The 251,823-nt window shown below is 37.3% G+C and overlaps 5 protein-coding genes across 8 annotated transcripts in view; 4 read left to right on the forward strand and 1 right to left on the reverse strand.

Moving 5' to 3' along the window:
• The window catches only part of LMOD2 (leiomodin 2), a 7,755-nt gene extending 1,638 nt beyond the window's left edge, over positions 1 to 6,117 (forward strand). Inside the window, exons 2-3 of the mRNA XM_004418739.3 lie at positions 4,220 to 5,569; positions 6,091 to 6,117. Of these exons, the coding sequence (XP_004418796.2) occupies positions 4,220 to 5,569; positions 6,091 to 6,117 (1,377 nt within the window). The remainder of the gene's footprint in view (positions 1 to 4,219; positions 5,570 to 6,090) is intronic.
• Positions 6,118 to 23,898: 17,781 nt separating this feature from the next.
• WASL (WASP like actin nucleation promoting factor) lies at positions 23,899 to 93,167 on the reverse strand. 2 transcript variants are annotated; one of them, XM_004418738.3, is made up of 11 exons: positions 93,024 to 93,167; positions 55,378 to 55,512; positions 53,326 to 53,412; positions 51,778 to 51,874; positions 48,350 to 48,373; positions 41,779 to 41,947; positions 40,717 to 40,759; positions 39,517 to 39,670; positions 32,995 to 33,515; positions 29,357 to 29,465; positions 23,899 to 25,125 (listed from the first exon to the last, which is right to left on the reverse strand). In XM_004418738.3, exons 1-11 carry the CDS (start codon positions 93,138 to 93,140, stop codon positions 25,064 to 25,066), a joined length of 1,518 nt encoding a protein of 505 aa, XP_004418795.1. In that variant the 5' UTR covers positions 93,141 to 93,167; the 3' UTR covers positions 23,899 to 25,063. The 2 variants fall into 2 exon arrangements, with proteins under 2 accessions (XP_004418795.1, XP_087286386.1); XM_087430260.1 differs by lacking the exon at positions 93,024 to 93,167 and adding an exon at positions 69,229 to 69,468.
• A 293-nt stretch (positions 93,168 to 93,460) lies between these two features.
• Positions 93,461 to 164,276, forward strand: LOC101401271 (hyaluronidase Ccc Hy-4-like). Of its 3 annotated transcripts, XM_087430268.1 has the most exons (4): positions 112,629 to 112,782; positions 154,522 to 155,473; positions 159,733 to 159,822; positions 163,830 to 164,276. In XM_087430268.1, exons 2-4 carry the CDS (start codon positions 154,553 to 154,555, stop codon positions 164,274 to 164,276), a joined length of 1,458 nt encoding a protein of 485 aa, XP_087286394.1. In that variant the 5' UTR covers positions 112,629 to 112,782; positions 154,522 to 154,552. The 3 variants fall into 3 exon arrangements, 1 of the variants encoding a protein (XP_087286394.1); XR_015552062.1 differs by lacking the exons at positions 112,629 to 112,782; positions 154,522 to 155,473; positions 159,733 to 159,822; positions 163,830 to 164,276 and adding exons at positions 93,461 to 93,848; positions 121,159 to 121,667; XR_015552063.1 differs by lacking the exons at positions 154,522 to 155,473; positions 159,733 to 159,822; positions 163,830 to 164,276 and adding an exon at positions 121,159 to 121,667.
• A 16,061-nt stretch (positions 164,277 to 180,337) lies between these two features.
• On the forward strand, positions 180,338 to 190,054 carry LOC101401531 (hyaluronidase 4). The gene is made up of 3 exons (XM_004418737.3): positions 180,338 to 181,294; positions 187,989 to 188,078; positions 189,653 to 190,054. Exons 1-3 carry the CDS (start codon positions 180,341 to 180,343, stop codon positions 190,052 to 190,054), a joined length of 1,446 nt encoding a protein of 481 aa, XP_004418794.1. The 5' UTR covers positions 180,338 to 180,340.
• An 8,963-nt stretch (positions 190,055 to 199,017) lies between these two features.
• On the forward strand, positions 199,018 to 226,338 carry SPAM1 (sperm adhesion molecule 1). The gene is made up of 4 exons (XM_087435500.1): positions 199,018 to 199,067; positions 217,321 to 218,464; positions 218,938 to 219,027; positions 225,652 to 226,338. Exons 2-4 carry the CDS (start codon positions 217,523 to 217,525, stop codon positions 226,336 to 226,338), a joined length of 1,719 nt encoding a protein of 572 aa, XP_087291626.1. The 5' UTR covers positions 199,018 to 199,067; positions 217,321 to 217,522.
• Positions 226,339 to 251,823: the final 25,485 nt, after the last annotated feature.

The raw sequence follows: 251,823 nt of genomic DNA on the forward strand, positions 1-251,823 counted from the left end.
CATCAGTCATCGCAGGGAGGGCCACTGGGATCAGGCCAGGGTCTGCCAAGGCCAACGTGGCTGCCTGCATTGAGGGGCTGGAGAGGGAGGTGAGAAGGAAGGACACACATGACAGGCCGGGATTTGGGTTGGTCAATTCCTCCACATCCATGATTTTTAAAGGTCTTTTTTTTTTTAGGGGCAGTGTGCGTCAAAATCTGATAAAATACATAAAAGGTGACATTTTTATTACAGTTCTTAAAGAATTTCCTCAACAAAAAAGGTAAAATGGCCTCAGAATATCCAGGACAGATAGCCATTGTAACAACAACCCACAAAGGCATTTTAATGTCACAATGTCTTGAGATCAGTGGGAAACAAAGGGCAAAGCTTGTTGTCAGCTGTTGATGAAACCCACCAGATCCTGCCAAAGGTTTGGCTGATCCCTGCCAATGGCTTATCAGCTCAATTAGAGAGGCTGCCGTGTTGACGAACTTTGATTCCTTTCTCGGCTAGTTAACTTGTGTCCCACTATGCTTTCCCTGCTGGCCAGCTGTCTCTGAAGTCACAAGGGGTGCTGAGCACAGGCTTGCCAGTGGAGGGTGTAAGTCCATTCCCACCCCAGGAAAAAGCAGCTGACCAGTGAGTGGGTGGGGGAGGGGGACAGCAGCATAGGTGAAGAGCAGTGCAGTATACATCATGAGAAGGAGATGGGGGTTGTGGTTATCAGGCTACTGTCTCTGTAAAGGCTTTTGAAAATCATGTTCAACACCTGTTGAATGACAGAACACCTGGGTTCACACAAACTGATGCTGTATTAGAGCTCCAAGGGGCCCTGGAGACCCAAGGGTCCAGCTCCCCTAGCTTGAGTATCTGCTGGGTCGCAGGCATAGGTGTAAATGAGTTCGCTTACATTAGTTCATTGAATTCTTCCCTTCTGCACATGAGAACTGAGACTAGCAGAGATTAAGAAACTCATTTGAGGTTAACAGCTTATAAGTAGAGCTGAAATTCAAACCAAGCTCTGTTGGCACAAAGACCACGATTCTCAAAATGTCGGTCCTTGTCCATCAGCATTGCCTGGGAACTTCTTAGAACTGCTGATTCTAGGGCTTCCCCAGACCTGCTGAATGAGGAACTCTGGGAGTGGGGCCCAGCAGTCTGTGGGCTCACAAGCCCTCCGGGTAATCAGGACACACACTACAGTTTGAGGACCACTCAACTATACTGCTGTTTCTTTGAGACCCCCTCGACCCTGAGGTTTAGTGACTTGTCTAAAGTCAACCAACTCTTTGTGGGTAGACCTAGAACCAGAACAGAAAACCAAGCATCTTGCCTCCTTGTTCATGTAATGATGCCAGGGAGGTGATCAGCAGAAATGGTTGGCCACCTCCTTCTTGTCGCCTTATTTGTTCCCTGAGTGTACCAACATTCGCCTTCTCCCTATTCCCCTCGGCACCGCATGCCTCACTGCCTCACCCACCCCACCTTCCCACCCCCACTCCCACAAGGATCAGGGTTAACCCCGGAGCAGTGGCAGATAGAAGCTCTGGAGCAGGGCAGTCAGTCCAAATGCCGGAATCATTTTGAGAGCAGAAAAGATTGGTTTTTTGCATCCTCCTACGTCCCCTCTCTAGCCACCTTTTTCCTTTGTGCTGTCCTTCTCTCAGATGTCCCCTTCCTAGGGTGACTAACCCTCTCAGATTGTCCGGGACTATCGAGATTTTAGAACAAAAAATCCTGCCTCCTGGGCTACCCTTCAGTCCCAGGCAAACGGGGACAGTCGGTCACATGACCCCACCCAGCCCTGTCAGTCTGTCTCTCCTAGGCCGAGTCCTGATCAGTCCTGACATTGGCTGGTAACCAGTGTCAACTTAGATCCATTCAGTAAACAAACATTTACTGAGCCCCTACTACATGCTAAAAGAACTGTGCTAGGTGAGCAAATCAGACACGATCCCTGTCCTCACCCAGCCAACAGTCTTTTGGGAAAAATGATAGGTCATTAAAATAGATACTTTATTGGGGGAAGTACAACGCCCTGGGCATACATCCCAAGGATAATTTGAGGGAGTGTCAAAAAGGCTTTCTGGAAGGAGTGCCACTTAGATGTTACATGACAACTCATTGCTGGATAACAATTTCAGATATTATCTCTCCAGGTATATTTTGAGGGGAAAACATCACTTGCAGATAGAGCCTAAAGGAAGGTCTTGAAAAACCCAAGGGGGATAAAATTTAATGGTGGCACGAAAGCCAGTACACTTTGATTTTGAAAGGTCCCTTTCCTCCAAATACTGAAATAGCTAAAACACACATTCACAAACACTCACGCATATGTGCACACACACACACAGCCAACATGGACTAGAACGATAAGAAAATATACAAGGGGATTTGAGATGAGGTGGGGATGAGGAGAACCCAGCCTACAATTCTTTCCTTCCTTCAGCTGCTGTAATCCACTTACCCCACTGCTGGTGACATGGGGCTGGTCTCTCTCCTCATGTGCACCAAGAGGCTCAGCTAGAGCCAAACTCTCTCTCACGTTTTTGAGTTGTGACTTGCAGTCAACTGCCACCAAACATCTCTCTGTCTCTCTCTGTCTCTCTCTGTCTCTCTCTCTCTCTCACACACACACACGCATGCACACAGTATCCCTCTCCCTCCTTCTCCTTAACAAGTGAGTAAATTAAGACTGGACAAGCCATCCCAGGAGGGGCTGACCCCTTCCCAAGGCCATCGCTCAGTGCCTGCCCCTCTAAACAAGTGGATAATTGGAGGCTGTTTTGTGAGAGCAACCGGGCAAACAAACCTGTAGACAGTGCAGTGTTTCCAAAGCTCATTCCACACGCCTCAAGCAGCAGGAACCCCTGGGTCAAAAAAACGTTTCCAAGGTAGAAGGAAGAATCAAGGCTTTGGGGACAAAGTAGGGGCTTGGGGCTTTAGAGAAGATAAAGAGAAATGACCAAAAGATAGCATTAGGGAAAACTGGGCTCCATCAACAATTTCCAGATTTTTTTAATCAGAAAATATAGCAAGAAAAAGAGAAAGAAGGGGTCACTTGGGCTTCTTGGTACAGAGTCTTGTAAACAGGAAAGACAAAGATAGAATGAAATTGTGTTTGCCTGAAAGCCTTTCATAATTGATACATGCTGAATAATTGAAGACCATCAGGCTGAGGCAATGGCTTGCTTCAAGATTTTCTACTGTCCTCTGCTGTTCTACATTACGGTTAGAATCTAGTTTGTGCCAAGGGCGATGATTATCTTTCCCATTTCGTGTCTTCTGCAGTCTGTCTCATTTCACCCTGCACTAGCATGAGATTTCAAGCTGATTTGCTGAAAAGGGTGACCTGAATGTCTTTCTGCGTAGAGCTGGGTTTTGACCTGCTGCTGCCTTGAACCACAGCCCTGCCCGTCTCGGCTTCCTTCCCCAGAGCAGGGACAGGGACAGGGACAGCAGCAGCTCTCAGGTGGTGTGGGGTCTCCAAGACCCTGTGCCAGGCTCTACCCGAGAAGGAGATAAATGTTGGGGGAGCAAATGATGCCCCTGCCTCTGTCCACACCGAGACAGGCCAGGGCAGAGAGCGCTTGGGTCCTGTCACATCTGCTATAGGAGGCAAATCTGGGAAAGAATTTTTGTACGTTAAAAAAGGGAACCCGTTAATAAGTTGTACATGTTTGTTATCATTTATTTGTTTGGGATGGAGAAATAAGGAAGGACAGAGGAGTGATTCCAGAATGGAGGGCTGAGTTTGCTAAACTGTAAGTAGACTAGGAGTCAAGTAGTTCAGAATAGGTAGTTGAGGGAATCATAACCATATCAAGGGTTTTCCAAAGCTGAAGTTCTGACGTATTTGTTCAAATTGGCAAAATGATCGCAAGTTTTTATTCAATAAATTGATTCTGGATATTTATTTTGCAGAAAACAAAAGAAATGTTTGTAGAAAAAGCTGTTGAACGTTATGCAATGAAATGTTAACCTTGGTCACCTGAACTACAGCGATCAGAAGCAGGAGATTAACTGTTTTCCTTATATAGTTTTGTATTACTTGCTATGTGTTCTTTTTCTTTATTTATTGAGATATAATAGACATATAACATTGTATTAGTTTTAGATGTATGTACCACATAATGATTTGATACATGTATATATTGCAAAACTGTGTGTTACTTTTGTAAATCAAAAAAACTGTGCTTAAAAACGACAAACTTAATGATGATGCCATGCTCTTTAGGTTGCAGAAGAAGACAAAGAGGAGAGTGAGGAAGAGCTTATCTTTACTGAATGTAACAGTGAGGTTTCTGAGGAAGTGTATACCGAAGAGGAGGAAGACCAGGAGGAGGAGGAGGAGGAGGAGGACAGTGGGGAAGAGGAAAGAACAATTGAAAACAAGAAAGGTATTAACGGAACTGTAAATTATGATAGTGTCAATTCTGACAGCTCTAGGCCAAAGACATTTAAAAGTCAAATAGAAAACATAAATTTGACCAACAACCACAGCAGAAGAAACACAGAGTCGCCGGCTGCCATTCACCCTTGTGGAAATCCTACGGTGATTGAGGATGCTTTGGAAAAAATTAAAAATAACGACCCTGACACCACAGAGGTCAATTTGAACAATATCGAGAACATCACATCGCAGACCCTTACCCGCTTCGCTGAGGCCCTCAGGGACAACACTGTGGTGAAGACCTTCAGTCTGGCCAATACGCACGCGGACGACGGCGCGGCCATGGCCATAGCGGAAATGCTCAAAGTCAACGGGCACATCACCAGCGTCAACATCGAGTCCAACTTCATCACGGGCAAGGGGATCCTGGCCATCATGAGAGCTCTGCAGCACAACACCGTGCTCACGGAGCTGCGCTTCCACAACCAGAGGCACATCATGGGCAGCCAGGTGGAGATGGAGATCGTCAAGCTGCTGAGGGAGAACACCACGCTGCTGAGGTTGGGCTACCATTTTGAGCTCCCAGGACCAAGAATGAGTATGACGAGCCTCTTGACAAGAAATATGGATAAACAGAGGCAGAAGCGGATGCAGGAGCAAAAACAGCAAGAGGGATATAATGGAGGACCCAATCTTAGGACCAAAGTCCGGCAAAGAGGAACGCCTGGCTCTTCACCTTATGCATCTCCCAGGCACTCTCCCTGGTCATCCCCCAAACTCCCTAAGAAAGTCCAAACTGTGAGGAGCCGTCCTCCATCTCCTGCGGCGCCACCACCCCCTCCTCCTCCACCTCCGCCTCCCCCGCCGCCACCTCTTCCTCCCCAAAGGCTGACACCCCCTCCTCCACCTCCACCTCCTCCACCTCCAGAGAAAAAGCTCATCACCCGAAACATTGCAGAAGTCATCAAACAACAGGAGAGTGCCCAGCGGGCATTACAAAATGGACAGAAAAAGAAGAAAGGAAAAAAGGTTAAGAAGCAGCCAAACAATGTCCTAAAGGAGATAAAAAATTCCCTGAGGTCAGTGCAAGAGAAGAAAACGGAAGAAAGTTCCCGACCTTCTACCCCACAGAGATCGGCTCATGAGAATCTCATGGAAGCGATTCGGGGAAGCAGCATAAAACAGCTAAGGAGGGTAAGTAATCCAAGAGCAGACATTGGGGTGCAGATTTAGTAAATGGGTCGGCCTCCATTGCACAATGGTATCAAAGTCGACTCTCAAAATACTTATTAATATTTTAAATATTTTAGTATGCAAGAGCAAGCCTACCGAGTTTGGAATATCAGGGGGAGGTCACCAGTGAGCACATTTCCATTTGAGAGGTGTGCCTGGACCCCCTTCTCAGCACCTCAGTCCCCTAAGGGCCAAGTCCATTTTAAGACACTCTAATATATAAAAATTCTAATTTCCTTAATAGGAAAATCAGGAAGTATAATCTACATTCCAAAAAAGATTCATCGCTTGTCAAAAATTTTACCACAGAGTTGCAAGTGATTTAAAACCTAATTTATAATAAAAAATTGTAGTACCACGTAGCAATAATCAATGTGTATCTGAGTTCTTCTCAGAGAATATTGCTAGAGACATACCCTAGAGATATTTTTCACTTTATCATTTGTGGTGTTTTTATTGAAAGAAAATCCCTATTTTTGTAGGTGGAAGTTCCAGAAGCTCTGCGATAAAATCGTGATCTTTAGAAGAGGATGCAGAATTATTCAGTGGTATTAAATAAAATGCATTGCGAGATGTTTCTAAATACCTTCTTCAATTTGAAATGTTCTCTGACTTTAAAAATAGCCTCACCTACTAATTCCAAAGAGAATTTTAAGAAACAATCAGCATGTTTCTTCTGTAAATATGAAAATATACTTCTTTTTTATGTCATGAGATTTGTATTGGCAAGAAGCAGTTTATTTAAAGATGCTCTTATATCTCTGGATGTGTTGGTAACTCTGAGTTGTAATGAGTTAATGAAATGTGCTGTTATTTTTGTAACCCCAATAAATTTGGACTGAAGTCTTTTGTGTGTTTTTTTTTGAACAAACTAGTATTTTTTTGTGAGTTGATATTCACATCTGTCAGGTGTGTATGGAACATTGCTAAATATTAAAAATATTACATTCTCACCCCAAAAGGGTTTGGGTCCTTAGCATTTGCCTTTCTTTGTTTTCTCATGTCCAAGAAAATCTGATGGGAACTTTTTTTAAAGGTCTGGAATTGAGAACTTTCTTAAAAGTTCGATAATGAGAAAAAAAGAGAAAAGTTTCAATAGTGAAATAAAACCGGGAGAAAGACCCTAAAGTGGCCATTATCATTCTGGATGCATTGATGACAGACCCAGGATGTCAGCCCACACTCACACATTCCCATAAGGCTGATAGGTACCCAGAAGTCAATTCAATCATTTATAATTAAAACCAACTATTTCTGGAAGAAAAAAAGATTGAAAGTTAGAAGTTTCTTGGTAGACAGGAAATACGTGCTAGAGGAATGCCTGGAAGACAGGCCCCCTGAATTCAGAGCTATCTTGTGGCTAATGCTAAAGGTTCACCATTCAAGTCTCCTTTTGAGCTCTCCAAGGATGAGCCTTAGTTCAGTGGGTTGAGATCTTTTTGTGCCCTACACACATCGTGGTGATGTCAACATCCACGACACAAATCCAGAAACAAGGGCACATGTGTTTGCAATCCTGAGGATCATTCAACCTCAGCCCTCTCACTCAAGAAAGATCTGAATCCAAATAAGAGAAAGACGCATCAGAGATTACCTTTATTCCACTCTAGTGCTCCACTCCAGTTTATGAAAGCTAAAAATCTCTTCTAAAGTCCTTTGTATTAACTATGATTAGCAATGTTTCCTTTGGGTCCTACGAAGTATAACAGTGGTCTTGGTAAGCTCTCTGAGCCACTCATTGAATAATTGCTTGCTTCACGTACAAGGCTTTGGATTATCTCCTATCAAGAGGATTGTGTTGCACTAGAAAATTTCTCCAGTAGTTCTTGGGTCTGTTGCTTTTAGTCTGCCATTCTCTTACTTAATAAGAACAACTGATTTAATCTCTGAGGGAGGGTTCCGGAGGCCCATGAGCTAAGTCAGTGCCCTAACTCCGTGTGGGGAGTGACTGACATTTTCTGAACTGTCTAGGTTGTCTCATGTACTTTCCACAACAACAGGAAAGGGGCTGTCCCCATTTAAAGGTGAGGAAACCCGGGCCCAGAGAGGGTAAGGGTGCATGTGAACCTGGGTATCTCCAACTGTAAAGACTGTGCTCCTCTGCGTCATGGCCACTCTTTGCTTCCCTCTGAACTCAAACCTCCCAAAGGCTCTCTATGTGTGTGTGTGTGTGTGTGTGTGAGAGAGAGAGAGAGAGGGAATGTGTGAATTTAGAACTGAAAGCCAAGGCAGACCTTCCTTTCCCCGACCCTCATATGTGCACGAGGACAGGGCTCTTCTAAATGGGAGCAGCTTCCAACTCCATCAAGATGAGGCAGAGGGGCACATAGTTGCTGACAGACTGGGTCATTGATAAAACCATGCACAAATCCCAGAAAGGGGGGTGTGCGGCAGCCCTCCTGACTAAGGAGGGAAAGGCTGGTACCTGGGCTGCTGGGAGCTGCTAGGGCTGGGGAGGCTGGCCAAAAGTGAATGAGTGGGAGACAAATATCCTCTCCTTGGCATTTTAAAAGCCTGCCTGGCTGGAAATTTTGGGGCCTCAGGAAAGAGCATCATGCACTCACTGGCTGCTTCAGAAAATGTAAATACAGATATGGGCTCTCACAGTCAATATACGAAACAAAATATCATAAAGCCCACAATAAGGAGAGTATAATATGGTCAGATACTAAGTAGGTATATTTGTCATTCAGGAAAAATATTTCTAGAACATTATTTCAAAATACAGTACTATAAACATGCAAGGTGTTATGACTCTATTCAGGCCAAGCCAGGGATTCTTACTTCATCCTTCCTGCAAACACATAGAGCGGTATGAAAACGAATTTATTCATCCTCTATAAAGAGCTTTCAGCTCACTGGGAGAGAGGCCGTCCAAGACCAGCTGAAGTGTTTAGGCTATGATTTATATCTGCACGCTAATCTCTTAAAGTACACCTCATCCTGATTTGAAATGGGGCCAGGATGCTGAGTCTCACGCTGCTTCGAGAACCCTGCTGCCCCAGGTATTTAATAACTCGGTGTCAGCAGGATCTTGAGTTAATACCCGCCTGATGTAGCTGCCACAAGTGAGTGAAAGGAGAAGGGAGTAACAGGCTGCAGTGCCTGTACTGAGATGCACTGACGGCTGCGGTAAAGCAATATGCTCTTGAAAAGAACTCTTAGCTCCTTCCTTTCAGGACAAAGTTAACCTTGTCTTTTCCTTGTTTCTCTGATGCTTGGAAGGTAGAGTTTTATTTCCATCAATCATCAAATAGCATGATATAAAAGACTGAGAATTGACCTAAGAATTACAAAACTCAGACGTACGGTAGCAACATTGATGCCCTTAACAACTTCCACAAATATTTTCTGAGTGCCTGCCATGTTCCAGATACTCTTCTGGATACTGAGGATACACAGTAAACAAAGGAGATAAAACTCTAGTCCTCAGGTAACTTACAGTCTAGCGGAGGGAGCTCACACAATCCCTTCCCGCATCATGAATTGATTTATCACGTGCCTCCTGTATATGAGGCACTCTGCTTGGTGCTGGGGAGCCCAAGTTATATTAAAAAGTGTTGTCCCCCTCAAAGCAGTGGGAATCCTAAGAAAACCATTCCTTCCAGAATATGCAGTAAGAACTGAGTTAGAGGCAGGTGTAGGGTCCTACAAGGGCACTGAAGCAGCCGAATCATCTAAAGCTAGTGTTATAGCAAACTTTTTCTGTAAAGAGCTAGACAGTAAATATTTTAGACTTTGTGGGCTGTTTGGTCTCTGTCACAGTGATGCAGCTCTGCCGTTGGAGGGCGATAACAGCCGTAGACAATACATCAACGAATGAGCGTGTCCGTGTCCTAATACAACCTTATGTATAGACACTAAAATTTCAATTTCGTATAATTTTCACATGTTGTTAATTTTATTCTTTCAATTTTTTCAGCCATTTAAAAGTGTAAAAACTCTTAGTTCGCAGGTGTTGGATAGATCTGACTTGTGAGCCACAGTTTATCGTAGATCCTTGACCAAAAGCAGATAAGGGGTCAAGAAAAGCTTCCCAGGGAAGGTGACACTTGATTTGGACTTTTAAGGAATGGAGAAGACACCAGGCTAAAAAAAGAGTCGAACGATGTGGGTGGGGAATGAGGAAGGACATTTAAGACTGAGGAAACAGGGTATCATAGAAACTAGTCGAAAATCATAGGGTTTAACGTAATTCTGTAAAAACAAGGATTTGGTAAAGAGTTAATATTTCAGTCTTTTTTTCTAGTATTGATAATTTTGTTGGATTAAGAGTAGGACTACTGTATAGTTTCTGTATGGATGTTTCCTTTTACAAAAATAGTATAGAGTCATTAAGAAAAATCAGACTATACAGATAGGGAAAAGAACATAAAGAATTCCCATAATCCCACTCACACAGAACAACTACTGATAACCCTCTGGTGTATATTCTTTTAGAACCTTCTTAACACATATGTAAACACAGATAACTACGTTTTCTACAAAAAGGGGAAGATAGCATACATACCATTATATAATTCACCATATATTATTTCAAAAATTCAATTTCAAAAATTGTGGGATATTTAGGTTATTTTGGTTAGTCCTCTGATCTTTGATATTTAGTTTGTTCCAGTTCATCCCTTTGAGTTATTCTAACTTTTAACTTTTCCGAACAGTCCTTAGAAGAAATGATCGACTGAATGATTGACAGCTAAAAAGCCATCTCCCAGATAGACAAGAGCTGTGAGGCATCATTGTGGTACACCAAAACTGGAAATTAGGTTTTAACCAAATTGCCAGGTTTACCAACCTTCTCTCAGCCAAATTATATGCCTATCCGAACCACAGAGGCATGCATTAGTAAGATGTATTTCAAAAAGTCCACACAATTTTCTACTTCTGAATAAAAAGGCTGGGATGGATTGAGAGTTTCAGGAGCCCATCCTGAACAACTTAGTGTAAGCTAAGGAACGTGGACTTAATTATGAAAGTCATAGGGAGCATCAAAGGATTTCAAGAGGAGGAGTGAAATGATGTTTATATAGGTTCTTAAAATATGACTTGTGTAACCGAGAGAAGGATGGACTCAGTGAGGCCCAGGCTGGTGGCAGGAAGACCAGTTAGGAGATCACTGTAACAATCTAAGAATGAAGTGATGCAGACTTGAACTGTGAATGCTGTGTGGATGTAAAGAGGTCAGAACAGATAGAGCAGAGACTAAGAAAGCATGTACTGCGTAGAATTTAGTTACTGCTTAGATGTAGGGGGCAGGAGGCAACAAAGGAGGTGTCTATGTTGATGCTTACATTCCTGGATGGGCCATTTGGGTGTATAGTAGTGCCGCAAAATGGGATAGGGAATACAGCAGGAGCAGGTTTGGAGGAAGAAGATGAGTTCAGTTTTAAATATATTGTATCTGAGGTGCCTGTCCATTGAAATGTGTGGGTCTAGAATTGTGGGGGTGGGATTTACATTGGATATAAGGATTTGGGGGAGCCATGTGGTATGAGTGGCACTTAAAGATGGAAGTTTTGATGAAGTCACGAAGAGCAGAAGCTGAGTGTGGCCAGAGAGAAACCAGAGGAGAATCATGTGGCAAAGCAGAATTGCACTAAGAAAGGAGCAGGTAGCAGCATAAAATGCCTCAGTGAGTTCTGGAGCTTGAAAGTGTTCACTTGAACTGGTGATCTTGGTGAGAGCAAGTCTACAGGAGCAGTGGAGATGGAAATCAGATTGGAGGCATAGAGTGGGACGACTCACCAAGATGAAGAGTGCAGTGCAATGCTTCAAAAATCAGGTATAGGGGCCCGCCCGGTTGTGCAAGCAGTTAAGTGCGTGCGCTCCGCTGCAGTGGCCCGGGGTTGGCTGGTTCAGATCTCGGGCACACACCGACGCACCACTTGTTAAGCCATGCTGTGGCGGCGTCCCATATAAAGTAGAGGGAGATGGGCACGGATGTTAGCCCAGGGGCAGTCTTCCTCAGCAAAAAAAAAAAAAAAAAAAAGAGGAGGATTGGCATTGGATGTTAGCTCAGAGCTGGTCCTCCTCACATAAAAAACAAAAACTGAAACAAAACCAAAAAAATCAGGTATAGTGCTCTGGTGGAGAGTCAGAGTGTCCACAAATCTCAGAATACAAAGGGCACATCTTCCTGGTATGTCATTTTTCCTTGACATGAGAAATAAAAATTATGTATTTTATATATATACACACACACACACATATATATACATATATAATCATTTTTACTGGACAGGAGAAAAAATATATGTAATATATAAATTTATATATAAATTATATATTTATATATATATTTATAAATTTATATATAAATTATATATTTATATATATATTTATAAATTTATATATAAATTATATATTTATATATAAATTATATATTTATATATATATTTATAAATTTATATATAAATTTATATATTTATATATATATTTATAAATTTATATATAAATTATATTTTTTCTCCTGTCCAGTAAAATGACATATGTGTGAGCATATATATATGTGTGTGTGTGTGCATATATAATCTAGTTAAACTCAACTTGAAACCTCATTCCATCTCCGTGACAGTCCAAAGTCTCCTACGAGGCTTCTGAGAATTCCTGGGGTGGAAGGGTGGGGGCTGCAGGCTCATCTGCTCATGGTTGTCTGGTTCCACGCTCCAAGCACGCATCTTGCAAACCTATGATTTAATGGCCCCATTTCAAACTACATTGACCTAATGTGGCAACTGACCTGCAGCAATTAGCCCTCCTTGATTTCCACCGGTTCAACGTTGCATGAACATTTGGGAAATGAGGTGGGGTTGACATTACAGCAACACAAACAACTTCAAATTGAACATGAGATCTTCCTGTTATGAACAATCCTCTGGCTAACTCACTTTCAGAGAGGTTTTCCCACTGGCTATTTTATTCCACGTAATAGTCTGGTTTTCTTGCTCGTTTAGCACTTCCTTCCTCTTCTCCTCTCGTGATTCTGCCTCATTACTATCCTCCTGAATTACTCCTGGAATTCTAAATTCTTTTCACTCTGCTCTGCACAGCAAATTTAGCTCTTTCTAGCGCCCCTCCCAAAGAGCAGCTGCAGTCTGCCTTTGCATATCCAAACTGGTCAATGTGGTGCAGCCCAAAAGAGCATTTTGTTTAACAGGAACTACCTTAAAGTTATCGTTGTGAATTGAATTTCTCCTCTCTGGAAAATGGCATATCGTCTCCTTGGCCACCATAAAAACTGTCATTGAGTCACTCACAATCTATTATCTGGCTGTTGCTTCTAAACTCGTTTCTTCCTAACTGGTTCCTAACCAGTCCCTTTCTGTCTGGTTTCTCTGTCTCCACTCTCATTGACCCCCAATTTTTCTTCCACATGCTAGAGTGACATTTTTCCAAAATGCAATTCTGATCACATCAGTCACCTCCTTGAAATTCTTAAGTCATAACCCATTTTCTGCAGAATAAAGTTCAAATCCCTTAGCATGGCAAACATGGCCCTGATTATCTTTCTGCCTCATCTTCCATTACTTGTCCTCATGTACCTTGTACTTAAGCCATACTGAGCAATTTGCAGCTCACTGATCAAGTGATGCCCCCTCCTGACACACACCTTTTCACACACCGTTCTCCCTGCCTAGAACTCCCCTCCCACTCTTTACATCTGGTTAGCGCCTACTCATCCTTCAAAAGAGACCTGGAAAGATGAGTAGCTTACTGACCCAGGAGATGGGGAAAAGGGCATCCTTCAAAAGAGCCTCTATTTTTTTCCACATTCTTCCTGGGTGACCTCATCCAAACTCCTATCTTTAAATACCACTTGTACCACATGACCCCAAATCCTTACTTCTAGCACAAATACTGCCCCTATTATTCTAAACTCACACATTCAAATACACCTCAGACACAATGTATTTAACACTGAACTCATCTTCCTCCTCCAACACCTGTTATATTCTATATCCCACAGTCTCACAGTTCATTTTACCTTGCATTATATACTATTTGCGTACGTGTCTTAATCTTCCTACTATCCTACTGGATTACATATCCTGGAGATCAGGGACCGTATCTTATCTTTGTGCCTAATAAACAGCAAGCATTCAATATACATTTGAAAAGATGGAGATTGTTAGCTAGTCAACAGCAATGAATAGATAATATGACAGTATCTTTCTCACCCTTCCTCCTAAGGTAGCCAACAGTGGTATGGGATCAAAAAGGATCATGGTTGACATGATCAAGTGGGATTTATACCAGGGATGCAGGGACGGTTCAACATCCACAAATCAATCAACGTGATACACCACAGCAACAAAACAAAGAATAAAAACCACATGGTCATCTCAATAGACACGGAGAAGGCATTTGACAAGATACAACATCCACTTATGATAAAAACTCTCAATAAAATGGGTATAGAAGCAAAGTACCTCAACATAATAAAGGCTATTTATGACACACCCACAGCCAGCATCATACTCAATGGGGAAAGACTGAAAGCCATTCCTCTGAGAAGAGGAACGAGGCAGGGCTGCCCACTCTCACCACTCCTATTCAACATAGTACTGGAGGTTTTGGCCAGAGCAATTAGGCAAGAAAAAGGGATAAAAGGAATCCAAATAGGCAACAAAGAAGTGAAACTCTCACTATTTGCAGATATGACATGATTTTATATATAGAAAACCCTAAAGAATCCATTGGAAAACTATTAGAAATAATCAACAACTACAGCAAAAGTCACAGGGTACAAAATCAATCTACAAAAATCAGTTGCATTTCTGTATGCTAATAACGAACTAATAGAAAGAGAGCTCAAAAAGATAATACCATTTACAATTGCATCAAAAAGAATAAAATATCTAGGAATAAATCTTACCAAGGAGGTGAAAGACCTATACAATGAAAACTACAAGACATTATTGAAAGAAATCGATGATGACATAAAGAAATGGAAAGACATCCCATGCACATGGATTGGAAGAATAAACATAGTTAAAATGTCTATATTACCTAAAGTAATCTACAGATTCAATGCAATCCCAATCAGCACCCCAATGACATTCTTCACGGAAATAGAAAAAAGAATACTAAAATTCACATGGGGCAACAAAAGACCCGAATAGCTAAAGCAATCCTAAGGAAAAAAATGATCATGGTTGAGAAAGGAAGTTCTAGAGGCAAGATTGGTCCCAGTACAGGGCAGGACCTACACATGAAGGCCAACAGGCTCCAAGGAGCATATTATTAAGGATCAGCTAATGGCAGGCATTCTGAACTCTGCACCCACGGTAAGGCCAGAGTTCTGAGAATATCCACATCCACTCTCGCTGGACCTCCTCCCTCAAAGACTCCACCCCTTTTCCATGTGTGATCTGGGGGCAGTAGTCAGGCTGTCATCATACGTAGCTGTGCAGACTACAGTCTGGAGAGTGTTTGGGCAAGCTGAGGACGGACAACTAGAAAATAGAAGTCCTGTTCTCTAAATAAACCCTCTTTTTTTTCTTTTTTTGTGAGGAAGATTGGCCCTCAGCTAACATCTGTTGTCAATCCTCCTCTTTTTGCTTGAGGAAGACTGTCGCTGAGCTAACATCTGTGCCCATCTTCCTCTATTTTGCATGTGGGATGCTGCCACAGCATGGCTTGATGAGTGGTGTGTAGGTCCATGCCCGGGATCCGAACCTGCAAACCCTGGGCCACTGAAGTGCAGCACATGAACTTAACCACTACACACCAGGCCAGCCCCTAAATAAACCATCTTGAGGTAAAATCAGTATAATCTTTAAAACCCTAACTCTTGAGTTCATGAGACAAATTTGCACTCCACAGTGGAGGTTTTTACTATATTATCTGTTTGTACCTTGGCTATTCTGCACTAATTTTCAGAAAACTAATCACTTGTTCCAGATTGAAACATTGTGTAATCAGCCATATAGTCTTTATTACAATTTAAACACTTCCTTAGCAACTTTTGGAATTTTTAAAAATTAGGCATGTAATTGAAAAGTATACCCATTTCCTCTGATCAAAATACTGTTGTCACTAGCACAAACTGTTCAATTCTCTCTCTTCCTGACTGAAATCTCAGATGATCCATCTGAGTAATCACTGTTACATAGACACAAAAGCAAATGACCTAAAGTCAGTCTCAGGTTACAATTTGCAAGTTGCCCTCCCACACTTTCTCATGCATTAATTCTCCTTCAAGCTGGGGTGAGTGGTGGCAGCCCCCCAGACTGAAAACCAGTACCTTCATGGGAACAAATAATCCAACAAATAGCTCAGAGGGTCTCTCCACATTGAAGTAAAATTGAGAAAACTAAGCTTTTTTTTGACATTTAAAGGAAGAGTTAGAGGGCAAATACATTTATTTATATGCATTTGTGAATGTCTTTCTAGAAGTTATACCTTAACCTTCTGCAGCTCTTGCTTTATCCACATTTCCAATTGGGAGTTGTGGAGACTACACAGTGGACTAGCCGAAAGCTGAAATTATCCCATTCGGGAACAGCAAGGTAATATTCACTGACGCCCTTATTTATTTTTTTCTAAAAGCTGCCAAGAATTTTTGGTGACTCTTTTCAGAGACACTCATAGGAAGTTTAACTGAAATCTTGACCTGCCAGAACTTGTTGGGATGGATAACTCTGCTTTTGCTCCAGAAGCTGTCACTAATAAAAGTTGTTTTTAAACAAATGCAGATTTTTTTAACATAAGCAAAAAAACCCCCCCAAAAATAAATCCAACTTCTTCTCCACATATGATATTCATAAATTAAAAGTTACCATTGGGGTGATAAAAATATGAAATAAGTGGAAAAGGCTTAAGGAAAGAAGACACATTGGCAGAGATTACTTGAAGTTCAGAGAGAGGACTCTGAGGTAATTCCAAATAAATTCTTGTGTAATCATTTATTAGGCATTTGGGATTACTCAGATATGCCAGTTACCTAATCTAATATTTCAAATGGAAAAAATATTTTAATGGTGATGGAAGGGGGAATGGGGATTGGGGATGAGCAGACCAAAGACAAATTATAAGAGACATTCTGTTCAGTGAATACTCCAAAACTCTGAGGCTGTGCTGATCTCAAAACTTGCCCTGGCTTGCTTTAGTGGCTGCTGGTTTAGCTGCATGATTATAGCATATTTTCCTTTCTGCTGCATTTTTGTTTGTTTTTTTAAAATAGAGAATGACAGCATTTCCCTTTGGGTCTTTGCATATGCATAAGCAGAACAATCCCAAGCTTTCTACATTTGAAGATATTAGAGTAATATTTTTATTTTTTACCCAGACCATCACTGGCGTCTTAAGGCACCTGGGAGGCGGGGAACTATGGTGGTTAAGAGGACATCTCTTGTATGAAGACAAATCTAAGTCTGAGGCTCGGCTCTGCCACTTACTAGCTATTTAACTTTGTGAAGTTAGTTAACCTAAGTTTCATTTGCCTTGGTTGAAAAGTTGGGTTAAGAACTTCCTCCTGTAAAACATTTTCATACCGTGCCAACACTTAATAAGTGTTCCAATAAATACTGGTTGGTATCACCATGGATCCTTTCAAACATGATTTTTTTCAAAGGAAAAACATCTCAGTGATGAAAGTTCCAGGAGTGGAGTAAGCACAGCCATGGGAGTTTTGGAAGCTCCTTTAAATGGCTTCATCTTTGTCATCAAAAGGTAGCCTGGTCTGAAACTCGGTGAGCATGCACATTACAGAACTCCCTGCAGAAAGGAGATGGGGCCAGGGGATGCCCCCTGAGGAAGTCGGAGAGCAGGCTACACTGGCAATTGCAAACTAAGTGGGCAGATGTTGACCGTGCCCTCTGGAAAAAGTATTTATTAGAAAAACACCTGTAGGGGCTGGTAAATGTATTGCCACGACAAAGCAGGATTGGTATCTGAAGGTGTTCTTGCTATTACTTACAAGAAGTCCATGGAATTTTCACTGTGCTCCTCACATCCCAATATTAACTCACAAGTTTCATGAATCCACACACGCAAAACCAAACCCTCTTCTGCGCATTTTATACCCCCTAGATCTCTTAATTATCCAACAATTACTGTTAATTTCTGGGATGGGGGAGGGAAGTAAGAGGGGATGACAGAAACCATAAAACAAAAAATTGTACTGGATACTTTCTAGGATGGGTAAGCAGAATGGAGCTTATTGCTACAATATTCAGAGAAAGAGTCGAGCTGGAGAGTGATTTAAGGGAACAGTGCTTCAAGAGAAGCAGTAACTGAAGACCGGGACACAGTCCCCACGATTCTCCAAAACCTGTTGTTTCTTCTGGGTTCCTGTTCAATATTGTGCAGTAGTTTCTATCTTTGAGGAGATGCTGTGAAAAAAAAAATGCCCTTGGAAATCTAGGTCTGGAAACCAAACAACTTGGGAAAAAGTTTTCTATATTTTGAACTTTGTTGTTAGCGCCTTCGAGTCAATTCCTACTCCTAACCACCCGGTGTACAGCAGAGCGGAATCCTGCCCGGTCTTTTTGCGCCATCCTCTCATCTTCCAGCACTGTATCAGACGATGGTCTGCTGCTACTCAGAGAGTTTTCATGGACAATTTTTTCATCAGTGGGTGGCCAGGTCCTTCTTCCTAGTCTGGAAGCTCCGCTGAAACCTGTCCACCACAGGTGACTCTGCTGGTATTTGAAATACCGGTGGCACAGCTTTCAGCATCATAGCAACACGCAGCCTCCACAGTATGACAACTGACAGACTGGTGGTGTGGTTCCCTGATTGGGAAACGACCCTGGGCCAGGACGGTGAGAGTGCCGAATCTTACCCACTAGACCACCAGAGTTGGCATTTTGAGCTTTACATAGTGTTATTTTTGTTCCTCCAGAAGACTTGCCAGAACAGCTCTGGTAAGTCAATTAATAATTGACTCGAAGGCACTAACAATAAAGTTCAAAATACAGAAAACCTTTTCCCAAGTTGTTTGGTTTCCAGACCTAAATTCCCAATGGCATTTTTCTCACAGCATCTCCCCAAAACATAGAAACTACTGTACAATGTAAGAGCTTAAATTGCTCTTAATAAAAAAACAGTTGTTAGTGTCTTCGAGTTATATATCACAAACCAAGACCAAGATGTGAGACAATGCTACATCTAAGTGTTAACCAGCCATGCAGTGGAAAAAATACACCACATTTTTCTCCTATAAGTTATCCTATCTTTCCCAACAACCCACTAAATCCCATTTGAGTTCAACTGTACACAATGATTAGAGAAGTAAGATTTATAGAATCAAAACTGAACTCAGATGCACAATATATTTGTCTCTCTCTACCCCTCTTTTCCTGATTGGGCCATTGGAATAACTGGCGGAATGATGTTTGGTTTAATAATTTAGTTAGTTGGGAAATGAAGAAACATATATGAAAAATATAGTGACTCCCATCAAACCAGTTTTTCTGTTGTTCTGGAAAACAAAGTAACGAAAATGGAAAGTAAACGGAAAGATGTTGACAGGGCTCAGGTGATGCATAGAATTTCTCTCTTTGCACGCAGTCTAACTGCCATAAACCACATCACGCTAACCCAGGGATGTTGGCTGTAAAACTTTTGTGCACTGGTGCAGATCTAAAGCAATCATCTGGCTCAGAATCTACTTGAACTTTCTAAACATCTTTAGGCAGCAGGTCCTTATAAACATGTTCTATAGCATCTAGGCATTTAACTATGGACAAAGCAAGGCCACCTACATAGACTCATAAGGTGCTCCATTTAGAGGTGGCTTGGAAAAAAGTGGCTGCAATTCTAGGACTATGCTTATTAAATTGGACTCTCACAATTACTTAAGTATTAATGTTAACTACATCACAACCTTTGGCAAATATCCACAGCAAAGTTCAGAAGTCCTTAAAAAAAGAAACAAATATTTTGAGTTTTCCTTTGAATGGCAGACTGAGCTTTACCTGAGCATACAACTAAGAAAGAGTCAGTCCTTCTGCACTTACATCCTTACGCAATAAACAAAAACCAAATATCCTATTTCATCAGCTTCTTCTTGGTTATCATCCTTCAAAATGGAGATTCTAATACACTTCTTAATTTTACCTGCTGAGTGTTCTCCCAATCCCAACCTTAAAACAAAAATCTGCTTACAAACACAATCTCCTTTCTAGTCTCTGCCTCCTTAGACTCCCACCCTAGCTAAAAAAAAAAAAAAAAGCCGATTTAAGGGGCTAATTACAGTTATCTTACAAATACAGAATCGAGACATTATGAACAGCTTCGTTTATTTGTTTCCCTATAGTTAACTGGACACGCTAATGCCTTTTTCTCTCCTTTTCCTTGATGTGTTTCTTTTAACACCACAACTAGATCCAAGTTTTATTTTCCTGCCTCTTTTCCAGTAAGAGTGAAGTATATGCAACTAAATTAGAATCTTCCCTCTCTCACTAACAGGAAAACCAGGAAGTTGGATTTGAAGTGCTCAGTTTGTCCTTGTGCTCCTTGGAAGAACTCCCGGTCTTTAAATTGACAGTACAGCTGTTGACTGAAAATTACACACAAAGATTAATACATACTTTAATTTTCTGTCAGGCAAGTTGATTGTAAGGGTTTACAAGATACGGAATGTTTAAATTAGGCAATGCTCATTTACACTTATAAGAAACTAATGAAAATAATTTGGATATAGAATAAAAAGCTCAATTTCATTTCAACCCAGTACTAAATTACAGAAGTGTCCTGTGGTGACCGAATGCTTGGACAATGTAGAGTGACCGCCATCATTGAGCCAAAATATGATCACATGCGTCAGAGGCAGAGGCCGGCTCCTCAAAGCAAGCCAGCTTTCCCGGGCAGAGACAGAACAGGATGCTGGTGGCTTCTATCAACACCCTAATGACATGTGAGAAAGGGCGAAATTTGTAGCCATAAATCTTTCAGAAACAAAGTAAACCTGCAATGTATCTGTAATTTAAGAAAAATAGAGAAAACAGGATAAAGCAGTATTATGGAAAAAAGCAACTGAATGAGTAGTCAGATCTGGCTTCTAATATTAGCTCCTTCTAACTGATCTCGAGCAAGCCCCTCAACCACTCTGAATAGGAGCATCCAGGAAGTGAGAGTAGGCTTGATATAACTCGACGGGCTCCAACCGTCTTTCAGCTGTGAAGTATTTTATATTTAAGGAGGAAGGGGATCTATCCTACTCCACCATTAGAGTTTAACGCCCATCACATATTTAGTCTTAATAAACAGTTGTTTAAATATGATGATACTGATACTTAAAAATTCTTAGACTTGATGAAAATCCTCACACATCCAAGAATAACTAAGATAAAACTCTATTTAGGTCAAGACGTGCCTACTACTTCAAGACAGAAAATAATGTCAATATGACATTGGAACTTCAAGTTCCATAATGCAATTTGATGCTGTTAAAACTGAACTTCCTCTTACATAGAAAATTAAAAAAAAAAAAAAAAAACCTTACTAAAGTAAGTATAAGAAACTGTTGTGGTTGTTAAAAAACTAAGGGACCACTTCAAATTTACTAGAAATTTCCCAATATACAAATATCTGACTAAACTAAAAACCACCTATAAACTACTTTTATATTTTACTCAAAATAATTGTGTTATTCATATCTTGATTTGTTAATCTTGATGGTGGTACACATGACCAGTTTAGATTTACACTGGACTTGTATGAAATTAAATACTGTTATCAGTAATTAGTATGACCATTGATGTATATTTTTTTTTTTAAAAAAGCTATGGCTGATTTACCTAGACATGTTTTGTTATAAAGCCAAAATTTTCAGTGGGCTCCCCCTCATGGCAATGGAGGATACCACGTATCACATATAGAAGTTTACACATATAGAAGTTAACACAGTCTTAGCATTAATCGGAAAGTTGTGTTCCTCATCATATTCATAACAGCCAATTTATTAGAGCTTTTCCTAGTAGCTTCACTAAAAAAGCAAAGTTTTAAAAAAAATTCATGAATAAAAGACCAAGAGATTACAAGAAAATGCTGTGTTTTGGAGGTAAGATGTGACAACACCAAGTGTGCAAAGCAAAATTTCTCAACTTTTTCATAAAGAATTTTCTTGTACTATAAATAGGCCTTATCTCTATTCTTGTCCTTTAAGAACTCCATTCCTAAAGCAGAGTAAGTTATTTCAGGAATTTCTCTGTTGATTAGACAAACATAATGTGACAAGAACTTCTGAGGCACTTTTTTCCTTAAAAAATTTTTTTTAAAGTTTGGTTAACGCATTCTTCAGTGTTCACATTTGTACAACAGAAATAAATTTCCAATAGAACATTTAATTCTTGAAATGTTTAAATTTGGCTAAAGGTCCTAGAAGGCATTTTGTAGCATCCTACACACTGGATTCCACAACTCAGTTTAATCTTCAGACACCCACTTGTGCCAGGGTCAGCACAACAGAAAATTCTTATTTATCAAAAACTGACTTTCCTGGTTAAAGTAAGCACCATCTTTGATATCGTTAATTAAGAGCTATTTAAATACCACATGAATTGCTATATTTTGCTTTTACTGAAACTAGCAGTAAACTCCAATATCATTCTGATTTAGGAAACGTCAACATTTTTGGTATGCAAAAGAGTTCCAGTCTGACCTTGCAATATGAATGCTCTGTATACCACAGCAGTGGCTTCCAGGAGAGCTGCTGAGCAGCTGTCACATTTCCCAGAAGAACAGGGTGTAACATTCTTTTGCTCACCATGTTTATTTAATGGCACACTCGAACTCTCAGGGCATGCCGTCTGCTGAAAACTTCAACCACTATCATTCACTGCTGTGTACCCTTTACTATACTCTACAGTTTAAAATTTTTCTCACCCATTTTAATCTCTTAACAATAAACAAAGACACTATTTTATATATTTGGGTCAAATTAATTTTATTATGCTCCATGATGAATTGCCACCAGTGCAACATCCTATTCACTATACATTTCAAAAAAAAATTCACATACTAAACAAAATTTCAGTTGATAAATGGAAATGAATGATTGAAAGTCTCTATGAATCTCATACATACAATATGTGGCTAGCTGAAATTGTCTATCACATAGCATTTAGATATAAAAAGCCTCATGCTAGCTTGTTAAATGCGAAGGCTACCAGACAGTCATTTAGCTGGAGTATACACGGGAGGCTTTCAGACAATGCACAGGTCTAGTGCTGCCCACAGTGCAAGGCGGAGAGGACTGACACATGCAACCTTCACGTCTAAGTGGATTTAGTCTTCATGCCCGGACTGAACGCCACAGCTGCTGTGTTTCAACCAATAGTAATTTAGACTTTGTGCAACAACAACAACAACAACAACAAAAGGTGTTTTTTTTTCTTTAAGAAGAAAGAATGAACTCAATTACCTTTGGCAAATTTTATACTCATCTTACATGTTTAAAATTGTGTTTCCAACTCAAAGAATTGATATCCTCTGCTCAGAGCAGCTTCTGATAAATATTTATCATACCAAAGTTAGCTGGAAAATCCTGAATTCCTTGGCCAAAAGTTAAGAGAGATCTTAAATTGGCATTACCTTAAAGATATTTCTAGGATATTTAAAATGTTTTTTATAATGTCAAAAAGAAAAAAATGGAAAATGTTTAATATCACTTAAAACAATTATAGTGTTCTATTTACCATTTGCACAAATTCCTAATTTTATTGGTTAGTAGTTGTCCAGCCTCATCCACACCAGACTCACTGAGCTCAAGCCACAGTAAAAATTATAGTAAGCAGAAAAAGGTTTCCAGCAGCAGAGGGCACTGTTTTTGCAAGAAACAAAAAGTCTAGAGTCTTTCCCATGTGCTTAAATTACTCTTGCAAGAAAGGTAACATTCTTTGAATAACTTAACTATTTTACTGCACCACTTACTGCTTTCAGCAACAAAACCTTTTAAATTATTTCTTATGATAACTAGATGCATGATCACTAGAGATTATGTGATAACTGGTTAAAATTCAAGCCACATCTTGCAGGTCCAGCCTGTCAAGATCATGCCAATACTAGATTTTGGTCGGTACAATTCTAGAGAGCTTAACTTTTAGTCGGATATCGTGACTACAGTAATGAAATACATCTGGAACTACATTCTGCATATGACTCAATGTGAGAAAAATATGTCTGTATTTAAATCAGATCATTTTTCTACCTAAAATTTAAAGTAGGTAGGTATGATAATTAGCACTATAAATATGAAACAACCACCTTTAGGCAGATTAGTGTATTGTAGAGAGGCAAGGAAACCCTAATTTTAACATATTATTTAGTATACGTAACAAATGTGCAGGTTGCAAAGTTTTATTTTATTTTTTTTAAATCTATCATTCAGTTATGTGTACCAAGAAATCTGACATTGGGACTACCAATCTTTTAAGAAAAATGTAACCCTTCACCTGAAATTTGACAAAAACCTTGAGAAATTATCAAAATTAAAAAAAAAAGCGTAATAGGTTCAGCATTACAGTGTTTACCAACTAGATTAGATTTTTATGGTTGGTATTTCTGAATATCTCAATCCATACAAACTACAAAATAAAAATACTCCACATCATTTTATAATGTTCTGATTTTTATAATATATTTCACCAAATATTGAAGTAACCATAATGTATAGCATCCTTCAGTTCATGTAGAATGAAATTACCCCCAAAACCCCCCAAACTCCAACAACTTAAATAACATTTGTCTCAGAATAATACGAAAAGTATTCTTAAAATTTTTGCCAAAAAGAGCCTGCCACATTTGCTATAGCATAAAAATAACCTCAGTCAAGTACAGGTAGGTAAGGGCTCCTTATTATTCTAGCCTCCAAACACCACTGCTGCACCATAATAGGCAATATTGCTGTGAGAGGTGTGTACTGATTTCCCCGACTAGCATCTCTGTAGTGATTTTATGTAGAGCATATTGCTAAAATTTGAGAAATTGCATCAGTGTAGTGATGTCTAGAGAACTGTGCAATGTATCAGCTTCAACATTCATGTAGCACTGTGTTCAAAATGAAGGGGCTAAATAACCTAAGGTCTGCATCACTTAAAAAAGAAGGTAGTGCTATACTAGATTTTAATAAGAAAATTTAGGTACAGAAAAGTAGGGTATGAAAATAGTGTTTTCCTTCTGGCATTATTAACTAAATTACATTAAGGTTTTTGTCAGTCTCACATATAATATTTAAACTCCCCTGTTGATGGAATGAAAAATATTCACAAATTAAGTGAGCATCCTGGTGTAAACTTGCACACAATAACAGGGAGTAGCTTTGTAGAGGATTATGACAAACCTTTACAGATTAAATGAGGTATTGCACAGATTAATAAAAAAAAGCAAAAAGGCAACAAAAATATACAGCAAATTGGTAGAACATTTACATGATAATTTTACAGAATCCATAGACAGAAAGTAGTGTTTAGTATTTCACCTTAAAAATATATATATATAATATATAGATCAGTCTTCCCATTCATCATCGTCCTCAAAATCTTCTTCATCATCTTCATCTTCATCTTCATCTAGAAGAAAATCATCAAGACAATTAAAACACGTATAAATAAAATATTACATAATTCTTGGGTGATTTCTCCAATTACTTAACTTTTGAAACACAAAGGTATCCATTTGACACCTGAAGGAATCTAGTTACTAAGATAGCTTAAAATGAATTCAATAAAATACATCTAAAAAATGTGATGGCAAGGGGCTGGCCTGGTGATGTAGTGGTTAAGCGTGCGTGCACTCCGCTGCGCCTGCCCGGGGTTCATGGGTTCGGATCCCAGGTGCGCACCGAGACACTGCTTGTCAAGCCACGCTGTGGCGGCGTCCCATATAAAGTAGGGGAAGATGGGCATGGATGTTAGCCCAGGGCCAGTCTTCGTCAGCCAAAAAAAAAAAAAAAAAAAAAAGAGGAGGATTGGCAACAGATGTTAGCTCAGGGCTAATCTTCCTCACACACACACAAAAAATGTGATGGTGAGTTGAAGATTAGAACAAGAGTCAGAAGACTTAGGTTCTAGTCTCAGTATCTATGTTATAAATTTCAAGCTGTGTGTTTCTTTATATGTAAAATCACATTTAAGTTGGCCTCTCTGAATTTTAGACTCATATATCGCAAATCCAACTGCCTTCTTGTATTCTTCACACGGAGTGCCAATCTCCAAACGTCTGAAGTTTTATCTCCTTCTCCAACTTACTTCTCCCCTGCCACACTAGTCTGCCCCCTCAATTAATGGTATTTCCACTCTCAGGTGTTTAGGCCAAAAACCTAGAAATTATTACTGACTCCTCTGTTTTCACCATCCCCCATCCAATCCATCAAGTCTGCTCCTTTTCACCACTTCCACTGTTACTCCCACACCACCATCAGATCTTGCTTGGATTACTGCAACTCTATAGTCCATTTGCCCTGAGTGATATTTACATTCTAAGTTTTAAAAATATCATGTTCCTATCCTACTGTAAGCCCTCCAGTGGCTGACCACTGTTATTTGAATACAATCTAATGTGTTACACCACTCCACAAGACCCCATGTGATTTGCCCCGTAACTGTCTCCCCATCTTCCCCAAACTTATCTCATAATGTCCTTTTCTTTAATTCACTGTTTCCAGAAGCATAGCCTTCTTTCTGTCCCTCAAACATGCCAAGCTTATTCTTGCTTTACAGCTTTTGCAGGAGCTATTCCTTCTGTCTGGCTGAGTCTTTTCATTTAGGTTCACACAAAAACCACTTCCTCAGAGAGCCCTCTCCTGACTATCCTATGTAAAGGATAATCCTCCCCTGCAATCAGTAACCATCCCATTTTATTTTCCTCATAACACTCACCACTACCTGAAATTCTTATATTTTGTTTATAGATTTATTGTCTTCCTCTAGACTATAAGCTCCACGACAGCAGAGACTTTGCCGGTCTTCTCTATCCTTAGCATCAGAACAGTGCTTCACAGAAGCTAATCAATAAATACTTGTTGACTGAATGAATAAATATTTAGATGTCATCAAATTCTATGAGCATACTTCTATATTATACCAACTTCCCAATTCCTAATCTTTTAAAAACTATATACCTCATAAAACCCATGAAGGCTAAGTTTGTAAAGTGAGACAGTAGCTGAGCAATTGCACTTGATAAAGCTTTAGTAAAAAGCCAATAAGAAAAATGAGTATGTGACATATGTGGGCTAGAGGTACAGAAGACAGAACAATCCTTTTCTTTCTATAAAATAAGTTGTTTGAAGGCTTCTACAAAGAAGCAGTTGAGCTCTAGTATTAGAACTTGGAAATTAACAGAAGCCAAAGAGGTGCAAAGATACCTTCCCCTGGCCGCAAACTAAGCTTTTACTTTTATAATAATTTTTTATTTAATTAAGTCTGATGGTAAGACCTAAATTGTTACCACATTTATTTGGAAAGGAGTTCAATCAACTTCATGTTAACCTCTGTGTTTACTTTTCTAGTAAGAGAAACAATTTGCTACCCAAAGCTTTTGCTAGACATGCTTCAAAGAATTTGTCTGGAGGAAAGCATCAAGTATGCTTGCATTTACGGAGTGACAAAGATGGGCATTTATTAGCATCCATGGTGAAGAGGAAGAAGTAGTTAATAATTCTATCATCAGGAATAATAATAATTAAAAGAAATGGGTTAAAAAATAAGTAAAAGAACATGTTATATACTCACTATATCAGCATGGCTATCACATAATGTTTATTACATCCTTTAAAAAAAAACTTACTCTAAAGTAATATTTAGCAGAATCCATAGGCTTCATAACAGGAGGCTTTCTCATGATTGATTACATATTTCACAGTAACCTTATATTTCCCTCATCTGACCAGAATAAGGACCTTTCATTTGATCTCTTTGACATTAGCAGCTATAGAGATTCTTTCTGAGCACGTGAATTTCCCATATCTGATCTTTTTTTTTTTTTGGCTGAGGAAGAGTCGCCCTGAGCCAACATCTGCTGCCAATCTTCCTCTTTTTCCTTGAGGAAGAGCTGCACTGAGCTAGTATCTGTGCCATTCTTCCTCTATTTTGTATGTGGGTCGCTGCCACAGCATGGGCACCAACAAGTGGTGTAGGTCTGCGCCTAGGAACCAAACCCAGGCCAGGGAAGCAGAGTGTGCCAAATTTAACCACTAGGCCATGGGGTTGGCCCCCCGAAGTTATCTTTTTTTTTTCTTTTCTACTCGGCCTGAACTTCATGGTGGTTAGTCACTTGAGTTTACTCTTAAATCTTAATTCACTTGCCATCTCAAGATTCTGCCACATTGCTTGACAGTTCAATAATGCTCTCCTTTGTGCCAGTCATTGTATTTATTCAGTGATATATTGATGGATGAGCAATTTTTTCCTGTCCTCAAGTGTTCTGAGTGGTGTGGAGATAGATATATAAATGAATAAACTGAGATTTACTATTGATGTTCAAATTACTGCTGAATATTATCTGACACTCAACCAGGTTATAAAAGTGGACTGAGAAAATATTCTACCAACAATTATCAATTTAAGTCATCATATTTTTTATAGTATTGTCAATATCAATTGCCATGTCTTGAAAGAACAGTTGAGCTAACTTTTTAGCACAAAACAGGTCAGAATGTCATGTTTTTCAAGAGGAAAATTTGGTCATCTGCTGATTAGCATAATGTAAACTAGCAGATGAATGTTTTCTAAATAAACATTCAGAGAAGTAAAAAAGTCTAGGAAAACAAAGGCCCCTTTAATGACTGTCTTTAAAAGAAAAATTGTGAAAACTACAACTGACATATTGTTCAGTTACCAATTCCAGTTATAATCCCAATGATAGGCAGGAACCTCATTGACACCAAGCCATAAAAGAAACAGAGTAGGCAGTCCCAAAACCAAGTCTCCCTTTCTACCCTCCCTGTTCTCTCTTGAACCCATTGACATTACTCTTTTCAGGTCCCCAATGGCCTACTGCTGCTAAAGCTAAAGCTCAATTCCCTGTTCTCATTTTCTTGACTGTTAGACACGTTTGATCAAGATGATCACGCTATTCTCCCCCAAAAATTTCTTCATCTGGCTTCTAAGATACCACCTTCTCCAGCCCTCAGACCTCATTAGACCTTCTTTATTTACATCCACTTCTCTGCTGATCTCTCATAAATCAGGGAAATCTCCCAAATTTCTTATGTCATAGGAATGAGATGCAAGACTCTCAAGCCTTGTTTAGAGGTTGTCTGCCAGGCATCTGATTAATATCTTCCAGTATAGGAAACGAAACTGCCATTTTCCAAAGTTGTTCTTCAAATGTATGGCTATGGTTGTGGTGTCCTGGCATCCGTTAAGCTTCAGATAGACTAGTCACAGTAGAAACAACTTTTTAAAATATGTCCTAGAATTCACATCAATGGGGCCAGCTCAGTGGCATAGCGGTTAAGTGCGTGCGCTCTGCTGAGGAAGCCAGAGGGTTCGCAGGTTTGGATCCCGGGCGCACACCAACGCACTGCTTGTTAAGCCATACTGTGGCGGTGTTCCATATAAAGTAGAGGAAGATAGGCATGGATGTTAGCCAGGGCCAGTCTTCCTCAGCAAAAAAGAGGAGGATTGGCAACAGATGTTAGCTCGGGGCTGATCTTCCTCACACACACACAAAAAAAGTTATTCAATAGCAGGGGAAAAGCTAGGAAAGACTGAGTCATGAAATATAAAGAAATATAGTAGAACTCAAACATTCAAATCTATTAAATATATATATATACACACACACATGCAAATATACCTGAAGAATGAATGGCTTTGCTCCTTTTCTGCATCACTTCCATTAATGCACCCACAATTCCTGAAGTGGGTGCAGGTGTCGGTGGCAGAGACTCTTGGCCATCAGATACCTTGGAAAAGAATGTTAGCAAAATTCAGCAATAAATCTTTAGCAAAAAATTTTTGTCTCTGGGAAGTGTTACTTCTTATTTAAAATAAGAATCACTTCTTATTTTAAGAGAAAACAAAAAACAAAACAAAACAAGCAAGCCCAGGACAGGATTAACTAAATTAACAAGAAATAAACTGTTTAAAAGAACTATTCAAGATATATTTCCTCTTCTTAATGTATAAGCCATCAACATATTTCCAAATTTAGAATAACAATTAAACCCTTTACCTGCCCTTGCAGCTGGGTTACGTCGGTTCATTCCAGTAGATAAAGCCTTAGCTGAGGAAACTTTAAAACTATTATCAAGGGATATCATTTTATAAAACCAAGGTAATATTTAGATTCCTAGAATTGTTAGGTGAGAAGCACACTTAAGATACCTGTGAGCAACTGAGATCAGACATGTTCTCCTAGAAAAACTCAGCTTTACTAATAATTCAAAATGAACCTCTCTCTCATGGCATATTCTTTAAGGAGATCAGTTGGGTAGCTTTCAAAATGTCCCTACCTCACAAGGCAACTAATTATCCCTAACTAAAGTAATTCTCTTTGTTACAAAGTACATTTGGGAAAAAAAAGAAATCACTATCAAAGGCTCTCATTAAAATCTAATTTTTATACAAAATTATCCTTGATTCCAACACTCATATTTAAAAAGAGAAAATATAGAAGTCTGTAGAGATTCAGGAAAAAATACAATTTAGAAAGTACTGCTCTAAGTGCACTATGACTAAAATGAGCAGTTGTTTATACAAAATATTCATTTTGTTAATTTTGTCTCTGGACTATATTATGCAGGTAAAGGTATAATACTGGTATAATTTAAATGAAATAGCACAGCTATACTAAATAGTTATAGAAGTTTTAATATAGATATATATAATTTGAAATTCTAACTCATTTCCCAAAGAAAAATTACTTTATTAGGACAAACTTTTCATTTTGGTCTTTACAACTCGAATACTTCTTGCCTTTCTGGACCTAAAGATCTTTTACTTTTAAAAATATGGAAAGTAGTTCTCAACAAGATACAGACTCATTCAGTAGTATTTGGGTTTTTAGAGACTATATATTAACTGTTACTCATATAGAAGCGACAATAACGAAAAAGATTAACAGAAATAGTTTCAGAACTTTGAGTTTCAACAGGAGGCTCTCAAAGAAGTAGAACAGCAACGAGGAGAAACCTGTAGACTCCCTTTAAGCAATCAGATAATACAAAGCAGAGAGCACTGTAGGAGCACCACGCTGTCATCAACACGTTTTCTGAAGCACTTCCTTGGACATGGTGCTATCTGAGGTACTAGGAACATGGAATTCAAAAGCTATGTGAATACTTACTTTACTTCCTGCCAGCTCTTTAAAGTAAATCCGTGGTTTTAATGTTAGTCATATTCATCACAGAATAAATTCATGATTTATACAGAATATTTAAAGAAACATAGCCAGAGAAATTTCAAACACAGAATGGTTATTTTTTTTAAATGAAGTAAAATTATGAACTCAGATCACATGTATAACATGCCAATAATTCACTGATTATGCACTCTATGATAACACTCCGAATGCAATCAAAGGAAAGTAATTATTTACCATAAAAAAAGCCTACGATGTTACACTTAGAATCGAAAACATTTTTTCTCTAAAACAAATTTAAAGAACAATTTACAGGGTTTTTTTGGGGAGGTTGGTGGGATGGGAAGAAGTGATGGGGGAAAGCAATTAGGAAATAAACTTACCAACTTTTTAAATTAAGAAAAGAGGACACAACTGTATTCATTAAAAACAAAACATCTTATTATCACTAAATGAGGCAAAGAAACAAAAGTTGGTTATAGAGAAGAGAGGAAACAAAAAAAAGAAACAAAAAGGTAGGTGAGGAGCGGGAGATGTGGGAATGAGAGTGACACAGGAGCTAGCATAGACTCCAATGTAAACGCTGAAAGTAAAGGACCCTATTAAAACCTGCTATTCCCCTGGGCTGTGGTCACCCTGATACTAGTTCTCCCCACTAACAGCTATTCCAAGTTCTTCAACTGCTCCTGAGAAACCCTTAGTCTGAACTAAGTGGGGAGAGGGAGCAGAGACGATTGAGCACAGGCTGATCTAAGTTTCATCCTGAGCACACATCAAGGAAAGATCCACATATATTTTAAAAATCAGAAATTTCTTAAATCTGTGCTACTCTAATATTTAAATGTTTTCAATTAGTTGTGCCCCTTATCCATCATTCTCTTCCTAGCCAAAACTTGTGAGATCTAGAAAGTTACCAAAATTCCCTACATTGTAAAATAATTTTCAATTACAATTTCCTTCTTTCATATCTCCATTTACTGCACAGAAAAATCTACCATTCATTACCTGTCTGAATGAATGAATTACCCTGCAGAGCAAACATTCCTCTTAGAACTGAGAGACTACATATAAAGGCCCAGAAGGAAGTATGTGAGGTTAGGCAGGTTAGGCTTTAGGACAGGGGTCAGCAAACTACTGCCCATGGAGCAAATCTAGCCTGTTCCCTGTTTTTGTACAACCTTAAAGCTAAGAATGATTTTTACATTTTTAAAAGGTTGAAAGAAAAATCAAAAGAAGAGTATTTGCGATGTGAAAATGATATGAAATTCAAATTTCAGTGTCTATAAATAAAGTTCTATAGAACACAATCATGACCACTCCTTCATGTATTGTCGTCTATGGCTGCTTTTGCAGTAACATTTGTCCATGCGGCTGCTTTTGTGGTACTGTAGCAGAGCTGAGCAGTTGTGACAGAGACTGTATGGCCTACAAGCCTAAAATATTCACCATCTGGTCCTTTAAAGAAAAGTTTGCCAACCTCTGCTCTAGAAGATTAAATGATCACCTCCAATCCAATTTAGAGAATCCAAAATTATCTGCCATCACTGTCAGAAATTCTACTAAAACTCTTTCAATTTTCTTGGAGTCTGAGTCTCTACTAATGTAAATTTCAGAGCACAGAAACTTTAGAATATGGTTTAGTTTTCACAAAGTTACTGGTTTGAATTTGAATTTACTAAGGTGATTACAAATGGTTTCAAGCAGGGCTATTTTTACTTCTCCATAGTTTAATAGGGATTTCTCTTTAAAGTACCTTTTATTTGAAAGTAAAGACTAGAACAATGACTTGCAAACATACCATAAAATTCCACTTATATGAAGTTCTAGAATAGGCAAAACTAATCTATGGTGATAGAAACAGATCACTGATTCTTTTTGGGAGGGAGACTAACTGGGAAAAGGCAGGAAGAAACTCTCTGGGGTGACATTTTGATACAGAAGTAGGGGTCACATAGGTATAGGTATAATATAAATTTGTACATTTTATGATACATAAAAATAGAAATTCATAGGGTTAACAAAATGAATATCAAGAGAAAACATAAAAAAAATAATGACTTTTCAAAAATGTTTTATAAATTACTTTAAAATTCTATTATGACAATCTAAAATGAAAAGAACAGATTACTTACAGATTTCAGCTGAATACCCTGTCGTATCTGGTCTAAAAGTGCATCCCTCCCGGAGCAGGACACTGGTCGACTGTTTTGTTCCACTTTTTTTAGCTGAGCACCCTCTCTAATTTGATCTAAAAGAGCTGCTTTGCTTCCTCCAGGAGTTGGAACTTGATGGTCACCATCAGAAGGAAGGCCAGGGGGAGGTGGTGGCCCTGGTGGAGGCGGAGGTGGAGGCGGTGGGGGTGGTGCCACCGACCCTGCCACCGAAAGAGGTGGAGGCGGTGGTGGAGGCCCTGAAGGTGCTGAGGAAGGAAAGGCTGGAGGTGGAGGAGGGTATACTCTATTTGGCGGTGGTGGAGGGACTCCTACACCTGGCCTGGACGGAGGCGGTGGCGGAGGTGCAGCTGTGGGAGCTCTTGAAGGTGGTGGAGGAGGAGCACCTCTTCCCCTGGCAGGAGGGGGAGGAGGGCCTGAGCTATGTGGAGGAGGGGGAGGAGGAGGCGGCCCTCCCCTAGATGGTGGTGGAGGAGGTGGTGCTGAAATAAAAACAGAAAGAACGAAAGCATGCTTTTTTCCCCCACAAACATCATACTGAAAAAGCAACTCACCTCAACATGTATAAAAAAAAAAAATATGAGAAAAAAATGGCCTCATCTTTGTATTTTATTTTACAACTATATCTGAGCACAGATGATATCTTACAATTCTATTTGGGAATATTCAGCTTAAAGATCACTTTCCTGTTGTTTCTTGAAACAATATTAGCTAAAACAGTAGAATTTAGTTGTTAGGAATCAGCACCGCTTCTGAAGGTAAGAGAATAAATACTTTTTTATATAATTATAACAATGAAATTAAACATTTTGGACAACAAGCATTAATGGATACCTTGCCTCTTTAAAGAATCAAGTATATTTAGTTGTTTTATAAAATTAATTTACATTCAGAATTAAATAGCTAATGTAGCATAACCTATTAGAATTTACTCAAGGTAATCTGAGCTAAACCCAAATATAATACTTTTTCTTTTAAAATGTAAACCTTTGTCGCTTAACTTACATTTGCACTTTATAATGTCCTATATTTTCTCTCTATATAGAATACATATAACATAGCACTATATATATTATATAATATACTATCTAGTACAATATACTATAATAATATATAATATACATAAGGTTCTATATTTCTAAAAGATGACCAGCAATTCTACTGATGGCATTAAGGGAGGCTAGTTGCTCAGGTGAAATGTTCAACTACTTATTCAGGAGACATGAACTGACTATTAAATTAACTGAGAATTTCCACAGTGCAAAATTGAAGTTACTGACAAAATATTAACATTATTCTGGTAGTAATGATATTCACACTCTTCTTCTACATAATTGAAAATGTAATATATTATAGGAAAAAAAATTCAATAAAGTATTCAGTAAAGTACAAATTTATTACATTTCTGGAGGTATGATTTTATCAACAGTATACACGAATATACATAATAATGAACTTCTTCATTATTTCTCTATTCATTTAAAAACTGAATAGAAAAACTACGTATTTTTAGGAGTAGAGAAATCCTAGAATCCACAACAGCTATTTGTATTTACTGATACAAATTGCCATATATTACTGATGGATAGTTCTACAATCTATACAAATACAAATACCTACCTTAATTACAAATAACAATGGGCTTAGATCCTCAATAACGCAATGATACCAGAGAGGAAAAAAAAAAACCCTCCCGTGAAAGGAAATATAATGGTATCTTCCAATTTCATTTGGGACAAACATGGGAAACATATTATTAAAACTATGTTATCAAATATAATTATAAATATTACATGAAGTATGCAGAAAGGCCAATGATGACAAGGGTATCATCTCCTGGCATACAAACTTTAAAAACTGGAAAGAATATATAGCTGAAAACAGGAGAGTTATCTTACTTAGACAAAGGCCATCATACAGGGAAGCTCCTATGATTTACGTAAACTCAAGGCATACTGGGGGGCTGGGTGCTGCAGCTAAGGTTCACCCAGTTTTCTCACTGGAGCCATAGCAAAGAGACTTAAACTTGCTAAAAGCAAAGTCCTTTTCTAACATATCTTGTAATAAAAGGGCAAAACCAAGAGGATATGGTATATATGTATTATGTACACTCTCTGAATAAGACAGTACATCAAATCCTTCAAGCAGATATAAAACTTCATTTTAATCAGTTTAAGGTTTATATTTCAAATAGCAGTATTTGTCTAGACTGGCATTTTTATGATTTAGTTGTTTGTTAACCAAGAGGAAAAGGACCCACTTTATTCTACTACAAAAGGTATTAGTCAATCATTTCTCATGGTTTCACTGAGGACTCAGATCCATAACCTTTTATATGCAAAACGATATATGTCCTCAGTAGAGAGAATTAAAGTTCTTTTGAACTTGTAGCAAGTACATTTATTAAAATAATTTGGGGTCCAGCTAATACCCATTCAAATAGACACAATATCATTGCTCAGGGAAAGAGAGAGCCTTAATTTATAGTGGATAAATTATCAGCTGCATCCAGTTTGGGTATAGCACAAGTTCAGCATTCCTATTATCTTGAAAAGTGACTAGAAACTTCTCTATATTTTTGTGAGGAAAATATCTATTACCAGCTTTCTTTTCTTTTTTTTTTTTGGTGAGGAAGATTAGCCCTGAGCTAACATCTATTGCCAATTCTCCTCTTTTTGTTGAGAAAGATTGGCCCTGGGCTAACATCCGTGCCTATATTCCTCTACTTTATATGTGGGACACCGCCACAGCACAGCTTGATGTGCGGTGCGTAGGTCCATGCCCGGGATCTGAACCTGCAAACCTGGGCCTCCAAAGCGGAGCACACAAACTTAACCACCACGCCACTGGGCTGGCCCCCACCAGCTTTGTATTTTTATAGTTTGTATTATGTCTACATAAAAGGAAAGTATGCAGAAGATATGCCATATCCCAAGGTAAAAATGTGAATTAAAGAATTAAAACGTGAGGGGCCGGCCCTGTGGCTTGGTGGTTAAGTGCGCGCGCTGCAATGCTGGTGGCCCGGGTTCGGATCCCGGGTGCGCATCGAGGCACCACTTCTCCGTCCATCCTGAGGCCGAGTCCCACATACAGCAACTAGAAGGATGTTCAGCTATGACATACAACTATCTACTGGGGCTTTGGGGGGAAAAAATAAAATAAATAAAATCTTTAAAAAAAAAAAAAAAAAAAATTAAAACGTGAGAGGAAAGGACAGATAGGACAGTGTTAGTTAGGTTACATGAATAAAAACGTCTGCTAAGCAGATACCTCACACCACTATGTGAAAGTCTAATGGCCCACAGATGTTCAAGACTCTGACTTGCCACAAACACCAGAATCAAAATGACAACAGTATTTCTTAGATTTAAAGAGAAGAAATGAAGTGAAAAGCATGAAACAAAAGTTACAATACATAAAAACAGTTCTTACTATCAAATATTAGTTATTAAAAAGGAAGAAAGAATGAAGCTTACAGGAAAAACCTTGTCTTGATGGTACCCTATAAAGAAAGGTTGACATACTTAAAAATAATTATTAATTTAGATCAATATAAAGAGTAATTGGTAGATAACTCTCTAGATATTTGCTATTTACAGGAATTATAAGCAGAAAATATAAAATAATATAAATGCAACATACTTAAAAGTAGTATTATAGAATACAGGAAACATTAGAACTGCTCTCATGCACTCTCATCAGGATAAAGCAAACAGAAAAACATTATTCAACACAAACTTAAATTTATGCCAATACTGACAACTCCCTGAGTAGGCATTTATAGAACTAATTGCATGTTTCCTTATGTTTAGTTCTCCCTCTCCACCTCAAATTAATGTAAGAATTTAAATATATTTTATATCGGTTATTGAAACCATGCCAAGTGTGAAAAGCAATCACTAAAAATAAGTATAAGAAGTAATAATAAAAACAACAGTGGTGCTCTGGGTAAGAGATATTTTTTAAAAATCCACAAAATTTCAATAAAATTATCTAAATTACAGACAAAATATGAGCTCTGACTCATATAGAAATAAATGTTCTTTTTACTTTAAGCACCAATATGCCCAAAATATTAACTTCCATAGAGAGCAGAAAACCTCACTGGATGTTAGATTTGGAAGCAGGATAAATTAACTCTAGGTTCTTTGAAAATAAACACATCACAGCACGCATAACTAAGAGGACTGGGTCAAATAACATCCCACATACATACCACTCCATTGTGGTGGACCTACAGAGCAGATTATTATGAGTTAACAGACTTCAAACAATTGTACAGACACAAAAAAAGATACATTGGAAATCACAAGTCTACTACTTTTTATAAACCTGATTATATGATTTTACAAAATAAATTTCAAGAGATTTCTTTCAGTAGATTTTACAAAATATATTTTTAAGACAACTTCATAAACTTCTCCCTCCCTAATTTTTTTCATACTTCTGAACACATTATATGCTCTGCCTAGAAAATATTTCTTTAATAAAAGGAAACATCTTTTTACTCTTCCTTTAAAAAAAATTTATCTTCTATAAAATCATTCTTTGGTGTCTAAAAGATTCCACACTGGAGTTAGGTTCTTAAATATGAGAAGAATTTAACTTTGTTGCCAAAGTATGTTTTTTTTTAATGTCTGTGTCTTTTTTTGTTTGTTTTGGGTAATTCAATTGAGGAAAGACCTTGCCTAATTTGATGTTTTAAAAGCAGCTAGAATAAAAAAGTAGTAATAAAGTTTAAAAAAGAAACCAATCAAGTTAATATAATCAAACTCTTAGTTCAGGTATTCAGGTGAGAGGGCAGTAGTATGGATGGTCTTATAAATGTCAAGAATAACTCATAAACTTATAAATTCAGGGAGCTCAAAGACTCTGAGCCTCATTCGGTAGTATAAGGTGAAGGTGGATGAGAAAATGAGAGTCAAGGAACACACGAGGGTCCTCAAGATCTTCCATCATCTGCACACCAGGAGTAACTGACTTACACCAGGAGCATTTAAAAATAACAATGATCCAATGCGCAGGATGTTTTTATTAAAAATCCATAGAATCTGGAAATGTAATTTTTTCACAAAATAAGATAAATTAGCATCATACTAGTTTCAGTGGAACTAGCATTGTTGTTAGTGCCCTCGATACTAACAACCCTCTGTACAGCAGAGCAGAACCCTGCCTCATCTTCTGGCACTATATCAGACAATACTCCACTGCTATTCACAGGGTTTTCATGGCCAATTTTTTCGGAAGTAGGTGGCCAGGCCTTTCTTCCTAGTCTGTCTAATCTGGAAGCTCTGCTGAAACCTGCCCTGTCCACTACCCTGGTGGTTTTTGAAATACTGGTGGCATAGCTTTCAGCATCACAGCAACATGCAGCCACCACAGTATGACAACCGACAGACAGGAAGTGTAGTTCCCTAACCGAGAAACGAACCTGGGCCGTGGCAGTGAGAGTGCCGAATCTTAACCACTAGACCACCAGGGCTGGCTGGAACTAGCACTGTGTTTCCACAGTAGCAATTATGACTATAATTCTAGTCATAATACTTGTTTACATATCTGTTTCCACACTACACTACAAGATTTCTGAGGGCAGAAACCATATCTTTACATCTAAATATTGTGAGTAAAGATCAGTGTTGGCATAATAATATTTACTGAATATATGAATGAATTAATGAATGAATCAAAGACTGAATGAACATCAGCAGTGAAAAACATATAAGTAACTCAAATACCTAAGTTAAAATGACAGTTAAATTCGTCAGAAAAATGCTTTGATTAACCGGAACTTTGCCATACTATCTATTATGAGTATGCAAAAACTAGGAAACAGAAAAGCAGCCCCAAATGAATAAGGTGGCAAAGAGATGACTGTCACACTGGAAAATTTAGAGTTAATGTATTTGCATTTTATTGTGATAGTTGTTAAGATACAACTAAAGTACAAGGTGCTTTGATCTATAAAAGGTTGCAAATTGTTTGTGCTCTCAGGTGCCAAATGATAAATTTCATACTTTATCCAAGGACAAAAAAATGTTTGTATTTCAAAATAAATGCAAAGATTTTCATTATTTATATTCTGAAAATGCTTACATATTACAGATTAGATAGTGGTTATATTTAAATTACTACTTCTGAATTGTAATAAAAACAACTTTAATGGTGGTTTCTAAGATCCACTGAGTAAAATATTAGGCAGCTATAATTTTTTATTCTAAAATAGAATAGCCAGAAGATTTTGTATGGATTTTCATGAATTTAATATAAGACTTTTAAATAATAAGCAAAATCTTGTCAAGTTTTTTAGTTATACCAAAGTAATGTAAAACATAGTACACTGGGTTAAACTAGTTATCCATAAATTCAAACATTCTGCTTAAGGAAAGTGCACGTGAATATATGTAGCTGTCTTCCATGAAGCTGACCTCAAAAGATTCAAAAGAAAAAGTAGATCAGAATGCCTAAATAGATATAAAAAGTTACCTTGCCTTCGTAGCTCATTTTTAACAGCTTCAACACCTCCTGTTTTTTCAATGAAGTCATATATAACTTTTGATGTTTCTTTGTCTTTAAGTTGTGCCTCTGAGATTCCACACATATCAAAAAGATTCTTCAATTCTGGATCCAAATTATTCAGCTACAACAGACAAAATAACAGGTAACTATAAAATCTATCCCAATTTTTAAAAACAAGCATGATCCAATTTAATTCTTATCTGTGCCCTTTATGAAATTATTTTCTTAAGTTTATAAACTTTTAATATGGTCATATAATTTATATGCTAACTAAAATTTCTTATAAAAAAACAGCAAAGAACAAAGAATAGATTTTATATTTTATCTCATCTCTTTTTTGTTCCCTGCCTTTAAAAAGAGGGCATCTAACCCATTCATGATTCAGACATCTCTAATGCTCACCTGTTTCACCTTGTCCTGAATAAGATATAGGTATAATCACAAATAAACACAAAAAAGTAAAATCAATTTGGAAATCTGAGGGCAAAGGACCTCTTTAGAACCCAAGCACCCTGTAGAGTGCCCAACACAAAGAGGCACTCAATAAATGTTGTGGGGTTAACATTGCAGTTACAACAAAAATAACCAAAAGGATTTGTGACCCCAATCACAAATATTTACCATCAAAATAACTTTTCTAAACTTTGATTATTTGTCAACTGTGAAACACATATTATGTAGGTAACCAAAATAGAGATAAAATGTTAAAAACACTTATTTTTGCCAGCAGTTTCACCTATCTTGCTCCTAGTGCTATAACTTGATGAACGATGAGACTGCCAAAAAGAATAGTAGAATGAAAAGATCTAGATAATTCAACAACTGGATATTCAGAATTTGATTATAGTACTTTCCAGTAATTTGGCATATATTCCCCTGAAATGATCACTTAGCAGAAATAATTTTCTTGTCTTAGCTTTCGAAACACAAGGATTTTACATTATGGTACATAAAGCCAAGGAGTACAAAAATTTTGTCTTTAGAGACTTAATCATGAATGATAGAATAATACTATGGTTTCAAAGCTCAGTGGTATATGTACATAAACACAAGCACAGTCAAATAAACACTAGAGTTCACAAAAATGAATAATAGAAGTCTAAAGACAGGCCATAACATTCCCATATATTTAAAGTAATAATATTTATGGCTTGAAAAGACACTTACATCAAAGCCAGTATTCGGATCCCAACCAACATGTCCAATGTGCCTAAATTGGTGGATAGAAAAAAAAGAAAATGCATAAAGGGTATTAAAAACATAATATATATGAAATCCAAACCAGCCTTCACATTTTTGGCCTGAACTAACAGTTCTCATAGACATAATCATATTCAGGGAAAAACCATATAAGTAGTCAGCAGACCAGGATGCTAGCTCTGGTTCTGCTACTAACTCAGTCTTAACATTTCTGCTCAATCTTCCTGAGCATCCACTTCCTTAACTGTCAAACTATCATAAGAACACAAGCATTACATATATGAGAGGATAGGAGTTTTGTAATGAGCTAATGAAATAACGCATATGAGAATGCTTTAAATATGTCAAATAAATACCAAAGGTTTGATGCCTGCTATAGACTGAATATATTCCCCGAAAATTCCTATGTTGAAACCTAATCCCCCATGTGATGGTATTTGGAGGTGAGGATTTGGGGAGGTGATTTCTCAAGCATAGGATTAGTGCCCTTAAAAAAGAGGCCCCAGAAAGCTCCCTCACCCTCTTCTGACATGTGAGGACACAGGGAGGAGACAGCTGTCTATGAAGGAGGAAGTGGGACCTCACCAGACACCAAATCTTGCCTGCCTCTCCTCATCCTCCAGAACTGTGAAAAATAAATTTCTGTTGTTTATAAGCCACCCAGCCTATGGTATTCTGTTATAGCAGCCCGCACAGACTAGGACAATGCCTCTAGGTAATTTCCAAATACCGTTTATAGAGAAAGTGAGAAATCATTTTTATGTCCAACAATTAGTTGAAGAAACAACTTTATCTAGTTTTTCTTTTCTGATGGGTGAAAAGTAAATAAACAATAAGATTTACAAAAAATCTACTGAGCAACAGCCTTAAAAAAAAAAAACTCCAACAAACTCTAGCTAAAAAGGTATGCAAGTGATAAATGTAAGCATCCTCTCAAAAACAAAACAAAATTTTCTAACAAGTTAAAAATCAACAGCAGCAGCGAGTAAATCAAAAGTAAAGATAAGAACAACAAAAGAACTGTCTTACTGGAAATTGCTTGGTGTTCCAATATCTGCCTTGGTTAATCTCTTCTTTTTACCTTTTCCTTTTTTCTTTTCTTTGGTATGGGATATACTGTTGACTTGTGGACCATAAAATCTATTTGTTGTGATTTCTGGATTTTTTATGTCAACTGTTGCCATGGGTAGATTAGGACCTGCAATTAAGTCAAAATAATATGAAAGGGATATAATTTAAGACAACAATTATTACAATTGTAATTTATAATTTGAATATCTGTATCTGAAGTAGTATCACTTCATTACTATAAATTATCTAAATTTTAAACTTGCATGTTAACTTTTTATAAACAATGGGTACAGTACTGCCTAAATTGCAAAAGCCTATAATAAATTCTTAAACACATTAGCATAGATATGTTATTTCAAAGCAAACTTATATTTTTATAACATTAAATCTCATGAAGAATATGAATTTTCAACAAGAGTTTAAATTTAATTGGTCTGATCCCTTACATTTTGACTATAACAGCCTCACACCCAACACATTACTCATTGGTAAAGTGGTATACATCACATAACAAGAATAGCAAAAGAAAAGAAGCATCTGCTTTGTTTTTAATCTAACAGAGAAATCTAGTCTTACTTCTTTGTTTCCACTTTATTAGTCCATGAGTAAAAAAGTACTTATACCATTATTATTATTTGTTCAAAACTGTCATATTTAAGTCCAATAATATTTTCCCCATCAGTTTACACACACTTTGACTATCAGAAGTACAGAGCTCAAGAAATTAAGACGGAAAAATTCTCAAAACGCTCATCTTTCACAAGGATCAGTAGTAAAAATACCTTAGGCATCTTCAGGAGTGACACTAAATGTAGCACAAAACCTATTTCATAATTCACAAAAATATTCTTTCTTAAAAAAGCATAAGAGTCTGAATGAAATGTATTCAACTTAGAAATTCCTTATAAATTTAACTAAAGAGCAACACATATTTCTTTGAGATTCCATTTAAAATATATGATTCTCTGACAAAACCTCCTATCAGATGAAATTTCTCTAAGATGATTACATTAACGACAATTTCCAAAATGTTGTATAAAATACAATCACTATCATGCAGAAAAGCAGTTAAACATAGCAGGCCCGAATAGAATATCCTCCCATTCTAAGGACAGCTGCTATCCTGAGAAAGGCCGGCTTGCAAGGTTGGTCCTTAGCTGGCATTCGGGAACTGGGATTTTGAGAGGGTTTCCATCATTCTCGGATAAGATAGACTCATTGTGCCTCAACTGTTTGTGCTAACAATGTGGTTTATGCTAAACACTTGCTTTCCTCTGGGAGTCTAGACCCTTGGTATGTGCTAGACAGAGAATGCCTACATAACTAGATCCCAATAAACCCTGGGCACTGAGTCAGCTAATGAGCTTCTCCTTTGACAACATTTCACATGTGTTGTAACAATTCATTACTGGAAGAATTAAGTGCATTCCCTGTGACTCCAATGGGAGAAGACTCTTGGAAACTCGTGTGTGGTTTCCCTGAGACTTAACCCCATGTGTCTTTCTCTTTGTTGATTTTGTTTTATATCCTTTCACTGTAATAAATCTTTGCCATGAGTACCACTATGTGCTCAGTCCTGTGAGTCCTAGTAGAATCACCAACTGTGGGGATGGTCTTGGGGACCCCAACACAAGCACAGAATGGCAAATAGAAACTTCAAGAAATTATAGGCTGATGTATATTAGGTAATCACTAAATGCCAATTTGACTGTAATTCTTCAATTGTGCTAAAAATCTCAAATGTATTCTATTCATTAAAGTTATATGAAAGAAAACTGTTTATCTACATGGGTAAATTATATATAACCCATTTTCTCTCCCTCAACTCTACTATTAAAAGATGAAATAAATCTAAAAGGAAATTATGAAAGCCATCTGCCACCTTATCAGACAAGTAAATAATCTGGAAAGATGTATATTTTTAATATCACCAAAATTCAGCTATTATCCCTCAATATTCAAAGTCTACTTACATGTAAGTACAATATGTAAATGTCTATAAGTTCTATTTATAATTTCATACAAAATTCCACAGGAAGTTGCTCATATTGGCAAGAAAAAAGAAATTCTTCTTGGAAAAAATGGAAGCTAGTGAATAACATGGATAAAACTATTAAAAGCTGATTCAGTGTCAAGGCATAATCTGAAAATAAGTGGATCAAGAATTAAATGTTAGTTAAGCAATAGAAGGCTTATTAAATAGTAGATAAAGACTTGGATTTTCAAATTTGTTCAGATATCAGATATCAGCATTTACTGTAGTTTCACAAAATAAGGGACTTATTGAGAATACCCACAATTCGAGTGTTAGAGGGTTGAATTGGGGTCATACTCATACCTTCACAGATTTATCTAGTGATCTGTTTTTACTTCTCATTCCTCCCTTTCTGCCTTCCTTCTTCTTATAATTTATCTTTACCAATCAGTATCAGCAACATCCTCTACAATAAAATGCTGCAAATTACTATTTACTCTCTTATCTTTACACTTAACAGAATTTAAGAATTGACTTTAGGACAGGTTTAGGAGTACTGGAGTTAGATGCTCTCTTTATACACACCACCCTTCCTAAAATAGGTGCTCAAATAGCAACTATAAATGAGCAACCAGATTCACCATTAAAAAAATAACAAAACAAAGTTAACTATAATTAGTTTGTAGGAAAAAACAAAAATAAAAATATTTTTATGCTGCTTTAGTTTATATAAAAGTAATCTATTATACTATGGATGATATAAATGGTAATAGAGTTGGGTAAAGTTTAATAGTTTAAATTATCCAAGCTAGTAAATTTCTTTCTGGGAAATAATAAATGTTTTTGTAAGCCTGATTCATAACTCACTAGACAAAATAACTCAGCCATCTCTGAAGAAAGCTTAAGGATGAAGAGGACAGGAACAAAATATAAGTGCTATGTGGAATCAATAACAAAGTTTAACTCATACTGTAGTCAGACTGTGTTTCCCCCCCTCCCTCTACCCAAAAATCAGGCGTGGATATATTGTTACATATCTGCCAAGCTGTTAATAAAGCCTTGGCATTAGCTATTTAGTGTCATTACACATGAATTTCATTAGTATTTGTTAAAATATTAAGTCTACGTAAGAAAATCCAGATAATAGAGATGTATAGAAAATTAGTATTAGCTGGGAAATTAGAGTTTTTCTAAATCTTTCATTTTATAGATGAAAACTAAGGGTAAGAAGAGTCAGGTGACCTGTCTAAAGTCACAGAATCAGTGACAAAGGCAAAGGTGAACTCTGCTATCTTGTTTCCTGGTCCACTACCCTTTCTATTAACTATTGTACCTTTTACACAAAAGTCACATTATAAGGTGATTGATAATGCTAACTTTACAAATGTTATCATATATTATTTCTTTACAAATTTATCAGTTCTCTCAGTTTGCAGTCCAACAGTTCATCATTCAACAAACATTCACAAACAACTTCCAAAATTTAGCAAAAAGGTTTTCTACACATTTAAGAGATTAGGTACTTGATTATTTCTGTTGACAATAGTCATTTATTTTACAGTTTGAAGGTGTTAGGAAATAAGTTCAAAACGGTGTTCTAAAGCCTAGTTAAATATCTGTTTCAAAAGTGACACACTAAAAAAAGTGATAACCTGTATAAGGCACAGAGTCATTTTTTAATAAAGTTAAGTTTATGGAAGACTTGGTAACAGAGATACTCTTAAATCATTTCTAGTAAAGTTTAATTTAATTATTCCATTTATGAAATTACACTCATCCTAAAAACATGTACTAAGTAAATATATAATGGAGGGGACTGTTTCCCTTCTTTTTTTCAAGAAACAGTCAAATGACAAATTATCTCCTTCTGATTAAGGACAACTGTCACAGAAAAGGTTTTTTAATATTCTCACTGAACAGCATTTCTAGTTAATTTTAAAACTAAAAGAACAAACTAAAGTATTCCCCTTAATTACATAAAAAGCAGAGAACTCTCACCAAGGTAAAATAGTTGAGAAACAGGTGGCCCAGAGGCCTCTGATGTCAAGCAGTCATGAAGCTGAGAACAAATCATTGGAAAGCATCTAAGCTAAAAGGTGAGACTGACCAATAAAGAAAAAAGAAAGATGTATGGATCAGGAGTTAGTGAGGAAGACACTGAACTGCATTCAGGAACATATGTTACTTCTACATACACTGTCTTTTTAATAGTTACAATTTGAAAAGGTCTGCTAAACTGATAATCTAAATGAGGATCTGAGACAAAGCACCTGCGCAGACACTGCACGGTCGTTAGGGTGTCCACTGCCACCTAGTGGTAGTGCACAGAATGCAGAAAAGTAATACGTGGTCTCCAAAACAGTGGTCTCTGCACAGTGGGGAGAGCAATACAACTGACTCCACAGCAGGAAAATATGTTAAAGCTTCTATTAATAATTATTTATTTCTTTATTCATTGTGTATGTAATATATTAATACCATATTATATGTATATTTTATAAATAAGTATACAAATATTGGCAATATATGCTGTATAATTTTGCATTTTAACGATATGTACTACTTTTTTAAATTCTCCATTTATTTAATGAAAAAGTTTGGGACCACTGCACCAAAGGGTTAAAACTACAGATCAAGAGCAATCTCAGAGTGTAAATTAAACTACATTTAATTATGAGTATCTCTCTTACTAGGGATAATGTAATTGTGAAACAACTGTCATATAAAGAACATCCAAATTCTATCTATTCATGGGTTAGGTGCCTCTTCAGAAATACATTTTATATGTATTGAAAAGATGAAATTAAAAAAACCCATAAAGTATTTACATCCTTCACTTTAATTATATTATTTGTACATCTACACTTTAAAATCTCAGTTTACTTTTCCCAAAGATGCCACCACTAGGAAGCCTTCCCCCCGGTACTCAATATATGCTCACAAAATGCAAAATAATTTAATAAATTCAAAAAGATTAAAATATTGAGCATATAACAAGAGAAAAAATTCTAACATTGCATTAAAAGTTCACAGATGACTAACTTCTCATTCAGCTGCTTCTGCTTCCTTTGCCTCTGTCACGTACTAGCTGTGTAACTTAAGGCACGTTACTTACCCTGTCTAGGTCTGTCTCTCCTTCAAAATCATCTTGACATAGCATAGGAGTTAAAGGGCCAGGCTCTGGAGTTACATTGCTTGAGAATGAATCCTGCTCTACCACTTATTAATTCTGTGACCTTAAGCAAGTTATCTATCTGTGCCCCAGTTTGCTTCTCTATAAAATGGGGATAATAGCAGCTACTTCATAAGGTTGCTGGACAGTGCCTGGCAGGCTGTAAATGATCATTAAACAGTAGCTGCTATTATTATCGTTGTTACTGTCTGCATCAACGATAACTAATACTTGTTAAGCACTATGCTAAGCACTTTGACTCCTTCATTTAATCTCCACAGCAGTCCTATAGGGTAAGCACTAAAACTGCTATTTAAAAAAGAAAGTCAAAGTATACAATTCTTGGCACATGGTAAACATTACTAAAGGTAGTCAGACATTTTTTAAAAAGTTATAATAAGGCAAACAATCCAAAATTTAATACAGAAATATTTGGTTCATGTTTTTATATCAGGAAAACAAATTTAAGGACAAAATCAGAAGGCAATATATCTGTTTAAAAGAAATAAACCCCAACAATCACAAAGAGTTGTCATATATTAAGACCTCTGTATTAACATGTTAAGTGTTTCCCTGAATGATCATTCTAAACTCTGATAAGAGGGTTTGAGATCCTTTTACAAAGAAGCAGCTATATTCCCCATTCCTCCTCCGGCTCCTGGAGGAATGGTTCTTCATAGGGTCATGGACCCCATCTAAATGTGACAAAAGCCATGGATCCTCTCTCCTCAGAGGAAAGAACGTATATACTTATAAAACTTAGCACACAATTTCAGGGAGGGTTTATGGAGTCCAGGAGGAGAATCTCTGCCCTAGAGATGAGATTTTGTCCTTTATATCTTGGTATTCTGCTTTTATTCTCTGGTATACAATATATTTTTTTAAATAAATAAATCCATAATACTTCAAGTGTTCATTATCAAATTAAGGACAGTTATGTACAGCTACTATTAGTTCTAAACACATCATCATAGTAAGTGTTCATTCTGAAAGGGGCTAATTACCAGTGTGAAATAATATTTTGCAATAAGATACATCTTAAAGTAGAAAATGAACAAACATGCTAGACAAAATTTACCACCTTTAAGGAAGATATTAAGACCAGATTGTACAGTTTTTAAATTTAACCTATTGTGAATACAGAATTAAGATATAAGTAATAGTGATCTTCACCCTATGTAGTCTTCTTTCATCCTAGCAAAAAGCCAAAGAATATTACATTTCTAAGGCTCATCTATTATTTATTTTAAAATAAGAACAGAATAAACTACAGTATTTGATCATGGATATTAAATATTAGGTATTAATGTATGATACATGTTTCTACAAGGATTAAACTATAATCTAAAATCTTTTTGATCAATAATAATCAAAGAGCTTACCATTTGGGGGATCTCGTCTTTTCTCTGTTAGAAAATAAATTAAAAGAATATTATTGACATATGTAAAAACCAACATAAAAAATTAATTCACCTAAACTCTGCCATATTCCTAAGCTGATGTACAGGTGGTTAAGGAACATTTCTCTAAGGAACTGACACTGAGCAGACGTGAACAAAACGAGAGAGGAAACAACATATTCAAAGGCCCTAAGGAGGGAACAGCATGAAGGAACACCATGAAGACCGGACTGGAGTGAGCCAAAGAGTGGAAGGAGGTAAGTCAGAAGGAGAGCCAGGGACTGGAACACGTAGAGTCTCACAGGCCACGGTTAAGGTATATAAATTGTATTCTACATATGATAGGAAGCTCTTACAGGGTTTTCAATAGGGCAAGTGACATGATCTAATCTATATTTTTAAAAGTTTACTCTGGCTACTTTGTGGAAAAGAGACAGTAGGGGACATAGAGTGGTAGCAGGGAGACTACTGAAGAAGTTAGGGTAGTCCAGATGACAGAAGATGGTGGCTTGGATTAGGGTGGTCGCAGCAGAGGTGGTGAGAAATAGATCTAGAACATGTTTCTAGAAGGTAGAGACAATAGGACTCATTGACAGGATTTATGAGGGACCATGGTGAGCCAGAGTGACAAGGTGGAGCCAATGCCTTTTACTGAGATGGGGAAGACTTAGGAGAGTAGTAGGAACAAGCCTGACTGGGGCTGGGGAACACGGATCAAGTGTTCTGCTCAGACATTTTAAGTCTGAAGGCTGTTCTGACACCCAACTAGAGTAGACAAGTCTGAAGGCCAGGGGAGAGGTCAGTAGTGTAGACAGAACTTTGAGAGTCATCAACATATAGAGAGTATTCACCAGTACAGGACTGAATGAAAGCACAAAGGTAATGAGAATACCCAGAGATGTTTGAGCACTGGGGCAGACCAAAATAACACTGAAAAGCTATAGACAATTAGGTAGGAGAAAAACCAGGAGAACTTCTATCAATCCTTTGCATTCAGACTTTTACATATCAGGTTTGACACAATTTTGGCTTTAAGAAAGTTCAAAAGTGGTTGAAGAATTTTAAACAAATGTAATTTCCACAGATTTTCTAATACAAAATTTTCTGAAATTATAAGAGAAATAACCACAAATAACAATATAATAAAATAGTTTATAAACAGCCATAAACTAAAATTATCAGGATTTAATTGGGTGACAAGTTAAAAATCCTGGCAATGGGAAATATATGTATTACTCCATCTGGTAGTCTGATGAAGTAACTTTCTGAAACATTTAGTAAGCAAGTCTTATCTATGTCAACGAATGTCAATCTCCAATTTCCAAGGTGATGCTATCTCTGAATCCAGAGAGGAAATATTTCTTAGACTGGTGATAACGCAGATATAGAAATATACAGAGATGAATATAAAGTTCAGAGTGTAAGTTCTAAAAAGCAATTACTTAGAAATATGATACTATCCTGGCTTGACAGCCATTCATGTGAAAAAAGGGAAGGTCTGGTTGAACAGAGAAGTATGGGATCTAATGGTGTGAGGCATTTGCTAGAAACATTAGCAGAACAGTGTTTAATCAAATCAAGGAACATTTTAGTATCACAGTACTAGTCAGACTACTTTTGGAGTACTATGTTCAAATCTGGACACTATATCTGAAGCTGGACTATTTCTTCAAATCTGGACCATTTGAAGAAGACATAAAGATCTATAGTGGATTTAGAGCACAGAATACTCTGGATGATGAGTCTATAAACTACATCACATGAGGAATAAGAAACCAGAACCGGTTAAACCAAAGAAGTGTAGGCATACGGAAGACATGATAGATGGCTTCCAATATTAAATGGCTACTGGCAGGAAAAGAAAATAGACTAATTTGTTGTTGCTCCAAAAGTTGGACCCCAGGCATCTAAAGTTAAACAGAGGCGAGGTTGGAGTTTGACTTAGCATGAAGGGCTACCTAGCAATGAATTAGCTGCCTCCCTAATGTTGTGATCTTTCTGCTTCTGAAATTCTATGCCTAAAAGCTTAGGAACTATATAAAACAGAATTTCTGTACCAGGTGAAAGATATCTTTAAGTGACCTACCTATTTCAAAGTCAATTATTCTATATTTTAAGAAGTATTTTCTACTCTTATATTGAAAACGTAACATATTTTGACTAAAATGAGCCCCAGGGAGCCCCTGGCCTAGCACCACAAAATGCCACTGAAATAGCCACTGAACCATACATTATTCCACAGCATTAAATCCTTTTCTAGAATAGAATCAAGTGGCAAATGCCCTTGGCCCCAAAGAGAAGTAACAAAAAATAACAGGCTCCTAAAAATTCTTCTATTCACTTATTACAAGCGAGATATATTAAGATGGCAATAGCGAGACAACAACTTAGTGCATTTTACTTTCATTTTTACCTCACCTCCCTCTTGGAAACCCATTAAAATAAAATAAAGATGTATAAAATGGAATACATGTTTTTACGTTTCTGTTTTCTGAATCCAGTGTCTTCCTTTTTCATGACTTATTCCCTCTTACTGGTAAAGCACATCCTTGAATACAGTGATCTTCAAACTGGGGTAACATGTACTCTTGGATGTACAGAAAGACTTTTCAAGGAGTATACAGGCATGGCTAGTTTTAAGGGGATCTATTTATTGATGTCAACTCCCACATGTCATTTCTCCTAAAACTGAACTGTTTAAAGAAGATGCTTTTGGAGAAGTTCATCTTTCCTAATCACCCTTCTACTACTTTACAAAAGAAAGGCTTGGTACACTGTTGTCAAATAGTTCTATATCAATGAAGTTAAAGTTCTATACTATCTCTCGTTGTTCTCTAACTGTTTTACATGTATTAGAGTCTCACACGTTAAACTAAGTTCCTTATGGTCTTATAATATACAACAGTAGGGACAAAATAGAAACAAGGCAATGTTTACAGATCTTATTTGCAACTTTGCTTATCTGCTTCTAAGGCTTGCCTAAAGTCTTCACAAAGTATAAAATACTTTTAAAAATGTAAGTTACAAACAATGTCATAAAAAATGCAAATTTAAGAGTCAGTATACATGGAATGTTATCAACAAAAAAAGTTATTGGAATGAGTTCCTCAGTAAATCTGAAAAAAACTCATTCTCAATAAAAATACTATTTCTTTTAAGGTAAGGATTAGCAACCTTTTTTTGTAAAGGGCAGATAGTAAATATTTTAGGCTTTGTGCGCCACATAGTCTTTGTCATAATTATCCAACTGTGTTGTGGCAAAGAAATATCCATAGGCAATATGTAAACCAATGAGCATAGCTGTGTGTTCAATAAAACTTTATTTACAAAAATAGGTGGTGGGCCAGATTTGTCCCATGACCCATAGTTTGCCAATTCCTGTTTAAAAGAATTAAAAAAAAAAAGTTTACCAGATTTCCTTTGTCGCCGGCCCAACAAGTCTGTAACTGCTTTTCGGAATTTTTTTGCTTCCTCTTCATTGGCAAAATTAAGAGCAACTTGACACGTCTGAAATATTTTCATCAAATAAGGTAAACAACAAAAATACCACAAATTTAGCTTTATTTAACAAAAAAGTTGATAACCAACAGAAGTACATTCCTGAAGAAGGAAAGCTTGACTTTATTAGCAGAAAAGAACTTATTTTAATCACCTGAATAACTTAAAAAGGCAAAAAAACATGGAGAAGGTAAAGTAAAAGACTACTATTAGAAAGGTTGCCTATCATAGGAGACACTAAAATGTTAAACTGCCTACTTCATCTTCAACAAAAAAACCAAATAAATTGAATTTGATCCTTCAATAGAGTTCTCACTTTTGGATTAGAAAAGGCAAACTGGAAAAGTTGGTCAAAGCAGGTCAACTCCATCTTTACTAGTTTATGTTTTTATTTTACAGTTTAATTACAGGTATTATTTAAATTATAACTTTAATTCAGGTAAATTAATTAAAAACGTGGAAACATACTGACATTACTTATTATGGAATTTAATGCACACTTTTATATATGTACATATATTTATATCCTATCAAGAAAAATAACAGCTAGAGAAGAAGATACTTTCTGAAAAGATGACTATATCATCTAACTCAATCTTTTTTTCATCGTAGAAAATTTAGGGGGCCGGCCCCGTGGCTTAGCGGTTAAGTGCGCGCGCTCCGCTGCTGGCGGCCCGGGTTCGGATCCCGGGCGTGCACCGACGCACCGCTTCTCCAGCCATGCTGAGGCCGCGTCCCACATACAGCAACTAGAAGGATGTGCAGCTATGACATACAACTATCTACTGGGGCTTTGGGGGGAAAAAAATAAATAAATAAAAATTATAAAAAAAAAAAAAAGGAAAATTCTTTAAAAAAAAAAAAAAAAAGAAAATTTAGGAAATACAAATATGAAAACAAAGAAAATTAAAATCACCCATAATCGTCATTCAGAAAATCCCTCTAAGCATATGGTATAGAAATCCTTCTCACATTTTCCTCAAATATATGCAATAAATTTTTAAAATTTTGTTTTCCCTCATTTATTGTATTTTAGCATTCTTTTAGGTCATAAATTATTCCTTCACAAAATAATTTGAATGGCAATATAATATTCAATATTTAAAAGTTACCATGGATTAGTGGACAATTAAGAATTCATCTTTATAGATAAGAAAACTAAAGCCTAGAAAGGTTAAAGAATTCATCTTTATAGATAAGAAAACTAAAGCCCAAAGACAGAGAGAAGATGAAAAAACAAGTCTCTTCTCTACATAGCAAATTACATTTACAGTACTCTTTGAAACCTTTTTTCGGCCCTTAAAATATCTGCCATATCTTCCTATTTAGCTATTATATCTATGAAGTAAAATAATTCTTTATATTTTATACAATGTTTACACAAAAAGCTCATAAATGCTTTCCACAGACATGTAAAAGCAATTACATTAAACAGGGTAATAAAGGAAAACATGACTTACATCTCCAGCAAAGGTATGAAAATATCCTCTAGGACTATTATATACAAAGTTATTGTATAGCTCTTGTTCCCACAATAGTTTCCCATCCTAGAAAAAAGCAAAAGTTAATAAAAGAGTTACCAAAAAAACTAATCTCTAGAAATAAAACAAAGCAGATGACTCATATTAAGGGAAGTATTTATATTAATAACAACTTTTACATACACATATACCATATACATGTATAATACATAAGTAACATATTACATAATTTAATCAGTAATTTCTTAATAACAAAACAGTAAATACTGGATAATGTTTCTTTCATAAAAACTACATACCAAGTGAGTTTAATTCAGTATGCTAAGATATGATCTCATCAGCCAAGCATTTCCAAATATAGTTACTTGGTGAAACATAACTAGAACAATTACTAGATCATCAATGTTAGATAGAAGGTATAGGATACTTTTGTACACGCACTGATTATCAGTGCATAGTTCCATCAACCATATTTAGACTATGTGCTATCAAATATTACAGGACTACTTCATGCTCTTTTCCTCAATTCTACAGATGCTGGGATGATCAAATATACCTTTTCTGTACTACTCATTAATAATCTTTGAATTCCTAACTTTTGCAGAATGACTTCCTAATTAAACCCTGGTATAAGTAGTTTCAACCATGTGCAGAAAGAGACTGATGATTAAAGTGCACCAAGGTTAAATTATGGTTAAGAGAGCCATGGATGATTGTCGTATCTATGGCCATAGCATAAGAAATATAATTAACCTTAATACCAAAGGTGGTTAATTGCAAGTATTCAGCAACAGTTATCTACAATTGGAAACAAATGATCACAGAATTATAATCATTGCCCTATTCTGAAATGCAAGGTTCTATCTAGACTCCAGTTTTAAAATATTTATCGTACATAAAACACACATTATGACCACTATAATGGAATTCCTTCCTTCCCAGTGGAGTTACATGTGTATTCCATGTCTAAACAGTGTTTGTCATTGGTGATGAGAAAAATGTGAAAGGATTTAGGGGTTTCTTTCAAACTATGCACGTGTTCCCTATCCCCCAGAATCATTGCCATAGTAAGCCATTGTTAGTAAAAGGAGCATGCCACATCCCTCAGCTGTCTTGGCGTATGGGAAGTGGATGCTAAGAAGCAATAATTTACAAAGTGCAGTAACTTAAATCTCATTTAATCTGAAGGAAATACTTTGCAACAGACCCAGATGGTTATCCCATTTTACAAATAAATAAGCCCAGGCCCAGAGAAGTAAAACAGTGTGACTACAATCTATCTGACCGTAAGTATTGTCCAAGAGTTCAAAGTCAGTTTTAGTTTTTTGTAATTAGAATCCCATTATACTTATTTTCACATATAAATATTAAGCAGGGAGGTTTACCTACAGAAAACATCTTACAAGATAAATTGAGACTTCATCTCAGCAAAAAGATAATTACTTTTATGGTAACTGTAAGAGATGAATACCTGACAAAGGGCATCCAATCTAGGACAATGTGGATTTATGTTTGAGAGTGAGGGATACAAAGCTGTGAAAATCTGAACATACCTATATTGAGAAACAACATAAGGAAAAATGGGTAACAAATACATTATTAGAACACTTTAAACGTGGGCTGAAGTAAATAACAATACATACCAAGCTAAAATATACTTTTGTAGTTCCCTGAAAGCACTATGTAGGCTAATCTGTAATGAACAGGATGGAGTAAAAGAATATTACTAGAAAAGAAGAGAATGTGGGGAAATCTCAAGACCCAAAGGCATTAAAAACAGACACACACACACACACACACACACCTTTAATGTATGGTGGCAATGGAAAGATAAAATAGGAAGCTGAGAACATGTTCCTATGTGGTCACTATGCCCATGCTTCAATATCTAAAACCAAGCTTCACTCTTTTAATATTAATTTAAGTATAATTTAAAAATTACATACAGGATAAGCAAATCTATACTAAATTATAATTGAGGTAGAAAAGCTAATCACCCACAGTTTAAAGTGGAAGCAAAATAAAACTTACCTTGATATCAAATATTCTTAAAAAATAAGATCTCTGTGGATTGTCCTTAACGAGACAAGCAACACCACTGCACTTCTTTGACCACATACAGTTCCGATCTGCTACATATAACTGTACCACTGCTGAAGACATAGTCTGCAAAATATAAAATACACAGCCATTAGGTAACACTCAGACGACCACAGCCCCTGCTGACATCTTGACTGCAACCTCATAAGATACCGAATCAGAACCACCCAGCTCAGCTGCTCCTGAATTTCTGACCCAGAGCAACAAGGAAATAATAAAAATTTATTGTTATTTTAAGCCATTACTTTTTGAAGTAATTTCTTATGCAGTAATAAATAACAAATACAATAACTATACTAAAAATAATTACTGAAAGCTAACATTTATTGATCTTATAATGTCTCAGGAAATATGCTATGCACTTTTAAATATAACCCCATTTACTTTTTGTTACTATTATAACCTTATTTTAAGCTTGAGAAACCCAAGGTTAAAGAGGATAGATAATCTGATCAACATCACACAGCTAAGTGGCAGAGGTGAAATTTCAATCTAGGCAATTTGTGACTTCAGATCCTGTATTCTTAATCCCTGTAATATACTGTTTTCCAATAAAGTGCACTTTTAAGCAATGAAGTAGTAGTATTAGTAAAGGCTGACTTCTATATAGCAGTTACCCATTTTAGTATAGGTACTAAGTCAAACGTGAAAGCAAGACGGGTGCTTACTAATTACAGTGCTGGACACTTTGAACATATTATCATCCTGCAAGACAGATTCTATTATCTTTTTTTTTTTTTTTTTTTTTTTTTTGCTGAGGAAGATCGCCCTGAACTAACATCTGTGCTAATCTTCCTCTATTTTGTTTGTGGGTCCCCACCACAGTATGGCCACTAACGAGTAGTGTACCTCAGCACCCGGGAACTGAACTCAGGCCGCCAAAGCAGAGCGCACCAAACCTAACCACTAGGCCACGGGGTCAGCCCCTTAATATCTCCTTTTTGTAAAACTGAGAGGAAAAAAGATTTTAACTGACTTGCACATGGTCACACAGCTTCAAAGCCATACCAAAGATACGAAATATGATTTGAATGACTATTGTCCCAATTTTCCCAAGGTACCTAACTTGTACCCTTTTAGATGCACAGGAGAGAAGCTAATTCATTACATGCAATGGACACCTTAGAGCATTAAGGTTTACCAGAACATCATGTTGTCACCTCTCTCATGACTGTATCAGGAAACAATGGAAATTTTCAATTAATTCTAAATTAAGTTTCTTTTCTATTATAATCTAGAATGTAACTATTCAAACTTAGTTTCTGTAAGAGTGATCACACATATACTAGTACAGCACTTACAGATCCTCAGTAAACAATAATTATGTTTTCTGATCCAGTAATCTCATTCCTAAACTAGAAATTAAGAAAATAAGTTAAAATATAACAAAAAATTTGTATTTTTAATATAAACATAAAAAACAAAATATTTATATGAATTAATTATGCTTTTTAAATAGAAGGAATTTAAATAACCAGAAATAGGAGATGATGAAGTAATTACAGTACATCAGTTCAATGAATACTGGGCACTGTAACAGAAAACAGACTACATTAAGATTTGGAGATAATGTGTTTTGGGTTACTTAACTATGCCTGGGGAATGTACTCCTCTGATAAGAGGATTCCAAAGAACTATTATATAATAATTAACTCAGAAATGTAAGATCAGTGTACTGTTGGGGATCAAAATTTCATTAAGACTTTCCCAGATAACTGTGCTCCACGTTATGTTTTTAACTTTGGCAGATCAAACTCATCTTTTCGTTTTGTTTTGTCTTTTGAGGAAGATTAGCCCTCAGCTAACATCTGTTGCCAATCCTCCTCTTTTATGCTAAGGAAGACTGGCCCTGGGCTAACATCCATGCCCATTTTCCTCTACTTTTATATGGGATGCTGCCACAGCGTGGCTTGATAAGTGGTGCGTAGGTCCGCACCTAGGATCCAAACCTGCAAACTCCAGGCCACCAAAGCGGAGTGCCCGGACTTAACTGCTACACCACCAGGCTGGCCTCCAAACTCATCTTTGAATTTCACATTCAGTCATGAACAGGACACAAAGCAGCAGGAAAAGTTCCACAACAGCCATTAAAAAAATTATGAAGATAGCTTAAAAATTAAGACGCTGGGTTTACAAAAGGGGACTGAAGAATGTGGGTACACCTCTGGTCTGCTGAAAACATACCTGTGCTCTTCTGCAAGTACACAGTCTCAGCATGATAGCTCCATAGATTCCCTGACCCCAAACCCCTAGCACGGAAAACTTTAGAAAAGTGGATTTGGCATATATTATCCAAAGGTATTAAAGATCAGGCTGAAGAATTCAAAAATCAGATGAGAAAATTTGTTTTCTAAGGAAAACTCATATTAACTGCAGCCCTTTCAGTATGGTGCTGTCAAAATGCATTCATTTCTAAAAAAGAAAAGCAATTAGGAAACTAGACACCAAGAAAAAGATCTAAAAATCCTCTTACTTTACTTTTTAACCAGAAAACAAGAAGTAACAGCTTGGAAAAGAAAAAATGTGTTATTAAATAGAGTCTGAAATTCCATTATGGAAATCCCCATACCATGGGACCAAACATTAATATTGTAAAACATTGTCTGGATATATATGTGAACTCAAAACAACAATAAAAAACTAATAATCCACATTTAAACATTTATATAAATTTAAAACAAATTCTTAAAACATCTGCATAAGAAATAAAAACTGTGAAACAGTTTTATAATTTTCCACACAAACATAGTCGGCATTATAAACCTTACTCTACAATAATTTACAAACTTTTAATTCTAAAGAACCCAACTAATCATTAAGCAATTTTCAGTAACTGGATTTTCAAAATTTTGCTACAATCGTATTGTCAGTCTAAGTGTGTCTATTTCACTCTTTCTTATCTTAAATTGGCAAAGAATTAAAATTATATACCATAGCACCTTTTAAAGCCTTTTCTGATTAATTCAGAATAATTACAGTGAATTCAAAATAGCTTACACGCATAACATTCAATATATAAAGGCTAAAACTACAAAAACATGACTATCCCTTAAATTCTAGATTGACAGGGGCTTAATTAAGTTTTTAAAAACATTCCTTCCATTCCTTTCAAGTAATTACAGCTAATCAACTCCATTACTTCTTGTCTTTCATAATGAAGAAGGTTTTATTGAAAACAACCTAAGGACAAGTGCTTAGGAAAGGAAATTTATTTCTTTTTAGCCCAATAATGTTAGGGGCAAAATTTATTAATTAAAAAGAGAAAAAGTACCATATAAACTTTTATAGAAATGGAGTCTATCATATGCATCCTGATATTCCAGTACTGAGTTACTGCACTAACACATTCCTCTTCAGAACTTTCATTGTCAAGGGCAGAAAGAAGATGGAGTATGAATTCTGGGATGTGAATCCTTCCCATTGTCCTTTAGCAGGCTACATCTACCTCTCCCAAGTTGACTCTGCACCAGTGAACAACTATTTCCCTGAATCCCTAGGTTGAAATGACTGTATGCTTTTTCTTCATGTTTCTAAAGCACCTTTTTGTGTATCTTGTGTGAATCTTGTTACACCACACATCTTATTCTAAAACAGAATAACTTTCTGCATTGATTTATTAACCATTAAATAGACTATAATTCCTTTAAGCACCTAAAATAGTTTTGCAAGACTATACTTTCATTTCACCTACACTTTGCCACAAGTAAACAAACATTTGTTAAATTAAAAATTGCAGGGCCAGCCCCGTGGCTTAGCGGTTAAGTGCTCGCGCTCCGCTGCTGGCGGCCCGGGTTCGGATCCCGGGCGCGCACCGACACACCACTTCTCTGGCTATGCTGAGGCCGCATCCCACATACAGCAACTAGAAGGATGTGCAGCTGTGACATACAACTATCTACCGGGGCTTTGGGGGGAAAAAATAAATAAATAAAATCTTTAAAAAAAAAAAAAAATTGCATACTTAAAAATTACATATTTGGATTTCGATAAGAGAATGACCTTGATTTAAGGATATACACCCTGAAGTATTCCAAAGAGGCATCACATCAACAACTTACTCTCAAGTGACTCAGAAAAAATAATATGCATGTATAAATATATATAGAGAGGGAACCAGGATAAAATGCTATAAACATTTGACAAATTTGGATGAAGGATATATAGGAATTCTTTGTACTATTATTTGTAACTTCACTGTAAGTATGAGCTTATTTTGAAATAAAAATATTTTTAAAGTACAAATGATTCATAAAAATGTAAGACTTTAGTCCCCTTCTACAGCCATGACAGTCTCGGGCAGGTGGCTCTCTTCTCAGCCATTGCTACCTCCACATATATTAGCCACTGCCACACTGACCCAAAACTAAGAAAACTGCCACTTCCTCCATTTCCCTCTATACTTACACCAACTTGTTCAAAGGCACTTCATCTTGAATAAGATTTAAATCACAAACATTCACTACTTCTATAGTTTAAATTTCTTTCACCTTTTCAGAATAACCATTTTATATAAGAGGTCAGAATAAGAATTTTAGATCAGGAAAATAGATGTTTCTTTTATTATAGAATCGGCTAATTACAGGGAAAGACTGGAAAATATCAAGACTTGTAGATCTTTGCTTGACAACCAACTGCCTACAACAAGTACTAAGAAGACCTAATAGTGAATAACTGTCTACAATGATTATTAGTTTAATAATTGAATAAATACACAATGTTGTTATAGGAAATAATTTTTAAAGATATATTTTCAGTGAATATCCAAAATAAACTGTGTGGAAAAAGAAATAAAAATCAAATCAGTGAATAAAATAAAGTCTTTTCTATGATTACAATGGCCTTAGATTAATAGCCAAAATGCTCCAGCTTTAATGTGTGTGTGCGTGTGTGTGTATGTGTGTGTGTGTGTGTCCCAAGTTTCTAAAATCTAATCTGGAAAAATCCATCCTAAGTTTTCTCATTATATAAAAGCTAAGCTTTAAATATGTTTCTAGATGCTCTGATGAAGTATTCACATGAAATGTCCCATTACTGTCCTGAATATGAAATTTTAATATGAAACATTATAATAGGAATTATAAATGTAAAGAAAGATAAGATATTTGGTCGAATTTTTATAATTACTTAATTATGCAGTGATCTGCAGGAGGAATTTTTTTTTTTTTTTTGTGAGGAAGATCAGCCCTGAGCTAACATCCATGCTTATCCTCCTCTTTTTGCCAAGGAAGACCGGCTCTGAGCTAACATCTATTGCCTTCTAGTTGCTGTACGTGGGATGCAGCCTCAGCATGGCCGGAGAAGCGGTGCGTCGGTGTGCGCCTGGGATCCGAACCCGGGCCGCCGGTAGCGGAGCGCGCGCACTTAACTGCTAAGCCACGGGGCCGGCCCAAGGAGGAACTTTCTAAAGTATAACAAAACCTCAGTTACACGGCCACCTAAAAAAACTCAATACAGAAACCAGCAATTTAAAAAATAGGAACAAGACTCCTGAATGATGAGAACCAGTAAAAATTATCCAGGAAAAGAAAACACAAATAATTCACTCTGGAAAGGAGGAATTTTATCAACAGGTAATTTCCACAATGAGAAATAATCAGAAAAAGAAAGAAAAACACAATAGAAAAAGGTAGAGATTTTTTTTTAAAGAATACATCAAAGACAGAAGACTCTACAAGAAATACCAGTAATCTTTTAAAAAGCAAAGCTGGAGCACTGGAAGAGAAGGAGGACAAAAAGCAATAAGTAACAAACAGAAGCCCAAGTGAAGAAAAATGGAGTCAGATAAAAACAGCTGCGGTCTTAGGAACCAAGCATAAAAAGTCTTTTAGGCCTTAGTAACTACTTAAGAAAACCACTGTGCCAGATATATTCATTCATCAAATGTTTACTGAGTACCTACTATGTACACAGGACTGTGATAAATGGGGGTGGGGTGGGAATGAAAGTGGTGTGGAACACAAAAATAAATTAGACAGCCATGGTCCTCATGAAACAAGCATTCTAATGGGCAAACATTAATAACTATTACAAATTCTATAAAGGAAAAACCCAGTACGCAACGAAAATGTAAAACCTATCTAGAGTGGGAAGGCTTCCCTCAAGTGATCTTGTACCTGAAGGATGAAAAGGAATGAGTCAGGTGAGCACAGGGTGGGGGAAAGTGGAGCGGAAACAGCATTCTAGGCAGACACATCAACAAAGACTCTACAATGGGAAGTGAGTTCGGGAGCTGTGTGGGGTGGAGGATAAGAAAGAGAAGAGTGGTAAGGAATAAAGGTATGGATTTAATATTAAAGTAACATCAAACACAGCTCAAGTCTGTGGTTTAGAGAGATAAACAGCCATATACAGTTTGGAAACCTTGTCTGGAGATGTGGTACAGTGCTGTATCTTTCATGTAACGGCCCTTGATGCCTCTCAGTATCCCAGTTCTTGTAGACTCTCCTCCCTCACTGACCCTGTGTTTGTCCATACGACTTGTTTTGACCAACAGGTCTTCAGCAAATATAAGTAGAAGCTTGAAAAGTACTTGCACATTGTGGCTTGCCCTCTTGGAATTGCTGCCCTAAAACCCACGGTGCAAGACCACACACAGAGCAAGGCCCCAGTCATGTTACTTGTCCTTGCTGAGGCCAGTTCTCATTAGACCTGCCAGCTGAATGCCACTGCATGAGTGAGCCTAGGTGACAGAAGCAGACTAACCACCCAGCCAATCCACAGAATTGTGAGAAATAAATTGATACTGCTTTATGTTACGAAGTCTTTTTTTTTTTTTTTTTGAGGAAGATCAGCCTGAGCTAACATCCGTTGCCAATCCTCCTCTTTTCTGCCGAGGAAGATTGGCCCTGGGCTAACATCCGTGCCCATCTTCCTTTACTTTTATACGGGACGCCGCCACAGCTTGGCTTGACAAGCGGTGCGTCGGTGCACACCCGGGATCCGAGCCTGCAAACCCCGGGCCGCTGAAGCAGAGTGGCGCACTCTGAGCCATCGGGCCGGACCCTAAGTTACAAAGTTTTGAGGTGGTTTGTTTGCAGCAATAAATAACAGATGTAGGAGATTGTTTTAATGTACTAAAAACCACAATGACCTCTAAGAGATGCTTCTAGCTCCTCCCTCCATTCCATTTATATTGGATATGTGTTTAAAATTACCAGTCAAGTTACCAAAAATTTTTAACTACAAATCATAAAAGTTTTAGAGCTCACTCTCATTACCAGCACATTTTCTCTTTTGAAACCTTTTTAAAAATCACTTTATATCCAAAAGCCTTACTAAAAGGTATGTGCTGGGCAACAGACTAGGCTCACTCACTAAACCACTCACAGCCACACATCAATCTCATATGGTGCTTGTGACTTAAATTCACACATCTAGAAAACTGTAAATTATGTGGCACAGACCTTACTTGCAAACACTGAAAATTATAGATGCTAAAACTACAAATGGCAAGGTTTACCATATTCTTAATTTTCTACTTGAAGGATAATCATATACAGATACAGGTGAGAGGGAGACTGATCTCATGACAGACGGTCATGTTTGCAAACAGGTGAGGACACTGTGCAAAGGGCAGCACACAGGTATGGCTTGCTCTCTTCTGCCTCTCCTTTCCTATAGCTTAAGTGGACCTGCTTAAAAGGAATTTTTCTCCTCTTTTCCTCTTCTATCTCCTCTTCCCTTTGTCTGCCTCTCTCTTGCAAGACCAGTTGGATTACGGTAAAACCTGAAGTTTGGATTTGGGTTTTCAGTGAATGAAGGTGGAAAGGAGATCCGCTAGGATTCTTACCTCAGCTCACCAAAGTTTAACATTACCAGCTGTGACCCAAGCCCTGATAACAAGATATATATATACATATATTTTTTATTCTGCTGCCACTACCCTGTGCAGATAAAAGTTTGGGATGAAAGAGTGGAAAGGTAAGTACTTTGATCACTGATAGGATTTGGGTATTCCTGAATCCTAGAGCCAAATACCATCGGATACCATTTCACCATAAAGTTATCAAGCATATAATCCAATCCCCTCATTTTACAGATGAGGTCAATTTATTTGCCAAAGGTCATATACTGGTCAGCTCTGGATGAATTTCCCAATCAGCCGTTCATTTTATATTCACCACACACTACTCTTTGATTCATCCCAATTCCTAATTTGTCATAATTTTGCCCCATCCTATTTAAATGATTCTCCAAGAACAACATATCCTTAATATTATTTTATTCCTCTACTGATTCCATTTGGTTAAGTTTCTTACTTTATTTTGGGGGAGGTAAAAGGGAAGTTGGCAGTGGTGGGGGTGTTGGAAAACAGAGGGTTGCTAGTACATGAGAAAAAAGAATCTTTATGAAAAGAAAAATTTCAAGCAGATGTAAGATACATATACTGGAGACATAGGTCGATTTACCATGAAGTCAATTAAGTTTAAGTTTCAGGGTCTTTTATTTGGAAGAGCCCCTTACAAGGCTCAGCTTGTTTTCCTTTGGGGTATACACGGCGGTAGCAGCAACTCCAGCCTCATGCCTAGGGGCTCTTCTCTAGCCATCCTTGAAGGTGATCCTGGTACTTCCATCCATGATGCACTCTCTCGATAGGCCAATGGGTACGTGTGTTGGGGGGCAGGGGAAAGTGATTCTTTTATAGTCAATCTTCTATCCAATGTAAGAATCCTTCATATAACATTTTTAATAGATGATTACACAGCATTTGCTTGAATATTTGCTGTAATGGGGAGCTCACAACTTGAGGCAAAAAACTATCTTACTGTTGAGCAGCTCAGTTAGAAAATTCTTAGTACTGAAACTAAATCTGTTTTCCTGGCAATTCTGACCCATAGGTATTTTATTCTTTATTCATTCATTTAAATGACAGTTGAGCATTTGCTATGTGAGAGGCAAAAGTGCTAGGTATTGTAGCTACAATGACGCAAAACTGGAAATGTATACCATCCCAACTAATTACAGCATACTTATTTCTGTGTAGTAGCAATAACATTTTCACTTCCATAGAGATGTGCTCCCAACAACCCAACTTCTCAGGTCATCTCTTTTTCAGCTAAAATTTATTTTGATCATTCCTCATCTGACTTGATTTATGAATTCTTTATCTACCTGGCTGCCCTTGGTAAAATGAAGTAGGTATTTTACATGTGGTCTGTAATATTAGAATATTAGCAAATATTAGTGCAGAATATTAGCAAAATGATAGGAGAAATAACTTATTCCCAATCACAAAAAGAAAGGCATGCACAGCCTTCGTTCTCATCTATCATATTGTATGCTGAAGACACATGACTATCTTTCTCTAACTCAATATCCTCTCTCCTATCCTGATCTTGTATTTCAATTCTGTGCTCCCAAAGGTGAAACATCCTCCTTTTACCTGGCTAACTCTGCTCACCTTTCAAACCTCAGTTCAAATGTCACCTATGGGATCCCCTCCTTGACACTCCAAAAAAGTGTTAACACTTAACCTGTTGTTATATCCTACTATTTATGAGGATAAGCAACATGAAGCTTGCCTAACAAGACACTTTAGTCAGTTTCAGTCATCAACAATCAGAGGGAGGAAGCAGTTCCTCTTTTCACTAAGCCTTACCAAGATTCTCTTCAAAAAAGTCAGTGGCCTGGATAGGTAATTAGGTCCTCTCAAACTAAACAAATGGTTGGGTTAAATAAACATTTTTTAGTGGACAGGAAATGCTAAAGAATAAGATGAAACACAGAATCAAAAAGTCGATAAGAATCAAACATGCTGAGAAATTTAAAGTTCATTTGGAAAAAACAAAAAGCCTGGAACAGGAAAAATTATGATCTCTGATATAGCTAGGACAACGGTGTTCCCTTTAGGACTCATAGACACTACTACCAACTCTCCTGGAAGGAAGCCCAATTGAGTGCTTCCTCAAAAACAGAGCTGCAATCCTCTGCAGTCTAGCTCACGTACTCCGAAAATACAGGTAAGCATTAAACAATCTTGCTTACGTAGAATAGTAAAAAAATCTACAAAACACTAATAAAGTTTCTGATAACTAGCAGGAATGAAAAATATTACATAATCAAAGACAACATAATATACAATGTGAAAGAAGAGTTATAACTGGCAGGTAACTGCCCTAAAAGTTAAGTTTCGGGGTGGCCCCGTGGCATAGCAGTTAAGTGCGTGCGCTCTGCTGCTGGTGGCCCGGGTTTGGATCCCGGGCGCGCACCCACGCACTGCTTGTTGGGCCATGCTGTGGTGGCATCCCATATAAAGTAAAGGAAGATGGGCATGGATGTTAGCTCAGGGCTAGTCTTCCTCAGCAAAAAGAGGAGGATTGCCAGGGATGTTAGCTCAGGGCCGATCTTCCTTACCAAAAAAAAAAAAAAAAAAGTTAAGTCTCACCATGGTCAAAATGAATAAATTTATAAGATGCAGCATGCTAAGATAATTTGCATGCTACAGTATCAATGGACTTGGGAGCAAGGAAATAGAACATAGTAAAATATATGGTACCCAAAATGTTCACATAGATGACCTAGCTTATGATATAAGAGTTACATTAAGTTCAGTGATGTGTTTGGTTTATACAACTAAACCAGGGTAAAGGGGTAACACATTTTAGAAAGACTTCCATCAAAACCATTAAAATATATCAAATTTTACATTTACTAATTCAAATCTTCGGAACCTTAAAATTATCTAAAATTACTCAAGCAACTAGAATTTTCTAGATCATCAAGAAAAATACCCACTAATTCCTTAAATAAACCACAGTTTGGCTATACAATAGGATACTATACAGCTGCTGGGAAAAAAACAAAAAAAGAATGAAGAGGCTCTTTAAGTAATGATAAAGAAAGGTCCTCAAGATACATTGTTATGCGAGAAAAAAAGGAATATGTAAAATGAAGGGTATAATATGCTAACATTTGTGCACAACAGCAGAAACAAGAATAAATAATTTGTATTTGCCTAAGTATGCATAAAATTGTCTGGAAAGGATGCAGAAAACTAGTAACAGTAGCTAGTTGTTAGGGATTGTGTGTGTGTGTACTTGTTTTGTCAGGGAAGGAAGGACTGGGCAAATGGAAGACAGAATGAAAGAAAAACTTCACTTTCTTTTCATACTTTTTTATTTTAAAATGTGAATATTTTAGCTTTTCAAAAAATTAATTGATTTGAAAAATACACACACAAAAGAAAAAGACCTATTCAAGTCACATTATCGTATAAGTATGGGGGATAAAAAAGATCATCTTTCTGATCTAGAAACTGTAACCCAGGGAGAATTTCTAGCAGCTTTTAAAAGCCTTCCTCTTAAAAATTAAAAGTGAACATTGCTGAAAATAACATACTACAGTGTTTAAAGGCATAAAGTAATAAAAAAGGAAACTTTGGCTACTATAGTCTATGTCTGTAATGAAGGCCAAAGTCTATGATTTCTTTCACAAACTTTCCCTTTGAGTCTTTTGAACTCTTAAACATCATTAATCAAGATAAGCAAGTTTTAAATTCAACTGGCTTTGTCTTTCATATTTGTTATTCTATATGCAGCAACTCACAATTATCCAAGCTTTTAAAGATAGTCACAGGGATGTGTGTACACATTATATATACAAGCACATTTAATTTACTTGACTTTTATATATACAGTCAAGGTGGGGGAAGGACAAGCAAAGAGGCTATCTGAGAGTAAATAATAGCTTAAATTCAACGTACAACCTAACTAAGGACTTTAAGAACAACATTTAAGACTCTCCCATACATTATGCATAAGAATTAGATAGGCAAAAAAAAAAGGCAAGAACCTTTCTGAAGTTGTTTTTAAGACTGGCACTTTATTCACAATTTCAAAGACTTAAAATTGTAGTTAAAACATTAATAATGATCTAGTCAATAATAGAAAAAGAAATTATTTATTCAACTAGGTTTTATATACTTCCTCAGAAAGCTCAATGTTGCTACAGAAGCTCAATGCTGCTAGTTTCACAAAGCAATTTTTATTCAAAATGCATGAACCAATTTCTAACTCTGGTTATTATTACTGAAATTGAATGAATACATAACTAGATGTTTGCAACCTCCACGAAGGAATAGGAAGCTGACTGTATTAAAATAAAAGGTAGATCATGTTATTTTTTCTTTTAAAAAATCTTTACCATCAATAAATCAAGAACTTGGGATGTGGGGGAAATGTGAGGATTTTATATAATATAACAACTACTTTATAAAATTACACTATGCATTATAAAGGCAAAAACAACAAGCTAATGATTTTCTCTTTAAACAGAAAGGTGACTCTTAGATCCCATGTACATAAATAACTTGAATGTTCCATATTATTTTTTAATGTGCAAATTATTTGGGAACTAATTCACTTAAGAGTCAAACAGACTTTTTACAACATTACTGTCCTCTATAGGTAAGCCCAATATCTGGGTGGCTAGGGTACAGGTGGGAGGGTGCTATACTACTCTTTCTTCTGCTCTCTGGAGCTACACTGTCTAATACGGTAGTCACTAGCCATACAGAGCTATTTAAATTTAAAGCTGAAAATTCAGTTCCTCGGTCATACTAGCCATATTTGAAATGCTCAACAGCCACAGGTGACTACTATATTAGACAGCACAGATGCAGAATATGTCCATAATCAAAAAGTTCTATTGGACAGTGCTGCTCTGGAAAGTCCCAGGAAAGAGATTTTATACAAATACTTTCTTAGAACAAGATGCAGAATTTATACGGTCAAGGATAGGACAGAACTGGGATCATTAGACAAAAGAATATTCGTAATAAAAAGGATTAACAAAATCATTTATTCACCAAATGTCTGGCTAACTTAAGAGACTAAATTTGGGTATAAAATTCAATTTAACAAATATTTATTATGTGCTGAAAATGGAAAAGTAATTAAGAGATGGTCCCTGTCTTCAGGGAGTTAGTAACCCAGTAAGAGAGCTATATTTAAAAAAATAACTACAACAAAGTATGCTACAAGTACCCAAATGAAAGCAGAAATAAAGTGCACCGGGAAGGCTGACAAGGGACAAGGTGAGGGCAGAAAATCAGGGATGTCTCAGGGAATAAGTGTGTGAAGACTGAAAGCACAGACTGGGATAGATTCCACTACTTATTAGCTACGTGATTTTAGGCAATTCCTTAACTTCCCTATCCATTTCCCCTTCTGTAATACAGAGATACTACTACTCACTTCATTTTGGGATCTTATGAAGATTAAAATAGTTAATACATGTAAAGTGCTCTGAATGGCTCCTTTATCATAGGGTTATTAGAATTAAATAATACATAGAAACTGCTTAGAAAATTGCTAGGCACTGTATGCACTTACTGAATGTTAATTATTATGATACCCATATTATCAGATTTATCAGTTGTGATATTGCCAATCAGATTATTTTAACGCTCTACTACTAGTTTACACAAACTAGTAATTAGAGGACTAGTACTTCCTCTGTTTTCAGCAAGTTGGTCAATTAAAATAAAGAGAACAAGAAAAAACTCCAAGTTTCCAAAAACACAAAAGACTTCCTTTCACCTTTACTGTCTGAAAAGCTGGAATCAGAATTCTAACTGAAAAAGCACCTCAGTACAGTAGAAAGTAAACATGTTTAACAATGGCATCTAAAGCAGGTTTAGGTCTACGAGAGACCAAATAAATAATCACATACTATATCTTAATAGGATTTTCACTAGCTTTTACACATATGATAAACTGCCTGTCCCCCACCCCCAATACTTCCAATGTTAGAGACCTGCTGCCTCTCTCCAGCGACAAGCACCTGTACTCAAGTTCCGTCAATTAAGATTCTCTCCTAGGAATTTAGAATTCCAAAGTGAGTCACAGGACTGAACAGTTCAGGGGGAGATGACTGGAGTTGAGAGGAGTTCCAGTGACTCCTGCTGTTATTCTCAGAGCTTCCCAGCCTCCTGCTGTTCCTGAAGCTTTATTGTTCAATTCTGTTTCAGATTCCACTGAATCCTCTTGTAGCCAATAAATTCCTTTTTGCTTAAGCCAGCCAGAACTAGTTTCTGTTATTTGTACCAAAAAAAAAACAAAAAACATTAACTGACCATATACTTTTACAGTAAATATATATATTACGTATATTCTCATACTTTTGAGATCTTAATGGAAATCAAGAAAGGACATTTTTTTCACTTACATATATGCTGTTTTATATAAGGGTATAAATGAGATCTGAAATTTATACCTTCCTTTGGCCTGAAGTATTTTAACAGCCTAAGAGGACACTCTGCCTTTTTCTTCTCCTCCATAAATTCTTCTTGCCAATTATCTTTTAATATATAGATTCATGCTTAAAAACAGAATAGTTTCCTATTTGATAAGAATAAAGTCCAAACTCTTTGGCAAGGATTTGAGTTCTTTCTTTACCTGAGGCAATTAACTTTCACCTACATCTCCTGCTATGAACCCAATATACATCAGAAATAGCAGCCAAATAACCTGCAAATGCCCAAACATATACTTCTCATCTTAGTTTATGGTGGTTGTTCACTCTGCTGGAATATGTTTGAAACTTTTCAAACTCCATATACCTATTGCAAATATCACACTCTTGATCAAGTTTTTCCCATATTTCCTCAAGCAAACATTTTTCTATTTCTGTATTCCCATAACATTTCATTTATACACCCAATGAAGCACTTATCATTGAATGACTTGAAATACGTTCCTACATGGACTCTGCTTCACCAATACACTGTTCATCCTCTAAAGACAAGGCCGTGTATTCTTCAACTAGGTACTCTTAGCCCCTACCACAGTATTTTACATGCACTTTGCACTCATATTCATTGGCGCAACTAAATTGAAAGGAGTGTCTTTCTTAGAATCATATTAATTAATGCTACATTATAAAAATTATTTTAAATACTTTTTCAGAAGGGTAGAAATTACTAATCTCTGGTATTTAAATTATTTTTAGAAGAATGACAATAGTTCTCTTCTTGGCACTTCAATTAATCATAAACCTCTATATGACATGGTGAAAAACCTCAGTTAATGCATCCCCATTCCTAATATTTTAAATGCCACAAACCACAGAAATTTGCTTTCACCACAATCTCCAGTCATAGAAGGGAGGAGCAAGAGTTTGGAGACAAAAAAGCATACCAAAGTCAAAATATATTTATAAAAAGAATGTACTTTCTCCACTAACTTTCAAAGTACAAGGCCAGTAAGTAAGAAGACCACAGAAGCATCAAATAATTTTCAGTACAAACAATTTTGTGGTTTCAAGTCAGTCTTAAAAATAGGTGGTGCTCCACCTTTTACACACTGTTCTGGTGCATAAACTGTATATAAATGTAATGCACTAGTTAACTGCTCAGTAAATATTAACTATGCCCATCACTACTGTGCTAAGAAAACATAAGGCATGGACTTGAATGAAACTCAAGGTGCTGATTTTTAAAGAGAGGAAGGGAATAATTTGAAAATGGTCAAGATATGCAAAGATAAAAATTAGAACATACGTAATATTGCACAGAATTTACAACTCTGAGACAATGTTCTATTTTAATTTACAGTGGAGTGTATTTCTAAAAAAAGAAGACTAAACCATTTTCTTGAAATATCTTATGGCTTTTTCCTCAGCAGAATTCCAAATAATAATACTAATATCAACTAATTTGAATTGAGCACTTATATCAGGCACCATGCTATGAACTTTACTTGTATTTTCTCATTTAATATAAACCCTAGAAGACACTAACTTCATATAAGAGGAAACTAAAACTGAGACTGATTTAGTAATTTGTCCATTGTCATAGAGGTAGCAACTGATAAAACTGGGTTATGAGCTCAAATCTGCTTAACTGCAGAGCCCATGCTGTTAACTACTGTACCATCTCTCAGTCCAGAAAATATTTAAATTAAATGTCCCACTGGCTTCTAAATGGGGGAGGTGGGATTTCAATTCTTTCCCTAAAGTAAAAATTTTAACTGAATATTAAGTCTGTAAGAACCCCTAATAGTTAACTTGGTCACAGGAAACGAAAATAAATAGATGAGTATTTTAAAGCAAACATAATTTTACAGTTACAAACTAGTAAATATCTAAGAAATATTTTTTAAAGGTCCCATAAAGCCAGCATAACCCTGTTAACAAAAACTCTGACGGCAAAACAACAATATTACAAGAAAAGAACATTTCAGACCAATATCCCTCATAAATACGGATGTAAAAATCCAAAATTTTAGCCAAATACAGCAATCCACGAAAAAGAACCATCACGAACAAGTGAGGTTTAACCCAGGAATGTAAGGTTTAATATTTTAAAATCAATGTACTTTACGACATTAACAAAATAGAAAAAAATCATATGATCATCTCAACAGATGCAGAAAAAAACATCTGACAAAAACGAACTAAGATTATAGTTTGGCTTTGAATTCATTCATAGTTTGAGTTTGCTAAGCAGAATAATATTGACGATTCATGATAAAAGCTCTCAGCAAACTAAGTATAGATAAGAACTTTCTCAATCTGATAAAAGGCATCTATAAAAAAAAATCTGCTTTCCCCAACCAATATCAAAAACAAGACTAGGATGTCCACTCTTAACCACTTCTATTACTGTATTAGAAATCCAAGCTGGGGAAATAAGGCAAGAATAACAAATAAAAGGCATAAAGATGGGGAAGAAAGAAGTAAAACTCCCATTATTTACAAAAGTCATGATTATGTGCACAAAAAATACTACAGAATCTCCAAAAAAGCTACTAGAATTAATAATTGAACTTAGCAAGGTTAGAGGATACCAGGTCAATACACAGTATATTTCTATATGTTAGCAATTAATTAGAAAATAAAAATTGTAAATACCATTTACAATACCATAAAAAATAAATACCTAGAAATAAATGAATATTACAATATGTTATGTTCATAGATTGGAAAACTCAATATTGTTACAGTACTCATTCTCCCCAAATTGATAAACAGATTTAACACAATCCTAATCAAAATCTCAAAAGGAAGACGTTGAAACATTTATTTCAAAATTTAGATGGAAATTCAAAGGTCATAGAATAGCCAAAACAATCTTGAAAAGAGAAAAATGTTGGCTCACCATACCTTATTTTAAGATGTATGATAAAGCTACAACAATCAAATCAATATTACCTCGGCATTTGGAAAGAAAAACAAATAAATGGGACAGAAGAGAGTCCAGAAATAGATCCAAATATACATGGTCAACTAATTTCTGAACAAGGTTCCAAGTCAATTCATCAATGAAAAATTAAGGCTTTTTAACCAATGATGCAATACCAAATGGCTAACTGCAATGAAAAAAATTAACCTCTAAAGAAAAAAAATCAAACGATCATCTTTTATCTGTACTCCATATACAAAAATTAATTAGAGATGAATCAAAAACCTAAACATAAAAAGTTAGGACCACAAATGTTCTACAAGAAGCATTAGATTGTCACCGTAGCCTTGACATAGGCAAAGATTTCCTAGAATTCAGAAAACATTTTCTAAAAAAGGAAAAAAAAGATAAATTAGACCTCATCAAAACTAAAAAATCCAGTCCATCAAAAGACATCATTTAGAAAATAATTAGACAAGCCACAGACTGGGAGAAAATATTTGAAGTACATACCTCTAACAATGGTCTTGTGTCCAGAATATATAAAGCATTCCCACAAATCATTAATAAACAGACAGACAACTCACTGACTATAAGTAAAAGACCTGAGAAGCTACATAAAAAAAAAGATACACAAATGGACAATAAGGACACGAAAGGGCAACGCCATTAGCTGTCAGGGAAATGCAAATAGAAATCACACTGAGACACCATTACACATCCATTAGAATGGCCAAAATCAAAAATACTGACCATACCAAATGTTGGAGAAGATGTGGAGCAACTAAAACTCCCATACACTGTTGGTGGAAGTGCAAAATGGCACAGCCACTTAGAGAACTATCTGAAAAGTCTGTTATAAAGATAAATATACATCTTCCCTATGACAATGTAGAGGTATTTACCCAAAAGAAATAAAAACATGTGCCACACAAAAAACTTGTGCAAGAACGTTCACAGGAGCCTTATTTATTACAGCCTGAAACTGGAAACAACTTAAATATCCATCAACAGAAGAACAGATAAATTGTAGTACATTCATCAATAGAACACTATTGAGCAATAAAAAAGAATGAACACCTATGCAATAACACAGATAAATCCCAAAAACATGCTGAGTAAAAGAATCAAAACAGACAAAACTAAGCCATAGTGACAGAAATCAAAAAGTGATTGCTAGGGGTGGGGCGGGGGTGAGGGACAGGTGGGAATTAGAAAGTAACTGGCTGAATAGGGATACAGGGAACTTTATAAGGTGTTAGAGATATTCTTAATCTTGTTTTTTGGGTGCTGGTTACACAAGTCTATGATTTATCAAAATTCATCAATTTTAGTATTTAAGGTCTGTGTATTTTACTGTATGTAAATTATACCTCAGTTGTTTTAAAAGTGAAAAAAGTACCTTACTGTGAAGAGTTTTTAAAACAAACCACCAAACTAATTATTTTCTATGTTTGACACAATCTTGTTTACAAGGTAGCTAGATAAATCAGGGGAAAAGTTCCTACTAACAATAAATATTAATGCAACCTCCCTACTGGCTTTATTTGAAAAGAAACATAATACACTACTTTAAAAGGGAGATACAGAAACTTGATTGTAAAGTACATTGCTATATTCATCTTCTCATTCATTTACTTTCATTTTAAAATTGAGGTATCTCTAAGAACACTTAGAAAAATCAAGCCTAGAATTCAGGAAAATCACATTTGAGAATTCAGAACATTTTTATGGAATACAGAAAAATTATTGCTACTTATATTTGTTTAATGTTACTTAGTATTAATGGTCCAGAGGTAGGGTTACATGGGGGCTAGCCACTTTCAAGAACTACAAAGAAGATCATTATAAAAGGCACCGATTACTGGACAGTGCAATTTGGCAAGGTAAAAAGTGCTTATCCCTTTAATTGAGCAATTCTATTTCCTGGAAATTATCATAGTAAAATAACAGATCAAGTCTGTGAAGATAGATGGAATATATGTATTCTCTGCAACACTATGTCAGGGGGAATAAAAAGAAAATAAAGAAAAATAACTGTCCATCCCTAGGGAATTGGCAAATGCACTTGTGTCCACTGAAAATGGTATACTTACTGACATGAAACATCATCAATAAAAAATTAATGCTATGCTTGTGGGGGTGTGTTTGTTGAGAATAAGTACACATGTGTACATTTATCATCCAATAATTCATGCAAAACAAAACCCAGAAGGATATAGACAAAAACATTAGTAAGAGTTATTTCTGGGTAACAAGAGTTTATAGATTATTTCCACTTTTATCATTATATTACTTTGTGAACTACCAGATTCTGCACTGCCCAATAGAAATATAATGTGAATCAAATAACCAGTTTCAAATTTTCTAGTAGCCAATATGTAAATAAAAAGTAGATGAAATTAATTTTAATAAATTTTATTTAACTGAATATATTTTAAGAACTATCATTTCAACATGTAACCAGTATCAAAATATTAATAAAACATTTTACATTCTTTTTTTGTACTAAGTCTTAGAAATGCAGTGTGTATTTTACACTTACTGCATATCTCAATTTAAACTAATCACATTTCAATTGCTTAACAGACATGTGGCTAGTGACTACCAGGTACTGTATTAGACAGTGAAAGTCTTAATCTTTAATAATGAGCACTGTATTTTTAATGAGAAAGTTATTTTTTAAATAAGTTACTTGACTGCTATCAGATGTTTTTCCAAAGTCTCACCGTTAGGTATTACATCATTTTGGGGGTTACTTCAAACTGTTTCCTAGCATTCTGTGGAAGATTCTTGTTTTTAGAAATGAACAGATTGGTCTGAGCCTATGACAACACAAGAAACAAATAAAAATGAGCCTTCTCTAGCACTAAAATGAGTCTTCCGGTATATAGGTGGATGCATGCATGAAGCCAATTCCCTGATGTCCTCCTTTTCTAATAGTGAATTTTTGACGGTTAAATTCAATAAATATTTACTCATTAGGCACATATGGTAACTATTATTTTGGGCCCCTTTAATATGAGATTAAGATCATTCCTAGTATGTTTAATCAAATAAAGAGCTAAAATAACTTCTGCTTCTCGACTTCCCTGGGTCTTTCTCAAAAACAAGAAAAAGATCATAATCATTAGGTGCATCAAACATAGGCTCAAAAAATTAAGGATTCATTCAGTGGGCCTTCAAATGAACCTAAGAAATTGTATTGGAGGAATTTTCTCCTCCTATGGAGGAAAAAGGGTAAAAATTACATAGAACTTCTCTTCAGAAACCACGCAAACAAGAAGAAAGTGGAGTGAAATATTTAAAGCGGTGAGAGAAAAACCTAAAACCTAGAATTTTGTATCCAGCAAAATTATCCTTCAAAAGTGAAGGAGAAATAGTTTTTTGTTTTTGTTTTTGTTTTTTTTTTGAGGAACATCAGCCCTGAGCTAACATCCATGCCAATCTTCCTCTTTTTGCTGAGGAAGACTGGCCCTGGGCTAACATCTGTGCCCATCTTCCTCCACTTTATATGGGACACCGCCACAGCATGGCCTGACAAGCAGTGTATCAGTGCGCGCCCGGGATCCGAACCTGGGCTGCCGGCAGCGGAGCGCACACACTTAACCGCTACACCACGGGGCCATACCAGAAATAGTTTTTAAGACAAACAGAAATTGAGGTAATTTGTTCCTAGTAGACCTGCCTTGCATGAAATGTTAAAAATTCTTCAGAGAGAAGCAAAATGATATAGGTCAGACAAACATATACAAAGAAAAGAGTATTAGAGAAAGAATAAATTATGGTTAAAAGCTTTTATTTTTCGTATTTTTAATTGCTCTAACAGATAACAGTTTGATCAAAATAATAAGAGCAACAATGTATTCAGTGATTACAGCTTATGGATAAGTGAAACAAATGACAGCAATGTTATAAGAGATGGGATGGAAAAATTGGGAATACTCTGCTATAAGGTATCTCTGCTACCCTTGAAGTAATATAGTGTTATTTGAAACTGGACTTAGATTGACTGTAGGTATATACTGTAATTGTACACTAAACTATAGGGCAACAACTAAAAACAATTTTGAAAGAGGCACAATTGATATATTAAGGGAGGAGAGAAAATGGAATCACATAAAATGCTCAATTAAAACCAAAAAAAGCAGAGAAACAGTGAAAGAAGAAAAAAAAGAAACAAAGAATAAGAGCAAAGAATAGAAGTTAACTAATATAGTCAATATTAATTCCATTAAATCAATAATCACTTTAAATGTAAATGGTCTAAATACACCAATTAAAAGACAGAGATTGTCAGACTGGATTAAAAAAAAAAAAAGACCCAACTACACGTTGTCTACAAGAAACCCAATTTAATTCTAAAGACATAGATAAGTTACAGCAATAGAGAAAAATACACTATACTAACACTAATTGAAAGAAAGCTGGAGTAGCTACACTAATTTTTGGGCAAAGCATGCTTCAGAGCAAGGAAAATTATCAGGAACAGAGAGGACCATTACATAATGATAAAGGGATCCATTCTCCAAGAAAACATAGCAATTCTTAATGTGTACGCATTTAACAGAACATCAAAATACATGAGGCAAAAGCTGATAGAACTGCAAAGAAAAATAGGTGAATCCACTATGTTAGCTGGCGATTTCAATAACCTTGTATTAGTACTTGACAGACCCAACAGGCAGAAAATCAGTAAGGACAGAGTTGAACTCAACACCATCCATCCATCAATGGCTAGATCTAGTTCACATTTATAGAATAGTTCACCCAACAAGTAGAATACACATTCTTCTCAAGCTCCCATGGAATAATCACCAAGACAGAACTCATTCTGCTCCATAAAACACAACTTAACAAATTTAAAAGAATAGAAATTATACAAAATATGCTCTCAGACAACAATGTAGAAATCAGTAAAAGAAAGATAGCTGGAAATTTTCAAAATACTTGGAGATTAAACATACTTCTAAATAACACATGGATCAAAGAAGTCTCAAGAGAAATTTAAAAATATTTCGAACTAAAAAAAAAAAAATATTTTGAACTAAAAGAAAATGAAAATATAACTTACCAAAATTTGTGTGATGCAGCAAAAGCAGTGCTTAGAGGGAAACTGACATCACTGAATGCATATATGAGGGGAAAAAAGGATCTAAAATGAATAGCCTAAGCATCCACCTTAGGAAACTAGAAAACGAAGAGCAAAGTAAATCCAAAGTAAGCAATGTAATGGACCAATTCCTTGAAAGATACAATCAACTAAAATTCACACAAGGAGAACTAGATAATAAGAATAAACCTATATTTACTAAGGAAATTCAATCAGTAATGAAAACCTTTCAAAACAGAAAACACCAAGCCAAGATGGTTTCACTGAGGAATTTTACTAAACACTTAAGGAAGAAGATATACAGATGGCAAATAAACATATGAAAAGATGCTCAAAATCACATGGCATTAGGCATTGCAAATTAAAACAATGAGTTATGACTATAAACCTATTAGAATGACTAAAATCCAAAACACTGGTAACATCAAACACTGGTGAGAATGTGCAACAACAGGAACTCTCATTTACTGCTGGTGGGAATGCAAAATGCAACAGCCACTTGGGAAGATGGTTTGGCAGTTTCTTACAAGGCTAAACACAGGCTTACCATATGATGCAGGAATCATGCTCCTAGGCATTTACCTGAATGAGCTGAAAACCTATATCCACAGAAAAACCAGCAAATGAATGTTTATAGCAGCTTTATTAATAACTACCAAAAACTAGAAGCAATCAAGATTTCCTTCAATTGGTGAATGGATAAACAAACCATGGTACATCCATACAATGAAATACTAATCAGCAATAAAAAGAAACAAGCTATCAAGCCACAAAATGGCATGGAGAAACCTTAAATGCATATTGCTAAGTGAAAGAAATCAGTCTGTAAAGACTACATACTGCATGATTCCAACTAGATGACATTCTGGAAAAGGCAAAAACTATATAGAAAGTAAAAAAATCAGTGGATTGCAGGGTTTCAGCAGGAGAGGGGAGGGATAAATAGGTGGAGCATGGGGTATTTTAGGGCAGTAAAACTATTCTGTATGATACTGTTAGCGCTGGGTACATAACATGCATTTATGAAAACCAAAACCTAAAGATCTGTACAAGGAGTTAAGCCTACTGTAAACTACGGACTTTAGTTTAATAATGAATCAATACCGGTCACCAATTTTAACAAATGTACCACACTAAGACAAGAAGTTAGTAACAGGGGAAACTGGGGTTGGCAAGGGGGAGACGGGTGTATGTGAACCCTCTGTACTTTCTGCACAATCTTTCTGTAAACCTAAAACTGCTGTATAAAATAAAGTCTATTAATTCAAAAGAAAAGAAATCCAAGCTACCTATCTATATTGAGAAAGCAGTCCTTCAAACATGTATTTGGACCAACAACCAAGAATAATCAGATAATTGAGGAAACAGCAGCAAAGAAGAGAGGGAATATGTAAATATACACTGAAAATTTTTTTCAATGATGAGAACTTAAAAAAAATTAGCATCTTTAGATATATTTAATTAGTTATTATTGTAAAGAAAAGGTGGCAGGATGCTCTTAAAATATAGTAATTAGCAATTACAGAAGACTTTAGTGAAAAATAAAAAATAACACCTTACCACTAAAAACTCAAAAGACTGGTTAATAAAGTCAAGATAAATTTCACAATATCTAGCATCCAATCAAAAATTACCGAGCACGTAAAAAAGCACAAAAATATGATCCATAGTGAAGACAAAAATAAATCTAGAGAAACTGACACAGAGGATAGAATTAGTAGACATGGCCATTAAAACAATCATACCTCTATTCCACAGATTAAGCTAGAGCAAAGCTTGAACATGTTAGGCAGAAACATAGAATATACTTTTTAAAAAATTCAAATTAAACTTCCAGAGATGAAAACTGTAATGTCTGATATGAAAAACTAATGTCTGGATGATATTAATGGCAGATTAGACATCATAGACAAAAGATTAGTGATCTTGAAGACATAGCAATAGTTACTATCTAAAAGAAACACAATGAGAAAGAGGTAGAATTAAAAAAACGAACTGTACAGCAGTGAGGTGTGGGAAACCTTCAAGCAATCTATTTGTGTAACTGAAATCCAGCAGGCAGGGTGGATATTTGAAAAATGTCTGAAAAATTTCCAAACTTGATATAAACCTATTAAAAATCCACAAATCCAAGAAGCTCAAGAAATTCCAACACAAGAAACAATAAGAAAACTACACCAAGGCACACCATAATCAGATTCCTTAAAACCAGTAGTAAAGAAAAAATCTTAAAAGCAGTCAGAGAAAAAAGATACATTTTGTACAAAAGATTAAAGAAAAAGACATCAGCAGATTTCCAGTCAGAGGTTTGCATCATATTTAAACTACAGAAAGAAAAAACTATCAACCTACAACTCTATATCCAGAGAAAATATCTTCCAGGAATCAGGGCAAAATATAGACTTTTTCAAATATACAAAGCTGAAAATTTATCAGCAGCAGACCTGCATTACAAGGGATGTTTAAAAAAAAAAAGAAAGAAAAAAAATACTCTGGCTGAAGAAAACTGACAAAAGTCTGGATTTAAATAAAGGAATCAAGGGCACCAGAAATGATAACCAAAATAAATATAAGACTTTTCTTCTTACTATTTAAGTCTCTTTAAAAGATAAGTGAATCTTTAGAGCAAAAATAATAACAATGTATCAGGGAGTTTACAACAGTAGAAGGTAAAAGGTATGGCAACAATACAGCCTGAAGGGAAGAAATGGAATTATGCTATTGGGAAATTGTTATACTAAATGTGAAGTGATGTAATAGCCTTTGCAAGTAGACTGTAATAAGTTAAAGATATATACTGTAAACCGTAAAGCAACCACAAAAACAACAAAATAAAGTTACAACTAATAAAAAAGGAGATTAAAAGGAAATAAAAAATACTGAAGAAGGGGCCAGCCCAGTGGCGCAGTGGTTAAGAGTGTGTGCTCCACTTTGGCAGCCAGGGGTTCGCAGGTTCAGATCCCAGGCGCGCACCGACGCACCACTTGTCAGGCTATGCTGTGGCAGCATCCCATATAAAGTAGAGGAAGATGGGCACGGATGTTAGCCCAGAGCCAGTCTTCCTCAGCAAAAAGAGGAGGATTGGCATTGGATGTTAGCTCAGGGCTAGTCTTCCTCACACACACACACAAAAATACTAAAGAAATCTAAAGAAAGGCAGAAAAAGAAGAGAAAAGGAACAAAGAACATGTGAGACAAACAAAACAAACAGGAAGATGGTAAATTTAAACCCATCATATCAATAATCACATCAAATGTAAATGGTCTAAAGATCCAAATTAAAGGTCTTAAAAGTAAACAAACACAAAAAGAGATTACAGCACCAATCAAAAGAAAGCTTCACTGGCTATATGAATATCAAAGTTGATTTCAGAGCAAAGTACATCAGGGAGAAAGGGGGTCATTTCATGACCATGGTCAATTCTTCAAAGACATAACAACTGTAAACGGTTATGCACCTAATAAAGAGGTTTCAAAACATATGAAGCAAAACTGACAGAATTGCAAGGAAAAACAGACAAATTCATAATTATAATGGAAGAATTCAACACCCCTCTCTCAATAATTGATAGAGCAAGTAGACAGAAAATCATTAAGGATACAGAAGACTTAACTATACTATTGGCCATCTTGATATAATTAACATTTGCTGAACACTCCACCCAGCAACAGTGGAATATATATTATTTTCAGGTGCATGTGGAACACTAATTTAGACTATATTCTGCCCTATAAAACACTGCTCAATAAAAAGGATTCATATGTCCTCCAATAACAATGGAATTAAGTTAGAAATCAATAACAGAAAGAGATCTGGAAAATCCCTAAATCTTTGGAAACTAAATTGCATACTTCTGAAAAATCTGTGGGTCAAAGAAATGAAAAGGAATATTAGAAAGTAATTTAAATTAAATGAAAATACAACATATCCAATATGTGGGATGCCACTAAACCAGTATTTAGGAGGAAATATATAGCACTGAACACCTATACTAGAAAATGAAAAAAGGTCTCAAATCAATTACCTCAGTAGTTACCACCTTAAGAAAAACTAGAAAAGAAAACCAAATTAAACCTAAAGTAAGCAGAAGGAAATAATACAGATCAGAGCAGAAATCAATAAAATAGAAAACAAGAAAAATGACAGAAATCAATTAAACTAAAACCTGGTTTGTTTGTTTGTTTTCCCCTAGAAAAGTAATAAAATTAATAAACCCCTTACCAGACTGATCAGGGGGAAAAAAAATCATATGATGCCTAGGATTTACTTAAAAATAATACAGGAAAGGGAAAAGTGGGTAGGGATATAAAGCAAACAAGATTGGCCATGAGGTGGTACCCACTAAAGCTGGGTGATAGGTACATGTAGGTTCATTATGCTACTTTACTTTGTACATGTCTAAAAGTTACCATAATAAAAATGTTTCTTAAAAAAAAAAGCATGAGGTAAATCTATAAGTACCTTATACAAACTGCCCATAATATGACCCCTTTCAGGTAAAATGCAGACATACATATACATATATACACATGCATAAAAAGGATGGGAAAGAGTCACATCAAAGCATTAAGAAGAGCTTTCCACGAAGCATAATTGTATAGGGGGATGAGAGAGATAAAGGAGTATTTTAACTTTGAACTCCGTATAATGCCTTCTGTGTGTGTGTGTTTTAAACAATGAGTATAATTAGATATTACTTTTGTACTCAAAAAAGTTTTTTTAAATGGCTAGTACACATGATAAAATTATAAAACTATAGAAGGAAATAAGACTTAACTAGTAAATAAAAGACTTGCTTTCTAAAGGTTAGCCTCAATATGTCAATTCTTCCTAAACTAATCTACAAACCCAACGCTATTCCAAACTGAAGCAAATATTTTTTGGTGGGGTATACAGGTGGGAGGCAAAGTCTTGAAAAAACACTAAGCATAGGCACATAAAAACAGCCAAAAAATATTGAAAAGTAGAGCAACGAGGGGCTTAACGCTAATCAAACTGTATCATCATTATAAAGCTACACTAATTAAAAATTCTGTATACTGGCAAAATAATACATAAACAAATGAAATAAATAGAAGAGAATGTAGAAATGGGTCTAAGTACATCTAGTAATGTAGTAAATTATAATGGCAGCATTTCAAATAGGTGGGAGAATATAAATTGCTCAAGAAATGTCACTGGAATAACTAGCCATTTGTAAAAATATAAAGCTGGATTTCTACTACACTCGTTTTCCAAAGTCACTTCCAGAAAGATCAAAGATAATATGTTCAAAATAAAACCATAAAAGTATTAGGAAAATATGAGTGAATATTTTTGCACTTCTGAGTTAGGACAGTATTAAATAAAAGCTTGATATAATAGAAAGATTATTACATTTAACTACAGAAAAATTAAAAACCTATGCAATGACCAAAAACACTGAAAATACTTCTGTCAAAAGATAAATGACAAGCTGCCAAAAAATACTGTAATACATAATTACCATCCCTAAAGATTTCTTCAAGTCACCATGAAAAAACAAATAACTCAATAGAAAAAGGGTCTAAAGACAAGAATAGGCAATTCACAGAAGAAATATAAATGATCATCAGACATGAAAAGATGTTTAACTTCACTAAAAACTAGAAACAATGACATTTTTTTGGACCAGTGAAACTGTGAGAAGTGAAAAAGATTTTTAAATCCTAGTGTTGATGAGAATATACAGAATTTGATAACAACTGTTTTGGAAGACAACTCAGCAGTATCTATTAGCATTTTAATGCTCATGCCCTCTGACTTCATTTCTTAGAATTTATTCTATAAAAATACTTGGAAAGGATACATAGAAATATGTATTTGAATGTTCATTATAGCACTGTTTCTAAAGGCAAAAACCTGGAAAGTAAAAATACCCATTGTTATGGGTTGAACTGTCTCGATAAAAGTTATGTTGAAGTCCTAACCCCTACATCTGTGAATGTGGCCTTATTTGTAAAGGAGGTCTTTGCAGAAGTAACCAAGTTAAGATGAGGTCATTAGGGTTAATGCTAATCCAATGACTGGGTGTACTTATAAGAAGAGAAGACAAAGGGACAGACAAGTGCAGAACATCATGTGATTACATAAGTAGGGATTAGAGTCATGAAATCTATAAACCAAGAAACATTAATGATTGCCAGCAAATGCCAGAAGCCAGGAGAGAGGCATGGGACAGATCCTCTCTCAGTGTGTCCAGAAGGAACCAACCCTGCTGACACCTTGATTTCAGATCTCTAGTCTCCAAAAGTGTGCAAGAATAAATTTGTTTTTTATGCTACCGAGTTTGTTTCAGCAGCCCTAGGAAACTAATACACCCCTCAATAGAGGTTAATAAGTTACAAGAAACTGATACAATACAGGATGTAGTAATAAAAAGTATGCAATAGATATAAACGGATGTGGAAATACATGAAAGATATATTAATGTAAGTGAAAAAGTTAAGTTGCAGAACAATATCTATACTACAATTTTTCTGGTAGATTAAAGAGAACATCTTTCTTCCCCTTCAACTCCTCCTGGAATCCATCCTTCTCAAATACTGGCCAAGTCAAATATGGGCTATACTCCCTCTCTCTGTAATCTTGTCCTGCACTGACACCTCATAGATCTAATTCCACTCCCAAGGCCTCAATAATCAACACTCTGCAAAGGTTCCAAAGGCTTTACTCTGTAAAGGTTCCAAAGGCTCTAGTCCTACAATTTCTACTATTTAGCCATTTCCACTAGAAGGTTCTGTTGTCATCTGGAATTCACACAGCCAACTAGATACTGCCAATTTTTTCTTCGCAATGCTTTTAGAATATAGCCTTGGAACAGCAACTAGATTTCACCCACTGTGAACTAGTGGATGCCTGTAGGGATATGTTTAGTATTTAGAGACCACATGTAGATGCAGCAGGAAAAAATGCTGTGATAGGTGATGTCTGCCATGAGCATGAAGACCAAAAATTTACTATCCCTCATAATCCTCTTTTTTGTTCCAGATGCTGCTACAATTCAGGTTCCTTAGGTCAGGTCTGCTGAGATAAAGAATAAGAAAGAGTTTTGTTAACTTGAAAGCATTACTCAATTATTCCCATTCTGAATAATAATTTCCAGTTTTCCCCATCTCTAGATCCTTCCTATCTTGACACTTTTTCAATCAAATATCTTTGTGGCTCCCTACTACTTAGGGACTGAAGTTCAACCTGTAAGTGTGAACTTCAAGGTCTTCCAAAATCTGGCCTCAATTTACCCTTCGAACTTATCATTCACTATCTCCTCAAGCAAATACCATTCTCAATTCTAGCCAAAGCAGTCTAATTAATATTTCCAAACACTCCATGCAAATTTTCTACTCCAAACTTGCTCACACATTTTCCTATTCTTGAACTGAGCCACTTCCTTGCTGAAATAAATTCTACAGGTCATTTAAGGTCCTCATGTTCAAGCCCCACAATGATATATCAAAGTCCACAATGAGATATCTCTCATCTCTACTATTCAAATCTTTATTATAGGCTAGATTGTAAAATATATCATTTTGTGCACGATTTTTGTCTTCCCCAGCTACTTAGTACACAACTGAGGAGTAAGGATTGGATCTTCCTTACCCCTTCCATGTATTCCAAGATACTGGGAGGGTGTTATATATTCAGTAAGTCCTCACTACTTGATCACGATGATATTTCATTAATAAAAACAAGGATATCATTTGGGTTTCTGACCAGCTTTATGCACTGCATACAAATCAATTGGCTCCTCTACTAGTATGAAAATTTCCTAGGTATTTAAGTATCTTCTGATATTTCTACGGCAAAAAAAGTATTCACCATACTGGAGGGCGTATTTCACTTAAAATTTTTTTTTTTTTTTTGTGATAAAGATCAGCCCTGAGCTAACATCTGCCAATCCTCCTCTTTTTGCTGAGGAAGACTGGCCGTGGGCTAACATCCATGCCCATCTTCCTCCACTTTACATGGGACGCCTGACAGCATGGCCTGATAGGTGGTACGTTGGTGCGCAACCGGGATGCGAACCCTGGGCCACCACAGTGGAAGGCGCACACTCAACCACTTGCGCCACCAGGCAGGCCCCTCACTTAAAATTTTTTATTTTGGAATCAAAGGTAGTTTAACTCAGCTAGTTTAACCTCAGCTAGTTTAACACTTAAAAATAGTAAATAGTTTTAGCTTCTCTAAATTTAATATAAAAGTTTAAAATGAAACAAAAAAATTTCATTGCTCTAAAGCTACTATATATTTGGCTTATGATAATTTTGATCGCCTCATGTCATTTTTAACATTTTATATTTCTGGATGTGATGTCTTTCGTATTTCCCTTTGGTTTCAATTTATCTGGTCCTTATTGAGTATTCCTTTTACAGAGACAAATTTCTATAGTAAATCTTCAGGTAAAACTAAAAATAAGTTTAAAAAAAAATCACTATAGCAGAGAAACCAAGGGGCCAAGGATATTGAAGAACAATTAAAGTAAATTAAAAGATACACTGAGATATGAAGTTACTACAAATCTTTCCTTTGATTCTATTCTCTAAAGGGGGCTTTTCTAGATTTGCATCTTCAACATTACTCCACATCCAATTATTTAGTCTCTTTAAAAATGGGTCATAATTCCTTTACAACATATTAACTCCAAAGTGAAACTGATGTTTTCTAATTAATTTCACTCTCTTGTATTGCTATTATAGCAGTGTAATCCTCTACCACTTCTAAGAATCCCGATATAGATAGAATAAATAAAAACAGGATATATTTTTGTCACATTATATTTATTAATATACTCAAATATGCCAAACATCTTCCAATTACTAAACAAGACTTAATACAGTCAGCCCTCCATATCCACGGGTTCCATATCTTCAGGTTCTCCATCCGCAGATTCAACCAACCGCAGATCCAAAGGCCTACAACGGCTGCATTTGTACTGAACATGTACAAACTTTTTTTCTTGTCATTATTCCCCAAACAATACGGTATAACAACAATATACACAGCATTTACATGTATTAGGTATTATAAGTAATCTAGATATGATTAAAGTATACAGGAGGATATGCATAAGTTATACGCAAATACTACGTCATTTATATAACGGACTTGAGGATCCAAGGATTTTCGTATCCGAGGGGCTCCTGGAACCAATCCCCTATAGATACCAAGGAACAACTATACTTAAACATACTAGACTGCTCAGTCATATACCAGTGAGAATTATATTTACAGTTAACACTATATATTATATTACTGTGGACAAGAATGCATGAACTTGTGTTGCCTTCAGGACCTTTACAGTGCAAGTGAACTCTATATTAATAATGCTGGGTTCTTATCTATGGGATCAAAGCTATGATTCCTAGACAGAATAATTTATAATGAAGCTCAACTCTATCTGCTCTTTTAAACCTCGACTCTGACTCAGTCTCTAAAATGACCAAGTCAGTTCACTATAACTATTGAGTCTAACACAAACTAAAAACGTAAACTTTTTTTACCTTAGACAATAAGCAATAAAATGTAACACCCAACTATCATATCACTAATACAATTTCACGTAAGAAATAAGGTTCTAGATGAAATTGGTTAATAAAAGAGAAACTCTTAAAAATAAACCATCTTAATTAAGAGGCACTATACTTCTAATAAGCCAAAAATTCCTTGTAATAACATGGAATAATTAATGACTCAAAATTAGTTGAGAGCTGATTATTCTATTACTAACACCTTTTAATTGTTTATTCTGGTCTTTTTTAAAGTGAAATGCCTATTAAGTTGTGATGCTTAGAAAAAGGTGAGTTAGAAATGGGAATTTGCAATGAAATAATTTGAGATTATCCACCTTTCACTTAGATATACACTATCTTTTGTCCCCATTGCCCAAAACACACATATGCCAAGGTTAGCAGGAGGGCTGTTCTTTCTCTGCTACAGAGTCCCTGGCATCTAGAATATTTAGTGATAGAATGTTAAAGCTGGAAGGACTGTGGTGATATCTTGTCTAACCCCTCATTTTCAGATTAGGAAAGTGAGATTCAGGAATGCAGAGATTCTAGCGCACATTCACAATTAATTAGTGGCAAAGCATGGACTAAAACCCAGGAACTCTTAACCTCTTATACCAGTAACCCTTTTTTCGTCTTCAGCCAGCAGCCAGGGGGGCTAAGGCTGCCCAGAAACTCCCCAGAGTAACTTGTTCCAGCTGCTGCTTAACTCTTCGCTCTTAATTTGCATACTCTATAATTAACTGACTTTAAACAAAATTGTTAAGAATCTACCTAAATCAAAACAAAATACAAGAGCTCAAAATTTTACTTTAAACCTCCCTGCCAGTAACAGGAAATCTAGACCAAGAAGTGAACAGTATTAACGACAACATTCTTTCACATGCTTCTCCAAACTCCTGAACACTTTACTAAGTATCAGGCACTCTAAGTGCTTTACATACGTCATTGCATTATTCTCTAAAATCCTCGTCTATGCCCATTTTATAAATCTAGAAACCAAGGCTCATACTGGTTAAGAAATTTGCCTATATTATACAGCTAAGAATAACAAGAAATAGGATTTATAACCCAGATCTACTGGATTTTTCTAAAGCTCCTCCTGTGCTTACAGTCCACTCTGTATGACACACACTTTTGTACTCACCTTTTTCCTCTATACTAAACAGGCTGCCTTCTCATCTTTGTGTATTCCAAATCCCATGAACTTGAACCTTTTTTCTTCTACTACATTACTCAAGGTGAAATACATTTTCAGCCCTAACTTCCCACTAGTACTACCTTAACTCAAGCCTTCATCAAGACAAGGATCCCTCTAGGTACCTCTCTCTCGAAACCTATTTAAGAATTTAGAACAGAAACAAAGTAACTGTGGGACAGCTACTGCGACCACCTATATTGTATTCGTTCAGCAACAGAATTAAACCACTTTGTTCTCCTAATTAATGAAGACATAAGTCCAGATAACATCTGCATTAGAAACTGAAGGTTTTAACAACCTGATCAAGCAATGACAAATGCTGAATGAGCTCCTAAGGAAGTTAGCAACTATAATTACTCAATCAATAAGTATTCAGTGATCTGTATGCTAAATGTTACAAAAATTATATAGAAGACTATGTAGGCATAAAGTCTGATCTTCCAGAATTACACGTAGGGTAAGAAAACAAAGGAAAAAAACCTAAAGAATTTAAGCAAGTTAAAACAAGTGCTAAGGAATTAAAGGAAATGAAGATTAAAGTTGTTTAATAAAAATGGCTTCTTAAGTATCACTAAACCTTGAAACAAACAAACCAGGTGAGTATGGCAGGGAAAGGTAACAGTCAACAACATTACTAACCCCAATCCTTTTGGATCAGAGACATTTGTAGAGGGCTAGTATAAGGTTTTATTTTTTCCAACCCTTGAAAATTCTTACTTATTCAGGACTATATATATTAAATTCTACTTGGCAAGATGGTATATACTCTTTATGGAAAACAGGTTAAATCACACTACATGAAAAGCAACAGAACTAACTACAAAACAAGACGTGATAATCTTGTTTTTAAACCTTAAATGTTCTAAGAAAATACCACATCAGAACTATTGCATCAGAATTATTTACTTTATGTAAAAGTACATAACATATATTTATATATTACATATAACTTTAAATGAAACCTCAACTTTCACAAAACATCTATCCTAAAAAACTACGGAACAAAACAATAGATTGTGGCAAAACAATAGATTTACTGAAGATTCACTTCCTCCATGAAACCAATCACCAACCTAGAGAATCATTAACATCTGGGCAAACTTCCACCTAGTGAGAGATGTATACTTCTGCATAGTTTTTCTGCTAGTGATTATAACTGCCTTTATCCCAATTCCTTTCCCTCACCCCTTATATCTAAGGGGGACGAACTCCTACTAGAGTCTTTTTAATTGTCCTTGAATTCCCACCAGCGCTGCCTTAATTCAGGCCCTCATCATGGTTCATGTGGACTACTGTAAACACCTATCTGATCTCCTCTGTCTCCACTCTCACAATCCTCAATCCACCTTCTATAGTGCCTCTACCTTTCTTCTCAAACTTTCTAAAAGTCAAATCTGATCTTGTGGTTCCCCACTAACTAGTGCAATACTTCCCCATATCTCTCTCTCTCTCAATACTTCCTGTATCTCTCTTTTACATCTATGAAATACAAATTGATATATAAGGAGTTAGAGAAACGCTGTACTAAAGTAACTTGTTTTAACTTAATTTAACCTTAACTCACAAAATACAGACCAAAGACTGAAGGAAAACCTATTAACATTTCCAATGTGCTTCAGGATTACCCTATCAGAACACAAAGGGCTTCAGCAGTGGTTCTCAAACTGTGATATAGCGTAGAGTCTTCTGTTAAGCTTGCTAAAAATAGAAATGCCCAAGTTCCACCTCAGACCCACTGAATTTGAATATCACCTAGGAATTTGGTCTAGCCATAGGCATTTGTAATAATCTCCACAATGATTCCAATGTGTACCTAAATTTGAGAACCCAAGCAGAAACCCCCCTTGCTCCATAACATACTATTAGTAGGTCCCCTGACTTTCCAAGCTGTTTCATACCTCTCATCAACCTGGGGAGTATCTACTAATCTTGAGTATTCAGGTATCACCCATTCTCTAAAGCTTTTACTCATCCTCTCTTTTGATCGCCTAAACCTTTATAAAAATAACAGCATCCACATATTTACATACAGTCCTTCTAATTCACACAACCACCCCATGAGATAGTATCCCTATTTTAGAGATGAGAAAACCAATTCTAGGACAGGGAGCTTAAGAAACTTGTCCAAAGTGACTACATGAGTTTGAACTCCGGTCTGCTGACTACAAAGCCAAGACATTTTCCATTGTTACACACAATGTCTTAGACATCACTCTGAAGTACCGACTTCATCAGTTTACACATTTGTTTTCCTTTTTAGACACAGTAAGCTCCTTGAGGGCAAGCATTAACTTCAACATTTAGTTACTCAATACATATCTGTTGAGGGCGAGAAGGAATGAAACTCAAGAACTGGGACTATTAACTATGACTATTCCTGTCTCATTTTGGAATCTTAGATAGGGTTCTGACTACACTTCTTGCTTAACAAATTTGGTCTGACCTGTAAATCTTATTGCTGGATTTTTTTATGAGACCATGTATTTCAGTGTTGTTTTAAACTACAAAAAACAGCATAGTCAGCAAAGGGAAAAAAACATTGTTCCAAAAAATTAAAATATCATTCTTACTTTACTCTCTAATAATTGGAGACTTCAAATATTGAAGTTAATCTTCGCAACAATTTCATACCACAAGAGCAGGTAACTATAACAGTGTGGTTTTAAATGACAGAAATACAAAAGGTAAAGTTGATTAATAATAGATGACATATAGAAATTGAGCACTGAATACTGACAGTTTATTCAGCAATTCACTTATGCTAAACAGTAAGCAACACTATCTTTCTCTATCACAGTATTCTTCCACATCTGTCATTTTTTGAAACCAGTAACCATTACAGGTAAGCAAAGAGCAATTAGTTAGTATACTTGTGCGTAAATGTAATGTCCTTCCTGCCTAAAGTTATTGCATCTGGTATGTAAAACATAGAACTACTTCATTTCTAATACAGATTACATAGCAAATGTAATAAACTAGCAAATTTTTTTTTTTCATTTGCAGATAATATAACATTCAACGTGCTCGAGATTATCCTAAACGGAAAATAAGAAAAAATTAGTGCTTCTTTAAGAATCTTACACTTTAATCATATCAGTTTTTGGTGCAAAAAAAGAAGTGATTACTCCTTCAACACCACTTTTAGAAATAAGTCCATAACAAGAAAAAAACCCTTCTAAAACAACGTGCTGCAGTGGAAAGCACAACCGACTAGGCATCAGGAGTCCTGGTTTTCTAGTTCTGGTTACATTACTAACTTGTTGTGTGACTTTGGGCTCACTGGCTCAGTTTTCTCATTTGTTTAAAAAAGGGAGGAGGGTGGAGGCTTGATTATCTTTAAAGTTGTAGGTCTAACTTTTGAAACACATCTGAATTGAATGTAATGATTCAAACTCCAACAGGATGGCATAGGATACAAAGGGTAGACTCCCATCAAGTTAACAATTAATCCGATAACCTCCAGAAATTGTCTAATCCTAACTTCTTGAACAAGCAGGTGTAGTCTGGCTTGACACATTTAACACTACTAAGAAAAGTTGCAAAAAGTATTGCGCTGTTGACATTTCGTTAGGTGTTTCCTGGGTTCCAGTGGCACATACTCTGTACGTTCTAACAAGCAAAGAGGGGAGAAAGGGACCCAAACAACGTTTCAACAAACCCAACCACAGTTCCACCCAGCCACCGCAGTTAAGATGCAGCCTACGAAGGCCTGCACCATCGAGCAGAACCTCCCCACCCCCAGAAGTGCCAGCAGCCAATGTAATGAATGCTTCCGTCAACAAAACACATTCCCCTTCCCACAGAACTGCTTGCTCCCAACCGGCCATCTGGGGTTGGAACAGGCCGCACAGCACCAATCTAAAAACCATTCTCGGGCCCCAAAAGGCCAAGAACTACTCGAGATTGCGGCTCCCCTACGCACGGTTATGGGGAGAGCAGCACCTCCCACCGATGCAAAGGAAAAAATCAGTGGGGAGGAGAGTAGAAACCAGGCCTGGGCGAGACTGCTGGAGAAATAAACTGTTTCTCTGCAATGGTGAGCGGCAGCATTTCCTGCCCTCGTTCTGAACCGATGCCCTCGACTTCATGCCCTCCTGAGATCAGAAAGGCGGATTAAAAACCACCTTATGGTTCCGCTTCATTCATATTTGGGCTTCCTTCCCCGACCTACACACTCCTGAAACCTCTGGCATTGTGAAGGTACTCCCAGATCGAGCGGCAGGAGGTGAAGCTACAGGGCCCAGTTTCTAAGACTAAGCAGCTCGTGCAAGAAGAAAATCCCCGTGTGGCCTGAAAGTAAAGTTTGAACCAGCTGCAAGGGCGCGGACCCGGGCCTGGCCAAGCAGGGCTCCAGGGCCGGCCTGCGGAGGTGACACTTCCCTGCTCCCGGGCAGCGCCGGGAAGCGGCGTCCGGCCGCCCCGGCCCGCACTGCTCGCATCCGGGGAGCGAGGCCAGTGCGCCGACGCGGGGCCGGGGCGCGGGCCGGCGGGAGGCCTGAGAGGCAGCCAGACCGTCCCCGCGCCGCTCCCGCCTCCTTCCCCACTCCCAATTCCCGGCCCGCCAGCCCGGCCCGTGAGGTAACGTCGGGGGTGGGACGCGGGTCTCGGCCACTGACCACACATTTCTTGCCGAGGAAGGTGAAGAGGGACTCGTTTTCCTGCGGGGTGAGCAGCAGGGACCCCACGTTGGTGACCCTCCGCGGTGGCGGCGGCTGCTGCTGGCCGGAGCTCATGGTTTCGCCGGCTGGGCTGGGCGTCCAGGGCCGTCTCCTCCAGCGAGTGGGCGAGCGCTAGTCCCCCCTCTCGGTGACAGGGCGGGAGGAGGGGAGTCAGAGGCGCAGCATCTCGCAGCTCCTCCGGCGCGGGGAGAAGGCGGCCAAGAGAAGGAGCAGCCGACCGCGGGCCGCGCCGAGAAAGAGAAGCTCCCCGCTCCCGACCGGCTAGGCTCTGGCCGGATGGCCGTTGTCCTCGGACTCCGGCGACTGCGCTAAACTCCCAACTCCTCCTCCAACCCTCCTTCGGCGGCGGCGGCGGCGGCCGCACAATCCAACATGGCAGCGGGGGCGGGCGAGACCACAGGACGCGGGACGCGGGGGAGCGCGCCGGAAACGCGCGGCTGCGGACCGGGCCCCGGGAGGAACCCCCCCGCACGCCGCGGTCGGCCCCGCCGCGCCGGCCCGAGGCCCCGCCCTTTTCCGGTCGAGACGCGGGCTGCGCGGTCAGACGCGGGGTTGCGGTTCTGGGCGTCGGAACCGGCCTCTTGACTTGTCTTTTGGGAACTCGGCCCCAGCGGCTGCCGCCTGGAGAGAGGAGGATGCTCGTCTCCTCTTTTGCAGACGTACACCTTTACGAAGCGTCAGTGCCGCCCTAGGCCCCCCTCCCCGGAATAGCTCTTATTTCTGGGGCGCGGAACCCGGATGTTCACACCGCGTTTGAAAAAGGTCTGGAAGCTGGAGACGGAAAATTGGGGAGAAGTGACGGGCTCCCTGGGCTGCTCGCCGGTTTCGGTTAGAGCCGCAGGTGCTTGGGGTTTCTCAAACTTTGTCCAGACTTCAGCAGTGGGAGTGGAGGAACAAACAGGCCTCTCCCAGTATTGTGAAAGAGAGATCTTGCTGATAGATGTTACAAAAAACAAACGCACGTAGAAAAGATTTCTACCGCCCGCCTGGTGTGTCACGTGGGGTAAATGTATTTGTAACCTTTGACTTCAACGTCTTTTCTCTTACGGGCCCTGAACACATTTTTTCCCTCTGTCTTGTGAGTTGGAAAATATTCCTTTTTTTCCCCTTCTTGCCTTTTTCTTTCTCTCAAACCCCGAAGCCCTTGTTTACTTTTTATCCAAAATGAATGTGCCCATTTCGGGATGTCAGACAGGAAAATAGATTATCTGGTTTAATCCTTAAAAGTAAATCTCAGGTTTTTTTTTTTTTTAATTTGTATGCCTCAGAATATTGAACGTTACCCAAGATAACCCCTTTTGTTCAGTAAATTAAATACTAAACAACTGTTGTAAAATGAGGTTTTGGAATAGGGAAATGATAAACGATACTACTGTGAACTATACAATAAGCATCTGACTTCTCCACTTTAAACAAATTAGCATTTATTGGATAAACTGGACCACCATGTTTGCTAATTATTCAGTTTCAATAAACAAAGAAGTTACCATCTATTAAACTTAAGACATCCATTCTATGCCAAATAAAATTTGGTAAAACGATTTGATTTTAATATCACTGATAGCTTCCAATACAAATCTCGGGTGGACTAAACAGATTGATAAACTATTATCGATGCACTTTGAAAATATTACAAAAATTTTAAATTAAAACTGGCTTTGATGAAATTAGCTAAGTAGGAGTAAATCTACAAAGGAAAATGAGATCATGTAGTCCTGGGAGTCCTCACACAAAATATGGATATTTCAAAATTAAACTTGATTAATAATGTTAAGGGAAAAAGTGATTTAAAAACAGCTGGTGGACTTTTTAGAAAATAATTGAGTTTAGAAAGGCAATAGTAGAAATGCAAACTTGGAGTTGCCTCTGGATTACAGAGCTAGCAAAATAAACCTAGAAGATAAATCAGTTTGTTTTTTCTATCAAAAGTGAGGTTCCTATAAATTAAAACCAGAGTGATAGTGGAAAGCATTACAAATTCTTGAGAAATGATAGAAGTTAGAGCCCTAATATCTTCAAACGTGTGAATCAGGATAGTAACAAGAACAGGCTTCAGATAGGCCTAAATTGGAGTTCTTTTTCTTCCACTTAAAACCTTATACGCTACCTCGTAAGCTTTGGAGGAGTTGCTTCTCCAAGTCTCTGTTTCCTCATGCGTAAAATGAAAATAATTTGTATTTAATAAAGGTATAGTATAAATAGAGATAATTATACCTACTTCAAAGTAAAATTTACCAAGATAGCATATGTAAAGTACCTGATACATAGTGGTTACTCAAATATTACTTGTCCGTCATTAACCATCGTTGCCTATGGTCTGCTCTGCCTTCTCTTAGCTAAGGGATCAAGAGTGGAGATGTATATTTTTACCTTTGTTCTAAGCCTGATACTTCGAAAACTGTCCTTCATATTTAGAACTCTATGTAATTCTCTAAATATATAATGGTGAATTTGGGGCATAATTTGTTAGGAGAATTTCTAATTAGGCTATATGTTATGTCACGTTGGCTATGTATGTCCCAGTATACCGAATAACAAAACTTTCAAAACTATAAATCTAGAGACAGAATCATAGTAGTTTCTAATTAATAAAAACTGAAAGGTAGCAATTTTTATGCTAGAATGCCAGCTTTTAAAACTTTTAGTCCACCCAACTATTTTGAAGATGGTAGAGAGAGAGATGTGGAAGAGGGCTGTAAAAAAAAGAAGCTAGGGGAGGATAAGTGAATGGACAGTAGTTATGAAATGAGGAATCTGTCCCATGCTGAGAGCTACTGGGTTCCAATCATTTCACAACCTCTTGTTGGCCTAGACTATTTATTGTTTTAATTGCTTTTTTTTTTCTTTGTTTCAGGAAAATTTTAATATTTTAATCTGTTTCCAAGTGCAATTTTCTGACTATTTGCCCTTGTTCTTTTTTCTTTGGAAATGAAGATTGAAAATTGTAACCACCATAGACATTTTTCTCGAGCCCAAACCATTTCTGTAACTCTTCCTCAAAATTTTAAATACGGCATTTTGTCTACAAAATTGCCATATAAGTTCTTATTTCCTACTCCGTTGTTATTTTTCCTTTTCTCTCGGCTTTTTCCATCCAACTCCTTGTTCTTAAAACCTGGGAAATGTAAGCGTGAACATTGCATTGGAAATATGACTTCCTTACTCTTTGGAGTATGTGCACAGGCAATATTTGGGGTTATGCCCCCTTACCATGCATACAAGGATTCTATTTTTCTGTGTTCATCCTGAGACCAGGCAGTACTGGCTGTATTTGTTTCAAAAGTTTCAGCAAGTCCTTTCTTCCTTTCATTCTTGATAGCATATCCTCTATTTGGCAGAACACAAGACATCTTTCTCTCTGTTTTCTTTGGCAAGTTATTTTCTTATCTCAAATTCTTTTTACCCAGTTTGAGAGACTGGATTTGATCCAGGAAATGAGAAGGATTCTATTTCCCTTCAACTAAGTATCTTGAAGTTTGTAAGCTAGGTTAAGAAAACTGTAGGGAGTTTATCTTCATACATATATAAAATGCGTATGCTGTATTAAAATGTTTATAAATATAACTAAGAATAAGGCAATTCTGAAGTTTAATTTCTTCCATTTGACTTTCCTTGACTCAATTAGAATCTATTCTAGTACTTTTATTTTCTTCTTTCTTTGCGATGATCCTTTGAGGTAAAGTCCTCATTTTAACAGAAAACGTTAGAGTAGCTTATTTATGGAAATGAGGGCATATTTTCAGATGCATTCCCTGCTGTTATCATTGTACTTTGCAAATTTCTCCTGTCCTCGTTCTTTGTTAATCTACTTTTCTTCTTTATAAATATGATTGTTTGTGTACTGTTACAAGTGCTCTGAAACACCCTGTTTCCCATGCTAATATTAATAGTTTAAAATGTAGTGACCCCCTTCATTGTAGGGGAGCATGGAAGGAGCTGCACGCAGGGATCTATGGCATTCAGCAGCCATTGTAGCCATAATTACTGGTACTGACATGATGCCTGATTATGGCAGAACGGAATTTTAGAGCCAACAGCAAACCTGGATACTGCAAGGGTGATGAAGGTCACTTCCCCCATGCATCCTCCAAGTGTCATGGGTTTAAAATGTTTACATTGTAAAAAAAATCCCTGCACATTTTTGTGTAAATGTTGCATATAGCAGTGTTGAAGAGAATTTGTCCTAGTACTTGTTTTCCGAAGTTAAATGTTAACTATTTTATTTTTTATCAACTAAAATCTTGAAAAGTAAGCTAGCCAGCTATTTTTCTTCCCTCTCCCTTTACAATTCATTTTGAGTACAAGCCACTTTGGGGCTTACTTTTTTAGGAATAGATAGCTTATTTACAATTCATTTTGATTTCTTATTGATGTTAATGGAAAATTGAATTCTTATTCGCGCTAGTGAATTACCAGTGATAGTTACTACCACTATATGGCCTCGTCTCCAGATACCTAATACATAGGTATCTATGTATTTATTCACATTTATTCAAGAAATGATTTGAAGAGCTAAATATGTTACAGTACCCAGGATGCCACTTACTGGTTTTCTCGCCACTGCTCTTTACCTTTAATGAATAGTCAGTGGCTCTCAGTTTAATTATTCCAGATGAGAGGGAGAAAATATTGGCTTCTTTATTATAATGTGCTCAAGGTCAATTTACATTATGGATGAGTAGGCAGCCGGGATACTTGTGATAACCTGAAGATGCCATTTGTCCCCATTACCTCACTGAAAGTATTGGGGTGAAGCATATGGTGTCCTCTACCATATAACGTTTTTTAAATCAATTTTTAGTTTTATAAAAGTTTTATAAAAGTGATCCATGCACATAATTTAAAAAATAAGATAGTACTACAAAGGTTATAACAACAACAACAAAATATGAGCTCAGTGCTTTCTTCTCTATCTCCATTTGCTCTCCCCAGAGACATCTACTTTGAAGTGTTTTTTTCTGGTATTTACATGTGTATTTCTAAATAATGTGCTAAGCTGCTGTGTATTGATTGATCAATTTAAAGCATTATCTATTAACTACCTATTATGAATAGTGAAGATTTATCTCTTAAACTATCACTCCTCCATTTCTCCTCCCTAGTATAGTTACAGCAAATGTGTTTAAATCATTATCACACAGAACAATGTGTGTTATTCTCTGAATCAAGTATTGCACTATGATTATATTTACATTCTTGTACCACTTTAATTTTGTTGGTTTTTTTCCCCCAATGAGTTCCTCAAATTTTCTTTTGCTTGATTTTTTAATTTCTTCTATATTCCTTAACAACTACAAAATCTCACCCCATCCTGTTTTGCACATAATCAAATATATCAGAAATCTGTTAGATCCACTAATGTTGTTCTTTTAATCAGAGACCTCTCTCCCAGGGCCTTCCACCATGAAATATTAATCTAGACTGTTGCTCTTTTGGCTACATGGCTGTTGTCTGGAATTCCTCTTCACCTCTTTTCTGCCCTGGGCCCTCTGTTTCTTGGATCCTTTGTTATCTGTCTTGGTTTATTCCCTTGTTTTGGTAGTGTATATCCATTAGCGGCTTCCCTAGAAAAAATGTGTAGAAAGTAAAATTTTTGAGACCTTGCTGTCATATAATGTCTTATTCTAATAGCCCCCTTGGCTGATAGTTTAACAAGGTATAGAATTTCAGATTGAAAATCAGTTTCCTTCAGCATATGAAGGTGTTATTCCATTGATTTCTAATTTTCAACATTACTATTGAAATATGATGTTATTCTGATGCTCCTCCTGTGAGTGACTTTTTATTATCTCTAGAAGTTTTTAGGATCTTCTGTTTGCTCATGGAATTCTGAAATTTGATGATGTACCATAGTGGGATCTTTTTACATTCGTTGTACTGGGAATATCAAAGGCCCCTTCTGTCTAAAAAGCCATGTCCTTTAGTACTGGAAAGTTTTCCTTTGTTGTTTTCTCATCATTTTCTCCACGCAGATTTTTCTCCTCTCTTTCTGGAATGCCTGTTGGTCAAATGCAAGTAGAAACCATACCCAAGTTTTCACTCTGGAACTGCTCCAGTGAGCCCTCATCTGTCATTGTCTCTGGACACAGACTCTGTAAATCCATTGCTAAAGCTGAGAACTAGAAACTAGAATCTCTTCTGGGTTTCTAAAAGCTGTATATTTCTGCTGCCACCCTTGCCAGAATGGAGTCCTTGTGCCACGTTGTTCTTTATGTGCTTTGAAATCACAGTTGCCAATGGGTTTGTCTGTTTAGATGAAAATCACATACCTGTGCCCTAGCTGCAAGAGAGCCTGAAATTTCAAGTTCAACCTTAGGGATCTGTAGATTCATAAGGTCAGAAATTCCCTGAACATAGGAAAGGTATTAATAGGCACTCAGCAGCTAGTTAATTCAGTTGGGAGAGGATGGCAACAGACAGTGGGAACTTTAGGACATTGAATAACTTGGGAGGAAGTCTTTTTAAAGATAAAGCAATAATATATTAAACATAAATAATACTTGCTTTCCAATTTTATCAGGGTGGTAGCATTTTTTATACTGCATTACATGCATATTACAGACTGTAAAACTTTGTCTCTAGGAAGTAAGCAGTCTTTTTACTCCATTTTTTCACTTTAGTAAGAACTAGCAAATTTTTTTTTCCTCCACATTAACTAGGTTATTTGTCCTTAGAAAGTTAGTAATGGTTGAATGGATTGATACTATAAGTTTATACACTTTGATGTCATTTATCTATGAATAGCTGTTTAGCCAATCCATTAAAGAAAATTGTAGTATGTCATTTTAATATATCATAATATGTTGTCAAAGCCAGTGATATACAGATTTACCATTTGGAAATTATAATTACTTTTTTTTCTCTTTGCTGAGGAAGATTCACCCTGAGCTAACGTCTGTTGCCAATCCTCCTCTTTTTGCTTGAGGAAGATTTGCCCTGAGCTAACATCTGTGCCAGTCTTCCTCTATTTTGTATGTGGGTTGCCGCCACAGCGTGGCCGCCAACAAGTGGTGTAGGTCTGTGCCTGGGAGCTGAACCCCGGGCCGCCGAAGTGGAGTGTGCTGAACTTAACCACTAGGCCATGGGGCTGGCCCCTACAATTACTTTTTAAATGTCTGTCTCCTCCATCAGCCTGAAGGCTCTTTGAGAGTTGGGATCATGTCTTATTAATCTTTATATCTTCTTATTCTTAATATTGAACGTATACAATATTAAATGTATATTTGTAGATCAAATGATCATTTCTGACTCAAGGAACAATATGTGAACATTTTTCATAAGGTACAAAGATAGACATGCTCTGAAATCAAGAAAACTTATAGTCCTTTTTTTTTTTTGGTGAGGAGGAATAACGCTGAGCTAACATCTGTTGCCAATCCTCCTCTCTTTGGTGAGGAAGATTGGCCCTGGGCTAACATCCGTGCCCATCTTCCTGTAGTTTGTATGTGGGATGCCTGCCACAGCATGGCTTGATAAGCTGTGCGTAGGTCCATGCCTGGGATCCGAACCTGCAAACCCCAGGCTGCCGAAGTGGAGGGCGTGAACTTAACTACTATGCCACAGGGCCGGCACCAAAAAAACATATAGTCTTGTCCAAACTCTTCCACATAGTACTAACATGTGATATTCTGAGAGTACCTGAGAGAAAATACAATATGCAGAAATCTGCCCACAACCTAAAGGGAACAGGGAGAGGGGTTGTGGCTAACAGCAGTAGACAGGAATGGCCTCTACCTCGGACAGCCCAGCAAGCTAATTGAAGTCCAGGGCACAAAGTGATTTTATTTTTCCTGAGCAGGCTTAGGTATCAGGGGCCAAGTCTGGGAGGAGAAATGTGGGGTATATTGTTAGGGATTTCTGGGGAGAATAGTTTTTAGCATGATGGAATTGCCAGAGTAGTAAATCACGGCTTGTCTTGGTCTGGGAAAGCAAGTCCACTACCAGGAGTATTAGAAACAGGTGAAAACAAGAACCGGTACAAAAAGTAGACTAGCCATCCCCAGGGACTGGGGGAGATAGACCAGTAGCTCTCAAAATGTGGCTCCCACCACTAGCAGCAGTAGCATCACCTGGGAACTTGTTAGAAATAGAAATCCTCAGGTCCCACTCTCCAGTCAGTAATGAGAATCAGAAACTGAATCAGAACTGCTAGAGGTAGGACTCATCAATCTATGTTTATAAAAGCCCTCCTAGTGATTACACTAGGCTGACCTTCAAAAGGTCATCCAAGGGATTAAATTAACCTCTACCAACAACCTCCCCCTCCCCCAGCATATAAAACATAGAGCATTATAAAGACTGTATCTGAATCCCATTCCTTTTTTGGGATGGAACTCATAAAAACCACTGGGATTTATCCTTGTTAGTTTAAAGCCTAGATAGGGTAAAATCTGTAGACACAATGTGTTCATTGTTCACATCTGGCAAAACAGCTGCTAGAGCCAACAGATTAGCTTGTTCTAATCTGAGTTCTGTTATTAACTAGCCGTGTAATCTTAGTAAAGTCACTCAACCTCTGTATTCTTCCATTTACTGATTTGTGAAATGAAAGGAATGAATTAATGATTGCTAAAGTCCTTTTCAGCTCAAAAGTATATAATCAATCTCGTATTTTTTGGATTTAAAAGACATCCAGCATTTTAAAAAGTAATGGGTAAAAAGGCTGTGCATAAGAGAATATAAACAGGGCCGGCCCCGTGGCTTGGTGGTTGGGTGAGCGCGCTCCACTGCTGGCGGACCCGGGTTCGGATCCCGGGCTCGCACCGACGCGCTGCTTCTCCGGGCATGCTGAGGCCGCGTCCCACATGCAGCAACTAGAGGGATGTGCAGCTGTGACATACAACTATCTACTGGGGCTTTGGGGGGAAAAATAAATAAATAAAATCTTTAAAAAAAAAAAAAGAATATAAACAATGTTATTTTTTCATTATTACAAATACTTGTTTGTTATAAAAATGAATATATAAGCCTTATAAGTCTGCGTCCATTGGAAGCAGGGGTGGTAAGCATTACAATCCCCTAAGCATAAAAATCCTACTTTCAATTACCTCAGCAGAAAGGAGTGAGTAATTGGTGACTATGGTTTAATGGAATTATCAATCTAATATGTATCATTTATATTCAAAACTAGGTTGTACAATACTTGATAATTGTTAAATCAGTCATGCCTCTCAATTCCCCTTGGCTAGAAGTTAATATTATTATTATTTTTTAATAGATGAGTAAAAACATTGAACACTCAAATAATTTAGCCTGAGTCAGTGGTCACATTAGAATAAGTTCCTTATTCCTTGTTTGGGAGTGATTCAGCTCAATATCTTTACTTAGAATCAGTATGTTAGAGGCGGAGAGGACCTTAGCAATTACGTAGTTCAGACTCCTCATTCACCTATGCCTGAAAACGGAAAAGGCACAAACATAGTCAGACAGACCTAGATTGAAGATCAGCTCTACAGTGGTCAAATTAACTTCACTGTACCTCAGTTTTCTCATCTGTAAAATGGAGATAATACCTATCTCATAGGATCGTTGTAGGGAGTAAAATTGAAATCATGTATGTAACAGCACCTGCTATAAAGCCTGGCACTTAATGGTTGCTCAGTAAATGGTAGCTGTTACTACTAAATAGAACTAAAGTTCAAGGATCTCCCACAAAAAACATTTTCAAGAATGTTAGATCACACTACTCAGCCATATTTATAGGTACTTTATGCATATAAATATGTATAACCTGAAAACCCTATAGAGTGTAGAACAAGTTTTAAAACTTATTTCCTAGCTCTGTTTTCTCAGTTCTTGAGTTCTCAATATCAAAAAAATATTTTGTCATCTCATCAATAATTACAAATTTGCCTATTATTTTAAGATTGAATCCCTAAATCTTAATACAAGATTACTAAATATAACTTATTGTTTAAATTATTACTATCTTTCTCCAGAATCTATTTGTCCTTCTCTAGAGATTAAAAAAAAAATCTTAATTAGTGCTTGTATTAGACCAGGTTCCCTAGAAGCAGAGCCTGAGACAGGGATTCAGGAACACATGATTTATTGAGGGAATGTTCTTCAGGAAACACTTATGAGGGAATGAAGGAAGCTGCACAGGGAAGGGGAAATAGCCACACAAATGGCGTCTCAGGTGCCTCACATGAAGTCTAGCCTTAGCCTGATCCACAAAGGATGAGGCTCTGGAGCATTAAATGACCACAGAAATGTCACCCGGAGGCAAGAGGATCAGCCTTTTTGTATGTCACTTATTACACACTCAGCTGTTGGCTTTAGGAGGAGGCAGCAGTTTGGGTGGTGGCTACTATTAGCCAAAGTCCATGCCAAATCTCTGGAGAAGGGAGCAGCTGTGAGCCATTAGCAGGCAACACTCCCAGCAGCTGGGAGCTGGGAGCTGGGTGCATGGACTTGTCAGGGGTTGGGAGAGGTACACCAATAGTGTAGTTCCTTTTGCTGGAAGGTTTCTAAATCCATGATTTTTCCTTTGCACTCACTGCATGCCAAATGATAGTTTCTAGACTTGAATGAGCTGAAATCTAGTTCACACTCTGTTAGCCAAGTCGTGGGCCCTGGCACCCAGAGGAAACACCTTTTGCAAATTCCCACAAAAGTCTTGAATAGACTAGGGACAACCCTGAAGCATAAGCTGCCAGTGAAAGCCCTCGGTAACTACTGCTCAGCAGGCCGAGGAAGGCAATACTGACAAATGTTTAAGGAAAAAGAGTACTTGGATACAAATTGTCGTTCTCTTCTTGGTCATCACTTAATCTTGATTTCACTTGCTACCAGGGATAAGTAAAAAAATGACCATTTCTTAGCCCCTAAAGCATATGGAGCTTTATATTTAGTTTAAGTTTAGATTCTTGCCTTCAGCTCTGACTCTCTAGTGCCCTGAAACTTCAGAGAAACTTGGGCAATCAAAAACCCTCAAAGGTACTTTTATTGATCATGGTCCAACTAGGAAATCATAAATTACTTTAAGTATTTAAGACAGAATGAATTTAATCCAGGAAATTTTCATAGGCAATAGGAATGCTGAAAAACCAAATAGGGGACAGTAGAAGCAGAGATTAGCAACAGTAGAAAGTCACTATAGCTTTGAGACTGGAGGGACAAAGGGAGAAGGGGGAACCAGAGTCACCTAGCAGTAGCTGGAAGCCCAGCTGGCCTATGCAGTGGAAGCTGGGACCATGGAGGCACAGTCTACTCCAGAGAGACCCTCTCGGGAAAGGGGAGAAATTTCCTGACTTCTCTCTTTCCCCATTTCTCCAGTATCCTGCCAGTGCCTCTCACTAGCCAAACTCAGCTGGAAGTCAGCTTGATTCGGAAGCTAAGAATTATACCTTGTAGGGGTCACCCCCCTACAATACAGAACAGAGCAAAGGAAGGGTGAGAAATTGGTTTGGTAGCAAATATCAGGAACAAGTACACTATTATTTGCTAAAATAGCCTTAGAAAGTTTATTTGGCCTTCTAAGTTCCCAGTCCCTGTATCTTCTTCAGAGATACATATATTTCCAAATTCATTTCCTCTTGTCTATACTTTTCCCATTTAAGGTTTCTGCGCATTCCTAGCTTTTAAATCATGTACTGATAACTGGATTCCACGTATCATCTTTACTTTTCTATATTTTCCTATAATAGATACCTACTCTTCTTCAAAAGCTGATGTCCATGACCCTGAGTAGTGATAGCCTCATTTATATTTTGTGACCTTGCCCTTCTGGCCATAGAAGATTGGACCAGGAGTGAACACCTAATGTCCACTGGGCCGATCAAAGGGATTGTCTCCTGAGATCTGGGAACCATATGTTCTAGATGTTAGTATGTGCTAATTGCATGACCTAAGGACATATAAATGCAAGGAATGTGGGGTGGCCATTTTCTGCTGTGTGCATGAAAGAATAGAAAGCAATTTGCAGAGAGAAATCAAAATGAAGCAGATTTACAGAAAGAAGCAGAGATGGGAGATCATGGGACCCTCAGAGAGGGAGACACATGGAAGAGTAGCCTGCATCTCTGCTACCTTTCCCGTTCCTAGTTTCCATCTTTTGGCAGGCCCTGTTTTACTTCCTGCTCTTGGGTTCTGAGAAATACTCCATTATCCTATACAAATTCCTCCTTTTTGGCTTATTTACGGGGGGGGGGGGGGTTGTATTACCTGCAACCAAAAGATCCTTGACTAAGATAACATTTTAAACTAATATGAACGAGTGGTTTAAAAATTAAGTTACATATATGCGTTCTGACACGTCCGTTTCTTCTTTAAGATAGTTAGGAAGATATAGATGGTGGAATAGCAGTACTTTTTTTTTCACATGGATACTCTTCATACTGAAGCTATTGTATGTTTAAGGTATGTTCAGTTAGACTGGGACTTTGAATAGATAAAAGAGGAAAACTCTAATAAGCATCGAAACTGACTTGCCATGTTGACTCAGTTCCTACATAATGATGGTATCTACATGCACGCACATATTCATGTTCTGACACACATAAGGAGAATGTGTCACCCTGTCACAATTTCTTGTCTTAAAACAGGTCCATACAACATACCAGTCTTCCTCGGGCTCTCCCAGGCACCCTGGATTTACTGTGTCATAAGGGACAATTGACAAACCACTTCACCTCAGCCTGAACTTACTAGAGAGCCTTCTTTCACCCTTGGCTCCATTCCATGACAGCACTTTTCAGATCATTGGATAAATAGCTTGAAACAAGGCACTCAATTATATCTATTGCCATAACCTTCCAAAGAGTTCCACCAAGCCTCCATTCTTGCTGGAAAGATACAGAAGGAATAGCAACATGTCCTTCATTTTGAAGGAGATGTTTTTATATGTCCGCCAGAAATGTCCCTGAAGTATCAGGTTTCTGTATTTGATGGTGTTTATCTCTCCCTAACATTCATTTATTTGACCAAGGCACCTAGATGACCTGCAACTTCCTGATCTACAGGCCATTTCAGCATGATGTTATTTTATGCTGCAAACTAGCATATCAAGTAGAACGGGAAGATGGTCTAGGAGAGCTGACTTACGCTTGAGAAATGAGCTGACTTATGAGCCCTACGATATCCTTCCAATAAATTCTCTTTTGCTTTAGTTATCCAGGGTCGGTTTCTGTTGTTTGCAACTGAAAGTGCTAGGTGATTCTGAAATTTGAACCATAAAGGTGGTTGCAGGCAACAGATCTTCAGGGAAGTTGAATTATTTGGAATTGGCTATCTGGCTGTGATGAGGCAAGAGGTAGTGAAACTGTCATTGATATTCTAAGAGTGAAATTAGCAGTGAAATAGCATTACATTGTTGCCTCTGGTTATTAAGATCTAGAATCTACTGAGATTAGAGTAAATTTTAGGGCAGGGGTCAGTAAACTATTGCCAGAGCTTAATCTGGCCTGTTGCCTGTTTTGGTAAATAAGGGTTTTATTGGAACAAAGCCATGTTCATTCTTTTAAGTATTATCTGTGAACTTTTAAGTTAATTGTCTGCTAAGCTCACTGTGGATCGCTGCTTTCAAGCTACAACGGCAGAGCTGAGTAGTTGCAACAGAAACTGTACGACACACAAAGCCTTAAATATTTACTACCTAGCCCTTCACAGAAAACGTTTGCTGACCCTTGTTCTAGATAATTGCATAGTTTTTTGCTAGCAAATCATAAAGGTATGAGGAATTCAAGAACGATGAGATAGCACTGGATAAATTAACCAGTAAGAATGACAAACTCTAGTCTGTAAATTTCTGCCTCAGAGCACAGCCCGATACTCAGAGACATTCTGTGATAATTCCGAAAAAAAAAATCTATCTCAGATAGTTATAGGACTGAGAGAGCCCCAAGTGAAGCTTATAATTTTATCCAGGGTTGCTAAACTAATGATGTATGGAGTATAGTATCTTAAATACTTTGTAATGAGATAGGAGATAACCATTAAAATCTCTTATAACAAAGAAATTCACTTATAAATTTCTTATAAGAATCGTTGAATTTAGGATGTTACTTTTTTTTTTTTTTTAACAAAACAGACAACTGGAATTCCATTCTTCAAGTGACGGTGAAGGTAACTCAAGTACCCATTAGGTCTGACCTCTCTGTGCTCACTGAGGCATAGCATTTTGCCCTTCCTAAAGCCTTCTGCGTTGCTGTAACCTTGCTCCATCAATGATTTACCTTTCTCCTATATTTTAAATATTTTCTTTTCCATTGGCTCTTTCTGATCAATGTATAAATATGCTCAAAGAACATACATTTGAGAGTATTAAAATAATTAAATTAAAATAAAACATACCTTGATTGTTTAGTTTCTAACCTGTGTCTCTCCTCTTCACAGTGAAGCTTCTAAAAAGTGTACACTCATTGCCCCATTTTTTCCTTTCTCTTTCACTCATCAAGAAATGTAAGCTTGATTCCACCCCCAACATTTCAGTGACTAAGTCCATTAATGACTTAGTAACTACTAAATCCCCGAAAACATTATTAGTTAAGTGACATGTTGGTGAATTTGACATTTTCTCTTCTCTGCAGCTTTCTACCATAAGTCAAGATGTTGTCTGTGTCTCCTGGTGATCACTTATATGATCACTCACTCTATTTTCTCTGTGGGCTCTGCATCTTAAGTATTGATCCACCTGGAGTTCTATCATTTTGCCTCTTTTCTTTGGCCTTGAATATAGTAGGAGTCTTAACAAGATTTAGTGAATAGATTAATTCTAATTTATTAATCTTATTTGTCAGCAATAATATAAGCTAGTGTTTCCTGAGCACTTACTACATGGCAGACATCGTGTTGAGTGCTTTAGATACGTTCTCATTTAGTTTAATTCTTTCTTTGTTTATGAGGTATTATTAACACCACTTTTCACATTTAAGCAACTTGCACAAGGTCAGTGAGAGAACCAGACTCAAACCTGGCTCTTTTGACAAAGAGCCTATGCCCTTAACAGTGACACTATTAATGTTTATGGCTTTTACTGTCATCTTTGTGATTCCCAAATATCTCTCCACACTATCCTGAGGCCTAGATCTATAGCTCCAATTGAGCTCTTCAAAGTCATGATGTTTGTTCTAAATCTTTCCTCTTCAAAGTCATGATGTTTGTTCTAAATCTTTCCTCTTCATGTGTTCCCTATCTTAGAGAATAACGCTGCCATGTACTCTTTTCCAATCAGAAACCTCAAAACCATCCTGTTCTGCCCTTCACCCTGTCCATGCCCTCTAATCTTCAGTCACCATATCCTGTCAATTTTGCCTACTATTAGCTCTCTATCCATCACCTCTTTTTCTTCTCTTCTGCCCATGCCCCAAGTCAGGCCATGGTTGATGGCCTTACTAGTCTTCTCCCTGTTTGTAGTCTCACTGCCTGCCCCCAATTCCACCTGTACATTCCTGCCAGGAAGCAAGTGAGAAGCTGATCATGTTACCCTCCCTACTGAAAATTCTTCAGAGGTTCCTCATTGCTTACAGGATAAGATTTAAGTTCCTCACTGTGATATACAAGGCCCTTCAATATCTATCCCTTCCAATCTATTCAGCCTCATTCTCTGGGACCTCCTTCCCCTGCCCCCAACCCCTCACACTTGATGCTCCATCAGTACTTGTAGTTGCCTAAATAGGCCACATTTCTTACACCTTACTCCTTCTGCTTGGAATGTCCTCTCTCCTGTTTCCCTAGGTTTGTCTGTGTGGCCAGCTTTCCTTTGACAATCAGGTCAAGTATTTACCATTTCTGAAGCCTTTTCTGAATTTCCCAGGTGAATTGACCCTTTTTCCTCTGTGCCCACATTGCAACTTGCATGCAATTCTATTACAGCTTAAAATGAATTAACCTTATTTGTACTTATTTGGTTGTTCACTTGACTCTGAAAAGTAACATGTATTTTTACATGTATATGTCCACATATATGTTTATTTTTCATGTACATAATCCCCCACTGGCTAGCACAGATTCTCAATAAATAATTTGTTGACTAACAATTGAAGAAACAAAATAGGAGGGAGGAAAGAAAGAGAAGGAGAAACAAAAGGAGGACTGTTGAGAGTTCTAAAGAAACTACTGCAGATTTTTTGTAGTTCTCTATCTCCTTTTCTTTTAAATAATCTTGGATCTCCCAATGCTAAATATTTGAATCATACTTGAGACTCTGTATTCACCCATGTGGATATAAATGCCAAAGCCACCCTCTGTGGCCAGGTAAATTCCTTCAAAATTCTCCTATCTTCATTGGAAGATCTTTTGCCAGGTACCAGCTTCTTCTCCAATCTTACTTCCTTTTCATTGACACTCCTGATACATAACAATCTCATAACCAAAATTTTCTTTTGAAAGCAGTAATGACTGTTAATGATAGAAATCCATTCAATAGTAGTACTGGATTGCCCAGGAATGATATATTATATTTAAATTGTCTGTCTGAATATATTTCTACTGCAAAAATGCAACATTAAAGACTTAGAAGCTAAACATTTTGAACATTTTTATTCATCCTTCAAAATATATATTAATCAAAAAACTTGTCAATTTCTCAAGGAAAAATTAATAATATTTTTCTGGATGTCCTTGCATTTTGTTTCTTTTGAATTAACAAAGGTACAAATGAGAGATAAAGAAAACGAATTGTTACTCTGAGGGTGAAGAAAAATGATCACCAAGAGGTGATGTTACCTATATAGAACAATATTATTTTCTAAGCAATTTGGGGCAGGGGTAGGGAAGAGGGACCATGTCAGTAGAGGTAAAGAGAGAAATTGACAGTATACAATTCTTAGGGATTTTTGCAAGTCAGGGGTATTGGGTATCTGCTCATTCTATGGGAAATGTAGTAAGGAAGGGACCTATGATCTCTAATATTTTGGCCTTAATTCTCTTCTTAGTCTTCATAATTTCTCAGAAGTAATATCTGCTAATGAAATAGTTTGTCTTTTCAAAACTAATCAAAAATAAATTTGAGAAATATTCATGCAAGTAAAATAAAAAATAACTTTTAAATGTTTAAATTCTCAGAAACTAAGGCTTAAAGGAACAACTGCTTGTGCAGTCCATCTTTCTGTAGTCAGCGTTTCTTCAACTAATTCCCTACCAAAACAGTGCAGGTCTTTATCTTAGTCTTCATATTTATTTAAGACAAGGCTATGACTGAAACTATTTCATACCTAAAAATAGCAAACAATATACTCTTCCTGCTTCCTTCCAATGTACTCTTCCTATACTTCCAAAGTATAGCAAAACATTGTCCCGGGGAGCTTTATTCTCTGGATATGTGCTGTCACTCTCTCCTGTTAGGTCAGGTTTCATTTTTCATTGTTTTACCCTTCTTAAGCTATTTTAATTTCCTTCCAAAGATATGCTTTCCAAGGCCAACTCCTGATGTTTCTCCCATTTGCCTGTTGCTTTTGTTCCAGTTTATTACTTATTCTTCCTTCGACAAATAGATTCTTAAGTTTCTCACTCTCCAACTTCAATTCCTAAAGTTCCTAATTGAAAAGGCCTACTAAATTTGGATTTCTAATAACTTATATTCTGTTCTGAGGGACATTATGTTAATAGCTTACCTATTTTGAGAAGGTTCCTAATTGTAGTTGCTACAGAACTCTATGAATTACAAAAAGCCTTTTCTTTTTGTCATCAATAATAGTTTCCTTTTGTTCTCTTGATTTTCAAAGCATGAGTCTGTCCTTAATTAGAAATATAGAACACCCATACTTCAAAACCACCTCAGACAGCATAAACTATAATTTTTTGCTATTCAGCTACTCTCAAAACCCAGTAAGAGATGTGGGATTAGAGAAGTTTTCAATGGGAATGCTCTCCATTGAAACCCCTAGGTAACCTAACTTTTATTTTTGTACTAAATTAGATCCCTGGAAGGCTGCATGGTTGTACTACATTAACTTAAGCCTCTTATAGAATCAAATGCACTAAGCTATACTTTAAAAACTCTTGACTTGGCCGGCCCCGTGGCTTGGCGGTTAAGTGCGTGCACTCCGCTGCTGGTGGCCTGGGTTCGGATCCCAGGCGCGCACCGACACACTGCTTCTCCTGCCATGCTGAGGCCGCGTCCCACGTACAGCAACTAGAAGGATGTGCAGCTATGACATACAACTATCTACTGGGGCTTTGGGGGAAAAAAATAAATAAAATTTAAAAACTCTTGACTTGAATAGAAGATTGTTGTAAGAAAAAAATATTATGGATTCTCTTTTATATTGATTGTAAAACTGTTGTTCAGATTTTTCTCAAGTAATATAAGCAGTAGTCTCTCTATATAAGTGCTAAATGAGAAATTTCTTTTGGAATTTAGTTGCAGAGAATAGGCTCTCTAGAAGCACTGGCATAATTTCTGTTTTCTGATGATGGTTATAAAATAATGTATTTCTCTACCCCACCCTCCGCCGACCCTGCCTGCTCCACCTCAGCTGCTAGGATACTCAGAGCAAAATTTGATGCTCAATTATAACAACTATGTCAATGCTTTCAAAATCTCAGACATTTGCATGATACCTTCAAGATGTTTGTTATATCCTCATACTTCCAAAAGAATTTACATTCTAATTTTAATCAAATCATTTTTTTTACTTTAACAAATGTGTTTTAAAAGAATACTTGGGTTTGATGAGCTAGCTATATTTTAAATTCACATTAAAATAAATATTAAACTATTAAAATAAAAAATTATTTTCATAATCCTTAAAATCATCTCACATACCATCAGTGGTACACATATCATATGTCGGAAAACATTGAACTGTGTTAACTTTTAGGGTTGGCTTATTTTGCTCTCCTATACTTGGTTCTGATTTTCTATTAATAACTTTATTGTATATGCCTTTTGTTGCCTCAAAATGTCTTTGCTAAAAGGGACTCGACTGCAGGTGGCAGAAATCTAAGTGCAAATAGCTTATGTAAAAAAAAAAAAAAATGAATTGGGTCTGTTGCTTCTCATAACCGAAAAGTCCAAGATAGACCTCTTCAGGCTTAGCTGCTAGGGCTCATTGATGTCAGTAGGTTTCAGCCCTTCATTCTCCACCTCTCAGCTTTATACTATAGCCATGATTCTTGGGCAGGCTCTCTCCATGTGCTGGCTCCCTGCAGCTCCAGGACTTATCACCTACCAATGTAGCAATAATTTCAGGAAAAACAAACAAAATTCTCTTTTCCCACAACTAGAACAAAAGTCTTAGGTCTGGCTCTCATTGCCCTGATTAGCATCAGCATCCTGTGCCCATTCCTTAACTAATCACTGTGGCATGGAGTTTGCAGTGTTCTGATTGGTAAAAGTTTGGATCATGCACCTGGGGGAGATGGGTCAGTTCCACCCACACCACATATACTAATAGTGGGGTAGATAGATTCTAAAGTAAAAGAAGAGTGTGGTTACCAGTTGTAATGGACTGAATGTGTGTCCCCTGTCCCCTGTCGCTCCCCCCCCGGCCCCCCACCATTCATATGTTGAAATCCTAACCCCTAAGGTGATGGTATTAGGGGGTGGGGCCTTTGGGAGGTAATTAGGTCATGAGGGTGGAACCTTCATGAATGGGACTAGTGCCCTTATAAAAGGGACCCCAGAGAGTTCTCTCGCCCTCTTTCTGCCATGTGAGAATAAAATGAGAGGTCCACAGTCTGCTACCCAGAAGAGGGCCTTCACTCTAGCCCCACCATGCTGGCATCCTGATCTCAGACTTCAGTCTCCAGAACTGTAAGAAATAAATTTCTGTTGCGTATAAGTCACTCAGTCTATGGTACTTTGTTATAGTAGCCTGCACTAAGACACCAGTGGTAGGGAAAATGAGTGCCAGATAGGAAAAAACATCAGGTGTACACTGCAAAGTAGGGCTGCCAGATTTAGAGGGGAAAAAAAGTAGGACACCCAGTTAAATTTGAATTTCAGACAAACAGTGAGTAATTTTTAGTACAAGTATGTCCCATGCAATATTTGGGACTACATATGCTAAAGAATTAGTTGTTATTTATCTGAAATTTAAATTTAACTGGACATTATGTATTTTATCTGGCAACTTTACCACAAAAGTATGTAAATAGATTCAATTTTAAAAAAGAACAAAGCATGTACAAGTAAGGTTAACTTTAGAGGAATAAGAAAATACATAATCTCGTATTAGCTACTTCATCCATCACCGAATCATGATGTAAATATTACTTGACTGTAATAAAAATAGCATATTTATGACCAAATTTCCATTGTCAAAAAGAAAAAAAATTTTTTAAGCAATGATCTCAATAATTCAAGCAATCTGTTCTCACTTTATTTTCATAGATTTGATTGATATAATTTAAGTATCTACATTTTCTATTTTTTGGTTGGTTCAAGGTAAAGACCTATCTTATTTAGATATTTCCACTTTTTTAGCGCACCTGCATATGTGAAACTATAGAGCATTTTGGCTACGTTTATTGGGCAATGGCTGCTACAATACTTCCTTGATTCATCCTGCGACTTTTGGTTTCTCAGGATGTTTTTTGCTCATGTCATCTAACAGATATCATCAGGCAGATTCACCAGTGTGTACTATGCATCTTTACTACCCTTATTTTAGGAATAGCACTTCGGTTATCATTTGAGGAGCTACATCTTTTCCTGTTGTGTATAGTCTTGGTAGGATGGACAAGCCAGGTGTCCTGCCATCTTTGAACAGGTGGTGTGTGACCCAAGCTGGGCCAGTCAAACAATTCCTTCCTGAAATTTGAGTGTGAAGAGGAGTTATTCTGGAACCAAAGCAGGAGCTGATTTGTTCAGATGGTGGCTAGCTGAGGAAATTATCCTTTAGTTCCTTTTGCTGTAATCCCAGGATGCTGTTGTTTCTGTCCTATGTATGTAAGGTGTATATGAGCCTCCCCATCTTCCTGATAATTTCCTTTTTGATGCTGAAGTTGTGTCTGTTTTTAGAGACACATGCATCTTTCTAAGTAGATGTCATATAATTTTGACATTTTAAATTTTATTTCTCACGTCAGCTTATAAATCCAACATAGGAATCTACCAGTACTGAAGTAGAATTTCTATAATATAGTCACAGTGAAAGAAACACAAATGATGAGTTTATTACCTATTTCTGTTTAGTCTTTTTTTTTCCTAAGGAGAATTATGGGTTCAATCAAGAGGGTCTACCTCAATTAACCTCTCTTATTGGTTCAAGTATCTGTTATGTTCAAGATATAGTGTAAGGCTCTTGGGAGGATACAAAAATTAACAGTTTTGGATTTCAAAGAGTTAATGAAGTAAATTGGGTTCCTTAAAAACACAACTCTGAGATGGATTTTAGTGTTTAGGTTTAGAAGTGTCCTTTTGAAAAGACGGAAGGAAGCAGGAGTAGGCAGAAGGAGAAGTTGAATTGTAATGCAGGCCCAAAAACAGTTTTAGCTCATCCCAGGAAAACCTCTGGAGCTAAAATGGCCCTTCAGAGTATTCCCAAGATGACATCAATTAGTCATTGATGTAAGCAGCCAAAAAAGGGGCATGACCTTGGATGAGATGGTTCTCTATAGCTGGAGAAACCCCTGTAGGGGCTGGCAGCTGAAAGCCATCTGCCAACAGCCCTTCCAGGTGCTGAGGAACAAGTCCTCCAGGAAGGAAGATCTGGGTGACTTGTGACAGTGTCCTCCACAGTTCACCATATAGTGCAAGAGATTATGACATGCAAATATCTGTCTACTTTATAGTTTATATAGTCCTTTTGCAAAGAATCTCATGGAGTAACAATAGCTGCCTCAAATCCATGAGGGAAAGAGATTTGAAGAAAAAAAAATTGACCATTTACTAATATAAGGTAAAATGTGATATGGAGATTTTTGGATTTCATAGACCAAGGAAATTTCCCTTCAAAATCTAGATGACAAACATAAGGTTACCAACTTTTATTTTTACGAAGTAAGGATTTTTTTTTAACATAGTCATTAAAGAGACAGGGTATTTTAAACTAAAAGATGGGATATACATAATATCAGAATAAAGGACAACTGTTTAAATAAATTTACCTTTATAAAAATTTGCTACATTGTTTTTATTTATCTCATTTCACTGTGGACAGGAGAAAAGTTTGTCACCAATAGTATGTTTGTGGACTGCCACTTGGGAATTATTATCATAAATGAGATATTTTTTAAAAACCTATTATGGAAGTTCCCTGTATGACACCAGGAAGACTTGGTAGAAAAGATAACATTAAAGCTGGACAGTTCTGGAAAGCTAGGGAGCAGGATGAGTCAGGTTGAGTGAATAGTGTGAGCAAAGACATGCAGATTGGAAAGAGAAGGGCGTGATCACATAATGAAGTAGTAATTCTTCTCAGGAGGGGCATTAGTCATGTAGAGGAGAGTTGAGCAATGAAACTAAAGTGCATTGGGATCTGATTATTCAGTAGACAATGGATAAATATTCCAGGTGTTTGAGCAAGGAATTTACATGATCAGATTTGTGCTTTAAGAAAAATAGTTAAGTTTTATTTACAAAATATGCTTAAAATGGATTATATGGTGGAGATTTTGTGTCTCATTACAAAGCTATTGTTGTAGTCTGTAAAAGGTAAAAGGAAGATACAGATTAGGAATGTGGCTTGGAGAATATGAAGGAGGAAATGGATGTGGTAAATATAGTAGGAAGAGAATCAACAGGATTTGGCAATGTATTGAACATAAAGGCTTAAGGAGAAGGAAGAGAAAAAGATAGCAGTTCCGTTAATAGAAAAAGAGAATGAGGAAGGGAGAGATTTTCGAAAAAAGATAAAAAGTCCAGTTGCAGACATCATGAATTTAATATTCTGCCTTAGGAAGAGTAGGCTGAAGAGAAAGTCTGTTTCTGAAAATGCTTTTTCTTTCTTGCTATTTCTTGGATATATCATCTTCAACCGACAACTAAATAAGGACAGTCCTCGCTTTGCATGGTATCCGGTTAATGGAATCTTGTGCATGTCGGAACTGTTTCCTCAGTCTTCATTGAGATCAAATCTCAGTTAACATGGTACCATTCGAAGTGAGAACTGCTTGAATGTAGATTTCAATAACTGTATATCAGTGTTGCTGTAACTCAGCACTATTGATATTTTGGACTGGATAATTTTTTATTTTGGAGGGCTGTCCTGTGCATTGTAGGATGTTTAGCAACATCTCTGGCCTCTACCCTCTAGATGCCAGTAGCATCCTTTGTTGTGACAGCCAAAAATGTTTCTAGACCTCGCCAGATGTCCCCCCTGGGAGGAACAATCGCTCCAGTTGAGAACTACTGCAATATATGTACATGTAGATATAAACGTACAAATATAAATTGACCTTTATAGAGCAAGATGAGCCTCCTCATTATTGATCCATGTTTGTGATTGGCGGTAAAGTGCCCAGTTGCTAGTATTATGACCACTCCATGACCAACATTTCTTTCCTTATTATATCTACGTAAAGACTATTCTTTGTTGAATGGCCACTGATGAAATTTGTTGAATTTATTGCTTGTACTTCTGTATCTTTACCTCATGGATTCATAGTTACTTTGCTCTAAAAAGGAGAGAAACCAACCTTACTGAATGTCAGGGGAATCTGTCAGTTGCTTCTTTCACACATAATTCTATAGCCATTACTTATATTTGAAAATGTATTTGATTTCAGTCCACCCAAGTTATTATTATTCTCTTCAGTTCATCATTCACATATGTTCGTAATCCTGTATTTTTCCTCCATATACGTATATTCGAGTAGCAGAGCTATGCTATAGTGTTTCACCTCCCTGCTAGTATATTGGTTGCGATTTAGAACCTTTTGGTTGTTATAATATTTTGGCTTTTTTGTTATGGGTAGTTTGTATATGATTTCAATTACTTGGACTTGGAGAAAAGTCTCTAAGACTGGAAGCAGAATGGTTAGTGGATAGAATCCATGGATAACAGCAACATCCAGTCATATTTCAGGCAACAGTGGGGACCAAGGTTTAAAAACAGGGCATCTTAGTAGGTGGAAAGAGCATAATCAGACATGTGATACTCTGACATCAAGATGCAGTAGTCATCTGAGAGGCTGGTGTACAAATAATAGGAATTCCAACCATTAAAATGATGTTTCTGGTACAAAATTTCAAATCCAAAGGCTGAAGTTTAAAAAATATATATGGCCCCTCATCTAAGCAGTGGGAATGAGCAACTAAGCAAAAAACCTGGGAGTGAAACTAAGAATTCGGGACAACCCAGAGGTCCGATTATTTGAATTACATGGCGTAGAAACTGTGATGTGTGGAATAATAAATGAAACCAGTGGTAAGTGAGGTACTTTGGAACAGAATTATAGAAAATTGCCTTACAACCAAGCATTGTCTGATGAAAGCTGCTTGAGCACTTTCTGCCTCAAGTCAGAAGGAAATGCCATGGAGTGGGCAGATCAGAGGGCCCAGGGGGCTATCTGCCAACTGATGCACAATGGAAGCTGACAGCTGATGTTACAGTTAAGAAACTGGATTTGATGGCAGGCTGTACCACATCCATGAAAACGAATTGATAGTACCAATTATTTATTATTATTTTGTGTGAGGAAGATCAGTCTTGAGCTAACATCCATGCCAATCCTCCTCTTTTTTTGGCTGAGGAAGACCGGCCCTGAGCTAACATCTATTGCCAATCCTCCTCCTTTTTTTCCCCTTTTTCTCCCCAAAGCCCAAGTAGATAGTTGTATGTCATAGTTGCACATCCTTTAGTTGCTGTATGTGGGACGCCGCCTCAGCATGGCCGGAGAAGCAGTGCGTCGGTGCGTGTCCGGGATCCAAACCCGGACTGCTAGTAGCGGAATGTGCGCACTTAACTGCTAAGCCACGGGGCCGTGCCCGCTAGTACCAATTATTGATGACACACCATGATGTCTCCTAAGATTCATTGGTTGTCTTGATTTGGTTTTCTTTTTTCTGTGTTACTGGAACCTGTATTCCTTCGGTAGAATGTTCTTATGATGGTTTAAGTCTATTCTTGCCTACGGAAGCTACTGGCAGTCTTTAGTCTTTTTCCTGATTCTTGCTCAGACTTATTCTTTGCTTCTTTAGATTTTACAGTCTAACTCAAAAAGAAGCTTTTGCTGTTAATACAACTAATTGTCCATGTGCTCTTCTTGTATGAGTTTCTGTTTGTGCACATGTATGAGAAAGAATTATACAAACTGTGGCTTATCAGATTTCAGTGTAGTTTTACATTTAAAAAAATTAGATCTTTACTCTTCCAGTTATTTAATAATTATATTTAGAAATAATGTTTACTTTGTTATTCTTTTAATTCTTTTCCCTTTTTTATGAAAAATTAAGATAAGTATAAATTGATCACTACTGGAGATTGCATTGTTGGTTTTTAAATTTTATATTAATTTTTACTAGTTCATTTTTATACTAGTTCAAAAAAGGATACCTATAGTGTATTTATAGGCTCTTGGGATAAATTTCATCACATAGAAGGTTTTTACTAAGCACGCATTTCTCACATGGTATTAACTTTAAACAACTCATTTTTGGGGGGTGGGGGTGAGGAAGATTGGCCCTGAGCTAACATCTGTTCCCAATCTTCCTCTTTTTGCTTGAGGAAGATTGTCCCAGAGCTAACATCTGTGCCAGTCTTCCTCTATTTTGTGTGTGGGACACTGCCACAGCATGGCTTGATGAGTGGTATATAGGTCTGTGCCTGAGATCCAAACCCTTGAACCCCAGGCCACTGAAGCGAAGCACATGAACTTAACTACTGGGCCAGCCCCTAAACAACTCAGTTTTACCTTTGTGTGTGTGTGTGTGTTTTCTTTACATCAACCAACTCATTTTTTGAGTCAAATCTTTACTGTTTGCTTTACTTAAATCCCTCAAGCTTATTATTCAGAGCTCACAGAAATCTCAATGTAGATGGGAATTTTTAATTGTTCAAATTGATCTTTCTTCTTCTTGAGCAATGTTCGTTCTTTGTTTTACCCTCTCCCCTCAAGTTCTCTGCTTTTTAATTAATGAATTCATTTAGTCAGTTAATCAATCAATCCATATTAATCCATCCATCAAACATTTGTTTCACACTATGTCATGCATGGCAGTTGGTTAGGCAGCAGAAAATCATGGTAAGTGAGACGTTGCCTTACAAGCTGGATTCTTGCCTCTATGCTTTGTTCACTCAGCAAGGTATGCTCCCCTGCCTTGACCTTCAATTAGTGAGCAAATCCTGTCGATTCCACCTCTTTTTCCTGCTAAATCTGTCCCTTGCTGCTCCTACCAGTCTCCATTACCATCATCCTAGATCAGATGTCTATCTTTTGTCATTGGGTAACTGCAGCTGCTAATTACTGAATCTTTCTTCCTCTGATTCATATTCAGCTCTGCAGTCATAGGATCTTCCTGAAATGCAAATCAGATCTTGTCACAAGTTACTGAAAACCTCTTCAACATCTTCCATTCCTCTTGCAATGAAGTCCAGATCATTAACACTCTTCAAGGCTTTTCCTGATATGGCTCATGTATATCTCACCTGCCTCATCTCTTGGCGCTTCCTCGCTGAAACGCTTCAATAACTTAAACATCTGCTTTCTCATCTCTGGGTCTTCTGATGAGCTTTCCTTATAACTCTTCACCTTGACATTCTTTATCTCCCCACCTCCTTCACCACCCTTTTCCTAGTTAATTCTAACTCATACTTAATGTCTCGCCTTAGGTATCACTACTTCCAGATAGCTTTCTCTGGGTTAGGATCTCTTCTATGTGCACCTTTATCACAGACAGTATTGAAACTGCTTCTCTTCTTGTCCTTTTGTCCTTTATCCTTATCTTCTTGTGTTTATGCCTCTTCTTGTCTTTATAAGAGATGAGGGAAATGTCTTTTCCCCTCCATATCCTGGAAACTAGCTTAGTGCTTGTTACATTGTAGGTGCTAAATAAGCACTTGTTGAATGAATAATTGAACAAGAGAACAACTCATTGAATATTTCAAATACTTAAAGAAAATACTTATAAATCTTTTTAAAATTCCATGATAGTCTATGTTTTATACTCCATACTGGGACTATAAATAGAAAACAACCAATGATTTTGTTATTAGTCCTCAACCACATCTGGAACAAGACAAAAAATACACAAAGGAATAGAGTCACTTTGCTTTGTGCCATGTATAAAATGCTGAGTGCAGTCAATTTGTGACAGGGACTTCGATTTAGGCTTCTCAATTCCAATCTCTGGATTTCTTTTTCTTTTTTCTCCCCATTAAATGACACACAAAAAGAGCCCTTACCTTTTTTTCATCATTCTCCATAGGAATCTTTAAAATAGCAAACTTCCCTAGGCAATTGGTATAATGGAAAGCCCACTTAACTAAAAGTTGAAAGACCTGCAGCTATATGGAAAAATAGAGGAGACCATGTTTATCTCAAGTTTGCAGGCTCACACTGGTCAGGCTACCTAATTCATCCAGAAAATTAGAGGAATTGGATCAGAAGAGGCTCTCCCAGGGATCACCCAACACTTACTATTCTATAATCCATTTAAAATAGGAATTAATTTACAAATTTTAAATTTATATAAAAGTTTCAGGGAAATATCTACTACATAGGGTAAGGTATATTTCTATATGTCTTTGCGTTTGAATTACTTTAACTTGCTTGTAAATCCTTATATGACAGGGATCTCAGATTCTAACTACACTGAGTCCCCTGCTGGCACTTAGGCATGAGTGGACATCTTTTGAAAACTGGTAGGACAGGCCTAAGAAGAGCCTGATTTTCATAGGTTGATTGTCATGAGGACTTTTGTTTGAGCTAGAAGTCTGAAGTTTTGTGCATGGGAGCCTGGGAGCTGAAACAAATGCTCTGGAAGGCAACATGTCTCTTTCCTGATCTCCTATTAAATCAGAGCATCTTGGGGAGAGGTGCTTTGCATGGGAGCTGAAGGAACTATTTTCATGAAAGAAGACAAGGTTTGGGAGAGGGACATTTTCTACATTTTGGAGCAGGACACATTGCCATGCTGGTAGCAATGAGTTGTTACTGGAATGTTGTGCCATTTCTGATCCTTAAACTGCAGATTTGGGATGCGCTGGGAGAGACAGCTTTTGACAGTAATGATGTGTCCCTTCAGGTGGCTTCTCAACTGATGTTAGTAAGAAGATGGGTTATGAACACAGGCAAGACACCCCTGGAGACTCTGAAAAAATATTGGAATGAAGGTGAATTTTGCAACAGACCCTTGTCCCGTGAAGTGCAAAGGAGAACAACAAGCTCACCAAATTTGAGTAATTGCTATTAATAACAACTCCTTGTATCCCCAGGATGATGAGGCCAGGAGAAACCTGGATTAAATTTACAAAAGGGTCATATGGATGGAGTTTCTAAGCCATATACTGCCACTGTGCTATTTTTTATGGAAGAAATTCTTCCATCATTATCTATACTTGCTCTGTGTAAAATTGTAACCACTGGCCATATGTGTCTATTCAGTGCTTGAAATGTCACTGATCTGAATCAAAATGTGCTGTAAATGTAAAATACACACTGATTTCTGAGACTATAAAAAAATAATATAAAATATCTTAATAATTTTTATATTGATTATATGTGGAAATAATATTTTGGATATATTGGGTTAAATAAAACATATTACTAAAATTAACTTCCTATGTTTCTCTTTCCTTTTTAAATGTGGCCACTAGAAAATTAAACATTACATATGTGGCTTGCATTATATTTCCATTGGGCAGGGCTGACCAATACTTAATATTTGGGCACTAATTTATAATTTTATTTATTTATTTTTTCCCCCAAAGCCCCAGTAGATAGTTGTATGTCATAGCTGCACATCCTTCTAGTTGCTGTACGTGGGACATGGCCTCAGCGTGGCCGGAGAAGCGGTGCGTTGGTGCGTGCCCAGGATCCAAACCTGGGCCGCTAGCAGCAGAACGCACGCACTTAACCGTAAAGCCATGGGGCCGGCCCTTGGGCACTAATTTATATGCCACGTATTTTAGTTTTTAATTCATGCGTGCAAAAAATTTTTAGCTTGATAAAATTATAAAGTCCTTGAAGATAGGTTCTATTTTTCATTTTTCTAAGTGCTCAAAGGAATGATAGCATGCGATAGGTTTCACTACACACTTTTTGATTTGAATTGATTAAGAAATCCTGTTTGTTTTTTTCCATAAAACTGTGAGCCACTTTTAGTTTGTGTCCTAGATAAGTGTATTTTGATTATAAACAGAACTTTGTATTGTTATAAAAAGTATTCAGTTCAGGAAATGTGCTAATGAATAACAGAATTATTTTAATTCCATCGTGAGCACATTTTTCTATCTCGTTTTATATTTCTAAAATGGGAAATTTAAGAAAGGCATTAGGGCATTTTTTTTCATTAAGGTGTTTGTTTATTTTCTATAAGACTTTGATAATTTAGTATAATAGGGAGAAATATTAGCTGAATTTCTAAAGTTCCAAATTTTTAACTACTTATTTTGAACTCATTTTCCTACAGAAAACTTAGAATAGCACAAGATACTCTTGTATACCCTGCAATCAGATTCATCAATTGTTTACATTTTGTCACATTTGCTTTATTACTCTGTATCTATCCTCTATCTATCCATATTATTAATTTTTCCATGAACCATTTGAGAGACAGCTACAGATATTATACTTCATTATCTCAAAATACTTGAGTCAATATTTTCTAAAAACAGGGTATTCTCATAAAATCATAGTACAATGATCATATTTACGAAATTTAATACTAATTCGATGCAATTATCTATTAGACAATACATACTTAAATTTCACCAATTGTCTTTGTGTTATTTTCTCCCCAATCTAGGGTCCAATTCAGGAGCATGCACTGCATTTAATTATCATGCTTTTTTAGTATCCTTTAATCTAGAACAGTTCCCTGGCCTCGTTTTTTTTCTTTTGTCTTTCATGACCATGATATTTTTAAGTGTCTGGGCCAATTGTTTTATACCATGTCTTTTGATGTGAGTTTCAGTGATTAGATGCAGGTTATGAATCTTTTGACAGGAGTACAACATAAGTGATGCTCTGATCTTCTTAGGCATCACATTAGGAGAACATGATGTCAGTTTCCCATTTTGGTGATGTCAGCTTGCTAAAGGTGATGTCCACTAGGTTTCTCCACTGTAAAATTAGAATTGCAATTGTGAAAAATTACAATCTTTATGAATTCATAATTCATAAATAATTAGGAGGGAGATACTTTGACTATCTAAATATCCTATTTCTCTTCAAACTTTCACCCATATTTTTAGCCTATGTTGATGATTCTTAACCTGAATTAAATATACTTCATATTCTTCAACCAAAAAATATGTTGCCACAGATTAAATGCAGAAACAGATATGAGAATCCAGGTGAATTCTGTCAAGCCAACATTAAGAGATTCCCAAAAATGTAAAACAATGCCACTCTTCTGACTACATTACTGCACAAAATTGAAGTTCTCTTGCCCGATGCACATAAAAAGCCAATTAATTACGGCATCAGCCTTCGGGAAAAGAAATCAGCTTTATTCTGCCAGATCAATCTGCTGAAAGACAGCGGGTGTGTGCCCTCAGATCTATCTTCCCAATTCAGGATTTGGGGCAAAATTTAAGAGCTTAGGGAGAACAGGCTGGCATGCAAGAATGCTGGCGGGACATGTTTTGATTGGTGGTCTTCAAGCATTTATGGTAAGGTTCTAAACATTTATGATGAGGTTCTAAACATTTATGATGAGATGGGGAAGGAATTTTAACACCAGATCTTCCTGAATGAGGGACCCCTTTCTTCTGATAAGAGTCCAACTTTTAAGTTTTGGTCGTGTCCTGGTCCTTTTGTTCCATGGGGAGGAGGATCCTTGGTACTGCGGTCATTTTAGGTCAAGATTTCTTCTTCTGTGCGTACTCTGGCTATGTGACTTTACACATTTTCTGAAAGGTAATTTTTAATCACTTTGTTGATAAGATGAGGTCAGTTGAACTGGTCCTAGAGGGCTCATAGTTACAACTAGTTTATTTTTGCTTTGGAAAATAAAGCTATTAATATACAAATGTGTTATTCATGTTAATGTGTTATGGGTTTACAACTCCACATTTCAACTGAACTTGATTGTTATTTTAAAATGAATTAATAAATATTTTTAAAAATTTCTCGATATTGATTTTTAACATAGTAAACATCAATAGATATAACTCACTTAAACCAAAGCTATATGAGATCCTCAATAAGTTTGAGAGTACAGAGGGATCTTGAGAACAAAAAGTTTTTTCCAAAACTAAACGAAATGCTGATATCTGTGCTATAGTCTGGAAATCTCTTAAGAGAGTGGCAGTGAGAGGGAATTGAAACTGAGATTCCCAGATTAAGTCTGTCTTTTGGACAAAGGACGTATCTTCTTCAGCATAGGCTTGAGATTTTCCACAGAAAATCCTTATCTTTTAGAGATATATAATGTAAAATTGAGAGGTGAACTGATATGATGTCTGAAATTTGCTTTAAAATAATAGTGGCAATAATGGTGGTGGTAAGCATATAGATGAAATGAACTTGTGCTGTTAACTGTTGAAGCTGCGTGATTGATATGTGGGGGTTCATTATAAAATTCTATTTTGAGTATGTTAGAATCATCACCTAAGAATATGCGAAATCATCTGGACAGCCAAACACAAAATATCTAAGAGGTTCTAGAACTCACTCTCCAATGTGGTAGCCACTAGTCACATGTGGCTACTGAGCACTTGAAGTGTGGCTAGTTAGAATTGAGATGGGCAGTAAGTGCAAAATACACATCAAACTTCAAAGATTTAGTATAATAAAGAGTTAAATATCTCTTTAATATTCTTATATTGATTATATACTGAAGTAATACTATGGGTATGTTTAATTAAAAATATTATGAAAATTAATTCTACCTGTTACTTTAAAACATTTTGTAAGGTGGCTATTAGAGCATTTAAAATGACATAGTGGCTCTCATTATATTTCTATGGACAGTTCTAGTCTAGAACTTGGGTTACTTCATAAACGGTGACTCTTAAGGAGCTTTTTTCCCCTTGCACCAAAGTCTGAGATACTGCTGCCTTTGCGTAGTTGCAGTCATTTACAATATAGTCAATACTCATAATGTAAAAGACAGAGATTGTTGGTCTATGCAATCCTAGTATTTTGGGTGGGATGGTCTCACGGCCAGAAGCCAATGTTTTTCGATCATCATCCCAACCACTAAGTGAGAAATTCCATTGTGTGTTATCTTTCCCCAACAGCACAACTCTATCTTCACCTCCCTCATTCAAATTGTACAATTTCAGTGGAAGAGATGTAAAAATGATGAGGATCCTTGTGCTAGAAAAATAAAAATGTCATTATTTATTTATTTATTTAGGTGAAGAAGATTAGCCCTGAGCTAACATCTGTTGCCAATCTTCCTCTTTTTTGCTGAGGAAGATTGGCCCTGGGCTAACATCCATGCCCATCTTCCTCTGCTTTATATGTGGGACACCTGCCACAGCATGGCCTGATAAGTGGTGCATAGGTCTGCACCCGGGATTCGAACCTGCGAACCCCAGGCCGCCAAAGCGGAGCATGGGAATGTAACCACTACAACACCAGGCCGGCCCCCTATCATTATGTTTAATAGTCTTATGATCTTCCCTTTGCTGTTATTATCAACACAAATACTAATATTAGATGTGTATTAACACAGAAATTGTTTTATCCTTTGACCATATTAGTTCAGTTTTTTTCAAAGTGTATTCCAAAAGAAAACTAGTCCTGTAAGATCAGGGTGACCGTACATCCTGGTCTGCCTGGCATAATCCTAGTTTACACCTGTTGTCCTGGCATAATTATTAACAGCTCTCTCTTTTGCTCTCAAAAGTGTCCCAGTTTGGGCAATAAGTTACATGATCACCCTTCATAAGATCTTCACTGATAATAAGATTCCTTGGTCAAATAAGTTTGGGAAATGAATCATACTCCATTCCCCACCTCAGAAATTTACAACACATACTAGCATTTGAGAAGTCATATAATAAAGAACTTGTTTAACTTTGTTTAACTCAATGTTTCCTAAATTTACTTCATCGTGGAACTCCTTTTTTCCTGTAATACACATTAACATCCCACAGAAACACACTTAAAACTAGTTTAACCATACTCAGAATTTTTCAAGGCTAGATATTTTTTTAAGATAGGGATTTTTATTTATTTATTTATTTATTTTTGAGGAAGATTGTCCCTAAGCTAACATCTGTTGCCAATCTTCCTCCTTTTTTCCTTTTATCTCCCCAAAGCCCCAGTAGATAGTTGTATGTCATAGTTGTACATCCTTCTAGTTGCTCTATGTGGGATGCCGCCTCAGCATGGCTTGATCAGCCGTGCATAGGTCGGGCCCAGAATCCAAACCGTCAAACTCCAGGCCGCTGAAGTGGAGTGTGAGAACTTTACCACTGTGCCACCGGGCCAGCCCCAAAGCCAGACTTTGACTAACAGTTACAATTATTTTTTATCATTATGTAAATAAATATAAAATCTTTATACAATAAACCTCTCTGCCTTTTTCTAGAGTGTAGCAGTGACATGAACAGATACCTGCTTATGGAAATGTGTTTCTTTTACTCATGATCAGGAAATCTGAGTTTCAGCTCTGCAATTCCAATTAGATTCAATAAACATTCATTGTATGCCTTTTATACGTCAAGCCCTGGCCTAATACTGATAATTCAAAGATGAATGAGACATGATCCTGATCCTCAAGCTGCACATAAATATATGGACTGATTTGCCTTTTCTACGCAGCGACTTTTTCCCTATTTTTGGTTGATTGGTTGTTTTTTATAATTGTATTTCTAGTTCTCATCACATTTCCAATATTTGTAAATGTAGTGGAGTTAATCTAGTTGTAGAGCACACATGATTGTGTTAGGTGCTATAACACAGGTATAAACCAGGAGTTATTAAGACACAGAGAAGGTATCTGCTCAATTCTTCCCAGGGTCATTGAAAAAAATTTCACAGAGGACGTGCTATGTGAGTATAGAAAATTAAAATGCTGACAGATACAGAAGGGGTAGAAGTCTTTTCAAGCAGAGAGAATTGTTTGTAGAAAGAAGGAATGCCAGAGAAGTCCGTGTTTCATGCTGCTGGGGGTAAGTTACGGTGACAGGGAGAAATATAAGTTTAAAATGATAAATGGAAACCAAATATGAAGGCTAAATACTATTTAAGGATCTTGAAGAAATTACCTATGATTCTCACTGCTATGACTTTATGACACGGGTGAGTACACTTCAGTATTGGACAGCCAACTCTTTAAGATCCTGAAGAGGATCTTCCTAGGCGTGTTAAAACTCTACCATAGAAATAAAATATGCTGAATCACCACCATGCACAATAACATTTGGTCACTCCCTTTCAATAAAATAATTGTCAGAAACTGTGTTTATAAGCTAATCTTATTATTTTAGCAAGAACTTCCTCCAGAAGGTAGCCAGCTGCTGTGTGTGTGTGTATGTGTGTGTCCATGTAATAGCAGCAGAGTATAGTTGTAAAAGGGGGTTTAATTCTGTGATTTGTATATTATTTACTTTAGTTTCCCATCTGTATAATAAATAATTATTTTGGTAACTTAAAGTATGTCCAACTTTGATTTTTTTCAAGTTCTTTAATTTCAATCTATTTATTAAAATAAGATAGCAAGGAAAAAAAAGAAAACACACACAAAATAAAATAAAATAAGTTGTCAGATGAATGAGTTCAACATATTAGTCAGAAATTTAGTACATACTTTTTGTGTATAATAGCAATATCATAGTAGGTATTAGAAACTCTTGGGATGTTGGTAATCTAGAATCTTACATTTTTCAACAGTTGAGAAGCTGCTTAATTCAACTAGAAAGTGTGACATAAGCCCTACACTGACCTCACTTAATGACTAGCCAAACAAAAACAGAAGTTTAGAGGTTTCACAGCTGCTGACAGAATCCTTGGAAAGAATTACTTTGGAATATTCTGACTGTTGCTAAAGAAGGGAATTAAAGAGGTCAGAAATAAGAAACCAGGAAGAAAACAAGCTTGTCAGCATTCAAAACTGATTACTAGGGAATTACGTTGTGGTTAAAAATCCACAGTGTTCCAGCAACTTTATTTAGGAATGTTTATCCCAAAGGCCTTTCACTGCATGTACTTTGCTACAAATATATTTGCTTACCTTAACTCTATAAAAAGCTTTATGAACCACAACTGCTTGGATTTGAATTTGCCAGTTTTCACAACAGCTACCAATTCCATTGAAAACCAGGAGCCTTCCAGGATGTGGGAGGGGCCCTGGCAGTCACAGGGTCGGATTATGTGGTTATCCCTTTTGTCACAGGTCACATCTTAAAAGAAGCCAGATAATGAGCTGCAGCCTCCACCATTAGCCACTATGAGCCTGTTAATTGTGTAGAGGCCCCTTAGATAGAGTGGAACAAAGGGAGATAGGGTGTTTTTCTAACCTAAACCAGTTGGACAATTTACTTTCATTCTTTCGTTGGCTTTAATACTTGTGGCATAAACAATTATTGCAAAATTAAATATATTGATTTCTTTGAACAAAAAAAGAGTCTCTCACTTGGAGTAGATAGTCACAGTGCCTATTATGTGGGGTGGTAGACAGTACATGAGTTGAGATTCAGAAGACCTACGCTCCATTTTCTACTTATTTACTATTTGATCAGCCTTGTCTAAAGTAGGTTAATTTCCTGAGTCTCAATTTCATCATCTTTAAAATGGAGGTGATGTAGTATATCATAATGGTGTAGGGATCAAGAGAGATCGTATATGCCAAAGTATTTCATTAAAACAATAATTTGTTATACTGCCTCATTTCCCACCCCTCCTACAAACATATCCTTGCTTCTCGAAGTTCCTTGAACTCAGAGCTATACATAGAAGTTCTTAGAAGTCAGAGTGTGGGCCACATGGACAGCCCTAGCTGGATGCCAACCAATAAAATTGCTGCACAGCCCTGGATTACATTGACAATGTGTTGCCAGATAATGCAGGATTTGACCTGCCATCCTTGGCAAAATGTAAATTTTTGGTCCCACTTCTGCCAAAAGAGGCAAGCCCTTGAGTAGAAATAAAAAGACAAAACAAAACTCTCCTTGCTAGAATTAGCTATCTATACTGAGGTTTCTTGCAAACAAGAAGTTACAAACAGCCAAAATTCCAAGGTCCAAAATGCAGGTCACAATGCTTATTAACGGGGACATGATTCATCTTTTTATTTAAATTTTTAACCTATGAATATGCATCCAACTAAGTGGTCACATTTTTCAGAGCACTGACTATGTTTTGACTGGTGGAAGTCAATCAGTAAAGACATTTGTTTCTATGTAAAATTTTATTAATATAATTTTCCACACCCTTTAAATAAATGCTCAACCAGTAGTTTTTGTATGTTGGTTAAAAGAGGAGCCACATCATTTGCCTGCCAGTGATGCTCAGGTTTTCTTGCACTCGCCATGCTTTTTACATGTATTTCCATCTACATACATGTTGTCTTTACAACAGGGCACTATGATATTTTCTTTTTTCTAAGATATCAGCGTTTTTGGAAAATCAAAGCAAAACAAATAGAACATTAAAGATATGTATCTGTTTTAAGACATGTTCTAAAAGAGAAACACTAAAGTGACCAAACAAGCTTTAAAATCTAGGAAATGTGGTGGTTTCTTTCTCCTATGAGCATCTCTAGCATGTAGTACATTCTTTATTTTAGTACTTATCACCCCATATATATATTAACGGTAAGGGATATGAATGTGCCCCATGAGACTTGGGTGAAACAAAAGTTGTATTAACTTATTTTGAAAAATCAAAATAAATCTTGCTCTGAACTCCCTTGTCAACATGTTTAAATATTAATTATTAGAGAGCCCTTCCTTGAGATTTTTCATGATTCCCAGAGGGCATCTTATAGGACATATCATCCCATGTCATCATGGAGGACAAGATTCTTAGCTTGAGTTCATTCTACTTGCCTAGTTGTCATGCCCATAGCTCAAGCATATGTGGCCTATTTGAAAGTGTGCTACTCTGTTGCTTGTGTAGTACCCTTCCTCCACGCTCAACTCAGCCCCAGGGGTCGCCTCCAAGGCTCGCAAGGCCACAGCAGTAGAGATTGAGCCACCAGCAACCTATACGTATTCCTTATCAGAGGTCCTGCTACCTACTGGGATTCTGAATGGGAATAAGACCCAAGTCCCTACCCACTTCATGAAATCAACTCTAAGGCCCAGTCACCCACTCTTCAATTCCAAATAATGACCTCTATCCAATCCTTTTTTGAGATAATCCAGTATAATCTTCCTCAATGGGCCAGAATCTCAAATAGTTTAGCTTTCTTTCTGAAGAGTTCTGCTTGTGCTTATTGAGTGGGGGAGTGGCAATTGCAATATACGGAGAGAATAAATCTCGTCTTTTCACATGCAAGATAAGAAAGATCATTTATTTTACCATGGAGAATTGACAGCAGGGAAAACTAAAAATAACATTAAATAATAATCAAGATTTACCAGTTGGTTTGGTGGGTATGTTCACCCCTCCCAATAGACAGTGGTCTTCTTGAGGGTAGGAGCCGTGTTTCCTTCTTGGATGGGCCCTCAGCACTCAACATAGTGCTACTATATGTTATCAGTCAGTAAATGTTGGATCAATGAACTGAGTATATTGTTGATTATTATTCTTGTCTTCTAGAGTAATTCTGGTTTTAGGAACTTTTAGATGCATTAAAATCTAAAACTAGTTGAATAGAATTCAAAAACAAATCTCTGTTCTCTGACCACAAAATTTCAATGAATTTTCCCCCAGAGGTACAAGAAATATTGGTTGTCAAACACGCTAAATTGGAATTTTAAGATTCTAGGATCTAAAATAGATTGCAGTTCTGAGAAGTCATTCTGTCTCTTTGTGCCACTGTGTCTATTTACATAATGTGAAGTTAGTAAAGTGTTCCAAATTTAGATGAAAAGTACACACTGTTCATTGAGGGCACAGAAATATCTTTGAAAGTGAAATATTTGCTGGGTACACAGATATTTGTACTTTGCTTTTGTTACACATTTAGCAATGAGTTTATATCACTGATGAATATCAAGAACATTTCATGGGAGAACAAGGAAGTACCTTGGTTACGGTACAGTCACTAGAGTACACTTCAAAGCCTGTGTGATATTACTACCTCTGTTCATAGAATGCCCTCATTCAAAATGTCATTTTAAGCCAAGTTTCAAGTTCATAGCTAAAGCCTCATGCTGCTACTTTTCATTCCTTCACTACCTAATAATATTCACCACCAGACCACTACCATACATAAAAGATTACAGTCACTCTGACAGAAATTACTTATAGGACTTGTTATAGCACAAATTAGAGAGAAGAGCTTAAACTCCAGAGAACAAAATGACCCACAAAGATTTATTTATTCAGTACGTATTTTTCAAGACATCTTAGGTAAGGAGCTCTAGCAGGCTCTGATGAAAACTATGATTTATCAGTAACTGCTACCGTCAAGAAGATTGTTATTTCTAGAGGTGGAAACAACACAAACACAAATAACTATAATTCAGGACATAAAGTGATGAATACTATAAGAGGAACAGAGTTCAAAAGAGGTGGTGACCACTTTCAGCTAAAGGAATTGGGCATTTCAGCTTAGAAGGTCATTGAACTGTGTCTTAGAGAACGGGCTACATCCCATCTGAACAAAGAATGACTGGGAGGAAAGGTATTCCAAATGCAAGGAATGTCTTGAGCAAACACACACACTCAGGCCACAACAAGTAAATCAGCTACCCCAAACGATAGCAAACATTCTTGTTTCATCATATCTCCTACTTGTGTATATTGTGTGCTTATTTCATTGGAATAATGGAAAATATTATTATGAAACATACTCTATATTTGCTACTTCATAATTATTCAAAAATTAACCAACAGAAATATGTTGAGAGTAAAATAGTACTTTCTGAAGTTCCTTTGATTGCTTTCCACATTTTTCTTGTCAAAGTAAGTTCTTTCTTCAGAACAGCTATTATATTAGTCAACGTTCTCCAGAGAAACAGAACCAATAGGATCTATATGTGGGTGTGTGTGAATGTGTGTGTATGTGCATGTGTACATATATGTGTATATATACACATATATGTATGTATAAATACATATATACCCCATATTGATTGGCGAGAGAGAGAGATTTATTTAAAAGAATTGGCTCATATGATTGTAGGGGCTGGCAAGTCTGACATTTGGAGGGCTGGAAATTCTGGCAGGAGTTGATGTTGCAGTCTTGAGTCTGAAGTCAGTCTGGAGGCAGAATTCCTCTTTTTTTTGGAGAACTTCAGTTTTTCCTCTTAAGGTCTTCAACTGATTGGATGAAACTCACCCATGTCGTGAAGGGTAATCTGCTTGACTAAAAGTCTACTGATTTAAATGATAATCACATCTAAAAAATACCTTCACGGCAACATCTAGATTGATATTTGATGAAACAACAGGATCCTATAGCCTGGTCAAGTTGACACACAAAATTCATCATCACGAATCATGAAGCCATGGCACTAATGAAAAGAGGGAGAACAGTATCTTTCATTTGTTTACATAGTTCATTATAGTTTTGTAAACATTTTTGCATGTAACGTAAATCCCTGTGAGAAAAGAAGGGAGCATGTTACTATGAACGGTTTCTGAATGACAAATCTGAGGCACAGAGAAATTAAGAATCTTGAAGGTTAAGGAGCTAAAATTGGCACAGTTGGTGTCAGAATTGGAAGCGATGTCTTCTGACTCATTATCGAATCATCTTTCCATTACACCACCTACTGGTGTTCCAGTCAATATTCCTACAGCATTTATTATCTGTAACACTCTCTTGAAACTTTGTTAAAGGTCCTTTTATTGATATATGTTCTATCTCTCCAACTAAATTCTAAGACATGCCTGTTTACAGACAACCCTCTTATGTCCTATATATAATTAAATATCAGTAAGTATTTTTTTTAAAAAAGGGTGAATTCTGCTACACATCCTATTTAGGCTGGGTAATAATTTGTTTATATAGCTTGTGGTGACAGACTCCTTGAGTTAATTTTCAAGGCATGTGGATGAAGCTGTGTTGCAGTGCTGTTTACAAGGTTGGCAAGTCTGAAAGGACTCAATTCTTCGTATCAAGGAAGGCTTATGAATTGTGTAAATGTGGGCAGGTTGCTCGACTTCTTTAAGGTCCAATTTCTTTATTTGTAGAAAAGAGGGTGATAATAGAACCTCAGGAATGTGTTGTGTGAATAGCAAGTGGATTACTATATGTATAACAGGGATGAATTCCATGACAGTCAACGTGCAAAAGATGTCATGGTTCTTAATTTTCTAAATAAGGCCATCTCCAAATCACAACTTATGAAGGTCAATAAGTCCAATACCAGTTATGAACTGGCGTTATCCTCATTGAAGCTTACAATATCCCTGAGGCTGACATATTCCTAGGAAAATGGGAGAAGGCTTGGTTCTTCATCAATAGGGTTGGCTATTTTCCACCTTGGCTCCATTTGGTTGCCATACACGGGGCCACTGTGTACACAGTCTCCACAAATATAAATGGCAGCTCAGCTTTCTAAACAATCAGTGATAGCTGAGCACTGCTTCCTTGCTATACGCTGAAGTAAATGGCCTCCTTGGGTGGGCTGACTGATATCTAGTCACAATGTTCCTCTCTGCTGACTCCTTAGCCACAAGCGTCTTACTCAAGGTGCTCAAGATGTAGCATTTAAGGCCAATTCTCACATGTATTGAAGCATCCATTCTCATACAAGGACTTGTTATCTGCAGAATGCTGAATCCAGGTACTTGAAGAAATCCACAATACTCCTCATGTTTCAATCGGGGAAACAAACTCCAGGGTTGTACCACTCTCCCAAAGCCTACCGTTTCATCTCCTTTGGGACAGTCCAGTTGAATATTAGCCGAGGGCTTTGAAATGAGTCCTATTAACTTGCACTCTGAGCATAAGGAAAATCTAGACTTCAAGGGCACAGAGCCCTGACATCATTCTTTGGTGAAAACACAATAGAAAAAAAAATTCCTGATCAATTTCTCAATAAATCACACTGTTGCACAGACAAATCACTTATCATATATTATGTGCTCAATATATGTTGCTTTTTATGGTTATTATTTAGAACACCATAAATGCATATGGATTGTGCTCCACTGACTCTTCTGTATCTTGATAAGCTTTTAAGGTATTGAGGAAAGGTCCTGGCTTTTGGAGCCAGAGAGCTCTGGTGTTGATTGTTGGCTCTGCTACTTATTGTCTCTGTGCACTTAAGTAAATTACCTCACCCAGCTTCAGTTTTTCTTCTGTAAAATTAATTGTGTAAGTTAAATGCACATAACCCATATGGCCTTAGGGTTCACTTGCCAGGACATATAAATTATTTCATATTTATAATAATATTTCAAGCCTCAAGGCTTTGAGTCCACAGCTGCTTGACTAGTAGAAAATTCAGTCTTTTGGTGGCAGCCCTTCCCATTAATTTATTCTGTCTGGGATGCCCCGTGGGTGAGGTTTGCCTGCAGCCACTTTGTTCTCATATCCTCTGCTCTATACCTAAGCTGCTGATCTCATGCTTGTTTCCTTCTCTGGACAGCAGGAAAACTCCTTTAGAGTCTCATGATCAGAGATATTTCAACAGTTAGGCCCCTAGAAACAGATCTGTCACTTAGGTCCCAGCCTTCTCCTTCCATAGCACACTCACACTTAGGGGGGAGGGGGCAATGTCAGGGAAGGTCAAGTGCAGCCTCCTGCAGCCACATCTACTGCTCCCTTTGACATTTAGGCAAGCTACCAGCTTATGCCTTCTCTTCTATATCTTCTCATAGGTTCTGAGGTCTCTTTCTCCAGGCCAGTCTCCTTTGGGGGATCCCAGTCCCCTAGACTGATTTGTGGATGCCTGAACACAATATGTAGACCAGGTTTGAGTTCTCTTCTACAGATATCCTGGGCCCATGCAAAACAAGAGCTGTGTCGGGGCATCTGTTTCAGTTCTTAGGAGCATTCTCTGATGATCACAAAGCGTCTGGAACATTCTGTAACAGGAAGTTGTGCTATCAGGGGCATTCAGAGATCCTCATGTCATGCTCCAACCTTGACCTGGTCCAAAATATTCCTTAAAGCAGCTAGTGTCTGCCACACAGTGAGCTCTCAGTAAATATAATTCCCTTTTTGTCTTCTTTGCTTGAGAACAATCTGATACATTTGCCAGACAGTTGACTATGAAACATTTTATCCTTATGCCAAGCTAACTGTTTTTACAGTGATAAAAATTGACACCCAAAATCCTCTGGGTCATATTGTTAAATAGAGCATCTCAGGACTCGGGAGCTTACTACTAATGTAGCCTACACAGTTGTAAGCGTGACTGGCTTAATCAGAAATATTATTCGTGGCATGCATAATAGTTACCTGGGGAGAGTTGTGGTACTGCACCACGGTGGGAGCTGTTTCAGCTTGGACTCCAACAAGCAAGGGATTCTTACCAAAAATGGAGCAGAATAAAACTGGTTCCTTGAGTGCCATGTGACAGAGACACAAAGGGTAGGACGCTCAAGCTAAGAGCGTAGGGCCAAGCAAATAAATAAAAACCTTCTCCACAGTTTACAAGTAAAGCAGGAAGCCAACTGTTTGCAAACTATGTTGCAGGGAAATGAAGCCTCTATAAATTTTGTATTTAGGTGAACTTTGAACTTTTGCCAATGCAAAGAATAAGAATAATTTACGAATCCCTGTAAGGCACTGAAGAAAAGAAGCAACAATTCAAACACAGAACAGTGTGGGGTTAGACATCAAATGGAAAATGATTAGTAGAGCTGGGAGAGTACGGGGGGAGTTGTCCAGATCCGACCAAACATGAGAGTACTCCTTTTGTCATTCAGGTTTAAGGATTCTCACAAAATCTTTAAGGAAGAGGATCTGGAAATTTATTAAACAAACACTTATATGATGTTTATAGATATATTATTAGCCTTTCACATAGTAACTTGATTAATCTTCAAAACAATCATATGAGGTGCTGTTGGCTCCATTTTATAGATAAAGAAACTGAGGCATATCTTGCCCAAAAACACAGAGCAAGAAATCACAGAGCCAGGATTAAAAATCAGAAAGTCTTGGGGCTGGCCTGTGGCATAGTGGTTAAGTGCGCGCGCTCCGCTGCTGACGGCCCCGGTTTGGATCCCAGGCGTGCACCGATGTACCACTTGTCAGGCCATGCTGTGGCGGCGTCCCACATAAAGTGGAGGAAGATCGGCCAGGATGTTAGCTCTGGGCCAGTCTTCCTCGGCAAAAAGAGGAGGATTGGCATGGATGTTAACTCAGGGCTGATCTTCCTCACACACACACAAAAAAAATCAGAAAGTCTTGATTAAAGATAGAGTTATCAGACGACCTAGTAATTCCACTCCTAGAACCTAGTAATTCCATTCCAAGAGAAAAGAAAACGTATGTCCACATAAAACTGTATACAGTAATGTTCATAGCAGCATTATTGATAATAGCTGAAAGATGGAAATAATCCAAATGTCCATTGATGGATGACTGGATAAACAAAATATATATCCATCCAGTGGAATACTATTCAGCTATAGAAAGAAATGAAGTGCCAATACATACTACAACATGGATGAACCTTGAAAACAATGCTAAGTGAAAGAAGCCAGTGACAAAGACCACATATTGTATTATTCCTTTTGCATGAAATGTCCAAAATAGGCAAATCTGTAGACATAGAAAGTAGATTCGTAGTTGCTTGGGGTGAGGGGCATGAGAATTGGTGGGGAGGATATAGCTAAAGGGTACTGAGATCTCAAAAAAAAAAAAAAATCATGCAATCTGGTTCAAGGGTCTAGATTCACAACCCCTAGGCTATGCCATCTTTCTCGACCCCAGAAGCCTACTGACAAGAACTTCTTGCTGTATATACTTGGATACCATAAAATACACATGGTTTTGACACCCACAGGGGTAAAAGTCAACTAAAAAGAGTCCCTTAAAGAATCGTGGCTTAATGAGGCTCAATGATAAGTGGATGTGTAACATATTATATGAGGTTTCAACATCTATTCGCCATGACTTTTCTTGTACTCTTCCCTTCATATGGAAAAGGTCTACCATTCTCTCATTGTTGCTGAGCATCACAGAAAAAGTTGGGATGAAAGTGTCAGGACAGGGCCAGCCCCAGCAGCCTGGTGGTTAAGCATGGTGCACTTTGCTCTGGTGGCCCAGGTTCAGCTCCCGGGCACAGACCTACACCACTTGTCTGTCAGCGGTCATGCTGTGGCAGCAGCTCACAAAAAGAGGAAGATTGGCAACAGATGTTAGCTCCAGGTGAATCTTCCTCAGCAAAAAAGAAAAAAAAGTGTCAGATACTTGAAAGCTGAAAAGCTGAAAACTTATTTTCTTGCATTTGTCAAAAAATCTCACCATTAATTTCTGATACTGGCCAATAAATAGGTGTGAAGGATCCTCTGCTGGCCCTTTGCTAATAAGTACTAAGTGAATTGGAGGCCTATACTCAGTGCCTTGGCCTAGCATATGTAAACTTTCTAAAATTACCAAGACAGTCGGTTCTTTGATGATAATAGTCTCAGGTGGTAAATAACCCTCTCATCATTACCAAAGGCCGCATTAATTGACCTGGGTTTCATGTGAGCAGCCATCAATCAGAGATAGTAATGCGAAAAGTCATACACCCTTGTCCCTGTTTTCTGAGATTTCATTCCTCAGATCTCAATTCCAAAGCTCTCAAAAAGCTTTTAATTGGAAACTTGATTATATCTATGGCAATAGTAATAATTTAAAAAAGTGACCACAATTACACATTTCTCAATAAACAATTCTCCCAACTATCTTTTCCTTCTCACCCACCAGATGGTGCTACTTCCTTACATTTCCGAAAGACATCAACACTTCCGAAGGAACTTATTACAGCAGGTTTTAAGTACCCTGTGTTAATATGCAAATTTGCAAACTTCTATCATTCCAGACTCTGTAATGTAATAAGGAATTTTGTAAATGGAAAACTGTCAGTTGTAGTTGAAAAGCCAGTTGCAACACATTCAGAGGTTTGACTTTTAAGTCACTCTGGTGACTTAAACCAGAAGAAAGGCCAAGTGGTTATGGGCAAGCTGTGGTGATAGAAGCCACGCAATCACCAGGGACTCCACCCGTCTGCTTGCGTGGTGCATTATTCCTAACAGATGTAACAGTAGATGTGGTCTCATTCCATAAATATTGCTTCATTAAAAAAAACAAAAAATTACCTGCAACGATCTTAGAACTAGAACTTAGCCTGTAATAAAGATCTATAAAGATCTTGCAATATTCTTACCCAATCATAAAATGTAAGGCAGTCTCTAAAATAAGGATAATAATATTTATCCTGAACCTAAACAAAACTTTGGAAATGAAAGAGCTGACATTAGGAAGGGGCAGGTGGCTAGATGTGTGAATCATGTTCATGGGGCTATGACAGAGACAGATCAAACATCCCATTTGCTCTCCTGCATTTCCTGGCCCCTTTGCTATTAAACGGGTCCAGAAGACTAGTTCTGACCAGTGAAATATTAGTGGATGTAAGTGTATTATTTTCAGGCTGAGGCAGTCAAAAGCCCATGCAAGTTTCTCAAGTTCTTCTCTTCCCCTAACGGAATACCTGAGGAAGCTGCATGCTCAAGATGGGGCAGCTAAAGATGGCCTGGGTCTCTGAGTGACTGTGTGGAGCAGAGAGTCGGCCAACTCATAGGATAGATGCAATGTGAACAAAAGATAAATGTTTGTTGTTTTAGGTTGCTGAGATTGGGGGGTTGACTGTAATCCTTAAACACGTGCCCAGAATAATGACGGCTTTCTCTCTGCAAGGCTGTGCTGCTCTCTTACATCACTCCTAACCAATACGTTACTTGATTCCGTTTCAGATTATTTATCTTTGGGGCTTTTGTTAGGGTGTAGGTTTTAAGTCAATCTATATCCATCTGTATTACATATGGTGTTGAAATCCCTGACTTTTATTTTTCTCTCTTTTTAAGGATTAATTACAAAAATTTCAAGAGAAGGCATTTTAGCATGAGCTTTGTAGACAGAACTGGTCGGAGTCCCAATAATGTCATTTTGTGATTTGCGTTCCATAACCTTCATGAGCATCAGTTTTCTTTTCTCTAAAATGGCAGTAATAACATCACTGATCTTATCAGTTTGAGGAGAGGATTGACTAAATCAGATAACAAATATATTTTGAGTAATTTTTAAAATTAATAGTATATATATATTTTTTGCTTTTCTGAGCTCATGACGTTTACTTTAGTTTTAAGGAGGCTTTCATCTGTGTAGGATGAATCTAAAATTTGTTATATGAGAAATGAAAATAAAATAAATTAAAATTCTGCTTCTGACATATAAATTTGGATTGTGTAGCAAGACAATAGCCATGTAAGCTTCACAGACTCAGCTAAGCAGTTCTCCAGTGACAGAGAGATATCACCCCTTCTACCTATGATCTGTGACACCCAGGCCCTCTCTGTGGTAAAACACACTTTTTTTTTGCTAGGAAAGATTCGCTCTGAGCTGACATCTGTTGCTAATCTTCTTTTTTTTTTTCTCTCCAAAGTCCCAGTACATAGTTGCATATTATAGTTGTATGTTCTTCTAGTTCTTCTATGTGAGCCACCGCCACAGCCATGCTGCCAGATGAGTGAGACATACTCCTTTTTGAACTAAGGGAAATTATGAGAAGAAGAGGAGAGCAAGAGAGTGAAAGTGGAGGGAGCAGATGTCTCTCTGCATTTGTCCCTCTCTGGGTATTGGCTCTGGCGTAGAGCCAGGCATTCTTTAAGTGAGAAGAACACAGACAGTGGAAAGGTATGTACTCTTTCATCCTCCTACTCACCATTTGAGACCCTGGGAGGAAGCAATCATGCTGGCTGCCATATACCAGTCTGAAACAGAGTCACAGAAAATGATCTGTGGTCAGCTGGAGGAAGGCCTGGAGATTTTACCTTTCCTGGGCTGCCTTTGATCCTATCTGGTATAGACTGACCCCGAGTTACTGAGCATCTGCCTGAAGAGCTTGCCAGAGGGAGTCCCCTTAGCAGAACAAGAGGCATCGTGGCCAGTATTTTAGAAGAGACTTGGCCCAAATGGGAAGCACAGTCAGACCTAGAGCAGCGAGCTGGACCAGCTGGAGACACATGAGACCTAGCCAGCCAGGGATTACTACCAGACCATGACTAAAGCTAGAGAAACCAAATCACAATTACACTCGCCTTAAACTCCAGCCTTAAATATCTCCAGGGTAAGCAACATCCTGGTGGATAAAGAATATTACACTAGAAAGCAGAAGAGGCAAAGGACATTCCACTCAAGACCACTGACTCTTCCCTGCTGCCACGAGGTTGTATAAACTCCCCCCACATACTCCCACGTGGAAGGGCACCATCCCTAGGGAGAGAGGGAGAAGAATGGAGGAGATCATATGAGACACTGAGTACTTTTATTCCATAGAAAGGAACATTATTCTTTTTTTTTTTTTAAAGATTTTATTTATTTATTTATTTTCCCCCCAAAGCCCCAGTAGATAGTTGTATGTTATAGCTGCACATCCTTCTAGTTGCTGTATGTGGGACGCCACCTCAGCATGGCCAGACATAAGTGCATCGGTGCACACCCGGGATCCGAACCAGGGCTGCCAGTAGCGGAGCGCACGCACTTAACTGCTAAGCCACGGGGCCGGCCCCCTCCTTTTGTTTTTATCTCCACATCTAATCCAGCAGGAAATCTTGTTGGCTTTCTTATTAAATATGTGCTGAGTCTATTTCTTTCTCTCCATGTCTGTTATCTAAATTTTTTCAAAACCAAATTTCTGCATTTAGCTTCCTAACAGTCCCCCATCCATTCTATTTTTCTCCCAGAAGCCAATGTAACCTTTTAAAAACATAAAAGAAATCCTGTCAATCCCGTGCTTAAAACCGTTTCATGACTTTCTATTGCTCTTGGAATAAAATCTAAACCCGTCACATTTGTCAACAAAGCCCTGCGTGGTTTGGTCTCTGCTTGCCTCTCTAACTTCATCTCTCACCACTCTGTTCTTCTTCCCACCACTCAAACCACACAGGAGTCTTTGATATTTCTCACTCATGCCAGGACTTTTGCATGTGTTCTGTGAGTCTGGAATTCTCTTTCTCTGCATCTTTGCAAGACTAGCTCCCTTACAATTTACAGATCTCATCTCAAATATCACTTTAGAAAGAGTTTCCTGTCTCAGTTATTCTTTATCAAATGTTTATCTCCATTATAACATCACAATATACAACTATTTTGATTTTTTTTTTAAGCAGTTTTACTTATTTATTTATTTTGTGAGGAAGATCAGCCCTGACCTAACATCCATGCTAATCCTCCTCTTTTTGCTGAGGAAGACCGGCTCTGAGCTAACATCTATTGCCAATCCTCCTCCTTTCTTTTTCTCCCCAAGCCCCAGTAGATAGTTGTATGTCATAGTTGCACATCCTTCCAGTTGCTGTATGTGGGATGCGTCCTCAGCATGGCTGGAGAAGTGGTGCCTCGGTGGGTGCCTGGATCCTGACCGCCAGTAGCGGAGAGCGTGCGCACTTAACCGCTAAGCCACGGGGCCAGACCTATTTTGATTTTTAAATTCTGCATACCTGTTTGTTGTCAGTGTTCCCCCCAGTAGACTATAAGCTCTGTGGGGGTAGAAATCTTGTCTACTCACTGTTATATCCCCGTTACCTAGAACCATTAGCTGTACATAGAAGGGCTCAATAAATATTTGCTGGAAAAAGGAAAACAGAAGGGAGGGAGGGAAAAAGGGAGGGAGGAAGTAAGGAAGGAAGGGAGGAAATATGTGGGGAATGAAGGAATGCTCCTAAGTCCAAGCCATTAACAAAGTTCATTATGATGAACGTGACATATCTTAACCTATTTTCTGCTATATAGGTCAATAATAAACTACTTATTACTTATAACGAAATTAGCATTTATTTGCTTTTTATAATCATTGTTTATTCTGAACTAATTTCACAAGAAATTTTATTAATCTTGCTTATTAAATTGTTTTACCAAATTTGAAACACAATTCATCACGCATAGTGCTATTCATCAAATATTTCCAGCTTCCTGCCTTCAGGTAAAGAATAGGAGTGTACTTTCTGATCCCTCTTTTGTTTGTGTGGGGCTATGTGACTAGTTCTAGCTAATGAGTAACAAGTTGTGATGAGAGCAGTGTGTGTCATTCTCAAACTGGAGCATATAACTACTGATACAAGATCTTTCAAAGATTTCTTTCCTTCTCCATGGATTCACCCAAGAAAGTTGTATTCTTCATGCTGCTTTTTATTTTTATTTGTCCTTTAGATGTTTACAGACACTTAAGCATTTTTCCCAATAATTTATTAAATTTTGATAAGCGTATGTATGACTTGCTTTAGTTTGTAAAGCCATTACTTCAACATGTCTTAGAAATCTATTTTTATCAACTCTTCATCATTCATTTATGCATTCATCCACAAACATCTACTATGTATCTGGTACACTTCTATGCCCTTGGGATATATCAGTGAGCAAAACAGAGCATGATGTCCACTCTTTTGAAGGTAGCATTCTAGAATTGTAGAGATAGATAATAAATATAATATTTAAGTAAATTATATAGCATGTTGTAAAGTAATAAATGGCATAGAAAAGAGAAAATGGAAGGGAGAATCAGAAGTCTGGGATTTGGAGGTGGTCAGGGTAGGGCTCACTGGGAGAGTGAAGTACAGGCAAAGTCTTGAAGGAGGTGTGGGACTGGGCCGAGCAGATAGCTGAGGTAAGAGCACTTCCAGCTGGAGTGGATTAGCTGGGGCAGTGATTCTCTGTGTTTTGGTCTCAGGACTCTTGTACACTCTTAAAATTTATTGAGGACCTGAAAGAGCTTTTGTGTTATTTCTGACCTTGTACATCCCCTGACAGTGTCCCGGGACTCACAGGGATCCCTGGGTCATCCTTTGAGAACAGCTGAGCTGCAGCAAAGTCTCCAGGGAGGCACATGCCTCCTCGTCTGTTGCAGGGACTTCAAAGGAGGCCAGTGTGACTAGAGTGATCCAGGGCAAAGAGACAGGAGAGGAAGTCAGAGAGGTAACTGTGACCAATGGGGCCTTCCAGGATACTGTAAAACCTTAATTTTTACCCTGAGGGACATGGGGAATCATTTAAGAGCTTTGAGCAGAGGAGTGGCAGGATCTGACTTAGGTTCTTAAGAGGACACTGGGGTTGCCATGTTGCAACTAGACTGGAGGGAGCAGGAGTACGAGCCTGGAGACTTGTAAGAAGCTATTACCATAATTCAGGTGAGGCATCCACATTTATGAGAGTTAACTCTAAGTACATCAATAGATTCATTACAAACTCCTTTAGTATTGTTAAAGTAATGCTATTTCCCTCTGGTGGATTCACATTCAATGGATTCTCTTCTCTTCCTTTCCCTCACAGACTTATGTAAAGACATCGTTATGTCTTAATTGCCCATTTCCTTTAATTTTCTTGTTAAAAGGCAATATAGCAAAAATTATTTATGTTCATGTCTCCTTTTTAGCCAACATTTTCAATTCCCTACTCTTTTATTAGCAGGTTTATTTTTCTAGCACTTTTAAAGATACAATACTTTGAAATGCAATTATGAATTCTTTTAACACTTTTGTTAATCATTTTTCATTTATTCATTTTGGCTCTGTGTTTTTTGTTCTTTTTGTTCCTTTTATCAGACATATTTTTCTACAAATGAACTTCTTGCATTTTAAACTAGGTCTTTCTTTGACTTCAATTCTAATACGAATTTTTTTCTGAATACATTTTTTGGTACGTGACTTCATTATAAAGTAAAAATAGAGGTTTCTTTTGATATTTAAAATATTAAATAAGTCTATCATCTGCTATGATTTAATTAGAATGCAGTCACTCTGTTTCTCTGCATTTTAAAAATTCGTTCAAGTGTAATACTCATCCATTTTAAAACTCAATTTTATTTTGAAATATAGTGTATTATGCAACATTGTTATCTATGTCTATTTCATCCACTAGATGGTAAATTCCTTGAAGAACAGGTGTCACTAATCTTCCTTTACTCACCACCCATTTCCTTGTCCCTTTTTGGCTCATGAGAATGTGATGAATTTAGGCATTTATTCATATTATTTCTCATTCACTTCTGGTTTCCACACTAAGGCACTTGAAGAAATCTTACTAAACCTACTAAAAGCATTTAAAAACTATTGTTTTTTTAAATTTAAGTGGTATTGAGTGGGGATGGGATGGTAGCATTGGGAGTTATTAGTCCAGAAAAGGAATTTTCCTCTATTTTCCATCTATGGACCTTAATATTCTCTTAAAAATAGATGAAATGTTTCAGTGTACTTATTAGCTTGAACCAAAGATTATACGAAGTCTTTTCTCTCATGGGGAGAAGAGTAAAAAAGTACAAATTAGTTTACTGAAGATGACTAACAATTCTACAGTTAAATTTAAAAGTATATGAAAACCTACTCATTTCTAAGTGGCTTTAAAAGGTAACCCAAGGCATATTAAAAATTTTAAGAGTTTATTTGAGCAAAAATTGATTGGAATTGTGCAGCATCCAACTGGCAGTTCTTAGGAGTGCTCTGCAGAGAGGAGCTGGGCAAAGACTTACACAGAGAAAGTACAGAAGCAAAGAAAGGAAAATATTTGGTTGTTTGTGGCTGGTTGTCCTTAGCGTTTTGATTTTGTAGCTTTGAGGCATTTACAGGCTTAGATTTCGATTTGCTTTTATAGGCCGACATAGCATTTGAGCCATCTCAGTCTCATGGCCTCCTCGTTTAATTAATTTAACACCAGTTTAAACTCTCACATATAAAGAATAAAGTTAATAAATCAACGTATCATATCTACTTGATAAGTCACCAATTTTATTGTATGTTTGATTTTATAATCTTTTTTTTTCAATTTCATATTTCTCCATTTTGTCAGCTAAGTAGAAAGTATTATCAAAATTCTACTTCTGGTATCATACTTCTCCTGAGTCTACAACAGGGTAATTGCTACATATGTAGGGTGTCCATATAATTTATTGTCTAAATTAGGACAGTTCTGAGAATTAAAAGTTGTATTACTAATAACCACCCTAGGACAATGGGTGTAAATTGTGACTGTCCCCAGCAAACCAGAATGTCTTGTCACACTATAGACAGGTGTTAGGGGAGCACATTTTTCCCTATGGTTTTTGTGTCCTAGAGGGCAAGGAATTTCCAGAATAGTGTGGAAGAAACCCCTTTATCTTTTCTCTGCCTCTGCTCTTATCCCTCCCCAGGCAGGGAGGAGTGATTTTGCTGATTGATGAGTTTGGGAGAAGAAACTGAGCATGTAATCTCCAAGTATAAGTACTGCCAAAGCAACCAATGTAAGGCTTGACACTCCAAAAATAAAGATTTCCCCAGATGCTTGTTGCAGCCGTTTCTGATATTACATAAAATGATAATTTGTTGCTTGATAATTCTAATTTTAAATGTCCATATGGACTTTTGGAAAATTAAATTTAAACATATCTCTCTCTTCACCACAGCTCCCTCCACTGTAAATCTTTTCATAATCTTCAGGTAAAATGTTATTTTTAAATGAAAGCTTTCTTCTCATTGTCACGTATCATCAAAAGATGCCTTCTCTGTTTCTGAGAATCCTGTTTAATTAAATTTAAATTGAGCTCTTGTTGCATTGATTAATGGTGCTTTTATTAGAAAATAAATCAAGTTCCATCTACTTTATTTTTCATACTCTTGAACTACATTTATTATTAATCTAAATTAAAAAATCTAATCCAGATTGTAGAACCCAAGTTGGGAAGTTCCTGTTTTGTTTTTCCTTCTTTTAAAGACTTCCCTACAAAAGAGTACAGTTTAAGTACACGTTACTTTTAAGCACCTATAGATCTTTTTATGGTACTGAATCTTTAGTTTTAAAGATGGAAACACGATATACTAAAGGAAAACTAAATATTAACAAATACCTATTTTCAACTGCTTGAGAGAATAAGATGGCTTAATAAATAATCATGAAAGATGCAGTACCATTCCAAATAGAATATAACTTTTAGATTATGAAATATCTACAATTGTACACTACTGTATTAGCCAGTGTTACCCCTGTGTCTTAAATCTGTCAAGACTGACTACACTATTGTTTCAGGACTAGAAGACACCACACTCCACATACTTGATTATTTACTAAGACTCTAAATCTAGTGTCAGTCTGCTCCTTTAGCTCTTCAGGAGTAAATTTCATTGAGTACCTAAAGTCTAGAGGCCTGTACCATCCGGGCATCCCTTCTTGAGAAGGAATCCCCCCTCCACTCTAGCTGAAGGATCTCTAAGGAGAGATATCAAGAGGCTACAGAGACTACACTTGAATCTGAGGAAGAATACTGCCTTCACTGAATTGATTTACTCATAAAGCCCTTCATATTTTGACAGTGCTCTACTGAAGGTCACTAGTCAGCATCTAATTGACTCAGCAAATAGCCTTTTCTTGGTTCTCATCTTCCACAGCTCATCACCTTCCTTAAATGCTTGTGTCCCTTATCTTTAGGTACACTGTACTGTCCTCCCAACTCTCTCATGACTTCTGTTTTTTCCTTCTGTTATTGGATACTTTTCCTCCTTCTTCAATATAAATGTAGGTAATCCTCAAAATTTTATCTTCAGGTCTCATCTCTTCCCTGTAGATATTTTCCACCTTTGCATCAACCATCACCTCAACACAAAAGAGTCCCAACTCTATACTTCTGGAAACATTCCTAACTGATTGCTAGACTTTCCCATCTGAAAATATGCACACCTCAAAAATCAACATCTGTTACCATTTGTACATGCCCTTTGTCTTTCTTCTTCTGTATCTCATCTCTTGTCATTCCCTCCATCTGGAGTCCCTTTGCAATTTCAGGCTGTTGAAATTCTGCTTATATGTCAAGCCTTAAATACCACTTCTAGCTCGAGGCTTTTTCCGACCTCCTTAACCTCATTTGGTGTCTTCATGTTTTGAACTCTCATGGCATTCTGGGTATGTCTAAATTATGGAACAAATAAATCATTACTCCATATGATATGTAGGTAATTTATATAATGTCTTATATACTATATATATATATAAGTATATATATATACTTTATACTATAATTCACAATTTTCTCCCACTAAACTATATATATACTAATAAAATGTAACTTTTCCCCGTCTATAACTGAGCTGATTAACCTCACAAGCCACCACCCACCTGATGTGAATAAAGGACAGTAGTAAATGGCATATATGGCATGACACTATTTTTGGAAAGAAATGTATGGTGAGTGTGGTTATGCACGTATATTTCCTGACTTTACTCACCATTGAGGATAAATGCTTCACGTATGTAGCAATACTACTAACCCCAGCGTTCTGAGGACTCTCATATGTGATTAGCAGGAAATCCAATCCTTCGCCCTGACTGCACTCTCCAGTTTTCAACTTGAGGTGTCCTAGAGAAAGGGAGAGGGAAGATCCTCATTTAATCAGCACCTTTGCATTCCTTCTGCTCGTGTCCACTGCTTTTACTTATGAGATGTCAGCCTTGAAGGTGTCTTGTGTTATGTTAATGAGGCAACTTTTGGGACCACACCTAAGGATAGGGGCTGGTTGCCAGGGGAACCAGCCACGTGGTTAGAAGATTGGAACTTTCAGTCCACCGCTTTTTTTTTTTTAAAACAGATTTTACTTTATTTTATTTTATTTGTGAGGAAGATCAGCCCTGAGCTAACATCCGTGCTAATCCTCCTCTATTTGCTGAGGAAGACCGGCTCTGAGCTAACACCTATTGCCAATCCTCCTCCCGTCCACCACTTTTTAGAGAGCAGTTCTCAAGACTTCAGCTTAGTGTAAAAGCCTCAGCCAGGTGCTTCTTGTATTGAGGGAATGGGAAGGGATAAGTTTGGCCTAGCTATTTCACAGGAGTCCCTTATGTTGTTGATCCTAGTTGTTCTACAGTTGCTCCTGCTCCTGGACCTTTTGAGGAGGGAAAATAACATTAACGTGGTTAAATTAATTAACCAAGGAGGCCGTTAGACTGAGGTGGATCTAATGCCTTGGCAGCCTATGTAAGTGAACCAAAACCTAAGCCTGTAAATGCCTCAGGTTATGAAATTGAAACCTAAGCACAACCAATCACAAACAGCCAACTAGGCTTTAGCCAATCAATAATGCTCCCTACTTTGCTTCAGCCTTTTCTCTATAAAAGTCCCTGGAGTGCTCCTAACCACTTACTGTTTGGCACTGCCAAATTTGAATTGGTTTTTCTCAAATAAACTCTTAAAATTTTTAATATGTCTCAGTTTATCTTTTAACGGTTCATACAATTTCTTTTCCCTAAATTTAAAGCCTATATGATAAGTAACAATTTCCCTACTTATTTCTGGAGAAATTATAAACCTCATAAGCTTTTTAGAGAATTTTTATTACTTCTTTATGTTTTTTTGTATAGGAATTTAAATAATTGGAATTTGACCTGGCTTGTAATTTCATTAGAAATTGGAAATATGGGTGAATTTGAGCAAAATACAAAATACTCTATTGAGTCAAATCTGCTTTAATCAATATGTCTCTTCATTTTAGAAGACTCTATTATTCTCCCTCTCTCTGAGAAAATCAAAACTATAAATAACCTGAAGGTTAAAAAAAAAAATTCTATCTATGCTGGATGCCTTCAATAGGGCTCCAAACTTTCATGCAAACAAGACCTGTCTTGAAATAACATTTCATCTATTCCTGGAATGCCCTGCAACACATTGTCAGAGGCTCTACGGTGTAGATATAAACCTTTGTTGGTTTAAACTAGTAACCCCACTGTGATTTTTTTACTGGATCCTAGGTTAATAATGCCTAGGGTTATCATAATAAGCTTAGGGATTGGTGATTTCATCATATGTAAAAAACATTATCTCTCTGGGAGACATCACAAGATTTTCTGTCATTGAGTGGAAAGAATGAAATCCCTGATTACACAAGAATTTCAACTCTAGTTTCAACACACATACACATATTTAGAACCATCTTAATTTGTTCACATTTCAGTTGAAGAAAATGTATAATGAAAACCATGGTAGAACCACAACTTTCTCACCTTTGACACCATCCTTGGCAGAATTGAAAAGGGGCCCACAAAACTGAATGTTATTGGCAAAATGATGTCTTCTCTCCCCAATACTTCTCACTACAAAATATGTAAGATACCAATGACAAGCTGGAGGTTATAATTAGAACTGATTACCTATCTCCCTCTGAGAGTCCATCAGAACTCATTCCATCATGCCTTTAATGCATAAATCTCAAACTCCCAGGTTAGTTTCAACACTTATATTTTCCTCTCTACCCCCTCTCATAGAGCCAAATTCACGTCACTCCCTGGCCTGGCCAACCTGCCCATTATGGCTTCTACCATAAAATCAGCGATCAAGGATATCCCCTAGACCATACATCTCTTTTCTGAATGGTCTCTATACTTTCTTGCTATAACAGAAAACTGGCTGTCGTCTGCTTTCCCTGCAGCATTCTTATTTTATTTTATTTCTAATTGTAATAAAAAAATGACATAAAACTTTAACCATTTTTAGATGTGCAGTCCAGTGGCATTAAGTACATTCACATTGTTGTGCAATCATTTCCCCTATCCACCTCCAGGACTTTTTCCACCTGCAGCCTTCTTAATTGTTGGTTATTTTCTCTCCCTCCTATCACCTGCCATTGGACAGAGAAGGAGCAGGTGTCTCTTCGTTGCTGTTTGGGACCATTGCCCTTCCATTCACAACTTGTTGGATAACCTCAATTTTTTGAAGCACATGCCATCAATTTAAACTGAACATCAGACCAAACCCCTCAAAGTTGCAGTCATCTACAGACCCTTAGTTACGATGACCAGATTTTAGCACTTTGGTCACAAATTAAATTTATAAAGTTAAATTCAAAGTTTAATAAAAAGTTAACTCTTTTCTTTTTCCTCTCCTTTAAACCTAGTGGGAATATATCTGCCATGAGAAGAAGGAGGTGTTTTTCACTTCTCCATTCTCTTGCTAAGTACTTTCTCCCAAACACTAGGCTGCTGCTTTGGGTGGAAATGGGTGGATGTGAGTGGCTGCAGGGACACGCGGGAAATCTTTACTCGGCAGGCATCAATCTGTAATTGGCTCTTTAAAACTGACTTTTGTCTTGTGAGGGTTTTCATGGCAAAACAAGAGAAAAGGTTAAAAGACAATGACAAACTGGGAAAGATTTATTTCATATTATTTGATGGAATCACTATATTTCATAATATATTTAATAAACAACTTGTTTTGACACATATATATGTTGTTTCTAGCTTTTCTCTGTTGCAAATATAGCTCCAGTGAATGAAATTGTACCTGTAACTTTCCCCTCATTTAAATAGACTTTAGTTTTTAGAGCAGTTTTAAGTTCACAACAAAATTGAGCAGAAAGTACAGACAGTTTCCATGTACCCCTTGCCTCCACACATGCACAGCCTCCCCCACTATCAACATTCTGCATCAGAGTAGTACATTTGTCACAATTCATGAATCGCCATTGACACATCATTATCACTGAAAGTCGAGAGTTTAAATTAGGGTTGACTCTTGATGTTGTAAGTTCTATGGGTTTTGACAAATGCATAATGACATGAATCCACTATTATAGTATCACACAGAATAGTTTCAGTGCCCTAAAAATCCTCTGTGCTCCACGTGTTCATTCCTCCCTCCACCCTAACCCCTGGAAACCACTAATCTTTTTACTGTCTCCAAAGATTTGCCTTTTCCAGAATGTCACATAGCTGGAATACTTTTCAGATTGCTTTCTTTCACTTAGTAACATGCACTTAAGTTTCCTTCATGTCTTTTCATGGCTTGATAGCTCATTTCTTTTTAAGGCTGAATAATATTCCATTGTCTGGATGGATCACAGTTTATTCATCCATTCACCTGCTGAAGGACATCTTGGTTGCTTCCGAGTTTTGGCCATTATGTATAAAGCTGCTATAAACATCCTTGTGCAGGTTTTTGTGCGGACATAAGTTTTTAAGTAATTTTAGGTAAATACCTAAAGGAGTACAATTTCTGGACCATATTGGAAGAGTCTGTTTAGTTTTGTAAGAAATCGCCAAACTGTCTTCTAAAGTGACCATTGCATTTTGCATTCTCACCAGCAATTAATGAGAATTCCTGTTGCTCCACATCCTCACCAGCATTTGGTGTTGTCAGTGTTCTAGATTTTGGTCATTCTAAGTAGGTGTGTATTGGTATCTCATTGTTGTTTTCATTTGCATTTCCCTAATTGCATATGACGTGGAACATCATTTTATATGCTTACTTGCTATCTGTATATCTTCTTTGGGGAGGTGTCTGTTCAGATCTTTTGTCCATTTTTTAATCAGATCATTCATTTTCTTATTGTTGAGTTTTAAGAGTTCTTTGTAGATTTTGGGTAATAATCCTTTATCAGATGGGTCTTTTGCAAATATTTTCTCCCAGTCTGTGGCTTGTCTTCTCATTCTCTTGACATTGTCTTTCATAGAGCAAAAGTTTTTAATTTTGATGAAGTCCAGCTTATCAGTTATTTTTTTCATGGATTGTATTTTTGGCGTTGTATCTAAAAAATCATTGCCATGCCAGAGGTCATCTAGATTTTCTGCTATGTTATCTTCTAGGAGTTTTATAGTTTTGCATCTTACATTTAGGTATCTATAACTTTTTGCAATGTATTAAATTATACTGGTTTCACCACTGTCTACCTAGGCCTGGCTTACTGCCTGAAACAGATACTCAAAGAAGACTTGTTGAGGGGCTGGCCTGGTGGCGCATTGGTTAAGTGCATGCTCTGCTTCGGCGGCCTGGGTTTGCAGGTTCAGATCCCAGGCACACACTGACGCACCACTTGTCAAGCCATGTTGCGGCAGTGTCCCATATAAAGTAGAGGAAGATGGGCATGGATGTTAGTCCAGGACCAATCTTCCTCAGCAAAAAAGAGGAGGATTGGCATTGGATGTTAGCTCAGGGCTGATCTTCCTCACACACACAAAAAAAGAAGACTTGTTGAATAAAACCAAGCATATGTATGTATGTGTATAAATGTATGTATATATGTTATAAGTTAGAAAATTTAGATCTAGTTTTATATTCTGAATAATAAAAATGGCTAGAAAATAGAATAAAACCTCAGTAAGCATCATGAGGAAAGAATTAATTATATTTAAAAATTCATACTATTCATAATGTGTTACGGCAGTAGAAGTTTATTATAAAATGCATACTAAGAACCAAGATAATGCCAAAGTAATAAATTTTCTATAGGTTAGTGACAAAGATAGATTGTGTAACTTTTATATACATAGAAAACTTGATTAAAATCCTTTAGAGGGGCTGGCCTGGTGGTGCGAGCGGTTAAGTGCACGTGCTCCACTGCGGCGGCCCGGGGTTCGCCAGTTCGGATCCTAGGCGTGCACCGACGCACTGCTTGTCAAGCCATGCTGTGGCAGTGTCCCAAATAAAGTGGAGGAAGATGGGCACGGATGTTAGCCCAGGGCCAGTCTTCCTCAGCAAAAAAAGAGGAGGATTGGCAGATGTTAGCACAGGGCTGATGTCCTCACAAAAAAAAAAAAATGAAATTCCTTTAGAAAAGAAAACTTGTAACTGGATTTTACTAAGTACAATATTTTGGATTTTTAGCAACTTTGTGTCTAAAAAGTTTAATGTGATATGACATTTAACAAAGAGTTTTTCCAAGGTGTCATGATTTATTAAATTATGACATATATACATATATACCATACATGCCGTCATGAGAAGAGGGACATAAAGAGTAATATTTAGGGATAGTGGGTGTTCTTACATTTTCCCTAAATTCCAGACAAAGATAAGAAGAAGGGTTACTGTGATTTTTTGCGGGGGTGGGGCATCACATTAAGATCTCATGGTTGAAGAAGAGTGAAGGGGTGGAGTCATTTCTGTTGACTTAGTGATTCCTCCGGTTGGTGCCATAACACAAATTCCTCATGAAGTCAATTGTCTCAATAATATCTAATTTATTTAAAAGAGTAAATCATCATTCACAGTTGTTGATTTAAAAATTCAATGTTCAGAGAGCCTATGACTTAGTCAAGTTTCTTTACAAACTTGGGGTGTTATGTCGCAAGAGTTAAAATGTGATTTTGATTGGTATCTATTCCTGCATTTAATATATTAAATAAAGACTTTGAGAACTACATAAAAAGTAACGTATGACTCTTAGAAAGATACTGCGTTTATTACATCCTTTATTTTATTTTTAAATTCCTTTATTTTAAAAAATATGTATATGATAAAATAATTTTGATACATAACTTCAACCACACTGCTTTCAGGATGAGATCTTGTTGGCTGGAATGTGTTAATTATATGACTGTTTTTGTATCCTGGGAAGATTCTTTGGCAGTTTTTGGTTCAACTGACTATTTCGAAGGGACTTAAAGAGCCAAGTTTCATTTGGAAATTAACTACTGAAAATATAGTCCAATTTCTTCATGGGAAAAATCATGGATTTAAAGAACTAACAGGTTTTTAGGCTGATTTATATACCTAACAGAAGATGATAGCACCAAATCCATAATCAACAGCAGGTAAATACCATAGCAATCTGTTTTCTATTTCAGCCTGCGCTAATTCCAAGGGTAATTGCTGTCTTTTAAAAACAAGCAAACAGAAAAATCTTTGAGGTTGGTGCATTTCAAATGGTAAGCAAGGTATTACTTATTGTTAGTACCATTTGTTATTTCTTTTCATTCCATTAAATATTTGTTAAAATGCCAATATTTGTTAATGTTTAATAGGGCATATCCTTGGAGTCACTTTTCCAGTAATCAATAAGGAGACGTAGCAATCCATTTATACTTTCTTTTCTGGTTCCCCTACAACTAAATGTTTGTCAGTACAGGATGGTTTAGGTCAATGTTGTCAGAATTATAGGAAATTAAAAACAGAACAGCTAGCAGATAGAGTTTGCATAGCTCAGGATTTGTGTGAAAATTTTTACTTTAGTTTTATTCACTGAATTTTTTTTTTTCACATTTCAAGTTTTTTAAAAAAAGCCTTATTTTTCTTCCTCGTTCAGATCAAACTATAATTTACACCTAGATATCAATAAACCTCATAAATCTTTAAAAAAACTTGGTCTCCACTTAAAGAACAGCTTAAACACCACCATGAGTTTACTTGATATGCTATTCGTTGTGTAGTATAAAACTAAAGGGATATTTGACTCCATCCTGTCTAATTTTTTTCCCCTTTTTGTTTTTAAGGAGACTACTGTAATGGTGAAAACTATAAGCCATGTGTAACCCGTGGGTGGCATGGTTAGGAATGCTGCTGCTCTTGACCAAGTCCACTCATTCAGCCCTCAAGCCAGCAATGCCTCCGGTGATCAAGAACCAACCTTTCAACATTTTCTGGGCTGCCCCAACAATGCAGTGTCAACATTTCTTCAACGTGGATCTGAATCTTCACTTGTTTAATATTATATCAAATCCTTTAGAGACTCAGAGTGGGTCAACAATTGCCATAATTTATCCAAATGAATTAGGGTATTACCCTTATTTCTCTCAAGATGGAAAACCCTTTAATGGAGGGATACCACAGAATATGAGCCTTTCTAGACACCTTAGGAAGACTGCTGATGACATTGCAAAAGTTGTCCCTTGGTGGAGATCAGAAGGTCTTGTTGTCATTGACTGGGAAAGCTGGAAACCCCAATGGGATAGAAATTGGGGCAATAGAATGATATATAAAAACTACTCCCTAACCTTCGCTAGAAACCACCATCCTGATTGGTCAGAAATGAAAGTGAAAACAGTTGCCCAACAGGAATTTGAAAATGCTGGAAGGAGTTTTATGAACACTACTCTCACACTGGCTTTAGAAATGAGACCAAAATGTTTATGGGGCTTTTATCTCTATCCAGACTGCTACAATTATGATTACAGGGTAAATCCACAGATCTACACAGGTAAATGCCCAAATGATGAAATTTTCCTCAATGACCAACTCCAGTGGCTATGGGAAAAAAGCACCGCACTTTACACTTCAATATATTTGGATAGAATATTGAATTCAAGTTTAAATGCTTTGAAATTTGTTCATTATCGAGTTAGAGAAGCCATGAGAGTTGCTGAAAAGGCTAGACCTGACTATGTTTTGCCAGTTTTTATTTTTTCCAGACCATTTTATTTGCATAGCATTGAAGCTTTGTCACAGGTAAGAAAAAGTACAGTCACTCACAGATAAAATGGAAATTTAGTAGAATGACTATATAAAGTCTAGGAAAAAATGTTTTAAGATGCTTATTTTCTTATACATTTCTTCAAATGTCAAGCCAATTCTGAAACAGTGTCACTGACAATTAGATGTTTACTTAGAGTTTTTAGATGATGATTCTTACAAGCTTAACCTTTATAGGGGTTTCCTGCAGAACAGTTGCTAAACTTGAGTTAAATCATGTAACAGATAGATTAATTTTAACCGGGGAAAATTTCAAAATCAGCTTTTTAATATGAAAGAGTAGCAGCAATTTTCCAAATCAAAAACATACAAAATAGAGCTTGGGTAAATTACTAACCAACCACATTTTTTGTTATATTGTATTTTTATGTATTAATTGATTAAGTTAATTGAAAAATAACATAGATTCTGTTGATTCTATCTTTAAGAGTCTACAATGTGATCTGCTGGTTAATGTCAAGGCATTAAAAGTGATTTATATAAACAGACAGCTATTGTCAAACTTAACTCAATGTAGGAAGCACAGAGATGTGGGAATGAGCTTGTTTGGAAGGCAATGAGTTTGCAGACACTTGGAAGTGTTCAAGCTTTAGCTAAGTTGTCATTTAGCTAGGATATTATTGTAGGGATTCAATCACTGGATGGGTGGCTAGATAAGAAACCTTTAAATCTTTATCCATATCTGTGATCCCACAATTCTGTTATTCCAGTACCCAACACAGAAGCAGGGCTGTTGGATAGACAATACACAGCTCACCTTCTTAGACCACTTATGTTTGAGATAAAGGCATTTAAAAGCGGTACCAATTCTTTCTCAAATATTTCAGAATAAAATCTATTGACCCAAACACTGTTAATTAAACTTGACATTTCTATCATTGTAGGATTACTCAGTGTTATTCAAAATGGAATGTTCGTTCAATAAGTTTAGAAGGAAAAGAATCCAAGTATGGGGGCGGCCCTGTGGCGTAGCGGTTAAGTGCGCGTGCTCTGCTGCTGGCGGCCCGGGTTCGGATCCCAGGCGCGCACTGAGGCATTGCTTGTCAGGCCATGCTGTGGCGGCGTCCACATAAAGTGGAGGAAGATTGGCACAGATGTTAGCTCAGGGCCAGTCTTCCTCAGCAAAAAGAGGAGGATTGGCATGGATGTTAGCTCAGGGCTGATCTTCCTCAACAAAAAAAAAGAGAATCAAAGTATCATGACAAAAAGTTGGAGGATCTCAGAGGTATCCAATCCACTTCTCGTCCAAACATGGATTCTTTCTTACTTAGCCTCTGTTTTAGCACTTTTTAATAAGGCTCTCCCTATTCCAGAAGGAAAACTGCCGTTTGGAGACAGTATTAAATCCTAGAAGGTTCTTGAGTATGAATCCCCTCTGCCTCTGGATTACTTCATACCACTAGTTTCTAATTCTACCTTCTGGTGCAACATAGAATAAATCAAATCCTTCTTTCAAAACCACTTGTCTGGATATTTGAAGACATCAGCCATCTACTAAAGTCTTCTTAAGAAGTTATTCCTCAAATACCAGATGTCTCAAATCATGTCACTTTCTCAAATCCTTTTGGAAAAAAGACTAGATTATATTTATTTATTCAAAAAAATCAAGGATAGAACTACCATATGATCCAGCTATCCCACTGCCGGGTATTTATCCAAAGAACTTGAAAACACCAATTTGTAAAGGTACATGCACCCATGTGTTCTTGCAGCGTTCTTCACAATAGCCAAGACTTGGAAGCAACCTAAGTGCCCATCAAGCGACGAATGGATAAAGAAGATGTGGTATATATACACAATGGAATACTACTCAGCCATAAGAAATGATGAAACCCAGCCATTTGTGACATCATGGATGGGCATTGAGGGTATAATGCAAAGTGAAACAAGTCAGAGGGAGAAGGTCAAATACCGTATGATTTCCTTCATTAAGTAGTAGATAATAACAACAATAAACAAACACATAGGGACAGAGATTGGATTGGTGGTTACCAGAGGGGAAGGGGGGAGGGAGGAGGGTGAAAGGGATAATTCGGTACATGTGTGTGGTGATGGGTTGTAATTAGTATTTTGGTGGTGAACATGATGTAATCTATGCAGAAATAGAAGTACAATGATGTACCCCTGAAATTTTTACAATGTTATAAACCAATGTTACTGCAATAAACAAAAAATTAAAAAAAAATTGTTTATTGAGTGCCTACAATGTGTCAGACATGATATGTTATTTTTTTTATTTTTATTTTTTGAGGAAGATCAGCCCTGAGCTAACATCTGATGCCATTCCTCCTCTTTTTTTTTTGCTGAGGAAGGCTGGCCCTGAGCTAACATCTGTGCCCATCTTCCTCCACTTTATATGGGACGCCGCCACAGCATGGTTCGATAAGCAGTGCATCGGTGCATGCCTGGATCCAAACCTGCGAACCCCGGGCCGCCGAAGCGGAGAGCGCGCACTTAACCGCTTGCGCCACGGGGCCGGCCCCCAGGCATGATATATTGTTAATAATAATAGTAGAAAATAATGATAATCCACATAGTTTGTCTTGATAGAAAATGAGAGAATGAGATGAGCCACATTTTAATGAAGATCTTGTTCATAACTTTCCCATTTTTTGCAATATTAGATTTTAGAAGTCAGTTATAAGTATCACCTCCGAGCTCTACTTCAGAAATCAATAGACCACATATCCTCCTCGCCAAAAACTATAGAATTACCTGAGTATTATTATGTTGAAGTGTTTTAATATTATCCTATTGCCTTCCATGTTTCACATATCAACAAACAGTATGGCTGTTTCTCACTTACTGTCTAAATAACATAACTTTTCAATGAAATCATTTAAAACCAACTCTGCTTGATATTTTCTTTCAGAAGTGCCTCAGTTTAAATAAGAGACTTGATTTATATTTAAGGAATGAGATACTAGTTAGTATAATGGAAGAATGATTTCCTTTCTTGTGTGTTACTTAGACAAGTTGCAGAACACAAGTGCTAGCGTTACTGGAGCCTTCCTATGATGCAGGAAAGCTTTGCTGTAGCATGGCCATTTTCTCAGTCTCGTCTTTGAACACTCCACCTTTGCACAGGATCTCTGATTTTCCACACCTTGCAGGGAAGGAAAGAATGCAGATTGCACCATCAATCATCTCCTCTATCTTTCATCTCTCCCTATTCCCTGCTTCTTTGCTCTTGGTCTATAATCAGGAACATAACCTCCTCAGTTTCTCATCTTGGTGAATTATAATCTCCTTAGTCACCCAACTTGAAAGTCACTTGGATGCCTCCCTTCTCTTTCCATTATCCAATAGGTAACTAAGACTCATCCATCTTAGTTTCCACATGACTCTTCAATTTGTCCCTTCTGCTTTACAAGGACTGACATTGCCTTTGCTGAGGCCCTCATCATTTCTCACTGAGCAGTTTCCATCATCTCCTAATTGGCATCCCTGCCTACCATCTTGACATCCCCCTCCAGTACATTTTTTATATGACAGCCAAAAATATCTATTAAAGTTGCAAATTGGTGGCTTTATAGTACTGAAACTTTTTTGTAGTTAAGTCCTAATACTTTAAAACAGCATAAAAGACTCTTTGCATTTGGATCCTGTTTATATACAAGGATTCAGGGGCCTCGTTTTTCCCTAAATCTCCTGTGCTTTACCACAAGAGTTACTGGCAGTTCTCCGGATGGATTGTGCTTTTTCCTACATATGAGCCTGTGCTCTTATTCTCCCTACTGGACATAAAACTCTTTTCTCTCTAGTCTGTATTGTGAATTTATACTCATTTCCAAAGATCAATCTGAAATTTCACCTGTTCAAGGAAGCCTTCCCAGACTCTTCCAGGAAGCATTAAGCACTTGCTCCAATCCGTATATGTCTTGTGTGTGCTAATATAGAGCTTAATTTATTATACTGTAATTACTTGTTTATATGTCTGTCTCAACCACCACACTAAAGCACTTTCTCAAAGACAGGAACTGGAATCTATTTCATTTCTATGGTCTCAGTGTCTAGATTATTGCCTGGAACATCATACATATTTATCAAATAAGTGTAAGTATCCAAGGCAGAATTGCCTTTTCCAATTCTGCTCTATAGTCCTTTGTTTTAGTATCAAAGATAATATTATCAATGTGTTCTTTACCACAGTTGATGGGTTGAGTCTTATGATTGAATTGTCAATGACTAAATTTGGTTTGGCAGAAACTACTTGAGGTACTTCTCTTTTCTAGGAGGACTTAGTATATACAATCGGTGAGAGCGCTGCATTGGGGGCAGCAGGAATAATATTGTGGGGAGGATATGAATATGCTGATTCAAAGGTAAGCTGTGATTTCTCTGTCAGCATCTTGAATATATCCTAGATATTTTTTTTTATTTTACTGTTGCATGTCAGAGGCAAATGGTTGCTGATTATCTGCTCACTTGACTTTAATGAAGTTCAAAAAGAGTACAGGGACTAACATTGTTTGAGCACCTACTATGATTAGTAGAGGCGTGGAAAGAGCACCAGCTTTCCAATCAGACCACCCTAAGCGAGAATTCAGTGTTTACATTCTGGGGGTGTAATGCTGGGCAAGTTAATTAACCTCTCTGAGTCTCAATTTCTCCATCTAAATAAAAGTACTGAAATAAAACCTACTCTACAGGAATTGTGGTAAATTAAATGATATAATATATATGTGACAAAAGAAAAAGAATACTACATTTAAAAAATAAATATTATTTCATCCACCCCAAGGAGGATGGCGTCTCCAAAAACGGTTCTTTATTTTCTGATTACCTATGATAGAAATGTTCGTGGTAGGAAAAACATATGTATATAAAAGTTTATTACCAATCTACTTTTCACAGTAGTGCACACACAAGATCACTATTATTTTTCCACAGCTGACTTGGAACATGCTCTATTGGTTGCCTATCTCACTGCCTAAGTGAAAATTCTGAGATCACGGTTGTTCCTCACTTTCAGGTATTAACAGATAGTCCCATTTGAGTATTAAAACATCTAGTGTCATAAAACATAAGAACAGCCGTATCTCTCTCATTGGTCATAACACAAATCAGTACCATGGAGTTGTTAAGAGCAGGAGGCCTGGACTTGGACTGCTTGGGTTCCAATGCTCACTTTTTGTCACCTACTAGACATGTAACCTTGAGCAAGTCACTCACTCTACAATTTCTTTATCTGTAAAGTGGGGAGAATAATAGTATCTATCTCATAGGGCTGTTATGAGAATTACATTGTTAATAGATGTAAAGCACTTAAAAATGTTGTATCTGGCATATGGTGAGTGCCACGTAAGTGTTGGTTATTATTATCCAGGTTAAAATTTCTCTCCCCTCTTCCCTATACCCCAAACTTGGCTCTAAGGTATGGGAAAGAGGAGTACGGTCAATTACTTTGTTCATTTACTTCAAGGATGGGTGTGGGAGACTGGTTTGGGGAGGAAGCAAAGTGGGCAATGTAATTTTTATTTATTTGGTGGCATTTATAATTATTTTTGTCTCTTGAAGGTCTTCTTGCATGGCTGCCACATAGGGGCTGGCTCTTTCTCGCATGAGGGGCTGCTGAGATTTGGTTAGACACACCCTCATCCCCCACAGAATTTGTACCTGCAAGGTTTTGCCCCTGAGGCATTGGAAAGAGGGGGTTGGCATATGCTGAGATGGGGAAGGCTGCCAGAGTTGCAGGCTGAGAGGAGGATTAGGAGATCAGATTGGAGTGTGCTAAGTTTGAAATGCTTGTGAGACATCCAAGTGGAGAGGTCCAGTAGGTATACGATCGGTTCAGGGATGGAGTCTGGGAAGTACACACTTGGGAGTTCTATTTAAAGCAATGAGATGGGATGAGTTTATCCAGAGAGAGTACAGCTAGAGAAGAGAAGAGGTCCGAGAATTAAGCCCAGGCCACTCCAGTGTTAAGAGGCAGGGAAGATGAGCAGGAGCTATAAAGGAGACTAAGAAGGAGCCTTCAGTGAGGTAGGAAAAAACCAGGAGTGTGATATCCTGGGAGCTAAGTGAAGAAGGTATTTCAAGGAAGAGGGCTGGGACAGAACAGGGGATGCCCAAGTTGAACTTGATTGTGTTTACCTGTGTTCTATGCTGTCTTTTATAACAGTCTCCCCTCAATCTTTTTCTTTCTTTTTTGTTTTTGTGAGGAAGATTAGCCCTGAGCTAACATCCGTTGCCAGTCCTCCTCTTTTTTTTTCTGGAGGAAGACTGGCCCTGGGCCAACATCTGTGATCGTCTTCCACAGCACGGCTTGACAAAGTGGTGCCTCGGTGCGTGCCCGGGCTCCGAACCCGCAAACCCCAGCCCACGGCCACCGAAGCTGAGTGTGCGCACTTAACCGCTATGCTGCCAGCTGGCCCCCCTCTTTCTTTCTTTTTCTGTTCAATAGTTTGCTTGTTTTTCTTTTATTTCATCTGTCCTGGAAACCTCTCAGATGCCTCAGACAAGGAGTCTCGTCCTGACTAAAAATAGCATTTGTTCCTAAATATAAAAGGAGGCCGGCCTAGACTGAATGTGCCTGGAACAAAAATATTACACACAGGATTTTCAGAACTTATTTCCCAGAGTGATACCTAGTTCAACTGCCTGTCATCAGGAGCTTTATTCTGTCTTTGATTTTCTATTTGAACCCCCTAAATCCTTACTAGATGGATTCACTAATAAAACGGCCTCTTTTTACTGAGAAAACATCTTACTGTTTTAAATTAATTCGAATTTAATTAAGTATTAGTGTTAATATTGATTAAAATAATTGAAGCACTAATAGAAAACTCAATTCATGTAATTAATGAATCTACTAGGATTTTCCCATGGTCCTTCCTATATGGATCAAGGCAGGCATTTATCAAGATTCTAGCCAGATTCTTCTGGGTTAGCTGATGACATCATTTCACTTAGGCTAGCCCATCCTAGCAGCAGTGTGATCATCAATAGGTGGAAATGTGTCCTAGTGTTAAAGCCCAAAGTTTGGACACATCAATGACACCTAAAGGTAGACCTGTGGGGAGACAACCTTACTTACTATCGTTGGACTTGATACAGTAGTCCCTGCTTATCCATGGTTTCACTTTCCGCGATTTCAGTTACCCGAGGTCAACTGTGGTCTGAAAATAGTAAATGGAAAATTCCAGAGATAAACAATTCATAAGCTTTAAATTGCAAGCCAGTCTGAGCAACATGATGAAATCTTGCGCCATCCTGCTCCGTCTTGCCCAGGACACTATGTCACAATGCCTATGTCATTTACCTCGTTTCATTTCATCACGTAGGCATTGTATGTATCATCTCAGATCATCACAAGAAAAAGAAGGATGAGTACAGTACAACAAGATATTTTGAGAGAGAGACTGCATTCATATAACTTTTATTACAGTATATTGTTATAATTGTTCTATTTTATTATTAGTTATTGTTGTTGATCAGTTGTTGTTACTGTGCCTAATTTATAGATTAAACTTTATCATAGGTATGTATGTACAGGAAAAAAGGTAGTGTATATAGGGATCGGTACTATCCAGTTTCAGACATCCACTGGGGGTCTTGGAATGTATCCCCCTCGGATAACAGAGGACCACTATATGCTAGTACAAGTGACTTGTGCATTTGGCTGTAAATAATGATCTTTTATATTATACCTCCTACAACATGACTGATGGATAAATGAAGTATGGTATATTTATACTATGAAATACTGATCCAGAACTAAAATGAAAAAAGCAGAGATACAAGTATCAACATGAAAAAAAAACTCTAGAAAATGTTAAGCTTAAAAAGCAAGTTGCAGAAAATAAAATATTCCAAATGATATAAATGAATATAAAAGTTTAAAAACACAAAATAACACTATATATTGCTCATAATGACATATGTATGTAGTAAAGTTATAAAAGCGTAGATGCAAAGACTACCTCCCAACTTCAGGAGAACCATTATCTCTGCATAGGTAGGGAGAAGACGAGGTAACTTCGCAGTCTTAGAAAAATCTGACCTGATGTTAACATATTGTAAGTATCAACGTTGAAAATGTTTCACAATTAAAATTAAATAAAAAAAAACCCATCCCATATGAATTATTATTTTGTTAAAGTGTTACTACAAATATCTCTCTATATTAAGGAGTAGTCTCTAGTGGGAAAATGTGGAATCATCTTCCACATTTGGAATGATATGAAATGCGTAGTTCATAATATTCCTAATCAAAGACATGGATCTTTCTCCTCAGCCTTACCAAATACAAAACTTCAGCCATTAACACCATCTGGATAATGGAATCACATTTTGAGAGTGATCTAAATAGACCTCTTGTTTTCTACAGGAGGCCTGCTTGTCTGTGCGAAAATTTATTCAAGGGCCATTGGGCCATTACGCTGTTAATGTTACATCTGCAGCCAAACTCTGCAGTCAAAGTCTATGTAACAATAATGGAAGATGTGTTCGAAAAACACCTGAATCCCCCTCCTATCTGCATATGCCTGAAAGCAGCAGTAAGAAATACGTCCTAAATAAGAGCTTCAAATACATCACTTCTCCAATCAACAAGCTGAAGACAATAAAGGACATGCAGAATGCATTTGTGTGTCACTGCTATCACGGCTGGCATGGAGAGTCTTGCCAGCAACACCCTTCAGATCTCCTGAGAGAGAAGAATAAGGCTCCTGTGGCAAACTTTAATTTATCAGTTTTTCTCAGCATGACCTTATCTGAGATTCTGTTGAATTTTTTTACCCCCTACTACAATGTCAATTTTTTCTTGAAATACTGAAGAGAAGAAAATGTTGATTTTTTCTTCTTTAACTTCAACCTACTTCTAAAATATTGGCTTTAAAGAAAAAAAAAAGTAATCACTGACTCCATTCCTTGATAGAGTGATTATTTATTGGGTGCTCACTTCATGCTGGGCACTAGGGATATGGAATTGAACACACCAAAGTCCCTGCCCTCAGAGAGCTTAAATTCTTGTGGGAAAATGAACAATAATAAATAAACAAATACGTATACATCAAATGGTGATAAGTGCTGTGGAGAATAATAAAGTGGAGTTAAGGGATTAGGGAGCATGGGAGAGCACTGGAAATTGAATGTTGGGTAGTGAAATAAGGCCTCCCTAACGAGATGACCTGATGGCAGGAGGAGAAGGTCACAGATGTATCTGAGAAGACCATTCTCGGCAGAGGGAATAGGAAAGAGCAAAGGTAAAAGCCTTTAAGCAGGAGCAGGTTTGGAGTGTTTCAGGACATCAAGAAGGTCAGTGTGGCCGATGTAGGAGGAAGAGTAAGGGGAGTGGGGAGGTAGGTCATTAATTAACTTTATTCAAACCAAGAGTCTGAGTGAAGGGAATTTTTTTTTTTAATAATTGAAGAGAAATTTCTGGAGGAAAGCAGGTCAAATAAGCTAGATCTACTTTTTAAAAAATAAATATACACTTAAATTGGATAATAACAAGAGCATCTACTATGATTAGATATTGCGACAATGTTCTTGAGACTCCAATCGTTTAGAGCAAGTTAAAAATTTGTAATAACGTCATATGGGACGTGGAACACACAATAACATAGGAGCTAAAGAAGGCAACCATTATGTTACAGCTGTTCACACTTCAGGGATTAGGAATTCCTAAATAATACAGGTGACCCAGGATACCAAGTTATAGCGTGAGAGCGATCCATACTGAATGCTGAAGGGTTCAATTTTATCTAAAGTATCTAGGGTTCTTGGAAATTCATTTGGCAATCCTCAATATCAGAAGGTAAGTCCTGCTGGATTCCCATAAGATGGAATTTATATGGGAAATTCTTTGATTTGATACTTGGTTTATTAAAGTATACCGTATCTAAGAAATTCATTTCCTTTCAGTTCTCAATGCATGGCAAGTCATTTGAAAAATTCATGTGGTCTCTTGACCTGACCTAGTTATAATCCAGATCATCTTCTTTCACAAAGACTCAAAAGAAATTGTATTACTCCAAGTGCTATTTCTCTCCTTAGTTTAGGGAAGAGATTTTCCTGTCTAACACCTTCGAAATACGGCACTTTCATATGAACTTTGTTCTATATGGCATACATATAGAGCTTTGATTGATAGATCACAGTCAGATTCAGACTTAATTCATTTGTTTGTCCATTCATTCATCATTCATTCATTCATTTTCAGGAGAAGTAAAAGTTAAAGAGGCAGGAAAATATAGTAAGCTAAATCGAGGGCTATTTGCTAAGTTCCCCTATTTTGTTGGTATCCCGCTGCACTAAGGCTGCAAGTACAGTAATTAGATTCTTGTGCCCAAGCAAGAAATGTTTTAACAACTATTCAAGTTGGTGCTAAGCCATAATAAGTGAAAAGGAATGGCTCCTTTTATCCTTACAGTGATGGTAAGTTTCTCAACAAGCTTATATCAGGGTTTTGACATGTTAATAAATATTATCACCATTTTGAAGATGAAGAAAAATGAGACAAGGAAAGAATGAGTGGTATAGCTAATTTTACCCAGTAATCAGTGAATACATCAAGGATAGGATACACATTACGGCTCTCTACTGTTTAAACTTACAGTGCTTCCAAAATAATCAGGGCATAAGAAGAAAGGTTGAGGTAGGTGAAAGAAAAAGGGAAAACATATAGAAAACACATGAAGAAAATAGGAAACACTCAATCTTATTACCCATAAATACTCATTTAACTTTTTCTAAATAAAAAATAATGTTAAATTTTGTTTCACTTAAATTTAATAGGAAGCAAAAAGAAGAAACTAAAACCAAAGGAACTGCTACATTTCTAATAACATTCTTCAAAAGTTTTTGTGAAAAAAAAAATTTGCTCAAGTTAAAAACAGATTATGGAAAACATTGAACTTTTATTATAAATTATTTTGACCTGCATAATTTTGGGTTTCCATTCTATAATACCTAGTCGATTATCTCATAAAAATGAGAAGTTATCAATTATGTCTAACCCAAAGACAAATACACACATCTTTACTTTTCTTAAATAAAAGATCAAAATTTAAACTCTATTCCTATGCTTTTGATAATTCTCCAAGAGACATTAATAAAGGATATATCTGTAAGCAAAACAGCTTATAAATACAAGTCACTTTAGTAAATGAAACACACCTAAGATGATAGGTAGTACTTGTTTGAAACCCAGAGCACCCATCTCTCTCACAAATTACCTGAACAATTACACTCTGTCTGTTACCTAGGGCAGCATTGTTTCTTACCTCCTATTAATTGTTCAAAAATCACAGTAAACTTTTTGATCAGATGCTTGGTTTTTTCAGTCTCTTAATTGTTCCACACAACTCACTTTTAAATCAGAAGGAATGTACATCTTCATCGCAGAAACAGTATGTCATAATCATACTTTGTGGTGAAGAGTAAACTCATCTCATTATGTTTATTTTTGTATTGGAGATATTCTTTACAAAGCCTTCTAGCTTTCTCTTCTAATTTAGACTCTCATCTTCAGCTTAGAATAATATTCTTTCATTATTTTTCAAATGATTTCCTTTCCTCCATTCTCTCTGTGCACATATGAAATTACTGTTAGATGGATCTTAGTTCTTCTAGATCTACACTTGGTGTTGCCTTCCTTTCACATATTCTGTCTTTATCTTTTTTGCTTTGTATTATAGATTTGCCCACATTTTTTTCTAGAATACTAATTTAGTCCATCATGTTTTGACACTCATTTTTAATTACAAAGAATTCTTTTTTGTGTGTGTAATGTGATTGCTCCTTTTTCATAGTAGCCTTATTTTGGTTTGTGTATTCAATAGCTTCTTAAATCTCTCTGAGAATATCAATTAGATTTTTTTTATTGCTGTTCTTGTTATATGTTTTATTCTGTTCCATTTTCTCTGGGATCAGTTGTTCCCTTTATTTATTTATTTTTTTCTCCCAAAACCACAGTAGGTAGTTGTATGTCATAGCTGCACATTCTTCCAGTCGCTGTATGTGGGACGCGGCCTCAGCATGGCCGGAGAAGCAGTGCGTCGGTGCGCGCCAGGGATCTGAACCTGGGCCACCAGCAATGGAGCGCACGCACCCAACCGCTAAGCCACGGGGCCGGCGCCCCTTTATTAATTTCTTCTCTTTCGTACTGTTGGTCTGTATCTAATGTTTGGTGAACCTTGGTCACCCATTTATATTTATGAAGGACCAGAGTGATTGAAAAAACTGTCATAGGAATATCCCCCCCTGCATCTGTTTGGCTACATTTACTCAACAGGATTCTTATGTTCAATGGGAGGATGGACTGTAGACTGTGAAAGGGACTGAGTAATGCTCACAAGCAAGATTCCATCTGGAGCGTGTGAGCAGAAAACAGGCAGGTTGGTAGGAACCCTCACAATTATCAAAGTAAGGAGAAAATTATCATGGAAGAGGGGTGTAATTCCCTCCTGGGTTGAGCACCTTTTCCTTTTTTATCCCCTGCATGCCTGCTGGGGAGACCCAGCTCTATCCAGTTCAGCTTCGTGTTTGTATTTGGTCCAACAGCCAAAAACTGAATGCTACCTAAGAAGATCTTTATATTTCAATGTCCTAGGGTCAAATGTCTCTGCTACTTGTCATTCCACATACTCTGGGAAGTTGAATGGTCTGACTAGTTCTGCTATACTGGAAACAATATTTAATTGATTGCTCTGATAATTAGTCCTCCATGCACTTGGGTTTTTTAGATCCGTTGTCTGCACTAAGGGTTTCTCTCTCCAAGGGAAGGGGCAGCTCACACCTCTGGAATAATTTTCTACTGTTTTTTTTTTTTTTTTTAATTTAAATTTCTGATTCAGTTTCATCTGTTTTCCCTCTTTGAGTCACGTCACCCCTTCTTGTTTTCAGCTTTATATTGTATTTTTTCTGAGGACATATACTGAATATGAAGCAGTAAATACATGTGCTCAGTTCATCGTCTTGAACATTAGTTCTAGTAAATTAATGTTGTATTTACTCAGGTTGATAGCTAATGCCCCACTAACAGTTAATGATTCCATTATTGTTCAAGATAGCACATTAGGATCCATTTTTAAAATAATATATATTGTAGTACACAAGGCACTTGACCCCTTTTTTCTCTTTAATCTGGAAATCTTTTAAATATACAGTTTTCTTTATCTCTCTGTCTTCCAACTAAAGTCTCAATCAAAGTTTTCTTTCTTTCTTCTTAAGTCAGTGAATTTAAATTGGGTATTTTCAGAAAGCAATGGTCACTTATACCAATATGCTTTTAAGAGAGTCTGACTTTGGTTATAAAGAGATTTAATGCAAGCCTCCAGTTTAACTTGGAGGACTGAGTCACCTCTGTAATAACATGTTTCTCCGAACCGCCACAAGGCAACCTTCGCCACTCAACCTCTGCTTTGTATCAGGTGACTAAAGGACCAGCAGCAAACAAAAGCAAAGGTAAAATATCCTTTTTGTTTTGTTTGAAAAAATTTAAGAACTGTTTTTAGAAATACGCTTTCTTAGAGTAGTTAGAAAAAAACTAATTTTGTTTCATTTCTTGGAATACCCCTATTTCTTTTCAGGCCTAACTTACCTTAACTACTTTTCAAATATAGTACCTTTCAAAATGTGAGCTTGCTTTTGTGAACCTAGCACCATGAAAAATACATTTGTCACTGATAGTTAAATTTCGGTTATTTTTAAATTTATTATAAGTTTATATTTGAAAATGATTCTCGCTTGAATGACTATTCAAAGCTTGATTCATTTCGCCTCTACATGTACAGTTTCTCTGAAAAGCTGCTTTCTGGAGTATGTTGCAGTATGTTATCATAACCTAATCTTAACTTACAATAGCAGCAAAAGGTATTCACCCAAGCAGGTTAGTAAACTAACTGTTAATAAGCCATAGGAACATATAGCTTTATGACAGAGCCATGACTTTAACATTTTTTATAATTGATAGCTGTGAAGAGTTCCTCAAGCTAACTTTATAGATATAAATGGTGTTCTTTAGAGTATAAGTGCATTTCCTTATTTGATACAGATTTTATTTTTGCATAATCTTTAATGAAGTATGTTTTTAAAGACCTGTTCCATAGTTATACTTACCATGATGGGCAGTATTAGAGGACTGTTATTTGGAACAAGTATTACAGATTTTAGGAAACAGAAAATGAATATTTTTTGGTCATAAAAATAAGTTTTAATTTTTCTTTCCAAACGCTAATAAAGGGACTAAATATTTAGAGATGATAATCAACGGGCACTTCAAATAAGAAAATCTCTTAGTAATTGGAAAGAAGATATATACATATCAATGATATGGATAGATTTAGATTTTCCAGAAAAGAAAGAACAAGTACCAAAACAATATGAGAAAGATGAATCTTAAATAATTTAATCCATTGAAGAGAGAAAATCTTAAAGTCAAGTAATTTCCAAAAGGGGTAAAAGGGCACATGTGTACAGTGACGGATGGTGATTGGACTTTGGGCGGTGAGCACGATGTGGTCTACACAGAAATTGAAATATGATAATGCACACCTGAAATTTATATAATGTTATAAACCAACGTTAGCTCAATTAAAAAAAAAGCAATTTCCTAATAATGGAGAAAACAACTGTCTACTCCTGTGGCTGCATATATCAAAGGTAAAGTGAAAGAACTGAAAAACTATGAGTTGAATAAGATAATTTAGGCAATAAACCTGATATCTCTCATTCCTTCATTGCCAACTCCTGAGTAACTAACTTTCATTTGGAATCGTTGTTAATTGAGATACAGTAGTCCTTCCTTATCCTTGGGGGATACGTTCCAAGATCCCCAATGGATGCCTGAAACCACAATGGTACTGGACCCTATATATACTATGTTTTTCCCTATACATACATACCTATGATCGTTTAATTTGTAAATTAGGCACAGTAAGAAATCAACAATAATAACTAATAATAAAATAGAACAATTATAACAATATGCTGTAATAAAAGTCCTGTGAATGTGGTCTCTCTCTCAAAATATCTTATTGTGCCGTACTCACTCTTCTTTTTGTGATGATGTGAGATGACAAATATGCTTATGTGACGAGATGAAGTGAGGTGAATGACGTAGGCATTGTGACAGCATCAGGCTACTCTTGATCTTCTGTTTATATGTCAGAAGGAGGATCGTCTGCTTCCTGACCACGGTTGATGGGGGGGGTAACTGAAACTGCAGAAAGCAAAACTATGGATAAGAGGGGACTACTGCATTTATCTTATGATATATACTGATATTGTAGTAATATCTGAGAAAGTTTACTCACATGATTTATTTCAACCTGTGTGTAGATTAGAATTCAGTTTGATGATGGAAGGAAGATCTCTTGTTGAAGTAGTCATAGTTTCTTAATGTTTAAGTAAATTACGAGCAAAGAGTTGAAAAGCTGTTAAACGGATAAAGGAAAGAGAATTTTGAAAAATAACAAGTTATAAAAAATTCATGAGCAGAGATTCAGGGTTCATATTCTTTATGATTTTTTTGAGAATCGTAATATATACCATATTTTCTTAGCAATAAACCTCTATGTGAACTTGATTCTTTCTTGGGAAAAGCTTTAGCAAATTCAGTATTTAAAGTTATATTTATACTTACATCATCATCTATAATTACTTGTTTATTGAAACCTTATTCTCCTTAGTTTAGCACATTCCTTGAATTTTTCTACATATATTGGAATGGCAGATGCTGTGAATTTCTGACAGGAACAATCTCCAGCTGTCTTTTTCACAGAATAATGACTAAGCTTAGGTCCAATGTTCATAATAAATCCAAATGAATGAATCCCATGTTCCCTCTTATTAAGTATATTTGAAAAAAACAAATCCCACTCTTCAAGGAGCACAATTTCTTAGACAAATTATATTGGGTAGTTGAAGAATTTGCTATTATGCTGGCTGGAATTGCTCTGCCTTTGTCATAGGCATTCCAGAACAACCTTATTACATCCTTAGTCCAACCCAGAACCTGTGATTGGAATATGTCTGAATTTCCTTATTGTATTAGGAGACCCTCTCAAGGTTGCATTTGGAAATAAAAATCTATTTCAAAATATTGTCAGGTTATATGGTTTGTATAATTAGATTGCATGCAATTAATGGTCTTGAACAAATAAACTTCTTTTTAAGGAATTAAACAGTCATTGTATGAAAAAGTATTTGTGCCACATTTATGGTTAGTATATGGAACTATAATGAATGCAGAAATTCACCATTCTTTACAAATACCCAGGTGCCACACAGTTCTCATATAATGTGAATGGGCAACTAAAGTAGAGAACGAGTTCTCTAATGATCTTTTTAAAATGCATGCAAATTATTGATTATTTTGCTACTATATTTTGTGTTTCAATAGTTTATTGTTATTTTTTAGAAACAAAGCATAATCCACTTGGTTGCATAATACATACTATTTGTTATTAAAACCTGGTGGACATTAGTCTAACTGGCACAGTCATTGGTAACATCAAGAGCTTCATCATTCATGCAGCAGGTGTACCTGAAGTGGAAGCCTACTGCCTTGGAAGGAGATATGAGATATCTATGTAGCTAACCCTACGGGATCCAAACCTAAAAAGTGAAGAAAAATACATGCAAACATAACGTCACCAATTCTTACTTTCTTCATGTGCCACGATATTTTCAGATTGCTTAATTTTGGTAGGTTTGATGCTTATATTCAAGTTTACTGAAGGTTGACAGGGTTATTTCAGGTAGGAAACATTAACTGCAACGTCAAAGGGCATTGCAAACTCCAGCATGAATCAGTTGAGTACCAGGAGCTCAGACCATCGTGGTGAAATGTCCAGAGAGCAATCCAATTCGGAGGAATTGTCACCTTGGTTAGAAACGCTGTCCTGTGTGAAAATGTCAGCCAGAGGGCTACAGAATAGCAGAGAAGCATAGAGGAAAGTGTGATGGGCAAGATTCCATCTCATATTCATAAATTTAAAAATCAGAATTTAAATTCCAGTTCATAAGTATAATTTTCAAAAGCTGAGACTTCAGCTCTTAGGCAGAGAATAGACATCAGTACTATGTTTGGATATATAAAAAACTATGATTATTTGTCATCATACCCATGTCATCCCCCAAAAAGACAGTATTGCTGGAAAGGCAATTTAAAACAATAAAAATTAAAATTGAATATGTGAGACAATGAAACTTTTTCTAGTGTGATGATAATAGTGACTAGTCTTGGAGTATAAAATTTTAACCTCTGTTCGATGCTGGCTTTTGTTATATTACACTGAGATTTCCTTATTTTGTGCTGTAAACACACCAAGGTAGTTGGACAGAATTCAAAGAAAGTGATAAGATTTGAGAAAGGATTTATAAGAGGAACATGTGAGGAAGAATAAAAAGAAATAAAAATAATGCCATAAACACTGAAGAATTAGAAAAAAAGGTCAGAGGTTAATCTTCATTAAAAAGGTGTATTGGATAAAATACAATGGAATTAAAGTGCTTAAGACAATCCAAGAAAACTGATCTCAAGTTGAATAGGCAAAATCTAGTTTCCTGAGTTATTAGGAATTAAAAATTTTTTAAAATTTAATTAAAATTAAAAAATTAAAAAAAAATTAATTAAAAAAAAATTAGGTTGGATGAATCACCAAAAGTGATATATAGTCAAGGAAATAAGAAAGAACAACCAAAGCATCTTTTTCATGTTCAGTTCCTCCAAATACTTTTATTGTGGTAACTCGAGTTTTGCATTGTTTACAACTGGAGAAGTCCTATTAGTCTACAGCATATTTTTCCACTTGTAATAAACAATGTACTGGTATCGTGCACTGCATTGTGTGGTGCATAATAATACTAAGCAATTTCCTTAAGCCTATCTTCTGTATTCCTACTGAATATCTACTAAACCACTAACCACTGTTAGTTTTCCTTTACCATAGATAATCAACCAACCTACAATTAGTTCTTAATACCCACATGTCAGAATAGAGCCAGTTAAAGCTCTGGCTGATGCTGTTTACTTCGAATACAAAAAAAAAAAAAAATCCTTCTTATTTCCTGAAAAGAGCTTTTTCTTGCCAGTTTGCAGAAAAGCATACCATTTCCTCAAATAACATTATAAAAAATGGTCTTTGTAATAAAATCCAACTCAAGATGTTAAGCTTTTTTAGGAAGCCACGCCTGATTCCCTATAGTCAGAATCAATTTGCATCTTCTTTTGTGTTTCCAAAGAATTTTATTAGTTTTTTAATTAAAGTAATGATTTTGAATAACTGCTACATCAACAGAGCACAAAAATCTCAGCAGATCCAGCCTCCCAAAGAATCTCACCCAACTCCTACCCACTTCTCTCCCTCAGTCACCCAGTTCTCCTTCCTGGAGCCAAGCAATGTTATCAGTTCTTGAGTTCACCTCCAGAGAAATTCTTCAATACAAAAATTACTACGTGTGTGTGTGTGTGTATCCCTTTCTCAGAAAAATAGTGGCAGCATTTTATATACATCTTGCTTTTTAAAAAATTTAAGTATATACACAGATACATGTATAAAACAAATACAAACTTTAAAGAATTATGATATCTGGTGAATATTCATATCAATACATAGACAGACAATCTCATTCTGTTACAGCTACATAGTGTTCCATTGTCTGGAAAGCCATGATTTATTTAACCACTCCCTTAATGATGGACATTTGTTTGCAACCTTGGTAATTATAGACAATGCAGCAATGAGAAACAGAAGCAGAATTTCTAGGTGAAAGTTTTCGTGCAATTGTAATTCAGATAGAAATTTCTAATCTTCTCTTTCCACCAGGAATGTACTGTAGTTCTTAACTCTTTCTCCACTGCAAGTAGTTTGGAGTCCACGCCTGCACTTTTCACCTTGCTTAACTTTTGTACCTTGTTAAGACGTGTATGCATGTACAGAGAGATGAGTGACATTTGCAAAGCCAGGTCAACCCTAGTTTCCAAGCCATTGCTGCCAGGACTAAGTCAGAACTTGAAATTAAGACATGTTTACCTGAAATAAAACAATGTGATTTGACCACAGTCTTCGGCCTCTCAAGTGCCTGCCCTTCCACTCCAGTCTTGTACGCTGACATTCAGATCTAGGATCTAGAGAACCCGAATCAAACTCTCCTATTTAAATATCATTCTAGTCCTCAGGTCTAAGATTCAGCTTCAGCTCCCCAGGTTCCTCATTTCTGTCTGCTTACCCTGCCTGGTATCCCAGCTCTTCTGGTCAATGGCTTGGGTCATATTTTGGGGAAAGGGGGGTTTTAAGTTATAATTTTGACTATGGATGTTGAAAGGACTTAATAACACTTCAAAGATCACTAGATTGCTTTACAGTTTAAGAATTTAATTAGAAAACTGAGGATTTAAATAACCTTAATGTTATTTTAAGGAGCTTAGTTAAAAACAGGTTGACAGAAGGAACATTTTATTCAAACTGTGGTCCTAAGACTTTGTGTGCTTTTCCAAGAAAGCTGTTGATCTTGGCTGCAAGAAATTTCAAGTCCTAAAGGAGAAGTAATACTTTTTGACAAAGACTAAGTATATACTCTTATATAAAGACAATTATATTCTCTTTCAGATTCCACTTCTCAAAATGCAAAATGTTCTTGCTTCAGAAAAAATGTAGCCTTTCCCACTGAAGAGTGAATATTCCATTAGCACAAGTGACACTGAAATAGTCATTTTTATATATTTACAAAACTTAAGCTTATTTTTAAGACTGGAAGGGAAGCAGTTTTGTACATTCAAGATAGCACAGTAGTTCTAAAATTTGTTCAGAGGGACACCAGTGTTCTTTGATAATGACATGAAATAGTGTTAGAATAAAATTCAATACGTACTGATGAATTGTGGGATTTAAAGAGAGATTATCATATAGCAGATTATGTTGTAAACCAACAGGCACCGAGTTTTTAAGAAAAATATATGGGAAAAACTTAATTGAGAAACCTCTGTCCATTAAAATACATTTTTTTCTTCTGCTGGAAAACTTAAAGCCAGCTTTTACGGTACTGATATTTCAAGAGAGAAGAATTTAAGAACCATCAGGATAGAAGATTGATTACAATCAGACTAAGGCAGTAACGTCCTTCAGAGAAAAAAGAAAATGGAACCCTATTATTGGCTTTTGCTCTAATAAGCTGTTATTAGAAAGTAGGTTAACAATCAGTTCTGCAGGACTGAGGACAGAGCTTTGAACTCAGTCTCTGCTCTGTCTCTGATAAATATTTATGCATATATATATATATTTTTATTGGCAACAAAATATCACTTTGTCAGTACTTTCCTTAACGGTTTGGGAATAAAACATTGCATTTTTAATTCCCAGTAAAAAATAGGGATCACGGGGATCCCCATTCAGGGATCATGACCTTCAGGATATATATATATATATATATATTTTTTTTTTTTTTTTTGGTGAGGAAGATTCACCCTGAGCTAACATCTGTTGCCAATTCTCCTCTTTTTGCTTGAGGAAGATTCGCCCTGAGCTAACATCTGTGCCAGTCTTCCCGTATTTTGTATGTAGGTCACTGCCACAGCATGGCTGCCGACAAGTGGTGTAGGTCCACACCTAGGAACTGAACCTGGGCCGCTGAAACAGAGCACACTGAACTTAACCACTAGGCTACAGGGCCACCCCCAGGATACCTCTTTAAACTCTTAGGGATTTAGGGTCAGACACTTGTCACCTTGAAGGTTTTGAAAACAAAATCCCAGTAACACGAAAAAAAAAAACAAAACAGAAGAACTGTAGATTTGGAAAATTAATTCCTCCCACTAATAAATTAATATTAAGGGTGCTGTATGTGCATATTTTTAAAAGCATTCCCAGAATATTCCCTCTAATCTTAAGGATCAGTGTGGATCACCATGCCACATGAAAGAAAAAACTACATTGTGTGTATGAGAACAGAAGTTTAGAGTTGCAATCAAAATTAAAGCAAAACTAGCAGGATTAATTTATTGATTTATAATATTATTATTTTTCTGTGCAGTGATTATTAAAAATATTGTGCAGTTCTTCTAAATAACTGGATTGCACCGCTCTCCTCTCTGTCCTGGATTATTGCAATAGTCTCCCTACAGGCTTCCTGCTGCTTCTCTCTTGTGCCCTTTCTTTTCCAGGCTTGCCTCAACACAGCACCCAGAGGAATCCAGTTAAGCTCAAGTCAAACCATATCATTCTTCTCTCAAAACTCTCTGATTCTTTCCCATCTCACTTAGAGCGAAAGCCAGTCCCAACAAGGCCCTACAAGACTCTCTCTCTGACCTCTCTGTCCCTTTTACTTAGTCACTGGACTCTTTGAAGCTCCTCAAATATGGCAGGCATGCTGCTGCCTCAGGTCCTTTGCACTTGCTTTCTCCCATGCTTCCCCAGACATCCTCCAGGCTCACTTCTCTCCTCCTTCAGATCAGTGAAGCCTTCGCCTTTGAAATGAATCCCTGCTTTATTTTTTTTCTTTGCTATTACCACCTGCCAATGTACTGTATATTTTATTTGCTTATCTTGTTTATTATCTGTCTCCCTCTGCAAGAATTTAAGCTCTGTGTGGGCAAGGGTTTTGTCTGTTCTGTTCACTATTTTATTCCTAGTACTTAGAATGTGAGCCTGGTATACAGAAGGTACTCAATAAAAATTTCCTGAACACTAAGTACCTCTGCCTTCACACAGGCGTCAATACCCCAGAGACCACCAGGAACACACCTGCAGTTAAATGAATTGGGTTTATTACTTGTTGCAGCAAGGGAAAACGCGCTCCACGGGGAACAGTGGGGTGTCTCAGCACAAAGGTATCAGAAAGAATCTGTTATAGGATTTAGGTTTTAGTTGGGTGATTTGGCAGAGGTCCAAGAAAATGGGGATTTTCTCTAGACTGGATTGTCAGAAAGCAGGGGCATTCCTATGATTGGGTAAAGAATGACAGTCATTCGTATAACAAGAGAGGGACGTTTGGTATTTTGTGGTTGCACAACGACCTTGTTTTTATCTGTACTTAGACAAAATGAAAAAGTGGCCTTCTTTGTCTCGTCTTACTGTGGTCTGAGAGCAAACTTGTTCGAGGTTGGTATTCTGTGAGATTGTTTATTCCGATAGGAGAATAATTTGGCCTAGCTGTGAGTGTAGCCAGCTTCGGAAATCTGGGGGTTGCTTTTTTTTTTTAAAATTTATCATAAGCAAGCAAGCTTTTGTGGGGAAGGAGTGAGAGGGGAATAAGCAGGGGACAGAGACTTCTCTGCAGACTCTTGTGTCTGTACAGGGCAGGCCTGTCTCCTCAGAGGGGACCCCCTTCTTCACCATCCCTCACTGTCAGAACAGGGGAACGTACCGAGGCGAGGTCTGAGGCCTGCTTGATAGAAGGCAGTCCCCACCTCTCTGTTGTTTTTGTCGCGTTCCCCTCTCACTGGGTTAAGAGGATCAGAACTGTGAAGCCAAGCTCAAAGCAGTAGCAGCTACACCTTCCTCACTGTGGATCTTTCTTCCACCAGTGGACGCGTCCAAGGAGAAAGCTACTTCCCTTTACCCTCTGGCTTTCACGGATGTGTCACTTTGCTGGGAATTATTTGTCCAAGAGCCTTCAAAATGTCTTCACAGAGGTTTCCCTGTTGAAGGAAGAGAACTAGTCCTTCATATGCGTTCCCAGAACAAACCTTACTCCTAAGAAGAGAAAACTGGGTGATAAAATTTAGGGGGAAAGTCCAAGGTACTAACTCCTCACTCATCCCCACCCTCAATATCTTGAGAACTCTTCCCAAAGTTCCACCAGTTAGAGACTTGTTTAAAGGAGTAAACCTCCCTGGAAAGATTATGAGAGGGAGGAAGGGAGAAAGGCAAGGAAGGTTGCTATTGGTGACTCACCGTTAAGTGTGGATAATTGCACAGGTTGCTGTGCTATAACAGCTAGTCAAGATACAAGTAGAGCTCAGTAATGGGGATTTTGATGGCATGGGTGGGGTGAGGGTAAGGAGTCTAGAGGGATTCTGAAGGAAAGGGCACTTTTGGAAAGGGCAGGCCTGGGACTTTCCCTGGTGAAGGAAGGAGGGTGGGAGAAGCAGACAGCTCATGATTGCCTGGTGGGGGCAGGGGATTGAAGTGTCAGGGAGGTGCCAAGTGAGGGGATCTCCTCCCAGCAAGCCATGTTTAATTAGGAGAGTGACAGAGGCTGCATCAGCACCATGACCTGCCTGCGAGGGAAGCAGAAACCTGAGATGCACAGCAAACAGAAGACACAGGCACCGAATTTTCCTTATTTATTTTGCCTGTATTCGTTGTGTACCTGCACATATTATCAGGAGCTCTGCCTGCCACCTGCCATAGGATGGGTACCTTCCATTAACTGGAATAAGGAGAATAATATTGTTTCAGGATAGGAGGAAAGAATCACTTGGTAACTTTGTAATAAATGAATGGGGATGTTCTGTGGCAGTGATGAGGGGGCCGACCAAGGAAGAAACAATCATCAGTGGAAAGCTATGTTTTGAATAAAACTGAAAGCAGGAAGTATTCTGGTAGAATAGATTCTTTTTTTTACACATATATAGCCTTCTGTAATATGAAAAGAAAAGCTTTTCTTTTTCCTATTAATGATCACATATGCAAATCCATTTTTCTCACCCTGAGGCAGAATGTAATAAAATGATCAAAGATAAGAGGCAGTTTTGAGGCCCACAATTCTTATTGTACTCATAAAATTATATTCTTTTGAAAATATTGTTCTCTTCAAATCATAATTTATACCTTCAGAATAATATATTTCATGTTACTAAGTGGAGTAATCTTATCTTTGTGTTGTGGGGGAGTACAGATATTTATTCAATGAACAGAGGAAAAAAATATCTACCTTCATAGCTCTAAAAAATTGATATTTTGTGTATATCCATTTACTTAGGACTTCTTAAATGTCTTTGAATAATGTTTTATAAATTATTTAAAATTTTTGTTTACCACCAGTGTCTTAGGCTCGAGAAATGCCATAAGGTTTGGCTGGTAACACCTGGTGGTTAAAAATGATAATTACATGCAACATGCGGCACATAGGTGATTGGCTTTGCTGGAGGAAAAGCTGCAGACTCCATGGAAAGAACTTCTGTCAATCAGAGTTTCTGGTTGTAAGCAATCAAAACAAAACCTCACTGACTTGAGCAGAAAAGTGCTGTCCCCTGAGAACTTAACTTTAACACCAGGGTTATCAGGTTCTAGATACCCCGACAGGCACTGCCACTCCTGGACACTGGAATTTCTGTCACCACTGACACCACCACCTTTCAGCCTGTTTGATTCCCAAGATCTCAATTCAAAGTCTAGAGTAGGATACATCTAATCGCCTGGCCACGGCCACATAGCAGCACCTTAGCTGCAAGGAAGGCTGGGAAAGCATCTGGATATTTTGGCTTATTTAATGAAATAATAAAAGGTTATTACAAGATTAAATGAAATAAATATTTATAAGGTACTTAAGCACAGTGCTTGGGATTTGATGAGTTTTCCAAAATGACAGTGAATATTATTTTACATCTTTATTTGATCATGAGCTTCTTTGTGGGCAAGGACCACATCTTATTCATTTTGTATTCTGGACACAGGGTCTGACATGCTGTGAATGTTTGTTGAATTGCATTGCTTGCCTCTGAATAGAAGCTTGGTCTCAACACTTGTGTCTGTATCTCAATTTATTTATAGGCCTCTTTAAGACCTTTAAGTAAAACGCAATTTAAAAATATATATATATATAACAACTATAATAATGTCCATCCAATATTTGAGTCTTTTTCCTCAAAATTATCACTAACAGAGAATTAAATCTCTCCACAGGGCTTCCAGAGTCCATTAAAACAGAAGATAAGATTTTTATCGTATCATGAAACTATTATCTGAAGGACAATTAAGGTTTTATGTTGTTCAACCAATACATCTCACATCATGGCTGCTCATATTTTTCATTCTGAAATCTCTCTCTTCTCTAAAACCCGCCCGACTTCCAATTTATCAAAGGAAACCTTTTATAGCTGCTTGGAATGCTCCAACAGATCAGTGTTTGATAAAATATGATATAAGACTAAATTTGAAAATGTTTCAGGTGATTGGAAGCCCACTGGCCAAGGCTAGGGGGCAAAATATCACTATATTTTACGTCAACAGATTGGGATATTATCCATGGTATACATCACAGGGGGTTCCTGTTAACGGGGGTCTCCCCCAGAACATAAGTTTGCAAGAACATCTAGAAAAAGCTGACCAAGATATTAATTACTACATCCCTGCTGAAGATTTTAGTGGACTTGCTGTTATAGATTGGGAATACTGGCGACCCCAGTGGGCCCGGAACTGGAACACAAAAGATGTCTACAGACAGAAGTCAAGAAAGCTTATTTCTGATATGCAAGAGAATGTATCAGCTACTGATATTGAATATTTAGCCAAAGCAACCTTTGAAGAAAGTGCAAAAGCTTTCATGAAGGAAACCATTGAACTGGGAATTAAGAGCCGACCCAAGGGCCTTTGGGGTTATTATTTATATCCTGATTGCCACAATTATAATGTTTATTCCCCGAACTATACTGGGTCATGCCCAGAAGAGGAAGTTTTGAGAAATAATGAGCTCTCTTGGCTCTGGAATAGCAGTGCTGCTTTATATCCTTCTATTGGTGTCAGGAGATCTCTTGGAGACGGCGAAAACATTTTGCGCTTCTCGCAATTTCGGGTACATGAATCCATGAGGATCTCCACCATGACATCCCACGGCTATGCTCTGCCTGTATTCGTCTACACAAGACTAGGCTACAGAGATGAACCTTTATATTTTCTTTCTAAGGTAAGACAACTCTTGCCAAAGATAGGGGGATTTCCTCCCTATCCCTGAAAGAGACATTTCTTTGTTAATTATGTTCTTTGAAGAATTCCCAATTAATTGTCTGTTAGATAGGAGCATAATTCTTGCTTTGACTAATCATCCACTTAGACTCTTCATCTATGCAAACTGAATTTTGATTATCTTATTTATTATTATTCTTTTAAGGAACCAAGTAAGGGGGGGAGGGGTTAAAGTGCAAATCAGCAACTCCTTCCTCCTCCTAACTTGGATTGTGCTGCCTTATAATTGGCCTTTTGGAAGGTTATTAAGAACAGCTGGTGGTGAACAGGTTGGAAAATCAGAAAGGATGTTTTAAAATGGAGTAGTTGGCTCACATATGTAGAAGTGGAATTGAAGGCATCCCTGCTTCTGTCTTCACCACCTAAAATGCCAAGAGAATGGGGCTGGCGCCATGGCATAGTGAGTAAGTTCACATACTCTGCTTTGGTGGCCTGGGGTTTGCGGGTTTGGATCCCAGGGATGGACCTATGCACCGCTCCTCAAGCCGTGCTGTGGTGGCATCCCATATACAAAATAGAGGAAGATGGACACATATGTTAGCTCAGGGCCAATCTTCCTCACCCCCCCCAAAAAAAAATGTCAAGAGAAAAAAACTATTTTCTTTTTAATGCATAAAACCAGATTTGATAAAGGATATAAGGGAGACACAACAATGTGAGTATAATTAAGACTACTGAAATGTACACTTAGAAACGGCTAAGATAGTAAATGTGTTATGTGTTTTATACCACAATTAAAAATTTTTTTAATGTTTTTAAAAAAGGTATAAGGAAGTTGCAAATTGGCCCAAAGTAGGTGAATCTATAGATGTAGCCATCTAGTTTATTGTTGACTCTATGACCACAACAAATGGAAAGTTGGTAAGAGTGGGGTGAGTTTCTAAATTTGATAATAAATTCATCACCAGTAGATGTTTTCATAACTCTAGGTTAAAACTTACAAATTGAAGTTGTATTCTGTCTGTTTGTTTTACTTAAGTCATTTACATAGTCAAAGACCTCACACGACCATGAGGGTAACTTTTAAAATAGATGAACTTTCAGCCCAATTTTCTCTCCTTTCTTCTCCCTTTGCTACTCTCATCACTTAAATGGAAACTTCTCGGGAAAGCAGTTGCCACGTAATCTTGGGACTTGGATAATTATGTGTATTCTTTCTATGATGAGAAGACTTGAGACTTGTTTAGATCTTCACATTTGTGAAGCAGTGGTGTTTTAAGATATAACTGAATACCAAGGGTTTATTATGTTTTAATGGAGGCATTTCTTCTTTCTCCACCATTACAAAATTTAATTCATCAGCTGTATTAAAATACAAAGATATTCTGAGCGTTAGGCACCCAAAGGAAGAGGCTCAGGAAGCACTCAGGTGAGGGCTCTCCCATGACCAGGAGGTATCTGTGGAGCATGTAGAGCGTAGAGTTACTCCGCAGGAGAAATGACGTGGGTAGTAGTATCGGGATTTGGTGAATACTGTGGCTCTGAGACCATTAATGAGATGAGTAAGGGAAAAAGTCTCTATTGTGAACTGATATTTATCCTACCTAGAAAAATCAGCAAAAAATGGTTGAGAATGACAGGTAATCAATAGTATCTGGAAGGTTTTAAAAAGTTATCTAAATCTTTACAAAATAGCCTTGACTCTGAAATTGAAAGTTAAATACCACTTTCTTCTATGAAACTTCTTTTTCTTTTCTATCTTTGGCTCAAACAAGTTCCTTTCTGTAGTGATAATAAAGTTACTTTTGGAAGAAACAATAAATTTTAAGGGACAAAGTGTTCATTTCAAAAGATTAGTTTGGACTACTGGTACATTCTGCACATTCTGCAAATCTAGGGTAAGCTTCCTTTTTGAATAGCTACAGCCCAGAAATGCTTCTGTTCTAAGGAAAAAAGCAACAACAGTCAGGTTTCTCATCTATAAACAGTTTTCTGTGACAGTCCCAAGCTATCATTCTGTATCGTTCTAAAACCTTTCTGAATTACGAGGTATTTCCAAATGTTTTAAACCATCGGTTTACCCACCACTTTATTCTATCCATAAAAATCTGCCCACAAATTTTTAAAAACCTGATATTCATTTATATCAAACTGTAAACGACTAGTAATGGCTTCCATTTCTTTTTTTTTTTTTTTTAATTTTTTGTTTATTGCAGTAACATCGGTTTACAACATTGTAAAAATTTCAGGTGTACATCACTACACCTCCACTGCTGCACAGATTACATCATGTTCACCACCAAAACACCAACTACAACCCATCACCACACACATGTACCGAACCATCCCCTTCACCCCCTCCCTCCCCCTGGCTTCCATTTCTGACTTTCCCAAAGATATCTGCATTTTAGACTGTGTGCGTGTGTGTATACACACACTTATAGTTAGGATTAGAAAAACGATTTACCAATACTAGCAAATCTTTTAATCTCTCCAGACCTCAGTGCCTCATTGTCTTAATCTACAGGATGGGAAAGTATTACCTGCCCTACTTACCTAGCAGAAGTATTATGAAAAATCAAATGAGAAAACATATAGGAAAATTTGAAGCACTATAAAAATATATGTAGTACAGCTACCATTTTTTAACAGGTGTCAAAGCCTTAAACTTGAAAGGGGAGTATCTAAGAACAGAATCTCAGTCAGCAGTCATAGCTTGGGAGGTCGCATAGGGGCAGTAACATCTCATTTCAAGCAGCAGTTTTCTACTACATACGCATAAACACAACTGAGATATAACTTGATGCTATGCTTTAAAAAATAATGAAAAGAGTTTTCTTGACTAGATTTAAAAATGTTTATCTCTATAATTAATTAATGTTCCCTCTGGTAACACACACAGAGAGCTCATTAGTGATGCTCCAGCGACCCACAGTGGGCGCCTTACTTACATGCACTGTGATAAAGCATCAGCGACTGAAACCCAAGTGTGAAGAATGAGTCCTCTGGGTGCCCCTACCCTCTACTTCCAAAACCTTGATTTGAGCCCAAAATCATGAGTAGGGCAAGGCAGCCCTATTAGAACCTGGGAGATTTGTTGCCATTACATTGTGTGCTGTTCCTTTATTTCTCCTTTCATGTGACATCACTCATGTGACTCATGCTCTCAGGTGGTCCCAATCTACTCTTAGAGACATCCCACCTGTGACTTCCCTCACTGAAGAGTACTCTTGTTTTTTTGGTCCCCAAAACATAGCTGCTCTGTGATTCATTTAGGATCCCACTCTCAGCTAAGGGACCGTGAACTAATTTGGTAGAGAAATTTGCCTTAACATCTGCTACTGCCTCCTCACCTCCAGTCAACATGTGCATGAAGGCTTGCCGTTTTGATCCAGTCCCAATAAACTCTCTCTGATAATGACGCTAAAGGACACATTGGGAAGAAACTAACATTCTCTCCTGATATCAACCTCAGAAAGTGTAGCTTTCACCACAAACATCTGTAGCTTCCTGAATATGAGATCAATACTTACTGAATATGAGATCAATAAGTTCAATAATCTATTAATATTGATCAATAATCAACAACCTATAAATACAAAATGTAAATACTATGTCTCCCTCCTCCCTCTGATGACAATTCTTAATCCAAAAGAATTCATGGGAGATTTCCAGTTTCCAGTCTGGCATATAAGAAGCTTGGAAACTCCCACTCCTTCTTAACAAGCAAAAAGCTAAATAAACTGAAAAAATCAACTCTTCTTAGATTCATAAGAGGAGTGAGGACACAGGACAAATTGCTGCCCTCAAAATTGGAGAGACAGACGGGTGAATGCCGAAAATCACTTCTTACCAGATCAGAAACCCATGAGCAGACACCTCTGCAGGAACCAGTGCCCGAGCAGGAAAACCTGAACTGTAATTGACGAATTACTGGCAGCTCAATGTGAACAAGTCTGAGAGATAAAAACTCCAGGGGACCCAGTCATGGGGGGGCAGGGGGTGGTATACAGTTTTGCGAGTTTTACCTCCTGTATCTCTACCAGGTTTGCACAGTAAATATCAGAGAAAAATCCCATCCTGCATCCAGCAGGAGGAGGAGAAAAGGAACCATTTTGAATATTCCAGAGCATTCTGTTCTTCTTAACAAGGTCTGCCCTCAGGAGAAACTATTTAACCAGAGCCAAGCCTGCTGGGGTCTTATCGGATCCTAAGTGACCTGGGGAAGAGAAATACTTAACTCCAGCTGGCTCTAGCCTTCCGTATGGGAGAAGAGAAATACTCAACTCTAGCCCCCTCTAGCCAGCCTGTCACACCTCAGAGGGGGGAGAAAATAGCTGAGAACTGCTTGTGAAGTTCGTAGTACAGAGGCATAGGCCCACTAAAAGACTGAGACCTAATCATAGGACTACAGAACCCTTCCATTCCCCCCACACCTTACTAGCTCATTACTAAAAGGCTATTTATAGTGGCTCATTTTATCTAGTGTGAACTATCTGTCTATCAAGAAAAAATTAAATTGTGTCTAGCTATCAAGAAAAAAATTACAAGACGTGCTACAAGGTAATAACGCAATTTGAAGAGACAGAGCAAGTATCAGAACCAGACTCAGGTATGGCAAGGATGTTAGAATGATCAGACTGGGAATTTAAAACAATTGTAATGAATATGCTAAGGGCTCTAACGGATAAAGTAGATACATGCAAGGACAGATGCACAATGTAAGTAGACAGATGAAAATGCTAAGAAAGCACCAGAAAGAAATGTTAGAGATCAAAAACACCATAACGGAAAAGAAGGTCTTTGATGGGCTTATTAGTAGTTTGCACATGGCAGAGGAAAGAATCCCTGAGCTTCAGGATATCTCAATAGAAGCCTCCAAAGAGCAAAGAGAATAAAAATTGAGAAAAAAGCCAGAACAGAATATCCAAGAACTGTGAGACAGCTGAAAAAAGGGTAACGTACACATAATAGGAATTGATGGAAGGCCACTGGGGGATTTTGGCCTTTCTGATCACATCATGTGACTATGGCGTTACTGTATTCAGGGAAGTTTCAAACTGAGTGGACAGAGGAGCTATGTCTCCTTACATCTTTGCCGAAAGAGGCAATGGACCTGGACCCAGCAGAGTCCTCATTCTGGGCACTGCATGGCTGGCTCCTCCTCTGTCCCATATTCATCATATCATGGATAATTCTCAAAACCATTTCACTTACACTTGCTCATTTGAGCCTTACAAAAACTCCTCTCTTCCTGTCATGTCAGCTTTGACCTGTTCAGCAGACACCGTGGTCATGGGAAATGGAAATAGATATGAGCCTGAAAGGAAAATCAGCTTAACCCAAAATCTCCTCTCTTTTTGAAAATTTTCAAGAAAAAAAAAACCTTTAAATATGGAGATTGTAGGGGCCGGCCTGGTGGCGCAAGCGGTTAAGTGCGCACGCTCGGCTGCAGCGGCCCAGGGTTTGTTGGTTCGGATCCCAGGTGCACACCGCTTGTCGGGCCATGCTGTGGTGGCGTCCCATATAAAGTGGAGGAAGATGGGCATGGATGTTAGCCTAGGGCCAGTATTCCTCAGCAAAAAGAGGAGGATTGGCAGATGTTAGGTCAGGGTTGATCTTACTCAAAAAAAAAAAAAAAAAAAAAAAAGAAAAAAATAAAAATGGAGATTGTAAAACCTTTAATTTGAGTGGACCATAAAAGTGTTACATTAGGAGATTTATCTCTCAAGTATTGATCTTAATAGAAAATGCCCCAGGCAAAATACATTTTAAAGTTCTGATTTTATTTTCCACCAAATCACCCAATTACATTTTCCAGGACATAACTGATGGAAATTCATCCCTGGCTTAAGAGGTGAATGCTTAGTATCCTAAACAGCAGGGGAACATATTATAATTTAACAAACTTATTTAGGAAACCTACTGTAGGAACTTAATTTAGGAAACCGACTGCATACATTCAATTCTTAATTTCCCTCTGAAATGGCCTAGATCCATGTTAATCTTTAAACACTAAAACAGTAATCCTTTAGGATTACAAAACCAAAATTTCCCCTGCTAAAATTTTGTTTTCATCTATCTTAACCATATGGAGAAAAATTCTGGTGGCCTTACCATGACTGGATGAGTCATAAACACACCCCATTAAGTCAAGTATTTTGAAATTAAACACAAATAATTCCAGGGATGAAATATGAGTTGGACCAAATCAGAGCCTGCAGGTCCTTAACACTGTGTTCCTTTGCCTGGCATGGGATCCAAATGACACGAGTCGCTGCAGAGGTGAAGTTCCCAGGGGGGTATTGCAAACTGGAAAGGGAATTTAGCTAAGAGGATTGCAAGGCATTCCTAACTTTTGGCTTCTGTTTCTGAGTCTCATACATATAGCTGCTTTGTGTGTATATGCCCCTAGTCAACTTCAATTAAACAACTTTTGGTGGCTATTTACAGGCTAATTGTCTTCAGAATAATATTCTGTTTGGCAAAATGTAACTTTTTCTTTAAAAATATTTAATATGTTTTTCCATGTGAGTATAGAGTGTAATTTTTGAGCCTTGTTTCATTCAATGTTTGCATTACTCTAAGAAAGTGGAGAGTAGTTTCATCCTATTATATTGAATTCAGCCTCCGATCCTAATCCCTGGCTGGTTGCTTTATATTCAAATGAATAATGAACTCTACTCTTCACCTAGCAAGATCTAATCAGTACCATTGGAGAAAGTGCTGCCTTGGGAGCTGCAGGCTTTATTATTTGGGGAGACATGAACTTAACTTCATCTGAGGTAAGTCAGTATCTTGAAGGTATAGTTAGTATTATTTCAAGGATTTGCTCTGTTTTCCTGTAGAGCTCACTGTAATCAGAACTCTCATGGCTCCTACAGTAAACCTGCTTTACAATAAAAGTCCAAAACAGTACCTGATACATAGATGGAGTTCAATTAATATTATTAACTTTTGTTAAGAGACTAATGATTATATTGACATTTGTTGAATATTTACTATGTGCTAGGATTGTGCTAAGTGCTTTTTTGTTTTGGATTTACTCACTGGTCATAATCACCTTTATGAGGTAGAGACTACCATCCTCATTTATAGATGAGGAAACCTAACTAGGGTAGCAGCTAGTTAGGCTAGTTAGTGATGGAGCTGACATTAACCACAGACAGTTTGACTCTGGAGCCCTTGCACTTAACCACTACATAAAATGTGTTATATCCTATTTTGAGAAGTAGAAACAGATGGTAACTTTTTAATCTCCATGTTGAACTTATTTTTCCTCTATGGAGAAATTAGCTGAAAATTAATAGCATTTAAAACAACATTTATATCTCTTCAAATTTCTCCCAGCTCAGATATTATTTATTCCAAGTGGTCTTCCCCAATCCACCTTAATCATAATCTCTTCTGTGTTTCCAGATGTTGTTTGTTTATATCTTTATAGTGTAATACAGTTTGCCTTGAATTTTAATATTTGTATCTTCAACACTTTAGTTAAATTGAAGTTTTTGCAAGTTCATGATGATCTGATATTATTCTTAGAATTTCACAGTCTCCATTTGGCGCTACGGAGATAGTGTTCATGAAACTGTTTGTGATGATATAAGGTTAAAAGTCTCCTCTGTCCACATATGATAATTAGGTGGGAACTGCAAGGATCAATTCTGACTCTCCAGGTGTGATATTTCCCCTCCAGCACATGTGGCCCGTGAGAAGAGCTTCATCAGGAAGGCGAGTGCACAAACCAGGTGGCCTTGGTTTAGAACATAATAGGAACCACAAAAATAATGACCTAGTTAGCCTTCCAGGCTTTCCTGTGTTTGAACTGTATACAGCATAGAACCCAGGGCAGTTGATATTTGAACGTAATTAACAGGAAAATACAGAAGGCTATAGGTTGACCGTCAACAATAAATCGATAGAATATGATGATTCAGGTTCTAACACAACCATGATAGGTACCACCCACCTGAAGGGTGGCCAGAGGACAGCAGCTTTAGCATGATTACTAATTTGGGTTTGTTCCTCTTTTTTTTCACACCCCTTAACTTGGGAGCTAGAAGGAGAAAAAAGAGGATGTAAATTGGGAAAAGGCAAGGTCACATATGCTGACTCTGGGGCCCATTTGCAAATGCAGTTGCTTAGCCCTCCTGTAACATATTCTCCATCTCCTGTCCCTTTGACTTCTTATCCTTCCTGATCTGGGTCCCTGTGTTTTGGCACCTGAGCCTGAGTTCACCAACTGGAACCAAGCCCTTAGGTTTCAGTCAAGTCCTAAGAGTTGCCTTGTGGGCCTAGATGCTCTAACCCTGCCAGTACCAGAAAAAACACTAAAACCCATTTGTTTCTACATTTCTAGGACAACTGTACAAAGGTGAAGCACTTTGTGAGTTCTGATTTAGGGAGCTACATAGTCAACGTGACCAGAGCCGCTGAGGTGTGCAGCCTCCACCTCTGCAGGAATAACGGGAGATGCATAAGGAAGGCATGGAGAGCTCCCGATTACCTTCATTTGAACCCTGCAAGTTACTACATAGAGGCCTCCAAGGATGGAGAATTTATTGTGAAAGGAAAAGCATCTGATACAGACCTGGCAGTGATGGCAGAGAAATTTTCCTGTCATTGTTATCAGGGATACGAAGGGGCTGATTGCAGAGAAACGAAGACGGCTGATGGCTGCTCTGGGGTTTCCTCTTTTTCTGGCTCACTAATAACACTATGTCTTCTGGTTTTAGCAGGTTATCAGAGCATTCAGTTGTGAGATAACTGAGTTTAAAGGGAATTGTGTGACCTCTAGAGTAATCATTTAGGGAAGAGATGAAACTTAGGACAATTTTTTTCCCTTTTGAAATCCTTTGAGAGATATTATAAGTAAACACACGTCACTTAACATAAACAAGAACATATTATTTGGCTCCAATTGAGCTAAGAAACCAGGTCCAGAGTAAAATCAATGTACTTTTTTTCCTTACTGTAATGTATAAGTGGTATTTAAACTAGAGCTAATATATTTTAGTCTTTATATGAACATATATACATAAAAGTATACAGGTAAATATTAAATTATTGATTTCACAGACTGGTTTTCCAGTTAGCAATTTAGTTAAGGATTGATTCTTAAGTAATTATCTGATACAACAGACAGAGTCACCTCAGGGTGTGACCTGGTTACCTGGTTTCCTGAAGATGACCTAACGCAGAGTTCCTATTCCAGTCTTAGGTTCAAACTAGGCTTCCGCTCCCTGCCTGGGTTCACTGACTGCAGAACTGGTTCCTGATGTGACTTCTCACTAGGGTGCAGCAACTGACACAAGTGGAGATGTATTCAACTCTATTCTGGTATGGCGCCTCTCTCACCCACTATGAGTCCTTCCCTCAGAGACTGGTAATTTGAATATGGTGAAGGCCTTAGTATAGTATTTATGCTTGCTAGTCTGAGATTGCTCTAGATTTGGAAACTGGAGCTATGTTTATAAAAATGGAGTTAATGTCTTTTGCAAGCAAAAATCGTTACTAAAGGGGCCGACCAGGTGGTGCAAGTGGTTAAGCGTGCACACTCTGCTGCGGTGGCCCGGGGTTCGCCGGTTCGGATCCCAGGCGCGACCGAAGCACTGCTTGGCAAGCCATACTGTGGCAGCGTCCCATATAAAGTGGAGGAAGATGGGCATGGATGTTAGCCCAGGGCCAGTCTTCCTCAGCAAAAAGAGAGGAGGATTGGCGGATGTTAGCACAGGGCTGATCTCCTCACACATACACACACAAAAAATCATTACTAAAAAAATACTTAATAAATGACATTTAAGGACCCAGAAGTGCTTTTGGGAAGGGATCCACCAAGAAATATTTGATATTTTGGCCCCCAAATATGAGTTTTGTGTAGTGGGTTTAGAGTCAGTTTGAATCTAATTTGAATTATGGTTTCACTATCCATCTGGTTGTGTGACTCTGGGAAAGTTATTTATATTCTCCATTTTCTTATCTGAAATTTGGTTATATGATTCCCACCTCAGGGAATTATTTTGAGTAGTAAATGGAATAACACATCCCTTGCATACTTTAGCTTTTAATACGTGTTGCTAATCTTCAATTATCTTCCCTTGACCATCAAAGTAATGGAAACACTTAGGATAAAACAGTCTTGGGCAATTTCCTCTTTCTGATGTTATGTTCTATTGATAATCACTTGTGCATTGTGTTCTCTTGAGAGGTGTGTCCAGTCGATAGGATTTCCTTCCCCTGGAGACATCTACTTGGAAGGTAAACTCAAGATAGACATGGTGCTATTATAGAAGGCATGAGACTTGATTCAACCTCCTCCACTTCTTTTGTCTTTCTGTGAAACATTTGCAATCCAGGTGTGATCTTTTTAGCTCTGGGTCCCTGCTTTTCAGAGGTTACTGACATTGTTAAGATCTAATTTCTAAATGTAAAATACAAATAAAACAAAAAATCTTTATAATACCATGAATGAGAGGTAGCATTACATAGATTAACTTTTTAAGAATTAAATTTATTTTCATATCAAAGATAATACAATCACATTATAGAAAAATTTGTAAAATTGGAAAAGTAATGAGGGAAATCACCAATAATCACTATAACATGTACTGGCAACTTTTGGTGTATTTCTTTCTCACATTTCTTCTACAGACTGTTTTTACATGGTTGTAATAATAATATATGCATATTTTTGCATCCTCCATTTTTCACTTGACCATATATTGTAAGTAGTTTTCATGCTATTTCATAATCCTCGAAAATATCATTTAAATATCATTTTTAAGGCCACATAGCCTATCAACTGGATGAAGCACAATTTAATTAACAATTTTCCTTAAATTTTGATTTTTAAACATCAAGCTTTTACTATTTAGTCACCTCATCAGAGAAGACTTTCCAGATCACCCTCCTAATTCATTCATTTACTTATTAATCAATTTGTATACTAATCAATTTATTAAACATTACTTCTCAGGCACTGTTCTAGGCTTTTATATACATTCTTGAACAGAACAAACAGCCCTGCCTTCTTGGAACTTACATTCCAGCTGAGGGAGTCATACATTAAACATACAAATGAGCAATTTATGCCATAAGTTAGATCTATGGGAAAGAAAATAGAGAGCAGAGTGGGGGAGGATGGGACTTTCCAGGTGTTGGGCCTCACTGAGCAGATGCTGTTTGAATGAGAGACAGTTTGCCATGAGGATACTGGGAGAAAGGGTCTTCTGGGCAAATGAGTCAGCTGGTGTATATTTGGTAGTGGGCCTGGTGGATTCAAGGGAAACCAAAGACCCTGGGGCTAGATCCTTCCCTTCGCCATCAGCTTCCTTTGCTTATTCTTTGGTCTGAGCATTTATCACCATCTGATATGGTATATATCATACATGTACTTATTTTCTGTCTTCCCTCCCTGGGATGTAAATTAGGAAAAAGAGGAGTTCATTTTGTTCACTGCTGGAATGCTCTTTGCTACAATGCCTGGCACACAGTAGGTGCTCAATAAGTATTTTGAATGAGTAAATCAATGAGTGATTCAAAAATATGAATCAGTGGAAGCTATAAATTTGTTATAAGCTTTTTTTTAAACTCTGCACATTAACAGTGAGTTATTGCAAAGTCATTCTTGAGTATTACTATTCTATTCTTATCCTAGCATATTAGCCTCTGAAATCACAGTTTAACTCCTCTGTGAAGAGCTAAGGCCTGAAGAGAATAAATCACTCAGCAAAGTCAAAGAGCCAGTTTGTAAAAGAGCCCAATCTGGAATCCCAGTTGCCAAGTTTTCTTTCCACCATAATTCTGGTTGTAATGGAATCCAAATATATTCGTTCAGCTTTTTACCGTGAATTTAATGCATTTTATAATAATTTGGGCTACTACTACTGGTTATGTTCAATCATCCTCCAGATATTCCAGCTGTAGATTCTCTGAGCTTAATTTGGCTCACTGCTCCTGGATAGGAAATCCACCTCCTAAACTGCTCAATGACGGAAGCTTCTTAGGATCTTCCTGACTTCTCTTTACGGAAACAGCAAGGCACTCAGCCTCTCTAATCTTCAGTGTTCTCTTTTACGAAAGGGAGATAATAATGGTCCCTTTTGTCCTTTTATACAGATTTAATGATATCAAGTAGGTAACATACTTAGTGTAAAATCTGGCACATAAAAAACCCCTAGCAAATGTTAGTTATCATTATCAAGTACTTTCAATATTGGTCCCTACAAAAGCTGTGATAGGTAATATTATCTCTATTTTGAAGTAGAAGAAATTATGTATGAGTCAGAGTAGTGAAATGTTTTACTTACTATCATACAGAAGTACTCAGGCCTTGAACTCTTTGCTCTTGAACCTTAAACTAGTTATCTTTTCATTAGATCTCAGCAGAAACTACAGAAGACTTATTTGCACCAAATTTTTAAAAATTAATTTACAGAAAAGCATAACCCACAAGTATAGTGATTCTGGTATCAGGAAGTCAGTGCTTTTTTTGACCCCATGGAAGAAAAACTATTAAATTAACCAATCTACTAGCAATGTACCCTTAAATCTCATACTCTAAATATCTAAATATCATTTACCCATAAAAGAAACCAGGTCCCTTAGGAAAATGTCTGATTCCGGGTCTAAGACAGGAAATATACAAGACGAAGCTGGATTATTTTGTTATACCATAAAGCCAGGATGCTATCAAGGATCACTAGGATTGTATCAAAAGTACTCTGGCACCAACTTAAAGAGTCTCCCACTGCCAAAGATGGGAAAATTTGAGAATCATTAAAGAAATAACTGCAATGGATTGAAATGCAGCAAATGTATTTAAATCCATGAGGTCAAAATGACAATAAAGAAAAACTTTCACTAGCTACCTTTGAAGATGTTGAGGAATTAACTCATTACTCTGAAAACTGGTAAATAGAGGGAAAGAATCAACCATATATTATACATTTCCTATATGAACTGTACCTCAGGGTGACCAAATAGTGGAGGAAGGGAAGTTTCTTCTTATGTAAACCAATGAATGAAGAAGGTGTGATAGAATATAACTATTTTGCAATTCCCAATGAATTAATGGATCTAGGCACTGATCCTCAATGGCTGCTAACATCACAAAAAGAGATAAAACCAGACATCACATACCACCTAAATGAAGTATGTAACACCAGTTAAGAATAAATCCTTTGAGAAATCGAACTGAAATCTAATCAGGCCTATACCAATTCACAGGAAACATAAGGAACAAAGGAAAATGCAGAACAATATGTCAGGGATGCAATGGTCAAAATTCAGATCCTAGGGAACTCTACAGGACAAATAACCTGGTTTTATCAACAAATAAATTGCAAAAAAACAAAAAAGAGAGAGAAAGAACCTATATGTATATCAACGCAGGGCTTGTTAAATGAATTATAGTACATCTATACAATGGGACAGCATTCAGTTTCAAAAAGGAATGAGGAAGTTCTCTATTTGCTGAAGTCAAAAAATGTCTAAAATAACAATTGTCTTGTTTAGACTTTATTTTGACTTCTGTCTAATCATATTGAGGGAAACTCATGATCTTATACATTGGAAATTTTATTTCTAATCACAATTTAGAAAGACTTTCTGGAGATGGCTAAAGTAATCCAAAGTTCCTTAAGCATCTACTGGGTATGGAAATCTAAGGGACACAAATGCAAAAGCCATAAATGATTGACCAACTAAGCTCAAGGAAATGATAATCTCATCAAGAAAAGGAACCAGAAGAAGCCATTACTAAGCCATGTACATCAAATATAAAGTAATATATAGTGCTATCAATTTTTTTTAGATATTTGCTTCTTCTAAACCTTGAGCAGCAGCTCTGTTATGTTATTATAGTTTAAAATTATAAAATAAAATTTAATAATGGGAAAAAATATTGTGTCAAAGTGAATGTTCGTATTATGTTTTTTGTTTCAATCAGAGAACTAAATATATTAACTTACTGCTTCCTTTGTCTTTCATGCTAATCAATCTTAAGAACATGGAAAATTTTTAATGTTCCTGAACATTTATTTATGAACTTGACACTTCGTTCTTCTTTGCAGGCCCAGGAACCATCAATTTTTCACTTCAAGTATCACTTTAATTGTGCAAACTTAGAACAGGGTACTCTGATCTCTGTGTCTGGAAAGTAAAAGTCTTAGGTCATCATTGAGACCACTTAATGCATTCTATTCTATTTAAGATACTGAGATAAGTAATTTTCTACAAATTTATTGCTACCCAAAAGTAACTTATGATTCTCTTGTCAAGTCAAAACAGATGGTAAATGTTGTATTTCTAATGTACAAACTGTTGCACTGTGTACACCTAAGTGTAACAGAGCACTATACCCTTTCCCTAGGAGCATTTACTGATTTTAATTTTAACGACTTCCTAAATAGTCATCTTGCTCACCATTTTATTCTTAGGCCAAGCTCAGACCAGGCACACAGGAGGCCTTGAAGATGTTTGTTAAAACAGTGAATAATAACTCAGTTATTCCTATCCAGAGATGCACATTAAAATCATTTGAGGACCCATCCCAAACAAACACTCATGGGCCTGCCACCTACCGTGGAGTCAGAAGTCTCCAGCTGACATGCATATTTTGAAAAAGCTCTCCAATTGACTACTGTGTGCATTCCTAGTGAAAAAAATTAAAATAAATAACAAGAAAAGAAAAAGTAAAGTGATCTTTTAAAGAACATGAATTGGGGTTCTGCTTTACATCATAAGCAGTATCCACAGAAACAACTAGATTAATCTCAGGAGTTTTGAGAGCCATAACATGGGGATGCTTGCCTCTCTTTCCTTCCTCCCTCCCTCCTCTCCTTTCTTTCTTCTTTCTTTTCTTTGCCTTCTTTCCTTCCTTCATTCCTTTCTTTCTTTTTTCCTTCCCCTCCTTCCAGTTAAATTGCATTTCTGTTCAATATTTGAGTTCTTTTATTTTTAATTTCCAAGTTAAATATCATTATTATTTTTATTGTATATAGACATAGTTTGTTTAGATTTACCTACATATTTCCTTTTAGTCCCTCATTTTGCATTTTTATAAATATATCAAACTTCTGTCTGGGATCATTTTCCTTCTTACTGAAGCCCATCTTTTAAAGTCCCATTAATGAAGGTCTGCTGGGGCAGAACTCTCTGTGTTTTTAATTAAATAATTTCTTAATTTTACCTTTAATATAGACAGATAGTTTTGATGGGTATAAAAGTATAGATTGGTAGTTATTTTCCCTTAGCATTTGTAGGTGACAGTTTTCTGTTGCTTTTGTTGAGAATACTGCTTTCTATCTGTTTGCCTACCTCTGTAAGTAATCTGCTTTTTCTGTCTGGCCCATTTTAACATGTCATGCCTGGTTTTGGAGTTCTATAGTTTTGGTCTTGTGTCTAAGTGGCCATTTTTTTCTCTGCTTATCCTGCTTATCATTTGACAGTCTTTTTTTGCTTACTCTTTTTTGTGATTTCATCTTTTAAATTTTTAATATTTTATATGTAGATATTTAATATCCTGTATTTGCTATTTATAATTCCTTAAACATCAGGAGATTCTATAGCTGTTGTTTTTTATTCTTGCTGACCTCAGTCATGGTAGCTTATTTATTTGCGTTTGGTGATCTTTGAATATGAGTTCATATTTTGTTGATCTTAGTCTGTGGGAATTCTAAATGTCAAAACTTGGGTTGCTTTTCTCCAGAGAAGATTTTTTTGATCATAACAGCTTAATTGAGATTTAATTCACATATTATACAATTCATCAATTTAAAGTGTATAATTCAATGCTTTTTAGTATGTTTCACAGAGTTGTCCATCCATTATCCCATTAGATTTTAGAACATTTTCATCACCCCACCAAAAAACTCCAAACCCATTAGCAGTCACTATTCATTTTTCTCCAATCCTCCCTGCAACCCTAGGGAACCACTAATCTACACACACATGGGCATGCCTTGGAGTGACAGTTGGGAGAGGGCAGCCCTAAACTGGTAATGCTCTGTGCCAGAGAAGTGTTTGCCATTGAAAGCGTCATAAGATTCTTTCAAATGCTCTCAGCCTGATACCTCACAAGATAAATTTTTATTTCACAAGAGGATTAAGAAAAACATTTCCTTAGTGGAGCCTATGCATCCTCCAAGAAGAAAACAGTCTGAGATGCTAATGAGAGTCAACATCAGGGGTTATTTTCCAGTTATTCCAGAAATATAGCAAAGATTTCCTTTATTAGTAATGGTGCAAGATCAAATTCTGTGTTCCTTAACCAAGACCAAACATCCCCTTTTCAATCCATTACCTCTTTTAATAGACTCCCAAGATGTACATCTACAGTTACTTACTTGGTCTTCAACTTAATGAAAACTGACCTTCCCGATAGCTTTGGCACCATCAGGCCTGACTGAAAATCTGGGAAGAGGTGAGGGAGAGGTGAAAACAAATTATACATGAGTAATCATTAGTTACTAGGTCAGGGTGGACTAAATTGTCCTGACTGGGTGGATTCCTTCTGTTACCTGGTTTAATAATTAATCACAAGTAAACAATAAGAGATGTCCACATTGAAATAAAATGCTGGGTTTGAACTTCTCTATTCTATCCTTTCAATGACCCTTGACCAACACATTGTTAACAAACACTGGCAGTGCCCACACAGATCCCCCAAGGTCCCTTTTATTGTACATCATGAATCCCTGCCCCCAATTCTGTGTGCTTCTCCTTTGCCCTCCCTCCCATTCAATGTGATTTTGTTTCCTGAAGCCTTTAAGGGGATCCCCTGTATGATCAGGTTAATGCTGCCCTCCTCAGGACTTTACTTGAAATTGCGCCCTCTCTTGGATTCAAGCTCTTTCTTCTCCTTTGACCACTTTTTTCTTTTTCTTTTTCTTTCATTCTCAAAAAAGTTTTTCCCTGGGAAATCTTCTTTAATAAATCACTTGCACATAAAACCTCATCTTAGAGTATACTACTGGGGAACCTGACCTAAGTCCCATTTATTCTTCAAATATTGAGAAACAAACATAAAAAATGGAGCTTGCCTCTCACATGGAAATAATACCATGGACAGGTCAGAACACAAACTGGAAAAACACATTTTGCAACGTGACAAAATACGAATTCTCCTAATGCAATATGTAAAGAGCTCTTAAGCAAATAAATTCAAAACAACCCGAATCTAACGTGGGAAAAAAACATGGACAAAAATCATAGCAAAGAAACTACGAACGGCTCAGTCTCTCAAAATAAAAGAAATCATGGTTAATATAACAATGAGATACCATCTTTACATTACTCAGATTGGCAGACTTTACAAAGTATAATAGGACAGTGTTAGTTTGGGTATGGGGAAATAATGCTCAATTTTTGGAGGAAGTGTTAACTGATACAATCTCTTTAAGAGTCAGCATGATATATTACACTTTAAAATGGACAAGCCTTGCCTTTTCAATCCTGATTGCTCTCTCTCTCATTCTTCTTTTAAAATTCTGTGATAACATTTGCGATAGTCTGAATATTTGTGTCCCCCCACAATTCATATGTTGAAATGCTAATGCCCTAATGGTATTACAAGGTGGGGCCTTTGGGAGGGGCTCAGGTCCTGAGTGTGAAGTCCTCATGAATGGGATTAGTGCCTTTATAAAAGACGCCCCAGAGAGTGTGCTAGCCTCCTTCCACCATGTGAGGATACAATGAGAAGCCTGCAACCTGGAAGAGAACCTTCAACTGACCATGCTGGCACCTTGATCTTAGACTTCCCAGCCCTGAGAACTGTAAGCAATAAATTTCTGCTGTTTATACGATAACCAGTCTGTGGTATTTTGTTATAGAAGCCTGAACAGATAAGACAGATTTATCACTTAGAAATTACTTGTTTATTTACTTGCTTATTGTCTATTTCCTCCCACTAGAATGTAAGCTCCATAAGAGCAGAGACTGGCCCATGTGGTATCCTCCATGCTTGTGGTTGGCATGTAATCAATGCTCCATTTTAAATGGTTGAATCAATAAGTTAAATAGTTGGCACTCATGGTTTGAGACACCCCAGGGACTCTGGAGCATCTCAGTATCATGCCATGTCTGAAATTCCCACTTAAGTAGTCAGTGAAGACACTGAGGGAACCTATTGAACTATTATATCGTGAAAATCTAGATAGAAGTGAGTTAACTAAGGAATTAGAGCAAGAAAGAAATAAATTTTAACCGAAGTTGTGGGCCAGGTAAGATCAGAATCATGCAGTAGATTTTAATTAATTGCAAGTGAGTATATGGCAGAACTTGCCAGTAGTGTGGGAAGCCTTACCTGAGTTTTAGAGATCGTGGCCAAGAGCATTCTTAAGATAGAGTATAGGGGAGAAATCAGAATCAAAACCAAAGCAGGCGGAGTATTACCGTGTCTATCACAATGCTCTGAGTGGAGAAATGGGGACTCTCCAATTTGCCACTAGCAGGAATATGGAAGGGGGCAGGGTTGAGGTGTGGAACAATCTCTGTCCCTTCTTGTAATTCTCTGTGTCATGGTTCAGTAGCTGCCAGAGCTATACTTGACTGCAGACACCAATGCTACAAGAGACTGCGGGTCCTGGACACAGTCTAGTTTTAGCCAAAACTCTGATTTGGTACCTTGGGCACTTTCCAGAGTTCTCCCCCTCAGATTTTAAAATTTTATTCTAAATCCTTAAAGATAGCCAGAAACATCTCACATGTCACCCAAGCCGGCCTTTTGATGAAACAGATCTCTTGAGCTGAAGAACCGCCTGGACTCACTGCAACTGTTTTATTTTCCTCATCTGGACTAAAGCCCTCCAGGACCTTGCCAAAGGAGTAGATATGGTTCTGAAATCTGAATCCAAGGGATTAGACTGAAATTTGCTTGACCTGAGGTAAAAGGAAGTTGAATGGCATTTGTAAAATAAAAGCAATACTTATGCTTACTTCATAGGGTTATTATTAGGATCAAATATGTTAATACATGCCAAGTGTCTGAGAGAGAGAAGGGAGGAGGGAGAGGGAGGGCAGGAAATATAGAAAAATTAAAATGTTAGTGACTATTCAACTCTCTTCTCAGATTTGGGGCTGAGGCTAGACTTAAGCTGGTGCTCTTTGTCCTCTGTCCTTGTTGTGTTTTCTGTCACAAAAACGTGTAGGCACAAAAATACTGATAGGCCCAAGCTTCACCCACTCTCCAGCGTATTTTTCTGAGAAACCTATATGACAAAGCAGTACTTCAGTTAATCGCTGTTGGCCAAGTCAGAAGATAATATACATTACCCAGGAGACAAAAGACCCCCATAAATAAGACAAATTTACCTCTAATTTAGGTAAACTATTAGTCTCTTAGTTTAGAAGATTTCTCATTCTAACTTCTTAGGTCCCGCGATGTGGAAAGTTAGTAAACGTAAATACAGCATTTCCATTTTCCTGATCAAAACTGAGTAATACGTCAAAACATAAACCGTAATTGCCGTGCTAACATCTCTAATCGTTTGGAGTAAATGCACAAAAAACAATAGTTGAGCGAAGAATTAAGAAAAGAGGTAACCATTCTGTTAAAGATATCTAAACCAAAAACAGGCAGATGGCTTAGGGGTAAGAGCACTGTAGTGGGGTCCAACTAAACGTATACTTGGAAGATATTTGGACTGAGCTTTAATTCCTTTTTTTCAAGTGAGGATGATTCTAATAGCAAAGTATGAGGTTAATTATACAAGCAGAAAGATGTCCATCATCTACATACTGTACTAGACAATTAAAATACTCAGTCTCCACTTGATACTGACTCAACACAAGGTTGACATAAGGGAAGCCGTATTGTAGAAAAGAAACCACATTATAACTTTGAATGACCTCTGATTAACTAGCCCAGATGGAAATGCACCCTCCAGGAGATCTACCCACTCTGTAGATTTTATACCCCTGCTTGTGTGTGTACCTCCCAGCTGTGATAAGACGATAACTTTGTTCTTTTGAGTTCCTTAGGAATGTGATGAGCACTGGACAGAGAGTTCTGCTGGTAGCCATCATCAATGACAACTGAAAGATCTGGTGTGGTGACTCCCAGTCTGTAACACCAGAGGGTCAACATTCCTAACCCCCAACTCCTATAACCCACTGGCCTATATAACTGCTTCAAGATTCTGTGCCCTCATTAAGATGGTTTTTCAGGAAACTAGTCTCTCCATCTTCTGATTTGCTAGTTTATTGCTTAATAAAATGCCCTTTCTCTGCCACCATCTTGCATCTTGGCGATTGGCTTTTGTCTTGCGGCAAGCAGATTGTGCCCTTTGTGTGGTAACACTTTCTCAGAAAATGTCCTGTGTTTGTTTCATATTTTCATCTCCATAAGGTAGTGACTTGTCCACTAGAGGGCATTGTAAAGATCAAGAGATTCAGAATTAGCTAGAACTGGGTTTTCTAGCTTTGGGATGGTGAGCAAGTTATTTAATTTTTTCTAATGCTTATTTCTTCATTTGAAAAATGAGGATCATAATTCTTACTGAAACATTTAAATGCCGTAACTAATTGTTTACTGAAAATCCTTCAATGACTTCATAATTAGTTGTTGATTGTCTGATTTTAGAGATTTGGTTGAAATTGCTTTCCTATAAATATTGTCTCTTAACGACATTTTAATGAAAGGCTTGCTGTACTCATGTTAACATTTAAAATATAACAAATATTGCACATTTGGTTAAAGCAGTTTAGGCCATCAATAAATATTGTATCTTGGATTTTTAGAACTGTAGCTGTTGAATGTAGCTATTTGCATGCTAAAAGAAAACAAGCCATACACAACTGAATAAAAACAATATTTTTTGTCAAAGCCATAAACATTCATTATGAAACTAAAGTACTAATTAGATGCAACCTTAGGAGACTCACTGCCCTATAATTATGTTGACAAGTGAGCACGTGCCTTTGAAGTTTCTTTTAACTCTTTGAAGTTATCTTGTTATCTGTCTGTTCTATTTTTTGTTTTTGTTTTTGTTTTGTTTTGTTTTTTAGCAAAAGAGTAGGTTTTATAAAGATCTTGTCCTCATCCCCCAATCTCATATTTGGTCCATCCCCCAATCTCATACTTGGTCCATCCATCCCCCAACCTCATACTTGGTCCAAACTCTTCAAAAATTCTAAAGTGGAACAGCATCCAATCCTAATGAATATTCCTGGATATTTTCACAGCTGATTTATCCATCCTCTCAGAGTTTCTTCCTTTCCCGTGCCATCTCCCCACTGGTGAGTCTCAGGGACACTCCCATCTTGTCATAAACTAGCCAGCTACTTAGTGGCCTAGCACTCTAGCGCTGAGTTCCTGTTTCTCTTGTCTCAGGTGAGAATCATAGGGCACTCCTGTTTTCCTCTGTTCTTGGTGAGGACAAAAACACAACTGCCTGCTCTTCTCATCTACAAGGGTAAATGTGCTCAGATTTTTATGGAGTAGTGTAGAGGGGCAGAGATAAGTATGCATAGTAATGCATCTCTATAATGGCATTAGAGGGTTGACTTTGTAGTTAATTTTTCTTTTTGGATAGCATCTGTCACATGTTTTGGTACGTTTATGTGATGTGCTAGATGTATTGTTTATTTAACTAACAACAACAATAACGGTTATTAATGATTACTCATATCTTGTAGATGTAATTAACATGCTAATAGACAAAGTAAGTTTGATACTGAGAGATAATCTTGCTAACTGTTGCTTCTTTGATTTTTGGTGACTGCCCTCCCTTTTCTTTTGTGAAATAGAAGCAGAACCAGCCTGTTTGGCCAAACTAATATATAACCACCAAACATTGTAAAAATTTCTGGATTCTATATTAATAATTTGTTTTGCTACTATCTGTTTTAAATGTCACTTACTTATATGCCACTTACTTATTCCACTAATTCAATTTACAAGACTGAAAACTGTCTAGATAAGTCACATTTGACAAGTCAGAAAAATATTTTCATCAGGCTGAGGGAAGACAGTTTGTGGTCTGAGCTTGAATAGAGTGTTTTCTTAGTGGACTCCTCTGCAGAGATGTAAAGAGGCAGGCAAATCCATGCAGCGCACATTTAAGGCTTGAGTCAGCCTGATCTGCTGATAGAGTCATGATCCATGAAGACTTTCTCAAGCAGGTTCCCTCTCAGAGCACATTATATGGCTAATGGATGCCATTGCTAAGGCACCATCATCAGACCTGGCTCCACTGCAGTATGAATTTGCTGAGTGATTCATTTCCACCAGAACAGTGCCTTAACGGCTTACATATTTAGATTTAAAAAAAATTGTTTTTTGTATTTCCTAGGGAAGGTGTTTTGTTTTTGGTGAGGAAGATTGGCCCTAAGCTAACATCTGTGCCAATCTTCCTCTATTTTTTGTATGTGGGTTGCCACCACAGCATGGCTTGATGAGTGGTATAGGTCTGCACCCAGGATCCGAACCCACAAACCTGGGCTGCTGAAGTGGAGCTTGCTAAAGGCCAGCCTCTCCTAGGGAAGCTTTAATGCTAGCAGTTCTATGAATCATTATGTGGTCTTGGGCTTTGCCTTCTTTTTTCATGTTTTTCCCGGCCTTTCATACAGAAGAGGGTAGAGGCAGCGATAATATTATTAATAATAATATCAACAGGAAGAACTTATATTTATTTGGTATTTACAATGTTCCAAATGTAAGGGAGGGAAAAGAACTTTCTCTTACCTCTTAGGTTCTGTGGCTGAGGCCTATGAATTGAACTGACAAAAGATAGATTAACAGGAGAAAAACATACAAAGTTTATTTAATATTTTTACATGCACATGGGAACCTTCGTAGGAAAAATGAAGACCTAAAGAAGCGGTTAGGAACAAAGAATGATAAATTGTGGAGGAGTGACAAAACAAAGGAAAAGGGATTTAAGCTTCTAGGGGCAGTAAACTGTGGGAAAATGACTAGGAAATATATGAGGGAAACCAATGGAAGATAAGGATTATTTTAGTAGGTTTGTTTGTAGGGATGCATTTTGGTGTCAACTCCGTCTCTGGTGATAAGATGTTCTCCTATTCCTGGCACAGGGAATACACCATTCGAGTGGGATGTCTTGCTTCAGGAAGAAAGGGGGAGGCCAGAGAGCCCTTCCTTCATTTGCATCACAACCAATTAAATCAATTTTATGGCCCACTAATAGTTTGTGACCTGTAATTTGGAAAAAAAATGCTAGGAATAGCCTACCCAACATCACTGCTTGAATAATCTTGTTCACAATTACCCTTTCATTTGTGCCTAAAATGCATAGAACTACTAGGTGATACTTGGTTTTTCTCTGAAATGCTCTTTGAAATTAGATTTGGCCAGACAGGATGTCGGTGTGAAGGGGCTAGCTGAGCTCTCCCATGGAAGGGTTGACTGAGCTCTCCTATTTCCTTTACCTAGGAGCATGTGAGCTCCGTTGAGGCAAAATATCGGCAGCCTCCCAATATAAAGGTAGCGATAAAGGGACATTTTAATTGTAAATACAACTTTTACTGAGTTTCTGCCATTTGAAGTGAATTTTGCCAGGTATGACTCTTTCTCTTCCCATCTCTCCTTTTTCATTGACCACATTCTTTAAAGCAGACTTAGATTACTGCTATTACCCCCAAACTTCTCTGTACTGTCAGTATCCGTAGTAAATATTTCTTTGGTGTTCTGGCCTAGGAATTCACAACCCCTAAATTGTTATAGAGATACCCCTAACTGAATTACATATCTTGGCTTTTATGGCTCTTATAGGTCAAAAACAATTCTTTCCACACCTTAATACAGCTGTCTTTCTTATAGTTTGGAGTAAATGCAAACGAACCAAAATAAGTAAGATCTAATAATATAGATAGTCCGGGGGAAATAACACTGCACTTCAGATTTACAGAGCTTCTTGTAAAAAATACTTCATAGATATCATTTCACACATCCTCCTAGTATCCCTGGGAGTTAGATTGATCTAGGTATTACCAATATATTTTTAAAGAGTTCAGATACCTGAAGATTGAATAATTTGAATCCTCCAGCTGTTGCATAATAGAGCTAAAAATGGAAATAAAGCTTCTGTCCTTGGGCCAGCGCAGTGGCGTAGTGGTTAAGTTCTCATGCTCCGCTTCGGCGGCCCAGGGTTTGCAGGTTCGGATCCCTGGTGTGGATCTACACACCGCTTATCAAGCCATGCTGTGGCAGGTGTCCCACATATAAAGTAGAGGAAGATGGGCTCAGATGTTAGCCCCCAGGGCCAACCTTCCTCAACAAAAAGAGGACTGGCAACGTGTGTTAGCTCAGGGCTAATCTTCTTTACTAAAAAAAAAAAAAAAAAAAGATTCTATCCTTTTCTGGATGTGGGCTCCTTAATCCCTTTAGCTATGAGATGGAAGACTCAGTTAAGACAGAAAGAAAAAGGTTAAAAGTGAATCTAAGAAGACGAGAGAAAAAAACATTGTAAAGGGAGACACCAATAAACGTTTCTAGTGCTGCTGTGTGGCGCGAGTTTTTTAATCTTGGACTATATTACACCATTAGCTAGAGAGAATGGTGGCATTTGGAGGCAGTTCTGAGAGAATTAGATTGGACTAGAATTAGTGATCTTTAAAGTCCCTGCTAATTGTAACCTCTAAAATACATCTTGCTTTCCATAAAATAAGGTAAGGTCAAAAACAGCTATTGTTACTTATGGTTGATACTTGTTACCTCTTCAACTCTTTATCTTGTTAATGTTTGAGATATGATAAGATGTGAGTTGGAGCCATGAGATGGAAGACTCCGTTAAGATATACAGAAAAAGGTTAAAAGTGAATTTAAGAAGATGAGAGGAAAAGACATTGTAAAGGGAGACACCAATAAATGTTTCCTGTGCTGCTGTGTGGCACAAGTATTCTAATCTTGGACCATATTACACCATTAGCTAGACAGAATGGTGGCAGTTGGAGGCAGTTGAAAGAATGACATTAGATTAGAATTAGTGATCTTTAAAGTCCCTGCTAATTGTAACCTCTAAGATACACTTTACTTTCCATATAAAGAGGTAAGGTCAGAAGTAGCTATTGTTACTTATGGTTGATACTTGTTACCTCTTCAACTCTTTATCTTGTTAATGTTTAAGATATGATAAATTGGATTTTATCCAATACATGAACTTGTGCTTTGGGAGAATGGTAGGAGATTAAAAGTAATTTAGTGAAACTGGAGAAAAGAAAACAATAATTTGATCAAAGAATTAACTGATGGATAGACAGATTCACTCATTCACCCACTGAATTAAGTACCTTATGAACCTCCTACTATGTATCAGGCACAGTACTGGGAACTGGGGACAATATTGTGAGCTTACAGTCTAGTGAGGGAGACAGACTGTCAAATTTGAACACAAACTGTGAGTCGCGCTCAGAAATAAGTACAATTTTTATGAGAGCCTTGATATATTTAAAATAGCCTTGGTGGCAGTCAGAGATTAACACTTCAATAGTTAGATCTGTTTGGAAAGGCTGCACAGTGGGAGCAGTCACGGAGAGATACATCTCTAGACTCAGAACAGGGACTAAAAAAAGATCTAGGGCAGAGAAATTTATACCAGAGGTGCAAGGCAAGATCCCAGTGGAATGATAAGAACCTATAACCACAAAACTCCTCTTCCTCAAAGGAATAGGAATTTTCATGCAGATAATGAAAGATTTGGCTGCAAAGGTGGCCTAGACTGAGTTGCCACACATTCCTTAGAAGTGGAGAAAGAGATGAACATGCTGGGAAGACATTTGGTTGCTTAAGACTTCAGCCATAGTTTTGCTTTCACAAAATGTGCGTTCTTAAGGTAGACAGCAGAACACGGCTTTTTAGGAAGATAAATATTAAACACTTAAAACTGACAAGATTTTTGAACCAGTCCTTTATCTTAAGGAAAAATTCCGTCTGCATCCTAAGTGCTCCATTTAGAGGCCTGGTATCTCCAGATACCTCAGTTAGATAAGAGAAAAAATACCTTTCGCATTGTCTTTTGAAACTGAGCTCATACCTTTTTCTTTTAAGTAGCATTTATCTTTAGCATTATTAATGTACTTAGTTACATTTGATGCGATTGGATCCCTATTGCCTTTAAACAAAGGAAATTTACGAACAGATAGGTGTTTTCTGTTCATGTTAGACTATGGTGGCCGTTTGGATCTTTGATATAATCCCATATGTAGAAGATTTAGTAACTATGACTTTGACAATTCAGAGAAATAAAAACCAAAAGTCATTTGACTGGTCAAGGGAAGAGAAACATTGCTTATCTCTAATAGAAGACCAATTGCAAACTCATAGCCCATGTTATAGCTATTGCACTTTTATGAACTTAATTATGCAAGGCACCAGTGATAACAGAGGCCTTCGTTATTCTTCTTAAATTTTGACTTGATTGGTACTAAGCCCTTCTGCCTATTTGTGCTAGGCAGCTGAGTCACTGCCATCACAGAACTAGGATTGGTCCCAGGTTTATGATGGTGGGATGTTGGGTTGACTGCAAGTCAGGCATCACTGAGCTCAGCCCGGGGTTTGACCAGTGGCATTGCAGAGAGCATCCCTAGTGAAGCTATTGCGTTTTCAATTAGCCACTAGAATTCAGAGACTCATTAAGACTTTATTCAAGTATTCAATTACTCAGTTTCAGTCATATCTGGGTGTGTCAGTGCTTTATGCTTGGCTATAGAAGACACACTTATCTTCTGAGTAATGTTTGAACTTTGTGGCTTCTGGATGCTACACTTCGTTTTTTGTTTGAACATCTTCATTTGGAAGTGTCACCATGGTCCATGATTTTGAGTTTACTGTAATTCAAAGTACATCAAGTTCATTTATTTAATTCACTAATTAATATATTTAGATGCAGAAGAGGGAGGACTGACAAAGATTCTCTGCTTGACCACACTAATCAGGCTCATTGGGCTCTCTTTTTGACTAGGCCTCAACCCCTGGGCTTCTGAGTCCATCTTTGTGGAGTCCATTTCTAGCAAGAATCCTACTGAATCAGTTTAGCAAGAATCTCCCATCCTCCACATCTGATCAGCTGGGATATCTAATCAGGTTCCTCATTTTCCACCATCCCCCAGGTGATGCCTGATCACCCTGGCTCGCCTTCAGCAAGAATTCTGTTAGGTCAGTTTAGCCAGAATCTCCCCCTAGTAATTTTCTTGTTGCTCTTAGTAATTTTCCATCCACTGACCCCCCCCTACTCTGCCCCTTGGCTATAAATTCCCACGTTTCCTTATTGTATTCGGAATTGAGTCCAATTCTGAGCTGAGGTCTCTTTTCCTCTATTGCAATATTTTTTCTTCATAAAGTTTTTTTTTACTACTGTCCAGCTCTGTTTTTTCTTTGACAGCTCTGTGGCTTCTGGATGGTGCGTTTCGGTGTTTGTTTGAACATCTTCATTTTAAAGTATCGCCACTGGCCACAATTTTGGGTTTACTGAAATTCAAAGTATATAAAAGTCATTCATTTAATTAACTAATAAACTCCTTTAGCATGTATCTATTGAGTGGCAACTAAGTGGCTCAGAAATTTGAACAATAACCTAATCCTACAATTAAAGATATATTATGTATGTTCTTTAATTAGGCTGCTGGGGTCTACAAAGATATATCAGACACGGAATGTTATTATAGGCACATTCATATTCTCTCCAAAGGAATATTCTTCCAATAATAAGATGAATTACTTTCTTATTTTCAATGAAACACTATTAGTATTGACCTATCATTCATTTTCAAAAGCTGAAATATTAATCTTTTATAACATATTGATATAACTTGCTTAAGGATTCAACATTTAGAATTCGTGTTTAATCAGACTGTGTTTTTCTAGCTTTTCAGATATATTACTTCCTAATTATATTATGGCACAACAGGATAAACTTTTATTGCATAAACTAAGCACGTATAAATTAACTCTCAAACCATAGAAATCATCCCTGAAAGGATAGTCTTAATATCTCTACATTCTACTAAGGCAATTAAATAAAATTTGATTTTGGGAACTGCTTTTGAGAGATTTTATTATTTATTTGGCTCTTCTTTTTCTCCTCTCCCCTCTCTTTTCCCACCTTAGGGAAGGAAGCAGGATTCAGAAAAGCAGGATTTTTCCTATAACTAACAAATGTTGAACATGGCTTTCTTTATCATTTTGAAAACATTAATTCTAACTTTTATTAATTTTGTGAGGAGAAATTACTTTAACTTTTACAAAAATGCTGTGCTTCCTTGAAACAAGTGCCTTAAAGTTCATTCTTCATCTAGATGACCCTACAGAAATCTGTCATTAATTTAACAAAATACTTAACAATCAAAGCAAATGCAATGAGAGCTTGTTTTACCACTGGGTTCTTAAACTCATTTCAAATGCTAATAAAAAATTTATAGCATTCTTATGTAATTTACCATCCTTGCTAATCTTTTCTGCTACAAGGCACTTACATTTGCTGCCATTCAAACACACACACACACACACACACGCACGCACGCACGCACACTCACAGGACCCTCTTGCCCCATCACACAATTCCAACTCAAAAGAAAAGTCTTTCTTTAATTGACTGGGGAAAAGTTTGCCTTTTCTCACCCAACGGGTTAAATCCTGCAGAGCTATTAGATTATCTGGAGCAATTTCTGACCTACTGACATCTTAGAAGAAAACTTTAAAATTTTTACTTCAAAAGTAAGTTATCTTGTTTTTTCTACTGCATAGCCTGATAGGGGAAATCAGATATGGCTTTCTGTGAAAAAGGACTAGAAGTTCCACAATGTGCCATGTGTTTAAGGTTACCTCTTTAGCTTTGGGAGTAGTTTGTCTGGCATTTGATCGTGCTTGGTAGTGGACACACAGATTAAGGATTAGCAATTTCTTTAGCCTTAAGGGTCTCCAGCCTGTACAACATTTATCTGGGGAAGACACTGACAAAGTTAACACAAACGGAAGAGAAGAAACCCGGGGAGGGGAATAATAATGATAATAATAATAAAGGAAGAGGGGAAGGAAAAAGGAGTTGAAGGAATGCCACCAAAAATGGTATTAACTTCTGTTGTTGAATTAAATTTATCATATCTACTTCTTGCCAAGTTATTTATAAAATATCATAGCTTAACAAGAAATTTCCTAGAAAAAACATCTTGCTTGACGGCTCCTTTCTTTCCTAAAAACATATATAAATTTTAAGAGAAGAAACTTGCACCTGGATTCTTCTGCTTTGGGGAAATTATGCTGATCTCTTATTTTAAAAGTTTGCTCAGAACTCAGCTTGGATTCGCTGTAACCTGTAACTGGAGGTAGAAGTCAGACTTGGGATTGAAGTTATAAACCAAGTACTTTGAAAATGATACACACGCTACCTAAGATGATTAGTATATGAGAGCTACAGGGCAATAAATCTGGGGCCTGCTGCTCACTTGGAATTTTGCTTTTTACTTTTCATGTTAAAGAATAATTCCCGAAGTATCTATGGAGGTAATTTAGATACATTGAAATTACCCTCAGTATCCTGAGGCTTCCTGAAGCTACAGGCTATTTGTTCATGTTGTAACAATGTCTTTAACATGTTTACTTGTCCTGAGGACTGTAGAGCAGTGGAGCCCGAGGAGATGCTGTGGGAATGGCATCTTCAACTTAGGACTCTCTCCTTCGCCCCTCCCCCTCCCTTCAGTAAAGTTGTGTTTTGGTCATATTTAAATTAACTTTCACCAAAGTTATAATCTTGGCTTTATCAATATTTGTTCATATTTCTGAATTTTCACCTTTATATTTGTAATAATAGTTTATATTCAAAGTCTATAACAATTTTAAGGGTAAGAGGATTATATCTCAATTCAATTGAGATGATATATACAGAGACTCTTCACAGGAAATAGGAAGACCAAAAGAGTAGATTCTGGAGATAGTCCTATGACTGACTTCTTTATCTGTTAATTATCATTTTCTAGAAATAAAGCATTTGTTCTGGAAATAAAGCATTTGTTGTGGAAAAAAAGATGGAAGAAGAAAGCCAAGAAATTTAGCTCTTTTGTTTAGCTTTTTCTGTCCATGACTCTCTTCTCCTTACCTCAAAAATCTCAATCGCCACTCCTCTTCCAAAAAATAAAACAGGAACCCCTTGAATGAGCATCCTAGTCAATAGGAAGTTAGGAGGTAGATGGTCATTTTCCTTTCCCCACTGAAGAGAAGCTGAGCTTCAAATCACAGATTTGAAGCAAACAAATTTCTAGCATTAAATTTGATTTTGCTCCCATTTTTATTTGAGAAACTGAATGGTAGTTGACTGAATGAAAATTAGAAGATCAAAATATATAATGGACCCTCAGAAAATAGGAATATTTTCTCATATTTCTAGATTTCCTTCAATTCCTTAAGCATGCGCTCAACATGTTTTTTTTTCTGGTGAGGAAGATTCACTCTGAGCTAACATCTGTTGCCAATCTTCCTCTATTTTGTATGAGGGTCACTGCCACAGCATGGCTTGACATGTGGAGTAGGTCCACCCTGGGATCTGAACACATGAACCTGGGCCTCCGAAGCAGAGCACATCAGACTTAACCACTACGCCCTGGGGCCAACCCTGATTAACATGTTTTTGTATATCTCAAAAACTGCCTGTCTTTGGTAGCACCAAGGCAAATAAAGGGGTTCAGAACAGGCCCCCTTAAGATGTGCCACTTTGGCATGTGGAATATTTTGAGCTAAAGGCAATCAAGACTAATCCTGAAACAAGGGATTCCTGGCTCAAAGGATTTAGCTAGCATATGTTCTGTTGATAAAATTCCTTTATAACAAGAATAAGAGTTTAATTTAAATAGGATTTTGGATGTATTCAGATCTTGAGATCTTACATCTATTTTGAGACAAAGGATTTTTTTTAAGGGTTGTTAATGACTTGCCAATGCTCTAGGCAGACATCAAAATCTACAGGCTTCTTGCCTTGCCACTACTGAAGACAAGTTGGGTGAACTGTAAAAGGATTTCTAGTAAATATCATTGTTAGGGCTTGGGGGATTTCAAAAACTTAGCAGGAGTGCTTTAAGAAGCAGTTATCCAGACAATGGGCAAGGAGGACACTTGAAAAGCAACCTTAATGGGTATAATTGAGTACAGACCTTACACATGCTAGTGGAGAGATAAGGTCAGACGTCACTTATCCGGAGTTCAGTCAGATAAGATTTTCTAAGGAGATGAAGTTCTTGTGTAAAGTTCTCTATTAGATGCTCTAAATAAAAGGAAGACGCTATTTTACATGCTAACCTCTAGGTCTGCCCCCAATTCTGTGCCCTAAGGCTTTGTCCAAAGATGTACACTAAAGAAGAGATATTTTGTTTCACCAAAAAAATATGTGTGTGTGTATATATATATATATATATAATATATATATAACAGCATCTTTTACTTAATGGATTTACCTTTCCTTAGCAAGTTCAATAAAATATGAATTCTATGAAATATACTCAATGATTCTTTTATCTCGCTGATGTTCTTTGGTCCTATTGCTGTTCTTTATGTTTGAACAGAATTTTTAAAAAGAAATCATTACTTTTAGATTTAGATTTCTCTGGATATTTCTTATTTTCATTAATAAATCAAAATATTCTTAGATCACTTAGTAAATTAAACTATATACATTAGTATGCTTCTGAAGGAAAATAGTTTTAGAAAAAATTTAATTCTGTAATTATTTAACTGATTTATTGTGTTCTAGTTAGGAGTTGTACATTGAACTGAGAAAAAGTTTCACATGGAGAAAATAGGTCAAATGATAAAATAATTGAAATGGAGTTGAGAAACTGAGTCCCCCAAATTTAGATTTTTAGATATGTAAGAGACCTTAAGTTATGCATTCCAGAAACCGAATGCAAGAATCATATCTACAAGATTCTGACAAGTAAACGCAATTCATCATTTTTTGAATTCCTCAAGAGGCTATTTATCTTGCGATATTTCACTGGTAGATGTCTTAAAACAAGAGGATTCTAGTGACTTTACCACCATTTTCATTTTTGAAATTTTTTTACTCATACGAGGCACAGGCCTTACCAGTTTTTATTTTTTTTTTGATTTTTTAAACTGCATTTAAAATTTGTAGAAATATGTAGAAAAGGGAGATGGTGCCAATGCTTGAAGGTTGATTTAATTTCTTATTTGTTTTTAGATTTTATTATTTTAAGAAGTAAGATAAATTTTACTGGTCGTTAATATACATTTTGACACATATACACATGTATACATTTATAAAATGAATATGCTTTATCAGGTGTGCTCAAAAAAATTTGGAGATTAGTTAGGTTAGTGGTTTAGAGTGTAAACTTTGGAGTCAGAAATCTGAGTTCAGTAAGTATATACCAAAATGACAACATCTTTGATTGCTAAATGGTGGGGATTTGTGAACACATGTGCTATAAAAGGTTTTCTTGTTCAGTGGAATTTTGTTGAAGCTACATCATCAAAATGGTACCTGTTGAGATAAGAAAGTTTTCTCCCATTGAGTGGGACATTAAAAACAAGTGAACTTTACCATATAAAATTCTGTAGCATAGGTAAGACTTTTCCTCTACCTTCTCTGGTTCTACTGCTGGGCTTGAAAATTAAACTGACCAAAGATGGATTAACGGGAGAAAAGCATAAAAAAATTTATTTTGTGTTAATATTTTTACATGGCATGGGAGCCTTTATAGAAAATAAGTGAAGACCCAAAGAAACAGATAGGCCTGAGAGCGTATATACCATTTCAACAAAGAATGATAAGTTCCAGGAGCCACCCGGTGGCATAGTGGTTAAGTTCCTGCACTCTGCTTCGGCAGTCCGGCGTTCATGGGTTCGGATCTTGGGCGCAGACCTATGCAGCGCTCATTGCAAAAAGAGGAAGATTGGCAAAAGATGTTAGCTCAGGGCCAGTCTTCCTCATCAACAAAAAAAGAAAAAAAATGATAAATTCTGGAGGTGTGACAAGACAAAAGAAAAAGGTACTTGAGTATCATTCTCTGCCTGGAGCCACATCTCGTCTACTCAGGTATCTTTGGTGTTGGCTCTCATGGTGTTTTAGGCATATCCTAAAACATTATTATTGTGCTCTTCACTTCTGGCCATCCATGTCTGCATTTCTTATAACTGTTAACAAGTGTACACTGTCTTTCTTTTTTATTTTAAATTGCCAGTGCTTCCCAAGTACTTGACATACTGTAGAGGTTCAATGAATGTTGGGTGAATGATTGACTGGCTTAAATATCTTTAGGCAATAAGACCCCAAGTGGATTGCGAGGTGCTTAGGGCAATTAACGTAATGGCCACCCTAAATATACTCTTTGCTACTCATGAAGCTCTGGGTTTATGCTAGTTCCTCTATCTCGGTCTCAGAAGTGAATGTTGAGAATCCGTAAAGTTGTACTAATGGTCGAAAAGGAATTTATTTAATTCTTTGACTTTAGTCATAAACCTATGACCTGTGATTTCTGGATGTTGTCTTTGTACTTTAGATCTGAAAATGTTTCTGTCTCCTCTATTCTTTTTTTCCTCTCACTTGTATATTAACACTTACTCATCAGTCTCTCAGCTGTCTGTCTTTTTGCCTAGAGAAATTAAATTCCTCTACAACTCTTACCTCTGGGACTCAAACCTGCTTTCAATTTCAAGTTCAAGCAAGTCTTCCTGGCCTCGTGTCCTTTTCACTCTGTCCATGGCCTTGGCTCACACAGATACCAACTGTCTTGCATTGTGTGAAACAGTGATGTTTGAAGAGGTATGTTGACAAGCATTAGGTGGCCCATAGGTTGGAGGAATTTGCCTTTTCTCCTTAAACTCTGAAGTCCCCAAGAAGGCTTTATTCCATAGAAAGAGTCTGGAAGATTTGGGTTCTGGTTCAGGCTCTGTCCCTGGTTTGATGTTCTCAGGTTTGGGTAAAAGAGTTATATTATAAAACCTACAAGTATACCAGTCTTTCTCTTGAAGTTAAAACTGATTTGAGGAAAGAAAAGAGACTTGTAGAAACCACAATCCTTTTTTTTACCCCTGGTGATTATAATGAGTTTCCTAAGGCTGCTGTAACATATTACCACAAACTTGCTGGTTTAAAACAACAGAAATTTATTTTCTCACAGTTCTGAAGGCTAGAAGTTCTAAACTAAGGTGTCGGCAGGGCCATGTTCCCTCTCAAGACTCCAGGGAAGAATCTTTCCTTGTGTTTTCCTAGCTTCTGGTGGCTTCTGGCAATCCTTAGCATTCGTTGGTTTGTGGCTGCATCACTTCAATTCCTGCCTCCATGGTCACATGGCCGTCTTTCCTGCATCTCTGTGTCTTTGCATTCTCTCCTCTTCTTATAAGGATATTAGCCATTGGATTAGGGCCTACCCTAAATCTAGGATGTTTTTATCTCAATATCGTTGACTAATTATATTTGCGAAGACTCTATTTCCAAATAAGGTCACGTTCTGAGGTTCTGGGTGGAAATGAATTTCGAGCGGACACTGTTGAACCCATTAGAGGGGCTATCCTTTAAATGTCAACAGCCTTATTACTTTTTAAATTATAAAATTTAAATTGACAGTTTTCAAGGATCGAAGTATCCATTCTTTTTTGAAGAGTTCTCTGGGTAAAGATCTTCCCAATAGGCTCTTTCTGCCCCATGTTTTTCTTATATAAAATGATCACGTGGAAATTAGATGTGAATGTTCATTTTTCCATAAGTTTAACCTTCTTCCCTGAGATACAGGGAAATCTAATCTTTTCTTTATTCCATTTACTTCTCCCACTCTCTGCCATTCAGGCATTGGTATCAGTAATTGGTAGTTGAAAGGAATTCATTTTTTCCTTCAATATTACTGTAGGTGAAGAGTTTCTAGGTCCTGAGTAAGGAAATTTATTAGGGCTTAAACTATGAAAATCTTTAGCTCCTTTACATTTTCTATACATTAGGGGAAAATCCATTATCTTCAAAGCATGAGACTGTAATGGTTCTTAAGAGTTTATTTTATTCTGTCTGTGGTGTTCTCCTCAGAATAATTGCTTTTTCTGCAACGGGAATGAATGGATAATTTGCTATGGTAAGGATATACATTTCTGGGAAGAATGGTACAATTCTCGTTATACCTTTGTATAGCAATATACTACTAATCTAATTAAAAAGAAAGGTTCTAGTTTCCTCCTGGTTATCACAGAACGTCTAAATATGTCTTCCTGTAGGTAATTTTTGCAAATACCAGTGTTAAATAATACATAGCTTAATTTCTTATCCTTGGCTCAGACCATTTTATTGTACCACAAAATGTGCCATAACACTTCACTTCGTGACAATCAGAATGACAACACAATCTCACTTATCAAAGACTATAAAATACCAAAATTCATATATTGCTTTTATTAAGCTAGGCCAGAACCAATCCTTTTAGTGGATGATATAAAGTAGTAAAATGTTTTATTAACTTTAAACATAAGAGTAAATTACTTTAAGATATGGTGGAGCAATGTGCCAAAGAGCACTTAAACTTGACCTTCGGTAGGAGATTTTCGCTGATTCAATAGTTTCAAGCAAACTTTTGACTTATTACCTTAGGCAGAAGTGACTTTTACCTCTTCCTCTCCCTATTCTCCTTCAAAAAAAAAAAAAGATAAAACTTTACAATTCTATGAGAGATTGTTGTTTTCAATATTTGGCAGACCACTACAAAGAGATCTTTCAAGAAATAACAAACAAGAATGAGAAGTTTGAATTGAAGTTTATTTTCTTTCAACAGGCTTTTGGTAAGGCATTGCTTGGTACAGCATTTTGCTCAATTGAGAAGGCCAAACAAAAAAATAGCTGCATTTACCTCTCTGCAGGCTCAGTAATGATTTGAGAAGACGAGATAAATGTTAGCTATTATAGAATTTGTATCATATATAAGAGGAAATAATTTTATTGATTCAAATGCAGGAGTAGGTCCTCCATCTTCAGAAATTGAACTAAACTGCCTGTACTTAAAGTTGAGAACTTGGTAAATCTTACAATCTCTGATACAGAAATGTAGTGTAACATTACGTTCTATATTTCTTTTTTCTTTCAGTTATAGATGAAGCAACTTGCAAAACATTCCTGAAATACAAAGCAAGAATAATAATATTTAAATGTAAATTGCTATACCTCTTTATCCATCAAAGTGGCTTCATTCCACTCTCTCTTTTCTGTGCTTATATCTTGCATCAAGTATTGGATAAACCAAAGTGTGTAAGAAGAAATAAGTGATTTTCATAGTTATTATCTTTGCAATGGGAGTGCTAAGGTTCAAGCATAGCTTTGCTGGGCCCAGTGGAGCATGCCAGGCAGTGTTCATCTTCCTTTTAACTCCTTGCTTGACTCTGGATTTCAGAGCACCTCCTCTTATCCCAAATACTCCTTTCCTCTGGGCCTGGAATGCCCCAACTGAAACTTGTGCTGGAAAGTTTAATGTGTTGGTAGATCTGAGCCTCTTCTCTTTAGTAGGAAGCCCCCAAAGAAATGCCACAGGACAAAATATTACATTATTTTATGCTGATAGACTTGGCTACTATCCTCATATAAATACAAAGACAGGCACAAGTGTGAATGGAGGAATCCCCCAGTTGGGATCCTTAAAAAAGCATTTGGACAAAGCTAAGGGAGACATTGCTTATTACATGCCAACAGACAATGTGGGCTTGGCTGTCATTGACTGGGAAGAATGGAGGCCTACCTGGGTGAGAAACTGGAAATCTAAAGAAGTTTACAAGCGTCAGTCTATTTTGTTGGTTCAGCAGCAAAATTTACGACTTAACATCACAGAAGCCACCAACATAGCCAAAGAAGATTTCGAAAAGGCAGCAAAGAGTTTCATGCGAGAGACTTTAAAACTGGGAAAATCACTTAAGCCAAATCACTTATGGGGTTATTACCTTTTTCCTGATTGTTACAATCACCGTTATAAAAAACCCAGTTACGATGGAAGTTGCTATGACATAGAAAAGAGCAGAAATGATGAGCTCAAATGGTTGTGGAAGGAAAGCACTGCCCTTTTTCCATCCATTTACTTGAATAGCCACTTAAAGTCTTCTCCACAAGCTGCGCTCTTTGTCAGAAATCGTGTTCAGGAAGCCATTCGGATTTCTAAATTACCCAATGCTAAAACTCCACTTCCAGTCTTCGTATATGCACGTCCAATTTTTTCTGATATGTCTTTGGAGTACCTTTCTCAGGTAAGTGAATCAAGATATGAAGCCTTTGAAATAGTGTGCACAAATGGTGTTTAGTGGAATTTAACATCATTTTTGAAAGAAATGAAATTTAGTTTTTAATATCCTTCAGGAATATGCACACAGGTAATTCTGCATCACTATATGAATGCAAAAAAAGAATATATTTCATTTTTAACATAATCATATAATATCTTAGCAACCGTGGAAAATTAGGCAGTATAGACAAAGTATTAACTCAGTTTCTTTTTTCTTCTTTCATGGGCCTGCTCTCTTGTCAATAGAAGTAATTAAAATAACAATAGAAAATCTATTTTTGTTATTGTAGGGCAGCAGCTGCATAAAAGATAGAATAAATAGTGGGGAAATATTTAAACTATTGTTGTTGGGTCATTGTGCTTAGCTTGGGTGTTACTGTCCTATGTATAACATTTCATTGTATTCCTATCTGTTGACTCTTTCTATCAAATATGCAGGATGACCTTGTGAATACAATTGGTGAAAATATTGCTCTAGGTGTCTCTGGAACTATAATATGGGGAAGCCTCAATTTAAGCCTAAGTGAGGTAAGTTGAATCCGTAAGAAATAGATGAGAACATTTCTACTTTTAATGTTTTTGAGGATTGTTGTGGTATTGAATAATAAAACAATTGCTGTGCTTGGCACAGAGTGATAGGTACTCGATTAATACTGGCTGAATCAAACTATCATTTGTGTGGTTATGTTATAAGGCAGAAAATATTGTACCTGTTTTCCAGTGAGAAAGCAGCAATTCAGCGAGATTAGTTGAAATTCTCTAGGCTACGTGGCTAGTAAATAGTAAAGACAGGATTATAATCTCAGTTTTCTGATACGGTATTTGGTGTTTTCTCTACTACATTGTGCTATGTCTCTTCTCAAAAGAGCTCCAACTAGTCAATGTGCATTCACTCATTCTTTCTTTCATTCAATTACTGTTTATTAAGCACTTATCTTATGTATTCATTTAGTCATTCAATGACTGTTTAGTGCAGGAGCCAGCAAACGATGGCCATGGCCAGATCTGACCTACTGCTTGTTTTTGTACAGCTCATGGTCTAAGAATGACTTTTTACATTTTTAAATGGATGAAAAAAACAAAAGAAGAATAGTATTTCATAACATGTGAAAATTACGTAAAATTTAAATTTCAGTGTCTATCAGTAAAGTTTTATTGGAACATAGTCATACTCATTCGTTTAGATGTCTAAGGCTGCTTTTGCACTGTAAAGGAATAATTGAGTAGTTGCTGCAGAGACTGTATTATTCAAAACCCCAAAATATTTACTGACTGTTCCTTTGCAGAAAGTTTGCTGACCCTTGTTTATTGAACACCTATTATGATTAAGTGCCAGGTAGTTGTTTAGTTGCTGGAAATGTAGTATTGAATGAAGCAAAGTCCCTTCACCATTGAGCTACATTCTCAAAAGTGGAAATACAACATAAACAGATATAATATGTCAGGTAGTGATAACTGCAATGAACAGCAATGAGGCAGTGTAGGCAGGATGGAGAGTGATGGAATGGTGTTATTTTACATGGGGTAGTCATAGAAGGCCTCTCTGATGAGGTGCTGTTAGAGCAGAGACCTGATGGAAATAAGGGACCAAATCTCTGGACACCTGGAGATGGTGCACGCAGTGGCCTTGATGCTGGAATGGGCTTTTCAAGAAAGAGCGAGAAATTTGACTGGAATGCAGTGGGCAAGGAAGATAGTGGTAAGAGGTGTGGTCAGTGAGATAGGAGAGGGTCAGACAGAGGGCTTCATAGTCCATGAGGGGGCTTTTACTCTGAGATGGAAAGCCACTAGAGGGTTTAAAGAGAAGAGTGGCAATTTCTGAGGAACATTTCAGAAGAATTACGTAGTTGAGTTGAGAATGGGTTGTAGAGAGACAAGAGTAGGGGAAGGGAGAGGAGGCCGTTTATGGCTTGGACAACAGGTGCCAGCACATGTTTGGATTTTGCATATAATGCTACAGCAGAATTGAGAGGATTGGCTGAGGGATTAGGTGAGTAGGTTGGATAAGAGAAGTGGTTAAAATAATTCCAAGGCTTTTGTCTCGAAGGAATTGCCTCTGAAATGGGAAAGACTTTAGGAGGAGTGGTTTGATGGGGGCTGGGCAGGGAAGAAAACGGGGTCGGGGAGGGAGGGGCGTAGGCAATCATTTTGGAAAATGTTACTAAATTGTTCAAAGCTTCCCTAAGGGAGAGGAAAAGAAGCCCTTCTTTTTCTTTCCACAGTTAGATTTAGTAGTGTCCATTTTAAGTAAAATTTTTAAATAAAACTTGTTTTATTAGGAAAAATGTTTGTTTCATTCTGTATAATATGAATTTTATTCCTTTTCTTCTAACACATTTTCTTTAGCTCCTTTCACTATTGTGATCTAATCCTTTTCTCTCTTCCTTTATTTTCATCCTTGTTTAATTCTTCGTGTCAGGTCTTTACCCCTCACCTCTTCAATCCTTTTCAAGAGTAAAGCTGTCACATGGGCACTACTGAATTGGAGGTGAGCTTTTCCTTCTCTGATGGATGTGGAAATAGTAGTGACGTATGCGCCACGGAGAATGTCTAATGAAGCTCATGGCCCGGAGATCTTATTCTAGGATCTATAGAGAAGAGACTTTATACTCTAAGATCAGAAGAGACTTTTGGATCTTTTTTCCTTCAGATAGACTAGCCATAGCCATGTTTTTACTTCATTTATAAAAGTACTTAACAGCGGTCACCCTTGTGAAATTCTTTCAAGGTAATCTGAGCCCTTCTACCTATTTAATTCTATTGTCTCTGGTTTGATCACTAATAAAGAGAAATAACACAAAATATGAGCTCAGAGAAAGGTATATGTTCCTTAGCAAAATCTTTCATATGTCAGAATATTATTTAAAAATTATAATTCTCCTAAGTAGATTCTTAATTTTCATTAGTTGTTTTCTCAAATCTATAAACTCCTTTCTCAAGGTCTTATTAATTCTACGATAGAACCATTTATATGTTCTCCATAATAATTCTTTTTTTTTTTTTTTTTAAAGAACTGAGAACTCCACCCTTACTTTGATGAGGAATGAATCACGCATTTCCCAATTAGTAGGATAACATGACATACTATTTAATTGTCACAGTTTTTTTAATTGCATTTTAATCTTAGATTCACATTCTTCTACCATGACTTCAGTATTATTCATATAGGGACTGTCCATCAACTTTACTATGACTATTTTCTTTTTTTTTTAAAGATTTATTTATTTATTTTCGCCCCAAAGCCCCAGTAGATAGTTGTATGTCATAGTTGCACAGCTTTCTAGTTGCCGTATGTGGGACGCGACCTCAGCGTGGCCGGAGAAGCGGTGCGTCGGTGTGCGCCCGGGATCCGAAACCGGGCCGCCAGCATCAGAGAGCACGCACTTAACCGCTAAGCCACAGGGCCGGCCCTGACTATTTTCTACTTAATGTCACTGCCTTGGAATTGTCCCCTGTGGCCTCTGTTCTATATATTTCTGCTACCTTTCCCAACTTATGAAGATTTTGAATGCTAGTTCTGTCATTCCTTCCCCTTTTTTTCTTTTTTTAAAGATTTTATTTATTTATTTTTCCCCCCCAAAGCCCCAGTAGATAGTTGTATGTCATAGCTGCACATCCTTCTAGTTGCTGCATGTGGGACGCGGCCTCAGCATGGCCGGAGAAGCAGCGCGTCGGTGCGAGCCCGGGATCCGAACCCGGGTCGCCAGCAGTGGAGCGCGCTCACTTAACCACCAAGCCACGGGGCCGGCCCTCCCCTTTTTTTCTATGTTGTTTGTAATCAATAGAGTCATGATTACTTGCCATGTTTCCTCTGATTCATTGACAACTTGAGAAACTGGTAATTGTAGATTTACTTGCAATGACTGGAACTGACTTAAAACAATTGCTATCAAATGTAAGCAAATGATTTTGTTCCATTCCATTTTATTAGATCCAGGAGTGTGACAGAGCCAGCTCCTACTTGTGCCAGCTCATGAGACCTAATTGTTAAATATTCAGAAATTTTGTGAACTGGTTATTAAACACAGCCATTATTAAAAATTAAATTATGGGGCTGGCCCGGTGGCATAGCAGTTAAGTGCGCGAGCTCCACTGCTGCGGCCCGGGGTTTGTAGGTTCAGATCCTGGGCGTGCACTGACGCACCGCTTGGCAAGCCATGCTGTGGCGGTGTCCCATATAAAGTAGAGGAAGATGGGCATGGATGTTAGCCCAGGGCCAGTCTCCCTCAGCAAAAAGAGGAGGATTGGCATCGGATGTTAGCTCAGGGCTGATCTTCCTCACACACACACAAAAAAATTAAATTATAAAAACTTAGAATAAAATAAATTTTGTTAAAAAATAGTAATAAATACTCAAAATGTATCATTTATTTACTTCATTTTACTATTATCCATACTCTTGAGGTCTTTTACATCTGTAGTATCTGTCTAAGTCGAAATATTATATAATGGTATGCTACTCCAAACCATGCTACCATACTGTGTAATAGTGGGGTACTTGATTCCCAGTTCTGCATAAGTGATGTCAGGTTGGTAGCTTAAAATTGGCCATGGTAGGATTATTCACACCATGGATATTGACAAATGCTATACACCAGGCCTTATCTTTTAGAGAGCTAGTTTTAGATCTTTCCAAAGACCACATCTTGTGTAGGCTAATGATTCTCAAACTATTCTCATCCTTTTACTCTTTTTTTTGCCTAACCCCTGTCCCTGTGAACAACTGCAAGTCATCTGAACTTGTCATGAATTCTCATATATCCTTGGCACTGGGGATTCAGTGTTATAAAATATTGACAGAGTGCCGGCACTCATGGAGCTTATGTTAAAGTTGGAGGGATAGAAACAATACACAAACAAGAAAAATATTGTTTGTGATAAATACTATGCAGAGAATTAAAATACAGAACTATGAGACAATAGACAGGAAAAGTGTCTGAGGAGGGCATTGTCTAATTAAAGCTGTGATCTGAATGACAAGACAGAGTCGACTGTGTTAAAAATTAGTGGAAAGAGGATTCCAAGCAGAGGGAACAGTAAGTGCAGTTTAAAATAAACCAGCCACAGGGCTGGCTCTGTGGCTTAGTGGTTAAGCGCGTGCGCTCCGCTACTGGCGGCCCAGGTTAGGATCCCTGGCGCGCACCGACGCACCGCTTCTCCGGCCACGCTGAGGCCGTGTCCCACATACAGCAACTAGAAGGATGTGCAACTATGACATGCAACTATCTACTGGGGCTTTGGGGAAAAAAAAAAAAGGAGGAGGATTGGCAATAGATGTTAGGTCAGAGCTGGTCTTCCTCAGCAAAGAGGAGGATTAGCATGGATGTTAGCTCAGGGCTGATCTTCCTCACAAAAAAAAAAATAAATAAATAAAATAAACCAGCCATGCTTGTGAAACAACTAGTATGTCTAAAGCAGAGTAGTGAGGCAGGATTGTACAAGAGGAAGAAAGGGTTATGCCACATCAAACTGTATACAAGTCAAGAGAAGCTGAATTTTATTCTAACAACTATGCAAAGCTATTTGAGGGTTGAGAAGAGGTTTTCTATCACTGCCATAAAAGTTACAACAAACTTAGTGGTTTAAACAACAGAAATTTATTATCTTACCGTTCTGTAGGTCAGAAGCCCAACATGGGTTTCAATGGGCTAAAATCAAGGTGTCGGTAGGGTTACATTCCTTTCTAGGGGAGGATCCTCACTTGCTCATTTGGGTGGTTGGCAGAATTCATTTCCTTGTGGTTGTAGCAGCGAGATCTCTATTTTATGGCTGGCTGTGGCTAAGGGTCACTTCCAGCTTCTAGAGGCCACTACATTCTTTAGCTCAAGGCTCTCTCCTTTATCTTCAAAGCCAGTGATGATGGGTTGAGTCTCCCTTACCTTTGAATTTGTCCTCATTCTTCCATCTCATTTTTTTTTTATCCCAGTTGGAAAAGTTTCTACATTTCTAAGAATTCATATGATTAGATTGAACCCCTACAGATAATTCAGCATAATCTTTCCATCTCAAGGTCCATACTCTTAATCATATCTGTAAAGTCCCTGTTGCCACGTAAGGTAAGATAGTAATAGATTCCAGGGGATTAGAGTGTGGACATCCTTGGAAGGCCATTATTCTGCCTACCATCAATGGCATCATCTCAAGGAAGGTAACAGGAAATAGATTCAAGTGGAAGCTGCCAAGATTCCTCAACTTGCCCGTTGACCTACCACCATCACTTCCTTTGGTCAGCTGAAGGACTAGCACAGCCAGCTCACTCAATGGAACTGCTGATCATGAAAGAAAGTGACTATCTTTTATGTTTTTAAAAGGACAATGTCCCAGTTTTAGAATGCACCAGTCTCAAGATTAATCATTTTAGTTACTCATCGCTCGTACTCTGACAAATAAGCTTATTGGTAAAAGAGTTGGCATAATTCACCTACGCCTTGAACTGTACATAAACATAAAGTATACTCAGTTGAACCTGTTTAGTTGTTTTGAGCTGGCAATTTAGAAACCACTCTTTCCAATGCTGTTTAAACTTGTCTGACAAATGTGATACTTACTGCATTTATTTGGAATTTTTTGAGGGCTAACTGATGATACGCTGGGCCCTGGGCTAAGGGCTTTTATATACCTAGTATCTTTTCATCTTCACAACAACCCTATGAGGTAGGTGCTATAATTGTCTTTATTTTACAGGTGATGGAGCTGAAGCATAGCCAGGTTAATTAACTTGCTCAAGGTCACCTAGATAGGAAACAAAACTTAGAAAGCTGGAGAGATTCCCCAGTTCACACAGCTAGTCATTGATGGAACTGGGACTCCAGTCAGGGCAGATGGACCCCAGAGCCCATGCTCTAACTGTTGTACCATCCTGCACCCCTCTCCATTAGTTTATGGATTACTGAGGAAGACCAAAGCTAGGGTCTGTTAAGCTTCAACTGTTCAATTATTCAGTGGCATGAAAAGGTATGTGAAACTTATTTATAAATGTTACAAAAACAGTTGGAATAATCTCGCTTGTTAAGATAAAAAAGATAAAATATTTCCTACCTCTTATTGGGTCTATTTTTTCGTGTTTCCTTAGAAATGGCTTATCATAGTGAATTAATTCACATGTAAACTAACTTGCACATTGATATTCTGACCTTCTTTATAATTTTACAGCAATCTTGCACAAACCTAGGCAATTACATGAAGACAACACTGAATCCTTACATAATCAACGTCACCCTAGCAGCCAAAATGTGTAGCCAAGTGCTTTGCCAGGAGCAAGGAGTATGTATAAGGAAACACTGGAATTCAAGTGACTATCTTCATCTGAACCCAAAGAATTTTGCTATTCAAATTGGGAAAAATGGAAAATACACAGTACATGGGAAACCCACACTCAAAGACCTGCAGCAATTTTCCAAAAAATTTTGCTGCAGCTGTTATGCCAACGTCCGTTGTAAAGAGAGAGTTAATATGAAAAACATTGCTTCTGTCAATGTATGTATTACTAAAGATGTTTGTATAGATGGCTTTTTAAACTCACAACGCAGTGGTCATCCTTCTCACTGGAGAGATAGACCTTCTATCGCCTTTCTCAGTATCTCAACCTCCTCACCACCTGCCACAGCGTCTCCATGTGTACCTGAGGAAGATCTCGGTGCATGTCCCGACGCCAAGTGTTCAGTGCCAGCCCAAAAGGGCTGTCAGAGTGTTAACCGGAAAAACACCTCTGGTGGTTCAGATATTCAAAACAAGGAAATTGATACAACCCCTTCGAGTACAAGTGCAGTGCTTATTAAGTTTCCTGTCTACATACTTTATGTTTTGATATCTTTTACATTTTTATGTTTAATAACTTAGCTAGCTTAAATTATTTTTTTACACAAGTGATCATACCTATACACTGGAAGTTTTATATTTGAAATGTAAATCAAAACTGTAGCTAAGATAGTACCTTGATTTTTTTGAGCAAAAATTGCTTTTTCATGATCAGATTGAACTTGAAATTATTATTGATTGATAAGCAAAGGGTGTTGACTAGCACCTTGAATTTTACAAAATTGTAGTCAGCGCTGTGGTACTACTAAATCCATTGATACTACATTTTGCTTTTGAAACTCAAAGTGGAATCTTGATTATTAATATAGCATAGAATTCATTTTGTAAGATGACATCCAATCTTGTATTTTCTAATTGGCGTGAGTCTATAGCAAATATTTTACATACTTTGAACGTATAAAAAGAACTAAGAGGTACCTGTTATATTCTCGGTCCTATCAAAGATGATTGTAAGGCCTAAAAACACTTGGAGGTCTAGTTTCCTTCTGCGAACGTGAAGATTTGAATAATGCCAATTTGCCGCAAATGAATGTCTTTATAAGTAGTTCGTAATTTGTAATAAAAATGTCAAGAAAATATTAAGGTGAAAAACTTTATCTTTTAAAATGAAATATCTTAAATGTACTAGTCTGCCTCAAGCACAGAACAATGGTTTTAGTTATTTCCTCTTGATGATTTGTTCAAGTTGTGTTTTATTAAAGATAATCTTTAAAAAGTGATTATCCTGTCAACTTTTGTACACGGTTTATTGTCTTCAGATTTCATATATAAAGTATTCTAATTTTTTTTTCACATTTGATTGTCAAATCTCACAATCTTGCATACCTAAAATGCCTCATTTCATCTAAACATCCATTCACATCCTTCAGATAGCATTTACTGAGTGCTTATTCTCTCCCAGGCTCAGTATTAAATGTCACAGATTCAAGGTGAGGTAGCATGTTTCTTGCCATCAGTGACTTTGTTGTATAACATTGAAAGTGGAAAATTACAACATAGTGTGTGATAAATGCTATGTCAGAAGTTCAGCATGCTCTGGCATACAAACAAGAATTTGGTAGTGTCGGAGAAGAATTTCAAGGCTGTCATGAAAGAGATGATATGTCCTTTGCCTTGAAGATTGAATAGCAGTTAGGTAGTGTGGAGCCATGAGACAGAAGGAACTTCAGAAGGATGGAACATTGAGTGTGGTTTTTAGAGTAGCATGCAGTAGATGATGGCCAAGTGATGAAACTTTTGTAAATCATACTAATAAGTTTGGATTTTATGAGGAAGACACCCCAAAACCTCTTAACTTGCCCTATTTTTTTCCATGCACACATATCACAGCATGATACAGTTATCTATTTTTACTCCCTTCCACCTCCCTATAATATAAGCATCATGAGGGCAGGTGTTTGATCTGTTTTACTTGCTGCTATATCTACAATGTGATGAACATTATCTGGGATTTAGTAGGTGCCCACTAAATATTTGTTGAATAATTAAAAGCCATTGGGGAGCCACTAAAGTATTTTAAGCATAGGAGGTATCATAACCACTTTTCACAATTTGGGTCCTCTTGGACCAATGCTGGCCTTTTCCTTAGTTCTGTCCTTCATGCTCCACTCTAATTATGATTCTACTATCAAAGCCGTGTTTTCATAAGTAAGCCACAAAAAGAAACACTTTGATAATGATCTGGAAAGGACACTATATATGGACTAGTTTACTTAGAATACATAAATGGCTGTGAGGTGGTCAGGACTTAGAAAGAATGGAGGCAGCAGGGTAAATTGGAAAAGGCATGGATTTTGGAGTTGGACAGGTATAAGAGCAAATCTCAGCTTCCAACATTTACTAGCCGTATGAGCTTGAGAGAGTTAACCTGGCCCAGCTTCCATTCTAATAAAATGCCAATAATATATACCTTTTAGAGTTCTTGAGAGGATTTAATAATATAATACATGGAAAGCATTTGGCCTTAGAAATAATGCAATAAATGTCTGTGGGAGAAAGGGGATGGATACGTTTTTATTGGGCATGGGAAGTTGCCTGTATTGCTGTCGTTGGAGTGAATGTCAAAAGAGTAGAATTCTGCCATGGCAGACTTGGGCATGAACCCTGTAGGAAAAGAGGCCACTAAATAGAAAAAGAGACTCGGCAGGAATATTTTATGTAATATGCAACTTTGTGTATGATTAGGTTTACAGAAACAAAGTTGTATTTCCATCCAGATCAAGTATTTTTGCTGGGGACCATGCTTGTATTCGTGGTACGAAGAGAATAATATGGTGTCCCTGCTCTTCACGAGCTTGCACATTGATGGAGATGATGGACATGTAAACAGAAATTGTCCATAGAATATGGCATATGCACAAAGTGTAAACATTGAAGACCTATAAGAACACAGGTTTATCCAGTTAATTAACACGAATGCTAAAGAAATTGAGTAATTTAGCTTTAAAAGGTGTAGAATTAGTTTAGTTTGTTAAATGTAGACTGAATCCCTAAACTCTCAAGTGTCATACAAAACATGTCTCCCTGATATAGCAGAGGACTCGGTTCCAAAGTTATTAGAGAAGATATCTGCTTTTATTTTTGAAAATGAATTTGAAAGGACAATAGATATAAAGTAGACCATTGGATTTATTGTATAATTATATTCAATATTGTTGGAAGAAAGCAGATATTCACTAAGAGATCATGAAAAATGATTTAGCACTGTTCATTAATATTTGTGTTATGCTAACACAAAAGTGACTAACAGGAAAACAACAGCCCATAGGAGTGTAAAGGACAAAAGGAAATGTAGAAGGCCACAAAATGAGAAATATTTCCAAAATGCTGACCTTTATTTGTTAACGAAGAAATAATGAAAGAAATTAATTTCTCAAATTTTTCTATAAATTGGCTGCTGGCAAAGTAATAATGATCTTTAGATGGCGTCTAACCTACCATGGAGGAAGAGGACAGTTAGGCACATACTACTTTGTGACTAGATATTTGAGGACTGTGAGGACATTTACTGACCATGTAACTTCACACTGCAATGGAAGAGTGATTTCGGGCCTCAATCCTTTGTACCCCACTCCCAAATAAGCTTGGTGAAGGCACAACCACGTGTTTGGGATCCTACAACATAGCACAATTCCTGGCACAGAATAGATGCTCAATGAAAAGTTGAAAAAAATATTGCAATGACTATCGAGAATACTAGTGAGTATTGAATATAATTGAGCAGTAATTGAGCTACTGATTGATAAGTTTCAAATTCGGTTGGTTAGCTACCACGGATGAATGCATTTTTTTCCCTTTGCTGAGAGGGTATTTATTTTGAAACACTTCATCTGAAATTATTTTTTATTTTGGAAATGCTCCCCGCCACTCTCTTCTGTTTCTTTTGGTACGTGGTGACAATGATCTTACTCCTCTACTCCTGCCTCATAAGTCCAAGGTAATGTTGTGTTCATCATGTTTTTTAATTTTTTGTATATTATGATGTTTTGACATCTTAAAAAACACCTTTATAGCTGGGGAGAGCCTGTCCCTTCCAGGGCTACCAATTCTTAGAGACAGCAAACGGCATGCTATTTGATATGCAAACTAACCAATACAGAGCTCTACCTCCTCCATCTGGCCTGTACATCTCAGGAGGCAATATGCTTCTGCATTAATCATCCCAGGACCCAGTACCAGGCAACTAGAGACCATCTCTATAGCCCTGCTGGGGTTCAGTACACACTACCCCAAATATGGCACCTTGGCATATTGAATATTTTAAACTGAAGGAGATTGAGAAAACAACAGAAGCAAGAGGGTCACTCTGACCTCCGCCTCCCTTGCCCTTCTTCCCTGAAACAGGCCATAAAACCCTCAGGTGAGCCTGGTGGAGTAGTGGTTAAGTTCACATGCTCCGCCTCTGCGGCCCAGGGTTCGCGGGTTCGGATACCAGGCGCAGACCAACACACTGCTCATCAACCCATGCTGTGGCAATGTCCCACGTGCAAAATAGACGAAGATTGGCAACAGATGTTAGCTCAGGGCCAATCTTCCTCACCAAAAAACAAAAATAAAAACAAAAAACCTCATGTGAAAGGTGGTCTCTGTATATACCTGGAGGAAAGGAACATCTTTATCTCCGAAGACAAGGAGATACCAAGATGAATCCAAACCCATAGACCTTGCTAAGTTTTCCCCAGTTTACTACACCTACCTCACACTCCTTAATCTATCATATTTTATCCTACTGCTCACTCTTCATCAAACCTAGTATAAAAACATAGCGTAAAAACACACAGGTCTGTTTCTTTGGGTCTTTATTTCTTTATGAATGCTCCCATGTCACGTAAAACTTACATAAAATACATGTGTATGCTTTTCTCCTGTTAATCTCTTTGTCAGTTTAATTTTCAGACCCAGCTAAGAACCGTAAGATGGTCAAGGAGAACTTTTTCCTCCCTACAGCCCAAAGTCTGCTGAAATTATTCACACTAGCCAGTCTTAAACTGTTCAACTTGCCCTGCCTTGACTTTCCCGAGGAAACTCCGATAAAGGCTGCTGGTGTAGGCTCTCCCTTCGCTCCTGTTTCCTGTCCAAAACCTGATGCTCCTCTTGTGGTCCCCTGCGTCATCACTCAGTCACTTTTATAAATTAAGACTCTGGCACAGAACAAATGGGAAAGCAGAAATGCTTTTCTCTTTGTTAATAGTTTGTTTCTCACCGTGACTTCCTCTGCAGTAAATTCATAACTTCACATGTTAGCTAAAATGAACAGTATGTCCTTTTTAAAGTGTGCTTTTTAGACTAACTCTGAAGGGAGCATCTTTCATTGAAACGTCATTTTTGGAAAGGCCTTTCTGAATTACTCTACCTAATGAATGGCAGTTTCCTTTGAATTTGACGAACACTGCAATCTCAACCCTGGGTTTAGGATTCATACTTCAGGACTCAGCAGCTTGCCTGTCAGTGTTCCCCAGCATAGAATACTAGGACTCACATTATCTGTTTCACTTGCAAAATTGCCAGGATTGTTTCACCACAATCATTCTACACAAGATATTGACATTTTGATGACACTGAAATTTGACATGGAGTGGTTAAGAATTTGAATGTGAAAACCCATTGATAAAATCCATCAATAAAATTGAGAGCCTGGATATTTCTCTTTTCTCCTCTGCTTGCAATAAAAGAGAGAGTAAAGGCAGGAGGTGGGGGAGAGTGGGTGGAAGAGAAGAAAACAAAAGGAGGGAAGAGATAAGGGAAAAGAACTAGAATTCTTTGATTTCCCTGATTCCATTGAGGACTCTGGTTTGCACAGGATTGAAAAGAACATCTGATGTAGACACAATTATCCTTCAACTCCCTGAAGAGCCAGGAGTGCTTGTACTTGAATGCCCTATCTGAGCTGACCGGCACAAATGTCGCTGCCTTCTCTTTCTTCCCTGGCCTCAGACTTCCTTTAAGAAGCAAAACGGATGAAGCCACAAAGTGGAGGTACCGTTTGGGACATGCCAAATCCACAGTCTGCTATGTACTCGCAGGTTATGGTACAAAGTCACTAAGATCTTAAAGTAAACTCTCTGAGTCATTAAATTTCCTGTTAGGAAAAAGGAAAGTGTTTTATTTGCGACAGACCTTATATCTTTATGTCTAAACTTTGTTTAATGTTCGACTTGAGATGGAGCTGCAAAAGCAATCAAAGTGATTCAAATTATTATTTTACATTTTTAAGCTCCAATATTTTTTTTTAATGGAAACACTTGTATAGTCTTTCATATTATGTTGCTTTAAAATCTTTTTTATTCTTATAAAGTCACTGATGGTAAAATAATACAAAGTTACACAGTGGAAAACTAAAAGTCTTTTTCCCTTCTCCTTCTACCAGTGATAACTCCTCGTTATAGTTTCTTGCATATAATTCCAGAAATTTCCTAGGAATATGGAAGCAAATGTGTGTGTATATTGTTAAAAGATAAACTGAGACATATTAAAAATTTTAAGAGTTTATTTAAGCAAAAATTGGTTTGAATGGGGGAGTGCCACACCAGAAGTGGTTAGGAGCGCTTCACCGAGAGGAGCCGGGAAAAGACTTCTACAGAGAAAGTACAGAAGCAAAGAAAGGAAATTATTTGATTGGCTACAGCTTACAGCCTAGTTGGTTGTTCATTATTGGTTGTCTTTACAGTTTTGATTTCATAGCTTTGAAGAATTTATAGGCTTATATTTTGGTTTGCTTATGTAGGTGGGCAAGGCCTTACAACTACCTCAGTCTAATAGACTCCTTGTTTAATGAATTTAACAATATATTTAACACAAATAGGGCTATGGTGTCCCTAACTGTCTATAACTTGCTCTTCCCACAGGACAATATATTTTGGGGGTCTGTCTGTATCAGTATATTTTGTCGTGACCACATTGTACTCCACTATACCACTATATGACCGTTTTTTTTTAGCAAGTTCTTATTAACAGACATTTCATTTTCTGGAGATTTTTTCCTCCTCTATCAACAATGTCATAGTTGGCACCTGTGTACATATATATCTTGGCACACTTTTGGCAGGATGAAATGGAATTGCTAATGCAAAGGCTATAAATATTTCAATTTAGATAGACATTGCAAAATTATCTTCTAAAAAGTTTGTTCCAATTAAGGATCTCACCAATAGTGAATGAGAGGGCCAGTTTTTCTTACCAACACTGGGCATTATCAAGTTCTGTAAATATTGTTAGTCCATAGGTGAAAATGGCATCTCGTTTTAAGACCTTGGTTCTTAAATAGTAAAGTTGACCTTTTTTTTTCATTGTTTGTTAAGAGTATTCTTTTTTTTATTGCCCAAGACTTTTTTTTTTTAAGACTAAACCATGTTTTGTTTCTCATGTATGCCCAAATTATTTTTTTTGGGGAAAGTTGCCCTTTCTAAAAATTAAGATATATTTTTTCAGATATCAACAGTTTATAATATGAAACAGGAAACCAAGAACCAGGTTGGAAAAGAACATTTTATTTCTTCTGCCTACATATTTCTTATATGGATTCGACTTTGATTACAGTATTATATTTTTAAAGTATATCTGTCACTAGGAGCTACAAATTCATCTAACCACTGAATCTCATTGCTCTCATGCAGCCATAAAGCCTCATAAAGTTTTGGCAAATAACTCTTTTATAAGAAGTATCTTTTAAATAAAATTCCAATAGTTTTTCATGGGAAGCCTAATCCTGGGTAGTAGGATACAGGGAAAGAACAAGCCAATCTCAGTTTAGCCATCTGCAAGTTGTTGACTTGGGGCTAGTTATCTACCCTCTCTCAGTTTGTTTCCTCCACTGTAGAAGGCCAGGCTGTTGAGAAGATGAGAAAAAATAAGCAAAAGTCAGCTAGCACAGTGCTTGTCATAAGAATGGTAGGCACTTTACAGACAGTGATCATTATTGATTTGAAGCGTTTATATACCTTCCAGAATTTTTCTCTATTAGATGATTTAGAATTTACATTTGGAATCTAAAACTGGCTTTAAAATTTTCATTTTGAGGAATAGGATATTAAGTAAAATGTAGTTATATTTGTTCTTTACTTAAAAGGGGTAAATATGTTTAATTTTATGGAAAACCACAAATCATCTAATTTTGGCACAATGTGCTATTATACAGGTGTAGAAATATTATCAGAAAAAGATTAACACTTACAGGGGTATGCCTGATGTGCTACGTCTATAATTAGACCTCATAAAATTTTAACACACTGTGTTAATAAAACTTTGCTCATTTTTTTGGTCTACAATCCTTTCATTACAGCACATATTTAATAACAAACTTCAGGGGAGTGGGTAGCACATACAGTTTTTATTGAAATATATATTACTTCCCCCACACCAATTTGCTTATCCTAAATAACAGATATAGGGAAGAGCATGGGCTTGGGTTAATATACATTTTTGTAACTTTCAAGGTACAAATCATTATGCATGATTTTGTTTTTCTTTGATAGGTTTTAATCAAAGAGCACAGGTAAATGAGATTTCTAGGTTAGTCATTTTATAAAAGCAGATAAAAACATTAAGATTGTAGTACATAGCATAGAAATATTTTTGAGAGTTAAGCAGCCAAAAATAAACATACTTTTTGTATCCTGCAGAAAACTTTAATCCTTGAGCATTGAGAGTTGACTTCAGTGACTAATCATTTTAGTGGTGTCTTATCCCCACGTGATGTTGGGAACTAGCCTGGCTGAAATTGTTAATCACTACTTTATAACTCTTCATAAATAAGAAGAGCTTCTGTTTGTTATTCAACACTTAACTATATGCTTTACATGCAACTTCTCATTTAACTATTTTTTTTTTCAGATGAGGAAACTGAGCCTTAGATTAAATGACTCACCGAAGGTCACATAGGTAGAGTTGAAAAGAAGACCTGGGTGGCTTTGACTCCTAAGCCAGTGCATTCCACCATTACACAATGCTGCCCTCCCATAAGGTTATGAAATGAGATAACATCTTGGCACACAGAACTTAGAACTAGTTCCAATTTCTTTTTTTCATTCCACACTCCAAAACAGCATCTAATCATGGGCATCTGCTGATGATTGAGAACTTTTCTGAGTGCTAGACCATAGCATGCAGGTGATCAAGGGACACTTAATTGCATATATACTTTCAGTATGTACCTTTTATGGATTTAAGGAGAAACTGGCATTCAAAGAAAGAGGAGGCTTAGATAGGATACTAGAAGTTTGCATCATCTTGATGTTTCCGGGGCTCATTCAGGACACACAGTGGTAAACTTCACATTTACAGCAGCAGGGGGCAGTAGGACAATGGTGTCAATCCCTGGGCTGCTTCAACAACAAAGTCCCCATGTCCTTGACACCTTTCGGTTTCAGTAGATATGATAACTAGTCACAAGCTAGCCCATTATGTCATCAGAAGAAAATCAGTCAGCCTAACCTTCAGATAAGAAAATGGGTATTAAGATGCTAAAAAACATAAAAATAACGTTGCTGGTTTGTAATTGTTTTGGAAGTTCTATGTTTCTGAAGATGACTTCTAAAAATGTTGCTTACTTAATAAAACTGGCTTAAAAATGACTTTTTTTTCAAGTAACAAATTTAAGTTTGTGGATATGTTGGCAGTGAGGGAAATGGTGGATGGAAGATAAGTGATCCTATCTTCCCTGTGATTGTTTTATGTATTCTTAGTATGTAATCTGAACAATGTTTTAAAATGTAGACTCTAAAATACTAGTTGTAAAACAGCATGGTGTGTGTGTGTGTCTTAGAGTGTGAGAACATCTGGAGATTGCTGATGTGCGAGGAAGAAGTGAGACTTCATGGGAGGTGAGAGTTGAGGCTGGAAAGGCAGACAGGAGTCAGATATGAAGAGTCTTCTGGGCTATGCTAATGAACCTGTAATTAATCCTTTAGGCAGGATTGAAATGGTCAGATTTGTATTTTAAGTCTGTGGAGATGAGTTGAGAAGAAATTGGAGGCTGGAGGCAGGAAACCCGATTAGAAGGCTCTTGCTATTATCTAAAGCAGAGATGACGAAGCCCTGAACTAACGAAGTATTAGGGATGGAGAGAAGAGGATAGAATTAGAAATCAACGATTGATTGATGGGATCTAGGAGGGTCAAAGGAAAGCACGAAACCTGCTGTGACACTGAGTTTCTCATGAAGGCAGCGTGATCCACCCCTGAGAAAGGAGCGCGGGTGGAGAGCAGGTTTGGAGGACTCGTTGGAGGGTGTTGTACCTGATGTGCCTGTGGGGTAATCAGACAGTTGTTTATTTAAAGCCCTATGATTTGGAAACTCAAGGGAAAGATTAGGGCTGTGTCATTGATAATGACTAATAATAGTCAGAGGGACATAGGATGCCTAATAGTTTGACAAGAAGGTCTCCGGAGCCAGACTACCTGAGTTTGAGTTCTAGGTCTGTCATTTTCTGACTGTGTGAGCTTGCGCAAGTTATGCTGCGCCTTCGTTTCCTCATTTGTTGTGAGAATTAAATGAGTTGATATAGGTAAAGCTTTCAGATTGGTACTTGGCACATAATAAGCGCCATATGCTTGTTTGTTGTATTGTTATTTTTATTTTAGCTCTCATTTATTGGATACTTACTCTAGGCCAACCCTGTGCTAAGAGCTTATAGGCAATTTCTCAGTGAATCTCCATCGTATCCTGTGATGGTGACACCGTTATTATCTCAAGAAACTCAGACCTCAGGGAGGCTGAGCAACTTTCCCAAAGTAACCCGCTGGGAAATAAAGGCCAGAGCAAGGATACAAACTCAACTCTGAAGGACAAAGGAGTCCAAGCCTATTTAGCTGATATTTGAAACCATGAGAGTGAATGAAACCACCCGGGGACACAGTGTGTAAAGGGAGGGAAGCCAGGGAATACCAACGTTCCTCTGTAAGAGGGGGTGAGGGCAGAGCAAGTCGATTGTTAACTGTGGTTCAGTAAGATAAGGATTTCCTTTTCAGTCTGTTCTTCTAAGCCCTCTTCTTCCATTACCTCTAATATTGAGATTTTACATTTTACACCTCTCTGTGTGAAAAAAAAAAAACAAACTAAATAGACCCGTGGATCTTGAGTCCTACACCGAGGCATCACATAAACTAATATATTTAATGTATAATGAAAGTACTTAAAACTTAGAACCTCAGAGCTGCTGGTCTATGTTAGGTCGTAAGAGCTTTCTCCTCTCCCTGAGCAGTGGCCACAGGGATTAATGATCATATCTGCTTCTGTGCTCCAGCTTAGTGTTTCCTCCAGGGTTCCCTAGCCTGGATTCACTGGCTTTGCCAGAAGTTTCCTAGGATTTATTCTGTGTGTCTGTGTTAGTCTGCTAGGGCTGCCATAACCAAGTACCACAGACTGGGTGGCTTAAAGAGCAGAAGTGTATTGTCTCAGGGTTCTGGAGGCCAGAAGTCTATCAAGGTGTCGGCAGGGTTGGTTCCTTCTGAGGGCTGTGAGGGAAGGATCTGTTCCAGGCCTCTCTCCTTAGCTTGTAGATGGCCCTCTCCTCCCTGTGACTTCCCTTTGTCCCTGTCTGTGTCCATATTTCCTCTTCTTATAAGGACACAGTCATATTGGATTAGGACACAGACACAAGCCACCCTAATGAACTCATTTTAACTTAATTCCCTCTGTAAAGATTCCGTCTCCAAATAAGGTCACGTTCTGAGGTACTGAGGGCTAGAACTTTATGAGTTTTGAGTGGACATAATTCAGCCCATAACAATATCAGTATCCCAATGATATTTACTTTAATTGTTAAAGACTTTGATGAAACCAGTATAGAAATGCAGTACAAGTAAAGAAATGTGGCTACTCCACCATTTTGTGGTATCAACCAAAGGAAACAAATTTTTGTTTTGCATCCTCCCAGTCAGATTTTCCTTCTCCAATTCATAAGATCCTTAGTAAAGGAGGTTTCCTCATTCTCTTGATCAGGAATAAAAATTTGCCTCAGTTTTAAAGTTAAAATCAATAGGTATACCTGTTCATTCAGCCAACTCTCTCTTGTCTTCAATGTCTTTTAGGGAATGGGAAAACCATGACTACCTTGACCACCATCCCTGGGTAATAAGTGCGGACACTCCTCTAGGTGCTGTGGGAGGAGGCAGGTTACAAAGATGGCTCTGACCTCAAGATACTTATAATTTCATGCTATTTTTCTTAACCTTTTTCATATCATGGAAGCTTTGGGAATCTGGGGAAAGCTTGAGCTTCTCTTCCCAGAGTATTTATATAAGATTATAAGCAAAATTATGTACATAACTTATTTTGTTGTACTGGATCAAAATATTTTTTATGAAGAATTGTGCCTTTTTCATCACCTTTTGCATGCAAAATTAATTTCAGGTAATAGTCTTAAAAAAATAGGAAGAAGGAAAGAAAGAAATCCAAAGTGTGCAAATAAAATTGAAAAACAAACTTTGGTTTTACTATAAAATACATTTCGATGATACAGCATCTCTCCCTCAGCTTGAATGAGAAGCTGAAATTACGGAGGGGTCCTTGGAATGACAGCACGTGCACTTGCCTGTAGACTTTCCATTTTGATGGTAACTGAAAAGCTGGGCTCACAATAGCACATTGTAGCAAACAGAATCAGTTCATGTTCACAGATGACACAATGGGCTTATGACAAGGCAACACCAAGATATTCCAAGACTATCTGAATTGTATTTATGTCCTTTAATTTCAATTGGCTTCACATCACTGAGTTTCATCTTCAGCGAGCGGATGCTGTTGATGTCAGCAAAAGGAGGACTGAGAACTCATGTTTCAATTTTCGGGTTGTCTGAGCAGAAGTACTTTAAAAAGAGTTATGCAGAGTTTTAAGTTGTCTGCATATTTCTGTATCAGAGATTTGTAAAAGAGAAGAAGTTCATATTTTGCTTTCATTTCATGAGAAAACACTTTGAAAAGGCAATGAGTCAAGGCCCTGGCATTAACGAAGTTGATCCCTTGCTCTAGAGAAGCAGGACCATAGAAAGCAATGGGTTGTAGACCTTACTGCATAAAGATACTTCCTTTAAGATGTGTTACCAAGCACCACAGGTGTCCTATCTGTTCACAAAGTGCCCACTGAGTTTTATTTGCACAAGGAACTTTTCAGCATTTCAGAGATGTTGATGGATTTAAAATTTTAGAAAAGGGACTAGCTAAATAGGAATTCATTTTTGAAGGCATCAGCTGGCTGCATAAAGAAGCTTTCAATTCCTCTATCGCATGCCTCAAAATATTATTTTTAAAAAGTCAACCATCATGGAATAATTTTATTTTTTCAAGGAACTGCTTTAAGCCACCTCCTCTGCTCCAAACCACACACTAACTTGACCATTTCTGAGGTACACAGATTTTACCAGTTATCTTGTTGCTATTTTAAGACCAGGCTGCTGTATCAGGGCAGATCAAATTTTGGTAAAGTCTTGCCTTTTCAACTCCAGCCTTATTTTTTTGAAAAAGACCTGTACTAATATATTTGTGGAACCAAAAGTATGAGATGCTACTTCAGCATTTTTGGCTTCACGCTCCTTCCCTTGGCAAGAATGTTGCCATGAAACAAGCACTGGGGCTTTGGTGTTCCATCACACGTGGCGGAAAGCAAAGCCAAAGGATATTTAGTAGTTCTTTATTATTTTGACATTTTCTAGCTTAAGCCAACCCTGAAGTAAACAAAGACAGATGCTCATCATCATAATGGCAGGGCACATATTTTTTTAATTCCTACTGGTGGAAAGCTGTTCTGACATATCGTGACAACACTGATGAGTATACAGCGTTTGTCTACAAGAGCAGCCATACTAGACGTAAAAATAATGTATTCACCAAAATGATTTGGAAAAATCACATAAAACATTACTGCTGTGTATGTGTGTGTGCATTTCTGTCCAAGTACATGTGTGTGTGCACACGCATATCCATGTGCCTGATTCACAGACCTCGCTCTGATACCCTTCCATAGACATCAAGCTAAGAGCCCTGCTGTAAAGGAGTGGACAGTAGCTTCAACCAAACCCCAAATCCAACATGATGACAAAGATGGATGTGATCCCAATGGTGGGAGAGACCCACTTTCCTGGTGGCCTTAAAATAGGCCTCACAAAGACCCGGTGAGATAACATTGGAGCTACAACTTGAAGGGTGAGTAGTAGTTTAGTAGGTTGAGAGGGGGAGAAAGGACATTCCAGACAGAAACTAAAAAGGGAGACTCCATAATCTGGGAAATGTGGATAGTGTGGATGGCTCTAAGAGTTATACCGGAAGTGTTCAGCTATAAAGACAGCATAAACTACTTAGGCTTGAATTTTAACTCTGCTATTTATCTGTGTGGCCCTGGACAAGTTACTTAATCTCTTTTTGCCTCAGTTTCCTCATTTCTAATATGGGGACCGCCTTTGAGAGTCAGCTTGTGCCAGGTATCTTGTATTTGTTCAAACAGAATTTCTTTAATCCCTCCTGGCCACACGAGGTACAAGAAGACCCTATAAAAAAGATACAGCCATCCTCCCCTTTGTTGTAAGTTAAATAGCAATAACAATAATAGTAGTAATAATTATAATGGCTGGACTATAATGAGCCTCTACTCTGTGCCAAGTATTGTATTACTGTTTTGTAATACAGTACCACAACATTGTATACGCATTTTGCATGTGTCATCACATTTTGTCTTCATAACAGCTGAGGTAGAAGATGTCATTATGTCCATGATGAGGAACTGAGGCTTAGATAGGTTAAGAGACATGGTAAAAATTTCTCAAAGAGCAGCCATAAAGCCAGCATTTAAATCAGGGTCTTTCCTATACTTGATTTTAAATTTCCTCTGGGAGCTGGTCTTCAATTGTGTCCAGTGAGCTCTGTGCCTGGATTCACTCTCTCTGGCCAGCCCTTCAGAAAGATGCTTCCCTTGGGTGTTCTGCTCACATGCGATTGATTTCTTTCCATGAGGCTGCTTCTCAGATCTTCCTACTGGCTGCAAACACCTCAGTCTGTGTGCAAGTGACCCATGCCCCACTTGACCTGGTTTTGAGGGACACTGTGACCCTGCTAGGGCCCAGGGCTGCAGGCCCCTGTTTATCTGGGAGAGAGGATTTGAGGTACCAGTGAGCTATTGTCAGGCCCAAGTAAAATACTTTCTCCTGGAATATCCTAGAAACAAGTGCCTGTTACCTCTGAGTGACATGAAAAATGTGTTAAGCAAAAGCTGTGACTGCTCTGGGTCTCACTTGTATGTTGAAAGTGAGCACACGAAGGACAGAGAAAGAGAGAAAGGAAAAAGAACACACAAAAAACAGATTTTTTCAAAAGGTGCTCGCGGAGTGGAGGTGAGGTATTTCTCTGGGGTCTATACAAACAAGTGCTGGGTTTCTTTTCATTTCTTCTGAGGAATTTTGTCAGATTACAATCGATAGAAGAGCTCATTCTGCCTGAAGGAAATGACTTCAACTGGATCTAGCTTGATTTAACTGTTTGCATTTCTGAATTTCCTCCCTCATATCTTTCTCTGCCAAATTATCTTACCCATCCAGCTCTAGGTTACAGGATGAAAGCATCCTAGATGATGTCTTAGTCCATTTGAGCTGCTATAACAAAATACCACAGGCTGGGTAGCTCGTAAACAACAGGAATTTATTGCTCGCAGTTCTGGAGTCTGGAATGTCCAAGATCAAGGCAGCAGGACAGTCGAGTTTTGGTGAGAGCCTTCTTCCTGATTCATAGCTGGTGCCTTCTCGCTGCTTCCTCACGTGGTGGAAGGGGCTGGGGAGCTCTCGGGAGCCTCTTTTATAGGAACACTAATCCCATGTATAAAAGCTCCACCCTCATGACCTAAGAACCTCCCACAGGCCCCACCTCCGAATAGGATCATCTGTGGGAATTAGGATTTCAGCATATGAGTTTGACAGGGGCACAAACATTCAAATCATGGCAGTTGATTTCTGCCCTTTTTATTTTATTTAGGTTGGTTTTGTGAAGTAACATGGTAAACAGTAAAAAGGAAAAGAAGCAGAAAATTAAACTCGGGACTTGCCAATCTTGACTTCCTGCCCCCTCCACCCCTGTCGAGAAGATCTGGGCTAAGCGTGCAGTCATCCACAGCCCTGTAAAACCTGTGGGCTCCTTTCTGATTCCAATTTGAAAATAGTGTCTCGTGCTCCCTGCCATGGTGGATGTAATCTTTCCTCCTGCCTGAGATAGTTACACTGAAAGTCACACAGATGGACCTTCTGGGTGCCACAATTTGTTTTTCTTAGTGTCCCTCACCCACATTTTGACTATCCAATATATTTTCAGCTAGGTTTGTTGTCGCTTCAAAGGCATATTTACAGATATAGATTAGTGAGTGATTTCTTTCAGCCAAATATATAAGAAAAACTTTAATAATATAAGAGAAACCTCTATGATAACTTAATATTCATATACACTGTGGCATATATCAACCATTGAGTCTCCTACAAGAAAACCTCTACATGAGGAAGTCAGAATAAAGAAAATGCTACATTTGTATTTGAAGCACTCTGCACACAAGAAGGAGTGCAGTGTCAACGGCTACTTACAGTACGGTTACACCTGGAGTGACGGCCCACCACGCCGCAATTTCATTTCAGTCTGGTCCTACCTCCAGGAAGTTGTTTCTACAGCCCAGTCATGAGAGCTTGTTATGGGCTGCCATGTTTACAATGAGCATGCACAGCCATGCTGTCAAGAACTTCTGTTTCCTCTGCCTGAGACCCAGCAGGTTCTCAAAATATTTCAGGAGCTTTGAACGAGTCCTCGTAAATCCCCTGTGAAGTGGGACGTTTTTCATCTGCCTCCAAGTGGGAGGTAAAACATTTGTTTGACGTGTTTAAGGTCACAGAGAAAGAGAGAGACAGACAGAGCCAGAGCAGACAGAAACAGGACCTGAGCTTGATGTCAAACCAATCCCTCTTAGCTCAACAAAGTCAAAGAGATGAGCACGGGGGGGTGTGGCAGGGCTGGAGGTGTTCTTCATAGGATGACATTGCAATTCAGGGGACGGGGATGCTAAACGTATGCTATGTGCCTTTCCTCGACTGAGACGGCATCAGAGAATGGAGTGGGATGAGGAAAGGGCAGTGTGGGGAGACAGGAAGAAGAAAGCAGGATCAAAGGTCAAATGTGGGGATAAAGGGCAGGTAGAGAGACACTGGGACTGAATGTGGAAGTGATGGGGCTGGGGGAGTAGAGCAGGAAAAGCAGTTAGACATAGGTTTAGAAAGAGTGGTAGGGAGAGGTTTGTTTTGTGTCTGGGTCTTAATTTGTAAGAGAGACTGAGTGACAACGTGGAGAGGTCAATACCATTGGAAGAGGAGCTTAATTTTACTCACAGTTCTTCTAGAAACAAGAGGCACGTCTCGCCACACACGGACACATGAGGAACATCAGGTTTTGGTCAGGAAGCAGAAGCAAGAGTGGGGGTGAGGGTGGGTGGATGAGTGCTTAGGCCATGGACTTTACTGGGGTTTCTGTGGGAAAGGCAAGGCAGGGCAGGGTAAACAGTTTAGGATTGGTTAGTCTGATTAATTTCAGCAGGCTTTGGGTTTCAATGTGGTCTCTAGTTGCCTAGTACCTGGCCCTGGGATGATTATGGCTGAGGAATATTGCCTCCTGGGGTATACAGGCAAGATAGAGGAGGGTAGACCTCTGGAGTGATGAGTTTGCATGTCAAATAGCATGCCCTTTGCCGTCTCTGAGAATTGGTTAGCCCTGGAAGGGGCAGTCTCTCCCCAGCCAGAAAGGCTTTTTAAAAGATGTCAAAACATCATAACATGTAAAAAAACTAAAGCATGATTAATGTGAGGTTTGATTGGCCCAGTAGGCAAAGCAGGGAGGTTGGAGTGGATGGGCATGTGGCTCAAGGTCACTCAGACTATGACGCTTAGTGACTACAATGGAAAGGGCGGGAGTGGGAAATTATCTGCAAAGAACACTGACCCACCTTCTGTCCTTGATGTCGGCTTGCTCCATCCACTGTGAGGTTTTGCTGTTTTGTCTGTAGAAATATTTGCTGGCTTTTGTGCAGGTATGATGAAGCTTATAATTCTCAACTTGGAAGAACTGGTATATTTTGGAAAAGATTCTACCTTCAGCCTACAGAAACTACCAAGTTCCCTTTCCCCAAATCTGGTTTAATTCCCCAGCACCAACTGGATCTTTTCCTTAGTTCAGCATAGATCTTGCTCTTTTTTTTTTTTTTTGGTGAGGAAGATTGGCCCTGAGCTAATGTCTATGCCAGTCTTCCTCTATTTTATATGTAGGTTGCCACCACAGCATGGCTTGATGAGCAGTGTGTAGATCCATGCCCAGGATCTGAACCTGCAAGCCCTGGGCCACCGAAGCAGAGCACGACAACTTAACCACTACACCACGGGGCTTGCCCTGATCTTGCACTTTTAATCTTCCCCATCCTGTCTGCCTTCTCCTACCTCATCCAAACCATCATTCCCAGAGCTGTCCATGAAGCCTCTTTAGCGTGCCCCAGCTTTACCTTCAGATACCTTTCTGCGCTTATTAACTTGCTTCTACTTTCTCCCTCTTCCTTCCCCTCCTGTCCCTGAAACATCTATCCTGAAGTACTTTTCTCTTGCTTCTTTGTCTCTTTTACCTTTAACTCCCATTCCAATTTGCCATTGTATGTGGCTCCTTAAATGAGTTTGCCCATTCTCTGTGCGGAAATCAGATTAACTCCCCCTTGCTTCCTGCCAGTGGATGTGGTATCTGGGGTGTGTGGAGATGGAAGAAGCGGACATGCTTCCAAACCACTCCTTACTAAAGCTTCTCCTCTAGTGCTATCAAACAGTCATAATAGATCTCATAGCTCCAGAAAGATTATTTATAATCTTTGTGACCTCATAGCAAAAGTATTCAACGCCCTTTTGAGCAAAAATAGTGATAACAGTAACAACAAAACAACCAGCTAATATTCACTAAACATTTACTAAGCCCCAGACACTGTTCTAAGCATTTTACATATTTAACTCATTTAATCCTCACAATCATCCTATGAGGTTGGCACTGTTATCAACCACAATTTAAAGATGAGGAAACCTAGGCATAGAGAGCTTATGTAACTTGTCCCATGATGTTGGGGAACATAAGGCCTCCTTCCAATGTCTATACCTCAGTACCATTTGTAGTGGGAAAAAACTGAATGGTTTAGTTACTAGGAAATGGGATTTAAATCACAATGATATACCACTATATATTCACTAAAGTGCCTAAAATACCACGTGGTAGTGAGGGTATAGAACAATTGAAACTCTTACACACTGCTGGTGGGAATTTAAAATAGTACTGCCACTTTGGAAAACTGTCTGACACTGTCTTATAAAGTTAAACATACATCTACCATACAATCCAATCATTCCACTCCTATGTATTTAATCAAGAAAAAATAAAAACATATATCCCCACAAAGACTTGTTGTGAATGTTCATAATGGCTATGCATAATAACCCAAAACTAAAAACAACCCAAATTTCCATTAACTGATGAATGAATAAACAAGTTGTGGTATATCCATTCAATGGAATACTATTCAGCAATAAGAAAAAACAAACTATAGATACATGTAACAATATAGATAAATATCAAAAGCGTTATGCTAATCAATGGAAGGCAGACACAAAAGACTACAGAATGTGTGATTCCATTTATATGAAATTCTAGAAAAGGCATAACTAGAGTGACAGAAAGCAGATTAGTGGCTGTCGGGCACTGGGGGATTGACCGCAGAGGGCAAGAAGGAGCTCTTCTGTTTCTTGATTGTAGTGACGGTTACACAGTGTACACATTTAACAAAATTTATTGAATTGTACATTTAAAAATTGATGAATTTTATTATATATAAGTATAACTCAATAAATCTTATTTTAAGAAGGAAAATAACACACAGCTCAGTTAAAAAAAAAATCAGAGGGGGCTGGCCCGGTGACATAGTGGTTAAGTTCACACACTCTGCTTCAGTGGCCTGGGGTTTGCAGATTCAGATCCCAGGCACAGACAGATGCATTGCTTGTCAAGCCATGCTGTGGTGGTGTCCCGTAAAAAGTAGAGGAAGATGGGCACAGATGTTAGCCCAGGGCCAATCTTCCTCAGTGAAAAGAGGAGGATTTGCAACGGATGTTAGCTCAGGGCTAATCTTCCTCACACACACACACAAAATCAGAGCCAGCCCTGATGGCCTAGTGGTTAAAGTTTGGCATGCTCTGCTTTGGCGGCCCAGGTTTGGTTCCCAGGTGTGGAACCACACCACTGGTCTGTCAGTAGCCATGCTGTGGCAGTGGCTCACATGGAAGAACCAGAAGGACTTACAACTAGAATATACAACTATGTACTGGGGCTTTGGGGAGGAAGAAAAAAAAGAGAGAGAGGAATATTGACAACAGATGTTAGCTCAGGGCAAATCTTTCCCAGAAAAAAAAAAAAACTACCAGTTCTCATCCCAAAGCTACAATCAACATGCTCTCTGACTTTACGCAAATTACTTAGTATGAACGTTAACAATTTCTTCTCTAATATGAGGAGGCTAATAAATATCTTATCTAATGCACATGATTATTATGAGGACAAAATAAGAAAATGGATAATAGATGAGAAAACACTTTAAGTAGTGAAAAAAGGCACTTTTTGGCATAGGACATCAAAGTTTCCTGGAGAGTCCCCCTCCTCCACTTGATGTTGTCACCAGGAGGCTCTGCCCAAGAGAAAGCAGCCCTTTGGCAGCCATCACATATGACACCTGGAAAAGTGGTCACTCCAACCCAAATTAATGCTATCCATTTTCGTTGTGGGTATGGCAACCTGCAAATCCATCAAATGAAGATATACATCAAAATGGAGCAAAATGTGAAGAAGAGATAAAGACATATATCTAATTCTAAATTGTTAAATTTATTCTTGCCACGTAACGAGCCAGTATGCACTGTGGAATCAGGCAAATGCCAGTTTAAGAGCTGGATGCCCACTTCGGTGCTGTGGACCCTGGCTAAGTGTTAACTCATCTCTAAGCCTCCTTCACTGGTAAAATCAGGAAGTTGTGATGAGGATTACCTGAGATAAAGCATAAGAGAACTCAGTCCATTGCCTGGCACAGAGGAAGTGCTTCATGATAATAATAATAATATGTAACTAATTAGCTGATTTATTACTATACTAGGGTTATTCCTCATTTAGCTCATGTATAACTTCTACTTTATCATTACTAATAATTTCTTCAAATCATATTTCCTGGATGTAGCTTGTTATTCCCATTTGATAAACATTGAGTAGGATTAAAGATGTGTATTTTAGGAGACCTGGAAGCCACTATTGACTGTCATAAGGGCAAGATTACTCATTCTCCTCCGGCCTCAGTTCCCAGAGGGTGAGAAAAGTTGCCACTCATCCTCTAAATGTTGATGAGGATGTATGTCGTCCGCGTTAGGAATCTGAGCAACTACATGCTAATCTCCGGGAAAATTTTTCTGCTGGAAGTGCAATTTCAATAGTAGATTGGTTCCTTTTTGTGAGATCATTTCTAATCTGATAGTTTATTAGTTCTTCCATCTAGTGGTCTGAAAGCAATAAGACACTCCACAAAGTAGGTTCCTTGTAGGTGCCCCACAGCCCATTTTTGTACCACTGAGGGGCTTCTGAAGGGTAACATGTGACCAAGGACTGCCTTCATTGTTGGCCAATGTACTTTTCTTGTGAAGCCTGTGTTTTCTTTTATTTTTCCATCAAACTCAAATGAGGATGTAATGTGTATTCTTTAGAGAAGGAAAGTTTTATAGTCTGTTGAACATCTGAACTACTAGATTTTTCATTTTATGGTGAGAACAGACCACAGAATATAATTCCTACTGAAAACTTGAATATTAGAAAATTAATCAGGAAAAACCAATTCCCAAGAAAAGTTGCCATTCATCAAATTTTGCAGAATTACTTTATGTTATAGAAGCAAGGAAAATAAAAAAATTTGAAAAGACCACCTGATAAATGAAGTAATGGGAATTACTGCAAAAGTAAAATGAGTTTTACCTAGAATAAGATTAATGTGCTAATAAATTTCCTCCTTAATCAGAAATGTGTAGAGTCATGTTAGGTAATTATTTTAGCTGAAATTCAATGATTCTTTTGGATCACCTCCACCTTGCAACTCGTAGAATTTCCAACTCACGATCAATTCCACAATTGATGGTTACTAATATGATGTTTTTTTTCTTTATTACAATTATTGTCTTATTGAAGTTGATGGTGCTCAGAGCAGGCCACCCCAAGATGCACCACTCTGGTATGTGGATTATTTCCAGCTGAAGACAATAAAGACCCAGAAAACTCATGAAGAACATTTGAGTTTCCCCTCCCAAACTGCCTAAAACAATTAACATAAAAGATCTGTTTCAGGAAGGAGTTACTATCATGATGGCTGTAATATAATGTAAAATAGATGTTACAATAGGAAAGACACCAAGCCCCTCTTATCAAAATTCTGTCTCTTCCCGGCCACATTCTCTGGGTGGCCCTGCTGAGAGTTGCCAGACAAACATTTACATTTATAAGGGAAATCTCCATTTGTAAAGGTATCTCCCTCTCTGTGCTGGGAGGAGGGGAGGATGACCTCATCTCTAAAAACTTATCAATGTGAAAGGTGAGGCCTTAAATCTGCATAATAACTTGACTCTTGTTTACTGTGCTTTTCTGGTAATCTCCCGTAACTGATTCCCCCCACCCCCAACATCCTCCTTTGTCTTTGGCTGAAGATGGTATTTAAGACAAGAATCTCTGCTATTGTGTTGAGAAACTCAGTTTCCCTGGTTTCTCCCATGTATACATGTTATTAAACTTGGTATTATTTTCTCCTGCTAACCTGTCTTTTTAATTATTTGGCCAGCCAGAAGAACCTTAAGGGAAAGGGCAGAGGGGGATTCTTCCTCTTCCGCTACAAAATGTGTCATACATACATAAAATTGTACCAATCATACATCTACAGTTGAGTATTTTCTCATTGAAATGCCTTTGTCTTTTTCCCAGTCACTCTCCTCTCCATCAAAGATAATTAGTCTGGCTTTTATCATCATAGTTTTATTTTTCTGTATGATAAATTTATATAAATAAAATAATACAGTATTTACTCTTTTGTGCTTGCCTGTCTCTCCCCCCAACATTACTTTTGGGAGATTCATTCATATTGTTGCAATAGTAGTTTGTTCATTTTCATTGCTGTAGAATATTCTATTGTATGAATATATACATATTAATTTATATAACAAACCACTCCTAGGTTATATCCAGGAGAAATGTGTGGAATGTGCACCAAAGAACAGATTCCAGAATGTTCATAGCTGCACTAGTCCAACCTAAATATCCATCAGCATATTTTCTTCCAGTATGGTGGCTTGCCGTTTTCCTTTCTTAATGATTTCTTTTGAAGAACAGAAGTTCCTAATTTTAATGTAGTCCAATTTATCAGTCTTATTCTCTAAGAATAGTGCTTTTTGTGAACTGCTTAAGAAATCTTTGCCTAGCCCAAGGCCATTAATACATTCTATGTTATCTTCTAGAAGCTTTATTATTCTATCTCTCATTTTTAAACCTGCAACCTGCCTAGAATTTATTTTTTTCTGTGGTAAAAGGTAGGGTCAAGATTCATTTTTTTTCCTATATGGATGTCCAATTTAACCAGCACCATTTAGTGGTAAGATCATTGCTCTTCAGTGTCACCTTTTTCTATTGGTTTTAATAACACTAACCAAATGGAGTAAAACCTGAGAAAAATGTGTTTTTTCCATTACCTATACTTCTTTTTGTTTATGTGAGTATCTGGAATCTATGGTGAAAGATTTCTCTAAGTTTTTTTTTTTTGCTTATGTGGACTTGTTTTTTTAGATACTTTTTAATGATCCTTAAACCAAGACCACCACAAGATTCGACTGTGGTCTTGGATTTTTGCCATGGTCTTGTGAAAGCAACTTAAATTGGTTTTTGTTTTACTTTTACCTCTTTTTGAATAATTGTCAGGAAATGAAAGGGATAATGCTTAAGGTCAAACTTCCTTCCCAAGATAAAATATATTTTTGCTGAAAAAATGTGTACTTTCATAAAAAGAAAAAAGAAATCAGGTGTCACTGAAATGTAGTTAGCACCACGTAACTGGAAGATACTTAAGTTTCTTAGATTATTGAAAAAAATGTAAAGTTTTTTTAAAAGTCTTGACTTCCAAGGTTCAAGAAAATCACACACTTGGCTTAGGTGTCAAGCGAGGTAGCCTGATAGAGAGATAGAGTTGAAAGAGCACTGGACTAGGAGTCATGTTCCTGGGTTCCCATTCCTGCTCTGTCACTAGGTATTTCTCCAACTCTTCCTCATTTTCTTCTTTCATACAATTTAGTGGTCCAGGTCAGTACTTATTTCTTTTTCCTGCTGTGACTATGTCACGTGTTTCATTGTGCAACCTACTCGCAGGTGCACACCTGTGCCACAGTTTGGCCTTGGCTTATTAGTTTCATTTCTATCTTTACCTCCTATTCAGGAAGCTTTCCCGAAGGCAAGGAAATAAAAGGCTACTGCATAGCAGTAAGCTTTCATCCTCTGTAATTTATTAAACATAGTTTTCAAACTATTATTACTAAAAATTCACTTATGACCACATTACACTGAGAACTTGGAATAGTCTATAATTCCTCATAGACCCCTCTCATTTTTTTCCTCAATTTTTGTTACCAAAACCCCTAAACATTATTGGCTTTTCTTGCAATACAAAGAGTGTTGATTTTTCCAGTAGTCCTAAGGAAATGTGTAGTTTCTCTCACATGTCCCACCTAGTTCCACCTTTTGACCAAAGGCATGTATTTATTTGCCAAGATCTTAAAGGTTAAAGATAAGTTGTGACTATGAAACACAGTCAAATTAATTTGCAACTTGTTACAACTGTGTTTCATTGAATCTAATATGTCATCAGTTAATGTGACAAGATTCTCACATATTGAGGTATATGGGGTAACTATTCAGGTTCAAAACTGATTTGGCTTGAACTAAAAAGCCTGACTGATGGTCTATCAAACATACATTGTATATCTGCTTAACCATTAAAGTAAAGAATTTGCTCTCTTAAGATAAGAGTGTGTACTTCCCCTCCTACGCCCTGTTAGTAACACCCTATTGGTAACGCCCAGATAGTCCCTTTCCTGACATCACAGTCATGTTGACCTGCTAATTTGCAACTGAGTATCTTTTGAAGTTTTGATGAAAATGTATCCTGAGTGTGTTTAATGTATGTTCTTTGTTCTAAAAAGATATAAGACTGTACTGAAAACCGTGCTTCTCCAGAACGCTCTCTAAGGCCTTCTGGGGTTATAATCCTCACTCTGGTGCAAGTAAAACTCACCTTATTTCTCTTATCTGTGGAATGGTTATTGGTTATTTTGCATTGACATAAGATACACCATCTTGTTAAACACCAGTAAGAAAGAAAAAAATGCTCTCAAACCATGAAACATCAATCCTAAGATACCTTCCAATTTTTAAAAATATTAAAACATAAAAATGTCTTGGAATTTATGAAATATAGAAATCATAGGGCCGGCCCCGTGGCTTAGCGGTTAAGTGCTTGAGCTCCGATGCAGGCGGCCCGGGTTCGGATCCCGGGCGTGCACAGACGCACTGTTTCTCCAGCCATGCTGAGGCCGCATCCCACATAGAGCAGCTAGAAGAATGTGCAACTATGACATACAACTATCTACTGGGGCTTTGGGGGAAAAATAAATAAATAAATAAAATCATAAAAAAAAAAAAAAGAAAGAAATCATATTAGTTCTCTAACTAAATGATTTGCAGCATCATATCCAAGAAAAAAAGTATAGATATGAACATGGTAGTCCCCAGACTCAGGTGTTCATCAGAACTACCTGGAGATTTCTGGATCACTCCCCTTGCCTGCTGAATCAGAATACTGGGGGACGAGTTCAAGGAATGTATATTCAAACAAACCAGACAGCAAGTTAAAAAACACTTCCC

Source organism: Ceratotherium simum, chromosome 1 (assembly GCF_057802395.1).
Source record: "Ceratotherium simum simum isolate JZ-2026a chromosome 1, ASM5780239v1, whole genome shotgun sequence".
Lineage (NCBI taxonomy): Eukaryota > Metazoa > Chordata > Mammalia > Perissodactyla > Rhinocerotidae > Ceratotherium > Ceratotherium simum.

What these genes read in the sequence shown, in the direction of transcription:
- LOC101401531 (XM_004418737.3), top strand. Translation starts at nt 180,341, where the DNA reads ATGAAACTATTATCTGAAGGACAATTAAGGTTTTATGTTGTTCAACCA. An exon ending in CTTTATATTTTCTTTCTAAG is followed by an intron (nt 181,295 to 187,988) that starts GTAAGACAACTC and finishes CTCTTCACCTAG; the next exon opens with CAAGATCTAATCAGTACCAT. An exon ending in TGAACTTAACTTCATCTGAG is followed by an intron (nt 188,079 to 189,652) that starts GTAAGTCAGTAT and finishes CTACATTTCTAG; the next exon opens with GACAACTGTACAAAGGTGAA.
- WASL (XM_004418738.3), bottom strand. Translation starts at nt 93,140, where the DNA reads ATGAGCTCCGGCCAGCAGCAGCCGCCGCCACCGCGGAGGGTCACCAAC. An exon ending in CCGGCGACAAAGGAAATCTG is followed by an intron (nt 48,374 to 51,777) that starts GTAAACTTTTTT and finishes ATTTTCTAACAG; the next exon opens with AGAAAAGACGAGATCCCCCA. An exon ending in GGAACACCAAGCAATTTCCA is followed by an intron (nt 40,760 to 41,778) that starts GTAAGACAGTTC and finishes CCACCAATTTAG; the next exon opens with GCACATTGGACATGTTGGTT.
- LOC101401271 (XM_087430268.1), top strand. Translation starts at nt 154,553, where the DNA reads ATGTGTAACCCGTGGGTGGCATGGTTAGGAATGCTGCTGCTCTTGACC. An exon ending in GCATTGAAGCTTTGTCACAG is followed by an intron (nt 155,474 to 159,732) that starts GTAAGAAAAAGT and finishes TCTCTTTTCTAG; the next exon opens with GAGGACTTAGTATATACAAT. An exon ending in ATGAATATGCTGATTCAAAG is followed by an intron (nt 159,823 to 163,829) that starts GTAAGCTGTGAT and finishes TGTTTTCTACAG; the next exon opens with GAGGCCTGCTTGTCTGTGCG.
- SPAM1 (XM_087435500.1), top strand. Translation starts at nt 217,523, where the DNA reads ATGGGAGTGCTAAGGTTCAAGCATAGCTTTGCTGGGCCCAGTGGAGCA. An exon ending in CTTTGGAGTACCTTTCTCAG is followed by an intron (nt 218,465 to 218,937) that starts GTAAGTGAATCA and finishes TCAAATATGCAG; the next exon opens with GATGACCTTGTGAATACAAT. An exon ending in TCAATTTAAGCCTAAGTGAG is followed by an intron (nt 219,028 to 225,651) that starts GTAAGTTGAATC and finishes ATAATTTTACAG; the next exon opens with CAATCTTGCACAAACCTAGG.